General features: G+C 35.1%; 9 protein-coding genes across 11 annotated transcripts in view; 4 read left to right on the top strand and 5 right to left on the bottom strand.

Annotated features, from left to right (window-relative positions):
* The window catches only part of LOC124541548 (gamma-interferon-inducible lysosomal thiol reductase-like), a 26,420-nt gene extending 25,761 nt beyond the window's left edge, over positions 1–659 (top strand). For both annotated transcript variants that reach the window (XM_047119465.1, XM_047119463.1), the window contains exon 7: positions 523–659. In XM_047119465.1, coding sequence (XP_046975421.1) covers positions 523–612 — 90 coding nt within the window. In that variant the 3' untranslated portion in view covers positions 613–659. The remainder of the gene's footprint in view (positions 1–522) is intronic.
* A 4,798-nt stretch (positions 660–5,457) lies between these two features.
* LOC124541519 (zinc finger Y-chromosomal protein 1-like) lies at positions 5,458–16,785 on the bottom strand. The gene is made up of 7 exons (XM_047119435.1): positions 16,632–16,785; positions 14,138–14,220; positions 11,501–11,672; positions 9,982–10,154; positions 9,072–9,352; positions 8,158–8,305; positions 5,458–6,322 (listed from the first exon to the last, which is right to left on the bottom strand). The coding sequence occupies exons 2-7, from the start codon at positions 14,197–14,199 to the stop codon at positions 5,608–5,610; spliced, it is 1,551 nt and encodes a 516-aa protein (XP_046975391.1). The 5' UTR covers positions 14,200–14,220; positions 16,632–16,785; the 3' UTR covers positions 5,458–5,607.
* Positions 16,786–22,435: 5,650 nt separating this feature from the next.
* Positions 22,436–26,739, bottom strand: LOC124541697 (cyclin-dependent kinase 9). Its single transcript, XM_047119628.1, has 5 exons — positions 26,036–26,739; positions 24,695–24,780; positions 23,599–23,736; positions 23,339–23,418; positions 22,436–22,848 (listed from the first exon to the last, which is right to left on the bottom strand). Exons 1-5 carry the CDS (start codon positions 26,715–26,717, stop codon positions 22,629–22,631), a joined length of 1,206 nt encoding a protein of 401 aa, XP_046975584.1. The 5' UTR covers positions 26,718–26,739; the 3' UTR covers positions 22,436–22,628.
* Positions 26,740–27,105: 366 nt separating this feature from the next.
* Positions 27,106–39,791, top strand: LOC124541533 (sorting nexin-7-like). The gene is made up of 10 exons (XM_047119449.1): positions 27,106–27,229; positions 29,889–30,036; positions 31,563–31,682; positions 32,273–32,414; positions 33,871–33,953; positions 34,718–34,809; positions 35,334–35,462; positions 36,811–37,010; positions 37,646–37,691; positions 39,220–39,791. Exons 2-10 carry the CDS (start codon positions 29,893–29,895, stop codon positions 39,743–39,745), a joined length of 1,482 nt encoding a protein of 493 aa, XP_046975405.1. The 5' UTR covers positions 27,106–27,229; positions 29,889–29,892; the 3' UTR covers positions 39,746–39,791.
* Positions 39,792–49,627: 9,836 nt separating this feature from the next.
* On the bottom strand, positions 49,628–65,519 carry LOC124541749 (pyridoxal phosphate phosphatase PHOSPHO2-like). The gene is made up of 4 exons (XM_047119693.1): positions 65,149–65,519; positions 53,181–53,369; positions 50,760–50,978; positions 49,628–50,108 (listed from the first exon to the last, which is right to left on the bottom strand). The coding sequence occupies exons 1-4, from the start codon at positions 65,290–65,292 to the stop codon at positions 49,947–49,949; spliced, it is 714 nt and encodes a 237-aa protein (XP_046975649.1). The 5' UTR covers positions 65,293–65,519; the 3' UTR covers positions 49,628–49,946.
* Positions 65,520–65,948: 429 nt separating this feature from the next.
* LOC124541688 (grpE protein homolog, mitochondrial) lies at positions 65,949–71,276 on the top strand. Its single transcript, XM_047119617.1, has 6 exons — positions 65,949–66,134; positions 66,606–66,759; positions 67,421–67,534; positions 69,044–69,166; positions 69,745–69,828; positions 70,357–71,276. The coding sequence occupies exons 1-6, from the start codon at positions 66,046–66,048 to the stop codon at positions 70,468–70,470; spliced, it is 678 nt and encodes a 225-aa protein (XP_046975573.1). The 5' UTR covers positions 65,949–66,045; the 3' UTR covers positions 70,471–71,276.
* A 4,082-nt stretch (positions 71,277–75,358) lies between these two features.
* On the bottom strand, positions 75,359–88,812 carry LOC124541563 (putative pre-mRNA-splicing factor ATP-dependent RNA helicase PRP1). Its single transcript, XM_047119482.1, has 10 exons — positions 88,649–88,812; positions 86,511–86,635; positions 84,945–86,097; positions 84,162–84,298; positions 82,387–82,524; positions 80,885–81,007; positions 80,000–80,099; positions 78,739–78,829; positions 77,274–77,436; positions 75,359–75,931 (listed from the first exon to the last, which is right to left on the bottom strand). Exons 1-10 carry the CDS (start codon positions 88,696–88,698, stop codon positions 75,804–75,806), a joined length of 2,208 nt encoding a protein of 735 aa, XP_046975438.1. The 5' UTR covers positions 88,699–88,812; the 3' UTR covers positions 75,359–75,803.
* Positions 88,813–89,371: 559 nt separating this feature from the next.
* Positions 89,372–107,174, top strand: LOC124541700 (suppressor of cytokine signaling 5-like). Of its 2 annotated transcripts, none has more exons than XM_047119633.1 (12): positions 89,372–89,642; positions 93,560–93,634; positions 94,857–94,953; positions 96,093–96,194; positions 96,720–96,790; positions 98,005–98,074; positions 99,356–99,431; positions 100,744–100,839; positions 101,403–101,517; positions 104,530–104,708; positions 106,194–106,311; positions 106,846–107,174. In XM_047119633.1, exons 2-12 carry the CDS (start codon positions 93,610–93,612, stop codon positions 106,959–106,961), a joined length of 1,065 nt encoding a protein of 354 aa, XP_046975589.1. In that variant the 5' UTR covers positions 89,372–89,642; positions 93,560–93,609; the 3' UTR covers positions 106,962–107,174. The 2 variants fall into 2 exon arrangements, with proteins under 2 accessions (XP_046975589.1, XP_046975588.1); XM_047119632.1 differs by having other exon boundaries at positions 106,191–106,311.
* Positions 107,175–116,794: 9,620 nt separating this feature from the next.
* LOC124541518 (protein slit) lies at positions 116,795–268,957 on the bottom strand. The gene is made up of 38 exons (XM_047119434.1): positions 268,838–268,957; positions 209,104–209,281; positions 185,699–185,770; positions 185,054–185,125; positions 184,809–184,880; positions 158,301–158,444; positions 157,500–157,661; positions 156,791–156,861; positions 155,691–155,835; positions 153,386–153,529; positions 153,188–153,259; positions 153,029–153,100; positions 151,818–151,889; positions 150,952–151,115; positions 149,752–149,908; positions 149,340–149,431; positions 148,029–148,155; positions 146,999–147,070; positions 145,656–145,816; positions 142,070–142,199; positions 141,127–141,304; positions 139,917–140,026; positions 138,244–138,413; positions 136,513–136,726; positions 135,168–135,307; positions 134,384–134,553; positions 132,665–132,832; positions 131,540–131,615; positions 130,417–130,518; positions 128,469–128,601; positions 127,837–127,946; positions 127,123–127,236; positions 126,228–126,376; positions 125,467–125,596; positions 120,717–120,791; positions 119,216–119,310; positions 118,291–118,437; positions 116,795–117,375 (listed from the first exon to the last, which is right to left on the bottom strand). Exons 2-38 carry the CDS (start codon positions 209,253–209,255, stop codon positions 117,268–117,270), a joined length of 4,542 nt encoding a protein of 1,513 aa, XP_046975390.1. The 5' UTR covers positions 209,256–209,281; positions 268,838–268,957; the 3' UTR covers positions 116,795–117,267.
* Positions 268,958–288,358: the final 19,401 nt, after the last annotated feature.

The raw sequence follows: 288,358 nt of genomic DNA, 5'->3' as shown, positions 1-288,358 counted from the left end.
GTGTCTCTGTAATCTCATCTAAGCAACAACAACAGCCTGTATATTTTCCACTGCTGCACTATACTCCTCTCCCCTTGAGGAGAAGGTTTGGACCACATTCCACCACGCTGTTCCAATGCAGTGGAAAACACATGTGGCAGAATTTCCATTGAATGAGACACATGCAGGTTTCCTCACGATGTTTTCTTACACCCTCGAGCACGAGATGAATTATTAACACAAATTATTCACATGAATATTCAGCAGTGCTTGCCTGGGTTTGAACACGCAATCATAGGTTAATTCTGTTGCTCCTTCACGGCTAAACCGATTTATTTCTTTTCCTTACCTACATAGCCTACATAATACATGTGCAAAACATTCTGCACATCACACAAAAATACGTCAACACATTTTAAAAGTTTCACATTACTAGAAAAAAATCCAACAATATCTACATCACGATAATTTAAATTCAATTTTGATATAAAAAATTCATCACATTTCAATAAGACTTTAATTTTTTTTTTTTATTATTTCCAGAAATTCGACCAAGCCCTCCAAGACGAGTCGTTCACAAACCTCAAGGACGTCGTGTGCCGCTTGTCCACCACGAAGCCGGCGTCTTGCTAGATCCAATGAGATTATTACTTCTTAAGTACAATTTTAATACACTTTCATGGCATTTTTTATTTAACAAACCTAAACAATTCCCCAACTTATTTATTAGGGAAGAAAGGCAAATAAATTAAAATGAAAATAACAAATGTTACAAGAGTAATCTTGACCTTCAATACGGTTTTATGACATTTGATTCTATATCATAATTTATATCACATTACTATTGCTGTTATGAATATAGCAGGGGCTATTGAATTTACTTTATTATTATATACAATTATTATTGTAATTAATTGATCAATAATTTGTAAAATTGTAATTAATATTATTTTATATGGCATAGCATTTAATACTGGCATGTAACACAATTTCTTATTTATATGATTGAGCAGTCATTAGAAAACAATTGTACGATAGCGTGGCATTCTAACAAAAGATGGAGAGATTGGGGCATCATTGTAAAACGATAGTATTATTTTGGCAATCCCGAACTACGGAAATTACACAAGCTAATTTTTTAAAATGCTGTAGAGGATATCTAGAAAAGCATAACTTGAGTTTTTCGACCAAGATTTCCGAGACACTAAGGCCGCCATCTTGAAAAAAAGGCTTAAAATTGGTTTCTCGGCAATATCTCGTTTATTCGATGAGATTCATAATTTTACGAGAACCTTTTTCGTAGCTTTTTATGTGCTCTGCAAGGATTTTATTCATTTTTAGTATAATCTCAACAACGATGCATTGCTCGTTAACACGTTCAGTGCCAGCGACACGCCTAGCGTGTTCATGCGAATTTCTATAGCCACGCCGCGAACACGCTAGGCTTGTTCTAAGAATTTCAGTGATATCTTAAAAACTAGGCTAAATTATTCATTCAAACTAATTGTGTGCAATCTTCAAGCGATAAGCTACTGAGTTTTTAAGTGGCCCGTTAAAAATAATATTTTTTTTTTATTTTACAAAAAAATGTCTTTCGTAATGCCGGCGACACGCTAGGCTTGTTCACTTATTAAGGATAATCATAGATTGTCAAACTGTTTTTTCAACAAACCACATTTTATTTATGGCTTATTACCAATTTGTTGAAAATTGAACTAATTTTGTTATTGTTTTCTCAAATTTGCGGAACTTTGTTACATTTTTTTTTTGTACAAATATCTATTATTATAAAAATTTATACACCTTTGTAGTATAAATAAAAATTTTAACAAAAAAAAACCGACTTCAAACAAAACACTATTTTAAAACAAATTAATATGCACGAAAAATTAATAAAAATAATTGCGTATTCAACATATTTTTTAGAGTCTTCCTAAGTTAAATGAAATGAAAAATATTAGACTACTTAAAAGTCGATTTACGATTATATAATGTAGTTATAGTTATTGAATCGAATTGATAACCTCCTCCTTTTGGAAGTCGGTTGAAAACTATATAAGCCGTAATTCTGCCATTCCTATTTAATGACAAAGTTTATACTAAATTGTCTTACTTTGTGTTATGTTGATACTGATTATGTATTACAAGTACCTATATGTTAGTTCGATTAATCATTAACTACCACATACATACACCAAATATATAAAATTAAACACTAAATAAGGCTGATTTACCTTAAAAATGTAAACTCATGTCAACTTCAAATTCGTGTTACAAGAATTGAAGTAATGAAACAATAAAACGAGTTTAGCTTACAAGAAGCTTGATTATTTTTTAATTATTTGTTTATTAATTATTACTTATTTAATTGTTCTTTATTATTATATCAAGACATGTGCACCGAATCGATATCCTATGACCTTTGAACATTTCTAGCAACTAATAAGAAAGTGAACGAAACAAGTGAGATAAAAATTGATTTTAGAAATGAATAAGTATGTATTTGAGAAAACAAAAAAAGAAGGTGGATTTTTATGGACACTTTATGAAGCGAAATTTAAACTCTGTTTTAATTTGTATTGAAAGTTCTATTTTATTTTATTTGATTATACCTTGCTACTTTCAAACTGACCCGCGTCCTTTGCAGGGATACAACAGTAGATAACAGGTAACAGTATATATCATGAACAATTTTTTTATTGAAATACGAACTAAATCATAACGCGATAAAAAGTATATATCAAATTCGACACCAATATAAATATGATATGTGGGAATTTATTAAAAAGTTTTACAACCACTGATTACATTATGACGTTTACTTACCATAAAAGCGGTTTTTTGTCATAATTCCAGGATAAAACACTGACAACATTATTCTAAACACCTTAATTATTGCATAACACAAGAAATATTAACTAACAAAGACCGTTTTAACAAAAAAATTATCATTTTTTTGTTCCTGTGCCAGTGGACACGCTACGCTTGTCCATACAATTTATCTAGCGATGCCGGGGACACGCTTAGCGTGTTCGCGGCATTATGTATGGCGGCATCGCTATGAGTATAGGAAAAATTTAGGTGGCAGTGAACGTGTTAATTTTATTTTCATTTTTAAATGTATATAATGACTGGACTATATAAATTTGTAAAAAAATATTTTTTAATTTACTTTTTACTCGAATCCGCTAAATCTCAAGCGAAGTGACAGTTGACAGCTAGTTTGAAATAAAACTATATAACTTGGATGGATTTTATTTACAACATATTTACAAATACATTACAAAAAAAACTTATTACAGCGACCTGCGCTGTTCAAAAACTTAAAACATACAAACACATTTTTAATACCAAAAATATCGTAGAGTACAACACAACTTAGATGTAGCATCGGCAAATTCAATAAAACCGATCACTGCCGATTCACAACCAACAGAAACAGCTCCCTATCGCGCCACTCGACGCTATTCGTCGCTATAGATTCCCGCGTCAGTTCGACCCGAGACAGCGAGTGCGTGTAAAGCGACGCGTCGAATCGACGAATATATTAGGTCGTATGATATTACAAGTTATTACCTTTGTGTAAAGATCATATTCGCGTGAGAAATAAATATTGATAATTTGGGATAGCGTACTCCATTCGGATGTGATCGGTTTTACGAATTTTGCCGATGCGACATCTAAGTTGCGTCGTACTATACACAATACTGCAGTCCGTAGCAAGTCTGCTGAGCAATGGACGAGTTAAATTTCAAGGTACATTAGCATTAATTATATTTACAGCGTTTTGATTTCGATAGATTTCTCTAGATTTTTTCGGATTTCTTCGAACGAGTGGCGTATTAGTATTATTACTGTAACATTTTTAAATTAATTATTTACAAAATACTGGACTTAGTCTTTAAGTTAGTATACCTTATTGATTCTTCAATTTTTGTCCCACGGGTACAGTACTTATGACCCACGCGTGGGAACGGCTAGTCAAATTTGTGGATCCAAATGCCGGATTTAAAGGCATGGCTAAAACGAAGTGGGGGCCTCAATCTGTATTAAATTAGACAAAACAAATTTATAATATATTTTCAATCAACATAAGCTAAAAAATATTGAAATCATTTAAAGAAGTTTTTTATGACTGTAGATTTTTTTTCTATATTTGAGGCCCCTTTCTCGTGGAGGCCTTATGGCTAAAGCCATTGCTGTTTTATAGAGTGATTTCCTTACAGTGTTTCCACTGCACGAGATGAATCACAAATAAAATCCACTAAAATTAAGTTGCCGCTTGGTTTAAAGCTCACTTCAACTTAGATTCACTTTTGTAATACACAATAACGTTCAAAGTTTCATTGCAAATGACTATATGATCTTTATAATTGAAAAAACACTTTCAAAATGAGACCTTCCTTGTCTTGTAATGCTGGCAGAGATTGCTTTAATAGGCTATTTGACTGGGAGGTCCCGGGTTCGTCCGGCCGAGTCGATGTAGATTATCATTAGTTTTCTATGTCGTCTCGGGTCTGGGTGTTTGTAGTATCGTTACTTCTGATTTTCCAACACAAGTGCGTTAGCTACTTACATTGGGATCAGAGTAATGTATGTGATGTTGTCTCATATTTATAAAAAAAGCTAACCTTCCAAAACCCCCTCTAAGTGGGGGGACATCGGTTGTGTAACGTATATTTTGATTAAATAACGGTGTTGATATCCAAAATCAGATATCGCTGTCTCTGTTTAACTTAACATTGTACGATATGCAAGAAAGAGATGAAATGTGACGTTCGCTGCATCTCTTTCTCACATATGGGTTACTGTAAAGTTAAAGAGAGACAGCGAATAATATAGCTGTACTTTGGATGCTTTGACGTACCAGAATGATATTCATAGTTGTTTAGATGTGACAACGGTTACTCGTCATCATCAAATCCATCATTATAAATTACTGTATGCTCAGATCTCCCACTTATGAAATCTTAATAAGAGACCCAAATAAGAGAACCAAAATACTTCTGTAGAACAGATTATCTTGGCAACATTCGCTAGATAAATTTAGAAGGCAACCGTCTCATTACATTATTGCAAACACATCTGTCTGAGTATGTAAATGGAGTAATGGTATTTGCAAATCGAGATTTTTGTTTATGTATTATTTAATGATTTGTATGTTGTTTCCAAAAACGATAAATGTAAGTACGACAACGAATGTCTGCAAATTGTTTGTATTTATATTTTCACTTGTATTCTCGTGTAAGTGATGTGATTGTCTTTATGAGAATAAATCTTTAAACCTAACCTAACATTCGACATATAGTTTATAGTTTATGAGACAACATCACATACATTACTCTGATCCCAATGTAAGTAGCTGAAGCACTTGTGTTATGGAAACTCAGAAGTAACGACGGCATCACAAACAGCCAGACCCAAGGCAACATAGAAAACTAATGGTAATCTACATCGACTCGGCCGGACGAACCCGGGACCTCGGAGTGGCGTACCCATGAAAACCGGTGTACATAACATTCGACCACGGAGGTCGTCAAAAAAAATCTTGACAAGAGACCCAAATAAGAGAATCAAAATACTTTTGTAGAACAGATTATCTCGGCAACATTCGACATACACAAACAATTATGACCAATTGGGAGGTACATAGTCATCGTCCTCATCAGCCTCCTTATGGCGTCTCAGCTTGTGCCTCCTCAGATCAGACTTCCTCTTAGTCTCATAACTACACTTCCCACACACATACATCTTAGTGCCAGTCGTGCACAGACGTATGTGCTTCAAGAGGCTGGTCTTCACGCCCGACTGGTACCCGCACTTCTCGCACCTGAAGCCTCGCTTCGCATTCACTAAACGCACACTATCGTGCGACTGGAGGTGATATATGAGGCTCATGTTGTGCCTCGCCTTGTAATCGCAGAGGTGACACTTAAATTTCTTTTCATCTTGATGTTTTCGCTTGTGCCTCGCGAACTGAGCTTTACTGGCTGTGGTGTAGCCGCACATCTGGCAGATCTGTATTACAGTTGGATGCTCTGTGGCGTGCTTTTTGAACTCCGATTTGCTTGTAGTCCTGAAGTGGCACTCGACACAGTAGTACTCGTACAGGCCCCACATTATCTTCGCGATGTTATCTTCAGAGTGCAGGGACTTCTTTGCTTTCGTTTTCGTCTTCGATTTCGACCTCTTCGCCTTCTTCGGCCTCTTGTCGACCAGCTTCACTAACGGCATGTCGTCTTCGTCGGTTTCGTCGGAGACTTCGACTGTGTCGATGTGCGGCTCCTCGATTATTACCTCATCTTCGTCGCTCGACGTTAAAAGGCTTATCGGATCTTCTTTTCTGTAGATTAAATATATATTTTTATATCATATCCCTTACAATTACGTAACATGTGTAAAATAACGCATTATGTATTGCAACAAGTGCTAAAAGGACGTAAGCGACTTTAATTACGTATACTACGACACAATGCACTCGCTGTCTCGGGTCACAACAACAACAGCCTGTAACTTCCCACTGCTGGGCTAAAGGCCTCCTCTCCCTTTGAGGAGAAGGTTTGGAACATATTCAACCACGCTGTTCCAATGCGGGTTGGTGGAATATACATGGCAGAATTTCTATGAAATTTGTCACATGCAGGTTTCCTCGCGATGTTTTCCTTCACCGCTGAGCACGAGATGAATTATAAAGACATATTAGGCAAATGAATCAGCGGTGCTTGCCTGGGTTTGAACCCGCAATCATCGGTTAAGATGCACGCGTTCTAACCACTGGGCCATCTCGACTCTTTTTATGCATCTCTTACAATTAACAGGGCAATCGTTATTAAGTTTTTACTTAAAACAAAAATTCAAACACATTGTTTTGCTAACCATACTTATTTATATTAAGCTATAACTACACTTAATAGTAAAAAGTTCCTATTAGCACGGGATCCCGCAACAAGATTTGTTTACATTAATAGTTTAGATCAGTGATTCCCAAAGTGTTCCAGATGGACCCCCAGGGTACACGAGAGACATGATGGGGGTGTACGTAGGCGTGAATAAAAAATGGGGGTCCATAAGATGTTAATGGGGGTCCACGATAATTTATTTGCTTTTGATAGTAAAGAGCAAAAATGTAAGCATAGTTTATATTACCTTATTACTTTTTTTCGTGTAATTCTATTCTTTTAATATGTAAAGTGTTAGAAAGTGTACCAGTTTTTGTTTTTATTTTACCTATCAGAATATACGGACATAACTCAGAAGCAACACAATTTATATATTGTATGGCGACTTTAAGAATGTGGTAGAAATGTAGCAGCATTCACCGAAACCAATAAAATTTTGAAAGTGGTCCACGACAAAAATAAATTTGGGAACTACTGCTTTTGATTATTTATTTTATTTCGTTTTATGTTCTCAATCGTGTCTACATATACAGTGAAAATTGGTTAAGTGAAACTTGTTTAAGTGGAAATACCTCCATAACTGCAACTCATGCTGTGGTCCCATCACTTTGGCATTTAATTACCTCTGTTAGTGGGACAAAGCAAACCTCTATAACTGGAATTCGTTATTTTGTTTTATCATCACAGTTACCTCTATAAATGAGGCAGCAAGTAAATTTTATGTGCAGGGGAGGGCAACCGGGGCAACTGCCCTGGGGCCTCCACATCAGTGGGGGCCACAGTTTTCAGCAAGTTAACAAATACCGAGATATAGTCAAATTATAATAATGTTATTATTTAATATTTTAAAAGTTAACGATACAAGTAAATAAATTATAGCTTACTGATTGAAATAAAAAAGTAATTAATTCATGATGATATAATTATTAGGTTGTTCACGCTTCTGTTTGTCTAGGGCCCCCACTACTTTGTGGCCCGGGGGCCTCCAGACCTTTAAATCCGACTCTGTTTATGGGCATAAACCTCTGTAACCGAGATAACATCGGTTGTTTGTTCGCTAACTTAGTCTTTTTCTATATTTTCTTAACACATTATTATATTTTATGATCGTGCCTCTATATCTGAGACAGGTATTTATTTATACCTGGGTATCTGAGACACCGGGTAAGTGGAATACCTCTACAAGTGAAACAGCACTGCAGGTCCCTTGAAGTCTCACTTAACCAGGTTTCACTGTACATAGAACACAGTAAAATCCTCAGCCGCCATATTTACTTACTTCTCTCCCAAATCCACGACATCCGAGCTGGTGTCAGCGTCGGTCTCGATGTCATTGTCCTGGAACATGAGGCTGCTGGGGTCAACCTCGCACTGCACGCTTTCGAGCAGCATCAGACAATCCTGGTTCGTCTGATCCTGATCACCTGCTATACAACAAACAAATTAGACTTTTACTAGCGACCAAACTTCGCACGGGTGCAATACTGATACCAAATATACTACAGAATTTGTTTATATACGACATCACATTAGAAACTTCTAAAATTATCAGTGTTTCTATACTATATTGTCCATGTATTATATGTATATACCTGCCTCTAGAATCACTCTATCTATTAAAAAAAACTGTAATTTAAAGATCTAAGCATACATAGGGACAGACAACGATAAGCGACTTTGTTTTATACTGTGTAATGATAATGTTCCATTCCCTCTCAAATTGAAGTAAAGCCCGAAATTATAACTTAGAAAGAAAAAAGAACATTTTTTATTTATTTGTTTGCAATTCCATGTAAATCTTTTATGTAGACCATAATTCTACCTGTGTGAAAGAACGGGTAGCTAGATCATAATTACAATTAGATCTTTAAAACGCAACGGATTTTAATGGGGTTTTTTTTATAATACATACACAATATAGTAATGACACTAATAATTTTAGATGTTTCTAATTTGATGTCGTATATAAACACATTTTTGCGCTTACATTGCAAACGCTAGCTAGCTATTTCATACTAGTTTTGTTCACCTTACAGAGGTCTTCAATAAAGTCAACGATGGTTGACGTTTTATTTTTTATGGTATAGGTTGGCGGACGAGCATATGGGCCACCTGATGGTAAGTGGTCACCATCACCCATAGACAATGACGCTGTAAGTATAATGTCATTGTATTAAACATCAAAATCCTTACCTTTATCAACGCCAACTTCGATGAAAACTGGATCCTGGATGTTATCAACATCAATGACTCTCATTTCATCATCACCAAATACCAAATCCTGATCTTGTATCATCTCTTGTGATTTGTCCGTTTGGTGACTTTCCATGACGTCACCAATCCCACCACTATCCACATCACTGGTATCTCTTGGCACGTTCAACGGTCTTATCTGTTTTATGTGATAATTCGTGATGATCTCCTCTATATCATTGTTCGCTTCTGAATCGATGGCTGTTACGTTTGGATCTGTTCTGTTGGGGGATATATTAATATATATCAGTAAAGGATTGAAATTAATGGTAAGTTAACTCACCGACGACGGACGAGCATATGGGCCACCTGATAGTAAGCGGTCACCATCACCCATAGACTATGACGCTGTAAGAAACATTAACCATTCCTTACATCGTCAATGTGCCACCAACCTTGGGAACTAAGATGCTATGACCCTTGTGCCTGTAGTTACACCGACTCACCCTTCAAACCGGAACACAACAATACTGCGTACTGTTATTTGGCGGTAGAATAACTGATGAGTGGGTGGTACCTACCCAGACGGGCTTGCACAAAGCCCTACCACCAAGTGATTTTACCACCAGTTATTTTATTTTCCGCAATAAAATGTAACTATAACAGTGTAACTACAGGAACAAGGGAGATAACATCTTAGTTCCCAAGGTTGGTGGCCATTGGCGATGTAAGGAATGGTTAGTGTTTCTTACACTTAAATAAAATTAGACAAATGCAGGTTTCCTCGCGAATGATTCCTTCACCGAGCACGAGATGAATTATAAACACAAATCAAGCCCATATACAGGGTTACAATGGGTTTGAACCCACAATCATCGGTTACATAATGAAATCCGTTTTATCATCTTACCTTCTAACTATACCGTTACAGAGTTCGCTGTCGACGGTACCGGCTGGAGTTTGCGTGTCGTCATTATGGCTGTTTGGTTTTTGTGTATCTGTGGCGCTTTCATTCGTTTCGGCGGCAATGTCTTCGTTCGTCTCGCCATCGTTTGCAGCGTTTTTCGGTGACCTCTGTTGATCCTGTGGGTTAAGGACGCTTGGTTAGATCATTGGTCAGCCATTTTGATTGGTCGATATGAAAGTCACCTTATTAGATTATAAATATGTATTAAAAAAACGTTATAATTGATTTTGTTTTAATAAACGAAATATTGTTAGCATATTTATTTTAATATGATCATATTTTATTGTTTCAATGTATTAATGTATTATCAGCATAAATAATTCGATTTAAATAGTTGTTACAATTTGCGTTGATTGTCAACATCCGGTTTTGACTAAATTGTTTTTAAAATGGATCGAAACCGGATGTTGCTACCGTCGGAGGAGGGGCGTGTAAACTTTAAATACTAGGAGTAAGCCTAGAAATGGTCATTCTCACTTTAATCGTCGAATTGGAAGGATCGAGCAAAATAATCATTCGTGTATCAGTTATGATTGCGAACGACATCAGGAGAGATAAAGTATTGATTGTGAGGAGAGTTTTTGTATTATTCCAACAATATATTCCATATGTATGGACAGCAAAAACATTTTAACAACTACAACATTGTTCACGTACAATTCAAATAAAAACTGTAAAATATTTTTTTCTGTTAAGATAGACGCGTTCTAACAACTGTGCCATCTCGGCTCATTATTTATTTATTTATTTATTTATTCACTTTATTGCACAACTATTTAACAAAAAAATAAATTAAGCAAAAGGCGAGCTTAAAGCTATATAGCCTTATCTACCAGCCAACCTTAGCACGTGCAAGAAAGAGCGTACAGTAGATGCATAAAGCCATCCTTATATCGAATTACATTATACAAATACACACATACATACATATATATACACACATATATATATATATAAACATACACACACTTACATAAATATATATTATAAATATATACATATAACATACATTTAACAATATACTAATGATAAAATAACAAATTAATAATCAGAGAATTTAAAAAAAATATCTTTGACTTGTTAAGAAGGCTGCTAGAATGAGAATCAGTATAATTGAGCAAGATATAAATTAAACAAATCTTACAAGAACTACCCTCTTTTCAACCAGGACCGATCGGAATCACATAAATACGGCAGAACGCTTAGTAACGGTTTAATGTTCGGTTGTCTGTCGGTCGAGTCTGTTTGTATCGGTCGTGGTATTTACTGTTCTTACATATCTATGTATTGAAATATTCTTGTAACCGATTAAAGTTATGTAGAGATGGTAACTGTGTTAAATTATAAATAAATAAAGATCTGTAAAGTATAGGTTAGTCATTCGTGTTATATATATTTTTTTATTTAATCAATCATAGGGTTTGTTTAAAAACGTTAAAGACAATGATAATGTAATACTTACTTCAGCGAACACACTAGGTACCACTTTCGCCTTCAGCCGCTTCTTGCCTCTCATCAGCTCGTACTGACCCTCCAGGAAGTGGCGACTGCATACCACCGAATCGATGGTCACCTTCTCGGACGGCGTGAACGCGTCCAACCATCTGCGTCGGAGTGTACGACTGTTGGGAAACCTGGAATTGTTTCAAATAACGAAAATGTTTCTAATTTTACATTCAGCATAAAAAACCGTCAGTTTTCAACAACAACAACAACAACAGCCTGTAAATTCCCACTGCTGGGCTAAAGGCCTCCTCAAAGGGTGAGGAGAAGGTTTGAAACATATTCTACCACGCTGTTCCAATGAGGGTTTGTGGAATACACATGTGGCAGAATTTTTATGAAATTTGTCACATGCAGGTTTCCTCACGATGTTTTCCTTCACCGCTGAGCACGAGATGAATTGTAAAGACAAATTAAGCACATGCATCAGCGGTGCTTGCCTGGGTTTGAACCCGCAATCATCGGTTAAGATGCACGCGTTCTAACCACTGGGCCATCTCGACTCTCAGTCAGTTTTCAAATTCCTTTATTAAGTCTTAAACTCTTAGTACCTTTTGAATCTAAACATCGAATCATTGCGACGCAATATGTCATTCTCGATCGGTAAAGCGGATTATCGCTCATACTGAGCACGCGAAAATAGATCTTAAGGTGACGAACCTTTTCTTAACCCGATATATAGCATAAAATAAAAAAAATAATAGATTCCGCTGAGTTTCTTTCGCCGGTTCTTCTCAGATCCGAGGTGTTAAATTCCGAATCGGTGGTAAATATTTGGCTATCAATAAGCAAGTGTAAATACTTCTCTTTTAAATACAGAGTTTTGACTTTGAGTTATGGGGTTTCAAAATTAGCGCGACGACTTACGCACTGCGCGCACTGGCAACTTTTGTCACGGTGACTGTTTCGTCACTCTTGTCGAGTCCGTGAATTAGTATGGAGTTGCGCGCACGTTACGACGTAACATTTGTGTCTGCATCTGTACATATTCACGGACTTGACAAGAGTGACGAAACAGTCACCGTGACAAAAGTTACCAGTGCGCGATAGTTCTTAGAACCCGCTAATTTTTTTAGATGATTTATACAATTTAAGTCTACTAGCGACCCACCACTTCACACAGGGGCAATACTGATACTATATATATATATATATATATATATATATATATATATATATATATATATATATACTATATATACTACATAATTTGTTTATTTACGACATCACATTACAAACTTCTAAAATTATCAGTGTTTCTTTACTATATTATACACAAAAACCTTTCTCTTGAATCACTCTATCTATTAAAAAAAACCGCATCAAAATCCGTTGCGTAGTTTTAAACATCTAAGCATACATAGGAACAGACAGCGGCAAGCGACTATTTTTTATACATGTAGTGAAATGATTTCAATCTTAAGAGGATAAAAGTCAAATAAACAACATTTAACGGCAAATCGACGCGATCTCATTGGTCGAAAGCTCGATTAGTCTGTGATATTCACTATGGATTTGAGAAAAGTGACATTTTGGACTTCGACGAAACTGTTATCGGAACTTTCGTAAAATTAAACTGTATATAAGTAATGTGTAATAGTGTTGTATTATAAATAGCGATATATTTATACATATAAAAAAATCGGAGTGTCTGTTTGTAATATTAAAATAGCCCTTTTTACTCAATGCATATGTATCTATACACGGTACATATACTAAAATAACATTTTTTAATTTTTATCAGTCTGTCGGTCTGTTTGTTCAGCTAATCTCTGGAACGGCCGGACCGATTTCGACAGGACTTTCGCTGGCTAATAACTGATATAAGAGGGAGTAACTTAGGCTACAATAATATTCTTTTTAGTTTTATTCAAAGGCGTACAAGGTTGCGGGCACAGCAAGTTAATCATGGGCTCTTAGTAGTGCACAAATACTTGAAGGTAACGTTTGTTTATCTTTATTCCTACTTCTACTAAACTACTTATATCCACCTTAATTTCACTTCCAAACTTCCGATAACAGCTTCACCTATATCCAAAACGCCATTCATTCTCATACTGAATACCACAAATTGATCAAGCTCTAAAACAATGCACAGTAAGTACAGAAACAGGCTGTAAATTGCCCACTGCTGGGCTAAGGCCTCCTCTCCTATTAAGGAGAGAGTTTGGATTATTATTACGCCACGCTGTTACAATGCGGAATGTTGGAATGCACATGCAGATTTTCTCGAGCGCACGATGAATTATAAACACAAATGAAGCACATATGTATATATAGTGGTGCTTGCCTTCGAACCCGCAATCATCGGTTAAGATGCACGCGCTCTAACCACTGGGCCATCTCGGCTCGACCAATGATATCGCGTCAATTCAAGGTCAAATGTCGTTTATTTGGCTTTTGTTATGCATATATATTTTCTTTTATAAAGTAAAGTAACAGCCTGTAAATTTCCCACTGCAGGGTTAAGGCCTCCTCTTCCATTAACGAGAGGATTTGGAACATATTCCACCAATGCGGGTTGGTGGAATACACATATGGCAGAATTTCGACGAAATTAGACAGATTATATACTTCATTATACATATATACTTACTTAAAATATGTAACATCGTCTTTTGTATCGTTGCAGCCGTCTACACAGCATATCTTGACCATGGTTCAGATGCATATAGCCGGCTGAAAAAAAAAAATTAAATAAGTCAGAAAATTTGTAACGTCAAATTTTTAACGATCGTACACCAGTAATTAAGCCACTATTTTCGGTATACTTATATATATAATTTCGGTTTACTTATATATTACGTCATTTGTGCTTTTAAATACAAATAACAGTACTCAGTATTGTTGTGTTCCAGTTTGAAGGGTGAGCCAGTGTAACTACAGGCACAAGGGACATTACATCTTAGTTGCCAAGGTTGGTGGCGCATTGGCGATGTAAGGAATAGTTAATATGTCATACAGCGTCATTGTCTATGGGTGATGGTGACCACGTAGCATCAGGTGGCCCATATAATCGGCCGCCAACCATAAAAATTCTGACTCATTATCCTTAGAAACTAAAAACAGGAGTACATATTGATATTTGATATTATAGATGTTTTAAGGCTATCTGACAAATTAAAATACAAGAAAGTGACGTCACTGACCCCATTGCAGCGCCATATTGTCTAAGTTGAGTTTTTGAGAGCTATTTAAATATAGAATTTTTAATATGATATTTTTCGGCAAATATGTACTAAAAGAAAATATATATAAATAAAGAAATCAACTTTTACTGGGTTCCTTAACTTCTACTAAATACTATAAAATGGATTTTAAAAACCAGTCAAATAGCCTATTATAAATATACAATAGCAAAGTAACACTATTTTATTAATTACTTTGGTCTAGAGTTAAGTTGTTGCTTGTCATGTGTCAGGCAGAGTTCAATTTTGCTTCATACCAAATTTCATTAGTTAGTTCATCGGTTCAGCCGTTTAGTCTAGCTAGATGTAGAGGCTAACATATCCGAAGGTCCTGTGTTCTAACTCCTAGTCAGGCGATAAGAGTTATACAGTATACAGAAAAATAATTCAGTAACATCTCAGAGCAGAAATTGGCCTGTATCATACCTCAGTTAATGTATGTATGCATGTAAAGCCATAGGTCGTACTCCTGAACTGGTTGTGATGGATTTATTTATTAAATTATTATTGAGAGAATTATGCATTATTATATGCATAGAATGAACCTGTATTCACACACACTTTTGTATTATATATGGGCTGTATAGTTGGTTAAAACTTTAGTCCGATTTAAATGGTACATATTCTCTAAAAAGTTTATCTATTAAAACTTTGTCTTTTTTTTAAGGAATAAGTTGTCGGACGAGCATATGGGCCACCTGATGGTAAGTGGTCACCATCACCCATAGACAATGATGCTGTAAGAAATATTAACTATACATTTCATCGTCAATGCGCCACCAACCTTGGGAACTAAGATGTTAAGTCCCTTGTGCCTGTAGTTACACTGGCTCACTCACCCTTCAAACCGGAACACAACAATACTGCGTACTGTTGTTTAGCCGTAGAATATCTGATGAGTGGGTGGTTCCTACCAAGGCAGGCTTGCACAAAGCCCTACCACCAAATAAATTTTGAATGTTTAAATTATAAAATTATGTACATATACGAGGTAACAAAAATTACATATAAGTAAAATACTATTTAAGAATTTAAAGATTTATAATAGATTCTTACAAGACATACAAGATACTATGATGATGCTATACTGCTTCAGAACCAAAGCAAAACCCACAATGTTTTATTACAAATGTTTCAGTGTTAACATAAATGTAAGCATTATAGTAACTACAGCAAAATATTTTTTTTAAATCTGACAAACTATATTGTTTATTTTTTTTTTAATTATGATACCGGTATATGAAATTGCAATACACATAGTGTTCATATTATTAATACATGGTTTTATTAATTATTATTATTAATATTGTAATTTGTAAGAATGATAATAAAATCCATTACCTACTTTTTTTATTATTTGTATGAAAATATTTTTCTGTTATTAGTATCTAAACTTTTATTTATATTATTTAAAAATTGATTTTATTTTAAATTTGCTAAATTTTGTTTAGTTAATATTTAAATTAAAAACAAATTAATTATAACAATAAAACAATATTATTAATAATTTATTTAATAACAAGCAATAAAATATCACAGATTAAAACAATTAATATGTGTACATTTCTAATCGGCATAGCATTCACTAAATAACTTGTTGGGCGTCCTTATTCTGGTCCTTCTATATCGTTTTTAAATCGCAACTACATTTCGACCGTATTACACAGTACATAAAGCCCATTATGCAACACCGAACGAGACTAAAACGCCGACACAATGCGAAGCGATTTAGCGAATAAGCCGCCACAATTATTATTTTTGGTCACTTAACATATCATTATTTTGTGCTTTTAAATAATTATTTTGACAGTTACATAGTACGTTTTCATTCAATAACAGATTTCGCGCGCAAAAGCACCGTAAACAAGGTTAGAAATAACAAAAATATTATTAAATACTCACCACGCTTTTACTATGAATGAAACACTTTTCTATATTAACAGATACTTAATATAATAACAACATTTTAGTTATGGTTGTATTTATTAAAGTCTCGAATAAAATATTAAATAAGAATTAAAAAAACAAGCACGAAAAATATTTACTACTATTTCTTTATTTTTATTGGAAACTTGACAGTTACTAATGTTGCCCCTTTCAAGTTATTTGTATCCCTTACCGGTATTTGTTGAAGGGAATTTTCATTACCGGTTTTGTCTTTATAATAAAATTATAATAACTATTAATTATTACTATTACAATATATATTTTATAACATATATTAGTCAATTCTAATTTCAGTTACCGTCAACGATTTAGTAATGAACATTTAAATCGTTTCATGTTATTTATAAGTGCGAGTATTAATAATTTATAGATAAAAATCTATATATTTATGTTCGATCTTTAAGCCGTATTTAATTATGATTATTAACATAAATATTTGTTTAAAAAGTATAACTATAGGAAAGATTTCCGCGCACTTAACGGCGTAAGCGTTTACGCGTTTACTTTATATTGCATTTTATATTATTTTTTTTATACTTTTGTTATGTCACATTTTAAATGTTTATATTGAAATTTCGAAAAGTGAAATTGAAAGAAATGCTTTATAATCTAGGTTTTAATAAAAAAAAAAAATAGAAGGTAGCCTTTTTTAACTGTTCCTCTGGATGTTATAAGTCAATTATCAATTTTCGTTTCTCAGGCACGCTGATCGTTGGTTCATTTCCACTATCTGTCGATTACGCCTCGGCCATTGAAATGAAAAACCGTAACCGATTTTGATAAAATCTAAAAACAGGTTCAGGATTGATCCAATTTAACTTTAGCAAGAGTGAACAAATCTCTAGCGGCAAAATGCTCCGATGAACCAAATTGTATAGCAGATTTTGCATATGAGTCAGCCATCTCGTTTCCAATAATGCCTGAATGACTTGAAATCCAGACAAGCAAAACTTGTAGACCCTGTTGATGACAGGACAACAGAGCCTCTCTGATCTTAAAAACGATAGAAAGTCTTAATTGGCTACGAAAATGAGTTTCTTTAATGGCCAACAAACAACTTAAGGAGTCACATAAAATAGTTGACTGTGGTATACTGTGTGACTAGGCGTACTTAATAGCTTCCAGTAAAGCAATAGCCTCACCAGAAAATACAGAAGTTTCTGGGGGACATTTGAATAGAAGAGCTATTTTATATTTAGGTATCCAACAAGCTGCGCTAACGCATCTGAATGTTGAGAGTTTAGAGGCATCAGTATATATAGCGATTTGGCCAATTTTGATGAAAAATTATTTGAAATTGGACAGTAGTATCTGAAGAACCTTTCATGAAACCGAGGTTTGTGATTATAAGAGAATTAAATAAAAGAGCCTTAAAGGAGGTGGAAAAAAGAGGATTAGAAGGAAAAGTGGTTAGGGGATGAGGAAGGTTGGCATATTTAAGGAAACTGTTTAATAGGAATGAGGAGAAACTGTTTATTCGAACTGTCCGGGTTGCAAAGGTGGGATAATTTTTTTAATCTGGGCAAAAGAGAATGTGAAGATAGCTGTAACAATTTGATGACAAAGTGGTCACATAAATATTGCCTCCTCATATGTACAGGAGGGTCAACACACTCAACCTGCAGAGCATTAGTAGTGGTGGATTTTATCGCACCCAAAATTAAACGAAAACATTTATATTGAATTTTGTTTTATTTTTCTGAAGCAGATTTATTGAAAGGATCTAGAACAAATTAATAGTCCATAGTCCAAATGACTACGAACTATTGCGTTATAGATCAGTTTCAATGTATAAGGGTGAGCTCCCCACCCAACTCCAGATACTGCTCTAAAGATATTAATCGACTTTTCACATTTCTTGGCTAAATGGTCAGAGTGTGAAATTCCGTTCAGTCGTTGATCGAGAATAATACCAAGAAATTTTATTTTGTCTACAAAATTGATGCGTTGTCCCTCATAAAGCAAATTAAAGTTAGGTAGGTAGGTATGTTATGTTTACGTTTGCAATCTATAACCTAGGAGCTAAAGAATCGTTAAGGAATAAATTTAAAGAAATCAAGATATTGACTGTTGCTTCTCAATATATATTCTCTAATGTTATGTATGTACGAAAAAATATTAATGATTTCATGAGAAAATGTGATACTCATAACATTAGTACAAGGAACAAACATAAACTTGTTACTCCTGTTACTCGACTGCGTAGAGTCAGTAACTCCTTTGTGGGGCAATGTATACGGTTTTACAACAGGATCCCAGAAAGCGTTCAAAATGCCTCTGTTGCCAAATTAAAAAAAAATATTAAGGAACGCTTGTGTGCAAAAGGTTATTATACAATTAATGAGTTTATGATCGATAGCACACCTTGGGAATGAAACGATCGCCTCCTGGCTATTTCATCTTATATTAAATTGTTTATTTATATAATACATAAGACAAACAATAAAAAAAACCCGCTGAGTTTCTTTCGCCGGTTCTTCTCAGGTCAGGGTATTTTCTTTCCGAACCGGTGGTAGTGTTTCAATTGACCATCAATAAGAAAGTGTAATGCTTCTATATTGAATAAAGTTATTTGAGTTTGAGTTTGAGTTTGTTTCTTTTTAGTAAATATCACTGCTCGACTTTTAGTTATCGACAGCGATAAGCCATGGTCAGAGAGCCATTGTAATAGGTAATGCAAAGCAGAGTTTAATCGAAACGTTAAATTTTCAATGAAGTTAGAATTAAAAATACAAAACAGTGTCATCAGCGTACTGGAGTATGTTGCAAAAATTGTTAACAGACAAATTGAGGTCATGAGTGTATACGCTATAAAGCAGAGGACTGAGTACTGAGCCTTGAGGAAGACCTTTCCAGACAAGTCTGGGTGTGAAGTGGTGTTGGTGTCTTACCGTTATGGATCTGCAAGTTAACAGACTATATGTGAGATGCACAATCCTCGGTGGAATACTCAGCTGTTGCATTTTCTGTCTGAGTAACGGAAGAAGGACATTATCATATGTAGAAGATATATCAAGATCCCTTAGCAAAGGCAATTCGATAATTAAAAATTCGAGATTATCAATGGTGCTCAACCCCTTCCGAAAGCACAATTGAGAGGGAGCAAGTATATTTCCGCTTTCCATTAACCATTCCTGGCGATTCTTCAAAAGATGTTCAGTGATCTTAGCTAAAGTTGATGATAAAGCTATAGGTCTGTATGAGTTGCAATCTATGAGAAAATGTGATTCTCATAACATTGGTACAAGGAACAAACACAATCTTGTTACTCCTGTTACTCGACTGCATAGAGTCAGTGTGGTGTCAGACTCTTTTGTGGGGCAATGTATACGCTTCTACAATAGGATCCCAGAAAGCGTTCAAAATGCTTCCGTTGCCAAATTTAAAAAAATTGTTAAGGAACGCTTGTGTGCAAAATGTTACTATACAATTGGCGAGTTTATGTTTGATAGCACACCTTGGGAATGAAACGATCGCCTCCTGGCTATTTCTAATCATATATTATATATACATAGTAGATGTATCTTATTAAGTTGACAAAAAAAATAACAAAAAAAAAGAACCCGCTGAGTTTCTTCCGCCGGTTCTTCTCAGGTCAGGGTGTTCCTTTTTTCGAACCGGTGGTAGTGTTTATTTGACAATCAATAAGTTAGTATGATGCTTTTCTATTGAATAAAGGAATTTGAGTTTGAGTTTGAGTTTGAATCTGAAGGGTTTTTACCCGGCTTAAGAATCGGAATAACAATTTGTGTCTTCCAAGGTTGCGGGACAATTCCCTTTATAAAAACCGAGTTCATTATATTTAAAAAACAATTTTTCGTTTAATTTAAAAATAAAAGAGTAAGGAACGCCGTCTTCCCCAAGAGTAGAATCAGATAAACCATCTAACGCATATTGAGGCTCAAAAAAAGAAAAGGGGACATCCATTTCATCCAAAGTGAGGCTGGCGTAGAAGTTAGAGAACTGTAATCAATAGGGACAAGCTCATCAGCGAAATTGTTAAGCCACACTGAGGTGGTTTAGTCAGATCATTAATGATGATAAAAAACCGAAATTAATTCTTAATATTTACTAAAATTCACATTATTTAATTGCAATATGATCTATTTATTCTTCATTTACTAAGGAAATGTAAAAAACAACATTTTCGTATGAGATCAACATTTATTAGGTACTAATCTAAAAAACGTATATTCCGCTCTTTTTAGGAAAGCTTTCATTTCTTCACGATCGGTTAGTATTAGTTCAACTTTATTTAGATTTTTATACTTTGTGCAAATGTTTTTGATTTAACAATTGTATTAATCATCGTCGTGTCAAACTGTTTCAGCCGCAAAGATTCCGAGTCGTTGAATGTTTTGGGTTGACCTCGAGGATTTCCAACAATGTTGTGACTTCGACTCATTGATAATACATATACAGGGTTATTGGTAACTCCACGTATATCCGTACAATGTCAAAACAAAAATCAAAAAAAATAATGAAATAAATTCGTTTTCCATCTGGCATTTTTAAATTTGGACCGATAATTATTGTTTAAATATTGACAAATATCCAGTGTTTAATCGTTTTTTTATAAAACAAAAGAAAAAAAAAAACAGATTTTAATTGATACTTTTTTTTAAATAAATTTTTGAAGTTGCATTTTTGACAAATTTTTAAAAAATCTAAAAAACGTAATAACTCAAAAATGTTTTACTTTTGGATTATGCATATGGGGGTTAAAATTATTGCAAATAGTCACCCCTAACCTCTCCTAACGGATATACATCGAGTTACCAATAACCCTGTATACTATAATTGGCTCGACTGATCAATCGTCGCCTTCGATCCCGAAGCTACAGGGAAGGGCGCGCGGGTAACTTTAAAGGCGCCGAAATAAGGCTCATATTTGCTTTTCCACCGTCTGTGAGACACCTGTTGACTTCCACGCAGGATATATCAATTTAAATAATTGTATTTAACAAACATGACTTTGTATTTTTAAATGTTATAAAACAGTAACTACTGAGTTTCTTGCCGGTTCTTCTCAGTGGAATCTACTTTCCGAACCGGTGAGAGCTTCACTTAATTGTTAAATGACGATTCAAAAGTGCTTGTAAAAGCCTACTTAAATAAAGTTTATTTTGATTTGATTGAGTACTTAAAAGTTTAACATATATTTCAACATGTATCGAGTAATAAAACTCATAAAATAATTTATAACATTTTTATTTACATATAAAACTGTTACATTTATTTACTAACTATATGTAATACAGACTGTATTACATATAGTTAGTAAATAAATGTATTTGTATAGTCAAAATTGGCAGTTGATTTAAAATAATAAAAAGCAATAGTTATTAAATTGTTTACAAAATTGAAATTATTTTCACAGTATTGGTGCAGTAATTTCTGTAGTCTGATGTGGGTAATGTATATATCATTTATTCCAACGGAAAAAAGTAAAGTAACAGCCTGTAAATTTCCCACTGCTATGATTAGGCCTCCTCTTCCATTAAGGAGAGGGTTTGGAACATATTCCACCACGCTGTTCCAATGCGGGTTCGTGGAATACACATGTGGCAGAATTTCGATTTAAATGAGACACATGCAGGTTTCCTCACGATGTTTTCCTTCACCGCCGAGTACGAGATGAATTAAAAACACAAATTAAGCACATATATATAGTGGTGCTTATCTGGATTGAACCCGAAATCATCGGTTAAGATGCAAGCGCTCTAACCACTGGGCCATCTCAGCTCAATACATACATATTATATATACATATGTTATTTTATCAATTCAAAGTTATTAATGTATCTTTACTTCTGATAATCATATATGTTATAATTGTACATCATTTAATATTTTAAAACTGAATTAAAAACTTTACATCAAGATTTTTGAATTGTAATTACACTGTTAGGATATATAATTAATAATAAATATTTACAATAACAATTATGTTTAGAAAACTCTGTCCTGGTATCCCGAGTCTTGGGGCGGCTGTGCTGGTTTGGGTTGAGCGCCAGGTGGATGGTGATGATGCCTGAGGTGTCCAGGCCGGCGTGGGGGGGCGAGATACTCGAACATGCTCTGTGTGTGCTGGGCTAGCATGTTGGCAAGGTCACACGGCATCGGATCCGTCCAGAAGAAATCGTGGTTCAACGCTGTATCTGCGTCATAACTGAAAATATAAATTAATAATATTTGGTATAATATGTGTTATTGTTGTATGTATGGATGCAAAATATGTCTTACTTATATAACTAATAAGCTATGAATGTTAAGAGTAGTAAACAAAATTTTTAAAGGGGTTTAGACCTGACCTGACCCAGGATTTGTTCTTGTACATCAATATATATATATATTATATATATAATAATAGAGCTGAGATGGCCCAGTGGTTAGAACGCGTGCATCTTAACCGATGATTGCGGGTTCGAACCCACGCCACCACTGAATATTTATGTCCTTCATTTGTGTTTATAATTCATCTCGTGTTCAACGGTGAAGGGAAACATCGTGAGGAAACCTGCATGTGTCAAATTTCATAGAAATTATGCCACATTTGTATGCCAGCATCGCATTAGAACAGCGTGGTGGAATATCTTCCAAACCTTCTCCTCAAAGGGAGAGGAGGCCTTAGCTTTAGACTTTTATAACTTCAATCTTACCGTTTTGCTGGATCTAACTGCAACAGTTTATCAAGCAGGTCACAACCATAGGGATCCTTCACATACGGCTTTAGCCTTTCCTGTAAAGTTGAGAAATGAATTAAGTAACAATTTTACCGATAAATATTTGGGTAAATTTATATATCCTATTAATGCTATAGGCTGTCTGAAGGATGTACATATATTCTGCAGAAGTATGTTGGAGAAATACAATTTTTCTGCACTCATCATATTAATATGTATTTAAATTTGAATCCCACCTTTACTTTCCTCTTCTGCCCCTTGGGTAACTCCATTTTGTTGTACAGATCTAAGCTTTCAACCCCAGGCCAGACGTCTGGTGTGCAAGACCCACACAGCTGCGATATTAATATTAACTGCTGTTGTTCTGTGGGACCCTGAGAAATAATGGTTATTATTTTTATAAATGACTAGCTGTGCCCAAGACCTTGTATTTAACAAAATAAAATATTATTGTAGCCTAAGTTACTCCTTATTATATCAGTTATCTGCCAGTGAAAGTCCCGTCAAAATTGGTCCAGCCGTTCCAGAGATTAACCGGAACAAACAGGCAGACACAGACAAAAATTGAAAAAAATATATTTTTTGGTATATGTACCGTGTATACATACTTAAACTGTTACATATTTTAATATTACAAACAGACACTCCAGTTTTTTTTTATGAATGATATCACTAATTTAAATAAGTCAAATAAAAAAAATACTGTCAAGTGTGTTGCAACCTTAAAGAGTTTTTCGTAACATTTTTTAAATTGATTACAGATATAAAATATTTAAAGTAACTGTTATTACAATAGTTATACAAACTAATTGAAAGTAAATCAAAATTATAAAATGAAAAATTTCGTCATCATACCACACACAATTTTTTTGTCATTTTTTTTTTAAATTTAATTCAAAGTTCTATTCAACTTTTATTAAAATATACATAACAATTATTTTAGATTCCGTTAAAAATACCAGTAGACAATCTTTCAAATTTTAATTAGAATTCCTTAAATCACAGTCACATGACTGGAGGGTTAATGCCAAAGATATTCTATTAAACAGATATGTTAAATGCATACAAAACAACAGAAAAAAGTGTGCCGCGCCGGGGACCGTTTATTTTACATTTCGTTACAAGTAAAAAGGATAGCTTGATAAAAACAATAAGTAAAAGGGATAACTAGATGTTTTAATTACGTAACACGTATTACGTATAACGTATTACTAAGTAAAACGACTAAAGGCAAACGTCCCAATTAGGACGTTTTCTAGTCTTCACTTTTTGCGCGTTAATAACATATCTGTTTACTATAACATCATTGGTTAATGCTATATATATATAAACCTGCATAATAGGTGAACGAGTCCACATCTCCGCCATGATGCAGCCAGCGCCCCACATATCCACAGGAGGCCCATAATTACGATCACCTGTAATATTTAACATCCTTATATAATTAAGCAATGCAAAAACTCTTCAGAATGTTACTCTCATATTTGTCAAAATATTTAAATTTTTATTTGTTAAATATGTAGCAAATCATTCAAGTAGGCTTTTATTAGCACTTTTGAATCATCATTTAACAACTATATTAAGTGAAGTTACAACTAAATGCGGATTGAAGATTCAAGCGAGAAGAACTGGCAAAAATTTGTTAGTTACTCTCAACATTTAAAAACACAGTCATGTTAGTTAAATACCATCACATATGTAATATATCCTGCCTGGAAGTCAACAAGTATAAGCTCGATGTTTTTCTATTGTCTGTATAATCTTGTATTGAATAATATGCCTTCTTTAACAATGTATTTTTTACAATTTATTTTATGTAATGACAAACTCAAAAGCCATTTACGCCTTTAACATTGTTGATAACAATTTTGAATATAGACCTATATTGACTACTAGTTTTTGCTTGATACATTGACCATTTGCTAAAAGTGGAGGGTTAAAAAAAATAACTTAAGACCTTCCTAAGGGTTCAAGCTTTCTGCATTACAAATATCATCAAATTAAATTTCGTTCTTTACAAAAGAATGTGAAACAGACAATGTTAATTATATTTATTATATCAGTATATATAAAGTGTGGAGTAAGTATTTGTTGATTTCTTGATAATTAAAGATGAATAAGGGTAGATTAGTATACATTGTATATGTTATCTTTAAGAGCATTTGATATAAGCTTTTGTAGTCGAAAGCATAGCTATTTTTATGACTTTTTGTGCCAAGAGGGCACAGATTATTTCGCCAATGTCACATGCGATGGAGAAGACATGATGGAGATTGAGCAGTGGGGTCAAGATTGCAGGCAAAAGCATAGTTCCTTAGTATTGGCGAATTTGTCATCTGTTATGCAGGTTATCGCAGAACATTTTCTGAGCTCAAAAAACCACAAAAATTCAATTATAAATGGCAAATCTGTTTTTAATGCTATAGGTTGGTTGACTAGAAAATGGTTCACCACTGCCTATGGACAATGGTGCTGTAAGATATATGAACCATTCCTTAGATTGTCAATGCATCACCAGCATTGGTTTGTTATGTCTCTTGTGCCTTTAGCGCTGGCTCACTCTCCAGAACACAATAATACTAACTGATGCTGGTTGGCAGTAGAAAACCTACTTGCACAAAGCTCTTAACCAATTAAAATCTTGAGTATTGCTACAATTATAATACAACATACCTAATAATAACTCAGGGGGTCGATACCAAAGTGTAACAACTCTGTTTGTGTATTTATTAGCTTGCCCGGACTTCGCAACACTGAAGGCTCTCGCTAAACCGAAATCGGCAAGTTTTAAAATACCATTCTTAGTTATTAAAACATTAGCGGCTTTCATGTCTCTGTGCAGAATTTTATTGCTGTGTATGTAGTATAATCCATTTAATAGTTGCTGCATTACTTTTTTTATTTCTCCTAAACTAAATTTGACATTCACATTCGATAATAAGCCGGCGAGATCGTGTTCGCAGAAGTCAAAGACTAAATAAAATGTTGATCGGTATTTATTGTGTAGCGTTGCCTTTGTTCTGCATATTTCTATCAAGTTCACGACGTTTTCGTGTTTCAAGAGCTGTAATATCTTTATTTCTCTTAACGCGGTGATCGGAAAACCTTCTTTCTCGTTGTCCATTAAAACTTTTTTCATCGCAACGAACTTTTTATTGCTGTTCCTTGCACGCGCTTTGAACACTTCTCCGAAAGTCCCTTGACCGATTTTCGCTACTTTTTCATATTTGGAAGACTCGTCGCAAAACGGGAAGTCAAAGTCTTCTATATACTTCTCTTTCTCTCTCATGTTCAGGATAGTTGAACTTGTGTTTAAAACTGGCGCAGGCTCCCGAGGAGCGCTGACGCCTTGCATTTTGGAAGCTATCTTGACGGTTTTATATAACTATCCTACAGAATAATGCACTCTCCACGTGATCTTCTGTGAGAAGTAACGTGGAATCCTTTGTCATGAAATGAAAGCAGGACATCAGCAAAACTGAAGAATTAGAAAATATTTTGATAGCGTCAAACTGTCAAATGTCAAAATGGCAGCATTGAGCAAAAAGTGTAGAAAAACGCACCGTTTCACGACATAAAAAATTACTTCCTATAACTTTTATCATAATGTAACCGTATGTTATTTTTTTTTAATATCATCAAACATTAATCAAATAATATAAATGTTTTTTTTTTAATTAATTATGAATCTAAAACTTTATAACGTAGTTTCATTACAGTACTGTCAAGTGTCAATTGTCATTTGTCATATCGACTATCGTGAGCCGTCAAGCGTCAAGTGAAATAGGCAATTTTGATTGTTTCGAATTTTTGTTTTATCTTGATAACTTTCGCATACTATAAATAAACCAGTATTTATCAACATAGGTAAGTGTATACCATACCTTATATTAATAATTGTTTCAATTAAAAGTGATATAAAACTACAAAAAATGAATAAGTACGCTTAAACGCGCTGCATTTGCAATATCGATCCAGTTTAGTTAAATAGGCCGATCTCATTTCGCTCACCTTTCTATTGTTATCATACCTTGTTTGATAAAGCGGTACGTATATAAAATTATTATATGATATGCAATGCATACGCCTACTTTTTAGCCTAGCTATATATGTAAATAGAAACGATAATAATGTTAAAAAACCTTCGTAACGCCAATTGTTTTGTTGAATTTGTATATAAATAACTGTACTATCGGTAAGTTTACTATATTTTATAATTGAATTTGCCTTTCTTTAATTTTTTTTTTATTTAACCTTATTTTAATTGACTTAGTCCATTATAAATAAAGTTAAAAATATATTAGTATCATCAGTCTAAGCTAAGATCTAAGATCATCATTGGTTGGTTAGGTACATAATCAAGATGTGTGTTTTTATGAGTCACTGCATAATTACAGTAATTTGTTATATTATGGCCAATCACATTAACAATGGACAATTAATCAAAATAAAACTATAAAAAACACTATGCCATATTCTGGATATTCTAAATAACAATACTGCAAATCAGCAAATCTTTTATGTAGTGCTTTTTTTCTTAATAAAATTTCAGGAATTATATTCTTTGCCTTTGCAGGTAAATTAAAAAAATATATAAAGGAATGTTTGTATGTAAAATGTTATACAATTATTAGTGTGTCTGTAATTGGTTAATATGTTAATGCAACAATTGCTTTCATATGTATATCTGTATATCTTTTTTATTTATTTTGTGTCAGAAATACTCCATATTTTAATTTAAGTATTACATGGCAACCTTACAACTAATGTTAGTGAAAATAAATAATAATAATAATAGATAACAAACTGAACAAAATACTTTACTAATATTATAAATGAGAAATTGAATTTGTCCAGTCTTCACACTGATGAACCAAATTAGATGAATTTTGGTATGGAGATAGTTTAATTACGGGGAAGGACAGGCTATTTAAATTCAAGCTTTGAGGCAAGGAGTTTTATCTTCAAGTTCACCTATAGACTATTCAAAAATGAGTAGAAATAAATATAGACAAACATAGATTTACATATCTTACGCGATTTGGTAATAACTCAGCTATATTGTGAACTGCTAAAAGTTTATGATTAATGTATTTGATGAAGCATCTTGTCCCGGCTTATTTTTAAAAAATAATTCAATATCCTTTGCGATGGAACCGACACAATAGAGATTGATCGGTCCGGTCGAGATTACAGTCTCAAATTAATTTTGAAGGCGTAATAGTAGTTAGACGGATTGAAAACCCATAACTTAAAAATGCTACTACTACTACTACAGATACTAAAACAGATAAGAACAATCACAAAACAATTTGCAGCTTAATATTATTACGTTGAGCTGAGATGGCCCAGTGATTAGAATGGGTGCATCTTAATCAATGATTGCAGGTTCAAGCTCAGGCAGGCACCACTGAATATTCATGTGTTTAATTTGTGTTTATAATTCATCTCGTGTTCGGCGGTGAAGGAAAAAGTCGTGAGAAAAATTGCATGTGTTTAATTTCACAGAAATTCTTTCACAAGTGAATTCCACCGACCCGCATTGGAACATTGTGGTAGAATATGTTCCAAAACTTCTCCTCAATTGGAGAGTTAGCCCAGCGGTGGGAAAATTGAAGACTGTTTTTATTATTACGTCCAATATATTTACACAGAAGTTTTCAAAATGGACTAAACACAAATACAGTGTAAACTCGTTATAACGTAACTCTTAGGGACTAAGCATTTTTTGTCGTTATAGAGAGTTATCGTTATATGAAGTGAACAAAAAAAAAACCAAATCGATTGAATCGAAATCAAAATAGAAAAATTTGCTTATAAATTACTGTTTGCACATATAGTTCGACAACTTTGTTTGACGTTTTTTCCTATGCCAGTACTTTTTATGTATTCTATTGTATTTGGTGGATGATGGTGTCTTGATTAAACAACACAAAACATTCTACCAAAAAATACTGATTGTATTAGCAGCGAAAACTCTATGCTTCGAAGATTAGATATAATTGGGTGAACAGGATAATAAATAGTTATTGTCTAAAATTATCAACACATTTCTTCGTAATAGAGGATGGCTGTATCGCTATAAAGAGTGTATCAGTATGTGGGTTTTAACGCAAACCAACCAAGTCGTGCTCACTTCTACTTTATAGAGAGTTTATCGTTATAAAGGATAACGTTATAATGAGTTTACACTGTAGTTCTTTTTGTTGTTGCTAAACGATTTCCCAGTAACGCCTATGATTCACCGTGTGCGCGAAATCGCGTGTTCACGCAAATATCATTTTTTAAAAGTTACCGATCGTTGTGGTGCTCCGACAGCGCTGTTTTATTTACATTTCAAAATTCGAATTAAGTTAATGCACCCGTGCGAAGCCGAGGCCGGTCGCTAATTAGTAGATAAACCAAAAATGTATACGCAAAAATGCACAAAGAATTAGTCAATAAAGACTTAACAAAGACGACGGCCTATTGGCTAATAACCTGCCTGCCTATAGACCTTGACCTTCAAAGGGATTTATTGTTACAGCACAATGGCCAGCGAAAGCAGCTCTGCTGTGTTGGACCTCAACGATGCAGATGCAACGGACACAGACGCTCCGAGCGTGATGGACGTGGATGAGGTCCCGGATGGAACGCCCCTCATCATGGAGCATGGATATGACATCGCTGTCAAGGTAATAGAATTCACACAACCGACAGAAACAGCTCCCTATCGCGCTGTTCGACGCTATTCGTCGCTATAGATTCTCGCGTCAGTTCGACCCGAGACAGCGAGTGCGTGTAAATCGAAGCGTCAAATTGACGAATATTTTAGGTCATATGATGTTACAAGTGATTGCGTTTGTGTAAAGATCATATTCGCATGAGAAATAAATATAGATGATTTGGGATAGCGTACTAAATTCGGTTGTGATCGGTTTTACGAATTTTGCCGATGATAAAGCTGAGTTGTGTCGTACTATACGTAGATGGATAAACATATGGGCTACCTGATGGTAAGCAGTCATCACCACCCATAGACAATCGCGCAAAAAAATTGATAAATATTTTAAATTTGTATGATTGTATATCTCTTAAATCTGTCATATAAATCTTATAGCCTAGATATATCATCATTATCATAAAATAGAATTAAACAACTTCACTTACCACTGTCTGTCCCTATATACGCTTAGATCTTTGAAATGACTTTGGTATATGTATACATACATAGGCATTTAATAAAAAGCGGTTGTTTTAAGCATATTACAAACAGACATTCCAATTTTATTATATGTAAACATACATACAACACAAGTGCTTTAGCTACTTACATTGGGATCAGAGTAATGTATAGGTATCGACATCCGTGTTCAGATATCGCTGTCTCTGTTTAACTTAACATTGTACGATATGCGAGAAAGAGATGAAATGTGACATTCGCTTCATCTCTTTCTCACATATGGGTCAATGTAAAGTTAAAGAGAGGCAGGGCGAATATTATAGTTAGTGTACTTTGGATGCTTTGACGTACCACAACGATATTCATAGTTGTTTAGATGTGGTGACAACGGTTACTCGTCATCATCAAATCCACATCTGATGTTCCAGCGTCCAGTGGCGTATCTATGGTAGGGCAGGTGGTGCAGTGCACCAGGGCCCCGGAGTTCAAGGGGCCTACTAAACTAAACCTTAAACTTCTGCGCACAAGTTTTCTTTGTATCTATAATTTTAAAGGGTAATTAATTATTATTTAAAGAGATAGGAAAGAGGGGGTGAGGGCCCGATTCTTTTTCTATGTACCGGGGCTTCCTCACCTAGCTACGCCAGTGCCGATGATTTTTTTTTCTTTTTTTTTTAATGTTATACTTTGGCGGACGAGCATAGTAAGTGTATGTGGACGAGCATGGTAAGTGGTCACCATCGCCCATAGACAATGACGCTGTAAGAAATATTAACTATTCCTTACATCGTCAATGTGCCACCAACCTTGGGAACTAAAATGTTATGTCCTTTGTGCCTGTAGTTACACTGGCTCACTCACCCTTCAAACCGGAACACAACAATACTGAGTACTGTTATTTGGCGGTAGAATAACTGATGAGTGGGTGGTACCTACCCAGGCGGGCTTGCACAAAGCCCTACCACCAAGTAAATGATATGCAATTTCAGATTAGTTTCGATATATAGGACACATGCCTAATTAATTTGTTTCCATCAGGTGGATGCTCCAATGAAACAGTTGTCGACTCTGGAGACATTCGTTACGTATCGCGTCCGATGCGTCTGCGCACGCTGGACCACACCGCCGCACGTCAGGCGACGCTATAACCATTTTAAGGTGAGATGGTGTTAATTTAATATGTAATCAGAGCTTATTTCAATCACAAGATGAATAAAAACATTTGACCTTGAATTGACGCGATATCATTGGTCGAAAGTTTGATAATCTATGGTTTTGAATGTCGTTGAAGTTTTTATAGATCAAAATAAACTTTATTCAACTTTTACAAGAACTTTTGAATCGTCATTTAACAAACTATATCAACCTGGTCGGAATGCAGATTCAACCGAGAAGAACTGGCCAGAAACTCAGTAGTTACCTACTATTTTTCTTTAATCAAATTATAATGTCATACATACTTATGTATATAATACTGGCCTGGATGTCATAAAAAAACTCGCATCTAGCGCAACTTGAGAAAATTAGGTGTATTGAAATTAGATGTGTGTTTATTAGGGTTATGTAAAGTCCGTAGAGATGGAGAAGACACCGTAACCCTCTAATCGGACCACCGAATGTACTTTCAAGAGGAACATCAACTCCACGCTTTTTTATCATCTGCTTTTGTTTAAGATTTGTATTTTTGAGCATTTTATGTAACGTCAGTCAGTCCAAAATAAACACCCTAACTTTTCTCCCGTTTGCAGCTCCTTCACAAGCGACTGGCGGCGTCGCACCCGCTGGTGGCGCCGCCGCCGCTGCCGCCGCTGCACTCGGCGCGCCAGCAGCTCGACCGCTACTCGCCGGCCTTCGTCGCCGTGCGCTGTCTCGCTCTGCACTCATTCCTCGGTCAGATCATATTCATTTTCCAAACATTGTGGATATACGTGTCTTGAGACACTTTTAGGATATGTTTGTCTAAACATTGTCTTGAACGTGAAATGCGTCTTGAAACACTTTTGGTATACTTTGTCCAAACATTGCCTCAATGTTAAATGTGTCTCGAGACACTTTTGGGATATGCTTGTCCAAACATTCTTTTAACGTTAAATGTCTCTTGAGTCACTTTGGGGATATGCTTGTCCAAACATTGCCTCAACGTAAAATGTGTCTTGAGACACTTTTGGGATACTTTGTCCAAACATTGCCTCAACGTTAAATGTGTCTCGAAACACTTTTGGGATACTTTGTCCAAACATTGCCTCAATGTAAAATGTGTCTTGAGACACTTTTGGGATACTCTGTCCAAACATTGCCTCAATGTAAAATGTGTCTTGGGACAGTTTTGGGATACTTTGTCCAAACATTGCCTCAATGTAAAATGTGTCTCGAGACACTTTTGGGATATGCTTGTCCAAACATTGCCTCAATGTAAAATGTGTCTTGAGACAGTTTTGGGATACTTTGTCCAAACATTGCCTCAATGTAAAATGTGTCTTGAGACACTTTTGGGATACTTTGTCCAAACATTTCCTCAATGTAAAATGTGTCTTGAGACACTTTTGGGATACTTTGTCCAAACATTGCCTCAATGTAAAATGTGTCTTGAGACACTTTTGGGATACTTTGTCCAAACATTGCCTCAATGTAAAATGTGTCTTGAGACACTTTTGGGATACTTTGTCCAAACATTGCCTCAACGTAAAATGTTTGTAAGGACTCTTGAGATTTTTGACCATACAACTGAATATTCATGTGCCTAATTTTTGTTTATAATTCATCTCGTGCTCGGTGAAGGAAAACTTCGTAAGGGAACTTGCATGATTCTAATCCAATAAAATTCGCACGGAAATCTGAACGTGTCTAATTCCAACTAAGTTTTGCATCATGTGGAGCAGCGTTGTGGAATATGCTCCAAACTCTCTTTACAAAAGGAGCTAGCTAGAGTTAGCCCAGCAGTGGGATATTTCCACGTTGTTACTATCTGTTGAATATCGGGGAAAACGTCCAGGAAAATTCAAAATCAAAATATTGTTATGAAAGTTATTCATTTTGGGATATTTACCGTGTTTTGTATTTTTGTTGGGTGGAGCTCGATATTTCAACAATAGCTACGAATGTCTTGTTCAAGTTACAAAAACTAAATATTCTTTATTCAAATACTCTCATAAAAGCACGTTTGGAGCTTCGCGTTAGTATTGAGTTAAATGTAAATCTACCGCCTGTTCGAAATGTAGATTCCAGAAAAATCGGCAAGAAACTCAGTAGATACTCATTTCCACTATTTTAATTACAGCCTATGTCAGTAAACGACGTTTTTTGCACAAAGCCCGATAACGACAATAGCATTTTGATTTCTTTTCAGATCGCATCGCGAAACATCCCATTTTAACACACAGCGAAGATTTCAGACTTTTCTTGACCACGCCTGATGATGAACTGGATAAGGTAGGCATCAAACATGTGTAAAAAATATAAAATAGTTTTACATAATGTTGTCTTAAATTTTCGCGATTATTACACTTTGAAATAAAACTAGTTTTTAGGGATTTGAATCGCGTATATTAATTATTTTTGACATCCCGACGTTTCGGGCACTTTACAGCGTTCGTGGTCACGGGTAGGCTGAGGTGGCATTTGTCTATTTGAAGAACAAAAGAATATTATTTACAACTACCGTCAACGATTTTCCGGTTGCACGCAGAAGTCACTAACTAAGGAAACGTCGGGTTGATAAAAATAATTAATATACGCGATTCAAATCCGTAAAAACTAGTTTTATTTCAAAATAGTTTTACTTTATTCGTAACTGTCTAAGATTTTCGTTATAATACGTTTATAATTTTTGATTTTAGGTATGTTAGTCTCTTTTTTTAAGTAATTTATGTAATTAGTGTCTGTGGTAACTTAGCTGATTGATGTATGTAATATTTTATATTTTTATGCAATGAGTGTCTTCTCATTGTTTCACGATAATGTATTACATATATGCGAGTAAAAGTCTTATCAAAATCAGTTCAGCCGTTCAATTGATTAACGGGAACAGGTAGATACACAAAATTGTATATAAATGATATTTTGGTATATGTACCTTGTATTGTTAAAAGTGGTTATTTTAATATTATAAACAGACACTCCAATTTATATTATATGTATTTATGACATCGTGTTATATCCGTAATTATTTAATTGTGATATATTTCTCTTGGCAGGTTTTCAAAAGCGAAAACAGCGCTCTAAATCTCTGGGGTCTAAGCAACGCGCTGTACGGCAGCGGTGAAGCGAAGCCCGCTAACGGCGCGAGGTGAGTGACCCCTATCGTTATGTAGTCTATATTATAACATTATAAATATAAAAGTAACCCTCTCTGTCTGTATGTCACTCTTTCACGACCAAACCAATTAACGGAATTTGATGATATATAGTGTGAAGCAAGCTTGAACTCCAAAAAAGGACATTTTTAGGCTACGTTTTTTGCCTGACGCGTGACAATCAAAATAAACTTTATTCAATGGACTTTTAAAAGCACTTCTGAATCGTCATTTAAAAATTAAGTGAAGCTACCACCGGTTCGGAAAGTAGATTCTACAAAGAAGAACCGGCAAGAAAATCAGTAGTTACTCTTTTTCAAAATTTAAAAAAATACAGTCATGTTAGTTAATACCATTATTTAAATTAATATATCCTGCCTGGAAGTCAACAGGTATTTATTCGACGGCTTTTTATCATCTACAAAATATTGTATCGACCAACACACTAAAACGCAAACGGAACAAACAAACTCAGACATTTATATGTAATATCAGTTGGCATTGTATTCTGTTTCAGGGTAAAGGATCCGGAGTTCAGCTCAGCTGCGGACTACTTGCAGTCGCTGCAGCAGAAGCTGACCACGCTCTGTACACTGACCACCAAACTGTATAAGGGCTCAGTGTCCCTGAGTACTGAGCTTATGGGGTGAGTTTTTATATACGACCATTATATTACATATACTATATATACAACAGAATGTCATATAACGTTAATATAGCAATGAGTTTGTGTATAGGTTCATATAAGATGGTAAGTGGTCACCACTACCCAAAGACAATGGCTGTATCAAATGCTAATCACAACTTACATCACCAATGCGCTAACCTTGGGAACTAAGATGTTATGTCTTGTGCTTGTTGTTACACTGGCTTAGCCTTCAGTGTAAAACAACAATACTGAGTACTGTATTTTGGTGGTAAAATATCTGATGAAAGTGGTACGTATCCAGTCTTGCACAAAGCCTTACCACGAAGAATTCAATTCATTTAAAGAATTTGTTCTGAGATAATGTTGCCTTAAATTTTCGCGATTACACATTGAAATAAAACTAGGTATAACGGATTTGAATCGCGTATATTAATTATTTTTGACATCCCGACGTTTCGAGCACTTTACAGCGTTCGTGGTCACGGGTCTACCCGTTAATTAATATACGCGATTCAAACCCGTTATAGCTAGTTTTATTTCTTTGGTCTGAGATGTCTGTAAGTGTATCCCCAAAATCAGCAATAAGTACTTAGCTCCCTCGGAGATATTTTTAACGCTCTAAGACAGATTTCAAGGACGCTATCTTTGTATCTATTGAATGAACATGCATTGATATTTTGTATGTCATATTTTGTTTTTCTTGCTCATTAGTTTGACTTTGAAACTTTTCTCTGTATTTCAATTTTTATACTTTAAATACATCGATTTTGGTTAAAAGGTTTTGATTTTTTTGTGTTTTGGCTATGTTCTTCTTCTTCGCAGTCGTTTCTTCATTACTGAGTCGTGACCACCATGCGTGTGGCTCTCCTGAACGCTTCTTACCACCTTCCTCCAGCCATTCTTATACTTCGCCATTCGTAGGCAAGCCTGGGCACAGGATCCTGCGGCTGTCTTTACCGTGTATATCCCCCCCCCTGGTCCCTACGGCGCCTATTGAGGCGGAAGGAGAAGGTGCGCGTAGCGCCTTTTCCTTCTCCCCGGTATCCCACGTAGCCTATACATAGCACATAATAATATATGAGACAACATCACATACATCACTCTGATCCCAATGTAAGTAGCTGAAGCACTTGTGTTATGGAAATCAGATGTAACGACGGTACCACTAACACCCAGACCCAAGACAACATAGAAAACTAATGGTAATCTACATCGACTCTGCCGGGAATCGAACCCGGGACCTCAGAGTGGCGTACCCATGAAAACCGGTGTACACACCACTCGACTATGGAGGTTGTACAATAATGTCTGAGTGGTTCCGTAACGTAACGCGTGGGTACTGCAGCATGCGGCGCGCGTGCGACGCGTGGGCGGTGTCGGCGGGCGGGCGCGTGGCGGGCGCGCTGGCGGGCTGCGGCGCGGGCGCGGGCGCGGCGGGCTCGGCTCGCGCGGCCGCCCCGCTGCGCCACCGCGCCGCGCTGCCCGCGCTCGCCGCCTACGCGCACGCGCACGTCGACAAGATACGCGCGCGCGACGCGCTGCACGGTACGCCCCCCCCCACACACACACTCACACATTTCACCGTAACATTACAATATCCGTTAGATTGCAATCTGAATTCAAAAATCTAGCTAGAAATACTACGTTAAACTGTATTCATATTTCACGTTTCACAATATTTCGACAGATCTGTCTCGTCAGATTGGCCCCTCCACGTCGTGTTTGTAAAACAGATATATAAACGACTCACTTTCGCATTTTTAATATCTGTTTAGGATTCAAATTAAATATATTTTGATTCATTATGACTTTCATTCTCATTCATTTTGACTCACATATATACTTGTTACTATATATCACGAAATGGAAAGGCCATTTGATAGTAAGGTTTGAAGTTTTACGACGCTGCTTTAATGTGGCAGAATTTCATTGAAATTTAACAATCATCACTATATCTTTCATCATCTCTGACGTCGAGGAGAAATATATTCAATTGGATATAATTGAAATAAAATGTTTCAACGAAATTCTGCCACATATGTATGCAACCCGTATTCGAGCAGCAAGCTTCAATCCTCTATGAGAGATGGCCTTAGCCCAGCAGTGGGTAATTAACAGGCTGTTACTGTGACCAATTAGATATACTTTTATATGTTATAATGAGATGTATGCTCTTCCAGCCGCCTACGTATCCGGTAACAACACTACGGACGAAGTCCACAATCGGTAAGATATATTATTATTATGTAAGAGAATGTCTACATATAATAACATTGGAGTGTCTGTTTGTAATATTAAAATAGCCCTTGTTTACTCAATGCATGTGTACACGGTATGTATACCGAAATGACGATTTTACAATTTTTGTTGGTCTGTCTGTTTGTTCCGGCTAATCTCAGGAACGGCTGGACCGATTTTGACGGGACTTTCACTGACAGATAACTGATATAATAAAGTAACTTAGGCTACAATATTTTTTTGTTATATTCAAAAGCGGACAAGGTACGGGCACAGCTAGTTTTAACTATATATTTAAGGAGTAGCATTACTTATAATAGTACATATTACTTAGATCTCTAATATAATCCGTAATGTAAATAAATATGTACTTTTGGAACCAGAAGGAATTACTAAAAAAATGAATAGGCTGACCTCTACAGTGATCTTTAATTTACAACAACAGACAATTTTATTATAATCATCATCAGCCCGTTTTTGTCCACTGCTGGACATATGCCTATCCCACTGTGGTGCACAATCAAACCAAAAAGAAAAACATTTAATCTACAACACAAATAATCATCAACAATCACATTACGCAGTAATAATGATAATAGCTAACGAATTTGTCCGTTAGTGTGACGTCAGGATTGGCTAAGATGTTTATTCCAACAATACATATTTAAAAAGTTTTTTATTATGGAATAGGTTGGCGGACGAGCATATGGGCCACCTGTTGACAAGTGGTCACCATCACCCATAGACAATGACGCTGTAAGAAATATTAACTATTCCTTACATCGTCAATGCGCTTTTACATAAAATCATTACCAATACCTCAATTTAAGCGTAAATTAAAAGTATACCTCATTGAAAAGACATTTTACAAAATCTCTGAATTTTTTGATATTAGTTAATGATGTTTTGCCTAAGTTCGTATCTAATTTCCTAATTAATCTAATTTCTAATTATATTATATTTTGACATATTTTAATTAATGTTTTATTATTATTGTTATTATTATTATTATTGTTTTTTTTTATGTTTTAGCAGTTAATTATTTTTTTATATTTCAATTAATGTAAAGTAATAATGTGTACCAATTTATATTTGTATGCCTAGTGGCGAAATTTTTGTTGTTTTCAAAAATTTTACAAATAAAGAATTTGAATTTGGGAACTAAGATGCTATGTCCCTTGTGCCTGTAGTTACACTGGCTCACTCACCCTTCAAACCGGAAAACAACAATACTGCGTACTGTTGTTTGGCGGTAGAATATCTGATGAGTGGATTTTACCTAACCAGGCTTGCTTGCACAATGCCCTACCACCAAGTAAAGTATATAAGTTTATATTTTTCCGTAAAATTATTGGTGGTAGTTGGTTTGGTAGGTTAGGTTAGCATCTCATCCTACCGCTGTTTAAGGTACTGTTAATATATCTTCAAGTGGTAATGTCTTCGGTGTTCACCATTTAATAACAGACATATTTGTCAATCTTTTATTCGTCTATTAATAAAAGCACTTCAATTACAGATTGGAGCAAGCATCAGAAGCGTTGCGTTCGGAACTATCCGATTGGATCCCAAAAACGCACGCGGAAATCAAATCTTTACTACTGGACTTGGCGGACAGACAAGTGAACATACACACACAGACCCTAATGGGCTGGGAACACGCCCTAAAACTTTCGACGGACGATATCTCCGAAATGTTCAAGACTGTTTCGAAAACCGCCGTCCAGAACCTCTCTCCTTCGAAGTGCCGGAGTTTGACGACCCCAAACGAAACAGAGCAAGACATAGATGATATAGACAACTACAGCAACGACTCAGATCTACAGGATGTCTCCAAAGACGATATACAGCATCTCTCGAAAGATGACGTACAGGATGTTCCGAATGATGATACACAGGATTCAAAAGATGTGGAAGATTGTGTCGAAGTTCAGAACGGTGACGATTACGGGAAATTAGACTCTATTTCGAAGGAGGAGAGTTCGAAATCGGATTCGAGGTTTTCTGATCCGTTGCAGGAATTTTCCGAAGTCGATCTCTCATGATTATGCGATACACTGTTCTGTAATGTTATAAAAGATTTTTGAGTTACGAAATTTCATTGTGTTGTCATAACTTCATCCCGTTGAATAACGTAAGTTTTGGTATAGATGCCTTAATACTTAGATATTATTTTGTAAAGACTATTATACTTAACGCCCCCCCCCCCCTTTAAAATCTACTTCAATAATCAAATGGAAGTGAATTTGCTTCCAAGTTTTACGTAAGATACACTTAAAGCAAGTACTTTTGAATCGTAATTTGGTAAAAAAGCTACCGGTCCGGAATGTAGATTCTTATGTATATAATCGGCTAGATATTCATTACTTCCTGATATCATTGTTTGCATATCGATATATTAATTAGTATCGATAGTCTATCGATATTATAGTCGTCTGTTAATCCTGTCGATAAATAGCCCTATGAGTAATATTGTTGTAAATATCGATAGAATTTAAAAAGACGATACTATCGACAGTTCATACAAAATCCTTTATACCAAATATTTTTCGAGGTGAGCTATCGTTCTGCAACATTACCTCAAACTAGTGTTGCATATCGATATTTTATATCGATAGATTGTGTCTCGATAGTTACGTTTACGTAAGCGATGTTATTGTTTTGTGTCAATATGCTATCGAAACATATCTAAAATTGGATGTCGTCGGAATGACAGATGACATTTATTTGACGTTGACGTTTAACCGTTTTCACTACATCTAAAACCATCTCGCATCTGACATCTGAGATGTAACGTTGGTCATTTATTAATGTATTCTTTTGGAAAATGGGTTACTATGTGATGACCAGCTCAAATACCGCGCGTAATACAGACAAAAACATTACTTATAATCTACTCTCCGACGTATTTTCCTCGCTCTTGTCCCAAACAATTCAGCTCGGCGTAGCATGTCTCTTCTGTTTAGAACTATATAGTTAAAATTGATTAAAAACTATTCTAATGATGTCAGGTATAAAATTAATATAACAATAAATTTGAAAATAGAACTCTAAATAAAAAGTAATAAATGCAATGAAACCTTTTTTCAAAATTGATAATATATAAAAAAAATATTGACAAGTAATTTGTAACACTATATCCATGTCTTCTAAGGTCTTCTTCATCCATTTACGTTCATCAATATCAGACGAGGGCAGAAATTAATTCAGATAACTCAAGTTAAGCCAATCTTGAACGCACCTTTAATAATTATTTTTTAATCTGTGCAAAACTGTTAATAATTTTAAATTAAATATTCATTATTGTCATTGGATTTCGCATAATATTTAATACTTATCGGTTTTAAAATACTAGAGACTGAATTGTAGTAATCGTACATATTCTCTTTTTAAGTAAATTAATAATAATAAATATTGGACAACATCACATACATTACTCTGATCCTAATGTAAGCAGCTAACGCACTTGTGTTGTATAAAATCAGAAGTAACGATACCACAAACACCCAGACCCAATTATTATCGCAATAATCTACTTATTTGCCAAATATTTTATCTATTTTAAAAATTTTCAAAATTACCGTTATTCGCCTTAACTTTTTTAAATGGCGGCAAAAACGGTTATCGAAATCGCCATTTTTATTTTCGAACACCTCTTATCCTTAAATTTCCTACGTTTTTTTAAGAACGGTTTCGAAATTTAAAATAAACAGAGCTACAGATTAAATAAAATAACTTTGAATGTATATTAGTAGGAATATATCAATAACAGGCTTAGTTTATTAGTCAGCGATGTTCTATAAACCATAGATCATGGCTGAATATTGAAAATAAATAAATTTTATACAGGCTATTGAAGCTGTAGGAAAGTTAACAAAAACGTCGAGTAAATAAATAGTTTCACATTTATACATAAATATATGTATATTAATCTTGTAGAACATATATTTTGTTATGAAATCTATGTATGATAAAATTGTATGTATATTTTAGGCAATTAACTTAAACAAACTAACTAATTAGCAATTCGATTAGAAATTTTCCTGCCGTACCGTTCAATGTCATTATATTCTTCGTTCTATAAATAAATAGTTTTGAAGATATTCAAAGGCTAATTACTGTATACTAGCTACCCGCCACGACTTCGCACGGGTGCTATACTGATACTACATAATATACTACAAAAATTCACAATATAAACTTACTTGGTAGGGCTTTGTGCAAGCCCGTCTGGGTAGGTACCACCCAGTCATTAGATATTCTAACATTACACAACATTACGCAGTATTGTCGTGTTCCGGTTTGAAGGGTGAGCCAGTGTAACTACAGGCACAAGGGATATAACATCTTAGTTCCCAAGGTTGGGGGCACATTTACGATGTAAGGAATAGTTAATATTTCTTACAGCGTCATTGTCTATGCGTGATGGTGACCACTTACCATCAGGTGGCCCATATGCTCGTCCAACTACCATAAAAAAAACTTCTAAAATTATCAGTTTTCTTTCCTAAATTGACCATGTATTATAAATATAATCAAAAACCTTCCTCTCGATCACTCTTTCTATTAAAAAAACCGCATCAAAATCAACAAACAGCGGTAAGCGATTTTGTTTTATACTATGTAATGATTATGAACGGAAAATATATTGACTGGTTATCATATAGGACGTTGGTATGCAGCCGTTAATGGCCGTTTAAACTTGTTGGATGTAAGATATATTAGTATTTTTTAATATTAGATATTATTTTTATAGTCAAAAATAATATTTGAATGTATACTTCGGTAATATAAGTTTAATTAAAATTGCATGTAAAATAATAATCTTTGTATTTGGGTTATTTAGTTATTTGTTTACGCAGAAACAGCAATATTAAAAATGGTAATTCGTTGGTGATGTAACAAATAATGGCTTAACCAAAAATCCGGTTTCCCTGATGGAAAGTGAGGGCTTGGAGAAGCGTTGCCGGCCTTTAAGGAAAGAGTACGCTCTTTTCTTGAAGATTCCCAAGTTGTAGTGGTTAGGAGAACCCAGCGAAAGCTGGTTCCACAGAATGGTTGTGTGAAACAGGAAATGTCTTAAAATTAGCGCTATTGTGGATTAATTATACTTTATTCGAATCTTGCAGACACTTTTCTATCATAATACAAAGTTAGTATACGCAATTAACGTTCCATATTTATATATTATTGAGATCTTCTGCCGAGCGCTTCGAACCAGTGACTTGATTTACTTGACTTAATGTCCTATGTCCCCTAGATGGGGCAGAGGGTTTACCAACATGGTGCTTCGCCAAGTTTGACAGAGATGGTCACTCTTTCTTTTCCCTTGGGGATTTCAGTCCAAAGCTTGTTTGGGAATATGGCCAGGGTCCCTTCGGAGCGTCTGTCAATTCCATCGAACCATTGGCTAGATATAAAGTCTATATTCTCGAGGTTCAAGTTTTTGGGCTATGTCCAAAAATTCTCAGAAATTCTGAAAGTGTTCACGATCATCTGTACATATAATGAAATTGGAGTGCCTGTTTGGAATATTAAAATAGCCCTTTTTAAATCAATGCATGTGTACAATTTTTGTTTGCCTATCTGTTTGTTCAGGTTAATCTCTGGAACGGCTGGACCGATTTTGACGGGACTTTCACTGGCAGATAACTGTTATAATAAGGAGTAACTTAGGCTACAATAATACTTTGTAAAATTCAAACGCGTACAAGGTCGCCGGCACAGCTAATCTATGAACAAGATGTACGGAGTACGTGAAACTGTTGATCGTGCGTCTGAACTGCATTTGCTGCCCTATTAGATTAGTGCATCTGTGTTGCACACACTTGTGCACAATTATATGTCCTATGTTGTTGGGGTTCTTGAGCCGACCCGTGTGACCGAAACCCGTAACGACGTCATCATTACTCACAGTTCACAAAAGTCTAATGTTCGATTTTAAACTAATAGTGGTTTTATTAATTATAAAATAAAAAATTTAAAAACCGTAAACCTAGGTTAGGTTTAAGGTTCATATATCGGGGAATAACCGAAATTTCTAGTATGATTGCTACTTCGGGCCAATGTTGCCAGCGTTACATCGGGTTGGTTATTTTTAGCCGAAACTCAATACTCAAACTAATAATAAATATTATAAATGTCAACTGATATTTATCAACGTAATCTGTCATAACTCTTTCTAAAATTAATTATTAATCAAAATCAAAACTTTAATCAAGTAGGCTTTTACAATCACACTTGAAATGTCATTTAACAACAGTATTAAGTGAAGCTACCACTGGTTCGGAAAGTAGATTCTACCGAGAAAAACCGCCAAGAAACTCAGTAGTTACTCTTTTTCAACATTTATAAATACAGTCATACAGTGTTAGTTAATTACAATTATATATGTATGTAATATATCCTGCCCGGAAGTCAACAAGTATTAATTCCACGCTTTTTTATCGTCTGCATAATCTTGTACTGAATGAAATATGCCTTCTTTACCAATGTATTTTTTAAAAAAGATTTAAATTTATGAAACAAATTTAAAAATATCTATGGAATGTAATTTTAATAACACTCAAATTGCTTACAGATTGTAATTTACGATTCAAAAAAAAATATTTTAAGTATTAATCTCATATGGCAATACTTGTTCGTTTTTTAGAATACTAAAGTTAGAAGCTGTGACGAACGGACACATAGAAGGATATCAATGACTTAATTTTTATTCAAATTTTCGCGCCAATTTGAAGGAGCGCATAATTTAATTAATTATGTATTAATATATGGAACTTAAGCCCAATACACAATAAAAAAATAAGGTTTAACAGATAAGGAATAGCACAGCAACCAAAACACAATAGGCGATAGGCTACAACATTCAACCAATCACAGCGGTGGAATACCTGCCACTAGTTACGTGCTGCTGTTAGTTTTACGACACTCCGTTGAAAAAATGCCTGCGATTGGCTGGCTATAAGAAATAAGAAACGAATTCCCGCTGCGACGGAAATTTTATTCTTATTTATTATTCCTTATTTTTGAATTATGAATTGATTAACGGTGCTTCCATCGCTGGATTTCGCTATTCCTTATTTCTTGTTCCTTATATTTAATTTTTTTCATTGTGTAATGGGCTTTATAAGCAGTGCCAAGTAAAGATATAGTAATAGGGTTGATATTATCAGTATAGATAGAATAGTGATGTTCAAAATCGATGTCATGTAAATATTAATAAAGAAATTATCGACAGTTGCAAATATAGTTTGTTAATATAAAATCTATGGTTATAATTTTAAATCAACATTTAGATCGTCTAAGTTATGATACATTCATTCTTTTTTCATTGTCTATGGCGAGAGGTTTATGAAATGTCAATTTGACGTTTTTTTTTTTTTTTTGTAATTTGCAATAATATATTTTTTTCTCTGTATTTGTATATAAGTACTTATGCATTTGTTTTGTATATAATGAAGTATTTATTGTTTACAGATGATTAATAAAAACTCTTAGTATTATATTGAAGTTTTATTTAAATTATTATCGTTTTAATGACATATTTTAGATTTGTATGTAACATTTGACGCTATAAACAATAGCTAGAAATAATGTATCGTTTTAATTAAAAAAACTTAAAGTTAAAACTTAAACTAATCTAAATTCAAGGAAAACACATCTCCAGAAATGATTATTTGAATGATTATTACTGTTGAACTAGTCTGAAATGTATTAGCGTTAATAAATAGGCGTCATATTGAGTTAATAGTGTTACCCACCTATTTTTGTTATAAAAGGACGAGGCCCCGCCGGTACCGAACCAGATTAGCGACGTCTCGGAGGCGGCCGAGACGTCAGTAAATTCATTCAGTGCTTAGAAACACTCCCCACCGACTTCGTTCTGAGCCGAGGTGCGATCTCATAGGAGACACCCTCGATCGAACTTTAAATTTAAATTCGAGCCCCGCGCTCAACCTCAGGGCAGGGGACATTAGTTCTCGCCCGAACGTCCGGTGACGCTGTAAAGGTCAGTAGGGCCAACAGCAATACTTCATACATAAAAATAAAATGGGTACCGACATTCTGGTTCGAGCCGTCGGAGCGAACGTACCTCCTCAGTTTGGAATAATTCAGAGAAAAATATTTCCTGAGTTTAATTTCATACCTTTGAGGATGTATAGAGATGGAAACCATGACATTCGTGACGTAAGCAATACTGACGTCACGTTTTTTAAAAACAAGCTCTAACAGACTGCTCCGTCATATTTAATATCGAAATTGTTAAGCATGACAAAAGTGTTGTGACAACGGTTGTATTACGGATATTTGAATAAAATACCGGTGTTGATATCCGAGTTCAGATATCGCCGTCTTTGTTTATCTTAACACTGTATGATATGCGGGAAAGAGATGAAACGGATGTGATATCGAAATCGGTTTAGCATTCGCTTCATCTCTTTCTAAATGGGTTACTGTAAAGTTTTTACTTTAGATAGAGAGAGATAGGCCGAATATATCATGACTTTAATGTTTACTTTAAATGCTTTGACGTACCAGAACGATATTCATAGTTGTTTGGATGCGGTGAAAACAGTTAGAACTAGCGCGTACTGGTAACTTTTGTCACGGTGACTGTTTCGTCACTCTTGTCGAGTCCATGAATATGTATGGAGGTGCGCGCACGTTCCGACGTGACATTTATGTCTGCATCTGTACATATTCACGGACTTGACAAGAGTGACCAGTGCGTGCTAGTTCTTAAAGTACGACACAACTTAGCTGTAGCATCGGCTAAATTCGTAAAACCGATCACATCCGAATTGAGTACGCTATGCCAAATTATCATTATTTATTTCTCATGCGAATATGATCATTGCACAAACGTAATAACTTGTAATATCATATGACCTAATATATTGGTCAATTTGGCGCGTCGATTTACATGTACGACACAAATTAGATGTAGCATCGGAAAATGCAATGGAATGAAAATAAAACCGATTACTGTCATGTAAAGTGCATTTAAATCGACTAAGTTGTGTCGTACTATATGTAGATTCTACCGAGAAGAACCGGCAAGCAACTCAGAAGTTACTCTTTTTCAACATTTAAAATTAGTCATAACCTAAAATATGAGGATTAAAAAAAACACACAATTAAGAGGTAGATATTTATTGAATAAATAAATCATTATAACATCTATGTAAATATCATTTTATATATAACCTTAAATATAGCTCACAGCATTTTTTATTTCTATAAAATAAATAAACAATCGAGAAATAGTTTTATCTAAAATAAATATCTGTACGCGCCATTTATATAATGCGATACAATAGAAGAATATTTTGTGCACACTGACACAAAAAAATAAACACTATTTTTAATGCAATACGGGCTATTTTTTTTAAATTAATTTTAAGGACGTTTTGAGCTTTATATTAAAAACATTTTATAGTCTGTCAAAACTGTCATTCAAATTTTGACAGTAGCCTAAGAACGTAACTTTCTTCTCCATCCTACGTGACATTGGCGAAATAATCTGTGCCCTGTCGGCACAACTAAAAGCCATTAAACTAAGAATTGAATTGAATAGAACATAACTTTTGCGGATTTTTAAAAGTTAACCTCGAATAACGTGATAAAAAAAATGTTAACTGCCTAACCATATTTAACTTTTATAAATGTCAATGTAAGATTACAACGTTCTGTCGAAATATTGTGAATCGTGAAATATGATTGCCTTTTAACACATCAATTTTCGCTAAATGTCGCATAATTCAACGGCAAAAATCGATAATCGATATATCATATCAATTAGATTATATCAATTAGTGACAATAATCGTATCGATAATCAAAATGTTACATTGGTGCAATCACTAGCAACTGTCCAAAAGTAGATAACCGTTTTGACAGGCTATCATGGAAGGTATATTACTGGTGGAAGTTGGGGATAGCACTTAACCGATGATTGAGGTAAGCACCACTATATATATGTGCTTAATTTGTGTTTATAATTCATCTCGTGCTCGGAAAGAAACCAGCATGTGTTCTATTTCAGCGAAATTCTCCAACAGGCATTGGACCAGCGTGTGAATACGCTCCTAACATTCTACTGAAGAAGCCTTAGCCTAGCAATGGGAAATTTAATACACGGCTAACTTCGATTTACTAAAAATTTCCGGACATAATAAGTTTCTTTAGATCTATTTAAACTGAATAAAGTTAGTTGGAGGAAGACCAGCAATGGACTTATATTGTTCCGAACGATTTCTTGCACCTTTGTATTGATTTTCTTCACAAATAATCTATATTATCTATATTAATATTATAAATGTGATAGTAACTTTGTGTATCTGTCGCTCTTTCACGACAAAAATTGAAGCAAATTTGATGAAATTTGATATGAAGCAAGCTTAAACTCCAAGAAAGGACATGGGCTACTTTTTTGCCTGACACATGACAACCAACACACTAAAACAGGAAGAAAGTCCAACGCGACTGCTAGTAAAAAATTAAATTGCTTCTATTGATAAGAACAGCATTACAAGAAGCAATCAAATCAGCTGGAAAATATAATCGATTTTATCCTATTGCTTATACAGCCCCAACTCATCCTATGTAAAGTATCCAATAAGACCACGTCGACCTTCCAACACGAACTGACAGATAAAATTATAGAACAATGAGTCAATTTAATTCGTGTAGTATTTAGCCAAGGTCAATTATATTAAAGCACGATACAAATATATTGAATGCTAATTGTTATTTAAACAATCACTTAATTATAAATTTGACATCAAAGTGTGATTATAAAGCTCATTACACAATGAAAAAAATAAGATATAAGGAATAGCACAGCAACCATAACACAATAGGCGATAGGCTACAACATTCAGCCAATCACAGCGGTTGAATACCTGCCACTAGTTACGTGCTGCTGTTAGTTTTACGACACTCCGTTGAAAAAATGCCTGCCATTGGCTGGCTATAAGAAATAAGGAACAAATTCCCACCGCGAAGGAAATTTTCGCTGGATTCCGTTATTTCTTGTTCCTTATCTCTTATTTTTTCATTGTGTAATGGGCTTAATATTTGTATTGCTAAATTAATAAGCATAGGTCCAGGTATGTTATGTTCCGTAAACATAATCATATCTATCTGAAACCGTAAGATAATTCGATATAAATAAAAATAATAGTTTCAAAAACTAAAATACACGCTTCGCACGTTTATAAAATATTTTTATACTGCGGATTGTCGGCCATCTTGGATGTCCGCCATGTTGGATTTATGTCACGTGACTATTTATTTCGTATTCCTGACAGCAAACCCTTTCATTTGATACCCGTATCATGGGGATGGACAGCCAGTCCGCCATCTTGTGGAGGCCGCCATATTGAATTCGTAATGACGATTTTTAATTGCTTAGCTAGTCATGTCAAATGGGTCAAATTGAGATTCAATAAAAAAATAATCCCACATACATACTCGTTTCATATCCAGAACCATAACATCCCTGCAACACCCCCTTCCCCCCTTAATAGATCTCTAAACACGCCTACTAATCAGATCTTTAGCTTTATACGCTAACACTAACGAGACAATGAATTCAAAAATAGATCTCATAGTAAGCTATTTAATTCTCATATATACCAGGACAGATTTTGTTTAATTTGTACCATTATTAAATAATCTAAGATAGAACATTATAATAATATGGACAATTACATCGATAAAAATATATTATTAGTTTATTATTATTTATCTATCATAAAGCTATTGGCTGTTTCTTTGTAAGCTAATCTCAGGAACTAATAGGCCGTTTTTTTTTGCATTAATTAGCCTGTTTAGGAAGGCAAACTTTCAACTACGACATCATTATAGACCTAACACATGATATAGATAATATAATTCAAATTAACATCACGTCTATATATAAAAAAAAAGAAATCAATAGATATAGAAGTCGGCGTTCCATTTTTGAAATAGATTTGAGCGGGAAAATGTGCGAACAGATAAAAACGCGACCTGAAATTGTCTATACCTTTTTTCTATAGAGATCCATCATCCAGAACAAAGAGATAAATATATAAAATATAATTTTATCTATGGAACTTTTTGACGTCATTTTGACATTTGTATTACATAACCTCAAAAATATCTTAAATGTTTTTTTAAATATAATTAAATACTATTAAAACATAAAAATAATTAAATATTTAGTATAAGTAGATTTAAGTACATATTTCTGTACACATTAACTTTTGGTGGTTTTAGTTTTCCCGGGGAACAATTCCTCGAGTATCGTGAACGCGTCGTCCCAGGGGACGACTTTTGCTTTTATCTGAGGGTTGGGAGACGACAGGGTCTTCTTGATCAAGTCGTACATTGGGTAACCCTTTCTCGGGAAGACGATTGCCTGAAAAAGTTATTATTAATATGTTATTTATAATTATACTAATCTTTTTGTTCAATAAAGTTAAGAATTTGGGAAAACGAGGCGTTTTGAATGTCAGCAAAGTTAAAATTAAAGTAAATATATATAATAGTATTAAGTAAAGGTTTAATTATTTTAACATTTAAATTTTATTCTAAGACAATATTAATAAGCTAATCTTATTATTCATTACAAGAATAGTTTTATAAAAAAACCGCCTGGCACGGGATCCATCACAGGACACTAATTACTGTAAAGAACAGCATTATAAATCTGTTTATTTGTAAAGAGCAACTATGCTAGTTTGTTGCTATTTCGTGTCGCTGGAATTGAATAATATTGATTTTATTTGATTCAACTTCTCTTCAATCAGAAATAAGTGTACAATCCTAGATGGCCCAGTGATCATACATCTTAACCGAAGACTGCGGGTTCAAACCCAAGTAAGCACCTCTGACTTTTCATGTGTTTATAATTCATCTCGGCGGTGAAGGAAAACATCGTGAGGAAACTTACATGTGTCTACTTTCGAGGAGAAGCTTTGGCACTAGTGTTCCAAACCTTCCCGTCAAAAATAGAGGAGGCATTAGCCCAGCTCTAGGAAATTTACGGGTTGTTGTTGTTGGTACTCACATCAGCCGGCAAGTTCGTAGCTGGACAGTAGTCGTTCCTCCCGTCACCGCTGTAAACGTATCTCTGGTAGCCCCTCGAGCTGGACCACTGGGCGAGCGCTATCGACTTGCACAGGTTACTGGGACACCTTGGGCACGTGGTCTGTCGCATGCAGGGCTCGATGTACAAACGATCTTGCTTCCAGAACGCCCGGTTTGTGACCACCGCTGTCACAGCTTCCTGGAAAGACATGACTACTGATATCTTACTCTTATACAAGAAAACATTATTAACATAGTGCCTTAGTGCAGGTTAAGGTCCTGGGATCAAACGCTCAGGTAACCACTTTTGATTGACAGCCGCATTAGTCTTGCGGCTCTATGGCACAGTCCACAGATCAAGAAATTCTGGATTATTGGGATTTCTTGCCGAAAAATAGACCACATGAAGTGGAAGTGGAAGAGAACTTATGAACATTTTCTACGTCGACTCGGCTTGGAAGCAAACCCGGGACCTCGGTGTGGTCCAAGAAAATGGGTGTACACACTACTCGACCACGGAGATCATCAATAATTACTCTTGTCTAACATTTGAGATACAAAACGATCAATTAAAGACAATTCAATTCATTCGAACATCTACTTTCATTCATTTCATAATTTGACCAAAAAACCATGTTGCCTAATAATTTGTTCGAAATAAATCTTATTATCTAAAAATATACAACCTTTTTAAAGTTACAAGAAAATACTTCGCGGTTGTCAGTAAAGGCAAACATACTTCGAAAGCACTTCAAACTTTGCTGAGCATACAAATTAAAGACAAAGCCTTAGTCACTTAATTTTTAGAGGCTTCATCTGATAAAAATGATGGATGACGCTCTTGAGCTTGAACATCTAAGATGGATTAGTAAAGGTCATGCACAGATTTTTTTTTATATTTTAACCGCTTCACTTAAGATGTTCGTGTTTGCCAAAGTGATGTTATGTCAAATCATTGACATTGAGCGTTGATAAGTTTTTATTCCAAGCGTAAATTCAGCCATATTATGTATAGCACGACACAAATTAGATGTAGCATCGGAAAATACAACAAAATGAAAACCGATTACTGTCGATTTACCAATAGAAACAACTCCCTTTCGCGCCACTCGACGCTATTCGTCGCTATAGATTCCCGCGTCAGTTCGACCCGAGACAGCGAGTGCGTGTAAATCGTCAATTTGACGAATATATTTGGTCATATGATGTTACAAGTTACTACGTTTGTGTAAAGATCATATTCGCATAAGAAATAAATATTGATAATTTGGGAAAGCGTACTCAATTCGGATATGATTGGTTTTACGAATTTTGCCGATGATACATCAAAGTTGTGTCGTACTATAATATGACTGTTTTGCATTACAACAAAACAGGTATTATTTGTTGGAGAAAACACAGCAATGATATAAGGAGCTTGCTGATGATGAAGACTGCAATGACGCTTTGCATTGACAGCTACAATGGCGAGAAAGTATTTACGGCGCTCTCTGGTGCCAGAAATAGAAAGTATTTTAGATTAATTATCTATGGTATAGATATGTGTACAGAATCATAAGGACTGCTTCTTCATTTCATTGCTGTTTTCGGAGGCACATAATTATATTATTGATCACAGTGATATTCCCAAAAGTAACGATAACTTATTTTCATGTGTCAGACTTTGAACCCGAGGCCTTGAGTTACTTGCCCTAGCACACATTACACATGTGATAAGAAAAATCACGGAAACTGCTAAATTAAGTTAGAACATTGCAAGGTTCAATACTGTGACGTCACTCCGCTAATTGATGTTTACTCACTTCTCATGAGATCTATTAAGGCTAGCTCACACTGCGCAGGAATAAACCACTACAATATAGAATTTATATATAATAAATTAATATGAGACAACATCACATACATTACTCTGATACCAATGTAAGTAGCTAAAGCACTTGTGATGTGGAAAATCAGAAGTAACGACGGATCACATCGACTCGACCGGACGAACCCGGGACCTCGGAGTGGCGTACCCATGCAAACCGGTGTACACACTCGACCACAGAGGTCGTCATTCCGTGTAACACTCAAACTTCCTCTTAAAAAGACGCAATTTGAACCGCCAAACTAGTAACGCACTCTTATTTTAACGTATCAAGTTTATAGCTACAAGAAACTTTCATGAGTACGCCACTCCAAGGTCCCGGGTTCGATCGCCGGCCGAGTCGGTGTTGAAACAGTTAATTAGATTTCTATGTTGTCTTGGGTGGTACCGTTACTTCTGATTTTCCATAACACAAGTGCTTAAGCTAGTTACATTGGGATCAGAGTAGTGTATGTGATGATGCCTCATATTTATTGTTATTATTATTATTATTAAATAGCCCATTTCTCCGACTTTACACAAGTACACTCTCACCTGTAGCCCATGGACCTTGAGCCAATGGTTGACGAAGACGCTGTTGGCGTCTGTCAGCACGAGCACATCCCAGCCCTCCTTGGCCAGCGTGCTGATCAGTTCGATGATGCCGGGGTTGGGCCGCATTGAGGCGATGCTGTCCAAGATATCCGACGGGTGGAGGCCCGCGGAGTAAGCGTGTTCAAATACCTGGAAATAATTGAATACATTATAATATAACAACAGCCTGAAAAATTTCCCACAGCTGAGCTAAGGCCTTTAGCCCAGCAGTGGGAATTTACAGGCTGTTGTTGTTGTTGTTGAGCTAAGACCTCCTTAGGTCTGGAACACATTCCATTACGCTGCTCCAATGCGCGTTGGTGCAATACATATGTGGCAAAATTTCTATGCACTTATACACATGATGGTTTACAAACGATGTTTTCCTTCACCGTCAAGCACGAGATGAATTATAAACTCAAATTAAGCACATATATATTCATTGGTGATTGCTTGGGTTGAATCCGCAATCATCGTTTACGATGCGCGCGTTCTAACCTCTGGGCCATCTCGGCTCATAATATTTACGTTAATTGGAAAGATAGGAAACGTTTTCGTCTTTTCAGCTGAAGAAACAAAAAGGCTCAGTTGGAGAATTTTCACAGAAAAAAGAACAAATTACCTTATTTATTTTTCTGTTTACCATGTACCTATATTATCTTTGCCAATATATACGTCATTTATATGTGTTTTATTTTTTTGATATTCGACATATAATGCAAATATACAAACACTTAAATCGAATAAAAACATGACAAGTTAGTTTTTGTGTTTTTACCGGTTAAAATTTTAATTATTCGACTTTTCTCTCGTATAACATGCATATATTCAGAGCCGGATTTAAAGGTCTGGAGGCCCCCGGGCCACAAAGCAGTGGGGGCCCTAGACAAACAGAAGCGTGAACAACCTAATAATTATATTATCATGAATTAATTACTTTTTTTATTTCAATTAGTAGGCTATGATTTATTTACTCGTATCGGTAATTTGAATTGTTAACTTGCTGAAAACTGTGGCCCTCACTAATATGGAGGCCCCAGGGCAGTTGCCCCGGTTGCCCTCCCCTAAATACGGCCCTGCATATATTATGCGTATAAACTTCTCAAATCACTGTTTATTTATGAAAACCGCATTCAAATCAGTCGTTTAATTTAAAACATCGAACCATACAGACGAGATAATGCAACACATTGCAACACAACTTAAAAATAGACACAAACATCTCTCCCCACGTATTAATATAGATGGCATTTCTATAAATAAACATTACATCACATACAAACATAATTTACGGTAAAAATATAAAAATCACTTAAAGTAATCTATCTTTGTGTTTTGGCAATGTTTCAAAAGACTCGACAACCGCAGTGTAGTTCGACATTGACCTCGGAAGCTACCCGAGTTTTTGGAGCAAGCGTTCTGAGTTGAGCTGAGATGGCCCAGTGGTTAGAACGCGTGCATCTTAACCGATGATTGCAGGTTCAAACCCAGGCGAGCACCGCTGATTCATGTGCTTAATTTGTCTCTATAATTCATCTCGTGCTAAGCGGTGAAGGAAAACATCGTGAGGAAACCTGCATGTGACAAATTTCATAGAAATTCTGCCACATGTGTATTCCACCAACCCGCATTGGAACAGCGTGGTGGAATATGTTCTAAACCTTCTCCTCAAAGGGAGAGGAGGCCTTTAACCCAGCAGTGGGAATTTACAGGCTGTTGTTGTTCTGAGTTCAAGGATCAATATTTCGAAATAAATGTACCATTTCACGTAATATTTTATTAATTAATTGTTAAATTATTTCAATCTTTTAATTTTCATAAGAGGCTGAAAGAGGCCCAGTGGTTAGAACGCGTGCATATTAACCGATGATTTAGGATTCAAACCGATGCAAGCACAACTATATTTATGTGCTTAATTTATGTTTATAATTCATCTCGTGCTCGGCGGTAAAGGAAAACATCGTGAGGAAACCTGCATGCAGGTTGCATGTGTTTAATTTCAGTGAAATTCTGCCACATGTGCATTCCACCAACCCGCATTGGAACAGCGTGGTGAAATATATTCCAAATCCGCTCTCTTTAATGGGAGAGGAGGCCTTAGGCCAGCAGTAGGAAATTTACGGGCTGTTACTTTACATTTTTAATTTTCATAAATATACAATTAACATAGAATCGGTAACAGACATTTATGATTTTACGTGTGAAAAATCTTGTTTTAAATTGGTTAGTATTACAAAATACCCAACAACCCACCCCGGCTTCGCACGGGTGCAATGCTGATACTAAATATACTACAGATTTTTTCTTGTTTCTTTACTGTATTAACCATGTATTATATACTAAAACCTTCCTCTCGAATCACTCTATCTACTAAAAAGACAGCATCAAAATCCGTTGCGTAATTTCAAAGATCTAAGCATACATAGGAACAGACAGCGGTGAGCGACTTTGTTTTATACAATATAACGATATACGATATATATTATTAATGTAACTGGGTAAATTAAGTATTTCTAACAGGAAAAAAATCAACAGAATCAGAATTTAGGATATTCCTTTATTCATTCATTCATTCATTCAGGTCAGAACAGTAAAAAAAGGCGCGCAAATCAGAATTAAACCGCCATTTATCTTTTTTTTTTTTCTTGGGCTTGGACAGCAAAGTCGATACGACACGTCGAGGGTTTTGTATTATTTGGATTTGTAAGCATAACTATTTACTGCAATATGATTTCACGATTTACTATGTTAAGATAAATTCGTATTTACAAATACATCTGATTGGTTGGTAAATTTTGTTAACTTTTTATTTATGCAATTCACTTAAATAGCAAAGAAAAAACATTTCAATGCCTTCAATTTTGATAAATTTTCATAATACATATAATCAATTTACCATTTTCAAAATTTAATAATCTTATTAAGACTAAATTAATAAATGAATCATATTATTCATTAAAATAATACTTTTCAGAAAGAAACGCCTGGAGGTAGGTTCCGGTTCCATCATAGGACACTATTTACTATGAATAACAGCATTGTAAATCTGTTTATATGAAAAGAGTAACTATGCGAGTTTCTTGCCGTTTCTTCTCGCTAGAAGCAACTTTCCGAAACGGTGGTAAGTATTTAATTATTGACGTTTCAAAAAAGCTTCATTGTTAATTTTACTTTAATAAAATTGATTTGATTTAAATATTGTATCTATTTATCAACGGTTTTGTGCTATTCATATGTATGACCCTAAAGTCTTCACCAAGATATATTTTGGAAACTGTTAGAAATATCTCATATTTCTAAATAGTCATATATCGTACGTTAAAATTAATTGACTTCAATTTATTCTAATATAATATTGGTAGATCTTTACGCTAGTATATGTAGGTACAACCCATTTGTCGTGTATTCTCCTACCAAACAGTAAAACTACTGGCACAAAGGACTTCTTAGTTCCCAAAGTTGATGGTGTAGATGCAATATAATTAATGGTAAATTTTTTTTTTTATGGTATAGGTTGGCGGACGAGCATATAGGGCACCTGTTGGTGAGTGGTCACCATCACCCATAGACAATGACGCTGTAAGAAATATTAACTATACCTTAAATCGTCAATGTGCCACCAACCTTGGGAACTACGATGTTATGTCCCTTGTGCCTGTAGTTACTCTGGCTCACTCGCCCTTCAAACCGGAACACAAAAATACTGAGTACTGTTATTTGGCGATAGAATAACACAAAATAATAATTTCTTACAGTTCTAATACCTATGGGCGGTAGCGATCACTTTGACAGCAGGCAAGGAGGCTATTTTAGACTATGGCCTATGCTCCTTGGCAATAATTATTAAACAGAAAATAAACAGCTTAATGAGGACATTATATAATGAATTATACAGGATTTGTTTTCTTAAAATATTCCATATTCAAAATTTTTGGACACATTTAATTTTTCAGGAAGTCTGAAGCTGGCACTGGTAACCGAGAAGTTATGTGGGAAAATGCTGTCATAGTATGGGCATATTATGTGGAGGAATGAGGACCGTGTCGTGAGGAAGGTCTTGACCATGGATGTGGATGGATACAGAGGAAAAGGACCGAAGAAGCAATGGATGGATTGTGTAAAAGACAACAACAACAACAACAGCCTGTAAATTCCTAAAGGCCTCCTCTCCCTTTAAGGAGAAGGTTTGGAACATATTCCACCACGCTGTTCCAATGCGGGTTGGTGGAATGCACATGTGGCAGAATTTCTATGAAATTTGTTACACGCAGGTTTCCTCACGATGTTTTCCTTCACCGCTGAGCACGAGATGAATTATTGAGACAAATTAAGCACATGAAACAGCGGTGCTTGCCTGGGTTTGAATCCGCAATCATCGGTTAAGATGCACGCGTTCTAACCACTGGGCCATATCGTGTGAAAGGCGTTATGGCAAAGATACTTATGAATCAGATAGATAAGTATGGAAGAAAATATGCTAGACCGACCCCAAATAAAATTGGTTGATCTAATATTTTGGACAACATATCTAGCTATACGTAACGATAACGCAAATCTGTATCCATAAACGTAACCAGCAAACCTCGCGTTATCTTAATCTGATAAGCATAATTACGATACGATCAATCACTACGAGCGGCTTTGCATAAGTATTGCACTGATATTTAATGCCGAAACGAAAATTGCAGGATTAGACCATCTTTGATTAAACCCAGGCACTTGTTAATTTTCATCATCTTAAAATTCAGTATTTATCCAATAAACTAATTAATCATAAATCAAATCAAGGAGGCTTTCACTGTTAAATCGTTATTTTACGTACTATATTAAGTTGAGCTACCACAGGTTCGACACAGACTACTGATTCTACCGTAAAGATCCAGCAAGAAACTCAGTAGTTATCCTTTTTCAATATTTTAAATAAAAAGTTGTGTCAACAACAACAACAACAACAGCCTGTAAATTCCCACTGCTGGGCTAAAGGCCTCCTCTCCGTTTGAGGAGAAGGTTTGGAACATATTCCACCACGCTGTTCCAATGCGGGTTGGTGGAATACACATGTGGCAGAATTTCAATGAAATTTGTCACATGCAGGTTTTCTCACGATGTTTTCCTTCACCGCTGAGCACGAGATGAATTATTAAGACAAATTAAGCACATGAAACAGCGGTGCTTGCCCGGGTTTGAACCCGCAATCATCGGTTAAGATGCACGCGTTCTAACCACTGGCCCATATCGTGTGAAAGGCGATATGGCAAAGATACTTATGAATCAGATAGAGAAGTATGGAAGAAAATATGCTAGACCGACCCCAAAAAAAAATGGATGATCGAATATTTTGGACAACATATCTTACTCACGGTAATAATATGTAACGGTAACGCAAACCTGTTAGTTGTATCCACAAACGTGACCAGCAAACCTCGCGTTATCTTAATCTGATAAGCATAATTACGATACGATCAATCACTACGAGCGGCTTTGCATAAGTATTGCACTGATATTTAACGCCGAAATGAAAATTGCAGGATTAGACCATCTTTGATTAAACCCAGGCACTTGTTAATTTTCATGGTCTTAAAATTCAGTAGTTATCCAATAAATTAATTAATCATAAATCAAATCAAGGAGGCTTTTACAAGCATTTTTAAATCGTTATTTTACGTAATATATTAAGTTAAGCTACAACTGGTTCGACATACAGATTCTACCGTGAAGAACCAGCAAGAAAATCGGTAGTTATCCTTTTTCAATATTTTAAATAAAAAGTTGTGTCGTTAAATACAATTATATGTGTATACTAGTAATCGCGCGCGGCTTCGCTTGCATTAAGGTGTTGGTTGTCATGTGCTAGGCAAAAAGTAGACTATGTCCTTTTTGGAATACAAAACTGCCTGTATTTTAATTTGGTACATATAGCAGGCAAGCAGGGTCAACAAGCAAGTGACTTCATATGAATTTTTGAATTAATTATTATAATTTTGAACTTACTTTAATAAATAATCATTTTTAAACTCATAATATATACTGATTACAATAATTGTCACCTTATTTTTCGCATTGTCAAATAGCCTATTAAATAACAAATGTAAATATAAAATCTTTTTAATAATTGATTAAAAGAAAGTTGTTAAATAAAATTCCGCAGACATTTTTAACTTTGCCGTTCCGTAAATTCAAATCGTTTATAAAAAATACATTTGTTAAAAAATGCATATTATTCGATACAAGATTTTATAGATGATAAAAAAGAGTGGAGTTAATACCTGTTGATTTCCAAGCAGGATGTATTAATTTAAATAATTGTATTAAATAACATGACTTTGCATTTTTTAAATGTTGAAAAAGAGTAACTACTAAATTTCTTCACAGTAGAATCTAATTTCCGAACCGGTGGTAGTTTCACTTAATTGTAAAATGACGATTCAAAAGTGCTTGTAAAGCCTACTTGAATAAAGTTTATTTTGATTTTGATTTTATTTTGATTGATTCTTGACATGAACATAACACAGCATTCAAATTCATATTGTATTGAAAATACAATGCTGTTTTGAATTCTTAATGTTTAGATAACATTTATAGAACACACTTTCTCTTATGTAAGCTATAGTAATTTTCAGCCGACTTCAAAAAAGGTTATCAATTCGACCCGTATGTTTTTTTTCTATGTTTGTTACGCGATAATTCCGCCAATTATGAAACGATTTGAACAAATCTTTTTACGGCGTATTGGTAATACCTCAAGGGTGGTCCCATTTAAATTTAATAATAAAAAAAACAACCCCCATATGTAGAAAATTGGGGATGAACTTTTTTATACGCATATCTCCGCCGATTATATAAAATTTGAACGATTATTTTTTTTGTGTTCAAGCATTTGAAGTCGGTTTTTTTTTTTAAAGTTAATTATATTTATTAATTGTTGATGGATCCCTCTCGATATTAATTAATAACGTTCTCTTTATTTAAGTTAAGCTATTAACAGTGGCTGATTTACAAATCTGACACTAGTAGGCTATTCAATTTTTGCCGCCCCTACATTTTTTTGCAACATTTATGATTTGTGTTCTATCGTCCTCATTACATCTGTTTTTTTTTTCGTTATTAGTATGATTATAAACTAGGTGATATTTCCGTCAGTTACTAGATTATTTTTCCAACCCGCTCTGTAGTGACGAATATACGGATTACGGACGAAATGTATACATATAATTATAAGTTTTTTTTTTTCTCTAAGACAATAACAAATTTTGGATAATTCTGCCGCCCCTCTGAATCTGCCGCCCTAGGCTCCAGGCTATTTAGCCTATTGGGATATCAGCCACTGGCAATTAATGTAAAAACATACAGTAATGAAAGATAAAAGTTATAAAATGTTCACGGTTTTAACTTATGTGGCGGTTACATCAATTTCCCGCCAATTTTTTCTTTTTTTTTCTAATGTTGCCTTATTCAAAAATCGTAGCGAAAATTATTACATAACAATATTCATTTATTAAGATAACGAAAAACGACAGAAAACTTTTTTTTTATTATCTATACATAAAATAAAATTGGAGTGTCTGTTTGTAATATTAAAATAGCCCTTTTTTACTCAATGTATGTATACACGGTACATATACCGTAATAACATTTTGTGCAATTCTTATGTGTCTGTCTGTTTGTTCCAGCTAATCTCTGCAACGACTGGACCGATTATAACGGTACTTTTGTAATGAGGAGTAGAATAGACTACTTTTCACTTGCTTTCCGAATGAATAAGTAAATAAAGAGAAAAAGGAAATAATTATACCTCTGAATAATCTTATTTCTAACCATTATACACATGGAATTATTGTTAATGATGAAATTAAAATAGATAATAATTTTTATTTTTTATACGCCCAACTTAGACACTTGAACTCCGTATATCAAAAAATATATCAATTTTTTTATGGACTAGCTTGGCGGACTAGCATATGGGCCACCTGATGGTAATTGGGCCCCATCACCGATAGACAATGACGCTGTAAGAAATATTAACTATTCCTTACATCGTCAAAGCGCCACCAACCTTGGGAACTAAGATGCTATGTCCTTTGTGCCTGTATTTACACTGGCTCACCCACCGTTCTAACCGGACCACAACAATACTGCGTACTGTTGTTTAGCGGTAGAATATCTGATGACTGGGTGGTACCTATCCAGGCGGGCTTGCACAAAGCCCTACCACCAAGCAGATAGGCTCTAGTCCAACTAATTGATAGCCAGGTGTAAAATAACGTAATTTCAAATACAAGTGCTAAGAGGACGTAAGCGACGTTGATTACGTAGGTTTGATCCAGATGCATCATCCGCTCGTGTACGGATTGACGTCACAACGCAAAAGAGGAAATCATTATTATACGTCACACGCATATATAGTTATGAATATAGGTAATTATATACACTTATATAATTTAAACGTACATGTAATTTCAGTAATTTGTGATATAGTAATGAATCCGTTTTTACAATGATGCCCTCTTTTATATCTTTTTTTAAAATGCTTGACAATCATCCAATTGTTTTTCTTATGACAGCTAAATCATTTTCGTTCTATTTCAACTTATTTACACAAAATCTTTAATAAATTATACACCTTAACCTTCATTATAAATCCCTCTGTCTGTTAGTGAAAACCGTATGAAAATCTGTTTAGTAATTTTGGTGATAATCGCGAACACACAGACAGACGCGGCCGGGAGACTTTGTTTTATATTATGTGTATTTATGTATGACACATAAATACCAAAATGTGCATGTAACATGTACGTCTATATTTGAAACTATTCCAATTGCAAAATTAAAAAAATGAAAGATTAAAAAATTAAAATAATAAAAATTTTATGTCGACATAATGTTATAAAAAACAAATGGTCGTATTTTCAATCAAAACGGCAATTAATATTATACAAGGAAAATTCTTAATAGTATTATAGCGTAAGAAATAACTGCACAAACAATAAATGATAAAATTCCCATGACTGTTTCTAACGTTTTTATTTTTTTTTATTCATTTTAACATGAGTCATTAAGATGACTGTGTAGTTCTTATAGGGCTACCTTACATAAACTAAATATGACACTTTCAAAACTAATATTAATAATCTGTACCTTAAAAAAATACAACGTTGACAAACCAACCGTAGATAAAAAAAATACAATTTCGACGAGTTAACAGCTTAAATAAAATATTCATGTCAAATTAAATTATTTCTGCACGATTGTTGAAAAAGATTAATTGTTCAATTTCGAATATAGTTAATGACTATCCTGTCGTCTCATCGCCGTCCAAATCTCAAAATCCAACCATAAAGATGAGAAAAATTGCATAACTATGACAAGAAAAATTGCATGGCTAGACAAGGATTTAAAACAATCGCAGATCATAATATTTGAGAATCTTTGTCACATAGAATATACTACATACTTATATAATTGTATTTAACTAACATAGACTATATTTTTGAATGTCGAAAAAGACTAACTAATACTTAGCTTCGCGATTCTTCTTAGTAGAATAATTCACTATCACTTAATGTATAGCATCCGTAGTGGTGGTAGATTCATTTATCACTTAATGTATTTGTTAAATGACGATTCAAAAGGGCTTGTAAAAGATTACATGAATGAGCAGAGATGAGCCTTTTTTTTAACGCAGGGAAAATCTTCATAGATACCCGACTCCTGGGGGGGATGTCGGGTTATGTGAGATTGTACTCACTAAAAACCCTGCGATGGCCGTCATCAGCACGGAAACGGAGAGGCTGCGGGATCGCTTTCGCAGCACGTCCGCTGCCCCTCCAGCGTTGCTCCGCTCGTGGCTGGCGGAGCACGACTCAGGAGGGCGAAGAATGGTCTTGCCCTCCCCGCACCCCTCGCTGGTGCGTACACCGGCAGTCCGGGGCCATAGCCGGGCTGCCGTCCTCCTCTCGGCCGTATGAAACGGATGCGTGAGACCCCCATCTCACACACCCACGGCTGGAGGGAATACCCTATTTATTCTGCCCCGGCCAATGGGGCTTGGAGGCCGGGAGGACGACCCTTGGGTCGTCTCCGTCGGACGGGATCGGCCCTCTCCCTAGCCCGCTCCGCAATCTCCTTCTGGACCATGACGGTCTCATAGAAGTTGACTACGGCCTCCCACGCCGATTCCCTGCGTAGCATCGCCGACACGACTGCCCGCAGGGAGAGATTTCGCCCGATTTCCTTGACCAAGACCTGCCTCTCCGCAGTCCACGCAGGACACGCCTCCAGCGTATGCTGGGCAGTATCTTGGTCCGAGCAGAGACCAGCCTACCAACAGGACGTTACGGTAGTATGCGCAAGTGATCCCGTGACGTAACTGAGGGGTATAGCTAGTTTTCTAGTGGGTATACCGGCGTCTTCTGCGACGTCGCTAAATAAACATCATGTGGGGAAACGCATCATACGTTATACCAGAGAGGAAGAAAAGAGTAGGAAATATTACACTGCTAGACTAAGACTAATTATTTAAGTTAAAGAGCTAATTTAAACATACTACAAATATTAAACATAGATGATAATTGATTATACACAACATCATGAAATTATCTTTTAAAAATATTACTTAATCCAATATTTGTAATTAAAAATATCCAAATCAATTGAATTATCCATAATCACTGCATATCCGTAATCATATCTGATATGGTAAAATATTAACCATATTTACACTCATTTTCAGAGTTATGTATCGATAACATCTCTGGATTATAGATTTACTACACAGTTATGTCAAAAATTTATAATATTTGTACCTGTACCTCCATGGTCTTATGAAATGTATGAGTAGCACAATAAGGACCTACGACCACAAAACCTTGTGTTCACGATTGCAATTTTTATTTTAGGTATATCTATATTATATAAACATCTAAATTTATTTAATTTTAATTAAAATTATTTTGCCATCTATAAAACCTTTTTTTACAATATTCAAAAAGAAAAAGTAATGTGTAAAATCGAATGTTCTGTGATCTTCTTTTGATTTTTTTATTCACTTACTAACTATTAATGACAATGTAACAATGTATAATTATATTGCAATAATATCAAGATTAAACTAGTTTTAAAGCAATTTTTTGTTTAATTGAGTTCGGATTGTTTGAGATCAGACTCCAGAGTCTAAGTAATACACACATCTTGAACCTAGGATCTGTGGCCTTATATGCTAGGCACAAGAGCAAAGATTTTTTTGGTCTAAGATTTATTTTAAACAATACAAGCCAGTTTTTTAACCCATACAATACTTATTTCATGACACAATAACTACCATTGCTTAATAAAACTTTCTTTTATTCTATCCTTTGAGGTAAAAGAATAAATACACTTTGAATTAGTTATAAAGAGGTTTTGCATTGCATCTCCAAATATAGTACAGACTAATTAAATACCTAATTTATGTTTTATAAATTTATGAAAATTAAAAAAAAATATTAAGTATTCCTAAAGGAGTATAATTAAAAGAATATATTAAGAAATAATCTATCACGATTTGACATCATGATTGTTTCTCCTGAAATGGTAATTTTTCGGAATTAATTATTATATGCAATTAATCTCCATGTTTTATGATATGTTTGAATTGTTCATATGAAAAGTTGATTGGTTTATGGACAATTTAATTAAAATTTTAATGTCTGTAATATTAATAGATTGCTTTTTTTTTTAAAAAAAGAATAATTGCTTATAAAATAATTAGTTCTAGCATTTTTTTTTCATTATTAATTTATGTAAAATAATCTAGATAATAGATAGGTAGTCTAGAGCTAATGCTTTTTAATTCGTAAAATATTTTCATTACTCTGTACGATTTTAATTTTTTTTTTTAATGGAAAATTAATTTGAATGATTGCATTTTTAAATAATAAAAATAATATCTTACATCACTCATATACGGCGTCCAATCATGATTACCAGCTTCCCACTCAGGTGGTGGTTTTTTTTCACGTAATCTATTTATAATTGTCGCGTCCGAATCATCGTCAACTATTGTACGGTCAAAATCAAATACTGCTAAATTTGCCATATTTTAAAATACGCGCACTCACTACCGCGTTTGGAAATCTACTGCGGGACACTGACTGCAGAGTGCGTTATGTTATCACCTTATGATTTCGCAACTCGCGACAACTTGACAGTCAGATAGACATAGATTCGAGCTTTCGGGGAAATTAGGAATGTGACGCGATGGTTTTGGCATGGCTAATTTTTTTTATAGTTTTTCCGCTAAATTTCAAGTCTTTACATTCTGACGTTTCCATTTTGCTTTGACAATTGACATTACATGTCATTCCGAAACTCGACTCATTCGATTATCGATTATTAGTTTTATTCTTAATTAAATAAAGTATTGTAACAATAATAGCAATTTTCTTTAATACATTTTTAAAATTATTTATACTACAGTGTACAGTCTTGCATAAGTAAGACATATAATTACGCAAAATCTGATTGTTTTTTAAGCATTTTTTTTAAATTTTATATTTATAATAGTCATTATTTTAATTTGGTTGATACAATTTTATTTTACAAGGTTCTATTATAAAAATGTAATTTTTCACTATATTACTTTTCATTTTTCATTCCTTCATTGTTATTTACTAAAATATGTTAATCAATAGTTGAATCGAATTATTGCACTCTTTCTACTCGTTATCAATTGTCATTTGCCTTATACATGGAACATTTAAAAAAAAGTAAATGACAGATAAGGAATTCCGACCTAACCTCATACGTTAAATTTTGTAAATTTGTTCGAAAATTAAGATTATTTAATAAAATGGCATCTCTAAAAGTGTTTTCGGTGGGCAGACTAGCCAAATATGTGACCGATTCTTCTATGAGGACCTTAAAAACAAATATCTACAGGTAATCGTTGCGCAACTTAATCCAACCTTAAAATTGTATTTTAAACTTATAAAGTTTGAAAGTTATTAAATGTATGTATTATATTTATAATGTATGTATTATATTTTGCTGTCAATTATTAAAAAGATGTTACTTTCCTTTTTCTTATTTCTTTATATAATTTTTTTTTCGTCTGTAAGTAATAAATAAATTTCATCATCAATTATAAAATTCATTTCAAAACTTAAAACAAATTTATCATCAAAGTAACTTCGTATCGAAAGTTCTCCATCCACGAATTTACGTGCAGAACAGAAATAATTTATAATAGAAACTATTGGAACTGGCATACTTAAATTTATTTAATCTTTGTAGGTTAAATTTATTGAACCTATCTTCAACACAGTTTTTAGCTTAAGAATAACTTATGCGTCTTAATTTTAATACTGGTTAGAACTCAAATTTCTGTTTTTAAAAAAATTATAATTTCAGAACAACAGCATGCAAATACAGCACAGAAGAGAAAACAGCTGAATCAGATGCAAGCGACAAAAACCTGCCCCAATCCATCGAGGAATGTCACAAACAGATTGAGACGTTAACATCTGAAGTCGGCACACTCAAAAATAACCTTAAAGATTATGAAGTATGTTTATTTTTGATATTTTAATATTTATCAGATAAATTTTAAAGTAAAGTAAAATAACAGCTTGTAAATTTCCCACTGCTAAGATAAGGTCTCCTCTTCCATTAAGGAGAGGGTTTGGAACATATTCCACCACGCTGTTTCAATGCGGGTTGGTGGATATGGTTTCCTCACAATGTTATCCTTCATTGCCGAGCACGAGCTTATAAACAGAAATTAAGCACATACATACAGTGGTGCTTGCTTGGGTTTGAAACTGCAGTCTTCGGTTAAGATGCACGCATTCTAACCACTGGGCCATCTCAGCCTCAAATTACATGACTTAGAAATTCAGTAGATTGATAGTGTGTTTTATTTATACTAATATTATGTGAGAGAAACTTTGATGCTCTTACATGGTGGAACCTCTGAATGAAGTAGTCATATTTTATATGATCTTTGAACTCCTTTATCCTTAGATAAGAATTTTAGCCGAAAAATGCAAGCACAGCCACGGGTGACAGTATTATATTTGATAAGTTTTGTCATGGGTATTTGACCCATTCAGGAGAAAATTTGGAACTTATTCCACCACACTGCTCCAATATAGATTTGTGTGTGGAACCCTCTATAAATAAGTAGTTAATAACTATCACCTAATATTATTTAAAAATGTTTACAGGATAAATATAAAAGAGCCTTAGCAGACGGTGAAAATGTTCGAAGACGGATGTTGAAACAAGTTGAAGATGCAAAATCATTCGCAATACAGAGCTTCTGCAAAGATTTATTAGATGTAAGAGTTTGCTGTTAATTACATATATGAGGAGTGTGTCGCAAATTCTTGACGGTTACGGTGTTATATCAAATGAGTCTGATCCATGAGTTATATGTAGTGATGTGCCGGATATCCGTATCCGTATCCGTATCCGCGGATATTCGAGGCAGAAGAAAGATCCGTATCCGTTTCCCAATCCGTTACTTTTTGGCGGATCTATCTGGCGGATCTATTTACCTTATTAATTTTAAATTTATAGATAATATATTCTTTGAGGCGAAGGGTAAGGCGTGCTAGCGACGCCAGTTGCTGAGATTGTGACGGTCCACAATTACTTAAAATAGATTAGGTTTAGTAGCTAACAATTTCCAGCAACTGGCGTCGCTAGTGCGCCTTACCCTTCGCCTTTAATAGGCCATTAGGTAGAAATAAAAAAACTATTAAATTCAATTCGGATATTTTTTTATTTCTTAAAATCAAATATTTGGCTCCTTTATGTTGCAATCTTTGGCGTAGTTATCATATTTATCATTTATCATTAGTTATCATACCAATAGTATATAACTTCAAGGTTCTAAATAAACTAGCTTTTTAATGAGATCAGTAGTATAAAAAGTTATGAGATCACTTTTAATTAACAATAAAAAAATGAGGTCTTTAAAATATTTTAAATTTGTAAAAAAGTTAAGATCCGTATCCGTATCCGTATCTGCGGATCTTGACAGCAAATATCCGTATTCAGATCCGTATCCGCGGATCTACATTTTATAAGATCCGGCACATCACTAGTTATATGTAAGGCAGTGTTGGACTATGTATTTTGTTTGGATTATCGATTACTGCCTATGCCCCTTTAAAGTCCGGATTTTTTTACAAAAGAATACCGTGCAATCTATCAAAATTACATATCCTATAATATTTTCCAATTATAGTCTCCATTATCATATGTAATCAAAATCAAACTTTTAATCAAAATTAAAACGATAAATGCGTCGAATGGAGGTGCCATATGTTGTGACCAGCTCAATCAATAACAAAGGCATTTGAGAAAACTAATTGGGTACAACAACTAGCTTAAGACGTTGTGTAAAAATGTGATTTAATACATACACTCGCTGGTAGGGCTTCGTGCATATCATTTGTTTTGGTGAAACAGTTATCCTTTGTATTTTTCTGCTTTGAAGGCTTAGTCATATAGCATATATGGAACATAACATCATTTTATTTATTTATTTATGTAGGTTTATCAACAGTTGTTACAATATAAAACTTACTATAGGTACAATTAAAATAAACAAAATATCAAACGCAATTGTACAACTAATTATAGATAAACACTGCACGCTTATTTAAAAACTTATAGACTATGTGCTTAAAACACTTAAAATCAGTTAGAATATGTTAAATATAAATGTAATGTAAATCTTAGTTCTCAAGGTTATAGGTTCCAATATCTGTCCATATCTATTTTTTCGTCAGTAATACATGTATGTAATTTTAAGTCATAAACTGTGATGTCCTCTCCAGGTGGCTGACACGCTGTCGGCGGCTGCGGAGAGCGTGCCCGAGGGCGTGGAGGGCGAGGGCGCGCCGGCCGCCCTGCGCTCGCTGCGAGACGGCCTGCGACTCACGCGCGCGCAGCTCACGCAGGTACCGTCAGCACAAACAACACAAGCGACTAGTACCGACAGCATCACTTATGTGTTCATTTTACTACCTTCTCTTATACTTCATGATGTATTTGTGAATGATTTTATAAACATCTATATATATATATATATATATAAATTCGTGGTGGAGTAGTGGTAAACCGGTTTTTAAGGGTACGCCACTCCGAAGTTCCAGGTTCGATTTCCGGTCGAGTAATGTAGAAAAAGTTCAATCGGTCTTTCCATTCCAGAGATAAGACGGAAAAAACAGACATAAAGAATTAAAAAAAAAAAAAATGAAATTTTGGTGTATGTATCGTATATACATACATATGCAATGAGTATAAAGCGGTTATTTTAATATTACAAACAGTCATACCGATTTTATTATATGTTATGTGTGTTTCAATTTTACGGTGAAATAATATGGCGGATTTCGAGGTGGCGGGGGGCAAATAACGTTTAACCAATCAGCGCACATGCATCCGTTCCACGCCTGTTTTCTATTTTCTATTTTTTATAATGTTGCCCACTTTAAAAATCGTAGCGACAACATATATGATTATGTTTTTGCTCCAGGTGTTCAGCAGACACGGACTGGTGGCTGTGTCGCCGTTACGAGAGAAGTTCGACCCCAACCTACATGAGGCGTTATTCCAACAGGTTATTTTTATTATTATCTAAAAATAAAATACTCAAATTTAATACTTGGAAGTAAAAATGACAGCCATATGTCAAGCGGTATAGTAGTATACAACTGTAGATCCGGAGCGATCAATGTCAGTTATTGGATTTCTCTGTGAAGAAAATACTTTTGGATGCTCGTCGAGCCTAGTGGTTGAAAGGGTTGCATCATAACCGATGATTGCGGGTTCAATTCTAGCAAGCATTTCATAGAAATTCTGCCATATGTGTTTTCCACCAACCTGCACTTGAACAGAGTTTTGGAACATGTTCCGAACCTTCTCCTCAAAGGGATAAGAGGCCTTTAGCCCAGAAGTAGGAAGTTTACAGATTGTTGTCGCTCGCTGTGTTTCGGAGCCATAAAGTGGTTACCTGCATCTGATCTATTGTGTATGCAATATCATTCGTGCGAATTCATACAGAATTGATTGGAGGACTCATAATATGCACTAAATATATATAAATATCATATATATACTGTTTTAATTATAAATGTGTAATTTGTAGGAGGTGGAAGGCGCTGAGCCGGGTACAGTGGTAGCAGTCAGCAAAGTTGGTTACAAGTTGCACGAGAGGTGCGTCAGACCGGCCCTCGTGGGAGTCGCGAAGGGTTCCTCCTAGTGTGAAACGAGCCTTTGGACTGTGCGATTGTTGAATATAAAATAAATGTTGTCAGGACTTGTTTTAATTTTATTTTTATTCAAAGCAAGTACCAAGATGTACCGGTTGCACTATATTGGCCTCGAACGATGAAGGGAAGTGTTGTCATTGTAATTAATAATGATTTAAATAAATAAACATTAATGTACCAAATTAAAACGACCATTGTCGTACTCATGTAATGGTAGATTTTAAGTTGATATATTTTGTTTTTATCGAACATTCAAGCAAAATATTCCTTATTATTTTTTAAACAAACTATGAACTCTTTTGGCGCGCATTTGAAGTTTTTTTTACTGTCAATAATTCTTTCTTTTTTTTTTTGTTCAATACAAATTTTAAAGTATACGTGCATTTTTTACTTTAAAACAATAAGCTATGTATTATACAAATATATTTAAATAATCTCCGTGAGATTTCCATGTAGTTTTCCATTTTTAAAAAGTTTAATTATTTTTTATTTATTATCTGTTATTACACAATTTTGGCGCGAAAACGAAAAACACAGGTGCAAAAAACTTAAAATATAAATTAAGCGATTTTCAATTAAGTAATGGGAAATGGGCATAATTGTATAACTTAACAAAACATCTTTATTTATGAATGTTTATATTCTTTTTATTATATAAATATTTAATTTAATTACATAATTAGTTTGTTTTATTCCAAAATCTTAGTCTGTAGCGTGTAGTTTAGTAGTTATTTAGTATGTCTGTTGTTTCGTGTGTGAGCGTATGTTATAGAAATAAAATTCATTTTTGTTAAAATAATCGTTTTATTTAATGAAACACCTTTTATAGTCTTAAGCGAGGGAAAACGTGAAATACTGTCTCGCCTTGCTGAGCACACCGAGCTTTTTGTAGCCAATTTGGCTTTGCCTTCCAATTGTCTGCGGAACTGAACAAGACAAACGAAAGCCTGATTTCCCGATTTAGCCAAGCCCGATGTTAGGCCCAGAGGCCCTTTGATGATGGCACTTAATCTATACTAGCATTATAGAGTTAAAATGTGTTTGTGTGTTATGTGGTACTCTCTAAAACAAATGATCGAAATGTAGAAATGTTTTTATGTTACTGATCAAGCTAAGTACTTGACTGCTATATATATTATATTTATGCCATATGATTAGCTTTATTAATGAATTACACTCAGCGAAAACTATTAATCTAAGTCAAAATTTATGATAAAATAAAATAATAGCTAGCTTGCAATTGAAATGGGATTAAGTGATGTAAATCATTCCGACGAGTTAACAAATTATTTATTTGATAAACCTCCTTTCTGAAGTCGATTTAAATATGTACGGTAACAATAATGTACGGTCTGCTCGCCAAGTAAAAATACCATCACTATTACAGTTTATAACAACAGCCTATAAATATCCCTCTGCTGGTGTAAGGCCTCCTCTTCCTTTGAGAAGGAAGGATTCCACCACGTTGTTCCAATGCGGGTTTTTGGAATACACATGTGGCAGAATGTCTATGAAATTAGACACATGTAAGTTTCCTCACGATGTTTTCCTTCACCGAGCATGAAATGAATTATAAACACAAATTAAGCTCATGAATATACAGTGGTCCTTGCCTAGGTCTGAATCCGCAATCATCGGTAAAGATGCACGCGTTCTTTTTTTTATGGTATAGGTTGGTGGAAGAGCATACAGGCCACCTAATGGTAAGTGGTCACCATCACCCATAGACAATGAAACTGTAAGAACTATTAACTATTCCTTACATCGTCAATGCGCCACCAACCTTGGGAGCTAAGATGCTATGTCCCTTGTGCCTGTAGTTACACTGACTCAGCCTTCAAAACCGGAACACAACACTGAGTACTGTTATTTGGCGGTAGAACAACTGATGAGTGGGTGGTACCTACCCAGACGGGCTTGCACAAAGACCTACCACCAAGTGAATCTTCTATCCACACGATCATCAATGTTTACGGTTTATTAAATAAATAAAAAAAACGCATATATCTTACACATAGCTTTATTTCACGTACACATCACTATCACGCAGTCCTCATTTAGCTCGTAACCCAACTGTGACAGACTCGGGGTTCCACGATAGGACCTAGCATAAAAATAATCTAGTTTCACTAGCGATCTAGTACGTTCGTTACATTACAAGTTGTACAAACATTAAACACTGATCATGCTTTCTGGAACCGTTATCGAATATTGAAGTTTATAAATCTCAAATGACTTTTTCATTCCAAACGATCTCATTTCGTACATACTTTCAAACAATGATGTTCTAGTAAACAGATATGTCGTTAACGCGCAAAAAGTGAAGACTTGAAAACGTCCTAAATGGGACGTTTGCCTTTAGTCGTTTTCATCATAATTATGCCAGTAATACGTTATAATACATCATAATTATGTAGTAATACCTTTTGCGTAACTAAAACATCTAGTTATCCCTTTTACTTATTGTTTTTATCAAGCTATCCTTTTTACTTGTAACGAAATGTAAAATAAATGGTCCCCGGCGCGGCACACTTTTTTCTGTTGTTTAGTATGGATATAACATATCTGTTTATTAGAATATAATTGCTTTCTAATGTAATATTGTCAGAATTTCAATAGTTTTTGATTGACATCTATATAACAATAATTCTGACAATATCAGGCGAGATATCTCATCAACTGCATCCAGTACATCTGTTTATAATTAATCTGATGATCGATGAAGGAAAACATCGTGAGGTAACCTACATTCATCTGATCATCTACCAAATATACACAAAGCGAGCTCTTAGCCTTGTATCACATTTAAACGCTGTTTAATAAACTATTTTCTCATCAAAATTCTTGTACAAATTGTAATGCAATGATATAATAATAATCATATAACAACATTCCCATCTCGGTACACATTTGAAATGAATCCTTTATTACAAAGAATTAAAGATACGTTAGTGCAGGTTCGAATCCATTAACACACATTTAGGCTTTTCGTTTATCGTCTTTAAAAAAAAAAAACTTTTACATCACTAAACATATCACGATAATTTTTTTAACAAAAGCGTTAATTTATATTTATATTATAAATGTGAAAATATACTGTTGGTCTGCCACGACCAAACCGCTGAACCGATTTTGATGAAATTTGCTATGAAGCAAACCTGAAATCCACGGAAGGCTACTTTCTTGCCTGACACGTGACAACCAAACTCTAAAACGCAAGCGGAGCCGCGGGCGACTATTTGTTTTTTATCAATTAATACACAGTACAATATTCTTTACTTTTCATAACACAGGTACTATCACTATAATAATGAAATGAATTTAACAAAAATCAGTATTTAAGAAAAATCTCCCTTATTTTATTACAAACGGTACCAAAACAACGCAATAAATAACAGATTTATAAATGTCGATAAGTATATTTTTATGCGCACGGTACTTAAGGTCAGCAAGAACATTTACATTTTTTTTTTAAATTTCCAATTACACACATATTTAACAATTACAAAGCATTACTTACGTTGATAATACAATCAAAGTAATTTGTGCATATATTCGTTAACTTTCATTTTAAAATACAATGTGCGACAGAGACGGATACAATGAACGAGTGAGACGACACTATTTTCGATAGCATTTATAAATCTTTTGTTTATTAACACAGATCATACCTCACATTTATTACATAGAACCTCTATATAAGATAACTTTGTTGGGCGAACATAAATTATAAACATACACATAGTATATTTCAAATATATGACTATGTAAGCCAAATAAACACTATCATTGGTCAAGAGCTTGAATAATCATTATGAATTTGAGAAAAACATATATTTTTAAACTGTCCTCAACTTTGGAATTTAAATGAAAGTTTATATAAGTAGTTAAGTATAAAACAAAGTCGCTTACCGCTGTCTGTCCCTATGTATGCTTAGATCTTTGAATTTACGCGACGGATTTTGATGCGATTTTTTTAATAGATAGATTGATTCAAGAGGAAAGTTTATATGTATAATACATTCACAATATAGTAGAGTTTGACTGAAAAACTGTGAACATTTTAAGGCATTCTTTAGTATATTTAGTATCAGTATTGTCACTGTGCGAAGCCGGGGCGATTCGCTAGCTATAAATAAAGATATATTCTACATAACTACTATCATGACTGTATTTTTGAAATGTTGAAAAAGAGTAACTACTGAGTTTCTTGCCGGTTCTTCTCGGTAGAATCTACATTCCGAACCGGTGGTAGCTTCACTTAATTGTTAAATGACGCTTCAAAAGTGCTTGTAAAAGCCTACTTGAATAAAATTTTGATTTGATTTTGATCACTTCTATTAGTGTATAATACAGATGAGTTATTAGCGAATCGCATGTCTGTGGCTTATTCATCTTAATTCCATCTTTGATTGAAACACACTATATTACGACACAACTTAGATGTAGCATTTGAATTCAATAAAACCGATCACTGCTGATTCACAACCAATAGAAACAGCTCCCTATCGCGCCACTCGACGCTATTCGTCGCTATAGATTCCCGCGTCAGTTCGACCCGAGACAGCGAGTGCGTGTAAAGCGACGCGTCGAATTGACGAATATATCAGGTCATACGATATTACAAGTTATTACCTTTGTGTAAAGATCATATTCGCGTGAGAAATAAATATTGATAATTTGGGATAGCATACTCAATTCGGATGTGATCGGTTTTACGAATTATACCAATGATACATCTAAGTTGTGTCGTACTATATATAACAGTTCATTGCAAAAGGCACCTCTATATAAAAATCTAAAGAGTACAATATGTAACTTCACATCTATATATAAAAATTATTCTTGTCTGTCTGGTCATGAAGGCATTTTTTTTTAAACTTTGTTAATTTCAAAATGGCGCTGTTTTATATAAATCAAAGCCTTTTCGTAGTCAGTTCGTAATCACTAAATCTTAAGGAACTACGATGTCCTTATAACGCTATCTTTATGACATTTTTTGTAGTGATGGGACGAATATATGCTTCATTATCGATATCGGGCATATTAATACGATTATTTAACATCACTATTGCACATTGAACGCGAAGCAATAGTGCTGTATCAACACCATATATTTAGAATTTAATTTTGAAATAATATTCCTTATATTATTTTTACAGTTGTAATGGTCATTGGTACTTAAAACACATTCGTCCCATCCCTAACGCTTAGTAATAAAAACATTTTCTTTACTATCATTAATTAAATCCGATGATCTTTATAACGGTCAAATCTGTCACAGTTGGGTGTACCATATGGCCTAGGGTCACTCAGAGCGACCCTAGAATCCCTCCTGGTAGGCCTTCGAATCCAGACGGGCCTGCAGAAGTTCCAGCTGTCTCCGCGCTTCGCACTGAGGGAAATTGTTTAACTCGTAGTACTGCGGTGCTATCTTTAACAACCATTCCGCTGAAAAATATTAAACAATTATATTTATTATAATAGAGTCGAGATGGCCCAGTGGTTAGAACGCGTGCATCTTAACCGATGGTTGCGGGTTCAAACCCAGGCAAGCACCGCTGTTTCATGTGCTTAATTTGTCTTTATAATTCATCTCGTACTCAGCGGTGAAGGAAAACATCGTGAGGAAACCTGCATGTGACAAATTTCATAGAAATTCTGCCACATGTGCATTCCACCAACCCGCATTGGAACAGCGTGGTGGAATATGTTCCAAACCTTCACCTCAAAGGGAGAGGAGGCCTTTAGCCCAGCAGTGGGAATTTACAGGCTGTTGCTGTGCTGTACTGTATATTTATTAACTAGCTGTGCCCGTGACCTTGTACGCGTTTAAATTTAACAAAAAAAAATTATTGCAGCCAAAGTTACTCCTTATTATATCAGTTATATGACAGTGAAAGTCTCGTCCAAATCGGTTCAGCCGTTCCAGAGATTAGACGGAACAAACAGACAGACAGATAAAAAATTGTAAAAAATGTTATTTCGGTATATGTACCGTGTATACATACACATGCATTGAGTAAAAAAGGGCTATTTTAATATTACAAACAGACACTCCAATTTTATTATATGTATAGATATAGATATATTATTAATATGTACGCAGTAGAAGTGAGTCTCGGAAATAAATAAATAAATCGATCGCCTCATATGTCTTTACATATTGAATATTTGTAAATAATAAGGATATTTTCTTTTACGAACTGGGAAGTGTTTTGTGTTTAAAAGGCTATTTGACTGGTTTTTCAAATCCATTTTATATTATTTAGTAGAAGTTAAGGAATCCAGTAAAACTTGTGTTTTTTCTTACTAGTACATATTTGCCGAAAAATATCGTATTATAAATTCCATATTTAAATAGCGCGCGAAAACGTTACTTGCACAATATGGCGCTGCAATGAGGGTCGGTGACGTCACTTTCTTGTATTTTAATCTGTGGTACATATAGTAGAAAAGCAAGGTTTTCAAGAAAGTGACTTCATCATAAGCCCGGCCAATCAAGAGCGTTTAAAAACGCGACAAACGTTTGAAAAAATGCATTTATATTTATTGATTTTTGAATATTTTCAACTTTCTTTAGTAAATAACCATTTTTAAACTCATAATCATAATATACACTGATTACAATAATTCACAATTTATTTTTCACATTGTCAAATAGCCTTTTGTCATATGAGTTAAAGTTAAATAAGTTATTCTATATAGAAAAATATAGAAAATAGCCAACATACTCTATATCAAAAGTTAAACATACATATACTATACATAAATATAGAACATATATACTCACGTTTGATATCTGTGACGGTACGAATGTAATTCTTCGTCGTTAGTACGAATTCATTGTAAATAACCCAGTCCGGTTTGTGGTCGAGGCAGGTCGACGGGTGAAGTTGTACCACCTGATTATCTTTAACTGTTAGATAGTGTCCTGTGCGTTCCAGATGAGCTACCTGGAATTTTAATTATAATATATATTCATTACACAACAACAACAACAACAACAGCCTGTAAATTCCCACTGCTGGGCTAAAGGCTTCCTCTCCCTTTTAAGGAGAAGGATTGGAACATATTCCAAAACGCTGTTCCAATGCGGGTTGGTGGAATACACATGTGGCAGAATTTCTATGAAATTTGTCACATGCAGGTTTCCTCACGATGTTTTCCTTCACCGCTGAGCACGAGATGAATTATAAAGACAAATTAAGCACATGAATCAGCGGTGCTCGCCTGGGTTTGAACCCGCAATCATCGCTTAAGATGCACGCGTTCTATCCACTGGGCCATCTCTGCTCTTCATTCATTCATTCATTACATTCATTACACAGTATAAAACAAATTTGCTTACAGCTGTCAAATCCCTATGTATTGCTTAGATCTTTAAAATTACACATACTTGGTGGTAGGGCTTTGTGCAAGCCCGTCTGGGTAGGTACCACCCACTCATCAGTTATTCTACCGCCAAACAACAGTACTCAGTATTGTTGTGTTCCGGTTTGAAGGGTGAGTCAGTGTAACTACGGGCACAAGGGACATAGCATCTCAGTTCCCACGGTTGGTGGCGCATTGATGATGTATGGAATTGTAATATTTCTTACAGCGTCGTTGTCTATGGGTGATGGTGACCACATACCATTTGGTGGCCCATATGCTCGTCCTCCAAACTATATCATATTATAGATAATTATTGCAATCTGCTATGTAAGTGACGAGTATACAGATTACGGACGTAATGTGTATTATTTATCATTATTTCTGTACGACAAAAAAAATGCCGCCCTAGACTCCAGCCTACTTAGCCTATTGGTAAATCCGCCTCTAGATAGATTGATTCAAGAGGATGGTTTATATGTATAATAAAAGTAAAAGTAAAGTAACAGCCTGTAAATTTCCCACTGCTGAGATAAGGCCTCCTCTTCCATTAAGGAGAGAGATTGGAACATATTCCACCACGCTGTTTCAATGCGGGTAGGTGGAATATGTATAATACAAGCACAATATAGTAGAGAAACACTTATTATTGCAGATGTTTCTGATGTAATGTCGTAAATAAACACATTTTTCGAGCTTACATTGCAAACCCACAAGATAAAATAATGTACCATACCGTACCTTAAAATTATAAAGACATTTTATTTAGTATCAATTTGTTTCGTTGAATGCACTAATCTCGGGAACTTCTGGTTTAAATTGAGATAATCTTTCAGTCTAAGATAGTCCATTATAAATAGCATTTAAGTTGTATCAAGCATTACCTGCATAAAGAAACCGTTGACAAGCGCCTTCCTTATATTAATATAATAATCTTTGCTTGTGAATTCTGTGCTCGTCCTTTTCAAGTTAAATCTGAAAACATAAACAAAGTGTTTTTAATATAAATTAAATAAATAAATAAATTTGAGACAACATCACATACATTACTCTGATCCCAATGTAAGTAGCTAAAGCACTTGTGTTGTGGAAAATCAGAAGTAACGATACCACAAACACCCAGACCCGAGACAACGTAGAAAACTAACGATAATCTATATCGACTCGGCCGGGAATCGAACCCGGGACCTCGGAGTGGCGTACCCTTGAAAACCGGTGTACACACCACTCGACCACGGAGGTCGTCGAATATAAATCACTTACCACGAAATTAGGATGTGTGGGCTTGTTAAGGGCTCAATATTTAAACCTTGTACAGTCAGAGTACAACCTTCGTCAGTTTTCAAATACATTCCTTTATCGAGTCTTAAACTCTTATTACCTTTTGAATCTAAACATCAAATCATTCAGTCATTCTCGATCGGTAAAGCAGATTATATACAGCTCACACTGAGCACACGAAAATAGATCTTAAGGTGACGAACCTTTTCTTACCCCGACTGTACAATCCATCAAGCATATAAAAATCAAATCAAATATTGTTTATAAGATATATCAGTTCTCAAATCCAAAGTGATTATTGTCAGATCATTCAAACTATCGACCAATGATATAGAATCAATTTGTTGTCAAAAATTTTCTGTTTGGCCTTTATCCTACTTGGTTAATAAGGTTTTTTTATCTTTATTCTTATCTCAATTGAAATAGACAAAATGTAAAAATATTTGACCTCCTAGTAGGTTTCAACAAGACAAAATCAAAATAAACTTTATTGAAGTAGGCTTTCACTAGCACTATTGAATCGTCATTTTGCTATAAAGTGAAGCTACCACCGGTTCGGAAAGTTGATTCTACCGAGAAGAATCTATCAGAAACTCAGTAGTTACTCTTTTTCAACATTTAATAAATACAAAGTCATACAAGTAGTTAATACAATTATTTAAATTAATATATCCTGCGTGGAAGTCAACAGGTATTAACTCCACGCTTACATCATTTATCATCTACAAAATCTTGTATTGAATAATATGCCTACAGACAGAGGCAGACAGAGACAAAGATTCTCAGTCTAACGATAGCTTCGTAAATTGTATATAACAATAATAAGTAAACTTGATTACTATTTTATAGAGAGAATAATCATACCTGTCCATTATCCGGCTCAGCTGTTGTCTGACATTGTCACCGGATTTAAGTGATCTGTAGTTGATGAAGTTGTCGTAGCACCAGTGAGGGTCCTCCATATCTGGAACATTTAGCAATTCATTGTAATATTGTTTATGAATATTTTAAAATAACAAAAACTATTCATGACATTTTCTTTTGCTTAAAAAGGGTAGGTAAGTCAATGTAACTACAGGCTTATGTATGGCTTATATATATTCGTTTCCAAAGTTGATTGTACATTGGCAATTTTATTTGTATGATATGCGTTGATTTGGAAATTGGCTACCTGATGATAAGTGGTCACCTTCACTCATAGACAATGGCACTGTAAGAAATATTAACCATTTGTTGCTGAATGGATATTATCTCTTGCAGTCATTCTATATCGGCAGTGGTGACAACTGACCATCAGGTGGCAATTTTGACCAGTGCTAGCATGTGGTGCTGGAAGAGAGCGACTTACTACAGAACTTTAACTAACTCGGAACAGCTCAGTGTTTAATTGTTATTTGAAATACTATTATAGCGATCACATTGTGTACTATACCCACGTACACCCACACATGACCTCTGAAGAAGGAGGTTTTAAGCCATTCCTGGCCGATTAATATTGTACACATGTTAGGCAAAAAAAGTCTATATCCTTTCTTGCGGCTCAAGTTTGCTTCATACCAAATTTCATCAAAGTCGGTTCAGCGGTTTGGTCGTGAAAAAGCCACAGATTTATATACAGACAAACAGACTTACTTTCACATTTATAATATTAATATAATCCATAGATTATTATTTTCATGTCCAAGCATCTCCCAATCTATATTTTCTCATGGTGTGTGTTTGTTTATGTGTCAAGTTAGTGTCACTCACTCTGCTTGAAAGCGTGGTACACGTTGAGTAGTGTGAGGTGGTCGCCGTCGATGTGTGCGAAGCGCATCTTAGCCTCGTCGGCCGCCTTGCGAGCCTCGTTCGGTCGGACGAAGCATTGTGGAACTGGAAATTGTAGCGAATATGCAAATCGTTAATAAAAAAAAAAAAAATTTTTAACAAAAACAAAACACTAACAAAACACTTTTCTTGGTGGTAGGGCTTTGTGCTAGCCCATCTGGGTAGGTACCACCCACTCATCAGTTATTCTACCGCCAAACAACAGTACTCGGTATTGTTGTGTTCCGGTTTGAAGGGTGAGTCAGTGTTACTGCAGGCACAAGGGACATAATATCTTAGTTCCCAAGGTTGGTGGCGCATTGACGACTTAAGGAATACTTAATATTTCTTACAGCGTCATTGTCTATGGGTAATGGTGACCACTTACCATCAGGTGGCCCATATGCTCGTCCGTCAACCTATACCATAAAAAAACACTATTTTAAATCAAATTAATATGCACTAAAAAGTAATAAAAATAATTGCATGTTCGAAATATTTTTTAGTCCTCCTGAATAAAATTAAACGTAAAATATAAGACTACTTAAAAGTCGATTTACGATTATATAACGTAGTTATTTGGAGCCGGAGTCTTTGGATCCCATGCTCAGAACCTAACCAAACTTTTACCAAACTACCCTTGAAGTATATCCTTTCCAATAAAAAACGGATCATCAAAATTGGTTCAGTTATTCACCTATTTATCGCGCACATTTGTAATTCAAATTTATGATTTATATGGTTTTCATTTGGATACCATCATCAGATCTGGACCGAATAAAAATGGTACCATATAGGAAGCACTAGCTTTCAAACAACAAAAAATATCAAAATCGGTCCACCCAGTAAAAAGTTATGAGGTAACAAACAAAAAAAAATACAGATGAATTGATAACCTCCTCATTTTTGTCGGTTGAAAATATAAATGCTAAATGATTAATGGGTATCCACAGACATTTTTAACTTTGCCGTTTCATAAATTCAAATCATTAGTAAAATATACATCAATAAAGAAGGCATACCATTCAACACAAGATTGTACAGACAATAGAAAAGACTGTATTTTTAAATTTTCGCAAAGACTTTCTTGCCGGTTCTTCTAGGTAGAACTTACTATCCGAACCGGTAACAGCTTCACTTAATATAGTTGTCAAATCTGCCGTCCTAATTGAGACAACCGTAACTGCACAAAACATGATTTCGAGATAATGGCGCTTAAAGTTTCTTACCGAAAATTTGGTCACTGCTATAGTTTAAGAAAAAGATCACTTGTAAAAGCTAACTTGAATAAAGTATATTTTGATTTGAATGACATGCATAGAGTATTATATATATGTAGGACGGTGGCAGGAGATTACAGACCTTGGCAACCCCCCCAACTTAGACACCCTGGGACATCGCCCCTCTCTAGCGCCTACTACTACTGACTATGACTTCAGTCTCACCGGAAAGCATGGCAGTGATAGATAATATCTCATTCGAACAGTTGTGGTTGCAGCTCGCTATCAGCATCTTGGCGAGTTGGGGGTCCAGGGGGAACTCCGCCATAACAGCGCCGAGGTCCGTCAGGTTGCCGTCGTCATCTGGAATCGAAACACAAAATCAAGTTAATCAAAAAATCAAAATAAACTTTATACAAGTAGGCTTTTACAAGCACTTTTGAATCGTCATTTAACAATCGAGTGAAGCTACCACCGGTTCGGAAAGTAGATTCACTAAGAACCGGCAAGAAACTCAGTAGTTACTCTTTTTTAACATTTAAAAAATACAAAGTTGTGTTAATTAAATACAATTATTTAAATTAATATATCCTGCTTGGAAGTCAACAGGTATATACAAGATAAAGTATTCCCTCACTACCACCTGTTTGAAAAACAAAATGCTCTTCCCTGGAAACCAGCTTAAAAAACTCGATAATTTTTTTGTAAGCGTTTGAATTTAACAAAAAAAAAGTTGTAGCCTAAGTTACTCCATGTTATATCAGCTATCGGCCAATCAAAGTCCCGTCAAAATCGATCCAGCCGTTGCAGAGATTAGTCGGAACAAACAGACAGACGGACAAAAATTGTAAAAAATATTATTTTGGTATATGTACCGTGTATACATACACATGCATTGAGTAAAAAAGGGCTATTTTAATATTACAAACAGACACTACAATTTTATTATATGTAACAGATATTATGTGGAAAGGAGCGATTGTTTCACTTCCAAGGTGTGCTATTAATCACCGTATACCTTTATCTCAAAATATTTCTTTAACATTTTCTTAAATAAGTAATAGAAGCATTTCAAACACTATAGGATCCTGTTGTGTCATTAAAACCTAAAGCTTCTTTTATATAGTATTGAGCAAAGAAATTTGAGTTTTGGGACAACTATTTCATAAGCATTGAATAGTTTCACCTAAATAAATCCACCAATACACAAGGGCGTTGTAGTGGAATAAGCCCCAAACCTTTCCCTTAAAGGGTAAAGGGCTGTAATAACACATTGTATGTGCACTAGGAGTAAGGATAAGCTTATAACGCCAAGTTTCCGACTCCGTAAAGTCAGTAAATCCTTCTTGGGGCAAGGTATCCGTTTCTATAATAAAATTCCGCAGACATTTTTAACTTTGCCGTTTAGTAAATTCAAATCGTTTGTAAAAAATACATTGGTAGAAAAATCATATTATTCGATACAAGATTTTATAGATGATAAAAAAGCGTGGAGTTAATACCTGTTGACTTCCAAGCAGTATATATTAATTTAAATAACTGTATTTAATTAACATGACTTTGTATTTTTTAAATGTTAAAAAAAGAGTAACTACTGAGTTTCTTGCCGGTTCTTAGTGAATCTACTTTCCGAACCGGTGGTAGCTTCACTTCATTGTAAAATGTCGATTCAAAAGTGCTTGTAAAAGCCTACTTGAATATAGTTTATTTTGATTTTTTTTTTTTTTGATTGATGAGGGTATATGTCGTATGTATGACGACCTCCATGGTCGAGTGGTGTGTACACCGGTTTTCATTGGTACGCCACTCCGAGGTCCCGGGTTCAATTCCCGGCCGAGTCGATGTAGATTACCATTAGTTTTCTATGTTGTCTTGGGTCTGGGTGTTTGTGGTATCGTTACTTCAGATTATCCACAACACAAGTGCTTCAGCTACTTACATTGGGATCAGAGTAATGTATGTGATGTTGTCTCATATTTATTTATTTATATGTGGCTCACCGAGGGCTGCCAGGTAGTTGAGGAGCTCCAACGCCCTCATCAGGGTCTCGGGCGCTGGCGGGTCCATGAAGTCAAAGTGCACGAGGTCGTCGATACCCAGCTTTTTCAACTGCAAAACTACAGATCCTAAGTTTGATCTGCAAAACGTAATGCGGTGGGCATTAGGTAAGAATTTACCACCATTATATACTACATAGATATACTATATCTTATATTACTTCTATGATTACCTCCTGAATAATTTTAATCTACACAAGACCTGTTAGTTTGTGACTTTGGTGTATATTTCTAGATTTAGTGCATCTTTATATGTCTATGGACGATGCAGTAAAACATACCATCAGACAGCTGATACCAATTCACAAATTTATAAATAACAAATCTGAAACTTGTACAGTTCAGAGTAGTATGTGCTATCCGATGCAAATGATTAAAAGCAACCCCGGGAAGCTTATCCGATTTCTCATCAGACAAAACCCGATAACATTTCATTACAGTGACCATGGTGGTCCAAGGCTTATTAATCTAGCAAGATCAGACCAATTTAAGACATTATAATAGTAGTATGTGTTATCCGATTCAAATGATTAAAAGCAACTCCATGATGCTTATGATTGGAGTGACCATGGGGTCTAAGGCCATATCTTTGGAATTCGAATTCTTTTAATCTAGCAAGATCAGACCAATTGAGACATTATAATATTACAAATACCGAATAAAAACTTCAACTGTACTAAATTTGGCATAAGCGAATAAGACATATAAGCCGGCCGCCGGCGTCACCTCAGGATCTCGGGGTAAGTGTTGTCCTGCATCTCGTGCTTGTAGGCCTTCTCAGTGTAGAGGCGGAAGCACTTGCCGGGGCGGGTGCGTCCCGCGCGACCGGCGCGCTGCTGGGCCGACGCCTTGCTGATGGGAGACACCAGAAGCGACTCCACGCGGATCCGAGGGTTGTACACCTTCTGCTTCGAGAAACCCGTGTCGATAACGAACACCACGCCGTCTATCGTCAGCGACGTCTCAGCTATGTTCGTCGACACGACAACCTTACGGCCGATGGCGCCGTTCGAGCGGTTTGGCGGCGCCTGCTCGAATATCCTCTGCTGAAGGTTCGGAGGCAGCGTCGAGTACAGGGGTATGCACTTCAGCTCGCCTACCTCCGGACCGAGACCGTCGATTTCGCGCTTGATACGCTTGCAGGCGTCCTCAATCTCCTCCTGGCCCGTGAGGAAGAGCAGGATATCCCCGGCTATCTCCTCGCACACGTGAATCTGTATTACGGTCCGTATCGCCGCTTCCAGGTAATCCCTCTCCGGTTGAGGCGTGTAGAATATTTCAACGGGATGAGTCCTACCGGGGACGTTCATGAGGGGGGCGTTGTCGAAGTACTGCTGGAACTTGCCGGCGTCAAGCGTCGCCGACATGATGACGAGCTTCAAGTCTGTCCTTTGCTTTATCACCTCCTTGAGCACACCCATGAGGATATCCGTGGCCAGGGTCCTCTCGTGGGCCTCGTCGAGGAGTATCACTCTGTATTGCTCCAGCATCGGATCCGACATAGCCTCACGCAGCAACATACCATCTGTCATGTACTTGAGGACGGTCTGGGGCCCGGAGCAGTCTTCGAAACGAATGCTGTAACCGACTTGCTGACCGAGCGGTACGTCCATCTCCTCGGCGACCCGCTGGGCGACTGACATGGCGGCCACCCGGCGCGGCTGGGTGCAGGCGACCCCGTGGGACTTCCCCGCCGTGACTGCCGCGAATTCCACGCACCACTGGGGTATCTGAGTCGTCTTGCCGGATCCCGTTTCGCCGACTAGCACGACGCACTGGTGCGTGTTCAGAAGTCGCATGAAGTCGTTTTTGTACTCCCAGACCGGGAGGCCGAGACGGCGTCGCAGGAGTTCGTGGTACCGTGGAGTATGTGGTGAGCCTGAGGAGTAATGAAAACAGTTTCAGCTCGGCTGCTAAATCATTACACAGTATAAAATAAAGTAGCTTCTTGCTCTATGTCCCTATGTTTGCTTTGATTCCCTGCAGTTACTGTGTAAACTTAAAAAATAAAAAAATTACAAGCATTTTAGCATATTCATATAAGTTACTACATAGAGAACCGCCCCGACTTTGTACCGGTGCAAGGCTGAATTTTTCTTATATATAACCTTTACTATATTGTCCAACTTTTACATACAAAAACATTCTTCTCGAATCTATCTATTAAAAAAAAACCGCATCAAAATCCGTTGTGTAGTTTCAAAGATCTAAGCATACATAGGGACAGACAGCGGTTAGTGACTTTGTAGTGATGATTTCACATAGTATTGATTATTTAGTAGATCATCATACCTGAATATGGGTTTATACCAGGCGTACTGGTAGGGGTCGGAGGGAGAGCTGTTCCTAGTGTGGCAACCGAATCTGATGTCTCCCCACTGCCACCAGATTTAGCTGCCGCTGCTGCTTTCTCTTCTCTGAAAAAAATAACCATATTTGATTGTAGTTAATTAAAAAAAACAATACACATCATTTCAGCTACATCCCTATATTTAAATTATATATTTGACGACCTCCACAGTCTAGTGGTGTATACACTGTTTTTTTTTTTTTTGGTACGCCACTCCAATGTCCCGGGTTCAATTCCTGGCCGAGTCGATGTATATAATTCATTAGTTTTCCATGTTGTCTTGGGTCTGGGTGTTTGTGGTGCCATCTTTCTTTCTGATTTTCCATAACACAAGTGCTGCAGCTACTTACATTGGGATCAGAGTATTGAATGTTGTCTTATATTTATTGATTTAATTTTTTTTTTTTATATTATCATGTTTTTTATAGAAAGCTACATTACTCTGGAAGGTATTGATAATATCATGTAATTTCCTTTATTATTGATTAATTACAAGATAAGATTAACCAAACAATACGGAAAAAATAAATTTAAAGTTGATATAAGTAGTTAAATGTTAGTGTTGCATCCTACTAATCCCACTAATATTATAAATGCAAAAGTTTTTAAGGATGGAAGTATATATGTTTGTTACTTTTTCATGAGAAGTTTACCGAACCGATGTGGATTAAATTTTACAGTAATATATGTCAGAATAACACAGGCTACAATTTATAATGCATTTATGTAATCTGTTCATAATATATAGATACATATCAAGTAGCCGAGTGAAGCCAGGTCAGGAACCGGTGGGTCGTTACTGATAAATAAAAAAATATATATAATAACTACAAACTGTTTACAGGGTATGTAGTAGTCATAGTACATTTTATATATAACTAATTAAGGTCCAATGGAATTATTGGCTTTGGGAAAGCCAGAAGGAAAGGAAAGGAAGAATTGGCTATCAGATTATTCTTTTAGAATATTAGAAATAACATTAATAGTGCTTATTTAATATATTTTCATTAGACATGAGTCATTTATCCATTGAATAATGAAGTATATCAAATATCTGTCTCAGAATGATTACCATTAAAATCAACCAACCTCAGTAATCGCAATGATGTTAAATTCGTCCAAAAATTATTTTCAATGAACGTCATGTTGTAAATGGAATAACAATGATCAATTTCAAGTCTGTGTATACATTTAAATTGTCATAACAATTTACTGATTCAGAAGTTGCCATGCTGTCGTAGCATATAACAAAAAGAAATGTTCATATGATTCCTCTACCAAACTGATACTAATTTAAAAACCCATTCACATTTCATGTGGTTGTTTCGACTGGATAGATATTATAACTTGGTTGATATTAATCCCAATTTTTTAGACATTGAATATTTCTTACTCAGTTAATAACTTGGTTTGTATAAATCCCAGTGTTTAGACATTGAATATTTCTTACTCGGTTAATTTCTAAAGAGTAATCATTGAGGACCATTCCTCGGTGTACCGAATGCAATGATTCTTATTGCCTTCATGGCTCAGAAATTAGTATGACGATATGAGAAATTATTTTATCCATATAATATGGTAATATTTTGTAAAGAAAAATTAAAAACACTTTATATTGTTAAAATATTAACATATTACGTTTAACTACAGGAAGGAACTTTTTATCATTTTATTTTAATAACATAAATAAATGGAATACCAATAAATACGCGTGTATGTTATAAATAATTGCAATAAATAAGAGTCTACAGAGTTAGTTGAGAATATTGAAGTTATTTTCGTAATGATGCTTAATATTATTTACGTATGTATTAAGAACTATAAATAGTAAAAAATATTCCTTTATATACTCGAGAAGCACGTTGTAAAATGTAAATAAAATGTTTAATTACAAAGTAATAATCTGACGGTTATAAATTTAATATAAAGCTTGTTATATTATTTAATTTAAATAAGAAATAAATAATAATCTAGCGTTGTTGTAACCGAAATATTAAAACAAAGGAGATTTAATATTATAGCTGACTAAATAAATTATGCACGTCTGTGTTTTTCTTAAATCTTTAATAAAACAGCATACCTCTTTTTCTTTATAAACGGATCCATCACTTCAATCCTTCGTTTAGACATATTTAAATTAACACTAATATAAGAAAAATAAGATACAGTATGAAGTAAATTGTTAAATTTTTCAATAAAACGAGGCAGCTTCAGCAAATAAAATGGCGACTGCGCGGTACACAAAACAGATAACGCAATTCACATAGTTGAAAAAATAATAATAAAAATAAGTTCGTATCGATAATTTTAAAAATCTATGAAAAGTAAGTTTTTTCTAAATATAGTATTAATATAATTTTTATTCTTAAAATACTGTTAACTCTTTAGATATAATAGAAAAGAAGTGGAACTAGAGAGTATATATTTTATTCAATTTAGTTTTTTTGTCTGCATTGCTTTTAAAACAAAAAATAAATATTTTATTATTTTAGAATTAAGATAAATTATTAAGCATTATGTATTTATTCACAATATAGTATCATTTTTTTATACAATAAAATAAAGAAAACAAGAAATCTACGTTTCAATTTACGGTAGCTGTAGTGTACACTATAACTAGTAAACTTTATTTTTAGCTAAATATAAAATGAAGAAATCGTCATTTAGAATGATTTTTTTTAATATTACGACATTTTTAAGTTTATATAATGCTTAAATGTAGATAATTTTGGAATAATTGAAAAAAATATCGATTTAACAAGTACATAGTATTGATAATAGATCAAAACATTCGGAACGTTTTCAAACAAAATGTCACCGACTTAGTAATTGCGTATATTCCCTGCGTGCTATTTATTATAAAACATATTATATTATTGTTGTAAATATAAAAATAGCATGTGTTTAGTGCCATAAAATAATGTGAATAATTATTGTGTCAAATATTACTTCCTAGTTGTGTTATAAGGTGATATTAGGTATGATCGAAAATATCCGAATGACTTGAAACGGTATTGTGAATTAATATCGAAAACGAAAAATTTTACGATCGAGCAACAAACAAATAATCAGACGTAAGTGGAATTAGCATTAATCGATATAACTTATTGCACGAAAATAGCTCATGTTCTTTTCAAGATGGCTGCCATTGGTTTCATACAATTTGTTTATTTTTTTTAGAGGTGTTAATTATCATCTATTTAAGGATTGTAGCGGTTGAATTATTATTCTCTATATTGATGTCATGTCATTGTTACTTCTTGATTGTTTCACAATTAATTAAGGTTATCGAACTTGTCACAACATGTCTCTACATGGTACACGGTCGGACTCGATATGTTTTTGTTACCTTTTACAGTTATATTCCATTTTTTTTAATCTTGAAAAAGCTTTCTGCCAGAAAGCTCAACTCATTAGCCTAATTTACTTTTTTTTTAAAAAGTTAACATTTTTATGCTACTCGATTAAAAATGCTACTAATTTATTCTAAAACGGGGTTCCACAGGATCTCAAATTTAAATTACTTTATACAATATCCAATACTAGCATTGTCCAGCGGTTTTACCGTCGTACGACTTTAATGAACCCAATTATTTTGAAAGATATGCCACTTCCAATGCAAACATTCAATTCAATCACAAGAATTCAAGCATATTCTTGATAATTTTTCAAGCCATATAGTAGAAATACTGCCACCTAGCGACATTGGTGCTGTAAAAAAAAAAAAATCATTCCATATACCAGCTATGTTGTGCTGGTTGCACTGACCCGAAAATACATATATTGCCCCATTAGTATTTCTGTCAATTCATAGAATATATACCAAGTAAAGTAACAGCCTGTACATTTCCCACTGCTGAGATAAGGACTCCTCTTACATTAAGGAGAGGGTTTGGAATATATTCCACCACACTGTTTCAATGCAGGTCAGTGGAATGCACATGTGGCAGAATTTCGATGAAATTAGACACATGCATGTTTCCTCATGGTGTTTTCCTTCACTGCCGATCATGAGATGAATTATAAACACATATATATAGTGGTGCTTGCCTGGGTTTGAACCCCCAATCATGTGTTTAGATGCACGAGTTCTAACCACTGGGCCATCTCAGTATAAAAAGTGAGTGGTAACAACTGTAATAAGCTTGCAGAAACCTCTACTATGTCGTAAGTTTATAGATGTACTCACCCATGGAACAATAATATAAAAAATTATGCATAGATTATTAGTTTGTAATTATGATGAACAAAACTACAATGAATACTATAGGTGCGATTCAGGGAAATAATTATTTCAATTCAATATCTATTGGGAAAATTGTGTTATAATTGTTATTATAATTATGATGACGTCAAAACAAAGAATCGATGCTAGTTGCTGCTTGGTTTTTATTCTAAATTCAAATGAAGAATTTGCATCATTGCTAATGCTTTTATTTTGTTTTTAAGGGATAGGAATGCCCATACGATAATTTAAACATGACTCCTCCACTTAAGCGTAAAGTTGGCATTAGGAGTGGACACGACAATAGCCTAAATGGTCTGGTCATCGGATGGATCTTCCTGTGACTTTTACGTCACCTCTAATTGAATCTTAAAAGACAATGTTTTACGTTAGTAATTAAATACTATAAGTCTGTTGTTTGTTTTACATTGATATTATTATATAATATATAATAATAATGAGGAAGGAAGTTCATAGGCATGAATGATAAAAAATGTTACTTATGAGATGACATCAGATAGGGAAGTATGGAAGAAGGACATGCTGGGCTGACCCTGTGTAAATTGGGAGTAGAACAAGAGAGATGATGATGATGATTATTATAAATAAATTTTCTTACGAAATTAAAATACCTATAAATGTATTTGAATGTAATTAGACCAGCATATAAACTTACTTAAAAGAAAATTATATTAATTTTTATTGAATTATATTTATAGATCAAATTTAATATACATAATCTGTAGTGTAGGGTATAACAAGTTAAAAGTTTATTTTTATCTGAATATAAAATTAAGAAATTAAAATTTATTATGAACTTGGCTTGCCTGCGGTTTCGTTCGCGTTTTTGCTGGTTGGTTGTCATAAGTTAGGTTAAAAATTAAGCCTAAGGACAAACCTTCCTTGGATTTCAAGATTGCTTCACAACAAATTTAATAAAATTTGTATTTGGACGACCTCCATTGTCGAGTGGTGTGTACACCGGTTATCATGGCTACGCCACCCCAAGGTCCTGGGTTTGATTCCTGGCTGAGTCGATGTAGATTATCATTAATATGTTGTCTTGGGTCTGGGTGTTTGTGGTACCGTCGTTACTTCTGATTTCCATAACACAAGTGCTTTAGTTATTTACATTGTGATCAGAGTAATGTATGTGTTATTTATATAAAAAAAAAAATTTTGATTGTGAAATAGGGACAGACAGACAGAAAGAGTTACTTTCCATTTATAACATTAGTATTGAGACATGTCAATTTATATCTAGTTAAATTAAATTTTTTCTACTCCTAGTTTAATTTATGTTGATATTAATAGTATGAATACTCTATTATTTTTTTTGTAAACAATTATAATTGTTCATTCATTCATTCAATTGAATGAAAACTTCAATGAATTTGAGTCATAATACAGTTTGATGTAACTAACGAATTTGCTGTTTTAATTTGTTCTAATTGTTCCAATTTACTATGTAATGTTGTGTGCATTGTGTATTACATATGACTGTATGCCTTATCGTTATTGATATAGGGAATAAAATTGATTCACCAATGTTTATTACCCAGTAAACAAATATAGATGTTCTGCGCTAGTATTTTAGTGCTGTTTTTCCTTATCATGTTTGAATGTGGATATTTGAAGTTGTATGTAATCCTAAAGTTGGATTAGTCACCAGTGACTAAAAAAATATTGTGAGAAAGTTGTAATTCATTGTCGGTGAACAGATAAGTTTGTTCGATTGTTTTTCCTGTATTGTTCTGTGTTGTGTGGTCAACTTTTGTTTTGACTGTTGTCAAGATTCAGAGAAAGGTAGGAATTAGTTAAATATCATGCTGAGTTGGCACATTTCTGTAAATAACTCTATCAGTTAGTCGGACTGCCTTGCTGCCTATTAGGTTTATTTTTTCAATGGAATCTGCTGATGTTAGATTTTTGTTTAGAGTTGGGTTTTGGTTTAGAGTAGGTTATAATAGTTAACTAATTACACAGTGCACCCATTTGTGTTAGAGATTTGCTCAAGCCTGACGGGCTTGCTAAAAGCCTCTGCTGTCCACTGTCCAGGCCTTGCCATTCAAAAAAAAAAAAATCAAAATAAGCTTTATTCAAGTGGGCTTTTACAAGCACTTTTTAATCAATTAATTGAAGCTACCACCGTTTCGGAAAATAGATTCTACCGAGAAGAACCGGCAAGAAACTCAGTAGTTACTCTTATTCAACATTTAAAAAAATACATTCATGTTAGTTAATACAATTTGTACAAATTAATATGTCCTGCCTGGAAGTCAACAGGTATTAATTCCACGCCCATTTTATCATCTACAAAATCTTGTATCGAATAATACGTCTTTTTTACCAATGTATTTTTTATAAACGATTTGAATTTACGAGACGGCAAAGTTAAAAATCCTAAGTCTAGAACTAAACATTATGGTAACAAAACTATACAATTTGAGAGAACGCTAATGTACAATAATCTACCGAATAAATATTAAACGAAAAATCTTTTTTGAAATTTAAAACTAAATTAAAAACATACTGTCAAACTTTATAATTATATTTGAATGTTTGTATAAATAATGTCACCATTAACTATATATATGTTTATTATTATGTTACTAGTTTAAGTTTCCTATATAAGTGAACTTTGTTCTTAATGGGAAATAAATCATCTCTAAATCTAATCTAAAAATGTCTTCTTATATATTACATGCAGCTACGCCCGTTAGTGAATGGAATGATTGTTAACTTTGAATGTCTTTTTGCTTTCAGATGATAGTTCGCTGGTTGAACTACTCATAGTAGCAAGGTTCGATTCCGATATGGGTCAGCAAACGTCGAGGAAGAGTGAGTTACTTTTAATTTAGTTGTACAATAAGAAATAACATGACAAAATTTGGTTAATTTACAAAATAATGATTAACTTTTAACTTTATTACTATTACAAGGATTAATTTTAAACTAAATAGGCTATTTGACTGGTTTTTTAAATCCATTTTATATTATTTAGTAGAGATTAAGGAACCCAGCTAAAGTTGATTTCTTTATTTCTAGTACAGATTTGCCGAAAAATACCATATTAAAAATTCCATATTTAAATAACGCGCGAAAACGCTACTTGGACAATATGGTGCTGCAAAGGGGTCGGTGACGTCACTTTGCTGTAATTTAATCTGTGGTACATATAGTAGAAAAGCTAGGTTCACAAGAAAGTGACTTCATCATAAGCCCGGCTGATCAGGAGCGTTTTGTGTCACGTGACAAACGTTTGAAAAAATGCATTTTTATTTATTGATTTTTGAATAAATTAAGTATTATTTTCAAGTTTCGTTAGTAAATGACCGTTTTTAAACTCATAATATACAGTGATTACAATAATTCACAATTTATTTTTCGCATTGTCAAATAGCCTATTATTGCTAAGTAATTAACATATATATATTATCGTGGTTTGTATGGAACCCCCCTAAAAGCCTCCAAGCAGTGGCGGCGTAAGGCACCGCGAGGCCTCTTGGTGCAAAGGGCCTCGCGCGCGACATTTGAAAAGGTACAACATAACATTGGGATCAGAATACTGTAAAAAAAAAGGGCCTCGCTAACTGTATCTTGCCCACATTAAGATTCGATCTTGCGCCGCCCCTGCCTCCACGGACGTCCATCGTTCTCTTTGTCTAGCTAAGGTCTATGCAATTTTCATCTAGCCATCTAGGTGGCAGGGCTTTGTGCAAGCCCGTCTGGGTAGCTACCACTCACTCATCAGTTATTCTACCGCCAAATAACAGTATTCAGTATTGTTGTGTTCCGGTTTGAAGGCTGAGTCAGTGTAACTACAGGCACAAGGGCCATAACATCTCAGTTCCCAAGATTGGTGGTACATTGACGATGTAAGGAATAGTTAATATTTCTTACAGCGTCATTGTATATGGGTGATGGTGACCACTTACTATCAGGTGGCCCATATGCTCGTCTGCCAACCTATAGCATAAAAAAAAATAGGTCTCTTGCCTCTTGCCTTTAGCATCTAGGTGGTTTTTATGACGTAATATTGATATGTAATCGTCGTTGGAAGGCGGCGAATGTACCTGCGGCTGCGGCGCTTGGGAGAGACGCCGCTACGCCGAGTCGCCCAGCAGCGTTCACCGCTACGTCAGCGCCGTCACTGACAGGTAGACATTACACTCAGATCCGCGTATGTAAAGTAACAGCCTGTAAATTTCCCACTGCTGGGCTAAGGCCTCCTCTCCCATTGAGGAGAGGGTTTGGAACATATTCCACCACGCTGTTCCAATGCAGGTTTCGTTACGATGTTTTCCCGGTTCGGAATTTAACACCTCAGGCCAGAACCGGTGAAAGAAACTCAGCGGGATCATGTTTTTTTTTTTATTATGTTATGTATGCGATATTCATTTTTAATAATAATAAAAATATTTTCTTGTTATATGAAACAGCCTGGAAGCGATCATCTCATTCCCAAGGTGTGCATTCAACTAGAAAGTCATTAGTGTTGTATACTATAAGATTATATTACAAAGTTATGAATTAGGTTTGCTGTAAAATCTAGCACCGGTTCGGAAAGAGACATCTCACAATCTCCCTTCTCAGCTCTCACTCAACGTAAAAAGTAGGAATCTATCAAATTAAATTTAAACTTTATTCAAGGAGGCTTTTACAAGCACTTTTGAATCGTCATTTAACAAACAAGTGAAGCTACCACCGGTTCGGAAAGTAGGTTGTATCGAGAAGAACCGGCAAGAAACTCTTTTTCGTATGGAGTAGGAAAAGCGATTCACGCTTTGAGAGCGTAGTTTTCAAGTAATAGCTATTTGACTGGTTTTTAAAATCCATTTTATATTATTAAGTATAAGTCAAGGAACCCAGTAAAAGTTGTTTTTTTATTTCTAGTACATATTTGCCGAAAAATATCATATTAAAAATTTCATATTTAAATAGCGCTCGAAAACGCTACTTGGACAATATGGCGCTGCAAAGGGGTCGGTGACGTCACTTTGCTGTATTTTAATCTGTGTAGTACATATAGTAGAAAAGCAAGGTTTACAAGAAAGTGATTTCATCATAAGCCCGGCCAATCAGGAGCGTTTTGTGTCACGTGACAAACATTTGAAAATTTGCATTCTTATTGATGGATTTTTGAATAAATTAAGTATTATTCTCAACTTTTGTTAGTAAATAACCGTTTTTAAACTCATAATATACACTGATTACAATAATTCACAATTTATTTTTCGCATTGTCAATTAGCCTATTGTAAATACAGTTGTTGTTTGAAATGTTCGTGTTTCCAAAGATGGAGTGCGCGCGAGTGCGCTTGCCGGCGGCGCCGCTGGCGTCGGCCCGCCTGCGTGTGCACAGCCTACCGCCGCGTCAGCGACGCCTGCCACGACGACCGGTGAGTCTGCCTGCCTGACGGCTAGCCGTGACGTGTTTGAAGGCCGAGTGCCAGTGTAATCGCAGGACTGAGGGAGGTAACATCTCGGTTTCCAAGGTCGATGCTGCATAGATGTATTGTTGTGTTGGAAGGCCGAGTGAGCCAGTGTAACCGTAGGATTGAGGGAGGTAACATTTCGGTTTCTAAGGTCGATAGCGCATTGGTGTATTGTTGTGTTTGAAGGGTGAGTGAGCCAGTGTAACCGTAGAATTGAGGGAGGTAACATCTTAGTTTCCAAGGACGCTGGCGCATTGGTGTATTGTTGTGTTTGAAGGCCGAGTGAGCCAGTGTAACCGCAGGATTGAGGGATGTAACATTTTAGTTTCCAATTTCGACGGCACATTGGTGTATTGTTGTGTTTGAAGGCCGACTACTAGTCCTACATCTGACAATGTCTATGTGATATGTCATATTTTAGACGTAATGGTGTAACAAATAATCAAACTCATTTACATATAATTAATAACGATATTCCTCTAATTACAGATTGGCTGCAGTACTGACGCTGGGCGCGAGGGATCTCCGGAGGGAATTGGACGCCATTGTCATCAACACAGGTCAGTTATCAGGGTACTTGGTGGTAGGGCTTTGTGCAAGCCCATCTGGGTAGGTACCACCGACTCATCAGTTATTCTACCGCCAAATAACAGTACTCAGTATTGTTGTGTTCCGGTTTGAAGGCTGAGTCAGTGTAACTACAGGAACAAGAGACGTAACGTCTTAGTTCCCAAGGTTGGTGACGCATAGACGATGTAAGGGATAGTTAATATTTCTTACCATCAGGTGGCCCGTATTCTCGTCCGCCAAACTATTTCATAAAAAAAAAAGAAAGTAAATGTGGATCAAGGAGATTTTGACCATCTTCCTTGCGGCCCGTGAATGTTTTGTAAAAAAGTTGACAAATATATTAAACATACAAGAAATAGCATCTCAAATGCAACCTCAGACATCACACTAAAATTTGTGTAAAGTCAGTTTCTTACTTAGGTCGTTTGTAGCTTTCAAACATATAAACACAATGTAAGTATTATGTGTACGAATTAAAGTCTGCGTCTATTAACAATTTTCAATAGATTTTTTTTTTCTATGTCATATGATTAATTAACTCTAATTTTGCGGTATATTGGGCTTCTAAGGTTAATATCATGACTGCGGCCCGCCTATGGTTTATTTTGCCACCTTGTGGCCCTTGCCTACCAAAAGGTTGCCGACCGCTGCACTAGAGTATAGACATTATAAAGTATCGAATAATTTTGTCAGTTCATCTCGCTAGATACATTTTAATCTAACGTTATTCACAATTTTACGGTGACATATAAATTTTAATGATAGCATTTTCGTCTATAACCAATGTCATAGACTATAGAAGCTCTCGACCAATGAAATCGCGTCAAATTAAGGTCAGCAAGGTATGTATGTTCAAGCTGAGATGGCCCAGTGGTTAGAACGCGTGCATCTTAACCGATGATTTCGGGTTCAAATCCAGGCAAGCACCGCTATATATATGTGCTTAATTTGTGTTTATAATTCATCTCGTGCTCGGCGGTGAAGGAAAACATCTTGAGGAAACCTGTATGTGGCTAATTTTATCAAAATTTTGCCACATGTGCATTCCATCAACCCGCATTGGAATTGATTTGGAATATGTTCCAAAACCTCTCCTTAATGGAAGAGGAGGCCTTAGCCCAGTATTGGGAAATTTACAGGCTGTTACTTTACTTCTTTTTTTAAGGTATGTTTGGTATTTTATTTAATAATTTATCTATTTCAGACACAGATACGAACAGAGAGATTGGTGAACCCACCGCAGAAGTATATGTACTGTCAGTGGCTCCTCGGACGTAAGTGGACAGTATATTTGTTTATATAGCAAGCTAAGTGACGCCTCTGATGGGATTGGGTGATAAAAAGAGATCTATAGTCTGTTCGCGTTAAGAATGCAGTGAGTTGTCATTGTTTACCGCCCTGACTCCGCCCCCTTTGACCGATCAAATCTTTTCAAATTACAAAGTCAAGTTCACATTTAATTAATTATTAACTGATATTTTTATTTTATAATTTAAATTTTGTTTATTTATAAATTTATATTTAATTTATTCAAGCTGTACACGTAATAATTAATGTAACCTATAGTTACAAGATGACGTTATGTCAAAATATGTAAATTTCTACATCGCGATGGCAAGATTCGCAAACGATTGTATCTATATAGTGTTAAGAATTTTGTTGATTAATACCCCGATTCGATTTTTTACTTTAATGTGTATTTTTTAAATTAACTATACTTAGTCTTTAAAACAAATATAATTTGTTGGCATTTTAACACAAATATGCATACACCTTCACCCTGCTGTTAAAAAACATTTGATTGGTCAGGGGGCGGAGTAAAGCCGGTAAACAATGACAACTCACTGCATTCTTAACGCGAACAAACTATAATTGGTATACTGATATTTATTATGTTATCCAGTCAGCGCTCGGCATAGTACGAAAGCAGGCTATTTGACTGGTTTTTAAAATCCATTTTATATTTATTAAGTAGAGGTTAAGGAGCCCAGTAAAACTTCTAGTACATATTTGCCGAAAAATATCATATTAAAAATTTAATATTTAAATAGCGCGCGAAAACGCTACTTGGACAATATGGCGCTACAATGGGGTCGGTGACGTCACTTGCCTGTATTTTGCTCTGTGGTACATATAGTAGGCAAGCAAGGTTAACAATCAAGTGACTTCATCATAAGTCCGGCCAATCAGAAGCGTTTTATGTTACGTTACGAAATGTTTATAAAATGCTTTTTTATTTATGGATTTCTCAATAAATTAAGTATTATTTTTAACGTTCGTTTATAAATAACAATTTTTAAATGAATATATGCTGATTATAATAATTGATACTGTATTTTTCGCATTGTCAAATACCCTGTTGACATGAGACAGTGAATATAATGAATATAATACAACCGAATAGAAAAGACAATAAAACGGCATAGACAGTGGCTCCAACTAGTGAGCTAAACTGACAACTACGACAATTTATATTGTTTGGTTTATACTAGTTCTTAAAGCCCGTTTATATATGCTATGAATGTTATATTAAAATGATAATATTATATTTCTAGTGAGGGCGAGACCTCTCAGGAGGGTAGGAGGGCGGAACTGGCTCAAGCTAACGATCCCTCCATTAGGCGTTTCCAGGTATGGTAACTTTTTGTGTATTAAAACTCTAATTTAACTTAAATTAATAATTTTGTACACAAAATGATTTCTTGTATATGTGTTGGGTGTTGGGTGTTTGTGGTATCGTTACTTCTGATTTTCCATAACAAACTTACATTAAGAACTTATAACTTTAGCTACTTACATTGGGATCAGAGTAATGTATGTGATGTCTCATATTCATATTATATTTATTATTATACATGCTATATACAAAAGTGCTTGTAAAAGCCCACTTGAATAAAGTATACTTTGATTTTGATATGCACACCCCTCTTTCCCAATGGTAATTTTGGGCAGGAGCCCTCCTCGGATCAAATAAAAATATCTGTGTATTTTCAAAATAAAGATTCTTTTCTGATGATAATATACTAACTCCTAGGTATTTCAACAAAGCAATATTTATTCGCATATTTAAGAACAATGGAAGTTTTTTTGTGAGCATGGATGTGGGTGGATATAGAGGTAGAAGACGACCAAGGAAACGATGGATGGTTTGTGTGATGATATGGTTAGAAAGAATGTTACTTGTGAGATGACGTCTGACAGAGAAGTATGGAAGGAGAAGACATGCTGCCAAATGAAATTTTGACACAATTTTGACGACCTCCGTGGTCGAGTGGGTGTACACTTGTTTCATGGGTTCGCCACACCGAGGTCCCGGGTTCGATTCCCGGCCGAGTCGATGTAGATTATCACTAGTTTTCTATGTCGTCTCGGGTCTGGGTGTTCGTGGTATCGTTACTTCTGGTTTCCCACAACACAAGTGCGTTAGCTGCTTACATTGGGGTCAGAGTAATGTATGTGATGTTGTCTCATATTTAAAAAAATATGTATATATAAAAAAATGGGTTAAGGGCAGGAGGATGATGATGGAAGGTTCTTTGTCTATTCAAACAAATAGTATTCCGTCAAAATCATTGGAGCCCCAGTTTCCTAGTACGGGCCAGGGCTTCTTAAAGATGTCTCTGCTTATATGAATACTGTTGGTAGTTGATGTAATAGATCTGTTATTAATAGAGTTTTTATTTTTCAAAAAAATCAAAATCAAAATATACTTTATTCAAGTGGGCTTTTTCAAGCACTTTTGAATCGTCATTTAACAATTAAGTGAAGCTACCACCGGTTCTGAAAATAGATTCTACCGAGAAGGACCGGCAAGAAACTCAGTAGTTACTCTTTTTCGACATTAAAAAAAAAGTACAGTCATGTTAGTTAATACAATTATTTAAATTAATATTAATTAATATATAACTAATATAATATATAATTGGTATTAATTTGTTTCCAGGTGGTCTGCGGTGGGGAACTTCGCGCGTTGTTGCTACGCGCGCCCCCCCTCGCGCACCAACCCCTGCCGCCCCCCCTAACAACAGTGCACACACAGGTACCATACATTTATATATATATATAGATATATATATCAGATTTGTCATGTATGAGCCGAGATGGTCCAGTGGTTAGAACGCGTGCATCTTAACAGATGATGGCGGGTTCAAACCCAGGCAAGCATAACTGAATATTCATGTATCTTAATTTGTGTTTATAATCTCGCACCACTATATATATGTGCTTAATTTGTGTTTATAATTCATCTCGTGCTCGACGGTGAAGGATAGTATCGTGAGAAAACCATATCCGACATCAACCAACCCGCATTGGAACAGCGTGGTGGAATATGTTCCAAACCTTCTCCTCAAAGGGAGAGGAGGTCTTAGTCCAGCTGTGGGAAATTTACAAGCTGTTGTTTTTGTTGTTGTATAATTAGAAAAGAAGAAGAAAAGAAAATATATTTATTGACATACACACATATGAAAAAAGAAAAAAATATATATACAAAAAATGGATATAAAAACAACATAAACAAAGAAAGATATAATAATAAAATACTGAATATAAAACTTGTGTGCAGTCAAAATTACTAAATGTTTTATTTTTTTTACATTCAAGGTTGATTACAAGCACTGCTTGGTACCGGACTTGCAAGAAATAACAGCTTGCTCGTTCTACTGGGGCAAGATGGACAGATATGAGGCGGAGCGTCTTCTCGACAACAAACCTGAAGGTACCACTCGCAATTACCAATGCTGATACTAAATATACTACAGAATTTGTTTATATACGACATCATATGAGAAACTTCTGAAATTATCAGTGTTTCTCTACTATATTGTCTGTGTGTTATATACAAAAACCTTTCTCTTGAATCAATCTATCTATTTAAAAAAGCCGCATCAAAATCGGTTGCGTAGTTTTAAAGATTTAAACATATTTATGTAGGAGAGACAGTGGTAAGCGACTTTGTTTTGTGATTAGGAAATAATAAAAGATAGGTAATGCATTTCTTTGTTGCAAAGAGGCTTTAAATCAAAGTAAACTTTATTCGAGTAGGCTTTTACAAGCACTTTTGAATCGTCATTTAACAATTGAGTGATGTTACCACCGGTTCGGAAAGTAGATTCTACCGAGAAAAATCGGCCAGAAACTCAGTAGTTACTCTTTTTCAATGTTTAAAACATACAAAGTTATGTTAGTTTATACAATTATTTAAATGAATATATCCTGCCTGGAAGTCAACAGGTATTTATAATAGTTAGTTACTCTCCCTAACTATTACGCTATGCAAAAATAAAAGTTTATTAAATTTATTATAGGTTCAAACCAAAACCTAGGAAACTCCAAACCGTCACTGGTCTCAATGTACAGTACGACACAACTTAGATGTAGCATCGAATTCACATAACCAACAGAAACAGCTCCCTATCGCGCCACTCGACGCTATTCGTCGCTATAGATTCCCGCGTCAGCGCGACCCGAGACAGCGAGTGCAAGAAATAAATATAATTTCAGTAGTTCGGGATGGCCAAAATAATATTATCGTTTTACAATGATGCTCCAATCTCTCTATCTTTTGTTACAATGCTTGCATTCGTCCAATTGTTTTCTAATGACAGCTCAATCGTATTTAAATTAAGAAATAGTGTTACGTGCCAGTATTAAATGCTATGCCATATAAAATAATATTAATTACAGTTTCAATTAATTACAATAATAATTGTATATAATAAAGTAAATTCAATATAAATATATCGGAAAATATCAACAATAGGAGGAAAAGTTTGGAATAAAAAGGTGGGAAATTTTATTCTCTACAAAAAAGATTTCTTCGGTTTTTGACGTAAAACTCACCGTTTCCGAGATATATGCAAAAAAACTTTTTCCAAGATGGTGGCTTACGCTCGCGGTTTCAGGCGACAGAAACTCGGTTTTATACTTGGGGGGCACCCTCCGACATAATCCAACCGAAAAATCACGTAGAAGGATTTTATGTAGAGCGGATATCTAAAAATCTTGGACTATAGTAACAATTAATAATTTGGGATGGCGTACTCAATTCGGATGTGATCGGTTTTACGAATTTTGCCGATGCGACATTTAAGTCGTGTCGTGCTATAATGTCCTCAGGTTTAGTAATTAGTTCCGTGTTTTTCAACTAGATGTCGCTGTGCTACATTTGAATCGCGCTAACGTTTCGCCTAAATAAAATGCTCATAAGTGTGACACGATAGTCGCCTTTGTAGTAACCCTCTACTCACCGGAACACAATTTTATTTTATTTTTTGAATGTGTATGTACGTACAACTACATACACGCGTGTATTGTATACTTGATATTATTTATGTGGAAGTTATACGGTGTGTAATGTTATATATGTATGCTTAATATTATATATATGTGAAATTAACTCTGTCTGTCTGTTGCACTTTTACGACCAAATTATTGAACCGAATTTGATGAAATTTGAACCGCAATAGCATTAGGAGACCACTGAAAATCAGTGCAGACTGCAGAAGCAACTATGTTTCCATTTTTCACTGAGTGGATCTCCTTTTTGCTTAATTACACTGCTGCACACTATTTATTGTTTTATATTATTTTAATTATTAATTTTTTTCTCTCAAAACTTGTTCTGTTGTAGTTGTATTTTTAGTTATTATTATTTTTTTTTGTTTGATGTATTTTAGGATAAGTGATATTTTGTTATGTTTCGTTATTTATGTTGTGTGAAAGTAGTGTAATTTGCTCAATACATGTTTATTATTATTATTATTATTATAAATTTGGTATGAGGCAAACTTGAACTCCAAGGAAGGATTTAGGCTATTTTCTTGCCTGACACGTGACAGCTAACCGCTGAAGCCGCTCGTGACAATTAACATAAATATATGTTGTGACGTCATGAATTGTAGGAGTCTACAGTGAGTTGTATGATGTAAAGTATATAGCCTGTAAATTTCCCACTGCTGATATAAGGCCTCCTCATCAATTAAGGAGAGGGTTTGGAACATATTCCACCACGCTGTTCCAATGCGGATTGGTGGAATGCACATGTGGTAGAATTTCGTTGAAATTAGACACATGCAGGTTTTTTCACGATGTTTTCCTTCACCGCTCAGCACGAGATGAATTATAAAACAAAAATTGTTTGTTTATGTTGTATGATGTAAAGAAGGCATATTAATCAATACGAGCTTATACAGACTATGAAAAAGCGTGGAATTAATACTTGTTGACTTCCAGGCAGGATATATTACATACATATATAAAATAACATGATTGTATTTTTTAAATGTTGAAAAAGAGTAACTACTGAGTTTCTTGCCGGTTCTTCTCGGTGGTATGATTTTATCGACTTCAAAATATGTATTTTGATTATCCGATTTTTTTGGACTTTTTTCAATGATTTAAATTAAATTTGTTCTGTGTGTGTTTGTTTTAATGAGATAGTTATAAATTTTTTTGGTATAGGTTGACGGACGAGCATAGCCTGATGGTATGTGGTCACCATCACCCATAGACAAAGACCCTGTAAGAAACATTAACCATCCCTTACATCGTCAATGCGCCACCAACCTTGGGAACTAAGGTGTTACGTCCCTTGTGCCTGTAGTTACACTGACAGCCTTCAAACTAGAACACAACTGCGTACTGTTGTTTAGCGGTAGAATGTCTGATGAGTGGGTGGTACCTACCTGCACGAAGCCCTACCATTAAGTATGTGAATGTCCGTCTTCAGGCACGTTCCTGCTGCGCGACTCGGCCCAGGAGGAGCACCTGTTCTCCGTGTCGTTCCGCAAGTACGGGCGCTCTCTGCACGCTCGCATCGAGCACTATCAGCACCGCTTCAGCTTCGATTCGCACGACCCCGCCGTGTTCGCCGCGCCCACCGTCACCGGCCTCATCGAGCACTACAAGGTGACCACGCGCCCCCTGACACCGGCCTGTGAATTCCCACTGCTGGGCTAAATGCCTCCTCTCCCTTTGAGGAGGTTTTGGAACATTTCAACACGCTGTTCCAATGCGAGTGGAATACAAATGTGGCAGATCTATGAAATTACAGAAGGTTTCCTTACGATGTTTTCCTTCACCGCCGAGCACGAGATGAATTATAAAGACAAATTAAGCACATATATATAGTGGTGCTCGCCTGGGCTTGAACCCGCGATCATCGGTCAAAGCCAAACACCGAACAATTTCCCTGCGTGTTACTTTCATAAAACGTCGTAATTGGCCAAATACGTCTCACAAATAAGAGATGTGAATGCCATTAATAATAAAAAAAAAAATACCAGTTGGTAGAATGCACGTGTGGCAGGATTACTGTGAAGTTAGACACATGCCAGTTTCCTCACGACGTTTTCCTTCACCGCTGAACACAAAATGTGGTGCTTGTCTTTGTTTAGGATTGAACCCGCAATCATCGGTTAAGATGCGTTCTAACTACTGGGCCATCGGCTTTTAATAATATTAGTAATTAATTAGATATGAAATTGAAAGTGAACTGAGAATTTTTTGGAATAAATAAAATACTTTTAACATAAAAAAACTGATCACAAACAATATATTTGATATAGATCAAAATATATGAATATGAATATATTTTGATCTATATCAAATGAATGAATTGAATGAAATGAATATACTAAAAAAGTAATAAAAATAATTGCGTATTCAAAATATCTTTTAGAGTTCTCTCTAAGTAATAATTTACTGGTATAAAAATTAATAACATTAAATGCTTAAATATATACAAATATGAACTAAAACAAGTTACTGTATAAATATTGACCGCGTGCAATGGTGGCAAGAAAGTTGTCTCTCTAAGCGAAATGACATGAAAAATATTATACTACTTACTTAAAAGTCGATTTACGAGTATAAAATTTAGCTATAATTATTGTTATTTTTGGAGCTGGTGTATGTATATGTACCCAGTTAAAAGTTATGAGGTAACAAACATATACAAGAATAAAAATAAAAGACGAATTGATAATCCCCTCCTTTTTGAAGTCGGTTAAAAAGTCCGAAATGGGATTTGAACCTACATCCTTGCATTTAACGACCTTAAGGAGGCACTAGATGGATAAAGAATATGTGAAATTAAAATACTGATTATATTTATAATAGTTGATATTCTTCACGGCTGAGTTGCAGAAATATAATCGGATACTATCGATAGTATTGACACGTCACTATACTATCGATAAACTATCGATAGACCATAGATATGCAACACTTACGGGTTCACAGTAAATATTAAAAAAAAATTGTATTTCGATTTTGACGTAAACATGTCAGCATCGAGGTCGACCTTGTTCGACCTTGTTCGACCTTGTTCGCTCGTACCGTCGGAGCGGCAAGGGTCAAAAGCAGTTGTAACAGCTCGTGGCCCCCCAGCAGGACCCCGCGTGCGTGATGTTCTTCGAGCCGATGCTGACGGCGCCGCTGCCGCGCACCGCGCCCTTCTCGCTGCAGCAGCTGGCGCGCGCCGCCATCGTCTCGCGCCTCAGCTACGACGGTAACCACCTCACCATCACCCCGCTCACATCGGCTTACACACCACCACCAACTCGCTCACCACCACCAACTCACTCACCACCACCACCACACTACCACCTCACTCACACACCAGCACCACCCCACTCACACATCACTACCACTACTTCGCCTCGAGTCTTTAATAAAATAATGTGCCAGTGTAACTACAGGCACAAGGGACATAACATCTTAGTTCCCAAGGTTGGTGGCACATTGACGATGTAAGGAATAGTTAATAATTCTTACAGCGTTAATGTCTATGGGCGATGGTGACCGCTTATCATCAGGTGGCCCATATGCTCGTCCGCCAACCTATACCATAAAAAAAAAAAATGTATTTGTAATTACAGAAGTACAGTTTCTGAAAGCTGGTGCACCAATGATACAGTTAATTTCTGTGGGCCATGGTGTGATCTGATCTCTTACTGTCAGACAGCCTGCCTGCCTTGTGTGTACTGATAAAGGCAATTTCGTCAGTCATTGAAATAACTAACTCCCCGTTGCAATGTTCCAGGCGTGGAGCAGCTGCCGCTGCCGGCGCGTCTGCGCGCCTACCTCAAGGAGTACCACTACAGGCAGCGCGTGCGCGTGCGCCGCCTGGAGCCCGACGCGTACGAGCCGCAGATGTAGCGGCATCCCTGGCGCGACAGGGCTGTCGTGCTGATGATCTTCGGGGCCTGTGTGCTGCTGCAACTGAACAGCTTGTGTGTGTTGTACCTCAACATCAGTCGCTCCTACGGTGCGAACAAGTGACATGAGTGTAGTGATCGGGATGTGACTTTGTGACTAGTGAATACGAGATGCGATAGAGGATCTACGATGAAGATGTTAGTGGAGGTTATTTGTAATACTCGGTACCCAAGGATTGTGTGAAATTGTCTCCGCTTCTATGCTCCACGTGTAGATCAACAGGTGATATGAACTTAATGTCTACTAAAAATTGATTGTTGACGGAGCTATTATCATTTGTTTAATTATTGTTATCGTGAAGAGACGATTAAATATTAAATAATGAAACTATGTTAATGATTACATGGTTGTTTTGAGAACGAATTAAGTGCAATAATTAAATAATTTATTAATAGTTACATGTGATACAGGAGTTGATCAGGATTGGATATGTTACAAGCACAATATAACTCTGTTGTTTTTGGATAATACTTTAATGTCCGTGGCGGATTTATCAGCAAAGTTGAACACGCTTGAGCGCAGAGCTATTTCTTTTCCTTAAATTTTGTCATATGTAGTCTCCGAAATATTGATTTTATCAATTTAATCATCTGTTTTGATAATTTTGTTTGATCTTTGATATCTTAAACAACTTTAGAAACAGTTTTGATCGTTATAATACTGATGGGGAGCATTTGTATGAAAAAATAGACTATTTTTGTTAAATCCGCCACTGTACGTAACATAAAAGATATAAACAGACCGATGGAAAATCTTTCTCTAAGTTATGACGTCAACATAAGACATCTATTCTATATAGTCAGGCTGATAAATGATGTTATTCAATTACCCGAGACTAGCAATCACTGGCTATTGACTGGTCAAAAGCCATATATTTAACGTCAAATAATCATACTATTTCAATATTTATACAATATATACTATATTTATTCGTTCCTTTTTGTGATAAGTTTAGCTGTTTCATGTCGCTTTGTCTGTTTTGTTATATACAATATGAGGTACCGAATAGGATTTGTTTAACATACATTAACATAAGAAGTATTTCAATAGCGTTACTCAATAAAGTCTATGGTTCATTTCAACAGCAAGAAGAGTTAAAATTACATTTCGTCTGTACTGTACACTCTACTAACAGTTCTTAATTAAATATATCCTTATTTATAATACAATATTATTCACCTAACTACTTATGTCTGCTTCAATTTTACTTTCAAATTCCTACTCCTGCCGTTGATATTGACTCATAAACTTATGCGAACAAGATTGAAATTTGCAATAAGAAATATAGATATATATTCTTCCATGAATGTAAATTGTCTATTAGAGTTAATTATTAACTATAATAGTTGTTTAAATCATAGTAACGCATTGTATAATAAAAATAATTCGGTACACTCTTGAAATGACATCGCAGGTATGTTTAGAAGTATTACAAGATGTTTTGAAGTATATATATATCATATTCCAATGGAAGTAGGAAAATATATAAACAAAACTTACATGTATGTATTTCGTGTGATTTGCCCATAACTCAGCTATATTGTACACTACTAATATATTATGATTAATATATCTTTATTTATAATACAACACTATTACACTTAACTACTTATATCTACTTTAATTTTCGATACGAAATTCAAAACTGTTTTGTCGAAGTTTAAAACGGCATTTCTTTGCAAATCCATAGTGAATATCATAGATAAATCAAGCTCTCGGCCAATGATATTGGGTCAAATTGCTATCATATATTGTCTATGGCTATTTTCCTTTTATAGTTGGAATAGATTATATATATATCAGTTTTAAGACAGAGGTATAGGCAAGAGTGTTCATAGTGTGTCGTTAATCAAAATGAACACATCCAGCGGGAAAGAAGGAAATAGATCTTCATCTATAATCTATTCAAATCTATGTAGTAAAGATAATCAAGCTTTACTTCTAAGTATTTCAAGCGATTGGCTAATAACTCAGCTATTTTGTACACAAACTTGATTAATATATATGTTCAATGCTGTTGTACTGCAAATTAGAATTAGTTTTGGCCCGCTGGTTTTTGTTAGTGATCAAATGTAACAGTAACATACCTGTTTTAGAATTAATGTCGTATGCTTATTATATCAATTACAAAGAATGATGAAACTGTATATGTATAGAAATTAACATGTAAGATAATGAATTTGTTATTATAAGTAACGGCTTCACTTATAAACTATGTTTAAGGGATGATTCGTTAAACAATTAATGACTCGGTGTTAAAAAAATTGTTTTTATTTTTTAATTGTGGCATTATATAGTACTAGAAGTCGCCCCTGGCTTGGCTCCCGTTGTAGGGAGTTGGTTGTCATGTGTAAGGCAAAAAAATTGCCTATGTCCTTTCTCAGAGTTTAAGTTTTCTAAATACAATACAAAAACCTAATATTTAAGTATCAAATTGGTATTAGGTCTTCTGGATCTGTAGCCTTATTGGGGCATTGGTTACTGTACTGTAATGCTGATTGTTTGCATTTCTTGTGGCAATGTACGTGGGTGGTGGTGATCATATACCACCAAGATCTCCCATACAACAACACACAACATTTAGCCTTAAGCCTTCTGTTGGGCTGAGGCCTCTTCTCCCTTGATTAAAAGGTTTTTAATATTCCACCACGCTGCTTCAATGCAATTTATGGATACACATGTGACAGAATTTCGATGAAATTAGACACATGAAGGTTTCCTCACGATGTTGTCATATAAACAGAAATTAAGCACATGAAAATGCAATGATGCTTGTCTGACTTTGAACCTCTGGGCCATCTCGGTTCTTGCCAGTCTATAAAGGAAAGTTTAACTAACGTCCGCTAAACATTGTTACTAGTGAAGCTGATTATGTATTCGGTGGAACTAACCTTACTAAAATGTGTAAATAACTATTTTTCTAACGTTAACTATTGTTTTGCCACGACACGGCATTGAAAAAATATAATGAAATATTTTTGGACTGATACATTTCGATTCTTATATGTTATTTATTTCTAAGATATATGTATTTATATTAATATTGTGTGTAAACTATTACGGCTTAGTGTACGGACGCAGCGACGTCTCGGTCAGTGGTTCTCAATCTGTAGGTCTTGTGTCTCCATGATGTAGCTTAATTTATCGTTGGAGATTTTTTTTCCAATTTTATAAAAGTTAAAATCAATAATGAAGGCAATGGAATAAAGAAATGAACCCTGATAGTATGTTGCACTACAGTGACAGACATGTATGTATATGTACATATAATGTGTGTAAGTAAAGTAAAGTAGTAAAGCCTGTAAATTTCCCACTGCTGGGCTAAGGCCTCCTCTCCCATTTAGGAGATGGTTTGGAACATATTCCACCACGCTGTTCCAATGCGGTTTGGCGGAATGCACATGTGGCAGAATTTCGATGAAATTAGGCACATGCAAGTTGTCTATATCGAGTGAGTTGACGTTTCATGTAGTAATAATGTAATTCTGTGCGCGCATCATCAAATTTCACTCATATATTTTTTCATATTGCGTGCGAAATAAGTATAACTTCAAAGATTACGTCAATTTGGTGGTAATATCGAAAAGATTGAGAACCACTGCTCTGATCCAAGTATCGGTTCCCGGTATATATATATATAAAAAAGTTTTGTTATCAATAAATTGAACTATGTATAAATATATTATTTCATATATATAGTATGTATCAATTTTTATGTATAATATGTATATATGTATCAAGCATTTGGGAATAAACAGTGTCATAGAATATAAGAATTTGAATATATACCGTGAAGTATTATATAAGCTAATTATTTTACATAATATATATATATAATATCCGGTCGCTGAAACAACTTACTGAATAGATCCGTGAAAAAATGGACGAATTATCTTTGGAGTTCGTAATTTAAGTTTATTGTTGTCGATTATTTGTACTTACAATAAATATTGTATTTCTTTTTTAATACTTCGACCTCGTACTGGAGTGTTACAACCTTGTTCCTGTCAACTTGGGGGGTAGGGGGGCACGAACACTCCCAAGTGTAAGTCTCGATAACAGCTTCGAAATTCAAATTACATATTGTAACTGCTAGCGCGCACCGGTGATTTTTGTCACGGTGACTGTTTCATCACTCTTATCAAGTCCGTGAATATGTATGGTGTTGCGCGCACGTTACGACGTGACAATTGGGTGACATTTGTGTAAGCCGACCGGCGAACAAGCCCGCGACGAAACTGTCAGCGTCTTTACGTTTTTTCATAGTAACGTGCACACTAGCGACAAATTCGTCACTCTCGTCGTCAGTCAAAAGGCAAATGGAAATCTCTTCGAAATCCATAGTGGCAAATGACACTTCGATTTCGAAAATGTTTTGTCACTGTCTCTATTAATGAGCGCACTCCGCTTTGGAAACGTGACGTGACAATGACAAACACTTTAAAGTCACCGTGACAAAAATCACCCGTGCGCGCTAGTTCAAACGTTACAATATGAAATTTGAATTTCGAACCGTACAATCATATTTTATCGAATCCGTAATTAATATCATAGTTTATTCAAGCTCTCGACCAATAATATCGCGTCATTTCAAGGTCGAATTTGTTTTCGTTTTGGATTGGTTATCTCAGCGTCCGGAGTTTAGTCTATGCATTTATTGTACAGTAAACCATAGATGGATTTGTTCGCACTACTTTAATGCTTCAAGTTATTTTGATTTTGGACATTACAGCTGTTCTCATTACAGATAATAATAATTTATTGACATACCCAAGAAGTAATATACACTTTTTTTTTGGCTTATAGCTAAGTCTAAGGTTTTTACAATGTCATCTCTGGTAGTTAACCTCTGACTCTAGGAGGACAAATTAGGCTTACATGTCGAGGCGAAGAGGAGTAAATGATAACCAAAGGGTCAATCTGGGTTTTGTAATGTTATAATCTGACCACAAGATCAATGAGACCTCAGAATTATGTATTTCTTTTTGGGGCCATTGTACTAAACCAGCATGAAGCAGATGGCAAGTGGCTACTATCGCCCGTGGACATCAGCAACACTGTGCTGGCCTTTAAAAAGAGACTTCTCATCTTAAATTCTAAGTCGTTTTGGTTCTAAAAAAAGTCCAATCTGATTCCATGGAATGGTCGTATGACGCAAAAATGCCTTAAAAGTCGCGCTGTTGTGGATTTTCAGACATTGTTATTGTTGTCATTGTGAAATTGGAGTAATAAAGCCGTGTGAACAAGTCTTTAGAATGATTAGAATCGTCAATATAAAGCAATGGTTTGACCGTAGACATAGGAATGACTAGAAGGGCAATGAATTATTTTCCTTTGTTTGTCGAACCGATTCATGATCAATGGATGACGAATTAGTTATTCTGTTATTTCGAAACTCACAGCGGAAGACGATTGTGAAATGCCAGTAAGTCAAATTTATACGAAGTGAGTTCTCTATTCTAAGACTTCTCTATTCATTGTCTATATCTATGGTCAACTATGCATCTATTAGTGTATTGTCATATTATAGGGTACAAATGACACGCGGGTTACTAGTGATTACGCGCCATTGATAACCGTTTATTTTTTCTTTCAAATCAATTAAACCTATTCTAACCGATATATATGTTTCATAATCATTATTTATATTATTTATATATGTATAGCTTAGATTATAATATAATGATTTCTACTTAATAAAGATTCAGTGATTTATCATACATTATGAATTAACTTTTTACGATTTATGTGTACAGAAGAATTGTTAGAGAATGATATTCTTTTACTAAATCAAATCAATGATGATCAGTATTTAACTGTACGAGTTAAACGAAGCGAGTTTACTGTGTAGAATGAACTAAAATCAAAATAAATAGTTAAGAATTTGATTGATTCGTAAAGTTATTTGCCAACAATTGTTGTCAACATTACGACATTTATTTCTTTAAAGGAATACATATATATTACTTAAAATTTAAAAGTGAATTGTAAATAAATCAGTGACTTTTTTTAATCTGTTTACATATTAAATCACGTGGATTATTTTAATCTTAAAACATATGCTACTTATTCGATTATTAAATATTGCAAGCAACGCGTTTACTCGAGCAAAACCAGTTTGCGCAGTTTTAGCATGCAAACAATGTACACTTGGAATAATTAAATACTCGGACTTGAGCTTTCTAAATATCTTTGTATCTATGACAGCATAGGTGCAAAGATAAGATAGGACTCGTATGATTCGATATAAGATAATTTACCATCTCTCTTCGCCATAATCTCTGCGCAAATACGTTTGCGTATGTAAACACAAATTTTAGTTTTGCACGATTTGTTTTATTATGTTGTATTGTAAAAAAGAAATTAAAAGTGAAGGAATATGTTTGGATCACTAATATGTGTATTTATTTATATGTAACATAATAAAAGAAATCTGATCGTACTTTATGACACCATGTTTATTGTTATTAGTGAATTTTAAAATTCACTTCATAATCAATTTTGCTTGAAATACGGATCTGTCGAATAGATTAAAATGTTTGTTAACATTTTTATGTCGAATTCAAGTATAGTACGACACGACTTAGATGTAGCATAGCAAGATTCGTGAAACAGGTCACATATTATTTGTACTCAAACGTAATAACTTGTAACATCACATGACCTAATATATTCGTCAATTCGACGCGTCGATTTACACGCACTCGCTGTCTCGGGTCGAACTGACGCGGGAATCTATAGCGACGAATAGCGTCGAGTGGCGCGATAGGGAGCTGTTTCTAAGTTGTGTCGTATTATAATCTTCTTTCATATTAACAGATATTTAAGCGATTTAATAAGATTTGTATACAGTTTTGTCGTTGAACTGTTTTACGAATCTTATTAAGAAAACCTTTTTTTTATATTTTAATATTGATTTGTAATATAACCCTATTTAATTTTAATTTATATTAATAACGGTTATTGAGAAGGTTGTTAGTTTATTGTGTAATATTAAAAATCGTGTTTAATTGTATAATTTTTTGTATAGTAATATATAATGTATAATTATTTTTTAATAACTTTTCATGTATTACTATGGAGTGTAAACCGCGCGAAGCGTACAAATTATATTGAAGAATCAATAAATAAATGTATTTTAAATCTATTGTTTTGTTTTGATTGTGTGTTGTAGAGAAATACATAAGACAAAGTGACTAGTGTCAAACAGTATGAGCGTTTTGATTACCATTACCAATGCGTGGTACATATACACATCTGTCATATGTATCCCTATTCACCAGCCCTAGTAGTAGAGCAGAGTGATGGAATAAGATTCTAATCTTCTCGTTATAAATAAATAAATATTGGATATCACATACACTACTCTGATCCCAATGTAAGTAGCTGAAGCACTTGTGTTGTGGAAAATCAGAAGTAACGATACCACAAACATGCAGACCCAAGACAACATAGAAAACTAATGAACTTTTTCTGCATCGACTTGACCAGTGATTCAAATCAACTCAATTTTATTCAAGTAAACTTCACAATGAAGCGTTTTTGTATCGTCAACAATTAAATACTACCACCGTTTCGGAAAGCCGCTTTTAGCGAGAAGAAACGGCAAGAAACTCGCATAGTTGCTCTTTTCAAATAAACAGATTAACGATGCTGTTTTTTACAGTAATTAGTGTCCTATGATGGAACCTGAGCCTAACTCCAGGCGTTTCTTTCTACACGGTAGCATGCGTAAGCGATCCCGTGGCGCCCGCTCAGAGACGGTGAGGGTACCACTGGGTTTTTAGTGGGTAAACCCGGTGGACCTGGGCGCACTCGGCGTCCAGGAAATCGGGGAGTCCCACACACACGCCCACTTTCCATCACGTGGGGGAAGCGCGTATAAAGCGTTTTTCCAGCGAGAGAAAAAAGGCGTTTCTTTCTAAAAAGCACTCTTTTAATGAATAATATGAATAATAATAATTTTTTTTTGTTTTGTTTTGATTGAACTCGAAACCCATGAAAGTCGCTGTATACACTGCTCGACCAATGAGGTCGTCATATATATCAATCAGGTACAAATGTCTTCCCAATTAAAAAACATTTTATAGGAAAATAAATAAAATCCATATTTATCTAACATCGTCTTTTATTACATCAAATAAATTATAAAGTTTATAGACAATATTATTACTTTTTTTTATAATTATTAATAAAAAGCGCATGCACTGTCCGTCTGTCTTAAAACACGACCATACGAAACTTAAAGCTTAGATTATAACTTACATAAGATGTAAATCGACCTTACAGTTATATAAAAATAAAACAATAATTTTATATAACTGTAAATGATGTTTCATTCAATAACAAATAATTAATACTGAAAATTAATATCATTAAAACCGCTGACAACTGTTACTGTAATTATATGAATATGGTAAGAAATAAATACGGAATGCTTTATAATACCTAATAAAATACTTAATTGTTCCTATATAATAAATCTTAACTACCAATTTACAGTAAGCTACACTTTAGCAACAAAACAGCAATAAATATTTTAATCTATTTTATTTTACAAAAGAACCGTCAGTCAAAAACTACTATTATTTTTTTTTTATCATTAGATCTAAAAAGGTATATAAAAATGAAAAAAAAATGCCGAAAAAACATTTTCTCATATGGCAAGAATATAAAAAACGCGGAAATTTATTATCTGTACGCCTAATACTAACTTATCGATATAAAATATTCAATAAACATCTAGAGAATGATAAATATATTATTATTAAATGAACACAATATTGTTTAAGATTAAAATTTGAGACGATTCATGAAAATTTTATGGCAGTATAAAATTAAGTTGTAACATTGTGTTACAAAAAAAACAAACATGAATATGTAAAATGGACGTCAAAATTGAGAAAAAAACACATTCCAAGCAAGAATTTCAAAACTGTCCCATAGCTGTCGTCCATTTTACACATCCATGATATCCGCAGATTAAAAATATAATTACATATTAAAAATACAGATAAAATAATAGCCTCCAGGGCGTAAAAGGTTTAACAATAAATGCATTACCTAACTGTTGAGTATATTTAAGCTTTAGTTATGTCTAATGGGGTATAAAGTTAGACCTAATAGTACATTCATACAAAACATTATAAAAGATGGTGAAGTATTTAAAAATAAGTTCAAGATCTCAGAGAAATGCATCAATTTTTCATTCGCCCTCATAATACGTTACAAAACCACGTAAAACCGAGTTACTACACGCGCAAACTTTGTATTGTAATAAGTTTGCGCAGGTAAACGCTAAAGAACTTTGATTGATTGTTCTTGTATTAGCGCAAATATTCGCTGGGTAAATGTTTTCTAATAAGTATTGAGTGGTCAAAATATATCATAAAGTAGGTTTTGCTTTTATTTCGATGATAAATATTGATCCTTTATGATACCTGAATCTACTTAGAGCCGTAACTAGAGTAATACTTAATTATTTTAAACCAATCAGGACTAACTTACAAGAGGTTTTTGCAATATTACATAAATTGAAGAGTTGTTCTACCCCCCATTACTGAAATGAACAAATTAATTTCACGGAAAAAGTTTTTTCATTGTAGCAAAATAATTATGTAAAAATGTTGTTTGAGATTTTCGTTCATTTTATCATAAATTCTTTTAAAACTTAAAACAATAGGCCGTTATATTGGAAGGCATATTTAAATTATTACACTATTGACGATTATTGTCTATTGATTATTTCGTTGATAAGATTGATTGCTTTTTTAAAATTACTTTTAAATAAAATGTCAAAAGTCGAAAAAAAACATTCATCCTTCTTAAATTTATAGTCTACGACGGTAAGTTCATGATAAAACTTAGATGTAGCATGAGAAAATTCAATAAAACCGATACTGCCGATTCACAACCGATAGAAACAGCTCCCTATCGCGCCTACATCTAAGTTGTGTCGTACTATAAGACTGTCAAATATAATCATGCGTCCCTCTCTAACATGGTGCTATTTCTATTGATATCTCTTTCTAACATTCTCAACATTCATTTCGTGTAAAAATGAGACATAATAATTACCTTTGAAACAAATTTGTCCAAAATTTAAATAAATGGGCGCCATGACAGTAAAATTATGCAACGTTTCTGTAACGTTTGGAAAGCAGGTTTCTCGTTTATAGGGTGCTGTGTAAGCGCTTTGACTTTTATTTAATTTTTGTGCAAATTTGGATTTGTTTTGTGTGTGTGTTTAGTGTATGAAGGGCGTGTTCCTCGGGCACTTTTTTCCGCAGGCACATTTGCGTACTATTTCTATATCTTTGGTATATCTCGTACCGTCGGCACAGACTAAACGGATCTGAAAACAATTTATTAAACATTTAGGTAATTTACTTGGTGGTAGGGCTTTGAGCAAGCCCGTCTGGGTAGGTACCACCCACTCATCAGTTATTCTACCGCCAAATAACAGTAATCAGTATTGTTGTGTTCCAGTTTGAAGGGTGAGTCAGTAACTACAGGCACAAGGGACATAACATCTCAGTTCCCAAGGTTGGTGGCGCATTGACGATGTAAGGAATAGTTAATATTTCTGACAGCGTCATTGTCTATGGATGATAGTGACTACATACCATCAGGTGGCCAATATGCTCGTCCGCCAACCTATACCATAAAACAAAACAAACAAACATCTGTATGTACACAGACAAACGGACAAAACAATTGAGGTACTTGTTAATTTTATGCACAGTCAGAGTAAGAAAACCTTCTACAGTTTTCAAATTCATTCATTTATCAAGTCTTAAACTCTTAGTACCTTTTGAATCTAAACATCAAATAATTGCGACGCAAATGTCATTCTCGATCGGTAAAGCAGATTATCGCTCGTACTGAGCACACGAAAATAGATCTTAAGGTGACGAACCCTTTCTTACCCCGACTGTACATATATCTATATACTACTAGTTAGTAGTCATAACATGTGTCAGGCAAAAAGTAGCCTATGTCCTTTTATGGAGTTCAAAATTGCTTAACACCAAATTTCACCAAATTCAGTTCAGCGGTTTGGTCGTGAAAGAGCGACAGACAGACAGACAGAGTTCTTTCCCATTTATAATATTAATAAAGATATTTAAGATTTCTTTTTGTAATATTAATGATGCACTTTAAATAATAAACAGTAATAGCTATTTATATAAATAAACTATTATATAAGATAGAAGTTTATTTTAAAACTTATTTATGTATGCAATAATCTGTGATGCGTTTATGTTACCTTTCTCTTCTTAGTTTTCCTGGGTGCGCAGCACAGGGCTCTACCGCAGCCCCCCGGGGTTCCAGAGGCTTTAGCGGAGCACCGCGCGCCGCGGACAGGACGGCGGCTCCGACAGGAACCCTCAGTTATGAACTCGCGAGTGGCCTCCTGGAATGACATCGCTTTTGACGTTAAGTTTAATGTAGACTTTCCAATATCATGAGATATACCAGACTATCTGCTAATAGCCCAGCTATATTTATTCACTATAAATAGTTTTTGATTTATATATCTTCATTTATAATACAACACTATTGCACTTTAATGCTGAACAGGCTTTGGTGGTTGACCCGACATTTGGAAAACTATTTCAGTAAAATGGGTTTTTTAAGGCACCATCGCACTCGAGACGCTTTTCAATCAATAACGACATTTACAAATCCATTCGAGGTCGCCCGCTCTTAAAAATATATAAGCCATCAAATAATGTTAACAATTATAGTACGACACAACTTAGATGTATCATCGGCAAAATTCGTAAAACCGATTACTGCTGATTCACACAATCAATAGAAACAGCTCCCTATCGCGCCACTCGACGCTATTCGTCGCTATAGATTCCCGCGTCAGTTCGACCCGAGACAGCGAGTGCGTGTGAATCGACGCGTCAAATTGACGAATATATTAGGTCATGTGATGTTACAAGTTATTACGTTTGCGTAAAGATCATATTCACATAAGAATTAAACATTGATAATTAGGGATCGCGTACTTAATTCGGATGTGATCGGTTTTACGAATTTTGCCGATGATACATCTAAGTTGTGTCGTACTATACTCTATTCATTAATTAGATAAACAAACAAATGAAGGGCGCGCCGTTATAAATAAGGTTTGTTTATATTCGATATTTTTAGTATCTGTGTTCAGTTTTTTTTTAATTTTAAAAATGTAAGTTAATAAAGTTCACCTTCCGACACGCGCCGCTGGCCGGCGGCTGCGCGGGCGCCTCTTCAGGATACTGCTTTTGCGCAGGCGCGGCTGGAATTATAAATTTATTTTCAAATACATACTAATACATAATATATACTCACTAAGTACGAATTGACAAGAGGGCTGGTTCGTTTTTTGCCCAGAGGATCGGAATTGCGATTCAACGGGGAAATGCTGCTAGCATTCTTGCCACCATTCCACGCGGTCAAGATTTATACAGTAACTAGTTTTAGTTCATATTTGTATATATATATATTTAAGCATTTAATGTTGTTAATTCTTATGTTAATAAGTACGAATTAATAGGATTAATTATTTTTAATTTGTCCTAACTAAATAATGATTTAGCTTAATGTTTATATAATTGGGAAATTCTTCCTCTAAGGGAGTATATAGGGGTTGAAGTTTTGTATAGATGTTCATATTTTTTTCAATTATAATTTTTAATTGTTCCAAGAAACATAATTTTTGTGATACTAATTTAAAATAAGTAGACACGTTTTTAATTTCTGAATATTCTACTTTAAATGAATTAATGGTAAATTACACAAAAACTCAACGTAATATTTCTTGCCTTAAATGTCTTGTGGATGATGTAATGAAAGGCAATTGAGTATAGATATATGTATTGTAATATAATTTACAATATTTAATTGTTACGACGATATTACAGTGCGATGTTAGAATGGCGACTCCGCGACGGAACATATAATAATGTATTAATTGACAACGTAGCATATCGAATATCGACTTGTTTCTAGGTGCCATTATGGACAGTGATTTTTGCTTACATTAATGAAAGATAATACGTAGGCACAATTTTAAGATTTTTAAGTTAATCTGTAAACTTCCACGCAAGCAAAGTCGCGTAGAACAGCTAGTAAATAAAATAAAATAAAAGCTGCATGTTTTAAGAATAATAATATATTAATATATGCAATTAAATTAATGAAATTATATAATGAAATGGATAATTAATAAAATGGAAATAATATATAATTTAATATAAGTGAAATATTGTGTAGTGTTGTCTTAAATTTTCGCGATTATTACACATTTAAATAAAACTAGTTATACCGGATTTGAATCGCGTATATTAATTATTTTTGGCATCCCGACGTTTCGAGCACTTTACAGCGTTCGTGGTCACGGGTAGACTACCTATAATTAATATACGCGATTCAAATCCGGTATAACTAGTTTTATTTAAATGAAATATTGTGAGCATGTTTTCTGGTAGAATAAAGGCTATTTTTATTTTATTTTATTTTATTTATGACAATACTAGGCTGCTGCTTCTCTTGTGTTCGGACCACAACAATACTGTGTTCTATTATTTGGTAGAATAACTGATGAGTGGGTGGTACCTACCCAGGCGTGCTTGCACAAAGCAATACCACCAAGTATATATGTATGTATATATATATATTTATAACATTAGTATAGCTCGTTACCTGGTGATGCTTGGACGTTGCTGATAATCTGCTTCCGTGGGGGCAGTTTGACTTGTGTGATAACCGGAGCCCCGCCTGAAACATGTTCAACGTGCGTTTTTTATGAACATAATGATTGTCAGTCTTCAAAATGGAGGGTATCAATTCGTCCGTATTTGTTTTATGATTGTTACCTCATAACTTTTCACTGGTCGAACCGATTTTGATATTCTTTTTGTGTTTTTGAAAGCAAGTGTGGTCCCTTAGGGGATCTAAATTGTGTGTAAACCTAAATTATTTTTATCACTTTAGCCTATCTGCTACTTATAAATATAAATTTACTCCTTTTCTCACGAAGGAACTCCTCATCAATCCGCGGCATAGACAAAGAATATCAAAATCAAAATAAACTTGATTCAAGTGGGCATTTACAAGCACTTTGAATCGTCATTTAACAATTAAGTGAAGCTACCACCGGTTCGGAAAGTAGATTCTACCGAGAAGAAGCGACAAGAAACTCAGTAGTTACTCTTATTTAACATTTAAAAAATACAAAGTCCTGTTAGTTAAATACAATTATTTAAAATAATATATCCTGCTTGGAAGTCATCACAGGTATTAACTCCACGCTTTTCAACCGACTTCCAAAAGGAGGAGGTTATCAATTCGTCTGTATTTTTTGTTTTTTTTTTTTTTTTTTTTTTTTTTTATGTTTGTTACCTCATAACTTTTCACTGGGTGGACCGATTTTGATAATTTTTTTTTTGTTTGAAAGGTAGTGCTTCCCGTGGGGTCCCATTTTTTTTATTTTTTTTTCCGATGATGGTATCCATGTGAAAACGACATAAGTCTTAAATTTGCATTATGTATATGCGCGACAAATAGGTGAATAACTGAAAATCACGTTAACCAATTTTGCTAATTCTTTTTTTATTATAAAATATATACTTCAAGGGTAATTTGGTGAAAGTTTGGTAAGGTTCTGAGCACAGGATCCATGACAAAGTAACGGAACGGAAGGGAACGGAACAATTCTGAGGAGCACGTTAGCGATACTCGGTCGAATCTTTTATTTATAGGTATATTTGAGTCACCTTCCGTAATGTGGTTATGTTTATGTAATTATCATAGTCGAATATTATAATCAACTAGCTACCCACCCCGGCTTCGCACGGGTGCAATACTGATACTAAATATACTACAGAATTTGTTTATATACGACATCACATCGCAAACTTCTAAAATTATCAGTGTTTCTTTACTATATTGTTCATGTTTTATATACACAAACCTTCCCCTTGAATCACACTATCTTTTAAAAAAAACCGCATCAAAATCCGTTGCGTAGATTTAAAGATATAGGGACAGAGAAAGCGACTTTGTTTTATGCTATGTAGTGATGGAACTCCTATACGGCTCGCAGTTAGGGTGCGATATGGGGCAGAATTTCTTACTATCTTTAATCAAATTTTGTGTATGTGATGTGATGTCATATGATGTACGAAATATAGTTGGTCTTTTTCAAAGTTTTTTTGCTGAGTTCGATTACAGCTCTTTCGAGGGATCCTTGTAGTTTACGCCGCGTGACGTATTAAATCCGCATTTTCGAAAGTCTATTTTTGCTTTATTCGCAAGTTTCCTTTGAAATTGTCCTCGAAGTAGTTTCTGACTCATATAAACGGAACGTTTAATCTATCCATATTAAAAAAAATTAGTTAGTCAACATCAGCTTCACTTAAAATCAAAAAATAAATAAAATTTTAACAAAAAGAAAAACCGACTTCAAACAAAACACTATTTTATAACAAATGAATATGCACGAAAAAGTAATAAAAATAATTGCGTATTCAACATATTTTTTAGAGTCTTCCTAAGTTAAATGAAATGAAAAATATTAAACTACTTAAAAGTCGATTAACGATTATATCATGTAGTTATAATTATTGTTATATTTGGAGTCGGTGTCAGCCAATAAAACCCTACAGTATATCTATCAAAAAACAATACGAGAATACTATGACAAATATGTTTTTTACAAATTACCTTTTACACAATAATATACTGGATCAATCAAGGGGCTCGTATCGCTTCTTTCTTTTGATTGTTGGGGCAAGGGCACCGTGGCTGACACCGGCTCCAAATATACCAATAACTATAACTACATGATATAATCGTTAATCGACTTTTAAGTAGTCTAATATTTTTCATTTCATTTAACTTAGGAAGACTCTAAAAAATATGTTGAATACGCAATTATTTTTATTACTTTTTCGTGCATATTCATTTGTTATAAAATAGTGTTTTGTTTGAAGTCGGTTTTTCTTTTTGTTAAAATTTTATTTATTTATCATCTATAAAATCTTGTATCGAATATTAAGTATGCCTTTTTTATCAATGTTTTTTTTACAAACGATTTGAATTTACGAAACGGCAAAGTGTCGGCAGAATTTTATTATCGTGTATATCAGCTTAATTATAAAAAGTTTATTGACAGTTAATATACAGTGCAACCTTAATATGTATAACGTACCTCAATATACAGAGTTCCTTCACTTAATAAATTCTTCGTAATTGACTTGAATTATGGATATAAGAGTCAATGTAAAATATACCTTTAAATTGTGAACATTTTTTGCGACCAACCTCTTTATAACCAACGTTCAACTATCAAAAAAAGTATTTATAAACACCTCTAATTAACGAATATTGTCAATCCAAAATCTTTATACAAAGTTCTCACCTAGATATGTACTTACTGATACCGAATTTACTGCATTTAATGTTGTAAAAACTTTTTTTTTTACCTACCTAATTATTTAAATGGAAAAAACATACAGTAATTTTATATTTTGATTTTATTTGGATTGGATTCCAGACTTCAGTGGACTTCTCATTTATCATCCCTAACAGGAAGACTCAGCTCCGCAACATACGCGGTTAGAAAAGTTAGACAACTAACTGATATTGATACCGCTCGTTTAGTTTATTTTGGTTATTTTCACAGTATTATGTCATATGGCATATTACTTTGGGGTAACGCTGCAGATATTGAATCTGTCTTTATTTTACAAAAGAGAGCAATTCGGTTTATTTATAATCTTGGAGCTAGAGACTCTCTTCGGGAAGTTTTTAACAGAGTAGGAATACTTACTGTTGCGTCGCAATATATTTACAACAATATCATGTATATTCACAGTAACATTGATCACTTTGATAAAATCAGTGATAATCATTGTATATGCACTAGAAGTAAGGATAAACTTATAACGCCAAGTTTCCGACTCCGCAAAGTCAATAGATCCTTCTTGGGGCAAGGTATCCGTTTCTATAATAAAATTCCGCAGAAATTTTTAACTTTGCCGTTTAGTAAATTCAAATCGTTTGTTAAAAATACATTGGTAGAAAAAGCATACTATTCGATACAAGATTTTGTAGATGATAAAAAAGCGTGGAGTTAATACCTGTTGACTTCCAAGCAGGATACATTAATTCAAATAATTGTATTTAATTAACATGACGTTGTATTTTTTAAATGTTAAAAAAGAGTAACTACTGAGTTTCTTGCCGGTTCTTCTCGGTAGAATCTACTTTCCGAACCGGTGGTAGCTTCACTTAATTGTAAAATGACGATTCAAAAGTGCTTATAAAAGCCTACTTGAATAAAGTTTATTTTGATTTTGATTTTGATTGATAAAAATGTGTTATACATTTATTAGTAAAAGTTATTCGCTAAAACAAGATGAGTACGTAATGTTGAGGTGTACAAGCATAACAAATCTTAGTTCAGCGAATTATTTGATATTGTATAACGAATATTTACTTGTTCCCTTCATATGGTTTAAGATATTTATTGTTTCATAAAGAATATTACATATTCACTTAAATGAAACTTAAAACTAATTTATAAAGCTATGTACATAAATTTAAATAAAACTAGTTATAACGGATTTGAATCGCGTATATTAATTATTTTTGACATCCCGACGTTTCGAGCACTTTACAGCGTTCGTGGTCACGGGTAGACTAAGAACTGTGAACATGCTCTGGATAAACCTAACCATTTTATCCGATTTGATAAACCACAGATCCTCGCTAGAGAACACAGATTCACACGGGTAGACTAAGATGACATTTGTCTATTTGAAGAACAAAAGAAATATTATTAACAACTACCGCCAACGATTTCTCAATTGATATCTTGAGTAACGTTCCGGTTGCACGCAGAAGGCACTAACTGTATCTTTAGGTCTTGCAGTCTGTTGGATTTGGGATTTTAAATTTTTAATAAGTGGATCCCAGGTGTTAGAAAGTCTCCAACCATCTTCTCTATTGAAGTTCGGATGTTTTTGAATTTCAATAGCCTCGCGTATCATTCTAGGAATTAATCTGTGTTCTCTAGCGAGGATCTGTGGTTTATCAAATCGGATAAAATGGTTAGGTTTATCCAGAGCATGTTCACAGATTGCAGACTTTGAAGAACGCCTATTTTTGACATCTCCTATATGTTCCTTAACCCTAGTACCGATATTTCTCTTTGTTTGGCCTATGTAAGATAAACCTCGAAACGTCGGGATGTCAAAAATAATTAATATACGCGATTCAAAACCTTTATAACTAGTTTTATTTAAATGTATAGTAATCGTGAAAATTTAAGACAACATTATGTACATAAATGTTTACATTTTTGAGCGTACGAAATTCCTTCCGTTTTGTTATATCGAGGTTACACTATATTTACTTGTATGGTTAATGAAAGATATAGGATACTTACCGACAGAGGTGCGCAGTTCGCACTGCGCGCCCGCCGTGCCGGCACGACAGCGGCAAGTATAGTCCGACCGCGAGCCCGCCTCGCGCACGCAGCGCCCGCCCCGCGCGCACGGGTTGGGCACGCACGGGTCCTGTGGGGGGGGGGGGGGTTGTCACGACCGTTATAAACCTCTTTTGTAATTTTAACGATTTTGACGACCTCTGTGTCGAGTGGTGTGTACATGAGTGTGTACAACGGTTTTCATGGGTACGCCACTCCGAGGTCCCGGGCTAGTCCAGCCGAGTCGATGTAGATTATCATTAGTTTTCTATGTTGTCTTGGGTCTGGGTGTTTGTGTCGTGTTTGCATATTTATTTATTTAATATTATAACGTTGATTTAAATACTTTAAACCAATTTCTCGTTCATTTTTATATAAACAACAACAGCCTGTAAATCTTCCACTGCTGGGCTAAGGTTCTCTCCCTTTGAGGAGAAGGTTTGGAACATATTCCACCACGCATTGGTGGAATACACATGTAGCAGAATTTATATTCTATTAGACATATGAAAGTTTCCTCACAAAGTTTTCCTTCACCGCCAAGATGAATTATAAACACAAATTAAGTGCATATTCAGTGGTGCTTGCCTGGGTTTGAACCCGCAATCATCGGTTAAGATGCACGAGTTCTAACCATCCACTTGATTTCTCATTAAATCCTGGCGTATTGCATTAAGACCACTAAAAATAATGCATGCATTTTGTGATGTGTTTGTACTCACGGGCTCGTGAGCGCCGTCCTCTTGCAGCGCGTGTGGTCGCGCGGGCATGGCGGGCTCGTCTCCGCCGCAGCCGGCGCGCGTGCGCGAGGTGCGCGCCGCGTTTACAAAGTCCACGCGCTTGTGGTTGATCCACGCCTCTTTCAGGCAGCCTGACCGACATCATATACAGTTTATGAAATAATCATTACACAGTATAAAACAAAGTCGCTCACCGCTGTCTGTCCTTATGTATGCTTAGATCTTAGAAACTACGCAACGGATTTTGATGCGGTTTTTTTAATAGATAGAGTGATTCGAGAGGAAGGTTTTTGTATATAATGCATGGACAATATAGTAAAGAAACACTGTTATTTTTAGAAGTTTGTAATGTGATGTAAATAAACAAATTCTGTTGTATATTTATATTGCACCCGTGCGAAGCCGAAGCGGGTCGCTAGTTTTACTATAAAAATGGGGAAAAACAAATACTTTTGCTTTTAAAAGATAATGAACCCCCGCTGTGCTTAAAGAGAAAACTTATGCTGATTAAAAAATACATATATTAATAGCATATGCTGCGTTCAAAATGACGACCTCCGTGGTCGAATGGTGTGTACACCGGTTTTCATGGGTACGCCACTCTGAGGTCCTGGGTACGATTCCCGGCCGAGTCGATGTAGATTATCATTAGTTTTCCATGTTGTCTTGGGTCTGCGTGTTTGCGGTATCGTTACTTCTGATTTTCCACAACACAAGTGCGTTAGCTACTTACATTGGGATCAGAGTAATGTATGTGATGTTGTCTCATATTTATTATTTTATTTAAAATGATATCATACACAAGCGTTTTTACTTTGATTATAGATGAGTATATTTTACGTTGAATGGAAAAGTTTCAATTAGAAATTCTGCATACCTTTGAAGCTGGTTATGTTACGCAAGTGCCATTTGCTGAAAGCGTCCTTGGCGACGTCCTCGGGCACTCCGCCGACGAACATGGGCCTCTCTAGGCGGAGAAACTCGTTACTGCCTTGAAATTGAAATTAACATAAGTTACATGACCATTTTAATAAAAAAATACTTGAAATTCGGCTGAGAGAACGAAGCCTCATTGGCAATGGCCCAGTGTTTAGAACGCGTGCATCTTAACCGATGATTGCGTTCAAACCCAGGCAAGCAGCGCTGATTCATGTGCTTAATTTGTCTTTATAATTCATCTCGTGCTCAGCGGTGTGGGAAAACATCGTGAGGAAAATCGCATGTGCCTAATTTCATAGAAATTCTGCCACATGTGTATTCCACGAACCCGCATTGGAATAGCGTGGTGGAATATGTTCCAAACCTTCTCCTCAAAAGGAGTGGGAAATTACAGGCTGTTGTTGTTGTTGTTGTTGGCAATGGCCCAGTGTTTAGAACGCTTTCATTTTAACCGATGATTGCGAGTTCAAACTCAGTCAAGCCCCGCAAATTTTCACGTGAGGAAACCTGCATGTGTCTAATTTCAACGGAATTTTGCCTCATGTTAATCCAAAGCGCATCGAGTGGCGTGTTGAAATATCATGCAAATCCTCCTTCAAAGGAAGGCTTAGCCCAGCAGTGGGAAAATTTACAGGCTGTACGAGTATCATACCTTCATTGATGATGGACCTCGCGGGTCCGTCGTCGACTCGTAACGTGAAATTCTTCTTAATCGCGATCAATTCAGCCTTGTGGTAGTTACCGTCGGAGACCATTTCGAAACTAGAAAAAAAAAACCATTCATATTAACAGACGTATCACTAGAAATCTATATCATAACGTATAAAACAAAGTCGCTTACCGCTGTCTATCTTTATGCTTAGATCTTTGAAATTACGCAACGGATTTTGATGCGGTTTTTTTTAATATATAGAGTAGTTTCAGAGGAAGGTTTTTATATGTTAATGCATGGATAGATATAGTAAAGAAATAAGAAAAAAACTGTAGTATATAGGGTCGCTAGTTAATATTATAATTGTGAAAGTAACTCTTGTCTGTCTGTAGGTCTTTCACGACCAAACCAATGAATCGATTTTGATGAAGTTTTTAAAGTAAATTTGACCTCCAAGAAACGAGAAAGGCTACGTTTTAAGCCTAACACATGCCAACATATCTCCTAAAACGCGGGCGAAGCCGCCGGCGATAACTAGTAGAAAATAATCCACAGTTCAGTTAATACTTATGTTACAGACACTCCAATTGTATTATATGTATAGATAAGATTTGCCTATACATAGCCTGTACCTGTACATAGTTGACGTGGGATGGTTGCCAACGTCGTAGCTGATGCGGATCCTGCCGTTGAAGAGCTCGACCGCGAGGTGCTCGCTGTCGCCGAAGTACATCAGCACGCCGTGCAGTTGCTTAGTGCTGAACACTGGAAAGATTACAGCACTATTACTTCTCTTGAACAGGTTTAAACTTGAATATCCTTGGGGTATCTGGTGACGAGGGCTTTAATTGTGATTACAGAGGTGGACTATCATTACACAGTAGTATCTGGTGACGACTGACGAGGGCTCTAATTGTGGTGGACTATCATTACACAGTATAAAACAAAGGCGCGTACCTCTCTGTCCCTGTATATGCTCAGATCTTTGAAATTATTTGAGAGGAAGGTTTTTGTATATGGACAACATAGTCAAAACACCGATAATCTTAGAAATTTGTACTGTGATGTTATAAATAAATAAATTTTGGTGTACATTTTGTAATTTTGGTGTTGTTAATAAATATGGGGCAAAAATTGTAAGGCTGTAGTTGTATGAGTACTTAAGCCTATTGGATTCTGGTATAGCAGTACGTACGCACATGTTACAAGAGTAACCTTAGCCTTCAATACGGTGTTATGACATTTGATTCTATATCATAATTTAAATCACATTACTATTGCATATTATGAATATAGCAGGAATATAGCAAGAATATTTATAAGGTACATAGTAGTATATGATTAGAAATAGCCAGGAGGCGATCGTTTCATTCCCAAGGTGTGCTATCAAACATAAACTCGCTAATTGTATAGTAACCTTTTGCACACAAGCGTTCCTTAACAATTTTTTTAAATTTGGCAACAGAAGCATTTTGAACGCTTTCTGGGATCCTGTTGTAGAAGCGTATACATTGCCCCACAAAAGAGTTACTGACTCTATGCAGTCGAGTAACAGGAGTAACAAGATTGTGTTTGTTCCTTGTACCAATGTTATGAGAATCACATTTTCTCATAAAAACATTAATATTTTTCCGTACATACAAAACATTACAAAATATGTATTGAGAAGCAACAGTCAATATCTTAATTTCTTTAAATCTATGCCTTAATGATTCCTTGGCTCCTAGGTTATAGATTGCGCGAATTCTGCAGCACAAATATAGTTTGGATAGCGGCTGCGTTACCCCAAAGCATAATACCGTAGGACATTATACTATGAAAGTAACTAAAATATACTAGTCGAGCCGTATCAACATCAGTAAGTAATCTAATTTTTTTGACCGCAAATGCCGCAGAACTCAGTCTACCCGCCAATCCGTTTATGTGGGGGAGCCACTGTAAATTGGCATCAAGAGTAAGGCCAAGAAATTCAGTTGTTTCAACTGGATCCATCGATTCCCCATTGATAAGTACATCGGGTTTTACATTTTGCACATTTGGTGTGCTAAATTTTACAATTTTAGTTTTTTTATTGAAAGATTGGAGCATCATTGTAAAACGATAATATTATATTGGCCATCCCGAACTACTGAAATTACATAAGCTTATTGGATTCTGGTATAAAAGTACGCACGCATATATATTTAGATCTCCAATAAAACTTTCTTGGTGGTTTCTTGGGCTTTCTGCAAGTCCATCTGGATAGGTACCCACTCATGAGATATTCTACCGCCAAACAACAGTACTCAGTATTGTTGTGTTCCAGTTTGAAGGGTGAGTCAGTGTAACTACAGTCACAAAGGACATAACATCTTAGTTCCCAAGATTAGTGGCGCATTGGTAATGAAAGTAATGGTAAATGTTTCTAACAGCGCCATTGTCTATGGGCAGTGGTGACCACATACCATAAGTGGCTCATATGCTCATCATCCAACTAATAGCATAAAAAGCTTTTGTGGAAAGCTTAACAACGGGACGTTTCGTAAATATCGGAAAAGATATTTTGTCTTATTATGGAGTTGGGTAACTAAGGTAACTTACCAAGTGTGACATTGGCCTGTGGTATGGTCCTGAGTGGTTCCAATTCCACCAATGAATCGTTGTAGTTGAAAGTGAGTGAGGTAAGATACTCGCACAGACGACCTGGAATACACAAAGACATTAATATGAGACAAATATGAGACAACATCACATACACTACTCCGATCCCAATGTAAGTAGCTAACGCACTTGTGTTGGAAAATCAGAAGTAACGATACCACAAACACCCAGACCCGAGACAACATAGAAAACTAATGGTAATCTACATCGACTCGGCCGGACGAACCCGGGACCTCGGAGTGGCGTACTTATGAAAACCGGCGTACACACCACTCGACCATGGAGGTGGACATTATAGATCAAAATCAAAATATACTTTATTCATGTAGGCTTTTACAAGCACTTTTGAATCGTCATTTAACATATTAAGACAAGAAACTCAGTAGTTACTCTTTTTGAACATTTAAAATACAGTCATGTTAGTTAAATACAATTATATATGTATGTAATATATCCTGGAAGGTAATAATTAAATCCACGCTTTTTTATCGTCTGTATAATTTTGTATTGAATAATATGCCTTCTTTGCCAATGTATTTTTTACAAATTATTTGAATTTATGAAACGGCAAAGTTAAAAATGTCTGCACATTAATTCTTATCTTCGTTTTTTCAATATTCAAGTTATTAAGATTAATGATTATTAATAGGCTGTTTGACAGTGCGAAAAATAAAGTGTCAATTATTGTAATCCATATATATTATGAGTTTAAATTTGTCAAAAACAATACTTAATATATTCAAAAGTCCATAAATAAAAATGCATTTTTAAACGTTTGCCACGTAACACAAAACGCTCTTGATCGGCCGGGCTTATGATGAAGTCACTTGCTTGTTAACCTTGCTTGCCTACTATATGTACAACAGATTAAAATACAGGCTACTGACGTCACAGATCACATTGTAGCGCTATATTGTCCAAGTAGCGTTTTCGAGCGCTATTTAAATATGGAATTTTACTAGAAATACTTTTACTGGGTTCCTTAACCTCCACTAAATAATATAAAATGGTTTTTAAGAACCAGTCAAATAGCCAATTGTTAAGATTAATGACCGTTGCTTACCGGAGTAGCCGGGTGCGCACTTGCACAGGTAGTCTGCGGGCGGCGCCAGTAGCGGGCGCTCCATCATGATGTCGTCCTGGAGATCAGGTACTGATATTTAATTACACAACCGTTGAAAAGTGGAGTGGGGGGAGCGCTGGGTAAAGTCGGTTATCTGGGTAAAGTCTGTCCCTATGTATGCTCAGATCTTTGAAATTAGGCAAAGGATTTTGAAGAGCTTTTTTTAATAGATAGAGTCAATGATATTCTAATAAACAAATATGTTATACCCATACTAAACAACAGAAAAAAGTGTGCCGCGCCGGGGACCGTTTATTTTACATTTCGTTACAAGTAAAAAGGATAGCTTGATAAAAACAATAATTAAAAGGGATCACTAGATGTTTTAATTACGCAAAACGTATTACTATGTAATTATGATGTATTATAATGTATTGTAACGTATTACTACGTAAAACGACTAAAGGCAAACGTCCCAATTAGGACGTTTTCTAGTCTTCACTTTTTGCGCGTTAATAACATATCTGTTTACTACAACATCATTGGATAGAGTGATTTGAGACAATTTTTTTTGTATATGTCAACGATTAGAAAATAAGCGAATTAAATTATTATTATAGCAAAAAATAATACGTTAAATTGCAATTATGTTTCACAGTTCACAATATTTCGACAGTTTACAATGTGTCTCGTCAGATTGTAATCTAACGAATTTTATAATCTTACGGTGACATATATAATAAATGGACAATATAGAAAAGAAATAAAAATACTTTTTTTTAATAGATAGACTTATTCAAGATGGAGGATGTATACATAATATAGTAGAGTCTGACTGAAAAACTGTGAACATTGTAAGACATTCTGCAGTATATGTAGTATCAGTATTTCAAACGTGCGAAGCCGGATCGCTAGTAAGGGAGCGTTCAAGTGTTATATAACGCAATTTTTGAAGAAAATTGACCACCTCTCTTCTCCTTGGAACGCATAGTAACGTTTTACGAGACACCCCTCCCTTCCAAATTGGGTTACGTTATACTTTAACGCCCTTAAGATATATGAGGAAATTTCTAAATGTATCGTATGTTAAGAGGGGATGAAACGTGTTGGTGTGTGTGTACGCACGTGCAGAGCGAGTGCGGGCAGGTAGCACACGCCGTGCACGCAGTCGTGGTGCGCGCACGGCGACGTGCCGAGCGCGGCGTGCGGCGCCGCCTCGCAGTAGCGCCCCGCGTACCCCGCCGCGCATGCGCAGCGGTACTCGTCCAGTCCATCCACGCACGTCGCTCCGTTCTGTAACAAGTTGTATATCAATGAAAATCAAAATAAACTGTATTCAAGTGGGCTTTTACAAGCACTTTTGAATCGTCATTTTAGAATTAAGTGAAGCTACGACCGAAAAAAATCGGCAAGAAACTCAGTTACTCTTTTTCAAAATTTAAAAAATACAAAGTCATGTTAGTAAAATACAATTATTTGAATTAATGTATCCTGCTTGGAAGTCAACAGGTATTAATATACCTATAAAATCTTGTATCGAATAATATGCCTTTCTTACCAATGTATTTTTTACAAACGATCTGAATTTACGAAACGACAAAGTTAAAAAGGTTTGCGGAATTTTTTTATAGAAACGGATACCTTGCCCCAAGAAGGATTTATTGACTCTGCGGAGTCGGAAACTTGGCGTTATAAGTTTATCCTTACTCCTAATGCACATACAATGATTATCATTGATTTTATCAAAGTGATCAATGTTATTGTGAATATCATAATATGGTTGTCATTGCGAGTTCAATTGAAAATATACTTTATTTAACTAGATGTAAAGTTGCTATTAGTCTAGCAGTAAAAAATTTAGTAACAGTTATCTAGAAGTTGAACTCATAAAGCCATTGGTTCTGTTCTTTTTTTGTAATAAACCGAGGTGACCCAGTGGTTAGAAGGCGTGCATCTTAACCGATGATTGCGGGTTCAAGCATGATTCATTTGTCTTTATAAATCAAATCGGTGAAGGAAAACATCGTGAGGAATTTTGCATGAGTCTAATTTCAACGAAATTCTGCCACATGTGAATCCTGCATTGGAGCAGCGTGGTGGAACATACTCCTATCATCTTCTCAAAGAGAGAGTCTTAGTACAGCAGTGGGAAATTTATAGGCTGTTATTATACTAGTGCATGCTGTGGTTTTCTATATCAATGAAGAAGCACACTTTTTAGTGTCACAATATATAATTGTGGGAAAATATAGAAGCTGTATATGTTGCTGTACACAATGTTTCCTGTAAAAATGTCTACAAAATCAAAAATCAAAATCAAAGTATACTTTATTCAAGTGGGCTTTTAGGAGCACTTTTGAATCGTCATTTAACAATTAAGTGAAGCTACCACCGGTTCGGAAAGTAGATTCTACCGAGAAGAAGCTACTCTTACTCTTTACTACAGTAGTTACTACAATAACAACAGCCTGGCAAATGGCTGTCAAAGTTTTATTTTTACTTGCCCTGGTAAACTTGAGCTGAGATGGCCCAGTGGTTAGAACGCGTGCATCTTAACCGATGATTGCGGGTTCAAACCCAGGCAAGCACCACTATATATATGTGCTTAATTGTGTTTATAATTCATCTCGTGCTCGGCTGTGAAGGAAAACATCGTGAGGAAACCTGCATGTGTCTAATTTCATCGAAATTCTGTCACATGTGCATTCCACCAACCCGCATTGGAACAGCGTGTTGGAATATGTTCCAATCTCTCTCCTTAATGGAAGAGGAGGCCTTATCTCAGCAGTGGGAAATTTACAGGCTGTTACTTTACTTTACTTTTTTTTTAATGGAAAAACTTACTTGGCACATGTGATTCAGGCAATCATCAGCGTTGATCGTGCAGTTCTGCCCCGAGTAACCCTTGGGGCAGGTGCAGGAGAAGTGGCTGGTGTGGTCCACGCAGATGGCGCCATTCGCGCACGGATTGAATTCCGGTGTGCAGAATGGTATCTTCTTCTCACAGAATTCACCTGAAATGTATTTTGACGTAGCTATATCTACAATATGTAATTGATTATGTCCCAGTGATTACAACATGATGATGCACATAAAACATCGCTTATGGTCTCATTTTCGTGTCAATTTTCAATGATTTTTCATGTGCCTAATTTCTGTTCATAATTCATCTCGTGTTCGAAGGAAAACATAGTGAGGAAACCTTCATGTGACCCATTTCAACTACATTCTTCCACATTTGTATTCAACAAACCGCAAACCTTTTCTTCAAAAGGAGAGGAGACTTCAGCCCAGCAGTGGGAAAGTTCCTTATTTTTGGGTAAAGGTTGGCGGACAAGCATATGGGCCACCTGATGGTATCTGGTCACCATCACCCATAGACAATGACGCTGTAAGAAATATTAACTATTCCTTACATCGTCAATCCGCCACCAACCTTGGGAACTGAGATTTTATGTCCCTTGTGCCTATAGTTACACTGGCTCACTCACCCTTCAAACCGCAACAAAACAGTACTGAGTACTGTTATTTGGTGGTAGAATAACTGGTGAGTGGGTGGTACCTACCCAGACGGGCTTGCACAAAGCCCTACCACCAAGTGCTGTTAATGTAATTGAAATTTACGTACCCATAAAGCCGGGGGCACACTTGCAAGTATACCCTTCGAGGTGGTCGACGCACGTGGCGTTGTTCTGGCAGCGGTGAGCGAGACAGTCGTCAATGTTCACCTCGCAACGCACGCCGGTGTAGCCAGCGTGGCAGGAGCAACTGGTAGAGGGATCACGATTAAAAACCACAACTAGAACGGAGTCTGGTTAGGGAACGCTTTAAATAAAAATTGGTCATCTGATGGTGGTCACCATCTTCAAAATAAAAAAAAAGGGTATCATTGAAAACCAGCATGAATTGCTGAATGGTATACCTATTTGGGACACGTCACGTATATTGTAGTTGTTCTTCTTCTTTATTTTTTTTTGTATCGTTACTTTTTTTTTTATCGTTCATTTTATTTCTTTTTTTGTGTAAATGATAATTTATTAGTACTTAAGTTATTTTTTTTTTTATTATTTTTTTTTACTTTTTATTTTGTACCAATTGTCATCTTGTCCCAAATAAAAGTGTTCTTTCTTTCTTTCTTTCTTCCTAGAAATATTAACTCTCACATCATTAACGTGAACCAATTTTGAACTACCCACCTCGCTATTATTGACGGTATAATTTGTGACCTTAAAGGGCTTGCACAATGCCATACTTAATACTAAATAAATGATGGTTGTCAATTTAATAGAAATATTTACTGTTTGTCGATTAAAAGTAATATAAATTTTCAAGCTAAAAACATAGCATGAGAGGCGAGAACGATTCCTATCAGGCATGTCATGTATTTGTCATTTCAAATCAAATCAAAATAAACTTTATTCAAGTGGGCTTTTACAAGCACTTTTGAATCGTCATTTTACAATCAAGTAAAGCTACCACCGGCTTCGGAAAGAAGATTACGAGAAGAGTCGGCAGTTGTTGCTCTTTTTCAACATTTAAAAAATACAGTCATGTTAGTTAAATACAATTATATGTGTATGTAATGTACCCTGGAGTTAATACTCTGCCTGGAAGTCAACAGGTATTAACTCCAGGCTTTTTTATCTGTTTGTAATATCAAAATAGCCCTTTTTTACTCCATGCATATTTATACACGGTACATATACCAAAATAACATTTTTTACAATTTTTGCCTGTCTGTTTATTATAATCTCCGGAACGGTTGGACCGATTTTGACGGGACTTTCACTGGCAGACTGACATAATAAGGAGTAACTTAGGCTGAAATAATATTGTTTTTTTATAATTCAAACGTGTACAAGGTCGGGCACAGCTAGTTATCTATAAAATCTCGTGTCGAATAATATTAATTATAATTTATGATAATTTTTTGGTGACGAAGGGAGTCAGTATTGGTCTAATGGGGTACTCACTGGAACCGGCCCTCTTCGAGTAGCTGGCAGGCGCCGTGCGCGCAGGGCGAGCCGTAGCACGCGTCGATCTGGTGCTGGCACGTGTCGCCGTGGAAGCCGCGCGCGCACGCGCACGTGTAGCCGCCGCCCGCGCTCGCTGCGCACGCGCCGCCGTGCAGGCACGGGTTACGATAGCAGCGGTCGCACTTTGCTATCACATCCGCCGGCGGCTCCTCTGCGGGGATGAGGCCAAATTAGCGAGTACGATACATAGTAAGTAAAGTGACAGCCTGTAAATTTCCCACTGCTGGGATAAGGCCCCCTCTTCCATTAAGGAGAGGGCTTGGAACATATTCCACAACGCTGTTCCAATGCGGGTTGGTGGAATGCACATGTGGCAGAATTTCGATGAAATTAGACACATGCAGGTTTCCTCACGATGTTTTCCTTCACCGCCGAGCACGAGATGAATTATAAACACAAATTAAGCACATATATATAGTGGTGCTCGCCTGGGTTTGAACCCGAAATCATCGGTTAAGATGCACGAGTTATAACCACTGGGCCATCTCAGCTCTTATACGATACATAGGTCTAATTTTATTTATTTATAAGTACAACTTACAAAACATACACCATTTATAGGTTTTAAAATAAAGGTAATTACATTTTTAGCTAAGTGTTGTTTCAATTAAAAGTTATCACGGCATGGAAAAGGACAGTATTTTCTATTAACCTAACACGACTTTTTTTTTTTCTACTTCTATTATACAAACAAAAATTACCACCAATAATAATACAATATAAAATGTAAATTACAAAAGACAATAACAAATTACCAACTTATTACTAAACAGTTAAAAAATTAAAAATAAATAAAATGAAACTTTTTTTTAGATAACAAAAATGTTATAGATTGACGAGACAATACGGATTCAACAAAAACTATGTATATATACTAATTATAAGAGCTTTGTGATATTTGTTTTATTCTGTGCACTTTATCTTTATGGAGATCTGAGATTAATCGTTATATGTTATTAAAACTGTTTAGCGTTAGTCGTCATTATATTAACACACATAGTGTATATATACATATCATCATTATATAATAAAAAACAAAGTCTCCTTCTCTGTCACTATATCCCTATGCTTAAATCTTTAAAACTACACAACGGATTTTGATGCGGTTTTTTTAATAGATAGAGTGATTCGAGAGGATGGTTTTTATATATAATACATGGACAAATTCGTAAAGAAACACTGATAATTATAGAAGTTCTACTGTGATGTCATGTCATTTCACCAGTGCGGGGCGGGTCGCTAGTATACCTATAAAATTTTATATCGTTTCATACTGTGCATAGTTTAATACAAGAAACCAACTAAGTTAGTAAACAGATATGTCATTAACGCGCAAAAAGTGAAGACTAGAAAACGTCCTAATTGGGACGTTTGCCTTTAGTCGTTTTCATCATAATTATGCTAGTAATACGTTTTGCGTAATTAAAACATCTAGTTATCCCTTTTAATTATTGTTTTTATCAAGCTATCCTTTTTACTTTTAACGAAATGTAAAAATAAACTAAAATAAATAGTCCCCGGCGCGGCACACGTTTTTCTGTTGTTTAGTATGGATATAACATATCTGTTTATTAGAATATCATTGCAAGAAACAAAAATGTTGTAACACACATATAAATATGATAAGTATAAAATATGTCGTTTAAATATTTACAACGAAGTCTTTACCTTTACAAACGAACGCGCTGGAACTGGTACTGAGCACCAACTTGTCCCTCATCGGTGGGGGATCAGCGCAGCGGGCGATGCCGGCCTCCACGTACTCACCGGCCACCTTCACCCATTCGCTCAGCCAGCGAGCAGAGCAGTCACAGTACAGAGGGTTCGAACCCAGTGCGCTGGAAATAATAACTCACACTAAAATAACCGTTCACTTCTACGTGGTGGTAGGGCTTTGTGCAAGCCCGTCTGGGTAGATACCCACTCATCAGTTATTCTTCCGCCAAATAACTCAGTATTGTTGTGTTTCGGTTTGAAGGGTGAGTGAGCCAGTGTAACTACAGGCACAAGGGACATACCATCTTAGTTCCCCAGGTTGGTGGCACATTGACGATGTAAGGAATAGTTAATATTTCTTACAGCATCATTGTCTATGGGTGATGGTGACCACTTACCATCAGGTGGCCCATATGCTCGTCCACCAACCGATAAAATAAAAAAAAAAGTAAGCTTATTTTCAAAATTCAGAAAATAACCATAGGCTGACTAGGTTAACCTCCTCAAAAACAAACAACAACAACAGCCAGTAAATTTCCCACTGCTGGGCTAAGGCCTCCTCTCTCTTTTGGAGAAGGAGAAGATTTGGAACATATTCCACCACGCTGTTCCAATGCGGGTTGGTAAATGTAACACGTGACACTGGCGTCAACAGTGTGCTGCCTTTTATGGTTATGGACCATGTCTCGTATGTGGAGAACCTTATTCTGATAACCTGATACGCCTCATTTTTCATTCATTCAATCAATATGGTTTGATTGAATTAATGAAAAATGACAGGAGAATATTGAATGATGTGCATTAATGTTACATTAAAGATGGTAATCATTCTCATAGCACTTGAATAAGATTTTAAATAAATAAAAAGGATACAACATCACATACACTACTCTGATCCCAATGTAAGTAGCTAACGCACTTGTGTTGTGGAAAATCAGAAGTAACGATACCACAAACCAATGATAATAATCATTAATTGTTGACATTTCCAAAAGTCGAACTAAACGGTTTGACAGCTCGTTTTTTGGTAAGAGTCGCTAAGATTTGGAACGACCTGCCTGCGTCTATTTGTCCTGATAAGTTCAACTCCGGAGCCTTTAAGAGTAGAGTGAACAGGTTTCTTTTGGATGGGCGTGTACCACCTACGTCTTCATCCACACTTTTCATCAGGTGAGATGGAAGACAAAACGCCTATTCCATATAAAAATGTAAGAAAAAAAATCCACATCGACTCGGCCGGACGAACCCGGGACCTCGGAGTGGCATACCCATGAAAATTGGTACACACTCGAACACATAAGTCGTCTAATGTTGTCTTAAATTTTCGCGATTATTACACATTTAAATAAAACTAGTTATAACGGATTTGAATCGCGTATATTGCGTGCAACCGGAACGTTACTCAAGATACCAATTGAGAAATCGTGGGCGTTAGTTGTAAATAATATTTCTTTTGTACTTCAAATAGACAAATGTCACCTTAGTCTACCCGTGACCACGGACGCTGTAAAGTGCTCGAAACGTCGGGATGTCAAAAATGATTAATATACGCGATTCAAATCCGTTATAACTAGTTTTATTTAAACATAAATCGTCGTTTAGACTAAGAATAACTTATTACTTACACGTGGGATATTGATTCCAGGTCTCTGAAGACTCCATCCGCCAGCATGGAGATATTATTGCCGTGAAGAGAGAGAACGCGTAGCTGTGTCAGTCCTTTTAGCGCGTCGCGCTGAAATATTTACATAATTAAATTAAATACCTTGCTATATATATGTATAAGTTTATATATTACGTCCAAAACAAATTGAAAGTGACTTCATCATAAGCCCGGCCAATTAGGAGCGTTTTGTATCACGTGACAAACATTTGAAAAAAATCATTTTTATTTATTGTTTTTGAATAAATTAAGTATTATTTTCAAGTTTCCATAGTAAATAATCATTTTTAAACTCATAATATACACTGATTACAATAATTCACAATTTATTTTTCGCATTGTCAAATATCCTATTGTCAGCGCATATTATGAAACAAAGTCCCCTTGCCGCATCTGTCTGTATGTTTGCGATAAACTCCTAAACTACTGAACCGATTTTTATGCGGTTTTCAGTAATGGACAGAGGTATTCATAACGAAGGTTTAGGTATATAATTTACTAAGGTTTTGTGTAAATAAGTTGAAGTACAATGACAAAAATAACTCATGTCCTCCTATGCAAAGCCGGGACCGAAACAAGAAAACAAAAACCTTAATAAATGATGTACCTAAACCTTTCTAATGAATCCCTTTTCTTATTAATCAAAACCGCATGAAAATCTGTTCAGTGGTTTTGGATTTTATCGCAATATACAGACAGACGAGGCTGGTTTGTATTATAATATGCAGTGGTAGGTTTTCTTTGCGTTATTATATTAATATACATAAAATATAAATAATATACTAAGTTTAAATAGTTCAACTTAATACATTGTAACTTCCAAGCAGGATATGTTAATTTAAATAATTGTATTTAACTAACTTGATTTTGTATTTTTTAAATGTTGAAAAAGAGTAACTACTGAGCTTCTTGCCGGTTCTTCTCGGTAGAATCTACTTTCCGAACCGGTGGTAGCTTCACTTAATTGTTAAATGACGATTCAAAAGTGCTTGTAAATGCCTACTTAAATAAAGTTTATTTTGATTATGATTATGTTTATAATTATGATTGTGATTGATTTCGATTTCGATTTTGATAAGTTTAAGTTATCACTTCTACCAGCGTCCCGAGAATCACATTTATTTAATTCTACTGATTTCAGAAAATATTATCCAATAATTTTGTCAAGTTACCTGCACACATCTGAGCCGGTTGTAGCTGACTATCAGAGTGGACAGCTTGGTGAGACCTTCGAAGGTGTTGTTGGAGAGGACGCTGATCTTGTTGTTTGACAGGTCCAGCCGAGTCAGCTGAGTCAGGTGGCGGATTTGATCAGACGATATGCTCGTTATTTCGTTGGACTCCAAATACCTGGAATTTACACGTGCCTGTAGTTACACTGGCTCACTCATCCCTTAATCCGTTAAACTATACTATAGTAGAACACAACTTAGATGTAGCATCGGCAAAATTCGTAAAACCGATCACATCCGAATTGAGTACGCTATCCCAAATTATCAATATTTATTTCTCATGCGAATATGATCTTTACACAAACGTAATAACTTGTAATATCTATGAATTGATATTCGTCAGTTTGACGCGTCGATTTACACGCACTCGCTGTCTCGGGACGAACTGACGCGGGAATCTATAGCGACGAATAGCGTCGAGTGGCGCGATAGGGAGCTGTTTCTGTTGTTTGTGTGAATCGGCAGTAATCGGTTTTATTGAATGGCGAATTCAATAAATTGCTTTGCTACATCTAAGTTGTGTCGTACTGTACCTGTTTTTGTTTGGTTCAAGTGCAATTGGGAGCTTTTGATGTCAGCTCGTAGTCAGTATTACTGGTCTTTTTATACAATTGGTTGGCGGACGAGCATATGGGCTACCTAATGGTATGTGGTCACAACCACCCATAGACAATGACGCTGTTAGATACATTAACCATTGCTTACATCATCAATTCCCCACCAACCCTGGGAACTAAGATGCTATGTCCCTTGTGCATGTAGTTACTAACTCACCCTTCAAACCGGAACACAACAATACCAAGTACTGTTGTTTGGCGGTAGAATATCTGGTCTATATTTGTGTAAAGGGGATAAGCTAAGTATAGATTGGAGCGGCACTCACAGCTCGGTGGTGTGTGGCGGCAGGCGTGGTGGTAGCGCGGCGAGGCGTGCGCGTGCGCAGCGCACCACCGTGCCCGCGCATGCGCAGCCCGTTGGACAGTACTCCGCCGGCAGGCAGCCTGAGTCCTCCGCTGCGAGAGTTATTATATCGAATGTTAAGTATATATCCACTGTTGGGATAGAACGGAGTGGGAAACGTAGCCCTGGCCCAGCATACGTATAAAGATTGTTAGTTTAAGTCTAATAGAATTTGTGAATGTATCAGTCTGGACTAGCTGGTTCTCAGTTGTTGTCCATTGTTGACTTAGAAAGAAAGAAATGTTTATTAGTACACGAGACCAATGATGTTCTAGTAAACAGATATGTCATTAACGCGCAAAAAGTGAAGACTAGAAAACGTCCTAATTGAGAAGTTTGCCTTTAGTCGTTATCATCATAATTATGCCAGTAATACGTTATAATACATTATAATTATGTAGTAATACGTTTTGCGTAATTAAAACATCTAGTTGTCCCTTTTACTTATTGTTTTTTAATCAAGCTATCCTTTTTACTAAACAACACGGGGACCGTTTATTCGAAATGTAAAATAAACGGTCCCCGGCGCGGCAAACTTTTTTCTGTTGTTTAGTATGGGTATAACATATCTGTTTATTAGAATATCATTGCACGAGACACAATAAAAACAATAAAAAAGTATTTAAAAAAAAACGTAACGTAATTATACCTACTGACTAACTTGCAAATATCATCATCCTCCTGCCCTTTTCCCAATTTTATTCGGGGTCGGCGCAGCATGTCTTCTCCTTCCATACATCTCTGTCAAACTCAAACTCAAATTCCTTTATTCAATATAAAAGCATTACACTTACTTATTGATTGTCAAATAAACACTACCACCGGTTCGGAAAAAGGAACACCCTGACCTGAGAAGAACCGGCGAAAGAAACTCAGCGGGTCTTTTTTTTCTGTTATTTTTTTTTTGTCAAATTTATAAGGTATATGATTAGAAATAGCCAGGAGGCGATCGTTTCATTCCCAAGGTGTGCTATCAAACATAAACTCGCTAATTGTATAGTAACCTTTTGCACACAAGCGTTCCTTAACAATTTTTTTAAATTTGGCAATAGAAGCATTTTGAACGCTTTCTGGGATCCTGTTGTAGAAGCGTATACATTGCCCCACAAAAGAGTTACTGACTCTATGCAGTCGAGTAACAGGAGTAACAAGATTGTGTTTGTTCCTTGTACCAATGTTATGAGAATCACATTTTCTCATAAAAACATTAATATTTTTCCGTACATACAAAACATTACAAAATATGTATTGAGAAGCAACAGTCAATATCTTAATTTCTTTAAATCTATGCCTTAATGATTCCTTGGCTCCTAGGTTATAGATTGCGCGAATAGCCCTCTTCTGCAGCACAAATATAGTTTGGATAGCGGCTGCGTTACCCCAAAGCATAATACCGTAGGACATTATACTATGAAAGTAACTAAAATATACTAGTCGAGCCGTATCAACATCAGTAAGTAATCTAATTTTTTTGACAGCAAATGCCGCAGAACTCAGTCTACCCGCCAATCCGTTTATGTGGGGGAGCCACTGTAACTTGACATCAAGAGTAAGGCCAAGAAATTCAGTTGTTTCAACTGGATCCATCGATTCCCCATTGATAAGTACATCGGGTTTTACATTTTGCACATTTGGTGTGCTAAATTTTACAATTTTAGTTTTTATTATTCAATCTAAGATTATTTACGCTAAACCAATGTACTATATCGGACATAGCATTGTTTACATCGTCATACTGAACCTGTTTCCTATTAATTTTAAAAACCAAAGAGGTATCATCAGCAAACAATACTATATCATGTTTGTTCCCAACAAGAAAGGGCAAGTCATTTATGTATATGAGGAATAGAAAAGGTCCAAGAATTGATCCTTGTGGGACCCCCATACCAACTGAGACCCCAGGAGACCTTGTCCCTTTAACGTCAACCCTCTGAATTCTATTGTTAAGATAGGAAGTCAGAAGGTCGAGTGCACATTCTCTAATTCCGTAGTGATATAGTTTCCTGACCAGAGTTTCATGCTGAACACAATCAAAGGCTTTGGATAAGTCGCAGAAAATCCCCAAGGCATCCTGCGACCCCTCCCAGGCCTCATAGATATTTTTTATAAGTTCGATACCTGCGTCGGTAGTGAGCGACCCCTCATGAATCCAAATTGTTTTCTGTGAAGCAGATTGTGTCTATTGAAATATGCTAATAATTGATTTAAAATAATTTTTTCAAATATTTTGCTGAGGGTAGGTAATATTGAGATAGGCCTATAGTTATTAGGATCTGAAGTGCTACCAGATTTAAATATTGGAATGACTTTACTATGTTTCATCAGGTCAGGAAATATACCACGCTGAACACAATCATTGAATATTATTGCAAGATAAGGTGCAATCACATCAATAATTGAGTTTATCACCTTTACAGAAATACCCCATAGATCAGCAGTTTTCTTAATGTCTAATGATTTAAATGCACAAATTATGATATTGGTGTTTACAGGGGTAAAATTAAATTTTGATTTGCATTCTCGTACATTTTCTTTCATCAATGATTCGGCAACAGCTGGAGAAGAAATAAGTAACCTAGTTGTAGAAACTGGTATGTCAGCAAAAAATTGTTCAAAAACTGAAGCAACTTCCCGTTCACTATTTATGACTTTATTATTATAATTTAAGTTTAATTCGGAGCTCCGATTACCACTTCTACCAGTTTCACAATTTATAACTTTCCAGGTCATTTTTATTTTGTTATGTGCATTCTTAATTCTATTTTTTATAGTTAAAGACTTAGCCAGAAAGCACACTTCACTGTCAGACGTCATCTCACAAGTAACATTCTTTCTAACCATATCGTCTTTCATACTGTCCATCCATCGTTTTCTTGGTCGTCCTCTACCTCTATATCCATCCACATCCATGCTCAAGGCCTTCCTCACAATATGTCCCTCATTCCTCCGCATAACATTATAAAGTCGGCCGCCTGCCTGACACTAACCCTCCTTGGGAATGCTATTGTGGTGGTTTACCCCCCACCGTACGGGTGGCCCAAAGTGCAGGTGATATGCACTGGGCCCTAATATAAACCCTTAGTCGCCTCTTACGACACCCACGGGTAGAGTTGGGAAGGTCCTATTCTAGTCCGGGACCACACGGATATGACTAACTTACAAACAAAACAATGATAATAATAATAATAAATAATAAATATAAATATTTTAAATATGAGACAACATCACATACATTACTCTGATCCCAATGTAAGTAGGTAGCTGATGCACTTGTGTTATGGAAATCAGAAGTAACGACGGTACCACAAACACCCAGACCCAAGACAACATAGAAAACTAATGGTAATCTACATCGACTCGGCCGGAAATCGAACCCGGGACCTCAGAGTGGCGTACCCATGAAAACCGGTGTACACACCACTCGACCACGGAGGTCGACTTTTTTCGAATTAACCTGTCCTAAAAGGTGTACCATTCAGCTTCCAAGTTGGGTTCCAAGAACAACTTACGTGTGCACTTGAAGTCAGCCAGCTCCAAGTGTTGCAGCTCAGCGCCGCGCAGGGGCGGGGGGTGCGCGCACGTGGCGCCGGTCGCCAGGCGCCGCGCGCGCAACCACCCGCTCACCCACGATATGTGGCACGTGCAGTGTAGCGGGTTACCGCTCAATGACCTGCACGAGGGTTATTAATTAGCTACTTATAACTAAATAACCAACTCATAAATATGGAGGCTTTACCACTTTTGAATTAATTACACTTAATAATTTATAGCATAAGTATTATTTATATACCCTTTACAATATAGCATATGATTCATAGTGGTAGCGTCACTTAATTGTAAAATGACGATTCAAAAGTACTTATAAAAGCCTACTTGAATAAAGTTTATTTTGATTTTGATTTTTGATTCAATTTTTAATGTCTGTTTGTCTGTGTTTTGCTGATTATAAAAAAAAGAAAGTAAGAAATGTTTATTAGGACACAGTACACAGTTTAACTACTCACTAAGTTAATAAAAAAAACAACACAATGATACTTAACGTGTCCTAAAGGTGTACCATTCAGCTTCCAAGTTGGGTTCCAAGAACCCAACGCTGATTTTCAATGGTACCTTGTGTGGTAGAGTATCTAATGAGTTGGTGACACCTATCCATAGGTGCCTGTACAAAGTCCTACCACCAAGTTTGAGCTATCAGTAGGTAACCGTTGTAAAATAATCGGTACCAATTTTTTTTAGTTGATCCAAATCTGTCTAGCCGTTTTTACGTGACTATCATAATCAAAAATTCAAATCAAAAATATAATTTATTCAAGTATACTTTTACGAGCACTTTTGAATCGTCATTTAACAACTATATTAAGTGAAGCTACCACCGTTTCGGAATGTAGATTCTATGGAGAAGAACCGGCAAGAATATCAGTTGTTGCTCTTTTTCAACATTTAAAAATACAGTCATGTTATTAAATTACAATTATATGTGCCTGTAATATATCTTGACTGGAAGGTAACAAGCATTAATTCCACGATTTTTCATCTTCTGTATAAATCTTATATTGAATAATATGCCTCCTTTAAAGAATTATTTTTTTTTACAAATGATTTGTATTTACGAAACGGCAAAGTTGAAAATATTTGTGGATTTTTATAAAGTAAGTGTTTTAGTGAATACCCCGAACGTAAATGCATTTATTAAAACATTCATATGACCTATATTATTTCAAAAATACATAACGATAGCGCGATTTAATCTACTACTAATGCCCTCTAGTTTAATATATAACAATTAAAATATTCTTAATAAACTAAGTTATTACACTATCAAGCTTAAGCTGGTGAATTGGTTTATACTTACAGAGTCGATAAAGAGTTGAGGTGATCGAATGACCCCGGTGTTATGCACGTTATTTTATTATCTGTGAGGGATCTGTGAAAAAAAAAAACAATAATTAACAAGTATTACGGCAAATAATAGCTGAGATGGCCCAGTGGTTTGAACGCGTGCATCTTAACCGATGATTGCGGGTTCAAACCTAGGCAAGCACCGCTATATATATGTGTTTGTGTTTATAATTCATCTCGTGCTCGGCGGTGTGGAAAACATCGCGAGGAAACCGGCATGTGTCTAATTTCATCGAAATTCTGCCACATGTGCGTTCTACCAACCCACATTGGAACAGCGTGGTGGAATATGTTCCATACCCTCTCCTTAACGGAAGAGGAGGCCTTATCTCAGCAATGGGAAATGTACAGGCTGTTACTTTACTTTACTTTTTTTCTTTTAAGGCAGATAAACTATCTATAACTATAATTAGAAGCGTCAATACCGAAATGGTCTACGAGTCACAGGCGCTTACCCCTTGGAATAGTATCATCCCCTTGTGGTAACAAGTTTTAAGCTTAATTAGGAGGGCGTCTTTTGCTAACAAGCTTAATTAGAGGGCAAATATTATTTCATATTAATATTATAAAAGTAGCAACAGAGCCGAGATAGTCCAGTGGTCAGAACGTGTGCATTATAACCGATGATTGTGAGTTCAAACCCAAGCAGCATTGTGTTAAGATCACATATTTAGATAAGAAATAAATATTGATAATTTGGTATGGCGTACTCAATTCGGATGTGATCGGTTTTACGAATTTTGCCGATGATACATCTAAGTTGTGTCGTACTATAAGTCGAAGACTGCCTGTAGTTTTAAACAATACAAAGACTAAATCCCCGTGAAAAGCCGATCTAGAAAAATGTAGATATCAGGTATGCCCAACTAGATTCCATATTCGTCTTCCTCTACAAAACATCGTTGAATAGGGTGATTTTTAATTAGGTCGGTTAATAAATTTCGAATGTATAATATGAGTTTATAAATAAGTATTGAACTCACAGAACGCTAAGGCTGTGCAATCCGAAGAACATTTTGTCTGTAACCGTATGGAGCAGGTTTCCATCGAGTAATAGTTCCTGTATTGACGCGGCGCCGTCGAACGCGTTGTCTTCTACAATTGTTATACCTGAAAAATAAATTTATAGCGTATAATACTATGTAATACTTACCTAATTCTGGTTTTTTATGGTATAGGTTGGATGACGAGCATATTGGCCACCTGATGGTAATGTCAACATCGCCCATAGACAATGACGCTGTAAGAAATAGGTTATATTTCTTACAGCGTCATTGTCTATGGGCGATCGTCAATGTGCCACCAGCCTTGGGAACTAAGATGCTATGTCCCTTGTGCCTGTAGTTACATTAGCTCACTCACCATTCAAACCGGAACACAACAATATTGAGTATTGTTATTTGACGGTAGAATAACTGATGAGTGCGTATTACCTACCCAGACGGGCTTGCACAAAGCCCCACCTGAATAATGATTATAAACACAGCAATATTTTACCCAGTGCAAGCCCTACCACTAAAAAACAGCACTCTTTGTTCCAGTTTGAAATGTGACTAAGTTATTGTAGCTATAGTTCGTCGTAACTATACATAACATCTTAGTTCCCAAGGTTGGTGGCGCATTTGCGGTGCGATATTGTCTATGGGCGGTGATTACATACCATCAGGTGACTCATTTGTTAGCCCACTTTTATTGTAAAAAAGCCTCGGATCAAGAGATATGACACTAAAATACACAAACATACATGGATTTTGATTATTATGCATATACTTCAAAGGTCGATACAGTTTGAGTAAAAGTTACATAATAAACATTTCCTTGAAATAAAACTAGTTATAACGGATTTGAATCGCGTATATTAATTATTTTTGACATCCCGACGTTTCGAGCACTTTACAGCGTTCGTGGTCACGGGTAGATAATTAATATACGCGATTCAAATCCGTTAAAACCAGTTTTATCAACCGACTTCAAAAAGGAGGAGGTTATCAATTCGTCTGTACTTTTTTTTTTTTTTTTTTATGTTAGTTACCTCATAACTTTTTACTGGGTGGACCGATTTTGATAAATTTTTTTTTGTTTGAAAGGTAGTCCTTCCCGTGGGGTCCCATTTTTTTTTATTTTTTTCCGATGATGGTATCCGTATGAAAACGACATAAGTCTTAAATTTGCATTATGTATATGCGCGACAAATAGGTGAATAACTCAAAATCACGTTAACCAATTTTGATGATTCTTTTTTTTCAATGTGTAATAATCGCGAAAATTGAAGACGACATTAAACATTTCCTTACCATTATTACGGAAGTCCAACTTCGTGAGGTCAGGCAGCCTTCCGAAGAGTCCGTCCGACTTGATCTGACCCAGGTTATTATCGGGCATGATGCTGGAAACGAGTTTTTTTTTATTGAACAACATCACATACATTACTCTGATCCCAATGTAAGTAGTTAAAGCACTCGTGTTTTGGAAAACACAAACACTCAGACCCGACCCGCGTCCCCAGAGTGGCGTACCTATGAAAACCGGCGTACACACCACTCGACCACAGAGCTCGTCGAATTTATAATTTGTATAGTTGTATACCCTTTATGATTTTTATTATTTTTACTATTTTACTCTTATAGACCATATTGTGTTACAATAATGAAATTTAGAATTGATCCTTCGAGCCGGATTTACGAATACTTGTATCAGTGGACTTACAGAGCGTGTGTAGTGAGCGGCAGGTCTCGTGGTAGGTCGCTGAGTGCGGCGCGTGCGCAGGCCACCCGCACCCCGCGTCCCTGCGCGGCCCGCGAGCACGCACACACCTCCGGGCACGGCGGCTCGTCTCCACAGCTCTCTGCGGTCTCCTCGCCCGCTTGACAGACATATATTCATTTAAAATGATTGTGGATTGAAGGCTTACATGGATTATGTGTGAGTGTCATTATTTACAGAAAAGCTCAGTAGTCTCTGGAATATCAGAATCTGTATATAATAAGATACCGGAAAATATAATCAATGTACCACTCTCAAAATTTAAAAAGATTATTAAGACTAAATTAATAAAAAAAATCATATTATTCATTAAAAGAGTACTTTTTAGAAAGAAACCCCTGTAGTTAGGCTCGGGTTCCATCATAGGACACTAATTACTGTAAATTGCACATTTACAACAACATTGTAAATATGTTTATTTAAAAAGAGCAACTATGCGAGTTTCTTGCCGTTTCTTCTCGCTAGAAGCTGCTCTCCGAAATTAAATAAATCGTTGACGATTCAAAAACGCTTCATTGTGAAGTTTACTTGAAAAAAAAAAATTGATTTGATTTGACTGTAGTCATATAGTCTCATTACTAAGTTTTAGAGGATGTTAACAATTTAAAACTTACTGACTTCCAAACTGTAACTCTAACTTCGTTTAATAATTTGATCAAACGTTTGTATATTAAACCGAAATGGCCCAGTGGTTAGAACGCGTGCATCTTAGCGATGATTGCAGGTTCCAACCCAGTCGAGCACCACTGAATAGTCATGTGCCTAATTTGTGTTTTTAATTCATCTCGTGCTCAGTGGAAAACATCGTCAGGAAATTGCATGTGAATGTTATAGAAACTCTGCCACATGTGTATTCCACCAACCAGTGGAACAGTGGAATATGTTGCAAACCTGCTCCTTAAAGGGAGAGGAGGCATTAGTCCAATAGTGAGAAATTTACAGGCTGTTTTTGTTGTTGTAGTATTATTTGTCGTTTAGTTATTTTTGTTCTTAACTATGTAGATTTGATTGATACGTGGTTTATCTTAACTTAATGTACTGTATCTTAACTTGGCTGGATAAGGATTGTTGATGGTATCGATAATATGTATGACAAAAAGCGTTCCTTTATTGCTTTGTATGGATTATAGGGTTTATTCTCACGTTTGCATTTGAAGTTTTCTTCGCGAAGAGCGTCAATGCGCTTTCTGTTCATGCGCTTTGGTGTATCGCACTTGGCTCCTGATGTTTCGATCGGGTTCTTGCGCAGGTACGCGGCGAGCCATCGCAGAGAGCAATCGCAGGCGAAGGGATTCCGACCCAAATGACTGTGGGATAGAGTTGAAATTTGTTTAAACGAATACACAAACCATAAAAGAAATTTTGTAAATAGACATGGACATTGGCGCTATAGGAAACAACCATTTCTAACATCATTAAACCTAAAGCTCCAACCCTTCAACCCAAAAAGTAATACTAAGTACTGTTGTAGGTAGAACATATGATAAGACAGTCCTATGCAAAGCCTTACCAAGTAATCTATGGGTGGGAGTAAACATTTATAATAACTAGTATTTATATAAAAAAAAATTGTGTCTGTGCTAAATTTTTTTACATAAGATTTTATAATTTAATTTATGGTATAGGTTGGCGGACGGGCATATGGGCCACCTGATGGTAAGCGGTCACCATAACCCATAGACAATGACGCTGTAAGAAATATTAACGATTGTTTGCATCGTCAATGCGCCACCAACCTTGGGAACTAAGATGTTATGTCCTTTGTGCCTGTGTGGCTCACTCAGTCTTCAAACCGGAACACAACAATACTGAGTAATGTTATTTGGCGGTAGAATAACTGATGAGTGGGTGATACCTAACCAGACGGGCTTGCACAAAGCCCCACCACCAAGTAAAATCTACTCTTCATGCAATAAATAATAATATGTTATTACTGATGACCTGTAATAATATTGGCTGTTACATCGTTACAAGGATGATCGTGTTATGATGGTATTTATGATACTTACAGAGTCTGAATGCCGGATAACGAATCGAAAGTGCCGTTGGGTATCGATCTTATATTGTTGTCGTATAGAGATCTGAAAATAATAATAATAAATATTAGACAACATCACATACATTACTCTGATCCCAAAGTAAGTAGCTAAAGTACTTGTGTTATGGAAATCAGAAGTAACGATACCACAAACACCCGGACCCAAGACGATATAGAAAACTAATGAAGTTTTTCCACAACCTCGGAGTAGAAAAACATGTAAACCACACACACTCGACCACGGAGGTCGTCGAAAGAGTTTGAGATACATATGGCCTTAACCGACGTTTACCGAAATTCTATCAAGTAACAATGTGTCACGTGTTCCTTGTCAGTTTATCGTTCAGCTAAATAATGTTAGGCACCTGTTTATTTCAGCATTGGAAGTGGTATAACTTCGAAAGATTCTAATAATAGACATTTCTAGAACATTTGAGATAAGATAGGTCTTTTTCCCGTTTTAGGATATTTGATTACTTATTCTTGCCTTTTCGATTGTAGTCGCAATCATTGTTTCAACGTTAAGACCACCTTAATATACCCTTTTTTTAAAGAATTCGAGTAACGCCCCAAAGTGATTAAGGAATCACTAATATTCCTATTTACCTCTCCTTTTAAGCTGTGTTAGAAATGGGGACGGCAATAGCCGAACGTTCAGGTGTCTTCGGAAAATTCGACTGAAAATTCGTCTAAAAACAATTCGTCGAAAACAATTCGTCTAAAGACTTCCAAGGAAGGAGGAATTGTTTTTAGATGAATTGCTTTTGTCGAATTGTTTTAGACGAATCGTATAAGATGTATTTTCCGCAACATGAAGTCAGGATCGATTCTGGGATTTTTTTTAAAGCTTTGTGGACTGTAAACCATTTACCTTACATTATTGACCCTTTACATCTTCCAAAGCTTTATAATGGTTTTTTTATATGGTGTGCAATGTGTGTGTATGTGTTTATGCTTGTGATAGATATCGGGTTTCAGTCAACCATTCATAGAAAAATCTTTTGTTTCGTAAAACATGTGTAGCCTATGTCAGATCTTTCTTCAGTCTTGAATATTTGTCGAGCCTCTGAACGATGACAGTATGATTGAGAGTTAACAAACGGAAGGAAACTTCAAAATTTAGATATGAGCTTATGGCCTTATTTTTATTATAGCAGGAAATGTATTTAAAGTGTCACTTACAATAATTTCAGACTCTGTAGATCCCTGAAGGTATCTTTACGAACACAGCTGATTTCGTTGGAGTTCAACAATCTGTAAAAATAAAACAAAAGTTTGTAGATAAAAAATGGCTGGTAAAATTATAAAAATTGCTTTATTAAAAAATTAAAAAATACTTACAATAGTTGCAAAGAAGTTAATCCATGAAATATACCCGAAGGTAAGTCCTTTATTTTGTTCCCATAAAGCACTCTGTAATAAATAATTTTGGTTTATTATTCGAATTTTACAAATATTTGAATGTTTAAATTTTGAATTTTGAATGTGTCAGAATATAATTGGATATACATATATATTTTTTAAACTTGCAACACTTACAGAGACGTCAAATGTGTCAAGCCATTGAACGCGTCAGCTGCCAGTTTGACAATTTTGTTATTTGACAGATCAATTCGCGCCACTCGCTTGACAGATGAGAAAGCGCCCGCTCCCACCTCCGTGATCTCGTTCTGTTCTAGGCGACTAGAGTAATAAAAACAAGTTATACAATAACAACTTAATAATCTGTATTAGGAGACTTTACTCATCAACAATTTTTTAAACTTATTCACACAGATTATAAAATAAGAGACTGAAACGTCAAAAGCGCTGTCACTTTAATTAATTATTGTTTTTGATTATTTATGTTAGTATTATACTTTATTATATATGTATATAGTTTAGAATACTAACAACTATTTTTAATTTACCCTATTATTAACTCTTAATATTTGTGTTGTCCTAGGTTAAGGATTAACAAGGAAATGACTACTATACTTGGCTTTAAAATTTAATTGAGTTTAATATCTCAACCGTAGCGATCAATCTAATTCGTGTCTTCTCCATCCTACGTGACATTAACGAAATAATCTGTGCCCTGTCACAACTAAAATCCATTAAACTAAGAATTAAATAGAATTGATAATTTATATGTTTTGTTTAGATAGATGTCTAATGCGTCGCGACTAATCTCAATGGATAATAGTCAACTACACAGCACTCTATAAATAATGCACACCTTTCAACTCTCCTAGTCTCGGGAGTAAGGATTTTCCTGTTAATTTTTTTAATAACTTTTTGTCGACTTGGATTTTGAATTTAGAACGTCCGAATCTGCTGCATCAAGTAACACATTGCATATGTCACCGTAAGATTTAAAAATTCGTTAGATTACAATCTGATGAACGGTGAAATATAATTGCAATTAAACGCATTATTTTTCACTATATTGTAATCTATCGAAGTTAAAGTGTTAGATTACAATCTGTCCCGCGTCAAATTGTCAACTGTCGAAAGCTCCTGATTGGCCGGTCTTATTGTAAGAGCGACCAATCACATTTCACCGTTATTGTTCGGTAGTTTACATTCTATCGAAGTAAATTTCAGTTAAATTATAAATTCTAACCTAACCTAAACGAATTATTATGAACTATCGAAATTGTTTGTATTTTAGTATAGATTATAGTTTAGGTGTTTCAATTTGACGGTGAAATAATATGGCGGATTCCAGGGTGGCGGGGGACACATAACGTTCAACCAATCAGCGCACGACATGCACCAGTTCTACGGTAATACACAATCGTTCGTTTAATTGCATTCATATTTCACAGTTAACAATATTTCGACAGGTTACAATCTTACGGTTACGGTGACATATACAATACTTTTGCAATGTGTGTGTATTTGCGTTTGTGTGTAAACACGTTTCGAACTACTCATTAAAGTAAATTAACGACCTCACTAGTGACTTTTCCTACTTCCTTGAACGGTTATGAACTGTAATATACGCTTTCATTGTTATTAAAACATAACAATGTTGAAACATTAATTCAATACTAGATTTAATTTGAAGATTAAAATATATGTGAATTGAGTATTGTATTACATAGAGAATGGGTATATTGAATGAACCATTAGATGGTATTTAATCACAATCATAGTTATTGAAGCTGTAAGAAACAATAATAATTCTTTATCAATTATATTATGGTATAATTTATAATTTACAGGAAATTTTTGACCGATTTCGATGTTACATTCTTTACCAATGCCCTATCAATCTTGGGAAGTAATTTTTTATTTTTTTTTTATGACAAAGGTGACAACGAGCAGAAGGCTCACCTGATGGAAACTGATGATCACTGATACTAAATATACTACAGAATTTGTTTATTTACAAAATCACATTGCCAACTTCTAAAATGATCAGTGTTTCTTTACTATATTGTTCATGTATTATATACACAAACCTTTAAAAACAAAAATTAATTTTTAAAGATTTGAGCGTACAAAGAGACATAGGGATAGAAAAAGCGACTTTGTTTTAAACTATGTAAAGAAGAACAGTATTTAAAATAAGTCTACGTTGTACATTATATTCCAGGTAGCAATCATGACCTAATGGCAGAGATAAACAAGCAGCAACAATTATGAGCTGATTATAGCAGGTTCAAACCCAATAGCCGCTGAATTTTGTGATTCGTGGTGGATGGTGGAAGACATCACGAGGAAACTAGGTACATCATCAACCTGCATTGGAACATTGGTAGAACGATGTGGAGTTAGCTTTAGAGCTTCAAAGGCAGGTGGTGTGGTCTGATTAGATACTTTAATTTGATATCTAGGTGGTAGATGTGGTACTCACATTTCGGTAGCCCTATGAGGTATGGTAGACGGTAGTTCTGTCAGCAGTTTCTCCCGGCAGTCGACGGTGCCGTCTGGGGAACAGCGACACGGCGGTGGGCAGCGTGGTTCCGCCGAACATTCCGCTATTATTGATGTGGTCGGACCTTGGGAAGAAAGAAAAAATTCAAAACTGGCTCACTCACACTCTCACACACACTCACATAGTTACTCTTTTCAAATAAATAGATTTATAATGCTGTTCTTAGAGTGTCCTGTGATGGAACCCGAGCCTAACTCTAGGCGTTTTTCTTTCTAAGTTACTTACTGGCTACCTAATAATGAAAAATAAGATTAATTTATTAATTAAAATAGTCTTAATATTTTATAAATTCTTCTTTAATAGTGTTATTATGACAATATCTTACAATAACAATATCTGACTCTAGTAACCGAAGGTTACTTAAGGGACTAGAATAGGGCGATATTGTAGTAATAATACTGGGCTGCGGTTCAATTGTGGACTCAAACTTTATCTAAAACAAATTTCATCGAAATATTTTCAGCAGTCGAGATGTGAAGTGATAACAGACAGATTTTCCCATATATAATATTAGTTTAGACTACAGATTCATTCAATCATGACACTCCCCTCCCCTCCTTATTAGTATGTGTGATGCTCGTGTTTATTATGTATGTAGTGTGAGTGAGATAACAAACTAAATGATTTTTTCATTACATAGATACATCATTCGTCATACGTCATTACATAGATTGGTGGAGCAAATGAGCTACATGATGGTAAGTGGTCACCACCCGTAGATAATGGCGCTGTATGAAACATTAACCATTCCTTACATCATTACGCCACCAACCTCGGGAACTAATATCTCTTGTGCCTGTAGTTACACTGGCTCAGCCTTCAAACCGGAACACAACAATTTAGTTATCTGTAGAATAGCGGATGAGTGGGTACCTACTTAGATGAGCATGCACAAAAGCTTTCCACCAAGTAATAAAGATAGCTCGCAGATAGTGAGATAGGTATCTATAGGATTGAGACAGCTATCTATAGTAGTCTAGTAGTATACAATGTTAGTTAGTATGAAGTATGAATAATACCGTTACAAGTAAGTTCATGAGCTTCCAACTCCGTGAGTAGTGCGCCCCTGAGGGTAGCTGGTGCCTGACATCTGGAATTATAGTTAAACATCTATTATGCATCGTTGAAACCGTGGATTTGCTCGATTGAAATTCAGATTCTGACAAAAATGAATAATATATAGTCTTAACAAATATTATCAAAATCGATTCAGTGGTTTATCCTTTAAAACGTTACAGGAAGAGTTACTTTCACATATACATATAATAAAATTGGAGTGTCTGTTTGTAATATTAAAATGGCCCATTTTTACTCAATGCATATGTATGTATATGCGGTACATATATCAAAATAACATTTTTACAATTTTTTCTATCTGTCTGTTTGTTCCGGCTAATCTCTGGAACGGCTGGACCGATTTTGATGGGACTCTCACTGGCAGATACGTGATATAATAAGGAGTAACTTAGGCTATTATAACATTTTTTTTTGTTAAATTCAAACGCGTACAAGGTCGCGGGCATAGCTAGATTATAATTAATATAATATTTATGATGAGATGGACTGATGAAAAAGATCACTCTATACTAGATATATCCTTGTAGACAGATATACATATATAGTATACTATGATATATGGAAGTCTTACTCTTGTCCAAGTTAACTCATACGCCAAATTTTTAAGGTTCAATAGAGACAGTATAGTTTAACTAGTCATATCGTCCTTACCTGGCTCCAACCCCAAGTATACCAGCGGCGCGTACCGACGCAGACAGACGAGCGACGCGACAGTCGCACACAATAGGATTGTCTGTCAGTCGCAACGTGTGCAGACGTGCGACTGACGCAGCTTCCAATGATAGGTAGGTAAGGTTATTGTTATTCAGTGTCCTGGAATCAAATTTTCATCGTATACTTGGTAACTCTTGGTCATCTTCGAAAATAGAGCTTTGGAAAATTCCACTGCTGGGCAGTTCTCTTCCTTTTAAAGAGGAGATTGCGAGAATTACTCAATGCTCTAATGCGTGGCAAATTCTTATCCACCAAGTAAGTTTTCTCAGGATGTTTTCCTTGAGGATAAGATGAATTATGAATAGAAATTAAGCACATCGATTCATTGGTGCTTTGCGCGGGTTTGAACTCTGAATCATCGGATATAATTCACGTCTTCAAGTGGACTATCGCGTTTTAGGGTATATATAGAACGTTAAATTACAGAAGAAACATATGTGTATATATTACGATTATAAGGAAATATATTGATTTGATGATTAGCTGAGATGAAACAGAACGCGTGTATTACACGTCTAGTGATCGGCGGTGAAGGAAAACATCGTGAGGAAACCTGCATGTGTCTAACTTCACAGAAATTTTGCCACATGTGTATTCCACCAACCGGCATTGGAAGAGCGTGATGGAATATGTTCCGGACCTTTTTCAAATTGGAAATGCCTTTGCCCAGCAGTGGGAAATTTAGAGGCTGCTGTTGTTCTGCAAAACTGTTATGTATATGTAATAGGGATTACTCACAGCACTTCCAAGCTCTTCAAGTGTTCCAGTGCCTTTTCGTCGATGCACTTCAGCTGGTTTCCATCCAGATGGAGACTCTTCAGAGCGGTCAGCCCTCGGAACGTGCGCTTGCTGATCGCTGTCAGCTCGTTACGACTTAGATCCCTGTAAAATTACACCACCAATAAACATAAGGACATTTTCATATTTTTAGAAGATGCATGTAAATTTGGCCCCATTTTAAAGATTGATTGGTTTTGGTTACAGCTTGTGGAATTGTTCTATTTTAAACTAGCTATTTCTATAATTACCTGCGGCTATTACTCGCATGTAAATTTTATGACCTGAAATTTCAAACCCTATTTAATCCCCTTAGGGTTAGAATTTCCAAAATTCCTCCCTTAGTGGGTGTCTACGCAATAAAAGATTTTTTAAGTTAAATAGTTTACTCTTGCCGTTGATGAGTCAGTCAGTCAAGACACGTTATTTTATATATATAGACTAGCGACCCGCCCCGGCTTTGCATGGATGCAATGCTGATTCTAAATGTACTAGTTATTTTCTTGTTTCTTTACTATATTGTCCATGTATTATATACAAAAACCTTCCTCTCGAATCACTCTATTTATTAAAAAAAACCGCATTAAAATCCGTTGCGTAATTTCAAAGATCTAAGCATACACACAGACAGCGGTTAGCGACTTCGTTTTATACTATGATTTCAAATCAAATCAAATAAAAATAAACTTTATTCAATTAGGTTTTTACAAGCACTTTTGAATCGTCATTTTACAATTAAGTGAAGCTACCACCGGTTAGGAAAGTAGATTCTACCAAAAAGATCCGGCAAGAAACTCAATATTTACTCTTTTTCAACATTTAAAAATACTAAGTCAAGTTAGTTAATATGCTGCTTGGAAGTCAACATGTATTAACTCCACGCTTTTTTATCATCTATAAAATTTTATATCGAATAATATGCCATTTTTACCAATGTATTTTTTATAAACGATATGAATTTACGAAACGGCAAAGTTAAAAATGTCTGCGGAATTTTATAATAAAAACGGACTTTAATTCATTTATCAACGTTAAATATATGATAGTTTAATCAGAGAAATATATGTTGTAATATATTTGAGTGTAATTTATAACAAAGAACAACATTGAACTACGTAGCGGCAACTTGGCAAGCTATCGTATAGCGCGTTAAAATTTAATGAACCGTACCGACGTTGATCTGAAATGGATACGTCTTGTCACATTACGGGGCGTTTAAGACCTCGTATGAAAACTACTATAACACTAATACGGGACTTATTAGACGTTATAGAGGCTGAAAGTTATGTGATCGAATTTTATTTCTTATGTGAGGTATGTAGTCAAAGATAAGAAAGATATTAAAGTAGGGATCATGAATACTGTTATCAATGTGCATCGTATAAATATATTTATTATTTTCTACATTACATCAAATAGACGTTATGGTCGTATGGTTTTATAATCGTCCAAACAGCTTGACGACCTCCGTGGTCGGGTGTGTACACCGGTTTTCATGGGTACGCTTCCCGAGGTCCCGGGTTCGTCCGGCCGAGTCGATGTAGATTATCATTCTATGGGTCTAGGTGTTTGTGGTATCGTTACTTCTGATTTTCCACAACACAAGTGCTTTAGCTACTTACATTGGTATGTGATGTATGTGATGTTGTCACATGTTTATATTTATTTATTTTAAAAGCAAATGGCACATCCATATTGCGTCTGTTGTGAAAGGGTAGTCAAAATTACAAGCTATCCGTATCGGCTGAATTATTTATTGTATTCTCGAATTGGGTGGCACACTGTGGGCCATGACTCCCGCGAGGGATAGAGTAGATATGTTTATTTCAATTGATTCAGCGTAATAGTTTAGAGGGTATGTTTATATTAATATCAGTATTATAAATGTGAAAGTAACTCTGTCTGTCTGTTTGTAGCTTTATCACGACCAAACCGCTGAACTGAATTTAATGAAATTTGTTACATTTTTTAATACGGAATAATTACCATGTTTTTTTATTTTTGTTTCGTGAACAAGACATTCGTAGATAATGTCGAAATATCGAGCTCGACCATACAGAAATAAAAAAAACATGGTAAATATCCCGTATTTAATAACTGTACTAATAAAAATGGCTAAGATAACCCAATGATTTCGGGTTCAAACCCAGGCAAGCACCACTTTATATATGTGCTTAATTTGTGTTTTTTTTTTAATTATAATTCATCTCGTGCTCGGTGGTGAAGGAAATCGTCGTGAGGAAACCTGCATGTGTCTAATTTCATTGAAATTCTCGCATTGGAACAGCGTGGTGGAATATGTTCCAAACCTTCTCCTCAAAGGGAGAGGAGGCCTTTAGCCCAGCAGTGGGAATTCACAGACTGTTGTTGTTGGATATCTGTTAAAGTGTTCGTTCGAATGATGTATTGTAATTGACAATTTTAATCTAGATTAAATGTACAAGATAACTAACACAATCGTCTGAATAAGGATCAATAATCACTACATAGAATAAAACAAAGTCGCTTTCTCTGTTCCTATATCCCTATGTATGCTTAAATCTTTAAAACTACGCAACGGATTTTAATGCGGTTTTTTTAATAGATAGAATCATTCGAGAGGAAGGTTTTTGTATACAATACATGGACAACATAGGAAAGAAACACTGATAATTTTAGAAGTTTGTAATGTGATGTCGTAAGTAAACAAATTCTGTTGTATATTTAATATCAGTATTGCACATTTATTAACAATAATTCTTGAAAATATTATATATGTAATACTATCTTTAGCGCGAGGCGAAAAAATTGCATGCCTTCAAACATCTCAAGCTAGTACCTAAGGATACTTGTGTCTTAGGCACACAGACAGACAGCAGATAGTAGCTCTGAAGCCCTAAGGCTACGCAATGATCCCTCAGGGAGAAATAGGTTAAGACGGGCCTCATTACGGAAGGGTAACACAGGGGGTAGGGCGAGAGTCGATAAAAAAAATCGTTTGATATTTTGAATGACTTTATTCTGTATTGTTTTGTTGAAGAAAAATATAAATAAACTAGCTGTCAATCGCGGCCTCGCTCATTATAGGGGTTTAATTGTTTTTTTTTATGGTATAGGTTGGCGGACGTGCATATGGGCCACTTGATTGTAAGTGGTCACCATCACCCATAGACAATGAAGCTGTAAGAAATATTAACTATTCCTTACATCGTCAATGTGCCACCAATCTTGGGAACTAAGATCTTATGTCCCTTGTGCCTGTAGTTACACTGACTCACCCTTCAAACCGGAACACAACACTGAGTACTGTTATTTGGCGGTAGAATAACTGATCAGTGGGTGGTACCTACCCAGACGGGCTTGCACAAAGCCCTACCACCAAATTGTCATGTGGTAGGCAAGAAAGTAGCCTATATCCTTGCTTGGAATTCGAATTTGCTTCGTACCGAATTTCATTAAACACGGTTCATTCGTTTGGTCGTGAAAGAGCTACAGACATACAGAGTTACTTTCACATATATTATATTAACTAGCAACCCGCCCCGGCTACATAAGACAAACAAAAAAAAAAAACCCGCTGAGTTTCTTTCGCCGGTTCTTCTCAGGTCAGGGTATTTTCTTTCCGAACCGGTGGTAGTGTTTCAATTGACCATCAATAAGAAAGTGTAATGCTTCTATGTTGAATAAAGATATTTGAGTTTTGAGTTTTGAGTTTTGGCTTCGCACTGGTACAATACTGATAATAAATGTACTACAAAAGATGTTACGACATCACATTAGAAACTTCTAACATGATCGATGTTTCTTTGCTATATTGTCCATGTGTTATATACAAAAAACTTCCTCTCGAGTCAATCTATTCACTTCACAGACAGAGTTACTTTCACATTTACAGTATTAGTATAGTTTACAAAATGGCAGGAGATAGCTTAAAGAAATCATTTATTGAATTATTCCATGCGGGTTGCTAATATTTATACAATATTCTCTAAAACCAGTTCTTTGGATAATATATCTTTATATATAATACAACACAATTACACTTATGTACATATAACGTTATTCTTTCAGGACGACTACAGATTATGTGATTATAAGATTTCCCAGTGATTAGAACGCATGCATCTTAACCGATGATTTCGGGTTCAAACCCGGCCAAGTACCGCTGAATATTTATGTGCTTAATTTGTGTTTAAAATTCATCTCGTGCTGGGCGGTGAAGGAAGACACCGTGAACAAACCTGCATGTGTCTAATTTCAACGAAATTCTGCCACATGTGTATCTATCAACTCGCATTGGAACAGCGTGATGGAATATGTACCAAACCATCTCTATTCAATTAAACCGCTGAACCGTTTTAGATGAAATTTCGTATGGAATTAGTTTGAGGTCCAGGTGGATAGACACAGTAAAGGTATCTACAGAATCCTGTGCCCAGGCTTGCCTACGAATGGGACAGAACAGGAAAGACTGGAGGAAGATGGTGGACAGTTGAGTGACATGGTGGTCACGACTTACAGTAACGAAGAAACGACTAGGAAGAAGAAGAAGAGGTAGGTAGCTAGGTACTTCTGTCATTATAAAACAGATTAATTTCGAAGCGAGTGAAGCCACGTGAAATAACTAGTTACAGTACATTTAAAGATTAGAAACTCCTTTTAAAACTCCAATAGTATAAACACAGTGACTGAACGTTATTTTCCCAGCGCAAGTTAAGCCGCCATTTGCATTCCACTTCAAAACAAGATGGCTGCGCACAATGGCGGCTAATGCACCTTTCAAGTTGGCGGGAAAACAAAAGCTATAAATCGCTTTGAAAAAAAGGCAATTTGATTTGAGTGTTCGGAATTTAGTTATTATTCGAAAGAGTTGTTTTAATTGTAATAAAAAGGGCGACGAGGTACTTATAATCGTTCTCATTAAAGGCGTGTCAAATAGGCTATTTGACTGGTTTTTAAAATCCATTTTATATTATTTAGTAAAGGTTAAGAAACTCAGTAAAAGTTGATTCAGTTCTAGTACGTATTTGCCGAAAAATATCGCATTGAATATTCCATATTTAAATAGCGCGCGAAAACGCTACTTGGACAATATGGCGCTGCAAGGGGGTCGGTGACGTAACTTGCCTGTATTTTAATCTGTGGTACATATTGACAAGCAATGTTAACAAGCAAGTGACTTGATAATAAGTCCGGCTAATCAGGAGCGTTTTGTGTCACGTGACAAACGTTTTGAAAATGCATTTTTAAATAAATTAAGTATTATTTTCAATTTTCGTTGAGAAATAGTTATTTTTAAACTCATAATACATACTGATTACAATAATTAACACTTTATTTTTCGCATTGTTAAATAGCCTATTGTAACAGATGGACAAAATAATTTCTAAGCGGTATGATTTATATCCGATGTACATATGTTACGAAATTATAGTCAAAATCAAAATATACTTTATTCAAATAGGCTTTTACAAGCACTTTTGAATCGTCATTTAACAACTATATTGAGTGAAGCTACCACCGGTTCGGAATGTAGGTTCTACCGAGAAGGTCCGGCTCTAAAATCTGTACTCTATTACAACATTTCAAAATCCTGCCTGGAAGTCAGCTAGTATTAGCTCCACGCTTTTTTGTCGTCTGTATAATCTTGTATTGAATGACATGCATTCTTTACCAATGTATTTTTTTTGTTTTTCGTTTGGTCATCTATCTACTTAAATAAATAGTTACAATATTATTCTTACGTACGTGTTCTCATATGATGTTTTTAGTAGAATCTAACTTGAATTCTAAATTTTGGAATGGATTTGTTTTTTTAATTAAAATAATTTTATGGCACAATATCATATTCCTTTACCCTATGCAACATTGCTAAACGTAAAAATGAAGCTAAGGTATTACAATATAAAGCTCAAAACTGCGCTGTTTAATTTGATATGTAAACTATTTTCAATGTATATTGTAAAAAAATAAAACTAAAAAATTAAAAACTTTATTGCAAATAGAAGTATAATACTTATTTATTGATCATTAAAAACCGGAGGCTCTGAAAGAAACTCAGCAAGATTTTTATTAAACAAAATGTCTTTGCTTACAATAAAGATTTTTCATTTGAACCGGCTAGAATTAATCGTTTCATTACCAATTAAACCGTAAGAGCGTTCGTCGTCATAAAATTGAGAAAATAAAGTTTAAACTTATAATTAAAAACGAAACAGACTTCAATAATAAAACTATATTAAGTATATGTCATAAAACGTTATTAACATAACATAATATAATATCTCAAGAAGTCATTCGATTATGGAGACACCTTGCAATAATTAATTAAATTAATTAAGACTAATGGATGACGCGGGGCGCCATTTTGTGGAATGCCGCGAAATGGCGGACGAGAGTAGTGAAGCGATGGTATTAATTACTCATTAGTTGAGGTTGCAAGGGTTGATTAAAAAGAAAGATTTAAATGCTTTAAACTAAACATATATTTAAAATATATTTGCTGTGTCCATTTATTATTACTTGGTGGTAGGGCTTTGTGCAAGCCCGCCTGGGTAGGTACCATCCACTTATCAGATATTCTACCGCTAAACAACAGTACGCAGTATTGTTGAGTTCCGGTTTCAAGGGTGAGTGAGTCAGTGTAACTACAGGCACAAGGGACATAGCATCATAGTTCCAAGGTTGGTGGCGCATTGACGATGTAAGGAATAGTTAATATTTCTTACAGCGTCATTGTCTATGGTTGATGGTGACCACTTACCATCAGGTGGCCCATTTGCTCGTCCGCAAACCTATTCCATAAAAATAAATATATTATATGTTAGGCAAAAAAGTAGCCTTGAAGTTTGCTACACACCAAATTTCATCAAATTCGGTTCAGCGGTTTGGTCATGAAAGTGCGACAGACATACAAACTTACTTTCACATTTATAATATTAAGTATAGAAGTATAGATATAGATTATATTAGATTTGGATTGTGATTGGTGCAGTATATAAACTGTGGAGACTCTAACATATTAGGTTGGGGAAAAAGTCTTTTCGCATATAGTATGTATGAACTTGTAATAAAATCTCTTTGGCTATACCATTTGTATCTGGCTGATTTTGGTATCATTAAAAAGTTTTAATTTTAAAGAAGGCACTTCCAAATTCAAATTAGGAATTTGTGTGATTTTCATTTGTTTTTGTTGTTGTTAAAATGAGTGAATCTAAAGAAGAAATTCGATACATTTTAAAATTTTACTATAAAAAAGGTAAAAATACAACTCAAACCGCGAAAAAAATTTGTGATGTTTATGGACCTAATGCAGTATCTTTGAGAGTAGCGCAAGTTTGGTTTAAGCGTTTTCAAGCCGGAAATTTTGATATCAAAGATGCATCTCGCTCTGTTCGCCCTGTTATGGACAAAATTGATGCCATTTTTGAAAAAGCAATGAAAGCAAAGAATGGAGCAAGATCGGCATATTAGTAGTTACGATGTAGCTGAAGAACTGGCAATTGACCACAAAATGGTTTTGACTCATTTGAATAAAGCTGGGTACACAAAAAAGCTCGATATATGGGTGCCTCATGAACTCACTGAAAGAAACCTAATGAACCGTGTACTCATTTGTGATTCTTTATTACGACGTAATGAAACCGAACCATTTTTGAAGAAGCTGATAACTGGTGATGAAAAGTGGATCACATACGACAAGAACGTGCGAAAAAGATCGTGGTCAAAGGCCGGTCAAGCTTCACAGACTGTGGCAAAACCCGGATTAACTCGCAACAAGGTAATGCTGTGTGTATGGTGGGATTGGAAGGGAATCATTCATTATGAGCTGTTACCGCTCGGCAGGACCATCGATTCAGAACTGTATTGCGAACAATTGATGAGATTGAAGCAAGAAATTGAGAGAAAGCGGCCACAATTGATCAACAGAAGGGGTGTGGTTTTTCACCATGATAACGCTAGACCTCACACATCTTTAGCCACTCAACAAAAATTACGAGAGTTTGGCTGGGGGGTATTAATGCATCCGCCGTATAGTCCTGACCTTGCACCTTCAGATTTTCATCTGTTTCGGTCTCTGCAGAATTCCTTAGGCAGTGTCAGGTTAACATCACGAGAGGACAGCCAAAACCACTTGTCGCAGTTTTTCGATCAGAAGCCCCAAAATTTTTACAGCAAAGGGGTCATGTCACTACCAACAAGATGGCAAAAAGTTATGGAACAAAATGGCACCTACATACTTTAGTCAAATATAAATAAACTATAAAAAAAAACTTTTTGAATTTTCATATAAAATACGAAGAAACTTTTTCCCCAACCTATTACTTAGGAGTCTTAGCCCAGCTGTGGGTGGAATTATTATGAGGATAGATTCGGATTTTGATGTAGTACAAAATTGTTATATAATATAGAATGTTATACATCAGGCGTTTTTCATTAATGAACAGACAGACAGCAGAGTCCGATATATATATCTTAAAATCTGAGATGATTTCATCGTGAGAATAAACTTTGCCACGTGTGCATCCAAAAACTAGAATTGTAGTAGCGTGGATTAATAAGGTCCAAACTCCAAAGATTCTCAAGGAAAGGACCCAAGAAGGAAGCAGTGGAAAGGGGAATTATTGTTTTCTTATTTTATAATATAGGTTGGCGGACGAGCGTATGGGCTACCTAATGGTAAGTCACCACTGCCCATAGACAATGGCGCTGTAAGAAATATTGACCATTCCTTACATCATCAATGTGGTACCAATCTTGGGACCTAAGATGTTATGTCCCTTGTGCCTGTAGTTAGACTGGTTCACTGACCGTTCAAATCGGAACGCAACATGAGTACTGTTGTTTAGCGGTGGAATATTTCTCTGTCTGTCTGTTTCGATTTTACAACCAAATATAACATATATATAAAAAAAAACATCGGAATTTCCCATTACTATATTTAGTAAAGCTTGAACAAAGGGGATATCGCTTCAAACAAACGATAGCAGCTAATTCATAATGGAAACCTCAATTTAACTGAAATAACGTTCCGCACGTCCGCACCGGAAGGCAGTCAGACGTCGACTGAGCGCGACCGGATGGAACGCCATCTTGACTCCGGAAGTCGGTGAGTCTAATGAGCCCCGTCTTTGAGTGGAGTGCTCTGTGTCCTTTATAGTAAATGTTTTTGGATCTTTGTGGTTTTTCTTTGATTGACAAAAAATATAACCGAAATATAACTTTTTGTTTTTAGTACAGTCTGAGTAAGAAAACCTTCGTCAGTTTTCAAATTCATTCCTTTATAAAGTCGTAAATTCTTAGTACCTTTTAAAACTAAAGCACTAAACTGACAGCTGCATATAAAATTAAATTTCACGGTATGATAACTTGGCTCAAAATAGTGCAACATCTTTGGACTACGTCTGGTTATATCAACGTGTAATCTTTATAATGGCGTAATTAGTCATTACAAATTCATATTGGATTTGATATATTTTACTGAATTGTCAAAATATGTCTGTCAGTGTCATATAAGTATTTTCGATCTGTAAAGCAGATTATCGCTCATACTGAGCACACGAAAATAGATCTTAAGGTGACAGTAACCTTTTCTTACCCCGACTGTACATAAGTATAGTAATAACATAAGAATTCGAATATAACGGTGGAAACTTCTAAAACTATCAGTGTTTCTTTGCTAAACTGTCCATATATTATACATAAAAACCTTCTTCTCGAATAGTGATAGAGTGCTATCTATTAAAAAGAACCGCTTTTTATACTATGTAGTGACTACAAACAGACACTCAAATTTTAATATATGCATAGATTATCTAAACAAATGAATAGCTCAAGAAATTCCTTTCTAAAAGAGTCATTTTCATGACTTTTGACGTTTTTTTTTTAAAATAGAATGGCACAAACTTTGTTGTGAACTCAATATATATTAAGCCGTTAAATATATTTAAAATACAATGTTGCATGAAAGTGTTAGATGAAATTTCATAGCATTTCTCTTAAACAAATTCGTTTGTTTAACGTAAGCCAATATATCATATTATTTAAACAGCGAATATATTCGAATTGTTATTGTAATTTTACACGTCTGTAATTAATATAAGCGGAAGTTACGTTCGTTCGTTTTATTTATTTTTTTTAATTTAACGCTTTGTATGTTAGGCTGAATATATTTAAGCCTCAGACATGTGGTTAGGTTTTGCAAAAAAAGTTAATATGTCAACATTATTTGTTATTTAATTTTCTTTCGTGAAAAATAAAAAGCTTTTTAATTAATAAGTACCATTAACAGATGTACTAATGTACTAATGACGTGTCCACAGATTTTATACTACTAGGGACCCGCCCCGGCTTCGCACGGGTGCAATACTGATACTGAATATTCTCCAGAATTTGTTTATTTACGACATCAAATTAGAAATTTCTAAATTTATCAGCGTTTCGTAACTATATTTTGCCTGTATATTACTAATAATCCTACTTGAATCAACCTATTAAAAAAAAAACGTATTCATATCTGTTGAGTATTTCAAAGATCTAGGTAAGCATACATACAGACAGTGGTAAGCGACTTTGTTTTATAGTGTGTAATTATGATAATAAAAATATATCAAACAAGTTGCTATAGAGAAGGAACAATTAATTGTAGAAAACTAAGTTAATTATGACTTATTTGTATGTTTTTAAATAAAATTATTTATATATCTAGATATATTGTCGCACTACAACAGAACTCATACGCGCCTACTTTATTATCTCGGTATGTGACAGCTTCAGAACCGCTGAGTTTCTTTCGCCGGTTCTTCTCAGGTCATGGTGTTATAGGTTGGCGGACGAGCATATGGGCCACCTGATGGTAAGTGTTCACCATTACCCATAGACAATGACGCTGTAAGAAATATTGACTATTCCTTACATCGTCAATGCGCCACCAATCTTGGGATCTAAGATGTTATGTCCTTTGCGCCTGTAGTTACACTGGCTCAGTCTTCAAACCGGAACACAACAATACTGAGTACTGTTGTTTAGTGGTAGAATAACTGATGAGTGGGTGGTACCTACCCATACAGGCTTGCACAAAGCCCTACCACTAAGTAACAAGTGTAATGCTTCTGTTGAATGAAGGAATTTGAGCTTGAGTTTGCTATGATTGACACATGCCGTTCGCCATACTACTTTACTGGTATGCGTTTAGTGTACTGTAGTGACATTTATGTCCATTTTTTTTCATTAACATATAATCAATAATTAATTAATTCAAGGTTTTAATATTTAAAGATAAAATTTATCTCTTATTTCATTCGTTTTTTTTTTTTTTTTTTATAAAATAAGCTATTTTCAAACGTATTAATTTCTAATTCATTAAAATTAAAAAAGAGAAATGATTTTAGTGATAACAGTAAAAATATGGCTGTGTACTAGCAGAAGCATTAAAAATCCACTGCAATAAAAAATAAACAAGGCAAACGTCATAAAACGAAATGTCAATAAGCTATTGTTTTGGCGCGAAATCCGCCATTTTGTGGAGCCGTGTCGTAGGGATTTGAAAATGCCAATTTAGTTGGATAAAGCCGCATCCACACGAGGATAAAGCCGGATTAATGAAGAAATATATTTACCATAAAGAAAAACACACACTTGCTTAAAAAGTAGGACGAAAATAATAAAATAACATATTATGTTTTCGTTGATAACTCATATTTAATATAATAAATAAATATAATTATTACTTAACTATATTGTTAAAAATAATAACGGTTTAATTTCAAAATATGTTTTTTTTTTAAAATACTTAAGCCGATATAACGGCCACCTGATGGTAAGTGGTCACCACCGCTAATCGATATTGGCGTTGTAATGGTAACCAATGGTTCACCTACCTCGTGAACTGAGATGTATCTTGTGCCTCAAGTTAGCTCATTAAGTATTACTGATTGGTATTGGTAACAATACTGAGTACTGTTATTTGGCGGTAGAATAACTGATGAGTGGGTGGTACCTAACTAGACGGGCTTGCACAAAGCCCTACCACCATGAAATTTTGTATGAAACCTAAAATTAAATAATCAAAATATAAATATAATAAATATGCAATAAATCTTTGTCAGTTCAAAAAACCGTCAACGTGGAACAATCTTAACATCTATTACGGCCGGCAGTTTGTTTTTATGTCACTTGAGACATAAGAAACCTTTTTGGACAACGACTTCAGGGGTGGAATTATTAGTATTTTTTTCTAAGTTCGTATTTCGAATCTTTCACGGCTTCATTTAACACTGAATACAAGATGGCGGATTTCATTTTTCGCGCGGTTTATTTTATTACGCGACCTTTTGACTTCGATTATATATAGAATTTTATTAAATAAATACTTTTATTTTAAATATTAAAACGTAGAAAATGATAGTTTTAGACTATTTTAGTATTTGGATTTATGATGTTATTTTTTTCAATACGATGGAGAAAACCAAAAAGTTGCCATGTCTTATTAAACTTTTTAATAGTTGACATTCTTTTTTAATTTGATCCATTTTAGAATTTTCGTCTATCATTTCCAAGTTGCCACAAAAATAATTATAAAAAATACCTACATTTAATATTTCGGACTTCCTTGAACCTAAACTCTTGACACATGATACTCATGATACTCATGATACTCTTGATACTTATCACACATAATAATGTTAGAATAGTAACTACTGTTATAGTAAATCTCTGTACACCAAACATTGTCACAAAAATATTAAATAAAATTAAAAAAAAAGGCACGGGCAACTGCGAGCCCGTGCCTTTTTTATGTAGCGTAAAATAATAATAACAAAAAAAACTCTTGATACATTGAGAATATTCTATAACAAACAGAGAAGTTTTAATTAGAATACAGGATTGTTATTACCAGAAATATAATCTATTTATTACTACATCTTGTTTTTCAATTCAATCGTAATAATTAAGAAACAGATTAAAAAAGAATAATATAAAACTTAATTCGAAATGTAAATAAAATTTCCGCTGACCATACCATTTTCTCAACGTCATAAATCAATATCCATTTAAAATTCATGTACAGACTATAAAGACCGCCTCGGTATTGCCACTATTAATATTTAAGCTAGCCAACTCCATCTCAAATATTAATCAATAGTTTTAAGACAAGGTTCGAATCCCTACGGCTATTGTCTCCGTTTCTGAAGGATTATTATAATTAGACAAGCCTTATTGGAGGGATCATTAGGAAAATTAGTGGTTGTTTCAAGCGTCTCTTGGTTTTTAACCGACTTCGAAAAGGAGGTTATCAGTTAGTTTGTATTTTTTTATGTTTATTAAAGTAAAGTAAAGTAACAGCCTGTAAATTTCCCACTGCTGAGATAAGGAGGCCTTCCATTAAGGAGAGGGTTTGGCACATATTCCACCACGCTGTTTAAATGAGAGTTGGTGTAATGCACACGAGGCAGAACTTCGATGAAATTAGACACATGCAGGTTTCCTCATGATGTTTTCCTTCACCGCCGAGCACGAGATGAATTAGAAACCCAAATTAAGCACATAAATATCGTGTAGATTTAATTAAAATGCTGTGTTCTAACCACTGGGCCATCTCAGCTCTTCTGTTGTATCCTTCTGCCATAAGTTTAGTATCAGCAATGCACCCGTGCGAAGCCGGGGCTAGTTAATTATAAACTCTTAGATGTGCACAATATAACGGAGCAAATTACACTGATCACGTTAATCTAAGGATTTTTAATCTGTTTTCCTTTGTCAAATTGAATTGACAATATGTAAATTAAAAAAAAAAAACAGACATTCAAAAAAGTTTCCGAATTGTATGTGTTTTAATAATTTAATTTCCATCAAAATCGACAGCGCTTTTCGCATCCAAATCGAATGAAGTCACCCTTCATTTGTGTTTACAAGAGAAGCTTTTGAGATTTTCCTTCAATTGTTATGCAAATTCTTGGAAAAGCATTTCAATTCTAGTGATAAAATTGTTACGTCTTTACTATTGATATACAATGTATTTCAATAGTTAATTACATTCACTTCACCTTGATATTGAAATGACAGCCTCGCCAAAAAACACCGTAAAAAAAGCCTTAGATTCAAGAGAGACTCTCTTCGGGATGTTTTTAACAAAGTAGGAATACCCACTGTTGCGTCACAGTATATTTACAATAATATTATGTATATTCACAGTAACATTGATCTCTTTGATAAGATCAGTGATAATCATTGTATGTGCACAAGTAAGGATAAGCTTATAACGCCAAGTTTCCGACTCCGCAAAGTCAATAAATCTGTCTTGGGGCAAGGTATCCATTTCTATAATAAAATTCCGCAGACTTTTTTAAAACAATAATACAATAATCCTGAGTACTGTTGTTTGGCGGTAGAATATATCACTACGGTGATACTGCCCAGGGTTTGCACGAAGCCCTACCACCAAGTTACATGTAATTTGTCTTTTAAATGTCAAAAAATATTGCTGAGTTTCTTCTCGGTAGAATATACATTCCTAACCGGTGGTAGCTCCACTTAATTGTTAAATGACGATTCCAAAGTGCTTGTGTTGTAAAAGCCAGCTTGACTAAAGTATATTTTGATTAATTGGTTAAGGGACTACACTACTGCACAATTCATGTTTACCAATTGAAGGCATGCCGGGGTCAAGAATAAATGAATTCACAAATGTGCCTAATAATTTTGGCCAAGATTGTACACAGACAAAGACAAAATGTCAGTCAGTTTGGTGTCTTTTTTATTTTGTATTGTTTGTTTTTGTGAGCGGAGATGGCCCAGGCCCAACAGCGTGGTAGAATATGTTCCAAAAACTCTTTCCTCAATAGGAGAGGAGGCTTTAGCCCAATAGTAGGAAATTTACGGGCTGTTACTTTATTTTGTATGGTTATCGATAAGCTCTATATAAAATCTACCAAAAAAAGCAACAATTCTTCCATTTTTTTAACCGGTTCTTCTCAGGTCTGATGTGATTATTTTCGAATCAGTGATAATTTTTTGAAAATCGATAAGAAAGTGTAACGTTTCTTTGTCGATTTAAATTTGTATTATATAAGGCATTATATTGATTATATGACAGCCTATAAATACAACACTTTGAAACAAAGGATTCATATGAATTAGACATATATTTGGTATAGTTTACCAAAACATGAAGGCTTCCTCGCAATGTTTACCTAGCTAACAATTTATTCTATTTTAAATAAAGTGTAACTACAGGCACAAGGGACGTAACATCTTAGTTCCCAAGTTTGGTGGCGCATTGGCGATGAAAGGAATAGTTAATATTTCTTACAGCATCATTGTCTATGGGTGATGGTGACCACTTACCATCAGGTGGCCCATTTGCTTGTCCCGCAACCTATACCATAAAAAAAACATATTTTAATTTGATATATATAAGGCATTATGTTACCTGTTGATAGCAATCTACATATAAACAATTTTTTTGACAGAGTTTCAACCGATGTGTAGGTTACCTCACGATATATTCCTTCACACCAAATACAAACCACATAAACAATCAACGTTGTTCATCCGGATTTGAAACCGTTATCCTCAGTATAGACATTCGTGTTTTAACGACTGAACCATAGCATTCCTTCACTGAATTACACCGCCTTACGTGAAGAGTGTGTTCCATGAATAATTCCCAAGCAATAGACTTCCCAGCGATTCCCATGGGAGCCCCATTTTCTCTCCCCATTCTTTCATATGTAACAAGATATTTTCACCTAAAAATTTCATCTTTGCTAGGGTTGTCTGTGTTTGTAATCCAAATAGGATACATACAATCTTATATATATGGCTTGGCTCGTGTTTTCATGTGTTGGTTCTCATGTGTGGTTCCAGAGTAAAGAACATCGTCGAAATCAAATGTTTTTTTTTTTTTATTATTATTTATATATAAATATTAACTACTTATTCCTTAAATCGTCAATGCGCCACCAACCTTGGGAACTAAGATGCTATGTTCCTTGTGCCTGTAGTTACACTGACTCAGCCTTCAAACCGACACAACAATACTGAGTACTGTTGTTTGGCGGTAGAATAACTGATGAGTGGATGGTACCACTACCTACCCAGACGGGCTTGCACAAAACCCTACCGCAAAGATAATAAAATGATATAAAAATACATAAAATTACATAATAAATGTTATATAAACGAATTTCATTTCATACGAAATGTAGTATGAAGCAAATTTGAACTTCAAGGCAAATAGGCTTTGTTTTTTGGCTTAACTCGTGACAACCAACACTCTAAAACGCGAGTAAAGCCGCCAGCCATAACTATTTATATACCGGGACGGCTAGCTAGTATATAGAATAAGTTATAATCGTGATATCGTAGATTGAATCTCTAAACTATGTGTGTTGAGGCTTAAGATATCAAAAGACGAACATAGGATAATATTATGCGCGGCCATGTTTCTACGTTGACACACATAATGCGTCGGAAGTTACGGACCGGAAGGATTTGGATCATGATAATATAATGGTGAATTCTCTTTTGTAACACTCTGTATCAGCTGGTCAAATGGGGGTCAAATATCATGTCTTACTTGGTGGTAGAGTTTTGTGCAGGTCAATTAAGGTAAACGCACGGGAAATTTCCCACTGCTCCCAATGGCCTCCTCTCCCATTAAAGAGAGGGCTTGGAACATATTTCATCACGCTGTTCCAATGCGGGTTGGTGGAATGCACATATGGCTGTTTTTCGATGAAATTAGACACAATCATTTCCTCGCGATGTTTTCCTTCACCGCCGAGCACGAGATTTATAAACACAAATTAAGCACATATATATATATATATATATAATGGTGCTTGCCTGGGTTTGAACCCGCAATCATCGGTAAGATGCACGATTCATGTGCTTAATTTGTCTTTATAATTCATTTCGTGCTCAGCTGTGAAGGAAAACATCGTGAGGAAACCTGCATGTGACAAATTTCATAGAAATTCTGCCACATGTGTATTCCAGCAACCCGCATTGGAACAGCGTGGTGGAATGTGTTCCAAAACCTTCTCCTCAAAGAGAGAGGAGGCCTTTAGTCCAGCATTGGGAATTTACAGGCTGTTGTTGTTGTTGTTTGTTGTTGACAGCTAAAATGCGAGTCACGCCGCGGGCGTCTACTAGCACAATTTTTCGACTTAATTTTCAAAAGGCGTGCTCTACATAAACAGTACTTTCTACAAATTTCCACAATGGATAACTTTGTGGAGTGTTGAATCATTTACTTGAATAATAGTTAAGTCTAGCATAAAGGCCATACAGAGCCTTTGAAGAATTCTGCCTTTGAGGACTCGCTGTACGAAACGTACACTTACAGCCAGATAAAGTGGACACACATTAAATCTATGTAATCAAATTGGAGTGTCTGCTTGTAATATTAAAATAGCCCTTTTTTACTCAATGCATTTGTATGTACACAGTACATATACCAACATTACAATTTTTGTCGGTCTGTCTGTCTGTTTGTTCCGGCTAATCTCTGGAAAGTCCAGTCAAAATTGGTGCCGGTTGCAATTTCTGATATAATATGGAGTAACTTAGACTATAAAAACACGTATAAGGTCGCGGGCACAGCTAGTGTTAATTAAATTTCGTAACACTACATAGTATAGAACAAAGTCGCTTTCTCAGTCCATATATCCCTATGTATGCTTAAATCTTTAAACCTACGCAACGGATTTTGAAGCGGTTTTTTTAAATAGATAGAGTGATTCGAGAGGAAGGTTTTTGTATATAATACATGAACAATATAGTTAAGAAACACTGATTTTAGATGTTTCTAATGTGTTGTCGTAAAGTAACGAAGTCAGCTTTGCACCGGAGCGAAGATGGGGCGGGTGGGTAGTAATTTTCTATGCAATATGCCACTTGTGTATTCACCAATCCGGATTGGAAAAGCATTGTGGAATATGTTCCAAACCTACTCCTCAAAGGCAGAAGAGGCCTTAGCCCAGCAGTGGGAAATTAACAGGCTGTTGTTGTATGTAAAAAAAACAAATGTTTATACTTTAAAATGGGCTGAAGTGTACGCAATAAAATGGCGTCAGGTTTGTTCATACCCAGCGCTATAGAAAAGCAACTACACTTTAGAAATACAGTAAATGTACTTTTTTTTATTCCGAGCTGTTTTTTTAAGTGTAAATTAAATTAAGTTTTATTATTTATGAAACAAATATCCTTCAAATTATATTCTATACTTATTAACTGACTGACTGACTCATCATCGCCGAGCTTGAACTATTTAAGTTACGGCCTTCTAATATGGGGAGTAGAATCGTTATATTACGACACCCAGTAGGAACGTAATTTTGGAAATTCCACCCCTAAGGGGGTGAAATTAGGGTGGTAAGTTTATATGGAAATCCGACATTTTTGAAGTTAGAAACCTAAATTATTTTCGGGCAACAGATTAAAAATGTGTAGAAACGTATCTTACTACTCTATTCTCTACTTAGGGGTTAAATATACAAAAATATCGTACATACACAGAGGTTTTTAATTAACGTAATATTTATCTTCCACGGGAGCAAAGCTGCGGACAACAGCTAATTTGATTATATACTGACTAGTTAGATAAAGCTTCGGTCGGGTTTTGGAGTTGCTCATTAGGACAGTCAAAAATCATTACTTCATATCAAATGCCATCAAATACGGTTCAGCATTTAGCCATAGGCAGACGGACAGGTGGAAGGAAAGAGTACGCCATTCCTTAAAGGTTCCCATGTCGTATCGGTTCGGAAAAACCGCCGACGAAAGCTGGTCCCACAGAGTTGTTGTGCGAGGCATAAAATATCTTAGAAATCGTGCTGTTGTGGATTTTTGGACAATGTTTTTTTATTAATAATAAAAATTAATTGATTTGACACGATTTATATACACCTACTAGAGACGAGATGGCCCCGTGGTTAGAACGCGTGCAAGAACCACTGAATATTCATGTGCTTAATTTGTGTTTATAATCATCGTGAGGAAATCTGAATGTGTCAAATTTCATAGAAATTCTGCCACATGTGTATTCCACATTCGGGTTGCATTGCAACAGCGCGGCGGAATATGTTCCAAACTCCTCCTCAAAAGGGAGAGGAGGACTTAGCCCAGCAGTGGGAAAATTACAGGCTGTTGTTGTATTTTCACCTACTAGTAGATATACCGTTTATGCTTATTACTTTAATAGTGGTGTAACAATAGATTTTTGTTAAGTATTTCATCGTGGCTACAAGGATCAAATATTTAAAAATTGATCCACGTATGACCATTTCAGATTTGACCCGATTTTCAATATTAACTGGACGATCATAATAAAATTTGTCTGTCCGTTCACATGGGCATATATCATACTGTCAGCATAGTTACATGGTGTCTTAAGTAGGTTTGGGGTTAGTGATGGGCGGTGTTCTTATCGATAAAATTGTCTATTTTTTTATATCTATGTTTTTGTACATCTACGATTATTAGTGATTTAAGTAAATGTATATTATTCTTAACTTAAAACATATTATAAAGTGAAAGTATAAAAATATATTTCATCCAACAACAGCAACAGCCTATAAATTTCCCACTGTTGGGCTAAGGCCTCCTCTCCCTTTTGAGAAGGAGTTTAGAACATATTCCAACATGCTGTTGCAATGCGACTTGGTGGAATACACACGTGGCAGAATTTTTCATAGAAGCACAATAAATTTATTTTTGATTATTAATCCTTTGGTAGCGTTAATAGTGTCTTCCCGCTTGGATCTTTTAAACTGCGCAACAGATTTTAATGCGGTTTTCATCAATAAACAGAGAGATTCGAGAGGAAGGTTTACATGTTTAATACATATATTTACATAATATAGTAGAGAAATGCCGAGACTTTTAACTTTCCTAGCTGGAAATAAGATATTTCTTTACTTTTTATGAAATTATGACTTATTTACGATGTGATTTTAAGAAATATAGCATTACTCCTTATCCTATTAAGTAAATACATTGTGCATTTCATATAGATCAATATGGCCTTTTATAGTATGCAATTTAAATGAAGACTTTCGAAGATATAACAGATTTAAAATGTAGGGACCTAGCAGTTTGTATTGTCTGACGCAATGATATTCTAATAAACAGATATGTTATATCCATACTAAACAACAGAAAAAAGTGTGCGGCGCCGGGGACCGTTTATTTTAAATTTCGTTACAAGTGAAAAGGATAGCTTGATAAAAACAATAAGTAAAAAGGATAACTAGATGTTTTAATTACGCAAAAAGTATTACTACGTAATTATGATGTATTATAACGTATTACTACGTAAAACAAACTAAAGGCAAATGTCCCAATTAGGACGTTTTCTAGTCTTCACTTTTTGCGCGTTAATAACATATCTGTTTACTACAACATCATTGGTCTAATGAAAAAAAATCTGTGAACGTTGTAAGACATTCTGTAGTATATTCAGTATCAGCATCCGTGCGACGTCGGGGCGAGTCGCTAGTGTTTCAAATTTTTGAAAGCACCAATATATTTGAACCGCGTTGACTAGCTATTTTATAGCATAAAATAGAGATTATTTTTCGTTTATTACTGGACCCGATCGGCTTACAAAGACAATATACCCACAAAGCCGGGATTAAGGGTTGTTGTACACATCTGGAGGCTTTAATTAAATACTTGATCCAGGCAGGTCAGCATTGTATGAGCTGTTTGTAAATAGAGCCTTAACGCTTTAATCGATTTTAATAGCGCGGTTTTCTTTCCTTCCTGGATTTAGAAGAACCGGCAAGAAACTAAGTAGTTACTCGTTTTTAACATTTAAAAAATACAAAGTCATGTTAGTTAAATACAATTACTTAAATTAATATATCCTGCTTGGAAGTCAACAGGTATTAACTCCACGTTTTTTTATCATCTAAAAAATCTTGTATCGAAAAATATGCTTTTTCAAAAATAAACTAAAATATCTGTAATATATAACATGTAGAGTGTTTGGTGGAAAGACCATTGTTAATAAAGGCATGTTATTCAATACAAGATTATACAGACTATAAAAAAGCGTGGAGCTAATACTTGTTGACTTCCAGGCAGGGTATTACATACATATATAATTGTATTTAACTAACATGACTGTATTTTTAAATGTTGAAAATGAGTAACTACTGAGTTCCTTGCCGGTTATTCTCGGTAGAATCTACTTTCCGAACCGGTGGTAGCTTCGCTTAATTGTTAAATGACGATTCAAAAGTGCTTGTAAAAGCCTACTTGAATAAAGTGTATTTTGATTTTGATTTTGACCGTGTTACACTTCGTATTTCACGTGAAATGTTTAAACGGATTCACGTTCAAATCCGAAAATAAAGCAGTTAGTTTGAGATGTGTACGCTAAAGGAAAACATCGTGAGGAAGCCTGCATGTGTCGTTTGAAAATCTGCCACATATATCTAATTTACATGAAGCCTTTGTATCAGGTCAACCTTAATTTGTGAGAGTAATTCTACGGTCGTGAGGAAGCCTCCATATATTGGCGAATATTTTTTCCAAAATGTTGCAAATATAGATGAAAATCTATTCAACATAATGCCTTATATGTATATGTCACCGTAAAATTATAAATACAGTTAGATTATTATCTATCTCGTATATATTTCAGTAATACAAACAGACACTCCAATTTTGTTATGTATATCCACGGAGTTTTTTAAACTTGTAGTAATAAAAAATGTAACTATAAGATAGCGTTATACTGTACACCAATGATATTCTAATAAACAGATATGTTATACCCGTACTAAACAACAGAAAAAAGTGTGCCGCGCCGGGGACCGTTTCTTTTACATTTCGTTACAAGTAAAGATGATAGCTTGATAAAAACAATAAGTTAAAGGGATAACTAGATGTATTAATTACGCAAAACGTATTACTACGTAATTATGATGTATTATAAGTATAACGTATTACTACGTAAAATGACTAAAGGCAAACGTCACAATTAGGACGTTTTCTAGTCTTCATTCACTGGAACATCATTTCTGTACACCAACTTCACAATAATAATATATACTAATATTATAAATGTGAAAGTAACTCTGTCCGTCTGTTCATTCACGATCAAACCGCTGAACCGATTTTGATGAAATTTGGTGTGAAGCAAACTTGAACTCCAAAGAAGGACATAGACTACTTTCTTGCCTGACACATGACAGCCATTACCCGTGCGAAGCCACGAGCGATTACTAATTGTTATATACACAAACAGGACCTTATGTATTTTATATATATCGAAACATATATCTTAGATTCATATTTTTTTAAGATAGCCTTAGGTTAAGTACTAACATAGACATTTAAGTTTTTTTTTGTTTTTTTTTTATACTAACAAAATCAGTCGATGCTACTTGAAATAAATATTATTATTATTATATAAAGTACACTAACCATTCATGTTTTGTAATACTTTTCCAGAAGTCACGTTCACCAATTCAATAAATCCAAGCATTATTTAAGCTCGTAATAAAAATATATACAAAGAAATAAACATTACGTTTATCGACAAAAACATCGACTAATCCCATCCCTAGTGTCAAAGTCACGCTCGCTCTATTGTGGGCCAGTTAATCGTATTATGGGACTACCGTCCGGTGTGAATGCGTCGTGCGGAGCGTTCGTTTTAATATAATTAATTATTGTATCGATACTCAGAGCACTATATGAACGCTCGTAACTTGGGAACTAAATTGAAAAAAAAATAAAAATCTTATATAAATACTAGTTGTGATAAGCTGAGATGGCACTGTGGTTAGAACGCGTGCATCTTAACTGATGATTGCGGGTTCAAACCCAGGCAAGCACCACTATATATATGTGCTTAATTTGTGTTTATAATTCATCTCGTGCTCGGCGGTGAAGGAAAACATCGTGAGGAAACCTACATGTGTCTAATTTTATCGAAATTCTGCCACATGTGCATTCCATCAACCTGCATTGGAACAGCGTGGTGGAATATGTTCCAAACCATCTCCTTAATGGAAGAGGAGGCCTTATCTCAGCAGTGGGAAATGTATAGGCTGTTACTTTACTAGTTGCGGCCCACAGCTTTGCTCTCATTTTTCACGTTTCATTGTTAGGCGAAAAAAGTAAGTCCTTCCTTGGAGTTAAAATTTGTTTCATATTAAATTTCATCAAAATCGCTTCAGCGATTTGATCGTGTAAGCTACAGATAGTCAGACAGACATAGTTAGAATAGTATAGATTGGACATCACACACACTACTCTGATCTCAATGTAAGCAGCTAACGCACTTGTGTTGTGGAACATCAGAAGTAACGATACCACAAACACCCAGACACGAGACGACATAGAAAACTAATGGTAATCTACATCGACTCGGCCGGACGAACCGGGGACCGAAATCACGCTACTCGTTCACAGAGGTCAGTCTGTTTATCAAATTCGATTTAGCGGTTTGGTTGTGAATAACAGACACATAACTTTCTCATTTATAATATTAGTGTAAATAATTATGTATGATCTACATTCAAAATATCGAATTAGACTTTATTCAAGTAGGCTTTTACAAGCACTTTTGAATCGTCATTTAACAATTAAGCGAAGCTACCACGGTTTCGGAAAGTAGATTCTACCGAGAAGAACCGCCAAGAAACTCAGTAGTTACTCTTTTTCAACATTTAAAAAAATACAGTCATATTCGTTAAACAGCTAAATACAATTATATATGTATGAAATATATCCTGCCTGGGAGTCAACAGGTATTAACTCCACGCTTTTTTATCATCTATAAAATCTTGTATCGAATAATATGTATTTTTTACAAACAATTTGAATTTAAGAAACGGCAAAGTTAAAAATTTCTGCGGAATTTTATTAATTCAAAACATTCAAGACTCCTGTAAGTCAGTTTAAATTATGTTTCAAATATATGTTATATACTTACCGATGTAGCCAATAAAAGCTTCCTAATATATATGTAGTTCGTAAAAATATACTTTTTTTTTTCAATTATATGTCTTTTGTCAAATGTATATAATGACGGAAATTTAATATTATGTATTTTTAAGCTATGTCAAAAGTAAGTCGTAGCTAAAAAAAATATAAGCAAGTAACCAGACGGTACACTAGGCCTAAAAACAAATATCAGTTGAAATCTTTAATATTAGTTATATTGAAGAAATTTTGTACGATAAATACATTACATTAATAGAAATTTCGGTGAAAATATGTACCCGAACGGTACACTAAGCCTGTCAAGACTGCGGTGGTAAGTAATTGTAGTGTATCTTAGCATTATTAAATCTAAAAATTATATCTAGCTTATACCTAGTTTATTTACAATACACATAAAGCTATGGTACCCCGGGTAGGGTATGTACAACCTTACACCATAGAAAGCCCTGAAGGTGAGCAACCTAGCTAGAGGATGACGGTTAGAAGAAATTATGAATTTACGATTATATTTCGATTTGTGAACGATATAATCATTTATTTATTAAAAATGACGATGATAATTTAATTTTAGTTTAGGCCTAGTGGACTGGTGTACGGCTCACTAGGCCTAAATTTACTATAGGAAAAAGTCTTATTTAAATTGCTTTTTTGTTTCGTTCACAAATCAAAGGGGTTTTAACCATTAAGGGCAAGATTGAGTTGATGGGTCTATTGGTGAAGAATATAAACCCGCTAAGCAAGGGTAACGAGAGGTCTGCGAAGCTGGGCCTTAATTACGATTCCTTAACCAATGATCGAATATGAACAATTCAATTTTCAGATTCAAAAATCGAATCATATTTTGACAGTTTGAATTTTTTTGCTGTCGGTATCGATAACGTGGCATACGTCGCAACTTATAATGCCTTGAATTAAAAAAAAATAGAAATGTATGTTATTTTTCTTAAACGGAACATAAAGCTACATTAACACTTCATAAACATACACTCAATATTCGTAACTAACGCTTGTAACATATGTAATGTTAATTATTTAAAAATGTAATTAGAATTATAAAAAAAATGCTATAATACTTTAATATAATATTTCCATTATCAAAGAAGTAATTATTCAAATTTTAACCCTGTGTATTTATTTTTATTAATTGCAACACATAGAAAACGATTCGAAAATCGATTAAATCGTGCTATATCGATATTTATGTTCATATTCGATCAGTCAATTCGTTTGGAATGGTAACTCAGGGGATATGGTTACGAGTTCAAAGCACCGGAATACCTACAGGTATGAATCACCCATCAAATCGGAACTTTCAAATAAAAATACATACAAAAAAACATATTACATAATATACTTTATGATAAATAATTTTTCTATTTCCAATGATGTCTTTGGCAGTTTACACTTGTATCGAAATAGTAGTAACAAACTTTTAAAAAAGTATAACACATCAAATTGCCTCCACTGGTGACAGGAGGGCTGGTTCGTTCGCAAAGCGGATCGGAATTGCGATTCAACGGGGAAACGCTGCTAGCATTCTTGCCACCATTGCACGCGGAAATATACAGGCACTTTTTTTAATTTTGTGTATTATTAATTAATAATTTTATTTTTTAAGTGTAATACTTTAGTTTATTGTATTGTGCATCGCTGTAAAATCATTTGTACTTTAAAAAGTCATTTGTCAAAAGTAATTTCGTCTTTAAGACATTTGTTATTTTCCATCTCAATATATGTGTCATTGTAACTGTTATTGTTGCAATCAGTGCGAGCAGGACAGCTAATAAATTAATCATTCACGGCAAAGATTTGAAAGGCACCATACAGATTATACAAGCCTGTATTATTATTAATTCTTCGAAGATTATTGAAAATCATTTTTCTTAAATCATATTTCGGAAATACTATTCAGGTTATGATAAAGAGCAACCTTATAATATACTAACTGAATCTCAGCTTTTACCCGATGTTTATAAAGTTTTACCCCCTTAGGGGAGCAGTTTCGTTAAAACCATCTTATCCTTATGAGGAAGCTATGTGCCAAATATATTCTGAGATATCGTGATTAATAAATTAGTGGTATTTCTCTTTTATAAATACATATATAGATATATTTATAATATAGTTATGGTCGTAAATACAATGTCAGTAGATCTACAATATTGCAGCGTTTTAAATTAAGTAATTAACTGTTTATTTGTGTAAATATTTGAAGTGCAGTATTTATTGCATTGAATATTAAATAAATACATATATAATTGCCTATTTAATTACGTATATAATATATTACATAAATATATTTACATAGAATATAATTTAAATAAAAGTTCAAATTTGATTTGTGAATTTCAATGAAATGCTGAGGTGTTGTTTTAAAAAGGTTTTCCTCACTTATATATTTACATAATAACATATACATAAATAAACCTTAGTAAAACGTAAATCATCAGCATTTTAAGGGGGGCGGGGGTGAGTATGCGGGCACCACACCATTGGCTGGGTTAGCCCAAACCAACTACTCACAAACGTTGCAGATGCCTCAATCTCACAAAAAGGCCATCAGGCAAGTGGCCGAGTCGATTATTGCTCAGTTTCCTGAAATTTGAATACAAAAAAAAAAACAAATGACAACACTACAAGGTCACACCGTGCGAAACGGAACGTTTCGTCGATCGCGATTGGTCGGTTTTGTATTTGTTGCGATTGTATTAGAGGACAGCATAACTTTGTAAAGACGTTCCATTATTTATTTGATTTATTTTACTCACAAGCGCTCGAGTGCGTTCAGTTCCAAGAAAGCATCGCGTTCGATTGTGTGGATTTGATTCTCTGATAATTGTCTGAAACAAAAAATAATATTAGAAATTGATTTAATAGTTGTATTAATTGCCGTCTTTTGTTATCTGTTCCTTAGTGATAGTGGAGGGCTGAGATGGCCGATGATTTCGAATTCAAACCCAGGCAAGCACCACTATATGTGTTTAATTTGTGTTTATAATTCATCTCGTGCTCAGTGGTGAAGGAAAACATCGTAAGGAAACCTGCATGTGTCTAATTTCAACGAAATGCTGCCACATGTGCATTCCACCAACCCGCATTGGAACAGCGTGGCGGAATATGTTCCAAACCCTCTCCTTAATGGAAGAGGAGGCTTTAGCCCAGCAGTGAAAAATTTACAGGCTGTTACTTTACTTTACTCTTTAGTGATAACTATTTAAATCGAATTATTTTTAATGGCATACTACTGATTTTCTTGCCGGTACTTCTCGGTAGAATCTGCATTCCGAACCGGTGGTAGCTTCACTTAATTGTAAAATGACGATTCAAAAGTGCTTGTAAAAACCAACTTGAATTAACTTTATTTTGATTTGATTTGAAGAATATATATCTTTAATATGATTAAATGTACTTACAGGATTTTCAATTCTTTCAAGTTCTGGAAATCACTCTGGAAAATGATGCTGATGTTGTTCCCTTGCAGGTCACTGAAACAAACAGGTCATTAGTTACAGGTCCAGTGGTTAGAACGTGCGCATCTTAACCGATGATAACAGGTTACCAAGCAAGCACCACTGATCACTGTGCTCAATTTGTGTTTATCGTGAGGATGTGCATGTGTCTAATATCATAGAAAATCTGCTACTTTTGTATTCCATCAACGCGTTTTGGAACGTCGTGGAATATGTTCCAAACCTTCTCCTAAAAGGCAGAGGAGGTCTTAGCCCAACAGTGGGTTTTCAGGCTGTTATTGTTGTTTTTGTTAGTAAATAATTACTTTAATTATATACAACCTTTTTTCTGATTCCTAAGTGCTATCAAAAGGTTATGAGTTGGAAAAGTATTATGCAACAAGTTTTAGAAAGTACCTAAACAAGGTCTATGAATATTTTGAACTGGAGTGCTCTCGATTTAACAGACGAACACTCTGGTAAGTGAATTACCTCCTTCGGGGAAGTGAGTGAGGTAGTGAGTCTTCAGAATACATATACATACTAGTTGTACCCGCGACCTTGCACGCGTTTGATTTTAACAAAATAAAAAATATTTTAGCCTAAGTTACTCCTTATTATATCAGTTATCTGCCAGTGAAATTACCATCAAAATCGGTCCAGCCGTTCCAGAGATTAACCGGAACAAACAGACAGACCGATAAAAATTGTAAAGTGTTATTTTGGTATATGTACCGTGTATACATATGCATTGAGTATAAAAGGGCTGTTTTAATATTACAAACAGACACTCCAATTTTATTATATGTATGTGTGTACTTTATTTATTCAACTTTTGAGTAACTGGTAACATGAGACAGCATGCTTGGTGCATGTATAAGTGAATCTCACGAAATATGCATAATATTTATCCGTTAAGGATCTCCGTGGTACACCGTGTGTACACCGGTTTACAAGGGTACCAGTCAAGATCCAGGTTCGATTCCCGAGTCGATTTTTTTATGATATAGTTTAACCACCCATAGACAATGACGCTGTAAGAAATATTAAAATTACTTACATCGTCAATGTGCCACCAACCTTGGGAACTAAGATGCTATGTCCCTTGTACCTGTAGTTACACTGGCTCACTCACCCTTCAGACCGGAACACAACAATACTGAGTACTGTTATTTGGCGTTAGAATAACTGATGAGCGGGTGGTACCTACCCAGACGGGCTTGCACTAAGCCCTACCATCAAGTGAAGTAATAAGTAGAAAATTTTCATTAATTTTCTACGTTGTCTCGGGTCTGGGTGTTTGTGGTATCGTTAATTCTGATTTTCCACAACACAAGTGCTTCAGCTACTTACATTGGGATCAGAATAATGTATGTAATGTTGTCTCATATTTATTTATTAAGGCTATGCTATTTTTTTTTAAATTCAAACGCGTGTAAGGTCGCGGGTACAGCTAGTTTAAAATAAGTTGCTAAAATACACACGTACTGGTGTTATATTACTGTTGTGAAACGCGTCTGGACTACAGAATGGGATTTCTTCGAAAATAATCATAATAATAACATAGTATAAAACAAAGTCGCTTACCGCTGTCTGTCCCTATGTATCCTCAGATCTTTGAAATTACGCAACGGATTTTGATGCGGTTTTTTTTAATAGATAGAGTGATTTGAGAGGAAAGTTTTAGTATGTAATACGTGGACAATATGTCAAAGAAACACTAATAATTAAGACATTCTCTAATATATGTAGAATCAGTGGCGGATTTACCAATAGGCTAAGTAGGTTGGAACCTAGGGCGGCAAATTTAGCCCAAATTTGTTATTATCTTACATAAATAAAAAAAAATCTTATAACTATATGCATACACATTACGTCCGTAATCCGCATACTCGTCACTACATAGCGGGTTGGAAAAATAATCTAGTAACTGACGGAAATATCACCTAGTTTATAATCATACTAATAACGAGAAAAACCGATGTAATGAGGACGATAGGACACAGATCATAAATGTTACAAAAAAAGTAGGGGCGGCAAAAATTGAATAGCCTATTAGCCAACTACTGTGTAGAATCAACAATGCACTGTGCGAAGCCGGGTCGGTTTCCTAGTATTTTATAGGCATGATTCGATTACTTGGTGGTAGGGCTTTGTGCATTTGGGTCTCATTTCTGGGACTCATCAGGTATACCGCCAAGCAGTACTCAGTATTGTTGTGTTCCGGTTTTAAGGGTGATTTGGTAACAGGCACAAGGGACGTAACATCTTAGTTCCCAAGGCTGCTGGGAATATGGCGATGTGATAAATAGTTGACATTTCTTGTAACGCCATTGTGTATGGGTTTTTTTAAGCCTGACGATCAACAAAAAATGGGAGCAAAGCTGCGGACCACAGCTAGTATTTTACGAGAATATTCTGACAGACTTATTATATGAAAAATCAAAAATAATATCAACTTTATATAGTATAGTTAATGCTAAGTAACTACTGAGTTTATTGGCGGTTCTTCTCGGTGGAATATTTTTTTTTATGACATAGGTGGCAAACGAGCAGGAGGCTCACCTGATGGAAAGTGACTACCACCGCCCATGGACATCTGCAGCACCAGGGGGCTTGCAGGTGCGTTGCCGGCCTTTAAGAAAGGAGTAGGCTCTTTCCTTGAAGGTTCCCATGTCGTATCGGTTCGGAAAAACCACCGGCAAAAGCTGGTTCCACAAAATGGTTGCGCGAGGATTTTAGGACATCATTTACATTTCTAATCGGTGGTAAAGTAGCAGCCTGTAAATTTCCCACTGCAGAGATAAGACCTCCTCTTCCATTAAGGAGAGGGTTTGGAACATATTCCACCACGCTGTTCCAATGCGGGTTGGTGGAATGCACATGTGGCAGAAATTAGACACATGCAGGTTTCCTCACGATGTTCTTCACCGCTGAGCACGAGATGAATTATTACACCAATTAAGCACATAGCGTGGTGCTTGCCTGGGCTTGAACCCGCAATCAACGGTTAAGGTATGCACGGTATGCACGCGTTCTAACCACTGGGCCATCTCAGCTCCGGTGGTAGCTTCACATAATTGTTAAATGACGAATCAAAAGTGCTTGTAAATACTTGAATAAAGTATACTTTGATTTTGTTTTATTATTTGATGGTCACCCTATCGTGTCAATGTAGTTATAATTAGGTCAATAATCGAATTCGAGTCTACTAGTGATGTGACTCATATCGATATTTAACAGATAATTAAAATTGATATCGTTGCATAACTTTTATACACATATATGTTAAACATCTGGGATTAATATAACAAGGTCACGGGTTCGATTTCTCGGTAGCAAATTGGGCAATTAAATTGAAAGTGATATCGATGTTTACATAATTTTTATAGTGATGTAAATTTTATTCAATAATTATTGACGTTTCATTCATTTTAAATGTATGATATTTGCATTTCATCTTTACTAATATTATAAATACAGTGCCGTAAATAGCCTTTTCTGCGCCCTGTGGGAGCTTCTATAACTGCGCCCTATTTGGGACCCTTTGCCTATTTTACTGCCTCACTCACTAAAACTTAAACGCAGGTTCACTACTGCAAATGCGTTGCCCATTAACGATAAACACTAAACACAAATACGCTCGTTCGCTGTCAAAAAAATGAGCGCGATGTATGTTTTTAATTATACTAGCATGTGAGTACGTTTGTATTGGAATCGAGTACTAGGGGCTCAGCGAAAAAACAATAGTCCTGCCCAGACCGTCTATTCTTGCGCCCCCGAGAGTCTACGCCCTGTGCCTGGGCACCGGTAGCACAGCCCTATTTACGCCACTGTATAAATGTAAAAGTAACTCTTTCTGTCTGTCTGTCTTTCACGACCAAACCGCTGAACCGAATTCGATGAAATTTGGTATGAAGAAAACTTGAACTCTAAGGAAGACAGGCTACTTTGCCAAACACGTGACAACTAACTCTTAAAACGCGAGGAAAGCCGTCGGAAACAACTGGTTTATAATTAATAATGATTAATAAACAAATATACATTTAAATTATATTAATTTGCTATATTGATTGTTTCAAATAACGAAAAGATAATAATAAAATGACACTGCAATCATATACTAAATATACTACAGAATTTGTTTATTCACGACATCACATTAGAAACTTCTAAAATGATCAGTGTTTCTTTACTATATTGTCCATGTATTATATACAAAACTCTTCTGTTGAAGCACTCTATCTATTAAAAAAAACCGCATCAAAATCAGTTATAGACGTGATGTAGACTAGCATTTCTTTGCAACGATTCGTTAATACCTGTCATGAGTCCACCCTCGAGATTTAAACTTTGTCAATTTTAACACAACCTACCCCCTGAACTTTCAAAATGTATTTCGTAATATGTTTCAAACCTTCTCCTTAAAGGGAGAGAGCCTTAGCCCAGCAGTGGGAAATTTACGGGCTGTTGTTGTTGTTCCAAAAAAATCAAAATCAAAATAAACTTTATTCAAGTAGGCTTTTATAAGCACTTTTGAATCGTCATTTTACAATTAAGTGAAGCTACCACCGGTTCGGAAAGTAGATTCTACCGAGAAGAACCGGCAAGAAACTCAGTAGTTACTCTTTTTTAACATTTAAAAAATACAACGTCATGTTAATTAAATACAATTATTTCAATTAATGTATCCTGCTTGGAAGTCAACAGGTATTAACTTCACGCTTTTTTATCATCTATAAAATCTTGTATCGAATAATATGCTCATGGAGACCAGGTCAGTCTATCTAAGATAGATTTAACAAATATCACTTTAAAAGTTCGAAATAAATGTCAGTCATCTTGTTTTTCGATATATCGATATTACGCACATCACTATTTAAGATCCGGAACAGCTGGCACGTATAATTGTTCAATCGTATATAATTTATATAAATTATCTTTAATTGCCAGACGTTAATACGAGTATAACATATATTTGGACTAATTACATACTATATGTTCGATTTGTATGTTAGTTTTTAATAAATATTAGACATCACATACACTACTCTGATCCCTGCCAAAAAAATGAGCGCGATGTATGTTATTAATGATACTAGCATGTAAGTACGTTTGTATTGGAATCGAGTACTAGGGGCTCAGAGAAAAAACAACAGTCCTGTCCAATCTGTCTATTCTTGCGCCCCCGAGAGTCAACGCCCTGTGCCTGGGCACCGGTGTCACAGCCCTATTTACTGCCACTGAATAAATGTGAAAGTAACTCTTTCTGTCTGTCTGTCTTTCACGACCAAACCGCTGAACCGAATTCGATGAAATTTGGTATGAAGAAAACTTGAACTCTAAGGAAGACAGGCTACTTTGCCAAACACGTGACAACTAACTCTTAAAACGCGAGGAAAGCCGTCGGAAACAACTGGTTTATAATTAATAATGATTAATAAACAAATATACATTTAAATTATATTAATTTGCTATATTGATTGTTTCAAATAACGAAAAGATAATAATAAAATGACACTGCAATCATATACTAAATATACTACAGAATTTGTTTATTCACGACATCACATTAGAAACTTCTAAAATGATCAGTGTTTCTTTACTATATTGTCCATGTATTATATACAAAACTCTTCTGTTGAAGCACTCTATCTATTAAAAAAAACCGCATCAAAATCAGTTATAGACGTGATGTAGACTAGCATTTCTTTGCAACGATTCGTTAATACCTGTCATGAGTCCACCCTCGAGATTTAAACTTTGTCAATTTTAACACAACCTACCCCCTGAACTTTCAAAATGTATTTCGTAATATGTTTCAAACCTTCTCCTTAAAGGGAGAGAGCCTTAGCCCAGCAGTGGGAAATTTACGGGCTGTTGTTGTTGTTCCAAAAAAATCAAAATCAAAATAAACTTTATTCAAGTAGGCTTTTATAAGCACTTTTGAATCGTCATTTTACAATTAAGTGAAGCTACCACCGGTTCGGAAAGTAGATTCTACCGAGAAGAACCGGCAAGAAACTCAGTAGTTACTCTTTTTTAACATTTAAAAAATACAACGTCATGTTAATTAAATACAATTATTTCAATTAATGTATCCTGCTTGGAAGTCAACAGGTATTAACTTCACGCTTTTTTATCATCTATAAAATCTTGTATCGAATAATATGCTCATGGAGACCAGGTCAGTCTATCTAAGATAGATTTAACAAATATCACTTTAAAAGTTCGAAATAAATGTCAGTCATCTTGTTTTTCGATATATCGATATTACGCACATCACTATTTAAGATCCGGAACAGCTGGCACGTATAATTGTTCAATCGTATATAATTTATATAAATTATCTTTAATTGCCAGACGTTAATACGAGTATAACATATATTTGGACTAATTACATACTATATGTTCGATTTGTATGTTAGTTTTTAATAAATATTAGACATCACATACACTACTCTGATCCCAATGTAAGTAGCTAAAGCATTTGTGTTGTGGAAAATCAGAAGTAACGATACCACAAACACCCAGACCCAAGACGACATAGAAAACTAATGAAATTTTTCTACATCGACTCGATGAGACCCAGGTTCGATTCCCAGCCATGAAAACCAGTGTACACATTACTCGACCACGGAGGTCGTCAATATGCTATACTAGTGACCCGCCCCGACTTCACACGGATGCTGTTTACTGTTTTTCAGGCGTTATGTGGCTCTACTATATTGATATATGATTTATACGCAATAACTTTTCTTTTGAAACACTTTTTATAAGTCGAAAGAGTAACTACTGAGTTTCTCATTAGTAATCTACTTTCTAAGAGTCGAGATGGCCCAGTGGTTAGAACGCGTGCATCTTAACCGATGATTGCGGGTTCAAACCCAGGCAAGCACCGCTGATTCATGTGCTTAATTTGTCTTTATAATTTATCTCGTGCTCAGCGGTGAAGGAAAACATCTGCTTGTGACAAATTTCATAGAAATTCCATCAACAAGTGTATTCCACCAACCCGCATTGGAACAGCGTGGTGGAATATGTTCCAAACCTTCTCCTCAAAGGGGGAGGAGGCCTTTAGCCCAGCAGTGGGAATTTACAGACTGTTGTTGTTGTTGTTGTTGAATCTACTTTCCAAACCGGTGGTGGCTTCACTTATAATAGTTGTTAAATGACGATTCAAAAGTGCTTGTGCCTACTTGAATAAAGTTTATTTAGATTACGATATATTTGTTACAATAGATTTTGAACTAAAATAGAGTTTTTATCTCATTACGTCCGCCATTTTGGTTCCGTGCGCCTGCATTCATAGTAAGGATTATACGTCTTGTATAAATAAATCAAATATCGTTAGGACATATGTTCAATGGTGAAGCGTCGCTATATAGAGATTTAATTATGTTATTTTTAATCTTATTAATGTCAATAGCAAATATAATTTCATAATAATGTTTTATTTTATTTTGACGTAAAGAAACACTAATGACAATATTGCTAAAAAATGGATTCAATAAACTAAAATCGCTGTCTGTTGCTTTTATGCTTAGATCTTTAAAAATGCCGAACGGATTTTGATGCGAATTTTTTCAATAGATAGACTGATTCAAGGGGAAGGTGTATACGTATTATACACGCGTTATATAGTAGAGAACTGACATTAGATGTTTCTAATGTGATGTCGTAAATGAACAATTTTTTTTCAAATCTTACAAGTTAGATCAAAATGATTATAATATTATAGAAATTAGAAAAGTCTACAATTAAATTCGCAATGGTATATGTTTATCTCTTATAGGTAACCTACAATAACCCGGGGTCGGGTACCATTATCATTACATAGTAAAACAAAGTCGCTTACCGTTGTCTGTTCCTATGTATTAAATCTTTAAAATTATACAACAGATTTGGATGCTGTTTTAAATAGATAGAATGTTCATAGAGGAAGGTTTTTGTATATAATACATGAACAATATAGTTAACAAATGCTGATAATTTTAGATGTGTCTAATGTGAAGTTGTAAATAAACAAATTGGGGCGGGTCGCTAGTATGCAAAATAACACCCCTTCTATTACATCGACCAAAAACTCCTCAGACTTATGATACTACCGAACTTATCGTATCGAATATTTTGATATTAAAAATTAAAAAAAAAAAACAAATATATATGTATATTAGGTAATACTAACAGAGCCTGCTTGTCTGTGTTTGAACCCACAACCTGTTGACTTCCAAGCAGGATATATTAATTTAAATAATTGTATTGAATTAACATGACGTTGTATTTTTTAAATGTTAAAAAAGAGTAACTACTGAGTTTCTTGCCGGTTCTTCTCGGTAGAATCTATTTTCCGAACCGGTGGTAGCTTCACTTAATTGTTAAATGACGATTCAAAAGTGCTTATAAAAGCCTACTTGAATAAAGTTTATTTTTGATTTTGATTTTTTGATCGCTAAGATACACGCGTTCTAAACATTGGACCATCCTTTCCGATTTGGAACATTAATAAATCTTAATTAAATTAGAGTACTGCCAGTGGTCACCACTTACCATCAGACATGGTTGTTTAACAGTTTTATAAAATGAATTCTCGTAATTTATGAGCAGAGATTTAATTTTTTAATTTCATCGTGTCTAATCGTGAACAAGGCTTAAGGTGAACGAGCCGGCCACTTAATTGCAGACTCATAATTGAATACCGATAAAGAGTGTTGCCAGTATAAAAAAACTATGATTACATTTTTTTTTATTGCAAAAATATTATTTAAAATTAAACCTCTACTACGAGCCGAGATAGCCCAGTGGTTAGAACCCGTGCATCTTAATCGATGATTGCGGGTTCAAACCCAGGCAAGCACCACTATATAATATATAGTGGTGCTTGCCTATATGTGCTTAATTTGTGTTTATAATTCATCTCGTGCTCAGCGGTAAAGAAAAACATCGTGAGGAAATCTGCATGTGACAAATTTCATAGAAATTCTGCCACATGTGTATTCCACCAACCCGCATTGGAACAGCGTGGTGAAATATGTTCCAAACCCTCTCCTTAATGGGAGAGGAGGCCTTAGCCCAGCAGTGGGTAATTTACAGGCTGTTACTTTACTTTGCAATCTCTACTTAAGTTCCTTCAAGTGACAACGCGGGGGAAACTAGTGTATGTAATTGTGTTTTTTATCGCCCATATGGCCCAGTCAAAGTCAAACACCTTTATTCAAAATGTGAGTGTTTACACTTTCTTATTAATAGTCGAAAATCTACCACCGGTTCGGAATATAATACCTCAGACCTGAGAAGAACCGACTAAAGAAAATCAACGGGATCTATTTTTTTTAATAATATCAATTAACAATATACAATTATAAACATATTCTTGTTATTTGAAACAGCCTGAACGATCATCTCATTCCCAAGGTGTGCAGTCAACTAGAAAGTGATTAGTGCTATTATATCCTTTTGCACACAAACGCTCTTTAACGATTCCATTTGATAGATTCCAGATACAAAGGTCTTAAGCGTCAATTACAGATTCAAATCTGAGAGCATCGTTGAATTCTTGTTCTTAATTTGTTAACCGGCAGAAAAGTAGGTTCTCAATTGTTACTTCAGAATTATTGGGTTTAGTGGTCTACCAATTCAGTAGCATTTTATTCTAGAGTTAAAAATACAGAATGATATTATGTTGGTTTCAAATATACATTTTTCAAAGTATTATTAGCACTAGATATCTTACAGAATATGAATTGGGGCTTGTTCACCCTTCAAACTGGAACACAAGAATATTAAGTATTGATGTTTTCGGTAGAGATGGGATATATAACATTTTTAACTTTGCCGTTTCGTAAATTCAAATCGTTTATAAACAATATATCGGTAAAAAGGCATATTATTCGATACAAGATTTTGTAGATGATAAAAAAGCGTGGAGTTAATACCTGTTGACTTCCAACCAGGATACATTACATACATATATAATTGTATTTAACAAATATGATTGTATTTTTTTAATGTTGAAAAAGAGTAACTACTGAGTTTCTTTCCGGTTCTTCTGGGTAGAATCTATTTTTGATTTTGATAACGTACAGTTTTACATTTAATATTATCTTGTATAATAATCATCATTCTGCCCTTATCCCAATTTACTTGGGGTCGGTGGTCTTCTTCCATACTTCTCTATCTGACGTCATCTCACAAGTAACATTCTTTGCTATATCGTCTTTCACACAATCCATCCATCATTTCATACATGGCCCTCAACCTCTATATCCATCCACGTACCTCAAAACCTTCCTCACAATATGTTCCTCATTCTTCCGTATAACACACCCATACAAATCAAATCAAAATAAACTTTATTCAAGTAGGCTTTTACAAGCACTTTTGAATCGTCATTTAACAATTAAATGAAGCTACCACCGTTTTGGAAAGTAGATTCCACCGAGAAGAACCGGCAAGAAACTCAGTAGTTAATCATTTTCAACATTTAAAAATACAGTCATGTTAGTTAAATACAATTATATATGTATATAATATATCCTGCCTGGAAGTTAACACGTATTAATAAAGCTTTAGATCATGAAATATGGAAGATTTTAGTTAATTAACGCAGATATGGCAACACTGATGAGGCGACATTGAACGCACTTGCCACCCCTAACCTCCCTCCCGGTTCTTTGACCTGTGTCACGACAGAAATGAGTGATCGATCTTTACCAAATCTATCAAACCATATATATTATATATTGAGACCAGATTATAACAAACCATAGATTTACGTGTTTAATGAGATCTGCTAATTATATCAGCTATATTGTGCATCACTAAGAGTTTGTGATGCACAATATAGGTGATTCAATGATGTTTTAGTAAACAGATAAGTTATTAACGCGCAAAAAGTGTTGACTAGAAAACGTCCTAATTGGGACGTTTGCCTTTAGTCGTTTCACGTAGTAATACGTTATAATACATCATAATTACGTAGTAATACGTTTTGCGTAATTAAAAAATCTAGTTATCCCTTTTACTTATTGTTTTTATCAAGCTATCCTTTTTACTTTTAACGAAATGTAAAAATAAACTAAAATAAACGGTCCCCGGCGCGGCACACTTTTTTCTGTTGTTTAGTATGGATATAACATATCTGTTTATTAGAATATCATTGAGGTGATTAAAATAATTATAATTAATAATTATAATTTTTAAACTTCATATCACGATTTGAATATTGTAGATCCTCTATCTGGGGCGGGGTAACCGTTTATATAATAAAAATCCGCAGACATTTTTAACTTTGCCGTTTCGTAAATACATCATCATTACAAAACCTTCCTCTCAAATAACTCTATCTATTAAAAAAACCGCACAAAATTCGTTTCGTAATTTCAAAGATCTAAGCATACACAGCGGTGAAGGAAAACATCGTGAGGAAACCTACGTGTGACAAATTTCATAGAAATTCTGCCACGTGTGTATTCCACCAACCCCCATTGGAACAGCGTGGTGGAATATGTTTCAAACCTTCTCCTCAAAGGGAGAGGAGGCCTTTAGCCGAGCAGTGGGAATTTAGAGGCTGTTGTTGTTGTAAGCATACACAGGAGCCAAGATGGCCCAGTGAGAGCCGAGATGGCCCAGTGGTTAGAACGCTTGCATCTTAACCGATGATTTCGGGTTCAAACCCAGGCAAGCAACACTATATGTGCTTAATTTGTGCTCATAATTCATCTCGTGCTTTGTGAAGGAAAACATCGTGAGGAAACCTGCATGTGTCTTATCCACCCACCCTATTTGGAAAAGTTGTGGAATAAATTTCAAACCCTCTCCTTAATGGGACACATGGCCTTAGCCCAGCAGTGGGATATCTACAGGCTGTTACTGTTCTGTTCTGTTCTGTAAACCCATGCAAAGCCACTTGACTAGTATACGTATAATACACAGACCTCATTACAGTTTCAATATACAATACAAAGATAACTCGAAGTTTTCTTTACAGTTTCGCGCAGACACTGTATCTCAAAGCGTTATCTCTCGTAATTACAAGCGGGGGTAAGACGCTCATTACACTTTGGGAACCGCGGAATCTTGGGTACAGTTATATGCAAAAGTGATTTAGATTATATTTCGAAAATTATTGTCTGTGATAAATAGAAGAAAGCTTTTGATCGCCTTGCGATTGTATGTACAGTTTTTTTATGGTATAGGTTGGCGGCGAGCACATGAGCCACCTGATGGTAAGTGGTCACCATCACCCATAGACAATGACGCTGTAAGAAATATTAACTATATAGCATTTTAAATTAACATGGTTATTTTTATTATTAAAGTTATTAATTTCGGGATATTATATAGCATAGCACGTTTGTTCGTTACTGTACTTCACCAGACTGAAATTAATCACAGTAAAGTTTTGGTTACAGAAATAGTTTAAATATTCTTTGGGGGTGAGAGGGCGAGGCTTTGGGAACGGTTCGAGGAGTTACAGAACTTCAGAGCTAAACCAAAGTTAACGATAAACTCATTAATAATCAGTCAAACTAAACTATACTGATATTATAAATGTTAAAGTAACTGTATGTCTGTCTGTCTGTCCGCCTTTCACTACCAAATCAATGAACTGAAATTGACGAAATCGGTAAGCAAATTTGAACTCCAATTAAGAACACAGGTCACTTGCCTGACATGACAACCACGACAACGACAGCCTGTAAATTCTCACTGCTGGGCTAAAGCCCTCCACTCCCTTTGATCCTCCCATCTCGTGCTCTGTGTAGGAAAACTTCGTGAAGCAACCTGCATGTGTCTAATTTCATAAAAAATCTGCTACATGTGTATTCCACCAACCCCATATTTTCTAAACCCTCCATAATGGAAGAGGAGGCCTTATCCCAGGAGTGTATACTTTTAGTATTCATCTCGTGTATAATATGTATAGTGTATAATATGTATAGTGATGCGTGAACAAGTGAAGTGTAAAATTAGCATTACCAAAGAGCTGAAGCAGGCACAGGTAGATTTAATTCAATCCGAAACTCAATTCCAGTTGAAACAGATTGGCACTCCGCCAGTTCGCAATGCAGACCCATCCCAATTCATTTAGCAGCGTTTGCTATTTATTTTTCCATTTCAATTATCACTACATAGTATAAAACAAAGTCGCTTTCTCTGTCCCTATATATGTATGCTTACATCTTTAAAACTATGCTACCAATTTTTTTAATAGATTGATTCGAGTGTAAGGTTTTTGTATATAGGTAATAACATGGACAATTACTTGGTGGTAAGTCTTAGTGTAGTAGGTACCACCCACTCATCAGTTATTCTACCGCCAAATAACAGCACTCAGTATTGTTGTGTTCCGATTTGAAGGGTGAGTCAGTGTAACTACAGGCACAAGTGACAAATATGATCTTTACACAAACGCAATAACTTGTAATATCATGTGACCTAATATATTCGTCAATTCGACGCGTCGATTTACACGCACTCGCTGTCTCGGGTCGAACTGACGCGGGAATCTATAGCGACGAATAGCGTCGAGTGGCGCGATAGGGAGCTATTTCTGTTGGTTGTGAATCGGCAGTAATCGGTTTTTATTGAATTTTCCGATGCTACATCTAAGTTGTGTAGTACTATACCTTATGCTAACTTGAATCAAGTAGCTTATTTCCCTATCTGAAATTAAAATAAGATTTGTAATAGAACGATAACCAATATCATTAAATCTATTCTAAGTTGATAGGGAATTGGTTATCCAGCTGATTTCAGGTTAGCACTGGAATTTGGAAAAAAATTAAAAATAAACTTTATTCAAGTAGGCTTTTACAAGCACTTTTGAATCGTCATTTAACAATTAAGTGAAGCTACCACCGGTTCGGAAAGTAGATTCTACCGAACCGGCAAGAAACTGAGTAGTTGTTCTCTTTCAACATTTAAAAAATACAATGTAATGTTAGTTAAATACGTATGTAATATATCCTGCCTCGAAGTCAACAGATATTAACTCCACACGATCTATAAAATCTCGTATCGAATAATATACTTTTTCTACCAATGTATTTTTTTACAAACAATTTGAATTTACGAAACGGCAAAGTTAAAAATATCTGCGGCATTTTATTATAGAAGCGCATACCTTGCCCCAAGAAAGATTTATTAACTTTGCGTAGTCTGAATTGCTGTCTAAGAAATGTCTATAAAAAATCGGATCATTATTTTTGCGTGGTTTAATAAATTCTATCAACACAAATAGACAAATCATTATATATATACAATAATACTTTATTAATAGTATTTTCACATTGTCCCCCACCAATAAATTTCATCAAGCCACCTTATAACGATCGTAAATGAGTCGAGCTGGAATCCGGCCAGAAGTAGCCCGGGTTCCGTATATAATTGAATTAAATTGAAAGTAATGACTTAACTCCGCAGACGAGATGGAAATTGTAGATCCGCTAATTTGTCGTGAAATAAATCATTTATATTATCATACTTTTATTGTTGTTTTTTAATTTAATTTAAAAAAAAGTAAAGTAACAGCCTGTAAATTTCCCACTGCTGGGATAAGGCCTCCTCTTCTATTAAGGAGAGGGTTTGGAACATATTCCACCACGCTGTTCCAATGCGGATTAGTGGAATGCACATGTGACAGAATTTCGATGAATTTAGACACATGCAGGTTTCCTCACGATGTTTCCCTTCACCGCCGAGCACGAGATGAATTATAAAGACAAATTAAGCACGTATATATAAGAAAATTTGGATCCGAGAAGCTACGTGGACACTGGATGTCGTGGTTCGGAACTTCTGAATATTATTTTTAATTGCGTTTTAAGCAAGTGTGTTCCATATGGATCAGAGTGTTGGGCTACAAAAGGGATGACTGAAAGACAGTTGCATGTTGCGGAGATGAGAATGCTGAGAGGAATGTGTTACGCGAATGGATGGAGTAGGGAATGAGTACATAAGAGTTTGAAAGTGACACCGGTAGCCGAGAAGTTATTTGGAAGGCGGCTGTCATGATATGGGCATGTTATGAGGAAGTTCTTGAGGTATGTGGAGGGATGTAGAGGTAGAGGAAGACCTAAGAAACGAAGGATGGGTTGTGTGAATGACGATATAGCAAGGAATGTTACTTGTGAGATGACGTCAGACAATTGGGTTTTCCCAATTGGTTTAGGGTAGGAGGATGATGAATTTTAATGCCAATAAGTGCATTTGAGGGTATTAATATGGATTTACAAGCTTTTTTTTTCTGTAATAAACCAGTCTTACTGAAACCGCGGTCGGGTATAGACGTAATGACATTAATTCATTTATTTAATGAAAAAAAAAATTGATATAGATTTCGCTCTTTTCTGTTTTAGAGTTTGGTGGATATTCACGTTATATCTTTTTAATTTTTTGTCTATATGTTTTTCTGACGTATACATATGCCTATATTATTGTAAAGTTTCATTAAAACCAATTTATTGTTTTTGCGTCAAAGAATAACAACGTTAAAAGGAATGTTGTTGAAGGCTGTTTTTATCCAAAAATTTTCTATTCTTTGAAAGGTTTTTACGCTCGTCCCGCGGAACCCTAAGTTCAATTAATATTAATGCACACGTAGGGCGCATTTCTCAGGGGTTCAGTCTATGGAGCATATAATTGCCGTAAGGTGCTTTAAATTTTCGATATTTCTGCTAAATTTATCTTTCAATTTGTCGTATTAAGTGTGCTTAAGGACATTAGACTATACTTTATCGACTGTTTTTAGATATTTCTTACAACAAAAACAACAACATCCGCCTGTAAATTACCCACTGGTTGGTTAAGGCCTCCTCTCCCTTTGAGGAGAAGGTTTTTGGAACATATTCCATCACGCTATTCCAATGCGGGTTGGTGGAATACACATGTGGCAGAATTTCAATTAATTTAGACATATGCAAGGTTTCCTCACGATGTTTTCCTTCACCGAATACGAGATGAATTATAAACACAAATTAAGCTCAGCTCATGAATATTCAGTGGTGCTTATCTGGGTTTGAACCCGTAATCATCGGTTAAGATGCACGCGTTCTAACCACTGTGACATATTGGCTCTGATATTTCTTACCAGTGGTGATATTTTATGGAAGCTTTGTCCAAGCTTTACTGCGAGTACCCCAACTAACATGACATTACCCGCCCGGCTTCGCACGGTTACAGTACTGATACTAAATATACTACAGAATTTGTTTATTTACGATAACGACATCGCATCACAAACTCCTAAAATTATCAGTGTTCCTTTACTATATTGACCATATATCCTTCAAAAACCTACAAAATCCTTCCTCTCGAATTACTCTATCTATTAAAAAAAACCACATCAAAATCCGTTGCGTATTTGTTTTTTTTTTTTGTTTATTTTGTGCTTTATGGTCGTAAAGTCGAGATGGCCCAGTGGTTAGAACGCGTGCATCTTAACCGATGATTGCGGGTTCAAATCCAGGCAAGCACCGCTGATTCGTGTGCTTAATTTGTCTTTATAATTCATCTCGTGCTCAGCGGTGAAGGAAAACATCGTGAGGTAACCTGCATGTGTCTAATTTCATCGAAATTCTGCCACATGTGCATTCCACCAAACCGCATTGGAACAGCGTGGTGGAGTATGTTCCAAACCCTTTCCTTAATGGAAGAGGAAGCCTTATCTCAGCAGTAGGAAATGTACAGGCTGTTACTTTACTTTACTTTGGAGTGGTGCGATGGAAACATCTGTGTAGTTAAACTAAACAAATGTGTAGTTTAATTTAGTGGTAGATACCAGTGAGTTGGATTGGTGGTGGGGTTCTGTGCTAGCACGTCCAGGGTAGGTACTACTCACTCTTCAATTAATCAATCAATCAATCAAAATAAACTTTATTCAAGTAGGCTTTTACAAGCACTTTTGAATCGTCATTTTACAATTAAGTGAAGCTACCACCGGTTCGGAAAATCGATTCTACCGAGAAGAACCGACAAGAAACTCAGTAGTTACTCTTTTTCAACATTTAAAAAATACAAAGTCATGTTAGTTAAATACTCAAAACTTCAGTAGTCGGTGTTGTTCAGTTTCAGTTTGACACATTGAAACCAGAGTATGTGATGTTGTCCATTATTTATTTATTCGAAGTTGGGGAGACAATAGGGTATTTGACAATGCGAAAAATAAATTGTGAATTTTTGTAATCAGTGTATATTATGAATTTAAAACTGGTTATTTACTAACAAAAGTTGAAAATATTACTTAATTTATTCAAATATCCATAAATAAAAATGCATTTTCTCAAACGTTTGTCACGTGACACAAAACGCTCCTGATTGGCCGGGCTATTAAAATACAGGAAAGTGACGTCACCGACCCCATTGCAGCGCCAAATTTGTCCAAGTAGCGTTTTCGTACGTTATTTAAATATGGAATTTTTAATACAATATTTATCAGCAAATATGTACTGGAAATAAAAAAATCAACTTTTACTGGGTTCCTTAACTTCTACTAAATAATATAAAATGGATTTTAAAAACCAGTCAAATAGCCTATTATCCTATAAAACTAATAAATACAATCAATGAAATAAAAACAAGAAGTATTCCTACAGTTAAAGGCCATAATAAACTAGTAATGACGCTGTAACCTCATAATGTATTGATGGAGTTTGATTGACGCCAGTCATAAAACACCACAAGAAATATTAATGGCACGCAATAAATGATTATTGGGTGTAAATGTTCTATTTTTTTTATGATATAGGTTGGCGGACGAGCATATGGGCCACCTGATGGTAAGTGGTCACCATCACCCATAGACAATAACGCTGTATGAAATTTTAACTATTCCTTACATCGTCAATGCGCCACCAACCTTGGGAACCTAGATGCTATGTCCCTTGTGTCTGTAGTTACACTGACTCACCCTTCAAACCGGATCACAACAATACTGAGTACTGTTATTAGGCGATATAATATCTGATGAGTGGGTGGTACCTACCCAGGCGGGCTTGCAGAAAGCCCTACCTCCAAGTAGTGTTCTATAAAATATCAATGAATAACGGCCTGTAAATTTCCCACTGCTGGGCTAAAGTCTCCTCTCCCTTTGAAGAGAAGGTTTCCTATTCCACCGCGCTTCTCCAATATTGGTTGATGAATTCATATCTTGCAGAATTGAATTGGAATAAGACACTTGCAGGCTTCCTCACGAGGTTTTCCTTCACCGCTAAGCTCGAGATGAATTATAAAGACAAATTAGGTAAGCAATAACTAACATAATTGTGTTTTTAAATGTTGAAAAAGAGTAACTAATGAATTTCTTGGCGGTTCTTCTCGGTAGAATCTACTTTCCGAACCGGTGGTAGCATCACTTAATTGTTAATGACGATTCAAACGCGCTTGTAAAACCTTAAACCTTTGCCTACATGAATAAGGCATATTTTGATTTTTATGAAAGGGTATATCATCTAGGCGTAGGCTACATCAAGACGGCCACCGTATAAACGCCGAAAGTAGATTCTACCGAGAAGAACCGGCAAGAATCTCACTAGTTATAGACAAGATTATCAGTAAATACTTGGCACGTACGATATTTGAACAGAGGAGATAACATATTCATGCTCACGATTCAAATATATTTGCAATGTGACAAAACTCAAAAGCGACTTAAACTTATTTGCATTTGTGAAACCGTTTGCATGTAACCGATGGCTTAGTGGATGTTACGACTGCTTTATATTAAAGTCCTGGGTTCATTGTTTAGCTTAATACCCCTTTTTAGCAAATAAAATATTGGGGAAGCAAATAACTGTTAATGTTTATTTAACAGGATCCCAGAAAGCGTTCAAAATGCCTCCGTTGCCAAATTTAAAACAATTATTAAGGAACGCTTGTGTGCTAAAGGTTATTATACAATTAATGAGTTTATGATCGATAGCACACCTTGGGAATGAGATGATCGCCTCCTGGCTATTGCATCTCATCTAAATTGTTTATATAATATATGAGACAAATAACAAAAAAAAACCCGCTGAGTTTCTTTCGCCGGTTCTTCTCAGGTCAGGGTATTTTCTTTTCGGAACCGGTGGTAGTGTTTCAGTTGACCATCAATAAGAAAGTGTAATACTTCTATATTGAATAAAGTTATTTGAGTTTGAGTAACTCAGTGCGTTTGAATTTAACAAAAAGATTATTTATTTTTATTTTGTTTAAAAAAACTTTATTGCACAACGCATGGAAATATATGGGAAATACAAAACAATTAGATACATGGTGCGCAAAGCCGGTCTTATCGCTTATAGCGATCTCTCACAGACAGCCTTTGGTGATAGGAGCTTAAGATGAGAACAGGTAAGTCAAGAAAAAAGATATAGAAAAAAGATAAAGAGTATAATATAAAAATATTTATATAGACGACGACCTCCGTGGTCGAGTGGTGTGTACACCGGTTTTCATGGTTACGGCACTCTGAGGTCCTGGGTTCGATTCCCAGCCAAAACAATGTAGATTATCATTTGGTATCGTTACTTCTGATTTTCCATAACACAAGTGCTTCAGCTACTTACATTGGAACAGTGTAATGTATGTGATGTTGTCTCATATTTATTATTATTATTTATACTAAGGTATAATAATATATAAATATATCCTAATAATATGCACAAGGTTGGTGGAATATGTTCCAAGCCCTCTCCTTAATGGGAGAGGAGGCCTTGTCCCAGCCGTGGGAAATTTACAGGCTGTTGTATTGTCCCTGTAATAAACTCGCTTCGTAACGAATTCCATCAATTTGAGTTCAGTAAAATTGTGCATTTATTCACGTTTTATTTAAGTTTATCATAATCGTACAAAGAAAAAAGTATAAATGGTAACAGTTAATATGGAACATACAGACATACATACAATAAGACAATTACACATTGTAGCAGAAACGCCCCGGTGTGTGCTAGCGGTTTATATTGGATACAGTTCAAAAGAAAAAGTGTTTAAATTATTAATAATTAATTATTTTTATCAACATAAATATGAGCTGGGATAGATCAGTGATAAGAACGCGTGGATATTAACCGATGATTTCGAGTTCAAACCCAGGCAAGCACCAGTGAATTTTCAAGTGCTTAATTTGTGTTTTTAATTCATCTCCTGGTAAAGGTAAGCTACATGTGTCTAATTTCTATGATATTCTGCCACATGTGTAACCCACAAAGCCTTATTAGAACAGCGTGGTGGAATATATTACAATCCGTGTCTTCAAAGTTGTTGTATTGAAGCGACGTGGTGGAATAAATCTCAAACCTTCACCTTAAAAGGAGAGAAGGCTTTAGCCCACCCTACACACAGTGTATCATCATAGCACCCTAGTATACCCTACACAACAGATTCAGAATTTTATTTTATTTGTGTACATTTTGAGATATCAAATACTACTCAGATATGATGACAGGTGTAAGGTACTGACTATGTTTATGCAGAATTTCATGATAATCGATTCAGCAGTTAAGATGTACAAACAAATGTACAAACACACTTTGCTATATTACTTTGGATAGATTATACAATCCGTAATTATCTTGAATGAAATGAAAACGAATTATTTCTCCTCCTTAATTACTCTCATATAGAATTTCCAGGCTAATTTAATATCAAATCGGTTCAGTAGTTTAAGCGTAATGTGGTAACAAACACACTCCTTATTTATAGTCTGACAGACACCATTAATACACAAATTAATCTTGGACAACATCACATACGTTACTCTGATCCCAATGTGAGTAGCTAAAGCACTTGTGTTCTGGAAAATCAGAAGTAACGATACCACAAACACCCAGACCCAAGACAACATACAGAACTAATAAATTTTTTCTACATCGACTCGGCCGGGAATCGAATCCGGGGTGCCCATGAAAACCGGTGTACACACTACTCGACTACGGATGTCGTATAAATAAAACTTTAAATAGATTCAGGCCGCCATTAATCTTAATATGTCAAAATAATTATCATAAATTTCTTTCGACAAATTATACCAGTAATTACACATTAATTGCTTTAATTAATTATGCAAATGACGTTTAGAGTTGTTGGAGTTAATAGCTTTAATAAAAGTTTGGACATATATATATGTATGTTAATTTAAAAACTTGCAGCATACACAGAGAAAGGGCTAAAACATTGCTTTTTTATGACATAGCTAGGCGAATGACTTGGCTACCTGATGGTTAGTGGTCACCACCGCCCATAGGCAATGCCCCTGTAAGGCATAGAGGACTACGTCCTTTTTAGTTTTAAATTATTCATTATTGTATAGCTACTAACATAGATATAAGTTTTAAAAATTATGTCCTATTTACTAACAATTTTATGGATCAAAGTTGTTCGAAATAAAACATCATCATCGTCCCTTGTGTCTGTAGTTACACTGGCTCACTCGCCCTTTAAACCGGAATATAACAATACTATGTACTACTATTTGGCGGTAGAATATCTAATGAGCGGTACCTACCCAACGGATGTCAACAATGTCCTACCACCAAGTAAATATATCATGAAACCTCGGAAACTATAAACCCTACTAACTTGAATTCTGGCAGGGATGTTCCTTATAGGGTGTAGATATCCAAAGCATTTTATGAAACCCTACCCCTAAGGGAGTAAAAGTTTGTGTTTTATAAATTTCGTGCGAGTAAATACAGTTTCAGTTTTTTTTTATGTTATAGTTGGCAAACGAGCATATGGCTCACCTGATAGAAAGTGACTACCACCGCCCATGGACATCTACAACATCAGGGGGCTTGCAGGTGCGTTGCCGGCCTTTAAGGAAGGAGTACGCTCATTTCTTGAAGGTTTCCGAGTCGTATCAATTCGGAAAAACCGCTGTCAAAAGCTGGATCCACAGAGTGGTTGTTCGAGGCAGAAAGTGTTTTGAAAATCGGGCTGTTGTGGATTTTCGGACATCAAGATGGCTGATATGTCTATATTTATAGTCCTATGACAATTAAGTTTGTCACCAATAAGGTTTTAATGCAAAATTTTCAAATTTAAAAAGGTTTCAACAAAATATTGTAGCGCTTCTGTGCGCGACAGTACTTTATTGTATAGTGAACTCGCCCCTACTTTATTGAACATTGAGTATGAGACGCACAGAGTAACTAAAACAGAGACATTTTATACATTTCATTTTATATTATTTTGTCTGTTTGTAATATGAAAATAACCAATACTCAATGCATATATAAATAAATAAATATGAGACAACATCACATACATTACTCTGTTCCAATGTAAGTAGCTAACGCACTTGTGTTGTGGAAATCAGAAGTAACGATACCACAAACACCCAGACCCCAGACAACATAGAAAACTAATGGTAATCTACATCGACTCGGCCGGACGAACCCGGGACCTCAGAGTGGCGTACCCATGAAAACCGCTGTACACACTCGACCATGGAGGTTAACCTTAAACCTAGACGGCCCATTGGTTAGAATACGTACATCTTAACCGATGATTGCGGGTTCAAATCCAGGGAAGCATGACTGTTCTTTATGTACTTAATTTGTGTTTATAATTCACCTCATCCTCATCTTAAACTTAAATTTCAAAGATCTAAGCATACATAATGTGTAATGATGATAACAGTTACCAAAAGTTAGTGGTGTATTGGTGTTTTAAGTAAAAGTTCCCACGTAAATATCTGGAGTAATACTAATAGTAATAATACCACTTCTCATAAGGCAGATAAGGCCACCAATAAAAATTATTATTATCTATTAAAAAAAATAAAAATAACTTTACAGTGTTATCTGCACGCTAGCTACTCTGTATCTCCCCTATACCTTACTAATATCCTATAAACGCGACCACGTCGGAATGGGAAACTACCCCCTAGTTTAAGGGAAGCCGCTTCTTTCCCATCAAATGGCAAATTGCATATTGTTCAACCCTTGGATGTTATATTTGACGTCGGTTATCGGTGGAAATTGTTTTTGATATTTTATGTAAGGTGAAGTAACTCACATATAAAATTACCACTGGGTTACGATTTTTTATGGAGGTGTAGAGCATTTTCATCACGCTGCAAAATGTTATGTCGCACTTATTTGGTTAGTGCAAGGTGGTACCACCTAACAATTATTTATTGTACGTTTTGTTACGATTTTAATAGAGGCAGCCTACCAGCCTACAAGGAATATAGCATCTTAAAAAAAAAGGCGGACAAATGAAAGGAAAATATCGTGAAGATACATGCATGTGTCGAATTTCAACGAAATCCTGCCACATGTGTATTCCCCTGCAACAGCGTGGAGGAATATATTCCTTCTCAAAGTGATAGGAGGCTTAAGCAGTGGGAAATTTACAGGCTGTTATTATTAATTAAGACTTACAGTCGATGCGCGTCTACTGGCAGTCTCCGTGGCGCGTGCAGCAGCGCCCTGTGCGCGCAGTCAGCGGCGTTGGGTCGGCATGAGCACGCCCAGGGGCACGCGGCTGCAGCAGCGAACACCACCGCCAGTAACAGCAGAATTGCGCGCCGCATGACTGTTTCTGCTGCAGTTAAGTCATCTGAAAGAAGAGTTATATTTGTTAAATTGTATTCCGGTTTAAACACACTCATTATCTAGATAAATTTAAAAAAAATCGACTTCAAACAAAACACTATTTTAAAACGAATAAATATGCACTAAAAAGTAATAAAAATAATTGCGTATTCAACATATTTTTTAGAGTATTTATTATTCCTAAGTAAAATGAAATGAAAAACATTAGACTACTTAAAAGTCGATTTACGATTATATAATGTAGTTACAATTATTGTTATATTTAGAGTCGGTGTCAGCCATAGGCTGTCAATCAAGAGAAAGAAGCAATACGAGTCCCTTGATTGACAAATTATATTGTCGTAGAAAAAGTAATTTGTAAAAAACATATTTCTTAAAGTATTCACGTATTATTTTTTGCTAAATATATTGTAGGGTTTTCTTGGCTGACACCGACTCCAAATACAGGAGGTTTATAGAAGTTACAGTAGAGTTTACAGTAATGTCATGAATAAACATTTTTGTTTGCGTTTCATTGTATACAGTCGAAATAATGTAATACAGTATTGTTTTTACCTTAAAATGTAATTAATTGGTATGCGTCTATCTCTTAGAGGTAACACACAATTACCATTTTATTATTAGCAATTTTAGAAGTTCCTAATGTTATGTCGTGAATAAACAAATTCTGTAGTATATTTAGTATCACTCTTGCCCGTGCGAAGCCGGATCGCTAGTAATTCTATCACTATATATTGTCTTTATAATTCATCTCGTGCTCAGCGGTGAAGGAAAACATCGTGAAGAAACCTGCATGTGACAAATTTCATAGAAATTCTGCCATGTGTATTCTACCAACCCGCATTGCAACAGCGTGGTGGAATATGTTCCAAACCTTCTCCTTAAAGGGAGAGGAGGCCTTTAGCCCAGCAGTGGGAATTTACAGGCTGTTGTTGTTTGTTTTGTTATTGCACCCGTGCGAAGCCGGGGCGGTATCGCTAGTCTTCCGAACATCTGCTATCTTTACATTTAATTCAGTAAAAGTACTTTTTTATAAGTCAAATGAATATTTTAATTTCGATTTTGAAATTAATGATAACCACTGAACTACAAATATAAATCTTTGGAGTCGTAACTAATAAAGATTCCATTTCCGCTCCACATAGTGGATTTACTCTTTACGATAAAGTGTACGAACATCGCTGATAAGACTCACACACTTATGGGCTATCGCGCGGTAATGCATCTGCTCGTAATGATTTACAGACATTTTTTTATATATATATCTTTATTACGAGATATGACGAACTTAAAGTAACATCTTGAGAGCACTTTGAATCGTCATTTAACAATTAAGCGAAGCTACCACCGGTTCGCAAAGTAGATTCTACCGAAAAGAACCGGCAAGAAACTCAGTAGTAACTCTTTTGTCAACATTTACAGTATAAGTTACATACAATTATATATATATGTAATGTATTTGTCTGGAAGTCAACAGGTATTAATTCTACGCTTTATTATCATCTACAAAATCTTGTATCGAAGTAACTATTAATCGTGTTAATAAAATCAAATAAATCTTGGTGGTAGTGTTTTGTGCAAGCCCCTCTGGGTAGGTACCACCCATTTATAAGATATTCTACCGACAAACATTACTATTTTTCCGATTTGAAGTGTGAGTGAGCCAGTGTAACTCACAAGGGATACACCTTAGTTCTTAAGGTTGGTGGCGCAATGCAGATGTAAGGAATGGTCAATATTTTTTAACCAATGTCCATTATTGGCATATGTGACCCATTTGCCTATCTATATTATAAAAGAATAATTATTTACACGAAATTGGATATATTTCGAAGTTTGTCAATAATAAGGCAAATGACGACTATAGGAAAACCAGAAATACTTTTAAACCCCTGTCATTTCAAGCCGTAAAAATGTTTTCGGAGAAATAATAAAACCTCAATCGATATAATACTGTTAGTTTTATTGCTTGTATAGATAAGGGTTATACCACCTGTGTGGTAAGTGGTCACCTGTTGAACATGACAAAGTTTTATCATTTAATTATATAAATAAGTGTAATAAAATAATGTAAGTAATTATTTTTCCGTTTAATCAAAAACAATATTGTTAATTACAATATCACATTGTATCACGTACATATATAATGATAATATGAGGTCTGTGGTAATGCCCTACAAATATTTTAATAATAATAAATAAATATGAGACAACATCACTAATACTAATAATTGTATTTAACTAACATGACTTTGTATTTTTAAATGTTAAAAAAGAGTAACTACTGAGTTTCTTGCCGGTTATTCTCGGTAGAATCTACTTTCCGAACCGGTGGTAGTTTCACTTAATTGTAAAATCACGATTCAAAAGTAAAAGCCTACTTGAATCAAGTTTATTTTGATTTGATTTTATTTGAATGTAAGTAGCTGAAGCACTTGTGTTGTGGAAAATCAGAAGTAACGATACAACAAACACCCAGACCCAAGACATCATAGAAAACTAATGACCTCGTTCTACATACGCCAGGAATTAAACCCGGGACCTCGGAGTGGCGTACCCATGAAAACCGGTGTACACACTACTCGACCACAGAGGCCGTCAAAATAATTAGTATTATAGAAAACTTGCTATGGAGTTAGCTGAGTCACTTGGAAAATAATGGGTTTTATAATGTATTCATTCCTTCATTATATAAGGGAGTTGGAAGTTTGCTTGGGGAATCAATCGATTGAATGGGGGTAAAAGGTTTATGTACAATCAAGTGATTGAGCCAGTGTAAAAGTAATAAAAAAAAAACATCACAACAAAAATCAAAATATACTTTATTCAAGTATTCTACTGAGAAGAACCGGTAAGAAATTCACTAGTTACTCTTTTTCAACATTTAAAAATACAGTCATGTTAGTTAAATACAATTATATATGTATGTAATGTATTCTGTCTGGAAGTCAACAAGTATTAATTCCACGCTTTTTTAACCACACAACACAACAGGCACAAAGCTCATAGCTACCCATTTGGGTGATTTTTTGATATGAGACAACATCACATACATTACTCTGATCCCAATGTAAGCAGCTAACGCACTTGTGTTATGGAAATCAGAAGTAACGATACCAAAAACACCCAGACCCGAGACAACATAGAAAACTAATGATAATCAACATCGACTCGGCCGGAATCGAACCCGGGACCTCGGAGCGGTGTACCCATGACAACAAATGTACACCACTCGACCACGGTCGTCGTCGTATTGGTGATGTACTCTACAGCGTCAAAAGTACTATATTCCCCCTAAAATTACCATGACTAAACTAGGTCGATGGTACACCATAATGTCGTAGCATCCATAGATGTCTTAATAATGAGCCATATAACGTATTCTTAAACTCGATAACCCCATAAATTAATCAGTCGCCATTAAGGTCAAGTGAGGTCATCATTGAATTTGTATTATGGGTTCAGTACCCGGGCGAGACAATTGGGTTTATTTGAAACTGAGATTCTGTTGTTATGAGTTTATTTTATGTCTATATTCATATATCATTTGAGAGAATAACATATGGTACCATATGTATTTCGAAGTAGTGGTAACTTTTTGCCTGATATTAAATTGTTACCACTGACATGTAAATCCACCAACCCGCATTCGAGCATTGGAACAGCGCGGTGGAATATGTTCCAAAACCTTCTCAAAGGAACGGCCTTGGCCCAGCAGTGGGAAATTTACAGGCATTAAGTCTCTATAGCAAAGTTTCAAGAGCTTGTGAATCCTGTAAATGGTTTGGGATTCTTCTCTGAAGGTCAAGTTTTGAAGTTCATTACATAACACTGTTCTTATGTAGGTTGGTGGATGAGAAATAGGAATTGTTTATTTGTAAAGTCGAGATGATCCAGTGGTTAGAACGCTTGCATTTTAAGCGATGATTATAAAATTCTGCCACATGTGAATCTACCTATCAACATTGGAACAGCGTGGTGGCATGTTCTCCTTCTCTTCGTGAGGTGGCCTTGGTCCAGCAGTGGGAAATTTATAGGCTGTTACTATACTATTTGTAAAACGTCGTAGAGTACAAAATGTATTGGTAATCTTATCCCTCGACTGGAAAATGTCTAAGGGCCAGCGTCTCCCCAAACAGTTATTTATCTTGGGGTATTATAAAGGCACTCTATTAAATTAATTTTGAGTTTTCCGTAATCAATGATTTAACAGCCTCAGAGAGAATTCTCGCTATCTTCGGCGTAGTAAAAACAAAGTTTAATTACAATGAAAATATTAATAAAATACTTTAGTTAAATAATAATTATTATTATGATACTTGTAATTTATTTTTTGATTTTGACCAATTCAAATAACAAAATCACAACTTTAATCCATACACATAATAAAATTGGAGTGTCTGTTTGTAATATTAAAATAAGGGCTATACTTTTTACTCAATGCATTTACACGGTACTACATATACCAAAAAATAATATTTTTTACAATTTTAATTTGTTTGTCTCTTTGTTTGTTCCGACTAATCTCTGGAACGGCTGGACCGTTTTTGACCGGACTTGCACTAGTAGATGACTGATGTAATAAGGAGTAATTTAGGCTACAATAAAATATTATTTTGCTAAATGCAAACGCATACAAGGTCGCGGGCACAGGTAGTTTAAATATAATTACAGTCTATGAATGCCGATGCCTCTGCGGTCGAGTGGTGTGTACACCGGTTTTCATGGGTACGCCACTCAGAGGTCCCGGGTTCGATTCCCAGCCGAGTCGATGTATTTAGGTTGAGGTTTATTAGTTTTCTATGTCGTTTTGGGTCTGGGTGTTTGTGGTACCTTCGTTACTTCTCTTTTTCCATAACACAAGTGCTTTAGCTACTTACATTGGGATCAGAGTAATGTATGTGATGTTGTCCAATATTTAAAAAAAATGAAAATAAATTAACATATTTCCCATATGGTAAACAAATTAAAAAAAAACTCAATAAATCTTAAAACATTCAGCGTCCAATAATTCCCACACTCATTTTACACTCATTAAACACTCACTCTAATTGCATTACAACCCCATTACCAGTTAATTAAACTTGGATGGTATAAATCACTGCATTTAAAAAAAAAGCAAAACTCCAGGTTTCCGTGCCGCATTTAAAACCATTCAGCTGTCAAATGCCATTGTTCGATATTTGAATTCAACACCTTTGTGGCAGCGTCACAGATAATTTATAACTGTCAAATAGGGTTAGGTTTCGAAAGGAGTTTTTATATATTTTTTTTGTTGTAGCTTTTGAATTAAATAATATAGTTATGAAATAGTTGTTTTATTAAAATGGAGTATGGTTATATGTTCTAGTTAGCTTACTAAGTTAATTTTTGATGTTTTAATGTTATTGGTATTGTATTGTAAGTACAGGATAAAAGCTATTTTACTGACATAATATTGTTAAAAAAAATCAATTCTAAAAATATATGAATTTATATTTAGTAGAAATTGTTTTTTTTTTAATATTATATAAATAAGTAGAAAATAATAAGCTCATCCATGTAATTTATTTTAATGAATATACAAAAATTTGAAACTTAAAAAGATTTTTTTAATTGAATGAAATTAAAAAAAAAACCGAATCAATTCTTTGCTTTGTGCATTGTTGAAAAAAAAAACTCCTTGTTACGTCAAGTTAATCTGACGTTTCAATTACCGACAACTGTTCTCGGAAGTCTCTTCGTCCGTCACAATACAGTTTGTGGGTCATTGGCGAAAGCTACTGATTTTTTTTTATTATTTGTCGAAAATATTCAAAGATATCTTTGTTTTAGGACAAAGGATGTTGTATTGTTTCCTTTTATTCACATTATTCGTGGTGTCTTGCCATTTTCAAATAAATATATAAAAAATACTCTTAGACAATAACGAGCTGAGATGCCCCAGTGGTTAGAAGGCGTGCATCTTAACCGATGATTGCGGATTCAAATACCACGCAAGCACCACTGTATAATCTGCTTAATTTGTGTTTATAATTTATCTCGTGCTCAGCGGTGAAGGAAAACATCGAGAGGAATCCTGCATGTGTCTAATTTCATCGAAATTCTCCAACATGTGCACTCCAACCCGCATTGGAACAGCGTGGTGGAATATATTCCAAACCCTCTCCATAATGGAAGAGGAGGCCTTATCCCAGCCGTGGGAAATTTACAGGCTGTTACTTTACTTTTAGACAAGAAAACTGTTAAAATTTTTGTATATACGCGATATATTACAAAAAAACTATTGTAAGTTTTTTATGTTATGTTAATTAAACGGGCAATCTGATGTGTATGTGGTCACCACTGCTCATAGACATTGAAACAGCAAGAAATATCCTCTACCCCATATGTCCCTTGCGCATGTTCACACAATTAAGGTTTGAAAAAATACTAGGTAGGTTTATTTTCAGTTATAGGGGGAAACGAGCAGAAGTCTCACCTGATGGAAAGTGATTACCAGCGCCCATGGACATCTGGCACATCGAGGGGCTTGCAAGTGCGTTGCCGGCCTTTAAGGAAGCATACGCTCTTTTCTCCAAATCGTATCGGTTCGGAAAAACCGCCGGCAAAAGCTGGTTCCAGAGAGTGGTTGTGCGAGGTAGAAAATGTCTGCGCGCTGTTGTCGATTGATTGGTAGGTATTGCTGTTTGACAGTATTTGGTGGCTGATGGGTATCCTCCTACACTGAGTTGAAATATTGATAGTTTAATAGGCAATATTTTATTACAATAAATCATGAACTTGCATCATAATAACATGTATATTGTCTTTTTCTTTTTTTATCTTTATGGTTGGCGGACGAGCATATGGGCCACCCGATGGTAAGTGGTCACCATCACTCATAGACAATGACGCTGTATGAAATATTAACTATTCCTTACATCGTCAATGCGCCACCAACCTTGGGAACTAAGATGTTATGTCCCTTGTGCCTGTAGTTAAACTGGCTCACTAACCCTTCAAACCGCAACAAAACAATACTGAGTACTGTTATTTGGCTGTAGAATAACTGATGAATGGGTGGTACCTACCCAGACGGGCTTGCACAAAGCCCTACCACCAAGTAGGTAATATTGTTCTATACATGTTTGTATTACGTGCGAATTAATAAAAAATAATGGCCTATTATTTGTTACTGTTTTTACGGACACCTCAGCTCTGAAAATCTATCTAGACAGATAAATAATCAAATGAAATTGGATTGAGAATATATAATAATAAAAATACGTTTTTTTATACTCTGTGTAACAATATACAAGATTAATTGAAAAAACACGGACAAAAATGATATTAATACAGTTGTATATATGTAAATGATCATGGTTTTAATTCCAAGTATTATAATTGTTTCCCGCCTTTTTGCGGTCAAACAAAATGGCGTCTTAGTAACTGTCAAATGATATTGATTTAAGATGTGTCATTTATTCCTTGTTATTTATCTGTGAAATATTTAAAAGTATTATTTGATATTTCAATTTTAAATTAATTTTGTTTTAAAATTTGACTAACTCATTACTTACCAGATTTTTTTTAAATAAAATTTTGAGTGAATATTACACAAACGTGTTTTATTAATTTATTTTTATTTATCACAGACCAAAAAATAAACATGACCACAGACTATAAAGTCGCTTACAGCTGTCTGTTCCTATGTATGCTTAGATCTTTCAAATAGGCTATTTGACAATGCGAAAAATAAATTGATTAAAAAAAATATTTTAATCAGTGTATATTATGAGTTAAAAATGGTTATTTATTAACGAAACTTGCAAATAATACTTAATTTACTCAAACATCAATAAATAAAAATGCCTATTTTTCAAACGTTTGTCACGTGACACAAACTTTGAAAGTTTCTTGTAATCCTTGCTTTTCTACAATATGTACCACTGATTAAAATACAGCAACGTGACGTCACCGACCCCATAGTATTGTATTATTAAAATAAGTACTTAAGAGGCTAAATTCCTAAATATATTTGAACCCATTAAAGCAATTCACTTCAGTTCTTTTGATGTTTAAATATAATGAATGATTTTGATTGATGAATGTTTTTATTTCAATTCACTCACTGTGTCTAATGCGTTTTTATCTTGCACGCATTTTATTATGGTTTCAACTTGCTGTCTTAAAATAACACGTTCAATGCAGAACGAGGTCCAATACGCCTCGTATGTCCTTGCGGTGCTAAGAATAGATAAAAATTTTAACAAAAAAACCCTTTAAACAAAACACTATTTTAAAACAAATGAATGTGCACTAAAAATTAATAAAAATAATTGCGTATTATATATCGTTTTCATATGGATACCATAATCAGAACTGGACTGAATTAAAATGGGACTACACGGAAAGCACTACCTTATAATTCGTCTGCATATATATATAATATCGCTATCACTTGGTGGTAGGGCTGTGTGCAAGCCCATCTGGGTAGGTACCACCCACTCATCAGTTATTCTATCGCCAAATAACAGTACTCAGTATTGTTGTGTTCCGATTTTAAGGGTGAGTGAGCCAGTGTAACAGGCATAAGGGACGTAACATCTTAGGTTGGTGGCACATTGACGATGTAAGTAATAGTAAATATTTTTTATAGCGTCATTGTATATGGGTGATGGTGACCACTTACCATCAGGTGGCCCATATGCTCGTCCGCCAACCTATGCCATAAAAAAAAAACATAAAAAATGATGCCTCTGCCAACGTGTTTAGACAAAAACAAAACTATGTGTATATTTACATTTTAAAGAGAAACGATTTATTTATAAAAGCCGAGGTGACCCAGTGGTTAGAACGCGTGCATCTTAACCGATGATTGCGGGTTGAAACCCAGGCATGCACCACTAAAGCACATGAATATTCATTCATCCAAACTTCCTCAAAAGAAGAGAAGGCTAAACCCAGCAACAGGAAATTTACAGGCTGTTGTTTTTGTTTGATATATTTGTTTGTTACGAATAACCTCTTATATGTTATTAACTTACAAACATATAGTATGTTATATATGTATTTCGCAATGGCTTGACACAAATTGGCGATGCATTGCGAAGGGTCGCTAAGTGAAACTGACGGACAACACGCGCGCCCGTTTGCTGTACAGACGCGAACAATCGATACGTTTACATATACTATGACATACAATGGAATAAAGTTAAACAAACCCTATATGTATATTCTAGACGATAAAATCAAAATAAACTTTATTCAAGTATTTACAAGCACTTTTGAATCGTCATTTTACAATTAAGTGAAGCTACCACCGGTTCGGAAAGTAGATTCTACCGAAAAGAAACAGTTAATGTTAGTTAAATATAATTATATATGTATATAATTCATTTATTAATATAATAATGAATAACATTAAATGCTTAAATATATACAAATGTAAACTAAAACTAGTTACTGTATATTGACCGCGTGCAATGGTGGCAAGAATGCTAGCAGCGTTTCCCCGTTGAATCGCAATTCCGATCCTCTGGGCGAACGAACCAGCCCTCCTGTCACCAGTGGAGGCAATAAGGTGTTATACTTTTGATGAAGCTTTTTGCACCACTACTTCAAGGGCTAAGCGTTTTAGGGTTGTCATTTGTCTATTGTACTATATATATACTATGCTGCTTTCACGGGAATTATCTTTAACTGAAATAGAAAATCAATCGCCATTATTCGCAAAGTTATCAGCAAATCACTTTGCCACGCAACTGTACGCAGCAACAATAGTATTCGCTTGCCCGCTGCATTCATTTAATTGTAAACCACTTGTGTGTTCCACTGTACATAATGTATGTACCTACAGAATCTATCTGGATATTTAGGAGTATGTAGCATCCGGAATGTGTATGACAAAGAGTTTCTTTCCATATATATAACTAGGTGCAATGCTGATACTAAATATACTACAGAATTTGTTTATTTACTACATTACATTAGAAACTTCTAAAATGATCAGTGTTTCTTTACTATATTTTCCATGTATTATATACAAAAACAGCATCAAAATCCGTCATGTAATTTCAAAGATATGAGAATACATAGGGACAGCGGAGAGCGACTTTGTTTTTACTTTGTAACGATGTATTATATAACATACAATGAAAATATGAGCTAAGATGGCCCAGTGGTTAGAACGCGTGCATCTTAACCGATGATTGCGGGTTTAAACCCAGGCGAGCCCCACTATATATATGTGCTTAATTTGTGTATATAATTCATCTCATGCTCGACGCCCGTAAATTTCCCACTGCTGAGATAAGGCCTCCTCTTCCATTAAGGAGAGAGCTTAGAACATATTCCACCACGCTGTTCCAATGCGGGTTGCTCAGCGGTGAAGGAAAACATCGTGAGGAAACCTGCATGTGACAAATTTCATAGAAATTCTGCCACATGTGTATTCCACCAACCCGCATTGGAACAGCGTGGTGGAATATGTTCCAAAACCTTCTCCTCAAAGGGAGAGGAGGCCTTTAGCACAGCAGTGGGAATTTACAGGCTGTTGTTGTTGTTGTTGTAAAGGATGAAATACACCAATAAGGTTTAAAAAGAGATCTCAAATTAACATAACATTTTAAATTAATCTGTAAATATTTTCAACTTCCACGCAAGCGAAGCCGCGGCAACTGCTAGTATAAAGGCTGATTACTATAAATTGCTTAGCAGTGATTAGTTACGCACTTTCATCTCTTTTCGTCACCTTAGATTTTACGTTCAAAAGAGCGAGACAGCAACAAATCACTCCTTAATATCTTCTACTGAACTACATAAATACAAGCAAATAGGTCACTTGATTGTTATGGTCACCAGCGCCACAGATATTGCACACACAGTTACTGTAGGGGGTAACAACTATCTCCCTGGGAACTGAGACAAAACATCCCTTGTGCTTGAAGTTACACTGGCTCACTCACAATTAGGACTGTAGAACAATAATACCAAGTATTACAGTTCCGTTGTAGATTATAGATGAGTGGGATTAAACAATAGTAACAGTCTGTATAGGTATTTCCCACAGTTGGGCTAAGGCTCCTTTCATACGAGGCTCCATTGAGAAAGTTATTTATATATTCCTCTACGCGCTCCGATGCGAGTTGGTGAATTCACATTTTTCTGAATTTCGTTAAAATTAATTACATGTAGGTTTCCTTACGATGCTTGACGATCTAGACACTAGGCCATCTCATCACCCATGGGATTAAAATTGCAACTACAAAGCAAATCCATAAAAATAGTCGAAAATATGTAAACATCAAAATCAACACATCACCCGAACACGTTACAAAACATCCCGTACGCTTATACTCGTAATAAATCATCCGCTATCAAGCGATCTAACGAGATAAGTGACACACGATGATCGATAACGGGCTACTGAGCTTGGATCGGCTGGCGCTGGAACTGCGAAGCGAAGCTATACAGCACAGAAAACAGCTTTCCGAAAGTTGATTCTACTAAGAACTGACAAGAAACACACAAAGTACTCCTTTTCAGCATTTAAAAATACAGTCATGTTAGTTAAATACAATTATATTATAATATATCCTGCCTAGAAACCAACAAGATATCAAAAATCTAAATAAACGTTATTCTAGTAGGCTTTTACAAGCACTTTTGAATCGTCATTTTACAATTAAGTGAAGCTATCACCGTTTCGGAAAGTAGATTCTACCGAGAAGAACCGCCAAGAAACACAGTAGTTACTATTTTTCAACATTTAAAAAATACAAAGTCATGTTAGTTAATACAAATATTTAAATTAAATTAATTAAGTATTAGCTAAACGCCTTTTTATCGTCTGCATAATCTTGTATCGAATAATATACCTTCTTTACCGATGTATTTTTAACAAATGATTTGAATTTATGAAACGGCAAAGTTAAAAATGTCTGCGGAATTTTATTATAAAAACGTTTTTTATTTGAAAATTGAGTTATTCAACAGATGTCATATACCATAGCTGGGTATATAGAAAGCATCTCCACTTCCGGTAATTAAAAAGAATGCTTAATTAACAGAGCTTGATATATGAAGTATTTTGGTACGTCATTATCCTTTAAAATAAAGTAAAATCGAAATTAAATTTAGGGATCTGAAAGCTACCCGACACCAACAACAGCCCGTATATTTCCCACTGCTGGGCTAAGGCTCCCTTTGAGTTGAAAATTTGGAACATATTCCGCAATGCGGTTTGGTGTCATTAGTCACATGCAGGTTTCCTCACGATGTTTCCCATCACCAAGCTCGAGATGAATTATAAACACAATTTAAGCACTAACATATTCAGTGATTCTTGCCTGAGTTTGAACCCACAATCGGTTTAGATGCACGAGTTTAACCACTGGGTCATCACGATGATTCTTTTAACTAAATATTCAAAAGAAATCACGGTTGTGTCTGTCTTTCTGTTGGAACGCATTGAACTCAAAAACTATTGAATGGACAGATGATCTTTAAGCTTTCTTTTGTTTTGTGAAAATGGTCAAAGCACGTAACCTATATTTTTTTCTAATTGTTTAGACTTCTCACTTTAATGTAAGTTAAAAAGATATATCGATCAGTGTCTTAGTTTAGTTTTTATCCCAATTAAAAAATATAATAACAGGACGTGCACTGAAATAAAACTAGTTTTAACGGATTTAAATCGCGTATATTAATTATTTTTAACATCCCGACGTTTCGAGCACTTTACAGCGTCCGTGGTTGCGGGTAGACTGAGGTGGCATTTGTCTATTTGAAGTACAAAAGAAATATTATTTACAACTGCCGCCAACGATTTCTTAATTGGTATCTTGAGTAACGTCCCGATAGCACGCTGAAGGCACTAACTAAGGAAATGTCGGGATGAGAAAAAAATAATAATATACACGATTTAAATCCGTTAAAACTAGTTTTATTTTAGTGTGTAATAATCGCGAAAATCTAAGACAACATAGGACGTGCACTTCAAACATAGTTTATTGTATTACTTCCGAAAAGGTAAGAATGCCTGGCAAGCACAAAACAAGCTATGTACCGTATATGCAAAATAAGCCTTGAAAGAAAGGCAGTGTCGAAATTGGTTTGCCAGAGAAACCCAATGCATCGCAATCATGCATTGAAAATGTTTGGAAATGTCAAGAAACTCTTTTTTTTTATTGTATAGGTTAGCGGACGAGCATATGGGCCACCTGATGGTAAGTAATCACCATCACCCATAGACAATGAAGCTGTAAGAAATATTAACTATTTCTTACATCGTCAATGTGCCACCAACCTTGGGAACTAAGATGTTATGTCCCTTGTGCCTGTAGTTACACTGGCTCACTCACCCTTCAAACCGGAACACAACAATACTAAGTATTGTTAATTGTTATTTGGCGGTAGAATAACTGATGAGCGGGTGGTACCTACCCAGACGGGCTTGCACAAACCCCTACCACCAAGTAAATTAGTTTTATTAATATAATTATATAAATTAAATATAAATTAACTCGGTTTAAGGGTCCCTCACCAGCTCAAGGAAATTCATTTGACGTAACGCAATAGCATTTGCTATTTGCTTCAAACCGGATCACAACAATACTGAGTGCTGTTTGTTGGTAAATCTGATGTGTGGTACCTACCCAGATCACAAAGCCCTACCACCAAGAAGTGTGATATAAACCATCATGATAAACGTGCGAAGCCGGGGAATGTAGCTATCGAGTTCAAAATGAAAGTGTTTTCAACGAAGATACAACGCTGGTTTTTTCACACATAATTTAAATATGTCCAAATATTTACACCGACAATACGAACTCATTATACAATACGTGTCAACGTGGGAAAGAACGTAAAGATGTGTATAGTACGACACAACTTATACGTAGCATCGGTAGAATTCGTAAAACTGATCACATCCGAAGTAAGTACGCTATTACAAATCCAAAAGAGCCGAGATGGCCCAGTGGTTAGAACGCATGCATCTTAACCGATGATTTCGGGTTTAAACCCAGGCAAGCACCACTATATGTATGTACTTAATTTGTGTTTATAATTCATCTTGTGCTCGGCAGTGAAGGAAAACCTCGCGAGGAAACCTGCATGTGTCTAATTTAATTGAAATTCAGCCACATGTACATCCCACCAACCCGCATTGGAACAGCGTGGTGGAATATGTTATAAGCCCTCTCCTTAATGGGAGAGGAGGCCATTAGCCCAGCAATAGGAAAGTTTCAGGCTGTTACTTTTACTTTACTTTTATCCCACACCATCAATGAAAATCAAAATCAAAATAAACTTTATTAAGGTAGACTTTTACGAGCACTTTTGAATCTTCATTTTACTATTAAGTGAAGTGTGAATATGATCTTTGCACATCATCATATGACCTAATATATTCGTCAATTTGACGCGTCGATTTACACGCACTCACTGACGCGGGAATCAAGATCAGTTCTGTGTTGATTAGTCAGGTCGATTTTCTTCCCGGATTTCATAACGGATATCTCTTCCTCCAGGAAGTATATATTGCCTTTGCTCTTAACTATTATATTTAGTTAACGAAATCACTTCTCAAACAAACTGTGGAAGCATCCATCAAGCTCGGATTAGTTTTATCATAAGTGATGTAACTATTAGCTATGAACACGTACAACAACAACAACAACAACAACAACAGCCTGTAAATTCCCACTGCTGGGCTAAAGGCCTCCTCTCCCTTTGAGGAGAAGGCTTTTAACATATTCCACCACGCTGTTCCAATGCGGGTTGGTGGAATACACTTGTGGCAGTTCTATGAAATATGTCACATGCAGGTTTCCTCACGATGTTTTCCTTCACTGTATTACACGCTGAGTACGAGATTAATTATAAAGACAAATTAAGCACATGAATCAGCGGTGCTTGCCTGGGTTTGAACCCGCAATCATCGATTAAGATGCACGCGTTCTAACCACTGGGCCATCTCGACTCGACTGTACACGTACAAATATGTATAACTAGTAGTAACTAGTTTTAGGGTATTAGTTGTCATGTGTCAGGCAAAAGTTCAAGTTTGCTTTTACTTGGTGGTAGGACTTTGTGCAAGCCCGCCTGGGTACCACCCACTCATCAGATATTCTACCGCTAAACAGTACGCAGTATTGTTGTGTTCCGGTCTGAAGGGTGAGCCAGTGTAACTACAGGCACAAGGGACATATCATCTTAGTTCCCAATTGGTGGCGCATTGATGTAGGAATATTTAATATTTCTTACAGCGTCATTGTCTATGGGTGGTAACTTAGTATCAGGCGGCCCATATCCTCGTCGGCCAACCTATACCATAAAAAAAAGATTGCTTCATACCAAATTTCATCAAATTCGGTTCAGTGGTGTCGTGAAAGAGCGACAGACAAACAGAGTTACATATAATATTAATATATGTAGATTGACACTTGAAATTCTTCATTGTTGAAGTTAACTTGAAGAAATTTCATTTGTTTTGATTTGATTTGATTTGATTTGATTTGAAACGATCAGTAGGTGGTATCCAGATGGGCTATAGAGCCCTACCACCAAATTATTTAGAGAACACTTAAAAATTGACAATTCAATTCCACAGACTATAACAACCAAAATTGCAGTTTACAAACGGACCAGCTCCATATGAAGCACTTAAGAATGCATCGTAATTAACCAATTGAATTTCAGCTTTATGTCTTAGCAATAGAGTTCAAAATCATTTGCATCGAAATTCTTAATCCTATTAAAATTGGTTTCAAAGGAATTTGTATCGTATTTCTTTTGTGTAGAGGTGATAATGGATTGTATGTTAAGCAGATGTTGGGTCAAATCTATGGCTAACGAATGCTTTTCATCCTGATCTACGTCGGTCAGTGGCTGTCAAACTTTGGATATATTTTTTTATTACATTTAAACTACATAATGATTGCTGTATATGACAGCAACAACAATCACAGCTTATAAATTTCCCACTGCTGGGCTAAAGCCTCCTCTCCCTTTGAGGAGAAGGGTTTGGAACATATTCCACCACGCTGTTCCAATGTGGGTTGGTGTAATAAACATGTGGCAGGATTTCTATGAACTTAGATACATGCAGATTTCCTCACGATGTTTTCCTTCACAGCCGAGCGGAACATTGAGCGGTGCTTGACTGGATTTGAACCTGCAATCATCGGTTAAGATGCACGCGTTCTAACTACTGGGTCATCTTGGCTCATGTATATGAAATTATTTTAATTTACAAGATTTTGAATTATGATCCCACACTTAAACCTTGCTACTGGGCTATAGTAAGTGCCATACATCCCATCCCAAAGGAAGAGGAGGCCTTAGCCCAGCAGTGGGACACTAACGTCCTATTTTTAAATTATAATTAAAATGTAGATTTCCAAAAGTTAACAAATCACAAAAAATGGAAAAATAATAATAATCTTCACTTTATAAATTGATTTATCGAAGTGAGCTCTTACAAACACATAAAAATATTCACGTTTCGAGTCACATTCAAATCAAATGTACCATCTGTTTGGTATAAAGATAATACCAAAAATAGCCGCTGAGTATCTTTCATTCCTCTTCGGGCCCAGGAATTTCCTTTCCCGATTTTTAATGTTCAATTTGACAATCAATAAAATCAGATCATATGTTCTCTATTCCAGTAAACTTCACAATGAAGCGTTTTTAAATCGTCAATATTTAGCCTCCATTAAAAAACAGTAAGAAACTCGCATAGTTGCTCTTTACAAATAAACAGATTTCTTATGCTATTCACAATGGGCTATTTGACAATGCGAAAAATAAAGTGTCAATTATTGTTATCAGTACACATTATGAGTTTAAGTATGATTAATTAACGCAAGTTGAAAATAATAATTAATTTATTCAAAAATCCATCAATAAAAATGCATTTCTTTAAACGTTTGTCACGTGACACAAAACGATCCTGATTGGCCGGGTTTATGATGAAGTCACTTGCTTGTTAACCTTGCTTGCCTACTATATGAACCACAGATTAAAATACAGGCTAGCGACGTCACCGGTCCCATTGCAGCGCCATATTGTCCAACTAGCGTTTTCGCGCGCTATATAAATGTGGAATTTTTAATATGATATTTTTCGGCAAATATGTACTAAAAATAAAATCAACTTTTACTGGGTGCCTTAACTTCTACTAAATAATACAAAATGGATTTTAATAACCAGTCAAATAGCCTATTACTGTTCAAATAGTCCTATGATGGAATCCAAATCGAAATCCAGGCGAAAAAGTATAAACAATAAATCAAATCAAAATAAACTTTATTCAAGTATGATTTTACGAGCACTTTTGAATCGTCATTTAACAACCAAGTGAAGCTACCACCGGTTCGGAATGTAGATTCTACCGAGAAGAAATGGCAAGAAACTCAGTAGTTACTCTTTTTTAACATTTAAAAAATACAAAGTAATGTTAGTTAAATACAATTATTTAAATTAATACATACTGCTTGTCAAAAGTCAAAAGGTATTAACTCCACGCCGAAATTCTCGTCAAATAAATATTTATTTATATTATTAATAAAAGTTTGACCAACACTGCTGTAACCCGAACCACACTTGATACCATCAAAAGTAACAGTCGTAACTTGACTGACTTTTTTTCAACGGTCATTAGACATCAAAGTTTAGATGTATTGTGAAGACAAACAAACATACTACTGTCTCTCTTTATGTAAATTAGATAAAACTAATTATCCGCCGAAATGGTTCAGTGGTTAGAACGCGTGCATCTTAACCGATGATTGCGGGTTCAAACCCATCGCACCACTGAATATTCATGTGCTTAATTTGTGTTTTTTCATCTCGAGGAAACCTGCATGTGTCTAATTACATAAAAAATCTGCCAGATGTATTCCACCAACCCGCATTGGAACAGCGTAGTGGAATATGTTCTGAACCATCTCCTCAAAGGGAGAGGAGGTGTAATCTCAGCAGTGGGAAATTTACAGGCTGATATTGTCCAATCAGAAAAGGAGAAGAGCAAAATATACATTTGACCTTGAATAGACGCGATATCATTGGTCGTCTGAATAATAGTATGGATTTACGAACATCGATGAAACTTTTATCGATAATTTTAAAGTAATAGTGTTGCGTTAAAAACAAAAGTTATAAGCCAATCGAGATTATAATTATAATGTAAATTGGAATTGACATTAAATAAATAAATAAATATTGGACAACACCACATACACTACTCTGATCCCAATATTAGTAGCTAACGCACTTGTGTTGTGGAACAACCCACAAACACCCAGACCCAAGACAACATAGAAAACTAATGATAATCTACATCGACTCGGCCGGACGAACCCGGGACCTCTGTGGTGTACCCATGAAAACCGGTGTACACACTCGACCACGTAGGTCTACTAGATATGAGAAGTAATATAATATATAAATTCTATGTGCTAAAGGGTATCAAATATGTTTATATAATTTTCCTTATCCATCCGCATCCAGACGAAGCCGGGGCGGTAAGCTAGTTTAACATTTAAGAGTAATTAGACAAAAATCTCAAAAAAAAAATCTATACAAATTGTTCAACACGTTGTTAACAATAAACGAGGTCAATGCACTCCAAAACTAAAAACTAAATCACTTATGACTCAGCAACCCTCAATGTTCCTAAACAGGGCACAGAACCGGAACCGAGGACGCACATAATGACGTGCCATCATGAATATATCGATAAAAACGTCAACGGTGTCACATCACTAGTGTTAAGTGATTTAACGCATTCCTTCGTTCCTTTGTTGCGTAGCGTTGGAAAAAAAAGTTAAATAAAATCTCAAGCCCTCTGTCATATACAAATAAAAAATATATATATTGATAACGAAAGTTTGCACGATATGGCATTCGTTATTGCCATAATTTTGTTTTACACAAATAATGTTACTTCACTACCTACTATAAAACAAAGTCGCTTTCTCTGTCCCTGTATCCCTATGTATGCTTAAATCTTTGAACCTACACAACGGATTTTGATGCAGTTTTAATAGATAAAGTGATTCGAGAGGAAGGTTTTTGTATATAATACATAGACAATATAGTAAAGAAACGCTGAACATTTTAGAAGTGTGTAACGTGATGTAGTAAATAAAAAAATTCTGTATTATATTTAGTATCAGTATTGCACCCGTGCGAAGCCGGGGCGGGCTATATAATAAGCTAGTAAATCACCCCGGCTTCGCACGGGTGCAATACTGATACTAAATATACTTCAGAATGTCATTATATACAATAATATAATATTCGTAACTTTGTGTCATCAGATATATAAATAGTGCCAAAAGCAGTGATTTACATATTATACATATACTAGTTATTTAAAAAGTTTTAAAGCATATCTTTTGTAAAATATATATATATTAGGTAAATAAGAATATACATTTTCAATTACTAATTAAATTTACACAAAGAAACATAATTCAAAGCTCAGATTTCAATTGCAATGAAATAAGAACAAAAAGCTCTTAAACTACGCTTTAGTTTGGAAGCTCTACGAAAGCTCGGCTATTTATCTTGTCAAGTGTCAAAGCCTCGGAGCTTTAGTTTATTTGTAACTGACTTAACCGAGCTTTTAACTTACAATAATAGTTAATAATGCCATCGAACTGGTTCCTATGGTTGTTCATTGGTTCGAAGGTTGAAGGACGATAAGTATTACGAGCGGAGATGGCCCAGTGGTTAGAACGCGTGCATCTTAACCGATGATTTCGGGTTCATCAAACCCAGCACCACTATATATATGTGCTTAATTTTTGTTTACTCGTGCTGTGAAGGATAACATCATGAGGAATGAGAATGCAGGTTGCATTTGCAATATATTCCAAACCCTCTCCTTAATGGGAAAGGAGGCCGTATCCCAGAAGTGGGAAATTTACAGGCTGTTACTGAACTGTACTGTACTAAAGTTTAACGAGAGAAATGGTCCATTATCCATGGTCCATGATTTCTGAAGTATTATCAAAGACTGATGGTGTTTTGATACCTAATAATTATTAAAATTATTATCAACAAATAAGTTTCAGAGACATGTTACTCAAAGATACGTTACTTTAATTTAATTTTCGAACACTAACTCAATTTAAAAATTTGAAAATCGAACAATCCTCACACGAATTTGAATTTGGAATATTAAAAAATCACTCGTTATCACTTGGTCCTGACCTTCCAATCAGAATAGCTTAAAATAAATAGAATAGAATTACAAATAACATCGATATGTGTAAAATTATAATTGTAAATTATCGATGAATGAAATTTATTCTATCGACCACACCCCATCACTTGACGACGTAATAGAAAGCAGCGGCGCGTGCGCAACTACTCGTAGTCGTAGCTGGCGATTGAGGGTTTAAGTTCTACCCGTTTTGGTTTTGTAAATACAAGTCGTTCGGGATTTTCGTATTTATTTATTAGTAGTCGCCCGCGGCTTTGCTTGCGTTTTAGTGCGCAGGTTGTCATGTATCAGGCAAAAAAGTAGCCTTTCTTAGAGTTCAAGTTTGCTACATACCTAATTTCATCAAATTCTGTTCAGCGGTTTGGTCATGACAGACAGTCAGACAGGCAGAGTTACTTTCACATTTATAATATTAAATATAGAATATAGATTACAAATGACTAGTATTATTAGTATCCTGATTAGTCTTGAAAGGATTAATATATTTTTGAAGTAGCACTATTTTTTAGAGCTGAGATTGCCCAGTGGTTAGAACACGTGCAAAGTGCAAGCACCACCATATATATGTGCTAAATTTGTGTTTATAATTCATCTCGTGGTCGGCGGTGAAGGAAAACGTCGTGAGGAAACCTGCATGTCTCTAATTTCATCGAAATTCTGCCACATGTGCATTCCACCAACCCGCATTGGAACAGCGTGGTTTTTTTTTCACTAGCTCACTCAGCCTTCAAACCGGAACACAACAATACTGAGTACTGTTGTTTGGCGGTAGAATAACTGATAAGTGGACGGTACCTACCCAGACGGGCTTGCACAAAGTCCTACCACCAAGTGATTTTAAATCACTATAAGATTATAAGCTTAAAAACCCTAAGGTTTCTTGACTAATTTGTAGATTGTACAAAGCAAACCGGTTGAATATGCGTACAATATATCTGAGATATTAGCTAATCCACCTAGATGTCCTAAAATCCACACCAGCGCGATTTTCAAGACATTTTCTGCCTCGCACAATCACTCTGTGGAACTGGCTTTCGCCGATAGTTTTTCCGGAACGAGACGGCTTGAGAATCTTCAAGAAAAGAGCGTACTCCTTCCTTAAAGGCCGGCAACGCCTGCAAGCCCCCTGGTACTGCAGATGTCCATGGGCGCTGGTAATCACTTTCCATTAGGTGAGTCTCTTGCTCGTTTTCCTCCTGTATCATAAATAAAAAAAAGCATTGTATTTTGAAAATAATCGCGACCAGGCTGGACTGCACATATGTGGGTACTGCTGCGCTATTTCTGATGGAATGGCGCTGAGGTGACTCACATATCTAAAGATTTATATTTTTTTAGATAGCCTTACAACAACAACAACAGCCTTTAAATTTCCACTGCTGGGCTAAGGTCCCCTCTCCTATTAAGGAGACTGTTTTGAACATATTCCACCACGCTGTTCCAATGCGGGTTGGTGGAGTACACATGTGGCAGAATTTCTATGAAATTTGTCACATGCAGGTTTCCTCATAATGTTTTCCTTCACCGCTGAGCACGAGATGAATTATAAAGACAAATTAAGCACATGATCAGCGGTCCTTGCCTGAATTTGAATTCGCAATCATCGGTTAAGATGCACGCGTTCTAACCACCATCTTGACTCCTTAGGTTAAGTACTAATATAGACATATAAGTATTTTGTATTACTAACAAAATGAGTCGATGATACTTGAAATATCAATTATAATTATTATTGTATACGTAAACCTAAGGTAAGTTTGTTCTTTCTTTGATTGTAACAGCTTATTTGAACACAATTTACTTTTCAATTCAAAAGATTTTTGAAGTGCGTACTTGAATAAAGCATACTTTCATTTTGGCATGCGTGTAAGGTCAAGTTCTTGGATCAAACATTGACCACTAACGTCAAAATCACTATTACGATCGTCGTTAAGCCGACCAATCGTATTACTGAGAAATTAAACGAAGGGTCTTTTGATAAAAAAACAAAGGCGCGATGTTATCTATAAATATTGTACAAATAATTATATCCAAAACCGCAAAAAAGTTGGGACAAAAAGGGGTCAGTTTGTCCGTCCCTTTCGTTCCATTTGTGCTTGAAAGGGACAGCGGTAGGGTCACTATAAGCGAGGTGAAAGATATTATCGAAATATGTTTGAGTTTTGATGTTAAACAAAAAAAGTAATAATTAAATGTGAAAATAAAAACTTTTGAAAAGAAATTTCTATAGTTTAGTTCATACTAGAGATATATTATATGTTACAGACTAGAGCACCGTAATCAGATGCAAGATCCAGAGACAATCCCCTACATATACAGTAACCACTACTGAACTGAGGAATCCTCTCCCTTTGAGAAGAAGTTTTTTTGGAGCACAAATGTGGCAGAATTTCATTGAAATTAGACACATACAAGTTTCCTCAGGATGTTTTTCTTAAGCACGAGATGAATTATAAACACAAATTAAGCACATATATACAGTGATGCTTGTCTGGGTCTCAACCCGCAATCATCGGTTAAAATGCACACGTTCTAACCATTGGGCCATCTCGAATCATCAATAAGGGGGTAAAAAATGCCATTCCCATATATTTTGGTAAACTCTTAATATATGTATAAAAAACTATATCTACACTTTTAATTCGTTACACCCATAGTTTAAAAGGTATGTTGAACCACTGACGTACCCCACGAACGTTACCCCTAATAAACTGAACTAGTGGGATATTCGTTCTCATTACAATCAAAATAAGGTTGAAATTTATTTTGCAACAATTGTCTGTTCCAACGTGTCAATTCTGATGAAGTGTTCGTGTGTTGGAATTACGTTATAATACACAGTACGCTGTAATTCGAATGGGTTTATACACTAGCGACCCGCCCCGTCTTCGCACGGGTGCACTGATACTAAATATACTACAGAATTTGTTTATTTACAACATCACATTAGATACTTCTAAAATTATCAGTGTTTACTATATTGTCCATGTATTATATACAAAAACTTTCCTCTCGAATTACACTATCTATTAAAAAAAACGGAACAAAATCCATTGCGTAGTTTTAAAGATCTAAGTATATATAGGGATATAGGGACAGAGAAAGTGACTTTGTTTTATACTATGTAGTGACTTGTTACAAAATAGAACGTAAATTCATCGATTAAAGCGCTTCAAAGCGCTGTAAGAAATATTAACCCATAGAAGTCGGAATTTGGGATGTTGGTTGTCATGTGTTAGGCAAGAAAGGCAAAAGTACCCTTTGTCCTTTCTTGGAGCTCAAGTTTGCTTCACACCAAATTTCATCAAATTCGGTTCAGCGGTTTGGTCGTGAAGCTACAGACAGACTGCGTTACTTTCACATTTATTACATTAATATATATTCATTACATCACTAATCTCACTATTCATGACTGCTAAATTTTTGGGTTATTTTCTACAGGAGGCCTGTCTGACACCAACCTTCCTTGATAGACATAAATGCCTATACGAAAATCTAGTCTTAAAATTCTGCCACATGTACTTTTCAACCGACTTCAAAAAGGAGGAGGTTATCAATTCGTCTGTATTTTTTTTTATGTTTGTTACCTCATAACTTTTTACTGGGTGGGCCGATTTTGATAATTTTTTTTGTTTGAAAGGTAGTGCTTCCCGTGGGGTTCCATTTTAATTTTATTTTTTTCCGATGATGGTATCCGTATGAAAACGACATAAGTCTTAAATTTGCATTATGTATGTGTGCGATAAATAGGTGAATAACTCAAAATTGGTTGGCACAATTTTGATGATTCTTTTTTTATTATAAAGGATATACTTTAAGGGTAGTTTGGTGAAAGTTTGGTAAGGTTCTGAACATAGGATCCATGACAAATTAAGGGAACGGGAGGGAACGGAACAATTTTGAGGAGCACGTTAGCAATACTCGATCGAATCTTTTATTTATGGGTTACTTGGATATTTGTATCACCTTCCGGAACGTGGTTATGTTCATGTAATTGTCATAATCGAATATTATAATCAACTAGCGACCCGCCCCGACTTCTCACGGGTGCAAAACTGATACTAAATATACTAAAGAATTTGTTTATTTACGACATCACATTGCAAACTTCTAAAATTGTCAGTGTTTCTTTACTATATTGTTCATTTATTATATACACAAACCTTCTTCTTGAATTACACGATCTATTAAAAAAACCGCATCAAAATCCGTTGCGTAGTTTTAAAGATATAGGGACAGAGGAAGCGACTTTATTATACTTTTATTTATATATTACTATGTATTGACGGAACTCCTAAACGGCTCACAGTTAGGGTGCGATTTGGGGCAGAATTTCTCACTGTCTTAAATCAAATTTTGTGTATATGATGCGATGTCATATGATGTACGACATAGTATACGAATAGCTCTTTAGCAAAGTTTTTTTTACTGAAGTCGATTACAGCTCTTTCGAGGGTGGTACCTTGTAGTTTATGCCGCATGACGTATTAAAGCCGCATTTTCGAAAGTCTATTTTTGCTTAATTCGAAAGTTTCTTTTGAAATTGTCCCCGAAGTAGTTTCTGATTCACATAAACGGCACGCTTAATGTATCCATATTAAGAAAAAAATGTTAGTCTACATCGGCTTCACTTAAAATCAAAACTTAAATAAAATTTTAACAAAAAGAAAAACCGACTTCAAACAAAACACTATTTTAAAACAAATAAAAATGTACTAAAAAGTAATAAAAATAATTGCATATTTAACATATTTTTGAGAGTGCTCCTAGGTAAAATGAAATGAAAAATAGCACTCTCAAAAATATGTTAAATATGCAATTATTTTTATTACTTTTTAGTACATTTTTATTTGTTTTAAAATAGTGTTTTGTTTGAAGTAGGTTTTTCTTTTTGTTAAAATTTTATTTATCATTCCACCAATCCGCATTGGAGCGTGGTGGAATATGATCCAAACCCTCTCCTTAATGGAAGAGGAGGCCTTAAAAAAAACTTGAAGTATTTCATTAATTGGTTCGAAAGTGTTTTAAAAGATCAATTCAGTTAAGAGTTGAGTTTTTGAGTTTTAAAGTGACAGAGAACGGAGGCACGCGTCGCAAATTAAACACGACGAATCTCAACAAGGGATGCTTGCACCCCCTTGTTTGAATATTTGATCTAGGGGTCGGAATGACCCCTATAGCAGGTGACGCTGCTTGATTTTGGATTTTGAATATTTTAAAATTACTTGAAATTTTGTTATTATTGTTTTGCAGTATGTCTGCCGACCGCCATGTTTGATTTTAGTGACGTCATAAATACATAGAGAAAGTGTATTAATTTCCTATGTCGTCTTGGGTCTGGATGTTTGTGGTATCGTTACTTCTGATTTTCCACAACACAAGTGCTTTAGCTACTTACATTGGAATAAAAACAATAGTTGGTGGTTGGTGGTACCTACCCAGTCAGGCCCAACCAAACCTACCACCAAGTGAATATCAAATAAACCGTCATTGGACCATTGGAAGTAAAATTAAAGTTGATATAATTAGTTACATAGCCTTGTATTTTTAATTAGCGATACGTCCCAACTTCGAACGCATGTAATACTAATACTAAATATACTACAGAGTAATCTAGTTGCTTTACTATATTGTACATGTATTAAACAAAAAAAACTTCCTTTCGAGTCAATCTATCAAATTCATCAATCCAGCAAAATCCGTTGCGTAATTTTAAAGATCTAAGCATACATAGCACAGACAGCGGTAAGCGACTTTGTTTTATACTATGTAATGAAGATATAACAATCATAATATCATCATCATCAGCCCGTTTTCCACTGCTGGACATAGGCCTCTCCAAGTGCACGCCACTGTGGTCTTTCGGCTACTCGCATCCAGCTCCTGCCGCCTTGCGTATATCGTCACTCCACCGTGCCCGAGGGCGTCCTACACTACGTTTGCCGAGACGCGGTCTCCACTCCAGTACATAATATCCAATGATATTCTAATAAACAGATATGTTATATCCATACTAAACAACAGATAAAAGTGTGCCGCGCCGGGGACCGTTTATTTCATTACAAGTATACATTTCGTTACAAGTAAACAGGATAGCTTGATAAAAACAATAAGTAAAAGAGATAACTAGATGTTTTTATTACGCAAAACGTATTACTACGTAATTATGATGTATTATAACGTATTACTATGTAAAACGACTAAAGGCAAACGTCCCAATTAGGACGTTTTCTAGTCTTCACTTTTTGCGCGTTAATAACATATCTGTTTACTAAAACATCATTGATAATATCTTAGTAGTGCACAATATAACTGATTTATAAGCAAATCGCATGAAATACGGAGATAGATATAAGGTTGTGTATTTATGTTCCTTATACTAATGGACTATAAACCCCCATTACTAAAGTTATTAATTGCGGAATATTTACCATGTTTTTTATTTTTATTCGGTGGATCTCGATTTCAACTGTCGAGAGTATGGAATCCAATGACAAAATTATGCAAACCCTCGCAAAATAAAATAAAAAATTCGCGAATCGATACGGTGAGTTTCGTCTGCAAAACACGGGATCGAGTGTCGAGTGTACATAAAAATAAATTCAACTAGTGACAATGGTAGGCGTGAAAGTGACAATAGTAGTGGTGACCGGTATTTACGCAGCAAACGTACGAGAAAGGAGGTCCGATATGGACACTTCTAACATTATCAACATCTACCCGCAAACTTCAGTCTCGCGAACAAGACATTAGTCGATAATGTCGAAATATCGAGCTCCACCGAACAAAAACAAAAAACATGGTAAATAACCCGAAATTAATACCTTTAGTAATAAAAATAACCGTGTTAATTTAAAAATCTTATATAAACCCCCTTGTTCGTTATCGTTATGTCATGTTACCCACCCGATCTCATCTTAAATTACGTCTTAAATTTCGACAAAAAAAATTAATAATCCCGAAAGTCGGCGGAGCGAAAGAGTAAAAAAATATCAAAGGATTTCTCCAATATTCTAACATTTTTGACGTCTCAGATAAGAAATAACATGGGCGAGGTATTTAACTATTTAGGGTTCCGTAGCGAGATTGTTAAAACGTCAGAGTTTTGGGCTACGAAAAAGCTGAATGAAGGATGCATGTTGCGGAGATGATGTTGACTTCCAAGCAGGATATATTAATTTAAATAATTTTATTTAATTAACATGACTTTGTTTTTTTTAAATGTTAAAAAAGAGTAACTACTGAGTTTCTTGCCGGTTCTTCTCGGTAGAATCTACTTTCCGAACCGGTGGTAGCTTCACTTAATTGTTAAATGACGATTCAAAAGTGCTTGTAAAAGCCTACTTGAATAAAGTTTATTTTGATTTTGATTTTGATGAGAGGAATGTGTGGTGTTACGCGAATGGATGGAGTAAGGTATGAGTACATAAGAGTTTGAAAGTAACACCGATAGCCGAGAAGTTATGTGGAAGGCGGCTGTCATGGTATGGGCGTGTTGTGTGGAGGAATGAGGAACATATTGTGAGGAAGGCCTTGAGCATGGATGTGGATGGACATAGAGGTAGGGGACGACCAATGAAACGATGGATGGACTGTGTGGAAGACGATGTGGCAAAGAATGATACTTGTGATGACGTCAGATATGTATGGAATGTATAGCCTGTAAATTTCCCACAGCTGGGCTAAGACCTCTCTCTTTCAGGAGAATGTTAGGTGCATATTCCAGTTCGCTGCTCCAATGCGGATTGATGGATTTACATGTGGCAGAATTTCTATGAAATTTGTCACATGCAGGTTTCCTCACGATGTTTTCCTTCACCGCTGAGCACGAAATGAATTATAAACACAAATTAAGCGCATATATATAGTGGTGCTTGCCTGGTGTGAACCCGCAATCATCGGTTAAGATGCACGCGTTCTAACCACTGGACCATCTCGACTCGTCACTCGAACTCATTTATTTTTCACTAAATTGACACAGACCGTTTGTCCGTCAGCGCCGTTATAAATACAGAAGGAACTTCGTTTATCTTGGCTGTATAATGTTTATCCAGAGCTATATTTATATGATCGAAATTAAGAAATAATCCACGCAAAGCTTCCGTTAAAATAGGAATTAATTATTTCAGAGGTTTATCTTTGAAGTTTTAATAACATAATATTTAAGTTTTATTTACATAAGAATTATTTTAACTTTGCCTTTTCATATATTTAAATCAGTTGTAAATAATACATTGGTAAATAAGGCATATTATTTAATATAAGATTATACAGACGATAAAAAAGCGTGGAATTAATACTTGTGGTCTTCCAGGCAGGATACATCACGTACATATATAATAGTATTTAACGAATATGACTGTATTTTTTAAATGTTGAAAAAGAGTAACTACTGAGTTTCTTGCCGGTTCTTCTCGGTAGAACTTTCGGTACGAACCAGTGGTGGCTTCATTTAATATAATTTTTAAATAACGACATAAAAGTGTTTGTAAAAGCCTACTTGGATAAAGTATATTTTGATTTTTTATAAGAATTATTTAAAGTGAGGTTTTATTTATTTATTTACCAATTGTGATCGCGTTACCGTGTGAAAATCTTCATTGTTTTAGCCTACTTTGGTGGTAGGGCTTTGTGCAAGCCCGTCTGGGTAGGTACCACCCACTCATCAGATATTCTACCGCTAAACAACAGTAGATACGCAGTATTGTTGTGTTCCGGTTTGAAGGGTGAGTCAGTGTAACAGACGATGATGACATAAGGAATGGTTAATATTAATCATAGCGCCATTGTTTATGAACTTTGACCACTTACCATCAGGTGGCGACCGCCAACATATATATAGTAGATAGATATATAAGTAACGAGGTTTTCAGTTTATCTGTTTATCACTTAACGTGAAGTAAACTAACCGACCGCCGCTAACAGTGTTAACGCAATTAATACACGCGTTCTAAACACTTGGACGGTGGGAAACGTATCAATATATTAGCTGATCCGAGATTAGGTTGGTGGTACCACTTGGTATGATCATCGGTTCATTATTAACAGCTTCATCGGTCCATTGACTAAATAGATCTAAAGTTCTGGGATCAAATTCAATAGATAATACAGATCATACAAAAGCGTGGAGTGTGTGAATACCTGTTGACTTCCAGGCAGGATATATCACATACATAATGTAGTAAAGTAAAGTAACATGCTGTAAATTTACCCACTGCTGGGCTAAGCCCTCCTCTTCCATTAAGGAGAGCGTTTGGAACATATTCCACCTCGCTGTTCCAATGCGGTTTGGTCGAAAGTACATGTGGAAGAATTTCGTTGAAGTTAGACACATGTAGGTTTCCTCACGATGTTTTCCTTCACCGCCGAGCACGAGATAATTTATAAACACAAATTAAGCATATATATAGTGGTGCTTGCCTGTGCCCGCAATCATCGGTTAAGATACACGCGTTCTAACTACTGGGCCATCTCAGCTCACATATAATTGTAAATAACTAACATGACTTTCAATTTTTAATGGTAAATAAAGTATCTACTGAGTTTCTCGCCGGTTCTTCTCGGTATAATCTGCATTCCGTGATCTTTACTTAATATAGTTGTTAAATGACGATTCATAAATTCTTTTAAAAATCTACTTGAATATATTGTATTTCATCACAATGCTCAATGTAATTTACAATTTAAGGTACTTAATTTGACGACCTCCGTGGTCGAGTGTGTACACCGGTTTTCATGGGTACGCCACTCCGAGGTCCCGGGTTCGGCCGAGTCGATGTAGATTATCATTAGTTTTCTATGTTGTCTCGGGTCTGGGTGTTTGTGGTATCGTTACTTCTGGTTTCCCACAACACAAGTGCGTTAGCTACTTACATTGGGATCAAAGTAATATATGTGATGATGTCTCATATTTATTATTTATTAATTGGATAATTAATGCTGTATTGCTTAAAATCGCACAAGTTTCTCGTAAAAAATGGTAGTGGATATTTGCACTGGAAAATGTTACACCAAAAAAATAAAATTTTAACAAAAAGAAAAACCGACTTCAAACAAAACACTTTTTTAAAACAAATGAATATGCACGAAAAAGTAATACAAATAATTGCGTATTCAACATATTTTTTAGAGTCTTCCTAAGTTAAATGAAATGAAAAATATTAGACTACTTAAAAGTCGATTAACGATTATATCATGTAGTTATAGTTATTGGTATATTTGGAGCCGGTGTCAGCCACGGTGCCCTTGCCCCAACAATCAAAAGAAAAAAGCGATACGAGCCCCTTGATTGATCCAGTATATTATTGTGTAAAAGGTAATTTGTAAAAAACATATTTGTTAAAGTATTCTCGTATTGTTTTTTCATAGATATACTGTAGGGTTTTATTGGCTGACACCGACATCGCTTTAAATCTACGCAACGGATTTTGATGCGGTTTTTTTTAAAAGATAGTGTGATTCAAGGGGAACCTTTGTGTATATAATACATGAACAATATAGTAAAGAAACACTGATAATTTTAGAAGTTTGCGATGTGATGTCGTAAATAAACAAATTCTGTAGTATATTTAGTATCAGTATTGCACCCGTGCGAAGCCGGGGTGGGTAGCTAGTTGATTATAATATTCGACTATGATTATTACATAAACATAACCACATTACGGAAGGTGACTCAAATATCCAAATAACCTATAAATAAAAGATTCGACCGAGTATCGCTAACGTGCTCCTCAGAATTGTTCCGTTCCCTTCCGTTCCGTTACTTTGTCATGGATCCTGTGCTCAGAACCTTACCAAACTTTCACCAAATTACCCTTGAAGTATATATTTTATAATAAAAAAAGAATTATCAAAATTGGTTAACGTGATTTTCAGTTATTCACCTATTTGTCGCACATATACATAACGCAAATTTAAAACTTATGTCGTTTTCACATGGATACCATCATCGGAAAAAAAAATAAAAAAATGGGACCCCACGGGAAGCACTACCTTTCAAACAAAAAAAAATTATCAAAATCGGTCCACCCAGTAAAAAGTTATGAGGTAACAAACATAAATAAAAAAAAAAAAAAAAAAAAAAAAAAAAAAAAAAAAAAAAAAAAAAAAAAAAAAAAAAAAAATACAGACGAATTGATAACCTCCTCCTTTTGGAAGTCGGTTGAAAAAACATACTTTCCGTGAGGTTGTCTTACGTTTAACGCGTTATACGTGTAACGAATATTTGTCACGACTTCTCGTGCAACCGAGATTATATGTTAACATAAGAATGGTCAGACAAAGCCTTCTTTCAAAACAGACCTCTTTAACTTTGCCGTTTCATAAATTCAAATCATTCGTTAAAAAATACATTGGTAAAGAAGGCATTATACACGCCCCGGCTTCGCTATACCTGATATATATATACCAACCAAATTACAAAAATCATTATAAATCGTTGCCTGATGTATAATCTATATGGGTAGAGATGGCCCAGTGGTTAGAACGCGTGCATCTTAACCGATGATTTCGAGTTCAAACCCAGGCAAGCACCATTATATATGTGCTTAATTTGTATTTATAATTCATCTCGTGCTCGGCGGTGAAGGAAAACATCGTCTAATTATATCGAAATTCTGTCACATGTGCATTTCACCAACCCACATTGGAACAGCGTGGTGGAATATGTTCCAAGCCCTCTCGTTAATGGGAGAGGATGCCTTAGCCCAGCAGTGGGAAATTTACAGGATATTACTTTACTTCACTAATCTATATTATTGTGAAAATTTATCCAAATCTGTTCTGTTGTTTTTTCGTTAAAGCGACTCGGTTCATTCTAAATACTATGCCATGAATAATAAGATGCATCGTACTCCTTATCAAACTAGTAACGCCTACGCGGTTTGTCCATTTAATACTTGTCGTGACAAATACACGCACGATATTAACAATTAACATAAGAATTAACAACATTAAATGCTTAAATATATACAAATATGAACTAAAACTAGTTACTGTATAAATCTTGACCGCGTGGAATGGTGGCAAGAATGCTAGCAGCATTTCCCCGTTGAATATAACAATTACATTTAACATTCAAATATAAAGCTTATATATGTAGGTTTGTTTGTTATCTGTGTACGCGTTTGAATTTAACAAAAAAAAATATTATTATTGTAACCTAAGTTACTCATTATATCAGTTATCTGCCAGTGAAAGTCCCGTCGAAATCGGTTCAGCCGTTGCAGACAATATCCGGGACAAACAGACAGACAGACAAAAAAATGATATTTTGGTATATGTACCGTGTATAAATACATATGCCTTGAGTAAAAGGGTTATCTTAATATTAGAGACAGACACTCCAATTTTATTATATGTATAGATAATAAAAATGTATCCATAATTTTGATAGGCAACCTCACAGAAAAGATTGACGAACTCTTAGATATAATGCGAAAAGATTTTAGATTGATTCTATTTCGTTTTAAAAACCAAAATTGATGTACGTCAGAGAAAGAAAAGGTTCGTCACCTTAAGATCTATTTTCGTGTGCTCAGTGCGAGCGATAATCTGCTTTACCGATCGAGAATGACATATTGCGTCGCAATGATTTGCTGTTTAGATTCAAAAGGTACTAAGAGTTTAAGACTTGATAAAGGAATTTGAAAACTGACGAAGGTTTTCTTACTCTGATTGCATATTGTAGTTGAAATTTCTTATCTTGTTACAACGAATTCCCCCAACATACCTGAAATGGAAACGATATCATTAATAGAAAATAATTAAACAATATATGATGAGATTTAAATTCTAGATAGATTGGAATTTTAACGAATGCTAGCTTGGTCTATTAAGCTTCGGTGCTTTGGGTTTAACAAATTTTTGTTAAAGTTTGTAATTAAACAACATGACTGTATTATTTAAATGGTGAAAAAGAGTAACTACTGAATTTCTTGGCGGTTCTTCTCGGTAGAACCTACTTTCCTAACCGGTGGTAGCTTCACTTAATTGTTAAATTACGATTCAAAAGTGCTTGTAAAATCCACTTAAAGAATACTAACAAATTAATCTTTAAACAAATACAGAAATACCGTCGAATTGATAGCCTCCTTCTTTTTTTGAAGTCGGTTAAAAACATTTATAAAACTCATTAAAGATTTATAAAGCGGATTCATACACTTAGTTTAAGACATATATACATATATACAAATTTCACAGAGAAACATGTTAACACGTTCAATGAGAGCGAGGTCTAATAGGCCTCGTATTCGTCTCCCTTTCGGTGCGGCAAAGAAAAACAAAGATATCTCTATTGAGCGAAGGCCGTAACGTCTATTTGACGTAATGTAGGAAAGAGATATATGTATTTATATGATGCCTATTGAAAACAGAATGCGATGGTGTAGCTACTTAATACGGGGTCTTTTCGACCATGTATCGCACTGAAGAAATAAAATTAAATCACTTCACAGCCACACATCACATCAAGTTTTAGTTCGGGGTCTAATAAACCCCGTACCGCTGCCAGCGTGTTAAGTAACAGATCACATACACAGATAATAAATAAATAACATAAAATTTTAGTTTTAACACAAGCTTTCGATACCTTCGATTAAAATTATCTATTTATGATAATCTTAATTTATTACTCTGTGGTTAGTTAAAACGTCGTTTATTTATAATTTACGATCAACCTTTTTATTCTGTGGTCACATAATTTCAACTAAAATATTTCTAATAATTGTGTGATTTATTGCTGTGGGGTGCGCCAAGGCGTCACTTTGGGGCCTCCACTATTCATTATGTTCGGAATTGACTAAGTCGTAATTGGAAACGTATTTTATCTGAATATAATCTGAATTGAGAATCTGTTTGAGAAATCGACTTTGAAAATTAAGATTTGTAATGTGATTAGTCTTATTTGTCGTTTAGTTATTTTTGTTCTTATCTAGGTAGATTTGATTGATACGTGGCTTTTTTATAGTATGGGTTGGCAGACGAGCATATGGGCCACCTGATGGAAAGTGGTTACCATCACCCTTAGACAATGACGATGTAAGAAATATTAACTATTCCTTACATCGTTAATGTGCCACCAACCTTGGGAACTACGACGTTATGTCCCTTGTGTATGTAGTTACACTGCATCACTCACCCTTCAAACCGGAACACAACAATACTGAGGACTGTTTGGCGGTAGAATATCTGATGAGTGGGTGGTACCTACCCAGACGGGCTTGCATAAAGCCCTACCACTAAGAAAACAAGACAAGAGGCTTAGTAAACTGCATCTTTGTATCTTAACTTGGCTGGATAAGGATTGTTGATGATATCGAAAATATATCGACTAAGAGTTACATTATATAAACCAATAAATATGTAATAAAATACAACAACAACAACAACAACAGCCTGTAAATTCCCACTGCTGGGAAAAAGGCCTCCTCTCCCTTTGAGGAGAAGGTTTGGAACATATTCCACCACGCTGTTCCAATGCGGGTTGGTGGAATTCACATGTGGCAGAATTTCTATGAAATTTGTCACATGCAGGTTTCCTCGCGATGTTTTCCTTTACCGCTGAGCACGAGATGAATTATAAAGACAAATTAAGCATAAATATTATAAATAAACTAAACATAAACAGCATAAACTTTTTTAAATAAATTTCATTTTTGGCTTATTTTACAAAAAGTTAAAAGTACTTGGTTACATAAAAATGGTTCACTTTTGTATAATGCATATGGGTAATGCAATGCGTGCGTCTAACCCTACTAGAACTTTATCTTAATATGTCTATATATCTATCGCTAATAACTTCCAATGAACATAATTCAACAAAACATTTTATTGTATGTTATATATTATCTATTATTCATGTCGTATGTAATGAGAGGTTATTAATTGTTTATTGATTGATAGCGGAATAAATCTTGAATTAATAATGAAATTTATACAACGACGATTTTTAAAACGACTTCAAAAGTGTTGTCTCCATTGAACTTGTATATTAATTGTTTTATTTTTTGATTGATTGATGAAATCTTCGGACTATAATTGTCAATCATTACACTAAGTATATTATGATTGATATGTCACAAATACATATATGTTTTTGTATTATATACTTTTATATAAGTATGCATACATGTGTAGTATGTGAATTTCCCATTTTTGATCTAAAGGATCTAAGGGAAATAGTCGAGACAAACGACGCATTGGTTTTGTAAGTTAATATTTGACAGTTAAAAAAACATATGAAAACGTAACTCATAACTAAAAAGACATACCGTTCATATGTTAAAAAAAAACTACATAAATAATGATCCGTTTAAAGCAAAGATGTTACAACATTTGACCTCCATGGTCGAGTGTGTGCACCGGTTTTCATGGGTACGCCACTCCGAGGTCCCGGGTTCGTCCGAGCTGGTGTAGATTATCATTCTATGTCGTCTCGGGTCTGGGTGTTTGTGGTATCGTTACTTCTGATATTCCACAACACAAGTGCTTTAGTCACTTACATTGGGATCATAGTTAAAAAAACATCATAGAATTAATTCATCACAATTCGAATTTCAGAACTTTTTAATTAATAATCTGTTAATACTGAAATTCCGTCTGTTTGTAGTCGGACTTTGAATCTATCTATCTATATGTAAATACTGTCTTGATTGACGGAACTAGGGTTGTTATCAGTGACGTACAATTTTAGTAGGGTTTAATCATCAAAATGGACTATACCAGCGCCCATAGACAATGGCCCTGTAAGAAACACGTATTTATTTATTTATTTTATCGATACACCACAGTATTTGAAACATAACACTTAAAACAAGAATACAGAAAAATGACAGATACAACTTCAAACACTTAATATATACAGCATTAATAGTTACGTTAGCCTCCAATAACAATTTTTTAACAATACTCTATTCAATAAATACTACAGACTGCAATAATAACACGCTTATTAATTATTTAACATTTAAACAATTGGTAAAAAAATAAAAAATAATTGAATTATCAACCGACTTTAAAAAGGAGGTTATCAATTCGTCTGTATTTTTTGTTTTTTTTTTTTTGTTTTTGTAACCTTATAACTTTTTACTGGACTCCAAATATAACAATATCTATAACTACGTTATATAATCGTAAATCGACTTTTAAGTAGTCTAATATTTTTCATTTCATTTTACCTAGGAGGACTCTAAAAAATATGTTTAATATGCAATTATTTTTATTACTTTTAGTGCATTTATACTTGTTTTAAAACAGTGTTTTGTTTGAAGTCGGTTTTTCTTTTCGTTAAAATTTTATTTATTTAAATGTTGAAAAAGAGTAACTACTGAGTTTCTTGGTGGTTCTTCTTGGTAGAATCCACTTTTCGAACCGGTGGTAGCTTCACTTAATCGTTAAATGACGATTCAAAAGTGCTTGTAAAAGCAAACTTGAATAAAGTTTTTTTGATTTTGATTTTAGAATCTTGGTGGTTCATTACGACTTTTAGAAACACACACCATTTGTTGAACCCATTTTGAAGAATGCGAGTCAAAACTCGCCTTAAAATAGTGCTTGAATCATTCTAGCGAGTTTTGCAAGAAACAACAACAACAAGAACAGCCTGTAAATTCCCACTGCTGGGCTAAAGGCCTCCTCTCCCTTTGAGGAGAAGGTTTGGAACATATTCCACCACGTTGTTCCAATGTGGGTTGGTGGAATACACATGTGGCAGAATTTCTATGAAATTTGTCACATGCAGGTTTCCTCACGATGTTTTCCTTCACTGCTGAGTACGAGATGAATTATACAGACAAATTAAGCACATGAATCAGCGGTGCTTGCCTGGGTTCGAACCCGTAATCATCGGTTAAGATGCACGCGTTCTATCCACTGGGCCATCTCGACTCTTGCAAGAAAATAGCGCGGGTAATATCAATTTTCATGTTACGTTTACCGCTGAGATGTGTCTTGTAGCATTATCGTTATCAGTCAGATATCAGAGCAACGTTATCAAATAACTTTCTGGGGCAAAATCTGGCGTTGAGTTTGTGAAACCATGAAATTATATACACATATATATATATATATAATAAACAGACAGACAAATATGGTAAAAAATGCTATTTTGATGTATGTACACATACATATGCACTAAGTAAATAGGGTTATTTTAATATTACAAACAGACGCTCCAATTTTACTAAATGTATATCTTATATAATATGTATATATTTAACTTTGCCGTTTAGTAAATTCAAATCGTTTGTTAAAAAATACACTAGTAGAAAAAGCATATTATTCGATACAAGATTTTATAGATGATAAAAAAGCGTGGAGTTAATACCTGTTGACTTCCAAGCAGGATATATTAATTTAAATAATTGTATTTAACTAACTTGACTTTGTATTTCTTAAATGTTGAAAAAGAGTAACTACTGAGTTTCTTGCCGGTTCTTCTCGGTTGAATCTACATTCCGATTCGGTGGTAGCTTCACTTAATTGTTAAATGACGATTCAAAAGTGCTTGTAAATACTTGAATAAAATATATTTGGATTAATTGAGATTCCAATACCTTAGGGACGCCCGAGTCAAACATACGTCATATCAATATGGATTGAATCGTAACTGTTACATTCAATACCTAATATTCCACTCCGTAAACATTGACAGTGACGTGACAGGTCAATATTGGTCGTAGTGACGTGACAGCTATCGATAGTCGATAGAAATTGAAGGTCTAGTTTATGACAAGTAAATATTTATACAGATAACATTTTGTTTATCTATAACGAAGGCGCTAAAAGCACGTGAAGACGAGCTTTTCGTTGTAAGAGCTTTAGTTGATTAGATATAGAAGTGAAAAAAAGTAAAGTAACAGCCTGTGAATTTCCCACTGCTAGGATAAGGCCTCCTCTTCCATTAAGGAGAGGGTTTGGAAAATATTCCACCAGCCTGTTCCAATGTGGATAGGTGGAATGCACATGTGGCAGAATTTCGATGAAATTAGACACATGCAGGTTTCCTCACGATGTTTTCCTTCACCGCCGAGCGCGCGATGAATTATAAACACAAGTTATGCACATATATATAGTGGCTTGCCTGGGTTTGAACCCGCAACCATCGGTTAAGATGCACGAGTTTTTCATTTTACAATTAAGTGACGCTACCACCGGTTCGGAAAGTAGATTCTACCGAGAAGAACCGGCAAGAAACTCAGTAGTTGCTCATCTTCAACATTTAAAAAATACGAAGTTAAGTTAGTTACATACAACTATTCAAATTAATACATCCTGCTTGGAAGTCAACAGGTATTAACTGCACGCTTTTTTATCATCTATAAAATCTTGTATCGAATAATATGCTTCTTTTACCAATATATTTTTTACAAATTTGAATGTACGAAACGGCAAAGTTAAAAATGTCTGATGAGTGGGTGGTACCTACCTAAATAATCAAGTACCAACCAAGTTAACGATTTATTAGAGCTTCAATAAGAGTGTAATCAATACAATATTAAAATCAGACGTAGTTTGCACGAAACGGGAATTGAAGTCACGACCTCATACAATAAATTAATCTGCGCTCGACACGAGCTTTGACAATTGCTATAGGACATGAATTGCTCGGGACAGATGGACATACTAAAATATAGTTTAACTGTTTGAACTATATGTAAATAATATAGGATTCATTTTCCATCGCTTATATCTTGATCGCTCGTTGGTCCAGTGTTTCTTCTATAGGGTTTTAGACCTTAAGGTCCTGTGTTCAAACCCACGTTAGACAGATAATCCATATTTTTTTATGGTATAGCTTGGCGGACGAGCATATGGGCCATAATGGAAAGTGGTCACCATCACCCATAGACAATGACGCTGTAAGACATATTAACTATTCCTTACATCAATGCGCCACCAACCTTGGGAACTAAGATGCTATGTCCCCTGTGCCTGTAGTTACACTGACTCACCCTTCAAACCGGAACACAACAATACTGAGTACTGTTATTTGGCGGCAGAATAACTGACGAGTGGGTGGTATCTACCCAGACGGGCTTACACAAAGCCCTACCACCAAGAAAAATATTAATATTATAAATGTGACTGTAACTCTGTCTGTCTGTCACGACCAAACCGCTGAATCGAATTTGATGAAGTTTATTATGAAGCAAAATTTAACTAAAAGAAAGGACATAGGCTCTTTTTGCCTGTTGCATGACGACCACACTAAAACGTGAACAAAGCCGCAGGACAATATTAGTATTTAATATTTGGAGTGAATAAATCTTCGTTCGAATATGTTGTAGTTTAAAAACCTAGTGTAGTTGACGCGAACGGCTTCAACGCCGGTCGATACGTCAATATTTACTAGTAGGGATGGGAATGTATCGATAAGGTGTTAACAATATCGATAGATACTATCTATATTTAATAAGTAAAATTGACGAGTCCGAATAGTAAAAAGTAGTTATCTGTGGGGATATATGTATATTATCTTTGATTTGAAAATAGCTGAGATGGTCCAGTGGTTAGAACGCGTGCATCTTAACCGATAATTGCGGGTTCAAAACGAGGCAAGCAGCACTGAATATCCATGTGCTTAATTTGTGTTTATAATTCATCTCGTGCTAGGCGGTGAAGGAAAACATCGTGAGGAAACCTGCATATGTCTAATTTCATTGAAATTCTGCCACGTGGTGGAATATGTTCCAAACCCTCTCCTGAATGGAAGAGAAGGCCTTATCCCAGCTGTGGGCAATTTACAGTTACTTTACTTTTAATTAAGGCTGTGTCTAGTTGGCCGAATCTATATCAATAAATACATACATAATGAAATAATAATTAAACAAGACTAACGACTTCACAGTTATAACAGTTACTACTACACTTTCAGCATTTTGCTGACGGTTTTTGTCGATAGAATAAATTATTCCACAAGTAAAATCTTATTATAATTGATAACAATGTTGTCAAAGATTTATTATTGTTAAATAAAATGCATTGGAATGTATCGATATCGATAAAACGGGACGCTTCACAACACTACGGTTAAAAGCTAATAACCGTACCGTGACAGCGATGTTAGCGCCGTGTCTTCGAGCGCTTTTATTTCATGACGAGTGCTTTGAGAGCTTTCGAGGTTGAGCTTTTTGAGCTTGTCGATATAATTGGGAGGCTTGAGGGGGGGAATAATGTTTTGTATTAGGCAGATTGACTGCCTTTTGTTACCTACGAAGCAAACAATGATAACAGGAATTAAGCATAGGCTTTTGGGGTATATGTACAGGTAGTAAGTTAGCTGCTTGTAAGTATTCCACGGCTGGACAGATAGCTCTTTGGAGATAGGGCTTTGTACACCCAACTGAGTAGATACCCACTCATGATATATTCTACCCCTGAACAGTTATATACAGTACTAATTTCCGGTTTGAATTTTTGGTGGGTCAGTGTAACTACTAGTAAGAGTCGAGATGGCCCAGTGGTTAGAACGCGTGCATCTTAACCGATGATTGCGGGTTCAAACCCAGGCAAGCACCGCTGATTCACGTGCTTAATTTGTCTTTATAATTCATCTCGTGCTCAGCGGTGAAGGAAAACATCATGAGGAAACCTGCATGTGTCAAATTCCATAGAAATTCTGCCACATATGTATTCCACCAACCCGCATTGGAACAGCGTGGTGGAATATCCAAACCTCTCCTCAAAGGAAGAGGAGGCCTTTAGCCCAGCAGTGGGAGTTTACAGGCTGTTTTTGCAGTGTAACTACAGGCACAAGGCACATAAAATCAAAGATCTCAAGATCTGTGGCGCATTGCTGATCATTTATATTAATTGGGATGTATATAAGTCTTGAAATGCCAACCTTTTCCCCTATACTTTGCTTTAGAGGAGTTTGGAATTTGGTTTAGTTTAAAAATTTACTAAGTACACCAAAAACTTATAGAATATTAATCATTTCGATACTACTAGTACTGGATACAATTAGTACAGTAGTAATAATAATTATAGTCCTTTCAAATCAAATCACATCAAATCAAAACTTTATTCAAGTGGGCTTTTACAAGCACTTTTGAATCGTCATTTTACAATTAAGTGGAGCTACCATTGGAAAGTAGATTCTACCGAGAAGAACCGGCAAGAAACTCAGTAGTTACACTTTTTTAACATTTGAAAAATACAAAGTAATGTTAATTAAATACAATTATTTTAATATTAATCTATATTAATATTATAAATATGAAAGTAGCTCTGTATGTCTGACTGTCGCTCTTTCACTACCATACTGCTGAAGCGAATTTGATGAAATTTGATCTGAAGCATACTTCAAGAAAGGACATGGGTTACTCTTTGCCTTACTTATGACAGACAACCTACCGCTAAAACGCGAGCAAAGCGAAAACTTGTGATAAATAATGAATGGGCGCACAGCAAATATAATATACATGTATGTATCATTTAAATCTCCATAAGAAATAAAAATCGATCACATCACATTAAATTTAATTTTCTCAAACGCTACGGGGTCTAATAAGCCCCGTACCGGTATTATGAGAGTAATCGTACGAGGTCTTAAACACCCTGTACCGAAAGAATGGAAGAAAAACAAATGTCACCACAGCCAACGCGTTGAGACCAGAACTACAGCAATTTTATTCCCATTTAAAATAACGTCTAAAACACGAGATTAATCTGGATTTTTCACGACCGCAAAGCAAATTAAAGCCTTCAAATCCAGTCTCGCCGGCTTTGAAGTTTCGTCCAATATCCAATATCAAATTTGACTTTTAAAGCAAGCGATTTGTATTCAGCAATCAATAGTATTACAATATGGGATAGTTCTTTGCATTTTAGACTGGCAAATGGTCGTTGTTTACCAACCCAACATGGCCAATGCATGACCAACCTTGGGAACTAAAATGTTATGTCCCTTTGTCCCTAAGATACCTCACTCACTCTTCAAACTCAAACATACTATTGCTGTTTGGCGGTAGAATATCTGATGAGTAACTTTTCCCTACCCAGAGACAGTGGCGGCGTAAGGCGTGGGCGGTGTGGGCCATAGCCCACAGCCTCGCGGTTCAAACAAATACAACATAACATTGGAGTCAGAGTAATAAAAAAAAAGAAAAAAAAGGGCCTTGCAAACTGCCTAGAGACGGTTGAGTGTTGTCAAACCCTTGAATAATCATCCTTATCATCATTCTTCCTGATCACAATTTACTTAGGGTCATTTCTTTTCCATACTTCCCTATCTGATGTCATCTCACAAGTAACATTGTTTCCCATATCATCTTCCACACAATCCATCCATCGTTTCATTGGTCGTCCTCTACCTCTATACCCATCCACATATCTTAAGACCTTCCTCACAATATGTTCCGCCTTACATGCCCATATGACATGACAGCTCCCTTACACATAACTTCTCGGCTATCGGTGTCACTTTCAAACTCTTATGTACCTATTCTTTACTCTATCCATTCGCCTAACACCACACATTCCTCTCAGCATTCTCATCTCCGCTACATGCAAGCCTGCTACATCAATTTTGTGGTCCAATACTCTAATCCATATAGGACAGTGTGTCTGAGAAATGGTCTTTTTTATGGTATAGGTTGGTGACAATGATGCTGTAAGAAATATTAACTATTCTTTACATCGTCAATGTGCCACCCTTTTGCCTGTAGTTATACTGACGCACCCTTCAAACTGGAACACAACAATACTGAGTACTGTTGTTTGGCGGAAGAATATCTGATGAGTGGGTGGCACCTACCCAGGCGGGCTAACACAAAGCCCTACCACCAAGTAATATGGTTGTGGAAAATCAGAAGTAACGATACCACAAACACCCAGACCAAAGACAACATAGAATGACCTTTTTCTACATTGACCCGGCCGGGATTTAAACCCGGGACCTCGGAGTAGCGTACCCATGCAAACCGGTGTTCACACTCGACCATGGAAGTCGTCATAGTTTAGTTCAACGTTACGGGGTCTAATAAGCCCCGAATCGGTATTATAATAGTAATCATACGAGGTCATAAACTACGGCAGTGAACTGAATATAATTATTTATTAATTAATATCTCAATTGTATTCAATAATATAATATTTGACATGTTTAAATATCAATTATGTTTTATTTTAGGGATATTAAAATTACTAATTATTTATTCGGGAAAAGCAGCAGGGATTACGTCGTAAAATAAACTTATGGACCTTAAAAGCCATTAATGTGATATATTTATGAACACAACGACGTCACATCGAGAATTAACTGATATTATTTCTTTGATTATTTCTTGTCCTTCTTATAATCTACGAAATTATGCCTGATTTTCAAAATAATAATGATAAAATACAGTGAATCTAGTATCAGTACAATTACAAAAACACTACATAGTATAAAACAAAGTCGCTTTCTCTGTCTCTATATAACTATGTATGCTTAAATCTTTAAAACTACGCAACGGATTTTGATGAGGTTTTTTTAATAGATAGTGTGATTTGAGACAAAGGTTTTTGTATATAATACACGGAAAATATAGTAAAGAAACATTGATAATTTTATAAGTTTGTAATGTGATGTCGTAAGTAAACAAATTCTGTAGTATATTTAGTATCAGTATTACACCCGTGCGAAGCCGGGTCGGGTCGCTAATTAAACAATAAAACAATTACTTTACGAATTTTAAAATACAATAAATAATAATATGTATTTATCAATGATAATTTAAAAGTAAGAAAATAAAAAAAAATACATTTCTCCTTTTTTAACATTATATAAATTTGAATCAATCAATTATTGAATTTAAACACAAAATCACAAATAAAACCGCGTCAGACAACTAGTTTTCCAAACAGCAGAAAGTTAATGATTCGGCACATAGTTATTTATCTTATTATACTTCGGACGCCCGGCAAATGGACTAAAACGACGTACTATTTTAATAACACATCTAAAGAAGTATAACTACAAATCTTACTCATTTTTCATTTCACCAAATCAAAACAACAACAACAACAAAAACAGCCTGTAAATTCCCACTGCTGGGCTAAAGGCCTCCTCTCCCTTTGAGGTGAAGGTTTGGAACATATTCCACCACGCTATTCCAATGCGGGTTGGTGGAATACACATGTGGCAGAATTTCTATGAAATTTGTCACATGCAGGTTTCCTCACGATGTTTTCCTTCACCGCTGAGCACGAGATGAATTATAAAGACAAATTAAGCACATGAATCAGCGGGGCTTGCCTGGGTTTGAACCCGCAATCATCGGTTATGATGCACGCGTTCTAACCACTGGGCCATCTCGACTCTCAATCAAATCAAATCAAATTAAACTTTATTCAAGTAGGCCTTTGCAAGCACTTTTGAGTCGCCATTTTACAATTAGAGCTACCACCGGTTCAGAAAGTAGATTCTACCGAGAAGAACCGGCAAGAAACTCAGTACTTACTCGTTTTCAACATAACAAAAACCGTCATGTTAGTTAAACACAATTACATACATATGTATGTAATTTATCCTGCCTGGAAGTCAACAAGTATTAATTCCACGCTTTTTTAAATTGTTAAATACACCTAATACGTAGATCATATATAGTGAAAGAAACGTCCCAACTCGTTTATCCCTTGCCACGATTCACAAACAGATAAAAAATAATTATATAAACAAACATCACCTGTCACGAGTGACATTGACAGTTTAATAAACCACAGATAAAAAACGCTTCGGAATGCAAATAAGAAAAGTAATAGAATTTCGAATATAAATTCAACATGCGTTAAATGTTTAAACAAATTTAAATGGTAATTTATTTAAACATTATTGCTTTAGTTTAAAGTCGATTCGGTGCTAGAATGTTTTAAATGTTAATACAAACTATTGATAAATATATTATGTCGCCGTGTTATAGTAATTGCTTTACAATCTTGACACTTTCTATTGAATTTTTACGTGTTATAATCATTATAGTATAAAACAAAGTCGCTAACCGCTGTCTGTCCCTATGTGTACTTAGATCTTTGAAATAACGCAACGGATTTGGATGCGGTTTTTTTTAATATATAGAGTGATTCGAGAGGAAGGTTTTTGTATATAATACATATACAATATAGTAAAGAAACACTGATAATTTTAAAAGGTTCTTATGCGATTTCATAACTAAAAAAATGTAGAAGAAGAAATATTAGATTATATCCATTATGGAACGCTTAGATATTTTCGATAATAAGAAGAAATTTAAAAATAAAATATTAATTATAAATACTCAAGATTGTTTAGTATAGATAGTTTACTTATGTTCTTATCTTTATCTTAATTTATTGTTGTTATATAATGGTTTTTAATTAGCTTTTTTTACCTTCTGTTTGTTGTCGCTTAACTTTTATTTTGTGCATGCTGTAAGTAAGATACCACTAGTATTATTTTTTATTCATGTATCTGGAATATTTATAGTGCGTATTTTGTTGGTGATCTAATAAATAAATAAATAAATAAACGCTTTGTGGAGAGGAGTGTAGAGGCGCGCCTTCGTGCGTTCATACATCTATAACGCTATCGTTGTCGCCATTTTGAAATTCAACAAATGTCAAAAGTCAATGATGAATGAGATGGCGTCACACGACAAATTAACGTGAGTGTAAATTGCATCGGATAGTGATGTGCGTTCTATCGATACAGCTATCGATAGTTTCATTTAATTAATTTATTTATTTATAACATTTTTGAATTATTAATAGTGTTTTGATTTAAAGGGTGACCAGCGATGATGAAAGTCGCGTTATCTATCCTCGGACAAGTGTTGGCTGCACTACTAAGTTTAAATGAACAGGGTAACTTTAATATATAATAAATAATTTCTTATGCGCACTGCTACTACAAAAATATACCTTACTAGCGACCAGGCTTCGCACGGATGCAAAGCTCATACAGAATATAGTAGAAATTATCACTGTTTTTTTATGACATAGTGGGCAAACGAGCAGGAGGCTCACCTGATGGAATGATGGACATCTGCAACACCGGGGGCTTGCAGGTGAGTTGCCGGCCTTTAAAGAAGGAGTACGCTCTTACTTACTATATTGTTTCCTTACTTACTATATTGTTCACGTATATACACAAAAACCTTCCTCTCGAATTATCCTATTTAATAAAAAAAACCGCATCAAAATTAGTTGCATAATTTCAAAGATCTAAGCGTACATAAGGACAGATAGTAAGCGACTTTGTTTCATACTATGTCATGATTTAAGACTATTTATATCCAGCAAAGCGTGAATATACAAAATCGGTAGATCTGATGCATGTTTGAAAATCCCATACAGTTATTCTACCGTGAAAAAATGCTTTAGAGAACCATTAAAAGATTCGTGTTGGCCGAGACGAGCGAGGCAAACGAACACAGTCCGAGTAAGAAAACCTCCGTCAGTTTTCAAATACATTCCTTTATCAAGTATTAAGTTCTTAGTACCTTTTGAATCTAAACATCGAATCATCGCGACGCAATACGTCATTCTCGATCGGTAAAGCAGATTATCGCTCATACTGAGCACGCGAAAATAGATCTTAAGGTGACTAACCTTTTCTTACGCCGACTGTACATGAATATAGTACGACACAACTTAGATATAGCATCGGCAAAGTCAATAAAACCGATCACTGCCGATTCACACTACCCACAGAATTAGTGCCTTATCGCGCCACTGGACGCTATTCGTCGCTATAGATTCTCGCGTCAGTTCGACCCGAGACAGCGAGTGCGTGTAAATCGACGCGTCAAATTGACGAATATATTAGGTCATATGATATTACAAGTTATTACGTTTGTGTAAAGATCATATTCGCATGAGAAATAAATATCGATAATTTGGGATCGCGTACATAATTCGAATGTGATCGGTTTTACGAATTTTGCCGACGTTACATCTTAACAATTAAATATCAATAATAAAACTGATACTAAAGTCTGGTGTAACTCAAAACAAAAACAAAAATTTAAATAATATTCGAGTGGAGATCACCCAGTGGTTAGAACGCGTGCATCTTAACCGATGATTGCGGGCTCAAACCCAGGCAAGCACCGCTGATTCGTGTGCTTAATTTGTTTTTATAATTCATCTCGTGCTCAGCGGTGAAGGAAAACATCGTGAGGAAACGTGTGTACTCCACTAACCCGCATTGGAATAGCGTGGTGGAATATGTTCCAAACCTTCTCGGAGAGGAGGCCTTTAGCCCAGCAGTGGGAATTTACAGGCTGTTGTTGTTTGTTGTTGTAAATAATATTCAATAATATCGTATAAAATTGGAGGCGTAAAATGTTTTCTGATCTTTTCTCTCTAATGGTACAGTAGGGAGTGTGAAAGAGATGCAAATAGCGTTCGTTTTTTAAAAATCTTTTCTTCATTGGCACAGATTAAAATACTTGATAGATTGCGTGTGATGAGGGATTATTATGGCGCACATCGCAGCGTATTGTGACCAATTAGTGCTCTCATTAGCCCTATACAAACAGTCAGGCTGCATACCGAGATAGTTACACATAGTGATGTGCTTCAGTTATTTTATTTTATTTTATTTTATTTTATTTATTTAATCGATACACCACAGTATTTGAAATATAACACTTAAAACAAGAATACAGAAAAAAGACACATACAACTTCAAACACTTAATAGGTATATACAGCATTAATAGTTACGTTAGCCTCCAGTAACAATTTTTAACTATACTGTATTCAATAAATACTGCAGACTGCAATAATAACACGCTTATTAATTATTTAACATTTAGACAATTGATAAAAAAATAAAAAATAAATGAAGTAGAAAACGAATACTAAATACACACAATTGACAATATAGGATTCTTAGAGATAATACCATAAATTCACAAAATTAAGCAAAATATAACAGTTTAAAAACAACAACAATAAAGATATCCCAATCACAATAACGCTCCCAACATTAATTTTTTGCGAAATATAGGTAGTGAGTCGTGAAAAATGTCAATGCCATTACTGTTAACATTATTATATAAGTTTATGAGGTGGTTGAGTGGAGAGTATTTACCTATGTTTGTTTTGGAAATTCGAGAGGAGAAAAGTTTTTTTAGAGGTTGCCTAGGTGCAGTACGTGGTACTGCTATGTTAATATCTTGTAGTAGATCTGTTGCATCCAAGTGGTTGTTTAATAGTTTATAGAGAGTAATTAGAGAGGCAATTTCGCGGCGTTTTTCTAGAGTGCACAGTCCAAAATATTTTAAACGTGATTCATAGTCGGCCCTATAAGGGCAACTGTTATTTCTACTAGCTAGTAATTTAGTAAATTTGTGTTGTATGCGTTCCAACCGTTCAATGTAAAGCTTATAGTGTGGATTCCACACTACAACCGCATATTCTAAAGCACTACGTATAAACGAATTGTACAAAGTTATGATAGTTGCCGGTCTCTTAAAATCATTGCAGTTACGTCTGACAAAACCGAAGTTTTTCCAGGCCTTTGTGGCAATATAATTTATGTGGGTGTTAAATTTAAGTTTGGCATCGATCATAACACCTAAATCACGAACAACCGAAACTTCCCTGAGCGGTTTGCCCTGTAAACTATAATGGTGTCTTATTATGTTTTTGTTTCGCGTAAACTTAATAAACTGGCACTTATCGACATTTAGTTCCATTTCGTTCAAATCGCACCATTTTTGTATGGAGTTTAGATCGTCTTGGAGCAATTTGCAATCATTCATGGATGTTATAGACCGGTAAATTTTTAAATCGTCAGCAAAGATAGAACATTTGCTGTTCTTGATACAGTGTGCAATGTCATTGATAAAGATGATAAATAATATTGGGCCTAGGTGTGATCCCTGTGGAACACCAGAGGTCGCAATAAACTCGTGAGATTTGTAACCACCGAGTGTAACTCTCTGTATTCGATCAGATAAGTACGATCGGAACCAAGATAGCAGGGGGTCATGAATACCGTATAAACTAAGCTTGTTAATTAAGATTTTGTGATTAACTTTGTCAAACGCGCTACTGAAGTCGGTATAAATCGAGTTATCGATAAAAGATTACGAAATTCTAAATTTAAATTATCCTGAGAAATTTTCGAGTGTGCATGGATTAGTTACTCTTTCAAGCAAATAATATTGAATGGATTTGAATGAAATAATTAATAAAGATGATTATTATGAGTTCTGTGGATACCGGTTTTTATGAGTACGCACCGAGTCCTGGGTTCGATTCCCGGCCGCGTCGGTGTCGAAAATGTTCTTTAGTTTTTTACTTCATGTTGTCTCGGGTCTGCGTGTTTGTGGTATCGTTACTTCTGATTTTCCACAACACAAGTGCTTTAGCTACTTACATTGGATCAGAGTAATGTATGTTATATTGTTCAATATATAATATATAAACTTAAGCTATACTACATATATCGCAGCATCAATTAACTTCAGAGATTTGATTCTGGATAGCTAGTGAGGTCTTTGTCAAGTTAAAAAAAAATGACAGCTGTCAAGAAACACATGACAAATGGTATCGTGACTTATGAAATATTGTAAATATCAATATACGAATCTAGCTATAGGTTTGCTGTATTATTTCGTGTATATGTATGACGAAGACGATGATTCCGAACCAAACTATCTATTGAGTTATCACGTTTTTTAGCTTCTTTCAAAATTTGTCAAAAATGCAACTTCAAAAATTTATTTAGAAAAAAGTATCAATTAAAATTTATTTTTTCTTTTGTTTTATAAAAACAATTAAACACTGGATATTTGTCAATATTTAAATAATAACTATCGGTCCAAATTTAAAAATGCCAGACGAACAGACGAATTTATTTTAATATATTTTTGAATTTTTTTTTCCTCAAAAATGCCTTAAAAACTAAAAAAACCATTATGAAACTTGGCCAGCAGATTATTTTAAAAACATAACCGTTTTCTTGGCTTTCCAAAAATGTATAAAAAGAAGGAAATTATTTCAAATCAATCGAAACTTTTGGATCACTTTTTGGAACAATTTTGGATTATTCATATAGGGGTTAAAATTAGTCACCCCCATCACCTCCTAACAGATATACGTCGAGTTACCAATAACCTTGTATATCTCACCGTAAGATTACAAAATTCGTTAGATTACAATATGACGAGACAGTTTGTAATCTGTAGAAATATTGTAAGCCGTGAAATATGATGGCATAAAATCAAATAATATAAGTAGTTTCGAATTTGACTCACTTAAATTCAAAATGAAATCGCAAAATTATCGATACTAACATTCGAAATCCCTACTCCTACAGACTTCAGCGCTGCACCGCACAGATAACGCATTCAAATAGTGATGTGCATACAATCTACATAAATTATCGATTAACTCTGAGCAAATATAGATAAATTGGATGAATGTGTGTGTTGGCTAATGGTTTGAAATTATAAGATGTATGTATTATTACATAACGTGTATTGATTTTGATGCGGTTTTCACCTGTATTTAGATAGTTAATTAGGAAAAATTTAGTATAAATGAAAATTATAGTACGTATGATTTGTTGACTTTGTGGTATGACTTTGGTGGTAGGGTGGTGGTCTGTGGTACCACTCATCAGATATTCTATCACCAAACAGTAGTTATCATATTGTACTATGGTTTGAAGGGTGAGTTTGTGTAACCTAAGTTGGTAGGAATGGTTGGTTTGTCTCACGTGGTGGGCGGTGGTGACCAATTACCTGTGCCCTTATCAATTGTCCTATTTGATCGTGTCATAACAGTAACAGCCTGTAAATTTCCCACTGCTGGGCTAAGGCCTCCTCTCCCACTAAGGAGAGGGTTTGAAACATATTCCACCACGCTGTTCCATTTCACATGTGGCAGAATTTCGATGAAATTAGTCACATGCAGGTTTCCTCACGATGTTTTCCTTAACCGAGCACGAGATGAATCATAAACACAAATTAGGCACATATATATACAGGTGCCTTGGTTTGAACCCGAAATCATCGGTTAAGATGCACGCGTTCTAACCACTGGGCCATATCAGCTGTCAAAAAAGAATCAAAGGAACTTTATAAACAAAACCCTAATACCATTGAAGACTGTAAAGTATAACTCACAGTCTAGACGGGAAATAGCATCAATATTCTACACAGACCTCATTTTAGCCTGACTGTATTCGAGTTTGCTGATAAAAAAATCTATCAGAACAACTAACTTCGAAATAAATTAAACGATCTCTCTGTTGTAAACAGACTAGTCCGTCCAGTATTTTTTTATATTTTTCCGTTTATTTATATTTCCTTTGTTGCTATTTTCCGACAATAGCAATTGTCGTTATATTTCGACTTTATTTATAAATGTAAATATATATAGTTTATAACAATTATGTTCTAGTAAACAGAAATGTCATTAACACGCAAAAAGTGAAGACTAGAAAACGTCATAATTGGGACGTTTGCCTTTAGTTGTTTTACATAGTAATACGTTATAATACATCATAATTATGTAGTAATACGTTTTGCGTAATTAAAACATCTAGTTATCCCTTTTACTTACTGTTTTTATCAAGATATCCTTTTTACTTGTAACGAAATGTAAAATAAACGGTCCCCGGCGCGGCACACATTTTCTGTTGTTTAGTATGGGTATAACATATCTGCTTATTAGAATATCATTGGTTTATAATTAGTCTCGTTTTCAATTAAGGAAAACATCCTGAGAGAACCTTCTGTCCAATTTCATAGAAATTCTGCCACATGTGCATTCCACCAAACCACATTGAACAGCGTGGTGTTCCAAACCCTCTCCTTAGTGGGATAGAGGCCTAAGCCCAGCAGAGGGTAATTTACAGGCTGTTGTTATTGTTGATTGTTGTATGTAATGACGCTACGCTGTTTCAACTCTCAGTAAAAATATTAATTAAAAACGTTTATTAAGTTTATTTTAATTAACAATTCTTATTATTACTAACCTTCTTTTAATAGAATACTTTTTTAAGAAAAAACGCCTGTATTTACGTGAATTGACAGTTATTTTATGTCACTAATAAAATCTATACATATAATAAAATTGGAGTGTCTGTTTGTAATATTAAAATAGCCATTTATTACTCAATGCGTATGTATGTATACACGGTACATATACCGAAATAACATTTTTTACAATTTTTCTCTGTCCGTCTGTTTTTTCGGGCTAATCTCTGGATCGGCTGGACCGATTTTGACGGAACTTTCACTGGCTGATAACTGATATAATAAGGAGTAACTCAGGCTACAATATTTTTTTTTTGTTAAATTCAAACACGTACAAGGTCGCGGGCACAGCTAGTGTATAATAAATTGAATTCGATCAAATATACTTCACAATAAATATAGATAACATATCTTAACGTGAGTTTGTTTGCATTCTCACGGTCATATCTCCTAAATTAAATATTTAATATAACACGCAAATTTAAAAATATATTATTGAATATTAAATATGTGGTATGCTAACTATGTTAAATATGAACTAGCGACCGGCCCCGGCGTCGCACGGTTAAAATACTAATAATATAAAATATTTTTTAAAAAAAATAACACCGACTTCAAAGTGATCACTAAAAAAGGAATAAAATAATTTGATTTAAACACGTATTATTGAAATCGGCCGATCGTATGTAAACATTTCTACATTTTGTTTTTCACTCAAAATCGTCCAACTTACCGGCCATCATCACCCATAAACAATGAAGCTGTAAGAAATATTAACCATCCCTTACATCGTCAATGTGCCACCAACCTTGGGAACTGAGATGTCATATCCCTTGTGCCTGTAGTTACACTGACTCAGCCTTCAAACCGAAACACAACAATACTGAGTACTGTTATTTGGCGGTAGAATATCTGATTAGTGGGTGGTACCTACCCAGACGAGCTTGCACAAAGCCCTACCACCAAGTTAAATAAGTAAAATAGCGAAACCCAATAAATTCTAGTAACAAGATAATGTTTTGAGTTTTCTATAATCCAATTATGGTGTTATGATTTTGTTTTAATACAATAAATACGAAATGGCCGTCAAAGATAAATATACACCTAGAAATAACTTATATCTTTGATTTAAATTGCTTAATTAGTCATTAAAATGTCACACCTAACAATTTATCAATATAGAGACCCGCCCGGCTTCGCACGGGGGCATTGACATAAAATCACAGTAAAAACATCTAAAATTATCAGTGTTTCTTTACTAATTTAAACATGTTTTACATATAAAAAACCTTCTTCTCGAATCGCTTTCTCTATTAAAAAAGATTTAAGCATACATAGGGATATATGGACAGAGAAAGCGACTTTGTTTTATATTATGTAGTGATACATAGGCTAAAAAATCATACGCCATTGTTAATGTCAAATTTCTTAAAGCCCGCCAAAACATATTCTTTTTCCACAGATAATATAATATTCATCTTAGTGATCAGCTGTAAAACCGGCGCTATTTTTTACTTTCGACAATGACAGATTATTTAAAGCCCGCCAAAAGGTATTTTTTTCCACAGATAATGTTTTTTTTTTATGTTTGTGATCAGGTAAAACGAAAACCATTTGTTTTTCTCTAATGTCAGATTTTTAAAGCCCGCGAAAACTTATTTTTTTGTTCCACAGATAATAATTAAATCTTAGGGGTCCTAAGTCAAATTAGAATATTAACGACAGATGAAATAAATTATTAATGAATCGAAATATGAAGTAATTAATACAGTAAATTATAATATTAAATTATATGCTTAAGTTTTGAATCCAATCAATTAATAAAACATTATGACATGTTTAATATGTATGTTAATTATTTTTTTGAAGGCAAAAAATCGTGAGGTAATCTGCATGTTTTTTCATTATTGTGATAGTTGTCCATATCGATCGATTCAAAATATATTATATAGTGACTACAATGCAGGATCTGAAATAAGCAGCTCAACTTTTCAGCTCATAGTAGTTATATCGTGTTTGAGGTCACTGCAATGGTCATAGACCATATATATTTTCGAGATTTATGACTCATTTTTGTCATTGAAAATCAGCTTTGGGTTTTCGAAATTGGAAATGAACTTTTTTTATAAACGATTGCTTATTTTTTACATTGCTTGCCAAATCTCTTTTTTTATATTTTCAATCCATTTTCGGTGTGTAAAATTATTGTATATCTTTTTTATACTTTTATAATTGTGCCTTGTCTTAAATACAATTTTTTTTTTTCGTCTTATTTCAATTTAATTTTAGGTTTTCAACCACGGTTTAATTTGTCCTGACTGTTTTCGAGGGAGACCAGGCAACTACACAGGACATAATAAAGTACACTAGTGTCTCTCCCACACACTCATAATTCGATGGGAAGGCAATCCGACACTATCGAAAAATAATTCCCGCGCAAGAGAAAGTATGGATGCTTACCGAGAAACGATAGTGTACACCTCCAACTTCCATACTCCAGGCTGTTACTGAAAAACCTTTGACAGAAGTCAACCCAGGGTTCGGTTGCTTTATAACAGTAAAACTCGGGTACATCTACGCTTATGCTTCCCATTCACTCCTCTCAGTATAAAGGGTGCTTTATAAGGGCTTATAAAGCGGTGTCGTAAGTGTATGCGGGCTAATTCAACGATTTAATTAACAAAGGCGAAATCTTCAGCGGTTTTTTGTTTTAATTAAGTTAATAAATAAAATATTTATATTGTTTTCCAAGATGGCGGCCTATTTCCGCCATTTTGGATACCTTTACGTCATCCTTATAATTTTAGTCTTACGATATAAATAATTAATCGTTAGGTAACGAGGCATATTATCACTACTAAACTTTTCAATTGACTTTTTTTATAGGACCTACCACATGCAGATGACCATCGGATGGCAAGTGGTAAGCACTTCAATTCCTTGATTATTCCAAACAGTATAACATAGTCATATTTTTTAATAGTATTGTATTCCAGTTCAAAGGTTATTACAATGGTTATTTACAAGAGGGACATAACATGTTTATGGGTGATGGTGACCACATCATATGTCTTCAAACACCACTAGAGTTATAATTAGGATATATATGCTTATTTGTAGATCCTTATTTAGCCCGAGCGAAAGAAATTAATTATACATATATATATCTACTTTATATATTATTACATAGTATAAAATAAAGTCGCATTTTCTGTTCCTATATCCTCATTATAAATTTTTAAAACAACTCAACGGATTTTAATACGCTTTTTTTTAATAAATAGAGTGATTCGAAAGGAAGGGTTTTCTATACAAAACATGGAAAATTTAGTAAAGAAACACTGATAATTTTAGAAGCTTTTACTACGATTTCATATCATTGCAACCAAACAAAGCCAGTCGTATGAAAGGTAATTTGTTAAATATATCGTGGAGTTTTTTGAAGTCAATTAAAAATAATTCTTATTTGCTCTGGCAACATTTGAACAGACTACATAATTAACTGTGCCGTCACTTTATATATTCTGTGACATTTTATTTGGCATTGAAATCTTAATATTCTGCCAAAAAATGTTCACGATTTGCCCCCAAAAAACAAATGATACTCCGATAAATAACGTCGTAAGTGAATCTGTCAACGGCAAATTAATGTTTTCTTATAAGATTTATTTTAATTACAGAAACGTTTAATTTGTCAAGCTGTGATTTGTAAAGACATTCATTTATTTCTGTAACACGTCATAGCCCGTTTGAGTGGTCATTATAATTTAATTTTCAGAACCATTTATTTTGAGCCGAGATTGCACAGTTGTTAGAACGCAATCTTAACCGATGATTACGGGTTCAAACCCAGGCTATCACCACTATTTATGTTTATAATTCATCTCGTGATCGGTGAAGGAAAACATCGTGAGGAAGCTACATGTGCATTCAACCAACCTGCATTGAAACAATTTGGTGGAATATGTTCCAAACTTTCTCAAAGGGAGAGGAGGCCTTAGCACAGCAGTGGGAAATTTACAGGCTGTGGTCTTTGTTTATGTTTTTGTTTATTTTTATTATTTTTTTTGTTTTTATGGAATAGGTTGGCAGACGAGCATATGGGCCACCTGATGATAAGTGGTCACCATCAGCCACAAGCGCCATTTTTAAATCCATAATGAATCATAGATTCAATCAAGCTCTCGACCAATTATATCGCGTCATTTCAAGGTCAAACGTTGTTGTCTTTTGTCTCTTTTAGTCCACCGTTTGTCCGTCCTTGTACCTTTATTACTTGGTGGTAGGGCTTTGTGCAAGCCCGTCTGGGTAGGTACCACCCACTCATCAGTTACTCTACCGCTAAACAACAGTACTCAGTATTGTTGTGTTCCGGTTTGAAGGATGAGTCAGTGTAACTACAGGCACAAGGGACATAACATCTTAGTTCCCAAGGTTGGTGGCGCATTGACGATGTAAGGAATAGTTAATATTTCTTACAGCGTCATTGTCTATGGCTGATGGTGACCACTTATCATCAGGTGGCCCATATGCTCGTCCGCCAACCTATTCCATAAAAACAAAAAAAATAATAAAAATAAACAAAAACATAAACAAAGACCACAGCCTGTAAATTTCCCACTGCTGGGCTAAAGGCCTTTTCTCCCTTTGAGGAGAATGTTTGGAACATATTCCACCACGCTGTTCCAATGCGGGTTGGTGGAATACACATGTGGCAGAACTTCTTCATTTGTCACATGCAGGTTTCCTCACGATGTTTTCCTTCACCGCCGAGCACGAGATGAATTATAAACACAAATTAGGCATATATATAGTGGTGCTTGCCTGGGTTTGAACCCGCAATCATCGGTTAAGATGCACGTGTTCTAACCACTGGGCCATCTCAGCTCGATTATTTAATTTTTAGTATTTAATAATTGGTAATTATTAAATACTATATCTAAGCCAGCGTTACCTTACAAAGTACGTTTTGGGTTAAACATTTGATATTTCTTTGTATTATCTAAATAAATATATTATAAATATGAAAGTAACTCTGTCTGTCTGTAGGACAGGACGTAGGCTACTTTTTTGTCTGACACGTGATAACTAACTAGTCTAATATAATAAAATAACACTTCAAACGCTCTTATCAGTATACCCTTGATAATGAATTAAAAAAAAATGTGTATCCATATTTTTATATCTTGACCTTAATGACTAAGATTTTTTGTTAATAAAACAATTAGGAAATACCCATCATTACAAGTATAAAACAAAGTCGCTCACCGCCGTCAGTCCCTATGTATGCTTAGATCTTTGAAACGCAACGGATTTTGATGCGGTTTTTTTAATAGATAGAGTAATTTGAGATAAAGGTTTTTCTTAATAATACATATATTAAATATAACATTATCAATGTAGTATATTTAGTGTCAGTATTGCACCCGTGCGAAGCCGGAACGGATCGATATTAAAATATAATTAATAATGCATATATTCTAAGATATATATATTGAATATTTTTAAGTCATACTTTAAGCATTATATAAAGCTACTTAGTTCTCAATGATGGTAGTACATTTACGAGTTATGTAATTTATTCTTATAGCGCCAGAGTCTGTAGCTTACTCCAATCGAAGTAGGAATAAACATACCTTATATTTTATATATCTCATGCGATCTGCTAATCTTTTTTTAAATAGATTCGAGAGGAAGGTTTTTGTATATAATACACATACAATATAGTAAAGAAACACTGATAATTTCAGAAGTTTCTAATGTGATGTCGTAAATAAACAAATTCTGTAGTATATTTAGTATCAGTATTGCACCAGTGGGAAGCCGGGGCGGGTCGCTAGTTTAAAAACAAATTACTAAAATCCTTTGTTTACATAAATAACATGCATTCAAGTCTGTTTACAACACTTAAATTAATAAATTACATTAAATTTTCAATTACAAAGATAATATTCGAAAGAAATGCTATTTAAATAATTCAAAGTGAATATTTTATGCATAGATTTGATTTGTTTACGTTTTTTCCGCTAAAATGCTGAACAAACTCCGATGAATCTTATTAATCTTGTATAAGCTATCAATTAAATAAATAAATATGAGACAACATCACATACATTACTCTGATCCCAATGTAACTAACGACGGTACAAACACCCAGACCCAAGACAACATAGAAAACTAATGATAATCTGCGTCGACTCGGCCGGATCCGAACCCAGGACCTCGCAGTGGGGTACCCATGAAAACCGTTGTACACACCACTCGACCACGGAGGTCAGAATTAGTCCTTTAAGGGTTGATTTAATTAAAGTATGTACAACCCTACAACACCGAGCTTTTAAATACTCTATAAATAATATATAAAATATTAAACCGACTTCAAAATTAGAAACAGCTAGTGAACTAAAGATATATATATACCCTAAGTTGAAGTGTATCTAACTTAGATTAAAGATGATCATCTCAATACGACTTTTAGTTTTCGAGAAATTTATGAACAAACATACAAACACTTAAGAAATTAAACACACAGGCTTGGAAGCATAAATGGACCATCATACTCAAATATAATTCAATTCTAACAACTTTACATACATACATGTCGAACTGATAACCTCCTTATTTAAAAAGTCGGTTAAAACTAAATACAATCTATAATCAATATTATAAATGCAACAGTAACTCTGTCGCTCTTTCAAAGGCAAATTACTGTACCGATTTTGATTAAATTGGTTAAGCAAGTTTCACCTTCTAGGAAGAACATAGACTACTTTTTATTTAGCCAATTAAATGCGAACGAAACCGCGTTCGAGAAGTAGTTACTTAAATTAGTTACGACTAGCTTTATACGCGTTTGAATTTAATAAAAAAAAATGTTATTGTAGCCTAAGTTACTCCTTATTATATCAGTCATCTGTCAGTGAAAGTCCCGTCAAAATCGGTCCAGCCGTTCCAGGGATTAGTCAGAACAAACAAACTGAACGCCAATAATTGTAAAATATGTTATTTTGGTATATGTACCGTGTATTCATTGAGTAAAAAAGGGCTATTTTAATATTACAAACAGACACTCCAAATTTTATTATATGTATAGATAAATAAAATATAAGATGTCAACAATTAAAATCCTTATTATCAATTATTATACTGTAAATATATTAATACTAAATACTCTAGTTTATAAAAACGTCATATAAACAATAATAAAACAAATATACCGTCTAAATCTTCAAAAATTAATATATAAATAAAATACATATCCTAAAGACAGACCCTAACATATTATTATATATATATAATAAGCGATATAAAAGCTTATATTATAAGTCGTTATACGAAACGAAAGCATTCACGTTTATAGAACCTTTATATTAAAATAAAGCATGTTAATTAACACTTACCCTTTTCGAAATAAGCCAAGATATATCTCGAGTTGATATAATCACAAACACAGTATATAACACAATGAAAACAGAAATACGTGTAACTGTTATGTGTGCAGTTCACAACATTCACGAACGAAAGCTAAACGCGTACTGGTGTAAGGAATTTTGTTTTATTGAGACTTTGGGTGCGCGGTGTTGCTAGGTCTATTGTTATATTTTACCTTTTTTTAATTTACCTTTTGAAGGAGCTTTTGTTTTTTTTTTATGTGTAATTTTTAAAGTTAATATAGTTTATCCATAGAATTTGATTTATTTGTATCAATATTAATTATTATCAATTCCTATAAATGTCATCAAATCGTTTTTTTTATTGTTATAGAGGACAAAAGAATAGAAGGCTCCTGGGAAGTGATTACGACCACCCATGGACATCTGCAACACCTGGGGGCTTGCAGGTGTGTTGCCGGCCTTTAAAGGTATACACATCATTCGTTTGGCCGTGAAAGAGACAGATAGAGTTAGTTTGACATTTATAAAATTAGTGTAAAAAAAATAATTACCAATGAGACATTGTTCATATTAAATGCTTAAATAGTTTCTTTATTTTTTTAATTTATACATTAGTTCTATTTTTGAAATAAATACTACACTGTGAAGTTGTTCACATAATGGACAGTTAAGTGTCAACTGTCAAAAGGCTCAAAATAGACAACTTCACACCGTATTTTTCTTTACAATGTTTGATTTATTACATATTTAAATTGTAATTATTTATATTTGATGAGTATTATTGTACTGATAAAAAGTATCATCTAAATAATAATAGTTATTTTATTATAAATAGGTAGATTATTATTATTTTATTGTTATTTATTTCTGCATATAGAATGTTATTTAAAATATTTTTAAAAGTAGATCAGCTCACTCTTGTACACACAATATTTTTTAACCTTATAAACAATTTATTATATAACTTTCTTTTAGTATTAGGTTTTTGACAAATAATGTATAATACTATAATAAGTAGGTACTATTATATACTACAATAAATTAATAAAAATAAATTTAACAGCCATATATAAACACACACACATTTATATAAACAGTTATGATTTGGGATTATTAGAAACTAGAAATCTTGGATTAATTTAATTAGAAAGAAATAATAATTATAAATAAAAAAATAATGCCAAAAAATTTCCCTGAAATCGGGGTAATTTCTCCCCACAGCAACACGACCAATGATACCTGTATTACACACACATAGGCGATCCTTTCACAGGGCGTCGTGTTACTTCAAAGGGAGTTACAAACATACACATTAGAAAGAGACGGGTATATTAATTGACGTGCCGCTCAAACGGGTTTGGAGTTCGATTCTCGTGCTTAGGAAATGTTTCCGGGGGGGTTTCTTATGTAATTCTCTTGTTGATTAACGTTTAAAATATTTATTCTATTTACATATAAATTGTCTGTTTATTTATAGACGCTTACCTCGAAAACTGTTTTACTGTTATAGAAACAGAACAGGAAGTATTTCCTACTATATGAAGGAGGCTTAGAGTATATTCCACCACTCGTTTGGAGAGCAAATATGGCCAATATGGGTCACATGATGGTAAGTGGTCACCACCGCTTATAGACCGCCTATAAAATGCGCCACCAACCTCGGGAACTGAGACGTTACGTCTCTTGTACCTGTAGTTACACTGACTCAGTCTTCAAACCGGAACACAACAATACTGAGTACTGTTGTTTAGCGGTAGAATAACTGATGAGTATGTGGTACCTACCCAGACTTGCACAAAGCTCTACCGCCAAGTAAGAACCTTAACGAGGCTATAATTTGCATAAGTTTAAAACTGACATTGATAGTAATATATATGTAACAAGCATACAAGATATAAGAAACAGGCAATACGTTTTTCAGCGCCATTGTCTATGGGTGATGGTGACCACTTATCATCAGGTGGCCCATATGCTTGTCCGCCAACCTATATCATAAAAAAGATAAAAAAAGCTTATATATCGTACGTAATGAGGATTTAATTAAAAGTAACAACAGAATATAATAGTAAAACTATTTACGTCTACTTTTTGAAATAGCAAAAAAAAGCTTCATCAAAAGTATAACACCTCGCCTCATTGCCTCCACTGGTGACAGGAGGGCTGGTTCGTTCGCCCAGAGGATCGGAATTGCGATTCAACGGGGAAACGCTGCCAGCATTCTTGCCACCATTGCACGCGGTCAATATACAGGCACTATATTAATTTCATTTTTGTGTATAATTATGGACTTATGTCAATAATTATATACAAATATAATATATATAATAAAGTCGCTTACCGCTGTATGTCCCTATGTGTGCTTATATCTTTAGAATTACAAAAAATAATTAATTTCAAACGAAAAAAAAATATTGGTTGGTTCGAAAGCGGCGCTATGACTGAACAATACAATAATGTACGAACAGACGTCACCTAACTACGAAATCAAAACAAAATCTGTCATTGTTGTAAAAATTCTGAAACTCTGTTAAATAAACGCGAAGTTTTACGGGCATTAGTTATTGATTAAAGTAACAGCCTGTAAATTTCCCACTGTTTGGCTAAGGCCTCCTCTTCCATTAAGGAGAGGGTTAGGAACATATTCCACCACGCTGTACCAATGCGGGTTGGTGGAATGCACATGTGCCTGAATTTCGCTGAAATTAGACACATGCAGGTTTACTTTCACCGCCGAGCACGAGATATGAGACAATATGAGACAACATCACATACATTACTCTGATCCCAATGTAAGTAGCTGAAGCACTTGTGTTATGGAAATCAGAAGTAACGACAGTACCACAGACACCCAGACCCAAGACAACATAGAAAACTAATGATAATCTACATCGACTCGGCCGGGAATCGAACCCAGGACCTCAGAGTGGCGTACCCATGAAAACCGGTGTACACACCACTCGACCATGGAGGTCGTCGATGAATATATGAATTGTGAATTATAAACACAAATTAAGCACACATATATAGTGGTTCTTGCCTGGACTTGAACCCGAAATCATCGGTTAAGATGCACGCGTTCTAACCACTGGGCCATCACAGGTTTGTCTCAGTTTTTGATTAAAGATATATAATTGTGGATAAGTCGCGATCTGGTTTGTCATAGACTAGCTACCCGCCCCGGCTTCGCACGGGTGCACTGATACTAAATATACAACAGAATTTGTTTAATTACGACATCTAATTACAAACTTCTAAAATCATCAGTTCCTTTACTATGTTACCCATGTATTATATACAAAAATCTTCCTCTCGAATCACTCTATCTAATAAAAAAACTGCATCAAAATCCGTTGTGGAATCGCACATCTTGGGAATGAGATGATCGCCTCCAGGCTGTTTCAAATAACAAAAACATATTTATTATTTTATATTGTAAATTGATATAAAAAAAAAATAGATCCCGATGAGTTTCTTTCGCCAGTTCTCAGGTCTGAGGTGTTATTTATTTATTTATTTATTTATATACTCTTTATTGCACACCAATATAGACAAAAATAATAGGAACAATTTTACAAAAACAAAGAATAGAAAAATGTACAATAGGCGGCCTTATCGCTAAAACAGCGATCTCTTCCAGGCAACCTTTGGTAGAGGAGAGAGATAGGACTATATATAGTATTAGTGTTATATTCCGAACCGGTGGTAGATTTTCGACTATCAATAAGAAAGTGTAAACACTTCTATTTTGAATGAAGGTTTTTGACTTTGTCTTTGAATTTCAAAGATCTAAGCAAACACCTATGTCCCTAACAAGTAGTAAGCAACTTTGTTTTATACTATGCAGAGATTACCGTTTTTTTTTATGGAATAGGTGGCAAACGAGCAGGAGGCTCACCTGATGGAAAGTGACTACCACCCATGGACATCTACAACACCAGGAAGCTTGCAGGTGCGTTGCCGGCCTTTGAGACAGGAGTACGCTCTTTTCTTGAAGGTTCCCATATCGTATCGGTTCGGAAAAACCGCCGGCGAAAGCTGGTCCACAAAATGGTTGTGCGAGGCAGCAAATGTCTAAGAAATCGCGCTGTTGTGGATTTTCGGACATCAAGGTTGTGCGGGTGAAACTTAGAATTTTGGCGAGATGTCCGAAGGTGAAATAAGGAGGTTGTTATAAGTAACGAACATTGACTTGAGCGTTTCCTCCAGCGGAAACGAGGCCCCAGGTTAGTGACGTCACGAACACAGTGACGTCACTACGAGTAGAAGTAATCTCTCAGGATACACCCTCAGAAAGTCAGAAAGTACTCAAATTTTAAGCCCGGTGACGCCGTAAAGACGGGTAGGGTCAGCAGCAAACACAAAAAAAGGTTTGCAGGTCTGTAGCGTCGGCACTCGCGTGCCCGCGCCTGCACTTAATGTTAGTGTTTTTACATAAAGTAATTAAGAGTAATTATGCCTTGTCATTATAGTTTCAGCGCAATCAACTAAATATAATAAAACACTTATACAGTATATGTGAGAACGGAAGGCAAAATAAATAGTAAAACGAATTTATAAGTAAACGAAGTGTCACTCTATAGTATAAAACAAAGTAACATTCTCTGTCCCAATGTCCATATGTATTATTATTATTATTATATAAACTATACAAACTTCGATCTCGGAGGAGGTAGACGTGTTCCTTTCACTTGTAACATTTTAATTCGCAAAACAATAGTAAAAGTAAAAATTATAATAAACAATTGTGATACACGGTGTTTACTATTGACATTCGGTTAAATTTGTGATAAAATTCATAGTGAAAGTGTAAAACAATGATGAAAATAGAAATTTAAAAGTGAATTTTTATCAATGTTAAGACAGTGACGGTGTATTAAATTGTTGGTGTCTACCATATACCCACTTTTATATATTATCAAATATAAATTAGTCAAATAAACAGCGCTTTTTCGCAAGTAAGATCAACTGTAGATTGGACCAGTGGCATAAAATTGGTATACGCATACGATAATACCCGAGTTCAATCCTCAGTAAAAACAGAAATATTTTACATTTTAAATTTTAAACAACATTGTATTTTTCTTCGCATTATTATAACATTTAATATTATAATGGCAGAGAAACAGACATCGTGGGGATGCTGCAATGTAAATAAAGACAAGGACGACAAACATATGCAATGTATAGAATGTAAAAAAAAGTACCACTTTGGTTGCTTGGGAATTGATTCTTGTACGAAAGTGTGCACAGATTGGAATTGTCCCAAATGCAGCAGACCTAAACTAAAAGGAACTAATAATGATGAAACTCCAGTTAAACCATCAATAAGTCGTACAAGTTATAAAATTACCGATCCAAATGTGACCAAAAGATCATCAAAAAGACAAGCGCTTAGTTCTCCAACGTCACCTATAGCAAGTGAGGGACCTTCACAAGAACTGATACGAAATGTCATCAATGAAGCAATTAATAAACAAATGTCAAACCTTATGATAGATATTAACAAAACAATAAAAGATTCCATAAGTACTCATTTTAAAAACTTAGAAAATAAATTTGAAGAACTTCAAGCATCAGTTTCTTTTATTAGCAACCAGTACGATGATATGAAAAAACAACTTGATACTCATTTGGAATTAGTTAATAATAAAATAAATAAAATAAATTAAAGCAAGAAAATCAAACCCTTCAATGTACAGTGACTAACCTACAAAATAAAGTAAACTTAATGGAACAACATGCACGAGCTAATAATGTTGAAATACAATGTGTTCCCGAGTCAAAGAACGAAAATATAATCAATGTTATAAAACAACTCTCAAAATCTGTCGGATTCAATATTAAAGATAATGAAATAGTTCACTGCACCCGTATCGCTAAAATGAATCCAAAAACTACAAGACCCAGATCTATCATAGCACAACTCAGCGCACCTATGATTCGCGACCAACTATTAGCGGCAGTTATAAAATTCAACAAAAATAATCCCTCCAACAAACTAAATACATCCCATCTTGGCATAGCAGGTAACAAGGCTCCCATATATGTATGTGAACATCTATCCGCATCGAATAAATCTCTTCACGCTGCCGCTCGTCAAAAAGCTAAAGAATTAAACTACAAACACATTTGGGTTCGTAACGGGCGCATATTTATGAGAAAAACGGACATCTCCGACTACAAATTAATTAATAGTGTGGAATGTCTCAACAAATTAACCTAGACCTAAGTTATGTTGCATGTAAATACGTTGATTCATTGCAAAAATGTTGGCATTAAATGTATATTACCAAAATGTTAAAGGTCTTCGTACAAAAACACTTGATTTCCATAGAAAAGTGGGCTGTAATAATTATGATCTTATTGTATTGACTGAAACTTGGCTATGTTGTAGCATTTTAAGTGCGGAACTATTTAGCGATAACTATAATGTTTACAGAAGAGATAGAGACCGACTCAATTCGAGCAAAAAACATGGTGGGGGAGTATTGGTAGCTGTAAGTACTAAACTTAACTCTCGGCGAATGGAAGCCTGGGAGAGTTCCTGTGAGGATTTATGGATCACAATAGACATACACAAAAATAATAAAATAGTTTTGTGTGCTGCCTATATCCCCCCACCGGTCAATAAATCCGTATTGAACAGATTTATAGACAATGTTAATCGTGTTTCAGAATTTACACATTACAATACGCTTATCATTGGAGATTTTAATTTAAGCTGCATAAACTGGGATTTGGTAGGCAAAGCTAGTAACAAGTGCAATTTACCTTCTTTGGCTCAATCTCTTGTAGACTTTTCTCAAATGAACTCTTTTTGTCAAATGAATCACATAAAAAATCAACAAAACAAAATCTTAGATCTCGTTTTCTTTAATAGTGATAATTTTAAAGTTACGGTTAGCTCATCATCAAATGTATTGAGTCGAATAGACCCTTTTCATCCACCTTTAGATATTAGCGTCAACAAGGATGACAATACGGCAAAATTATTAGAGTCAAACTCCAAATATGTAAAATATAACTTTTTTAAGGCTGATTTCGCAGCAATAAATAGTTTCCTCAATCATGTAAACTGGGCAGAAAAACTTTCAGTGTACAATGACGTCGATACAATGGTAAAAATATTCTATTCTGTCATACGGTCTTCAATAGAACAATACGTACCCAAACAGACACACAGAAATAAAACTAAATATCCTCAATGGTTCAACAAAACTCTTATTAAAAGAATTAAAGAAAAAGAAAAACTAAGAACAAGATACAAAAAATATAAAAATCCTATGGACGAGATTTCCTTCATAATTCTAGAAAAGAGATGTGAGAAATTATCTTTAGAATGTTACAACTCTTATATAAAACGCTCAGAAGATAACATCAAAACTAATTCTAAATATTTTTGGACATTTACGAACTCAAAAAGACAAAACAATTCTCGTGCATTTCCATCTACTATGACGAGAAATAATGTCGAAATTTCAGGTGCCAGTAACATTTGCAACAACTTCGGTTCACATTTTTCTAAAATTTACAATAGTAATACAGCTACCCAATACAACGTCAATGATATCCTAGCTAATATGTTTGATGACGCTAACAAAAGCTGTGTCTTATCATGTATTCAGCTAAATGAACACGAAATATTGAAGAAATTACAGAACCTAGATCCGCATAAAGGTGCAGGACCGGACGATATACCACCAATTTATTTAATTAACTGCGCATCATCTCTTGCTAAACCTCTAAGAATAATTTATAATGTATCACTAAGTTTGGGAGCATTTCCAACTAAGTGGAAGGTGGCAAAAGTGGTTCCCATTTTTAAAAGTGGTAGTAACGAAAAATTAGAGAACTACAGGCCTATATCTATTCTTTCGGTGTTCGCCAAAGTATTTGAGTCTTTAGTTTATCCGTACATATATGCCCAGTTTAAAGGTGGTATTAGTCAGCATCAACATGGTTTTATATCTGGGAGATCTACTAACACGAATTTAGTTAACTATACTGAAATACTAATCGAGTCTGTTGACAAACGAAAAAGAGTTGATGTAGTCTATACAGATTTTAGCAAGGCATTTGACCTGGTTCCCATTTCAGTTCTCCTTACAAAATTATCAGTATTTGGCATGACTGGATCTATATTGGACTGGTTAAAATCATATCTTTATGATAGGCGTTTCTATGTAGTTGCAAATGGATATGAATCTATAAAATTCAACATAACATCTGGAGTCCCTCAAGGCTCACACCTAGGTCCTTTACTTTTTAATATTTTTATCAACGACCTACCAAAAAGTTTTCATCACTCAACACCTTTCATGTTCGCTGATGACCTTAAACTCCTAAAGGTTATTGAAAATTTTGAAGATGCTCGTCGCTTACAGGAGGATCTAAATCGATTGTATCATTGGTGTAAGGTGAACGGAATGGTACTCAACACAGAAAAATGTTCTTGTATATCGTTCACTCGGAATAAGCTTGAAGTTAACACCAGTTATTACCCATACGTCATTGCTAATATCCCTCTAAAACGCCTTAATACAATCAGGGATCTTGGTGTGATTTTCGATGAGAAGCTTACATTTATTCCACATATAGATAATATAGTCACCAAAGCCTCAAAGATGTTGGGTTTTGTCCTGAGGAACAGCAAAATATTCCGAAATGTACAAACCAAAATAATTCTATATAATAGCTTAGTAAGAAGTATACTAGAGTATGGTAGTGTCATTTGGAGGCCACATTATGCAACACACTGCCTAAGAATAGAGAGGATACAAAGGCGTTTTCTCTACCATCTGGCGTTCTCTCAAAGAAAGGCTAAAGAACTCTCTTCGTATAATGAAAGACTAGCATTTTTTAAGATACATAGCTTGAGCCAAAGAAGAGATTTGTTGGATTTGATGTTTTTATATAAAAGCCTTAACAATATCTATGATAATCCAGATTTAGTATGTAAGATAAAATTTAATGTTCCCTCTCGATATCCACGCAAAACAATTAATCCTCTTACAAGACCTTTTCGAAAAACTGTTTTGGGCAATAACTCACCAATTTCCAGGATGTCTAAAATTCTAAATGATAGTTGTAAACATTTGGACCCTTTTAGGGACTCACTTAAAACATTTCGTTATAAGTTTTTGAACCACCTGTAACCTAATTTTTATATATAGAGATTTCAATATTTTTTTACCAATAAGTTAATACATTTTTAATATAATGTAATAAATGTTTTATAAACTTCCTAATATTTGCATGCTGTATCTGCCTTAAAAGATAATGCATTTAGAACTAAGCTACACTGTAATTCTTTTTACCCAATATTGTATTAATGTAATTATCACTGGTGGATCTTAAATAAATAAATAAATAAATTAGATATTAAAAACATGATAGTGTGATTTGAGAGGAAGGTTTTTGTATGTAATCATAATCATTATCATCATTTCATCAGAAGGACGTCCACTGCTGGACATAGACATCCCCTAAAGATCGCCACAACGCCCGGTCTTTTGCAGCCCGCAACCAGCGGCTTCCGCAACCTTCACCAGGTCCTCAGACCACTTTGTGAGGGGCCCTACCACCGCTGCGTCTTCCGGTTCGTGGTCACCACTCGAGAACTCGTCGGCCCTATCTGCCGTCGATTCTTCGAGCAATGTGCCCGTTTGTTGTATGTAATACATGGACAATATAGTAAAGAAACAGTGATAATTTTAGAAGTTTGTAATGAGATGTCATATCGGTCGGTCGGGCGGGACCGCAAGTATTTAAATAATTGGTTATATATAATTCCGTTTAATATAGTTAAGCATAAATTACAGCATAAACAAGCTTTATACAGCTTATACATCACACAGCACAGTAGCCGAGATGGCCCAGTGGTTAGAACGCGTGAATCTTAACCGATGATTGCGGGATCAAACCCAGGCAAGCACCATATATATGTGCTTAATTTGTGTTTATAATTCATCTCGTGCTCGGTAAAGAAAAAAAATAGTGAGGAAACTTGCATGTGTCTAATTTCATAGAAATTCTGCCACATGTGTGCCACATTTCCAACCCGCATTGGAACAGCGTGTTGGAGTATGTTCCAAATCTTCTCCTCAAAGGGAGAGCATGCGTTAGCCCAGCAGTGGGAAATTTACAGGGTGTAAATGAATTATACTTTTTTTTATGATATAGTTTGGCGGACGAGCATATGGGCCGCATGATGGTAAGTGGTCACCATCACCCATAGACAATGATGCTGCAAGAAGTATTAACTATTCCTTACATCGTCAATGTGCCACCAACCTTAGGAACTAAGATGTTATGTCCCTTGTGCCTGTTTACACTGGCTCACTCACCCTTCAAACCGGAACACAACAATACTGAGTACAGTTATTTGGCGGTAGAATAACTGATGAGTGGGTGGTACCTACCCAGACGGGCTTGCACAAAGCCCTACCACCAAGTGACTACACGTATTATACAAATGAAACAGAGTATTATAACTCGTCTGGGTTGAAATCCCTTCTAACTACTGGGCCAAGGGTACAACAGTATTATCTTTTCGAACTTTCAAGGCGTGGTTCGCGCCGAATATTTCCCACGATCACTCAATGACGGATACACGACGCATTATTCAAATTTCTGAATATATTTCGAGATGATATAAACTACGTCGCATTAAGATGACAGGATCGCGACTTCCAACATCATTTGCGGAGACTCTCTTCGGGATGTACAAAAATATTATGTATCGAGAGCACGAGATGAATTATAAACACAAATTAAGCACATATGTATAGTGGTGCTTGCCTGGGTTTGAACCCGCTTTCACTTGTTAAGATGCACGCGTTCTGACCACTGGGCCATCTCCGCTCTGTTAATCTTATATAGCAAGAACACTTATGCCGATTTCGATGTAATTCGTAGTAGAAGACTTGTAATATATAAAATAAAATAGTAGTATCCTTTCCCGGTATTCAAAATCAAAATCAAAATATACTTTATTGAAGTGAGCTTTTACAAGCATATTTGAATCGTCAATTAATAATTAAGTGATGCTACCACCGGTTCGGAAAATAGATTCTACCGAAAAGAACCGGCAAGAAACTCAGCAGTTACTCTTTTTTCATTTAAAAAATACAAAGTCTTGTTAGTTAATGCAATTGTTTAAATTAATATATCCTGCGTGGAAGTCAACAGGTATTAATTCCACGCTTTTTTATCATCTACAAAATCTTGTATATAATAATACGCCTTTTTACCAATGTATTTTTTATAAACGATTTGAATTTACGAAACGGCAAAGTCAAAACTATCTTCACACAAAATTTTATCTTAATCGGTTGAGTGGTTTGAGCCTGAAGAAGTTACAGAAAGAATTACTATCAAATTCATAATATTAGTATCGATTTTTTAAATTATATTTCACGAAGAGATTTTATTCTCATCTGGAAGTTTAGTAGTATAATACGTACTTCAATAATATCAGTTAGTGTAAATCAATGATGTTCTAGTAAACAGATATGTCATTAACGCGCAAAAAGTGAAGACTAGAAAACGTCCTAATTGGGACGTTTGCCTTTTGTCGTTTTCATCATAATTATGCCAGTAATACGATATAATACATCATAATTATGTAGTAATACGTTTTGCGTAATTAAAACATCTAGTTATCCCTTTTCCTTATTATTTTTATCAAGCTCTCCTTTTTACTTGTAAGGAAATGTATAATAAACGGTCCCCGGCGCGGCACACTTTTTTTTGTTGTTTAGTATGGGTATAACATATCTGTTTATTAGAATATCATTGGTGTTAATCCAACGTTTGGTGATACTTTGTATCGGTAAGTATGTGTTTTTGGAATCCAATCGCAGCGCCACCTACTGGTTTTAATCTAAACCATCCAGAGACCAACACAAAATCATCAAAATCGATCGAGCTGTTTATTAGTTCAATGACACACACACATACATAAAAATTATTATCATTATATAGTGTAAAACAAAGACGCTTGCTGCTGTCTGTCCATATGTATGCTTAGATCTTTGAAACTACGCAACGGATTTTGATGCGGTTTTTTTAATAGATATGTGATATGTGATTCGAGAACAAGGATTTTGTATATAGCACATAGACATTAAAAGAAACACTGATAATTTTAAGTTTCTAATGTGATGTCGTAAATAAACATATTCTGCAGTATGTAGTTATTTAAGTAGCTAGTTAAAATATATAAATAAAACCAACTTAAGTACTAGTCTTTATACGTAAGTCACGCCGTGTAGCGCAGCCTTTAATATTTCGCGCTATTTACCCAAAATGTCCGACTCGAAATATAGCGATATACATTTTCGCGCGCTGCATCTGACAGCTGACGTGTGGCGGCCATTTTGTACCGATTTATTGGCGCCATAAAAATGTATTCGTTGGATTTACGAGGAGCTTTTTGGAAGACAACACGATATAAATGGCGATTAACGCGAAATATAAATTGTTTTCATTATTTATTTATGATTACGTTTTATATTGTTCGGTGTTCAGTTTGTCGATGAAATAAAGTTATTGATATTATGGTGTTGTGACTTCTTTCGCATCCGTTGCTTGTAACGATTAAACTTAATTTATTTAACACATAAACTGTTTATAAATTACAACAAATACTTTTTTATTGCCAAGCTATCAATTGTACAATTCTGTAGCTCTTTAATTTTTTATTTATATGTCGTTTGCCGATAAATAAGTATAGTACGACACAACATAGAAATACCATCGGCGAATTTAATAAAATCGATTACTGCTACTCACTCGACGCTATTCGTCGCTATAGATTCTCGGTCAGTTCGACCCGAGATAGCGAGTGCGTGTAAATCGACGCGTCAAATTGACGAATATATTAGGTCATATGATGTTACAGGTTATTGCGTTTGTGCAAAGATCATCTTCACATGAGAAATAAATATTGATGATTTGGGATAGCGTACTTAATTCGGATGTGATTGGTTTTACGAATTTTGCCGATGCTACATCTAAGGTGTGTCGTACTATACTGAAACAAGCTCCATTTTTAGATTAAGATATAGTTTCTAATATTTTTTAATAAATATCAATATGGCGATTTGAAAAACGAATACAGATAAAAAAGCCTCAGATTTGACATATTGCATGTCATTTGCTAATACCTTCATTTTATTGTATACTAGCTGTGCCCGCGACCTTGTACGCGTTCGAATTTATCAAAAAAAATAATATGTAGGTACTCTAAATTATTCCTTCTTATATCAGTTATCTGCCAGAGAAAGTCCCGCCAAAATCGGTCTAGCCGTTACAAAGATTAGCCGGAATAAACAGACAGACAGATAAAAATTGTAAAAAACGTTATTTTGTTATATGTACCGTGTATACATACACATGCATTGAGTAAAAAAGGGCTATTTTAATATTACAAACAGACACTCCAATTTTATTATATGCATAAAGACTATATCTATGTCGTGTACGTTTTTCGCAATACAATTAAGATTATCATTTATTATACAATTAAATTCTATTTTAATATTGTTTATTTATATTTTTTGGATATAATAGGCTGTGTAAAGGATTTCTATGGTGTAAATACTTCTAAAGCATAAAAAAAAACTCCAGTTTACATTCGACCAATCACAACATGTTAATTCAAGGTCAAAGCAGTTTGTATGTCATTACAGCTTTTGTAGTTGGAACGGACTAACTTTTACTATGAAATAAATAAAAGATCACAAAATGGAGCGTATTGCGTTTGTCTTAAGATCCAAAATTGCGTGCACGTGATTATGACATATCTATAAAAATCGTATGAAAAATAAAATATTTTTTTTTTCGCTGGAAAAACGCGTTACGTGCTTAATTTACTTAATGGAAGTTGGGGGTGTGTGGGACTCCCCGGTGTCCGGGACGTAGTTTGCGCTCCGGTATCCCGGAAAACCCAATGCCCGGGCTACTGAGACCGGCTATTGAGGCGAGGGAGGCGTAGCGCTTCTTCATCCTCGTCTCCATCGTCTCGGGGAGACCCACTGGTCTGCAGCGACATTGTCCCCGTCGTCTTCGGTGGAGCAAGTCTGCAGCGGCATCTTCTTCCCGCTCCCGCTTCGTGGCTTCCTTTTGCGACATCACGTCTTCGCAGAAGGAGCGCATCTCCGTCCAGCACGTCGTTAACGAATGCTCGGCAACGAGTGGTTTCCGCCCATAGTCGCCACCAGAGAATGCATCACTCAGGGTGTGGTGCGCCGTGTCGACTGGCGCACCAAAATACGAAAACCGGGAGAACACCTTCGTTCTATGGAGAGATTGATTTTAAGAAGTCAATTTTTATAAAAAAATCATTCACAATTCAGGCTATCAAGCTCTGGAATCACCTTCCTTCAAATATTAAGCCAAATCCGTATGTATTATTAAAAACTCATAAAAAATCACATTTTGTCTCAAATGCCTTTACGCCAATGATCTCTTTTACGTTTTTTTTCTGTTTTGAATGTTTATTTATTTTTTATTTCTCGTTATATTGTATATATATATATATGTCTGTTTAGATATATATTATATACTTGTATTTTATGTGTGTTGATAATATTATTTTATTTATTGATAAACAACAACAGCCTGTAAATTCCCACTGCTGGGCTAAAGGCCTCCTCTCCCTTTGAGGAGAAGGTTTGGAACATATTCCACCACGCTGTTCCAATGCGGGTTGGTGGAATACACGTGTGGCTGAATTTCTATGAAATTTGTCACATGCAGGTTTCCTCACGATGTTGTAAAGACAAATTAAGCACATGAAACAGCGGTGCTTGCCTGGGTTTGAACCCGCAATCATCGGTTAAGATGCACGCCTTCTACTTCTAACCACTGGGGCCCAGTGACTCGACTCTTTTATTTTTTTTTCTTTATTGATATATAATTTGTGTATTCTATATTTACATTTATTTCATAGTTTTAGTAAAATCGTGTTTTTTATTTATTACTAGCCATATGTTGGTCATGTAATGTATACAAAAACCTTCCTTTCCACTCCATCAACTAAAAAAAAACCGCATCAAAATCCGTTGCTTAGTTTTAAATATTTAAGCATACATAGGGGTATAGGAACAGAGGAAGCGACTTTGTTTTATACTATGTGATAATAATTACAGCACCACCCATCTCATATTCTATGAGCTAACCTACACAGTTGATTGTCTGGAAGAGATCGCTGTGTAGCGATAATGTCGCGAAAATTGTAGGTACGCCTGTTATATTAAGGCCTCAGCCTCGGTGGTTAGAAGAGCGGAGATGGCCCAGTGTTTAGAACACTTGCATCTTAACCGATGAAATCGGGTTCAAACCCAGGCAAGCTAGCAAGCCACTATATATATATGTGCTTAATTTGTGTTAATAATTCATCTCGTGCTCAGCGGTGAAGGAAAAAATCGTGGGGAAACCTGCATGTGTCTAATTTCATTGAAATTCTGCCACACGTGCATACCACCAACCCGCATTGGAACAGCGTGGTGGAATATGTTCAAAGCCCTCTCCTTAATGGGAGAGCCATTAGCCCAACAGTGGGAAATTTACAGGCTGTTACTTTTTTATATTAAGGCCAAATCTATAATAAAGTATGTATTAAGAATTCGGTGATCTCCATACTATATTTATACTCGTTTCGCCCGTACCTTCGGGCACATTTCAGGGCGTCGGTGACAAAAGACGTCGCCTATGTCCTTTTTGGAGTTCAAGTTTGTTTCACAACAAATTTCAACTAATTCGGTTCAGCTGTTTGTTTGTGATAAGGCGACAAACAGACAGACAGTTAATTTCACATTCATAACATTAATATAGATTAATGTTAACAATTAATTTATTAAGATAAGAATTAGTAACATTAAATGCTTAAATATATACAAATACTAACTAAATCTTCTGTATAAATCTTGACCGCGTGCAATGGTGGCAAGAATGCTGGCAGCGTTTCCCCGTTGAATCGCAATTCCGATCCTCTGGGCGAACGAACCAGCGCTCCTGTCACCAGTGGAGGCAATGAGGCGAGGTTATACTTTTGATGAAGCTTTTTGCACCACTACTCCAAGGGCCAAGAGTTTCGACAGCAAATGGAACAAAAAAGTAATTAGATATAATACACGATTTTTTTTTTTATGTCAAGAAGTAGATATATTTTACACTTCATAACAGAAAACATTATAGGCCTGTTAACTAGCTACCGATCCCGACTGTGCACGAGATCATCAGAATTAATGTAACTCTATTTATTTATTCCTCAGAAATTACAGGTTACAATTTTCGTCCAATTAATCAGAAACCGTAATAAAGTACAGCAAGAGCTTCCTCATCAATCAATCCGTCCATTTGTGGAAGCCGTATGAAAATCTGTTTAGTAGTTTTGAGTTCATGCAAATAGACACACGACCCAGGAGTTTGTTTCATGTGTAGTTCTAAATCTAATATTCTTTTTTGGTGAAAAGGTGACGATTTTCAGGGCCTTCTTTAACCTTTTGGAGGCTAGGCTTAATAGGATAATGGGCTAATATGACGTGAGCAGAACACTACTTTTTTCTTTAATATATAACAAACTAGCAACTCGCCCCGATAATGTAGACTATAAAAAAGCGTGGAATTAATACCTGATGACTCCCAGGCAAGATACATTACATACATATATAATTGTATTTAACTAATATGACCGTATTTTTTAAATGTTGAAATAGAGTAACTACTGAGTTTCTTGCCGGTTCTTCTCGGTAGAATTTACTTTCGGAACCAGTGGGAGCTTCACTTAAATGTTAAATGACGATTAAAAAGTGCTTGTAAAAGTCTACTTGAATAAAATTTGTTTTGATTTGAATACTAAATATACTAAATCATTTGTTTATTTACATCACATTAGAAGCTTCTAAAATTATCAGTATTTCTTTACTATATTGTCCGTGTATTATGTACAAAAACCTTCCTCTCGAATCACTCAATCTATTAAAAAAATCGCATCAAAATCCGTTGCGCAGTTTTAAAGATTTAAACAGACATAGGGACAGAGAAAGTGACTTTGTTTTATATTATGTAGTGGCAGTGATATGAGACAACATCACATACATTACTCAGATCCCAATGTAAGTAGTTAAAGCACTTGTGTTGTGGAAAATCAGAAGTAAACGATAACAAACACCCAAGACAATATAGAGAACTAATGAACTTTTTCTTCATCGACTCGGCCGTCGAACCCGGGACCTTGGAGTAGCGTACCCAAGAAAGTCGTCGTGTTAGATAATACAAAAAAACATTCATTGATCATCAATTTTCGAATAAATATTGCTTTGAAATGCCAAGTTACTGATTTATTACCATATTTGCAGAATCTAAATGTATCGGAAATAGAATCTTTATTTTGATAATATGCAGATCTTTTTTTAGTTTGTGGGGCCCTGCCCACTGGGAGAAGAGGGTCTGATGATTTTCCACATACAATTACCAACAAACAACAGCCTGTAAATTCCCCACTGCTGGGCTAAAGCCTCCTCTGCTTTCGAGGAACATACATACAAATAAAATATAGTATATCTTGTCTGAAAGACTACGAGTTTTAGCTCTACGCCTTTTGTCGTGAACCGAACATCTCAACCGATGATTGCGGGTTCAAACCCAGGCTAGCACTACTGAATATTAATGTGCTTAATTTGTATTTATAATTCATCTCGTTCTTGGTAAAATAAATCGTGAGGAAACCTGCATGTATCTAATATCATCGAAATTCTGCCAAACGTGTATCCCATCCGCATTGGAAGAGCGTGGTGGAAAATGTTCCAAATCTTCTCCAAGAACAAGAGGAGGTCTTAGGCCTTAGCTCAGCTGTGGGAAATCTACAGGCTGTAAATGTAATTTCTCCACTGAGTCACCAAACCCAAATAATGTTAAAAATAAAACAAATACCAGTTCTTGTTAGTTTTATTTATACTTAATTAAATACGTAGAACTTTTATAACTATCCACAATATAAGCATTATATACAACGGCGAAGATATATCGACATAATGAAAGAAAAAAAAGTTTAAAATTGGAATAAAATAACAATTTCCTATTGGTTGATTTGCGGGCATGAGCTGTGATTGGCTAAAATACAACTTATTATAAAATTTATTATTTTCATTTCATATATATAGGCCGACTGTTAGGTAAGTAATCACCACCGTCCATGGACGTAATCACTATAGTCCATTCCAATGACAAAAGGAAACATTCAAAACATACCGTATTTTTCAGTATCACAATTGTTTTGTTGATAATTCCACTATAAGATTAACTACAAACAGTACTTGATTAATATATCTTCATTTGTAATACAACAATATTTCACTAAACTACATAGATCCACTTTAATTTCACTTCCAAAGTAACGAAAACAGTTTTGTCGACATTCAAGACGCCATTTCTCGATGACAAACATTAAAAATAGAGGCCTCAACTAGGCATGTTCGCTAAACGAATGTAGACGAATGAATTTATACAGATAAAAAATATATTATTTTAGTTTTAAAATTCATTATAGATATATTTTTTAAATACATTTATTTAATTGGTTGTAATATATAATATGAATTATTTATTAGAAACGTAAAAAGTAACCTAATAGACAAAAAAGTTATTTTTATACAGTAAGGTTTTTACATAAAAATAATATTTTTACCAAAAATGTTAAAATAATTATTTTACTTAAAAAGAATCTCTTATCTCGAAATGTAGATCAGTTTTGTGCATAGCAATTTTATAATTTTGAAAATAATACAATGTTAAGAAAGACATTCGTCTCTCATCTTTCGTATCATGTGCACGGATGCATATTCGGAATTCTCTGAAGTTTTTTATTACGACCTGACTTTGTTTAAACGGAAAATTACTTTTAAAATAAAAAATATATATATCGTTCTTTAGCATTAATTACCCATTCATTCAATTATTTTCACCTCACTAGTCGAACGCAAATGACATATCAATTCAAGGTCAAAGTTGTTTATTTACCTTTTCTCCTCTTCCCATTGGAATAGACTATAGATGTTATATCCCTTGTGCCGATAATTACACTGGCTCACTCACAAGTTGCTGTTGGGTGGTACAATACACGACTGACTGGTACAGTACAACACAGCTTAGATGTAGCATCGGCAAATCCAATAAAACCGATTACCGTCGATTCACAACAAACAGAAACAGCGCCCTATCGCGCCACTCGACGCTATTCGTCGCTATAGATTCCCGCGTCAGTTCGACCCGAGACAGCGAGTGCGTGTAAAGCGACGCGTCGAATTGACGAATATATTATGTCATATGATATTACACGTTATTACGTTTGTGTAAAGATCATATTCGCATGAGAAATAAATATTGATAATTTGGTATAGCGTACTCAATTCGGATGTGATCGGTTTTACGAATTTTGCCGATGTTACATCTAAGTTGCGTCGTACTATACCTATCCAGACACACTTGCTCAATACCCTGGGTTGAACCCAGTGTGTATAT

Source organism: Vanessa cardui, chromosome 28 (assembly GCF_905220365.1).
Source record: "Vanessa cardui chromosome 28, ilVanCard2.1, whole genome shotgun sequence".
NCBI lineage: Eukaryota > Metazoa > Arthropoda > Insecta > Lepidoptera > Nymphalidae > Vanessa > Vanessa cardui.
Note: the sequence above shows the minus strand (reverse complement) of the source record. Positions and strands in the feature narration are given on the sequence as shown.

What these genes read in the sequence shown, in the direction of transcription:
- LOC124541697 (XM_047119628.1), bottom strand. Translation starts at nt 26,717, where the DNA reads ATGCAAGGCGTCAGCGCTCCTCGGGAGCCTGCGCCAGTTTTAAACACA. An exon ending in GGCAGAAGAGGAAAGTAAAG is followed by an intron (nt 23,419 to 23,598) that starts GTGGGATTCAAA and finishes TCAACTTTACAG; the next exon opens with GAAAGGCTAAAGCCGTATGT. An exon ending in CAGTTAGATCCAGCAAAACG is followed by an intron (nt 22,849 to 23,338) that starts GTAAGATTGAAG and finishes TTATATTTTCAG; the next exon opens with TTATGACGCAGATACAGCGT.
- LOC124541749 (XM_047119693.1), bottom strand. Translation starts at nt 65,292, where the DNA reads ATGGCAAATTTAGCAGTATTTGATTTTGACCGTACAATAGTTGACGAT. An exon ending in GGACGCCGTATATGAGTGAT is followed by an intron (nt 53,370 to 65,148) that starts GTAAGATATTAT and finishes AATTATTTCCAG; the next exon opens with GTATTTGAACACGCTTACTC. An exon ending in TCAAGGTCCATGGGCTACAG is followed by an intron (nt 50,979 to 53,180) that starts GTGAGAGTGTAC and finishes ATGTCTTTCCAG; the next exon opens with GAAGCTGTGACAGCGGTGGT.
- LOC124541700 (XM_047119632.1), top strand. Translation starts at nt 93,610, where the DNA reads ATGGGTCAGCAAACGTCGAGGAAGA. An exon ending in GTCAGCGCCGTCACTGACAG is followed by an intron (nt 94,954 to 96,092) that starts GTAGACATTACA and finishes GTGTTTCCAAAG; the next exon opens with ATGGAGTGCGCGCGAGTGCG. An exon ending in CTGTCAGTGGCTCCTCGGAC is followed by an intron (nt 98,075 to 99,355) that starts GTAAGTGGACAG and finishes TTATATTTCTAG; the next exon opens with TGAGGGCGAGACCTCTCAGG.
- LOC124541688 (XM_047119617.1), top strand. Translation starts at nt 66,046, where the DNA reads ATGGCATCTCTAAAAGTGTTTTCGGTGGGCAGACTAGCCAAATATGTG. An exon ending in ATAACCTTAAAGATTATGAA is followed by an intron (nt 66,760 to 67,420) that starts GTATGTTTATTT and finishes AAATGTTTACAG; the next exon opens with GATAAATATAAAAGAGCCTT. An exon ending in ATGAGGCGTTATTCCAACAG is followed by an intron (nt 69,829 to 70,356) that starts GTTATTTTTATT and finishes TGTAATTTGTAG; the next exon opens with GAGGTGGAAGGCGCTGAGCC.
- LOC124541519 (XM_047119435.1), bottom strand. Translation starts at nt 14,199, where the DNA reads ATGGTCAAGATATGCTGTGTAGACGGCTGCAACGATACAAAAGACGAT. An exon ending in GACGATGTTACATATTTTAA is followed by an intron (nt 11,673 to 14,137) that starts GTAAGTATATAT and finishes AAACAATTCCAG; the next exon opens with GTTTCCCAACAGTCGTACAC. An exon ending in CGAAGTTGGCGTTGATAAAG is followed by an intron (nt 8,306 to 9,071) that starts GTAAGGATTTTG and finishes TTTGTTGTATAG; the next exon opens with CAGGTGATCAGGATCAGACG.
- LOC124541518 (XM_047119434.1), bottom strand. Translation starts at nt 209,255, where the DNA reads ATGCGGCGCGCAATTCTGCTGTTACTGGCGGTGGTGTTCGCTGCTGCA. An exon ending in GTGCGCACCCGGCTACTCCG is followed by an intron (nt 130,519 to 131,539) that starts GTAAGCAACGGT and finishes TGTGTATTCCAG; the next exon opens with GTCGTCTGTGCGAGTATCTT. An exon ending in TAACATAACCAGCTTCAAAG is followed by an intron (nt 126,377 to 127,122) that starts GTATGCAGAATT and finishes GATGTCGGTCAG; the next exon opens with GCTGCCTGAAAGAGGCGTGG.
- LOC124541563 (XM_047119482.1), bottom strand. Translation starts at nt 88,698, where the DNA reads ATGTCTAAACGAAGGATTGAAGTGATGGATCCGTTTATAAAGAAAAAG. An exon ending in TGGTATAAACCCATATTCAG is followed by an intron (nt 86,098 to 86,510) that starts GTATGATGATCT and finishes ATTACTCCTCAG; the next exon opens with GCTCACCACATACTCCACGG. An exon ending in TATCACTGCCATGCTTTCCG is followed by an intron (nt 81,008 to 82,386) that starts GTGAGACTGAAG and finishes TACAATTTCCAG; the next exon opens with TTCCACAATGCTTCGTCCGA.
- LOC124541533 (XM_047119449.1), top strand. Translation starts at nt 29,893, where the DNA reads ATGGCCAGCGAAAGCAGCTCTGCTGTGTTGGACCTCAACGATGCAGAT. An exon ending in GATATGACATCGCTGTCAAG is followed by an intron (nt 30,037 to 31,562) that starts GTAATAGAATTC and finishes TGTTTCCATCAG; the next exon opens with GTGGATGCTCCAATGAAACA. An exon ending in GACGCTATAACCATTTTAAG is followed by an intron (nt 31,683 to 32,272) that starts GTGAGATGGTGT and finishes TCCCGTTTGCAG; the next exon opens with CTCCTTCACAAGCGACTGGC.